This window comes from Dermacentor albipictus, chromosome 2 (assembly GCF_038994185.2).
Source record: "Dermacentor albipictus isolate Rhodes 1998 colony chromosome 2, USDA_Dalb.pri_finalv2, whole genome shotgun sequence".
Lineage (NCBI taxonomy): Eukaryota > Metazoa > Arthropoda > Arachnida > Ixodida > Ixodidae > Dermacentor > Dermacentor albipictus.
In genome coordinates, this window is record NC_091822.1 from 156,586,826 (window position 1) to 156,853,818 (window position 266,993).

The following is a 266,993-nucleotide window of genomic DNA, read 5'->3' on the forward strand; positions in this document are numbered from 1 at the left end:
TAAATAAGCTACTCTTGTTTCTGTTTAGTTAACAGCCCATGGATATTAATGTATTCTTTAGTTACCCCTAGTTACTGAAGACACAAAGACATAGACCATGTTTAATGCAGCATGCCATTTCCTAAAACTATTGAGTGAAGGCATTGAAAATTCACAAGCAAGAAAGTTGAAAACATGACAGCAATAGATTGCACATGCTTGTTTGAATATTTAGAGCAACAGAACAATTCAAAAATTACCACCGCACTTTACGCAGACACATATCTTGTGTAAAGAAAGTGATTTTTATTTGCAACATGTACAGACCATTGATTAACCACCACCGTTCATAAAAGGCATGGATGGAAATACCAAAGAGAAATGTCAAGATCATTATAAAACTGACACCCCTTAAATGAGACATGTGACAAATTGAGGATTATGTAAATAACGGCAGCATTGTCAATTCACTTCGGTAAACAATGATCATGCATATAAGACTAGACAGAGAGCAGACTCTTCACAAACCATATAAAAAACACAAAAAATTTGACAGCTTTGTCCATCTCTCTATGAATAACTCTCTCTTGACTACACACACAACATTTGCAAAATAAAAGGTTAAAAGAGGATTGCATCTGTCAGCATTCGATAGCGAAAAAAAAAAAAGAAGTATGAGAGTCCAGGCAAGCATATATTATATTTGATTTTTTTAAGGAGTACTAACAGAAAGTTTTCTACTTCTCGTTTCTCTTTTTTTTTCTTTTTGTGTTAGATGAAACACCAAGCCCTTTAAATCAAAGAAAAATATTGACAACCATCAGAGTGGCCTAAAAGCTTAATATAATACTTGTTTCTATGAACCGATTCCAGCTTTAGTACACAGCAGCACGATGTGAGAGCCAGAAGGAACAAAATAAAAAAAGGGCACACAGAACTGTTCTTTACTTTTCATGAGTGAGATCATTGTACCTAGCTTTATTGATACATTAACATCATCAAATTTTACTCAGAGTCACGACATCTAGATAATGCCAACAATGCGAGTTCAGGCATTTGTAGAGCCCCAATTTTAGGGTCAAATATCTTGTGTATCCCACAGACCTCAGTCGCTGAAGTTTCCATACTTGCAGATTTTTGTCTTTTCTTTTTTCGCATGTAAGAAGCGTGTTATAGGTTTTCTGCAACTTCGAAAATATATTTCAGTACTCCTTTTTAATACTGGTTGCGCTGCCTTCCCATGTATTACACAGTGACCCAAATGAATAATAATTAGCAAGAAAAGGTCTCCAAACAAAATATCAAGGAGTAGTTGCCGGGGCCTAAGATTTAAAATAAAGATTGCCCCCTGGCAAGCCAGGTATCACAGGTTACACTTCTTTGCCTCTGAATCCAACGCCACGAGAAAGTTAGTCTACTATTGCTCAGATGACTTCGTCGCAAAGTCCTTTTCGCAATAGAATCGGTGGGCATAATTTAGCTCTTTGAGTTTCCAAATATTTGTAGGAAAACGAAAACCATAGCCGCAAACAAAATTTGTCTGCATAGATATTCTGGTGTTTATCACATAACGAGGAAAGGATTCACCAAGAACAGTTTCCTTGCTGCTACTCTTTGAGCTTCCCACCTCCAGTAGTGTAAGCGATGCGAGCCTCAGCAACAGAATGTTTTTCAGAAGCCCCCAAAAACAAGTTGTGGTTGGTTAAAGCGCAAGTAGCGATCACAAACAGCACCAACCATACGAAACAGAAAAAAAGGAAATAATGATGAAACAATACTATCGGCGGACCTCCACAGTAACAATCAACTTGGAAGCAAGAGAACTTGCTCGATACATCAGTCTGAGCCATCAAGTGCAATAAACTTCAGGACAAACTTTCCAACAAAACAACCATTGTCTTCTTCCCATTCCTATAATGGGTAGGCTGTAGCTACGCCTAATGAAAAACTCCACAAGTCCTACACCCAATAATCCCATATGAACCAACGGGGGTCCCATACAAAAACCTCCATGTTCCCAAATGTCTATCAGATTGGCCCTACATTATATGTGGGAGCAAACAGGCTTTTATATGGGACTTCCATATGCTCATATAAGACTTGCTCGATATGATATATGGAAGCTAATGGGTTTTTATATGGGGTCCCCATATTATGTTCATACAGGATGATTGAATATGGGGCATATTGCTTTTTTTTCGATAGGTACACTATGAAAGTGTACCTATCGCTATGTCCGTGTGTGTCCGTGTACACTATGAAAGTGTACACGGACACACACCTTAACATTTCAGAACCAAACCTGTATTAAAGAAAAAAGAGAGAAGCTCACCAGTCCACGAAAAGCTGAAACCGGGTTTAAATAGCACATGTGCTTCACAACCACATATACAACTCTATGTGCAGGAAGAGGAGTCTAGCAAGGCAATTTACTAACGTGACCTACTTTCAAACGCATCTCATAAATAATCTTGTAGCACTAATGATGATCAACACTGTATAGAGATACAAACTTTCTTCATCATGTAATGTCACTAACACTAAAGTGTAAAAAAAAAAGTGTCACACTCTAGTGCGGAACTCGGCTATACGAGTTTCTGAGAGAAATTTCTAGAGAGAACTCTGGTGGTAGTGTATGCTGGAGCCGCAAGTGTGCTGGTTCCGCAAGCGCGGCAAAGCCGGCAAAGAGGACATGCCCATTTGCCTAAACTTCATCCTTCTGCTTCTAACTGTTTTACAACCTTGAAATATGATACTTTTCGAAATGAAATGTTGTGTTTGTAAACACAGCAACTCGCAGTGATTACGCATGTGCACCCAAACTTACTGTCTTCGTGCACTTAAAAAAAAATGTGATTGCCTTCGAAATATGGAAAGATGAAGCACAAAACTTAACGGTGGCGTTGTCTGAAGCCACAAGCACAAAAAAATGAGAGGAATCCATTTGCTATCCATCGTTCTGATTGTAGCTGCTCGACAGCAGTGCCAGAGTTCTCTCTGGTCACTTTTGTAGGGAACTCTTACTATCTTCACCGAAACTCGGTTCAGGCCTGGTGGAAAGCTATTCTTGTCCAACCTCAAAGCAGCTAGGCCACCTAGGTGCAGCGGAAGGGAAACACACCGGGCCAAGTAGCCACACGACACCTAGAAAGGTTGCACAACATCCAGGAGGAGAACTGTCCTAAAATGATTGGGCTGCCTTTGGCACGCGTTAAGTCATGCTTTGGATGGTTATGTTGCATAAAAATCGATGAAAGACTCAGCAGGCAAGTACGTTGTCTGCTAGCTGCTGTTGTAGTGAACATAAAACTGAAAAATTCGAACTTTTGATTTGTTACATTGCAACGGCGACATTCTAGCTAACACTGGGAGGGAAACGCATGATAGTCCATGTTCATTTTTTTTTTTTTGAAGGGGTTCAAGATGTACATTACAGTACATGTTGAATATGTACGTGTTCAACATGTACATTACAGAACTTAATGGTGCACCTCCAATTTGTGCAATTTTCCTGTTTACATATGCTCGTAATCGAGAGTACAAGTTCCTTTCTTTTTTTCCTGGAGGTGCTCAACAAGGAGGTTATGTACAATAGGGAACTCACCGATACATGTGGGGGTCGCACGATCCCCCAGTTCACATGTTCACAGCAGAGAACATCATAAATAGCCCATTTTCACACATCACAAATATATATATATATTTTTAAAACATCATCAATGAGTTTCTGCTCTGTTCCCCAACTGGCCATTTTCAGCAGTACACATTCACTTCTGAGCAGAAGTATCCAGCAAGATGGAGTAATGCCTCGCAGAAGTGGCAGAAGTGGACAGTACGAAGTTTCTACTGTCTTATGCAGCCCCATACACCCAATGGCGACGTGACATTTAAAATATTGTCAGCAACAAATTATGCCACTGAGAGAACGAAACTGTTGAAAACATTCAGCGTGTGCTGAAAATGACCTCCCATTGCAGTGCCCTTGGCTTGCTAGGCTACGCAGCAATGAAACAGGTGAAGGCATCAAAAATATCTAACGGTATTGCTGAAAATTTATATACACTACATGCACCTATTTAAAATCACCTAAGAAAAAAAAAAGAGAGCGGACAGAGATAGACGAGCGGTGAGTAAAAAAGGCAGACTTACACCAAGTGCTCGTGATTCTTATGATAAATGGTCTCGTGCAACAGTAACTGTGCAAGCTTCTACACCCCCATGGAGGCTAGCATGGTGCAAAGGAATCAAAACAGATGTTGAATGTCGGTGACGTGGTATGAAGTGAACCTAATAGCTGCCACGCTGCGAGCTTAAGAAGCTGCCCTCGACAGCTAGTGAGTGAATATTTAGCTATCTACTGTTCATTCTGCTTACCTAATTGGCAGAGATAACTCGGAGGATGAAAGCGATTAAAAACGAAGAACCATAACTCCCAGAAGATACCAAAAACTATATGCATTACAAGCACGAAAAGAAAAAAAAAAGAAAAGCAAGATGTGTTTTACAATGAGCTGGATGCTTTTCAGTTAAGTCAAAGCAAAACTTTTCAAAAGTTTCGCACACCCCCTTATGTATAGCACGGAACAATGCTTGTACCATCATGAATGCACATTAGCTGCAGTCATAGCAATGCACTCTCCACTGAATACAATGTCAAACAATAAATGCATGCACTGTACAAGAGCAATTGAGAACGCCTAAAACGCAAGGTTAGGCTTTTGTACGAGAAGGTACGGAATCAAAAAAATACTGCAGTTTCCTAATTTGTGAGATCCCAATCTCACTGTGACTAAACACATTCGTCAGCACATTAAAAAGAAAAAACGTGTGGCACCTCAAGCTGTAAACATGACAAAGCAGTCCAACTGCATATCTTGAGATCACGTCACAGTAAACCCGATTATCACATACAACAGTGCATAAAAATCATGGTTGAGAAAAGATGTACAAACACAAAATATATGCACACATTACATTAGCGCAGGTGCAACATGCATCTTTTCCTTTGTATTGCTCAAACAAACTATTATCAATTAACCCACCAAACAGTTCATTACAGGCTGTGATTAAAATTCACACAAAAGCCAACTTGTGGGCTCTTCCAGAGCAAGGACATAGCAAGGACGCCTTCATGCTTCAAGCTACCACACTAGTGGGTAGGAACAACTGCAAATTATATATTATTAAAATTTTTTCACTAGGTTGACCATACCCTGTTAAAAGAAAAAGTGTACTTGTTAGAGATGCGTAATTGTTTCACTTTCCAACTTTGCCAGCAGCTGGACATGCAAGAAATCAAATGGGTAGGCAGTCTAAATTGTGGCTCGCATCATAAAATATTCATTAGACATGTTGCTGGTACAAATGGGCAATTTCAAAAGACAGGCAACATGACAAGCACCCTATACTGAAAACTAACGTAATGACTTGAAGAAAACGATGAGGAACATAAGAGGACAGGTTTACTTCCCAAGAAGCAATGTCCTGAGTGAACTTTCTGCGGGACTGGTTGGTGTTTCGTGGTTGTACAGGTTCTTAAAGAGAACATGAAAATGTTTGGCCCACATACATATGCTTCCGCACGTGTCACAAAAGGAAATATGCTCATGCCCTGTGCTTGTGTGTTGACTCCTCTAACAGTTGACCACTCTGTATGCAAGGCACCATAGGGGATCATTTGTGGCTGCCTATTTGTGCCAATGTCCATCATGTAACCAGGAAACAACAGCAAGCCCAGGGAGAAGCTGTTTGTCCAGAAAGAACCTTATCTTAACACAGTCCTGAAAAAATAGGAGATGCAGAAGGCTTCAGTAGCCTGAGTGCATGCACACAAAAGTGTGCCCATCTTTTACCCTTTGACTTAATAGGAGTTTATGTCATCAAACTAACACTCAAAACATGCTTGACTTTCTTCAATAAAGTTTTTGCCAGTGTTCTAACTTCGGAAGCACAGTAATGCTAAAACACGCACCATTTGGCTTGACTTGTAATATGTATGGTACTATAAACACAACTCAGTTACACCGTCCTGGAGGGCATTTTTCTGTAAGGGTATTATGCATTCCCTCAGTTTTCTCTTGTATACAGTAAGCAGAAAATTACTCCGAGTAAATGCAGATTGTTGCCTACCTAAAGAGGATTAAAACTTCGTCAAATGAACTTTTTTCCAATTTTCATTCTGTCTTCCTTCCACCCCTCTGTACTTATGGATAAGTGATGTATTGATATTACATTACAATGATACCCTCAGCCACAGAGCTTTAGTTACACTATAGCCATGTTCAGCCATGCTTTAAATGTATTTTCAGCCCTGAAACACTTTTTAAACACAGTAAGAAAACGCTGCCAATTTGCAGACGAGGCTCCTGTGAACATGGGGGCCCAATATTGTTCCACTGCATGGAGCAGGGAATTTACTATCTCGTGTCGAAAACAGCAAAAAATTGCTCGCTCTTTCTTCACAAAGAACTTGTGCGTGTGTGCACATGAACATGTGACGTCTTTCATTTTGAATGAATGAATCACAAATGGCTGACTGACCACAATGCATTAAAAATATCTCAACCAATAAAATATGCCAAATTGCGACTTCTCAGCAGTGCCGCAAGCTGCTTTGTGAATAACTTTTGTACGAAATGACAACTTCTTAGTGAAACTGCAAGTTCTAAAGAACTCATGTCACTGGAAGTGCTGTGCTGTTCTTGCCCGTAACAGACCTTTCTAACAAGAGCGTGATGGATATCACCATAGTGCCCTCTACGTGCCAAATGTAAGCTCAAGTGAGCACCCAATCAAAAGCACAAGGAAGATCAGCAACACGCAAGCTTTGCACCCACATGAAACAGTCGAGTATTAATGTGTCTGCACACTTCAACGGCAACGTGCATAGGTCATTTTGATAACCCACATGTACTGCCATTTCCATTATGCTTTACGCTTAACCATTAAGCAATTAGGTTGTAATTAATCCTCCATGTCAAACACACAGGGGCAAACCAACAGCAAGCAAGCACTTTCATGGTAGGCTGTACGCAACAGCTAGTATGCTGCACAATGAGAGAGGAACAGGCAAGGGCGTGTTCAAGATGTCACCTCATATCAGTGGTTGTGATAAAAGCAAGGCTTAAAGTGACTTAAAGAGTTATGTTAGGCTGAGCTTAATTAGTGGGAAATCAGTAATATCGATTCTGAGCAAAGCATAAGTATAATGTCATTAATATTGTGAGCAGAGGCATGATGAGCCAGGAAAGAGACGCAGAAATGAAAGACAGGTGGCAATGCCAACTTGAAGTTAGTGCACCTTCTTCCTGCAGTGTTGTGGATTTTGACAGCATGAGTTCTGGAGCAAGTAAACTCTTTGCTGGCAAAGGAACATTGCACTGCGTTCCAACTGAACCAAAGGTTCAACTTAGCAAGTTCTGATAACATTTTTTCCCCCACAATAACGGTGCAATTAAATGTGAGACGCCACATTGACATACCAGCTCTGTGGCTTGGCTGTGAAATTCAACAGAGGGGAAGCTTAGGCTTCTTCTTTTTTACCCTTAAATTAAAACAGTTCAGAGGCAACACTTTATGAGCCTGGAGTGAACTACTGTTGTTCTATAGAGTTGATGGCTTGGATATAAGCAATACGCACAGCGTGTGATTCATGGCGTTGACAACATTTTTAAATGCAAGCAATGAATAAATTATAACTTTGGTATGTTAGAATATGGCCACGACACTGCTGCCTTTATGGTGGCACTGATTGGACTGGCCAGAAGGGTGAGATCTGGATGAAACATGGTGTAATTAACACCGATGAACAGAGGAAGGAACACTTCAGCTAGTGCAATAACTAAACTCTGAGCAAGAGTTGAGGACCGACAAGGGTTAGGGAATTGTAGCAAGGTGTAAATGAATCTGTTACAACATGCGTGTCATAATATAATTTCCGGCAACATATCTCCCTCAATCTTTTACGTCATTGCACAAGCAAAAAAGTAAGGCAATGTATCTTTAAAAGCTATGCAACCAAGCTTTAAAGACACTTCTTTATAGTCCTATCTGCACGTTAATGATATCTCTGAACTGCCAGTCTACAGCGTAGAAGTCGGTTCAGGGGATGGAAGAGTTTGAAACATAGCTTTGGCTCTGAATGTGCACGACCTTGCAAATGCAGGTCAGTCTGTGCACATTCTTCAAGTTGTAATGTACACATGATGTTAAGTGTGCTTGGATGGAGAACAGCAATTGCCAGGAGGGATGAAGTGGACAGTAGAGTGAATGATGGGGAAGCGCACTGGGCGGCGGCCACCGTCGCTGCCGCCGCTCAGAGCTCGGCAGCGTGCCAGCTGACGACGGCACTGCTGAGAACGTTGGTGGCCGACCGGAGGGCATGCACGACATACGAGAGGCACTCCCGCACGCGGTTCCAGCTTGGAGAGTGGTTGTCCTGCCGCGCATTCGCGATGGCAGCCGTCAGGTGTGGAAACAGCACGCTGCGGTAGCCGCTGTCCACATCCGGTCCGTAGATGACGTGCCTATCAGCCCCAACCCGAACAAGGGTAAGACAACATCCTCAAGACGAGACGGGACAAGAACAGATGCTCACATCTATGCTGATAACCTATCGGTTTCGTTTAGCTTTCTAAATGTTTTACCAATTCCAACTTAGGGGACCTGCCGAAGACAACTCTCCCTGTCAAGATGGCTCCAGCAACAATCCTTGTTCGATCACTGCTCATCACTTCAAGCCTCCATCCTCCTGTAAACTGTTTGTACCGAGCGTCGGTGGTTAGCTGTTTCTGCAAAGCTGAGCGACTGGAGGAAGTGGTGACCGGGCGGCCGTGTTTAGCTTGCTGTAAACTACTGCCTTGTTTCAATTTATAGAGGACATGCTCGTTGACATTACATCGATTTCAGAAGGATTTCGTAGAATGTAAGAATGTTCCATGTGCCATCAACTGTCGAAGTGCAAGGAAAAATTTATGTATGACATGTTGCATACCCTTCTCATTTCACTTTTTCTAATGTATGGCATTGGTCCATGACTTTTCTTGACTGTGGCTAAAGCAACATTTAAACTAAAGTAAGCAACACAGTTTGATTTCTTTTCTGTCTTGTGAATCCTACAATACAGTTCTGTGCACAGAATGAACTCCCAGTGAACTATAAATGCTGCGTGCATGGTTGAACAAAAGAAATTGAATTCTGCAGTTTTACGTGCCAAAACCAAGATATGATTATGAGGCACATGCATGGTTGAAGACAACACGAACGAAGGTTAAACTAGCAGCTATGCGCAAGCAAAAGGTGTATCTTTTAGTCATACTTGGTGACTTACAGTGCACCAGTTCTTGCACACTATTAAGATGAAGCACCCAATCAGACTGTCTAAATAAAAGTCCTCGCACAAGAACAGCTGATGACATGTGGTGCCTCTTTCGTTGTTGCGTGATGTAATCGAACACTATCGTGATTATCTACACAATCATTGCACCAGGACATCCCAGCATTCCATCATAAGCGATGTTATCACCAGTACTGTTGTGAACAAAAGTGCCCCCAAGATGAACGAGCAGTAAGTAAATTTCTTTACTGCACTATCATTAGAATACCACCATTTGTAGCGGTTGATGTGAAATTCCTCTAACAATACTGTCCAATCAACTGCAGTGTGGAAAATGTGGAGATGACAAACAGAGTCACACGGGCACATATGGCACTGAACCAGTGAATAAACTCAGCGTCACCATGTAGAACGGCATGAAAATGGATGCAATTGCAAAGACAGCAATGCCCATTTGGTGAAACAATGATGACCTACACATTGGATAAGTTATAATAACAAGGTGAAAAATCATCAACGCAGTTCCTGCCTGACTAGCTTAACAATTGGTGCTTACTCACCTGTAGTGTGGGTGGTGAGGATAGGCCGCGGGGAGAAGGAACGCCCTCTCCAGTTGCATCAGTCGATCATTGTACTCCTGAAGAGCCAGCAGCAAGCTGTACATGAAAATAAAAGCAGTGATGCAGCATCAGTTTATTCTCCTTGAAACATGCCACTAGCCCTAAAACCGAGAGTTGGCCAAGTTTATACTGCAACCATACATTTACGACCTGAGGTATTCACTTTATATTCACAGCCATTCACTGTGAAATCTCATTAAACCGAATTTCAGGCAAAATTAGCACTGCTACATGCAATGCAAGCACCTGCACCTGTTGTTTTAATGCACTGCATTCAGTCTCCCACAGAATAGTAAACGTGAAGGCTTAGTTATTAAAATAATGAATGCGCTCCGTGCATGCACAAAAGATTCCCATAATACAAATTTGGACTACTGAAAATGAAAACTAATTGAACTAAGACTAAATATAGAGGTTCATCCGCTCTGTGTGTTTGCAACTCCTTTTGAAACCACTCAGTTCAAAGCAGTCACCCAATCAATGACTTTGGTTAATTCAGACTTTCTTTTGCTTCTCAGGGGAAAGGAACAAAGCCAGTAATGACTATTTCAAGGAGGTCAATGAGGCACTTCTAGCATCGTCCCAGCGTGGGCAATGCCATCAGCTGCGGGGGCGGAGTGCACGCAAAAGCGAGGTTGGTTTCGCTTAATTCGCACCGCCAACCTGAAGATATCGTCGACCTATGTGGCATGAAACCGTATCATTCGTCGCTGCCTCTCAAATTTACCAAAATTAATTGTTTTCTCAGTAAAATTTGCTTTTCTCAATTTGCCCGATAATTCGGAAAATTTTGCGGCCCCTTTCCGTGTACGAAAAATCGATCGGCGACTGAACTCATTCACATAAAAGGTATACACTGTCAGTACAATGAAATTTCGAAATAACGAAGCAAATTGCCAATTTTGCCGACTTCGTTATATTGAGGTTTAACAGTATAAGTGAGACAAATTTCATAGTTACATTGTTGTATTCAATAATTTGTTACAGCATCTGAGTTCTCTCTATTGAAGATTGGCTGTAAGCCAAGCTATGTTGCGGAGTCTACTTTATTCCACTTGGGCAAATTCAAATTTCGGATAATTTAAACGATAATGTGCGGTTTCTATTAGTGTGAATTCATGTCAGTCAATTTCAGCAACATTCCGAAATTTTGTTTACTTTCACTGTCACTACATGGGTAAGCACATCTCTAGGAATAATATTAGAGGCAGTGCTCTTCTGCTTCACACTTCTGCTCTACAAGAAAAGCAGGAAATGCAAGAACAACCTCGCTCTATCTTTTCTGGCAATGAATGGACACATGCATGACATTTCAAATTAACTATCGAGCAAATACATAAAAAAAAATTCCTCACTTGTTTTTATTCATCTCCTCATAGTTGTCATGAAAATTCAGCGCTGCCTGCTCGAACTGGATCAGGGCCTTGGACAGCGGCTCTGCAGAAGATATTAATACATATGAACACATAAATTGTATGGCTTTTACATTGAATGTCTATTCTGAAACTAATAAACTGCTAGGCAAGAAAATACAGCTGTAACGGAAGCTCTCAAACTAACTTGAACCAATGCTTGCACTCATGTGCATTTAACAAGATTGAGTGAAGCTGTTTGAATTCTCAAGTCAAAACAGGGGCTGTAGGAAAGAGAGAGAGGGAGAGAGAAAAACAGACATTAAATTGACTTTTGGTCCCGATTCGGGCCCTAAGGGGTTATGAGATGCGCAGTAGAGGAAGGCTGTAGGTTCGTTTTTGGCCACCTGGGTCTTCTTATTGTGAACTTAAGACAAAGTACACAAGCATTTTTGCATTCTGTCCCCAGTGGAATGCCACAACCAGGAACAAAGCCCATGACTTTGTGCTCACATTAAGCAAGACCACTAACCTGGGAATACTAAAAGCAAGTTTTAACAGTACGATCACGGCAGGAACCTCTCACAAAAAATAACACTAACTATTGTTCCCCCAGGATTTGAGAGCCCTATACTCTTTGCTTTCTGTCACCGAGTCCTCACATGCCAGTGGTCTGGCTGAAAAGTCTCGCATTCCCGGGGAGGACAGCCCCACTTACTGACCGAGATCAATGTTGTGATCCTTGAGCAGCGAGGCGTAGGTCTTCTCGAAGTCTGCGTAGTCGAGGCGTATCTGTTCGGCGTAGTCGGCTGCATGCATGGGCAGCTGAAGCGAGTCCACCAGTTTCAGCAGGAGCACGCCGACCACCCGCACCAGGCTCGACAGCGAGCGCAGGCCTGGATCCGTCTGGTTCACCACCACTTCGTATGTGTCGTACGCCGTGTGGTACGCTGGGTAGTCCGATGCCTGTACATCCCCGCGTGCGTTCGTGAGAGTCGTTATAACTGAATGACAGACAGGTTAGTTGATCATTAACTACAGGTAAAAGCAGTGCTACAAAACATGTGTTTGTGTGCTCCTCCAAGTATTCGTTGACAATTGTCTCGTCTAGTAGCGCTGTCTTTTTTTCCCCTGTAATTGTTGGAATTTCAGGAATGTATTTGAGTGCATTATAACATAAACTTCAATGATTTCAAAGAGGACATCGTGGTTTAGATCAGAACGAAACTGAAACTAATGGAGTCAAATCCCGAAACTGTAGAGGGATGCCGCAGTGGAAGGCTTCAGATTACTTTGACAATGTAGAGTTCTTTAATGTGCACGTGAATCTTTGCCTCGCTCAAGCAATTTGCCCTTTTACCCCCTTTGATTTCAACTACATAAAAGCACAATAAACAAGATGAAAAGAAACAAAAATTATGCCCCTTAACCCCCCTCCTTGCCTCTCTTAAGGGCAAGTCTGTGCATAACACCAAACAAGGTGAAAAGAAACAAAAATTAGCAATAGTTATGGAATGGTAAGCAAGCTAAAGGCCAGTGTAGAATCAACAGTTACATAACCACCATGTCTCAGCAGCTGCACTCAAGCTCTGCATCTGCCGCAAATGTCGGCAAGAGTTACTCACCGGATCTTTTCCCACAAACTGCAGGTGTGCAGAAGCCACTCCGAGACTCAGCAGGAAGGAAGCGAAATCTGAGCCTGATGCGGGGGGCATTATGCTGAGAAAGAGAAAGAGGACCACTCACTACATGCAACCTCTGTAACTGGCAATCAAATATGTCTGTTGAAGATCATTTCTAAATGCACTTATTTCATTGGCAATGTCATGAAAAGAGATAACGGAGAAACACAATAAATGTTTTTAACATTTTTTGATGTATGCTCCACACGTCTCTCCATACGATGGAGAAAAGAAAAAAAAAAAAAAACTGAAGAGACACACTTAACATCACTCTCTGCAAAGCCTCCCCAGATTGGAAAGCACTTCCAACTTAGAGGGCAGCTACTTCTCCTTTGCGAAAGGGCAGCTACCTGCCTTTCTCACCTAAGAGCCAAGTGCCCCTCCACCATGATTTGTGCCTCACTGAGGAAGACCATGTCAGCTGCAGAGAGCCGCCAGCTTTCTCAGCAACCATTGCTATTTGCCTCATAAATAAAGACAGCAAAGCCGAAGATAACGTGTGAGTTTCAACATGCTTTTTGTAATGCATCTTGGATTGCTGGGGCCCTCCCCATAGCTTCTTTTTGGTCGTCCTTCATGCCTTCAACCTATATGTTATTTCAGGTGCAGAAACAAAATAATTTGTCTTATTTACAGCACACCAGGGAGGCGCCCAGAAACCTGCCTGACAAATTACAACTGGTAACAAGATAAGAGCAGAACACACTACTACAATGCTGTAGACTAGCATCACCAGAAGCTACTCAGTCATCTGTCTTTTTTTGTGTGCATGTGCGTACTGTATTTTCTTTTTCTAACACACTCAACATATGCAAGAGACTGCCAGTTCTGCAATACACCAAACACCCATTGCCACATGGTCTGGGAATGCAAAAAGAACCTGTGGAGAACGTCTATCCAAGCACCAACAGAAGACCAGTGCGAGCTGACAAGCCCAAGACCTGAGGACCAGCTAGTGCTGGTGAACAGGGCTAAGCTATCAACACAGGGCCATGACTACCTGAAATAGGGTGGCCGCCCACCTGGGGGCATAAGCAGCTTGGTCTCTGTAATAAAGTTTATTCACTCACTAACACACTTTGTTCTTGATAACCAGTTTTGTATTTGCAGTGCAGGCCAAACCTGAAATGCCATAATGAACATGCATTCTACCACATATTCTTCGTTTAAGGCCAGCCCAGCCTGCCTTTCTTGTAATGCATGAGAAAACCTGTTTTTGTTAGTCTGTATGAATTTGTAACGGTGTGATAAATAAATGGAGAAGAGAGAGTTTGAATTAAGGTAGACAATGCTCACAGCGGTGGTGCATGAGCATTGTTGGGCATGCGAGGCTTGCGCATCTTCCACATGTCGTAGACGCTCATCTCGGAGTGCGAACTTTCGTGGCAGGGCACCAGCTCCGCAGCTTCCTTCAGTGCCTGACGCAGCAGGGGGCTAGCCAGTGCATACAGAGAGCTGTTTCCTGAACACGTCACAAAGACAGGAACCACAAAATCACACATCGCCATGACGGGTGCAGTGGGTGGGCATCTGGTTAAAGGGACACCAAACGCAAACACTGAATCAACCTAGAAGGATGGATGCTTGGGCAGGTTGTTGATGATAAATATTAAACAACAGTGCAAGCAACATGGCACAAAGAGAAGTGCATATGTACAATTAAGCACAGCGTTGCACACCATGTCAGTGTTGGTTTTACAGCCTAGCTGAGTATGGTAAGGGTACCACAAAAATTTCGTGCCCACACATAAGAACCATCATCAATGGCTCATACCCCCATAAGCATAAGCAAGCAAAAAATGCAATGGCTTTGCTTCACAAGCATTCGGCGAAGTGAAGCAAACGGTGCTTACATTCTTTCTACTAATCACACATACAACATACAGAACAGCATGTCAAAAACTGTAATTATCAATGGCTCATACCCCCGTAAGCAATGGCTCATAGCCCCGTAAGGTTCATGGCTACTCACTTTGCTTGGACTAGTTGCAATGACACTACTCCTATGGTCGTCAGTGATTTCAATGTGGATGTGTCGGGACCGAAAAAGGAGTGGTTTATGTGTTTAGTGTTACAAACATATTTTTTACGATGCCACATCAATCCGGCCCAACCGACCATCCAGAGGCGTACGCGCATCAATTTGACATTATCAAAGAATGTGCTTGCAGTTGCAAGTGTGCCGATCAGTCTATATATCATAGTGACCACAAAGCCAATGTGACTGTTGTTACTAACTGACAACGAGCGACGCAATAAAGTCTTTACAATAAGTTTTCTTACTGCAAAATTCGCAGCTCCACTGATCATCCACCTTCGCAGGGTGCAATGGTCTTGAATTTTTCAAGGACACCATAGTTTGTCAAGTAGCTGTGACAGCGATGTGAGAGAGGCGATAAAAGCCTATCATATAAGACATTTAGGGAATATAACTGTACTATGAAGCTTCTTTGCATTACAAAGAATTATCTTTTTTCAAAGGGTTCGCAAATGACACGCTCCCTTCTTTAGCTGCCCATTTTTCACCTTGTTTTGTTAGTTGTTTGCTTACTTCGTTATGACCATGAGTGAAGTATGACAGGTATTTTCAAAGAAAATATTAATTACAGATTCAGCATTCTTTTCTCTTTTTCCCTTTGTACCATATTGCTTGCACTGTTGTTCTCAATCCAAATATAGATCTAGAAGTTTAATCTAGATCAATCCAAAATGCTATATTTCCCTTATTAACAATCTGGACAAGCCGTATTGTAGATGCGGATGCACAAAATATTTGTACCGCATGAAACAGGCCCTTCAGAGTGAAAAGAAATAGAATTAGCACAACTATGAGACTGAGAGTTGTCACCAGAGACTGCCTGGTCCAGGTTGATGTACGCCACTGTACGGTGGTAGAGCTCCTGTTCATGTGCCTGTGGGTAACATGGTTTCATGGAATGAACTTCAGAATGTATGGACACTTGCAGGAAATGGGCAATGAGAACAGTATAAAGAAACGACAGGATTACCTGCACCCACTCATTGGAGCCCACCATGCCAAATTCTTCCGCATCCCAACTAGCGAACACCAGTGTTCTGCCAGGAGTCCAACCTACAAGAGAAATCAACCATGCGCATCAAAATAATAAGCCACTTTTTGGCAGCGAGGCTGGGAGGAATCGTGTAGTTTTAGCACTGATGAGGAGCAACACGGTAATTTTAGCAAGTGCTCTGGTACCAGAGTGGCATCGTGTGCCCTAATACCAACATTTCAACGAGCATTTGAACTAAAACTGAAGCTCCTAAAACCTTGCTCTCTCACTGTTTCTTCACTCTGAGATTGTCACATGGAAGTGATGTGCATAGACTGGAAGATGACTGACAAAGAACTTCTAATATAAACACTTTCTATTGCACCCCCCCCCCCCCCGCCCTCTCAATCAAACTAGTGCCAACAAAACAAAGTACAACTAGGCAGTGATAGCAATGATGCTGGTTGTGAAGTTCAGTGTTTGACGGAAGCCCGTCTGGTCGGGATGAAACATGGTTAAAAGGGTAAACAAAAACCCGGGGCACTTCGCCGACCAAATAAAGATTTAAAAGAAAAGAAGACGTTTCGGCTCCCACATGGGAGCCTTGTTCACAGGTAAAATAAACAAAGGTGCTCGAGCAGCTCGCTTAAATAGTCACTCGCTTAAATAGTGGCACACATTCCAAACCAGAAACTACGGCAATCACTCGTCAATGTTAAGGACAAATTACCAAAAGAGAAATTCCCAGGTGTTGTGTACGTTGTCCCATGTGCGGATTGCGACTAAGTGTACATTGGCGAAACTGGTGACTTTGAAAGGCGTCTTAAACAGCACAATTATGACGTCAAAAAAGAAAATGTGAAATCCAGTGCCTTGGCTGAGCATGCCACTTCAAGCGGCCACGCAATCGACTGGGGGAAGGCACGTGTATTTGCCAGGGAAAAAGGGCTATCTTGACGCCTTTATCTTGAGTTTCTCATGATCCAGACTATGCCACACACTCTGAACAGGAGCGATGGCAATCTGCCGTCAGTGTATGTGCGCTGCCTGCGTCACGTGTTCTAGACTATTTAAGCGAGCTGCTCGAGCACCTTTGTTTATTTTACCTGTGAACAAGGCTCCCGTGTGGGAGCCAAAACGTCTTCTTTTCTTTTAAATCTTTATTTGGTCAGCGAAGTGCCCCGGGTTTTTGTTTACCCTTTTAACCATGCTGGTTGTCATCAGATTAAATGACACTGCTCAAGTTCAGGTACTATATACACATGCATCAATGTAAGTTCTAGAGGAGTCACTGTTGCACATCTCAATTCGAGAAGGCACTGTGGAATTTGCATCACACACATGGTCTGTTCAGACGAGCCTATCGCACTGTCAAAGTGGTGACAACATTCATGAAGTTTCTGAGGTAGCACACTGATACACCTTGAGAGAAAGCGACAAAACAATAACAATGATAAGTTGGTGAAAGCCCTGATTGATAAAAAGTAAAACAATGCATGCATGATGATATCACCATTGATCACCTCTAAGAGCAAACGTCTGTCTACTAACTGCAGTGTAACAGAGCAACTGTAAAGCAAGTAAGAAAGCAGGCATTTACCATTTTTTCTGAGGCTTCCAAAGAGCCGGACCAGTTCCATAAGGGCGGCCATACCTGTGCCAGGGTCGCCCGCACCTCTGGTCCATGCATCGTGATGACAGCCCACAATAATATATCTGCCTGCATAGATGCACGGAAAACACGGGGAAGGTGGCAGATGGAAATTCAAGACAATGAACAAAACAAGAACAAGGTAAAAGCGCGAGCCAATGTTTTGACAAGTGGACTTGTCTTTTCCAAGACAAGTCCACTTGTTGAAAATTTGGCTTCCGTTTTTACCTTGTCCTCGTTTTGCGTAGAAGATGCATGACACACACACACGTCAATGTTCTGATGGTAGCAAGTCAGAGATAATGGCAACCCTTGGCCAATAAAGGCACCTTGTGAAGCTTTTAGCATTTGCAAGAGGTGTAAAGAAAGGAAAATGGCAGTGATCCATTGAATCGTTTTTTTTTCATTTCAGAGGATTGAAATGATGGCTGCCTTTCCTAATAGATAATCTGCAATGACAGAGAGCTGTAATCATAACAAAATATTTAATAGTAACAGTATGCACAGCTGCTAGCTCAAACCCACGGTGGTTGGTACTGCTGCGAGTACTAGTGTTAGAGATATCAAAAACTTCGGAATTGGTATCACTTTGTGGCTTGTCATTTTGGGAAGTCAAGTTTATCACTGAAATGTTGAAAGGAATGCCTCACTTTACACTGGCCGTCAATAACTAGTGCTGCACACGAAAAAGAATTTGCCGATTTGAACCTGCGTAACCCTTCTTTAACATTTTTGGCCTTTTTTTTTTTTTTGCAATACATGTCCTATAAAAATTTCGCTGCTATTTCTTGGATCTGCGGTATTACTGTGTGTCTGTGACATGGAGTTCAATAACCTCGCTTCAACTTCCACATTCCCACATGCATGCTTTGACCAATGAAATTGAGCTGGTGGCCCGTGCCTGTGCTTGCAATTTTCCCCGCTAACCACAAGCATAGTATTTTCTACACTTCGGTGATTTGTGCTGCATTCACAACGTGAACAAACACAAGAGTACGAGAACGAAAATAATGGTAGTTTCAACCGACTAACCTAACAATAAAGCTTTGTTTTGACAAGGACCCTGTGCAGGCCGTGAAACAAGCAAAGCCCGAACAAGAAAGAGAGCAGACAGATAAAGGTAAGCACAAACTACAAGAGCGCTTCCAGAATGATCAAGAATGCATCATGATGAAAGTGAGAATGCCCACCTGGCTCGAAGTTTCCCATCATGACACCAATGACATTGTGGATGTTGGAGCGCTGCAAGATGTTGTGCACCGCCAGCTCCACCTGACTGCAGGTGCAAAAAATGAAGCGACAGGCTGAAGGTGCTTGGCAGCTTATGAGCATCATCGCATCATCTCAACATCTCGCAGCATCATTGCAACATCCCACGATGATGCCAAGCAGACGTCAATGTGTAATGATGACGCCTGATTATCACGCTTAGGGCTTGTACTTCGAATTATTAAGCTCTGCAGCACTACCTAAAACGGTGTTTAGTGCTCTCCAAGATGCAAAGATGCCCCTTTAACCAACGACAACGGAAATGTTGTAACACTGGAAACGGCATGAACATTGTATAGGACCACAGAATTATAGTACACACACCATTAGTGCTGTTTGAGGGAGTGGCAATCCTTTGATTCAAAAGCAGATAGAAATGCCAGTGAAGTGTGACCTCAGAAATTTCTGGCACAAAAGTACGGCATCCACGTAATAAACACAGTTCGTCATGGGCAATATGAATGGTAATCTAACATTCTAAATTGAGTCAAAGTTTATCTCTGGAGCATACCTGGCCACCAGTGAAATATAAAATTCGTAAAGATCGCGTGGACATAGAGGATGGGAGGGGGGGGGAGGTGGCAACAGGTATTTTACTGGAATGTATATGCACTGTATTAACGATGATATGCCTTTAGATGGAGCACACAAGAATAGCAGAGCAAACTTCAAACAGCAGATATTGAAAAGCAACACATACATTTTTGAACACAGTGACAGTGAATGGAGAGAGAAGTGATAAGAGAAAGGCAGAGAGGTTAACCATGCCAAGCTTGGTATGTTTACCCTGCACAGGGGAAAGGGCAAAAGAAGAGGAAGCAGAAGGGATGAAAAGTCCATAGCATGGACGCACGCATACACTCCAGCATTCATTGTTCAGTTAGTGACAACCAGTCACATAGGGCGATGGGATGTTAACAAACACAGCGATGCTTTTGTGGCTGTCTACACGGCAGATGCAACTACCCAGGCAAAACCACCTAGGCAGCACATAGCTTTCCACTATCATCTGCAAAACGGAACTCACACGTCGTCTCCAGTGCTGTAGCCAGGGCCCAAGTTGTACGTTATGTTCAACCTTCCCTGCCATTCCACTGGGGCCATGCTGCCAGACATGTTGCTGCAAGGCACAGTGCAAGGTTAGGTGAGCCAGTAGTCAGGGAAACGTACAGACTTCAAACTGGAGCGCTATGAAAGCTTCAAATTACTTGAGCAACTGGCGAGCATCGTTATAGCTGACTGGCTGCACAGGAATTGAGGGAAGGCCTAGAGACTTGCGGTCACTCCTTGGAGGCATGTAGACATCGTCTAAAGGAGAATAAAACAACAAATGCCAGAAAAGTAAGGTAAAGGGAGGTATACTCATGATAGATGGGTGAATGGTGAGCTTACGGCCACTCACAGTGCTCCAAAATTCGCACACAATCGCGGGAAAGCTTTAATGACTATACTTCTTGCATAAAGGTTTGCACCCACACTATCCAGTAACATCTTAGTGCGGCAAAATAAATATAAAATCTGGGCTGAACCTTCTCTGTGTCCTCATGTCTTTGACAACTAGCCTAGGTGAGCCATCATGGCTGCCAAATGTTCATGTCCTTGTGGCTTTAAAAGAATACTGATGCAAAACATTCATCATCCATTGTTTAATCAAATAACTATTCCACTGCCAGACAAATGGTAATTTGTCTAATTCTTCAATGAAACCAGTTCAAAATTATCACTAATTCTAGTGTGATTTCATGGTGCTGAGAATCATCACGATGATTCCATGCTGGCAATCACGAAGTTGTGCTAACCACTGCTCCACCAGCAGGCACGGTTCAGTATTTCAGGCACTATCACGCTGCTCATAAAAGTGCAAATTAGGCTTCCTTCATTGCCCTAAAATTAGTCACTTGACAGGGTGCGAAGTTGGGCGAGTTGGGTGTTCTCGCAATGTTTACCGATGCCAGTGCAGTTGATACGTACACTTCTTTTTCCTTTTGTAAACACATTCTTAAGTGAAATAGGAATTGAACCATCACACATGCATTAGAATGAGTGCTAACTTGCAGCCACATATACATGCAGATCTCAAATTTTAATTACAAGGCAGTGCCACAGCCCTCCCCAGGTGTTCTGCTGCAGCGGCTTCAAAACCGAAAGCACACGATGTGAAACTTCAGGTGCACTAAGGGATGGTCTATCAGTTTTACATGAGATAACAGAGCAAAAGAGGTGCTTTTGAGAGCAAAAGTGGCCCACACACAGGTTACACCGTGAGTGAAACATTGCAGAACTGAACATTATGCTACTGTCAGGTGGAGGACAATTTTTTCCCTTTCACGAACGTTCTTCCTTGAGGATCTCTACAGAACTAATCTGTCACATTCAGCATCCCTGTGCTTCTAGTTGTCACTTCATTCACCCTCGCTCTGCGATTTGCTAGTCTCCTGGTTAGATCAGATGGTAGAGCGGCTGCCCTGAAAAGATGCTCATTCCTGGTTCAGTCTCCGAACCACAGCAAAGTTTTCTTCAATTGCCAAGCTTTATTTTTAGGAAACCCCCACAGATTTTCTTCCTCGCTTTGTGCTACTATACAATTTTTCCTGGTAATTGTAACACTAACCTGTAGCAGGAAGGTAAGGGGTTCCGGGGTCGCCAGGGTAGCTCTTGAGGTTCCCGCGCTCCACCCCGTCCCCTTGCAGTCGCATTCCTCCCGAGGGACTGGCCCGGTCAGCGGGGCTGTCAAAGGGGTCGCTGTAGAGCAGGACACCTGCCACACCATTCTCCTCGGCCAATTTCACCTAGGCGAATTGAACGACTACAGATATAGGGCTAGGTTTATCTATGAGGAGAACAGTTATCAGTATAAATTACATTTAAAAAAATGTGCTGAATAAACATGTTGGTTAAACATGGCCAAGCTACAGCACACCAGTCCTTGTACTGACCTTGTAACCACGATGTATTTTTCCATATCTGATGATGGCGATGGTATTGTTGAGGTTGATGTTCTTGCTCCTGAGGAGCGCAAAGTCGGCTTCTGTTCCATAGTGGGCATACACAGGCTTGCCCTGAATATGAAAGAAGTGCAATACATGTGTCAGCTATACCATCAACTCGTGACCATCTCAAAGCTTATCTGAGCAAGTAAAGAAAGCATGATTTCATGAAAATGAGTTTTTCGAAACCAGGTTGGTGGAAATTTATGGGGGAGCTATTGGCTACAAGCCAGCCATGTAAAAGAATTAGTGACTCCTCACAACAATAAAAATAAAAAGAGAAAATAATAATATTAATAAAAAAAGAAAAAATCCAGGAGGTGGTTAGTTTTCATCAAATTCTTCCGTGACCCTCACATAACGCACTTTCCTTCACCTGTGGGACATAGGAATGACTACTGTGCACTCACATGCAATGTCGCTGAGCTCATAAATTCAAGGGTTACTTGTTCACATGAGGGTATCAAAGCAGCGTGTTCTGACAGTGCCGATTTCTGATGGGCACTATTTTCAATGCTGAGGACGAGCTATGAAAGGTGGCATCCTGAACAGGTTTCTCGCTTCCCTATCTAGTTCTTGTTTCTCTCTCGATTCTGTGCTCTTGGCAGTCATGGACCTGTCATCTTTGTTTTTCTAAAATTCTAACTATGACAGCACTCATTTTAAAACAGTTTAGAATCCTCTATTTAACATGCATGTCACTTGCTTCAACCATCTGTTACCCCCTCCTTTTTACACTATCTTGGGCCCCTCAGTCACTTGGTCAGCCACACCTGTGGATCTCAAATTTCAGCTATCCAGCAGCCTCGTCCTACTAGCACCATTCTGAATCTGTCTGCAACTTTTTGGGGCTTACTAGTTTGTTCACATAATGAATGTGACGACGACTTGTCAAACAGACCAGTAAAACAAACTGCCTTGCCCATAATTTGGACTACTTCAAGATGACAATTTGAGCGCCGAGAACTTGAGAAAGCAGTTAAGAGTCACCACTCTCGTCATGACAGGTAACAGAGAGAAAATGAAATCCGATGTTTGATGGCAACTCATCTGGCTGAAAAGACACGCACTGAACGAAAATGTGGAAAGAAGTCCTGATCGTGAAAGCTACGGACTAGTAAATTAAAGGACGTTGCAGCTGGAACCTTGCTCACCATGAAGCCATAGTGTGCTGACCCTCAGTGGTCATGTGTTGGGCCCCACTCGACGCGGGAATGTAGCCGTTCTGGTCAGATATCAAGTAGCACGTGGCATGTGTGCTTGCATTCGTCAGTTATGCGGGTCAGTAATGCTAGCTTTCGAGACCTTTTTCAAGTAATATGAACGCTTTTCAATGTTTCCAGATGATCAATACCTCCAGATGAGGACAGCACTTCTTTCTTTCTTTTCTTGCTTCATGCTTGGAGGGATATTTGCGCAATTTGTGGCATTAAGCGCCGAAACGACGGCGGGCGTTTTCTGCACGTGCATCTTATGGACAAAATTTATGTGAGTTCTGTGAATAAGAAAATTATCTTAGTGCTGTGGATGAGTACATTTCGACTTCAGGTGGTCAGCAAATGTACTTGGATGAGAGCATTTTAGCAAACAACGACTATGAGGACCCTACAGACTTGCAGTGCAAATCATGGCCTCCACCCTGGAGAGTGCTTCTATCACTACCTCACAGTGCTCAAGTACTGTTGAGAGCCACAGGAATAAATAATCTTTAATAAACCCCTTAACATGTGTTTGTTCACTTAAGTGCTTTTTCTGCATGGCATATAAATGCTCAATATGGCTCCTGACTAGAACGACCACAAACTGGGCAATTGCACATGACCGCAAAGGTTTAACTACTCTTCAGTATACAGTGCAAGCAGTCTGCATGCATTGTCAGAGATGTCTGTTATTTCCTTCCAATGCTTGCGTCATTGTTTTATTGAGAACGAGGCTCCCCAAGGGGGATTGAAATGTCGCTATATCTACTACATCTCTCGCTTACTGCTTCTTCTTGTATCTATCGTGTAATAAACCCTAGTAAGCTAGTCATTCTTTACCTTGACAATTCCTGCAGGTGAATAGGCTGAAAATGGCTTCACTGTCATGGCTGCCTCGGCACCCGTTTCAGAAGTGTTGAACAGCACGTTGGTGCCGCGCATTATTCGCACCTCATTTGGGTGTTCCCTGAGTGCATAAAAGGAACAAAAGTTGAACACTGTAAAATGCACTCCACACTTGCGCATCAAATGCATCATCTGCACTTGTTACTCATTTTACGACACTCAGATATACATTGCCCTTTGATCACAGGTTACAACTTACAACGTAAAGACTTGTCAACAACTATCAATGCTACAGTGCAAGTTCCAATTGGGAGACAATTTGCGTCTTACAGATGTCCACTCCCTTGGATTTACCACAATTAAATATTCCATGTCAGTACCTTGCATTCACAGAAAACTCTTACTAGGGATAATGCATAACACAGTATATAAATATGTGACTGATTGGCACCTTAATTAAAAAGTTAGGCATCAAACTTTCAGCTTTCGCTTCTTACACTCGGAATGACACGAAATGGCAGTGCAAGCCATGGAGGACTTGCCGAATTCTCAGTGCACACAGATCCATTAAATATGTATAGATATATCTTTCCTTTAATCAAGGGTTTAAATTATGGTTTCCCAAGAATGGGTGGCTGTTATGATCACACAAGCCTCTGGTCACCACGTCTGGTACTGATTACAGACCTTGCATTTCTCAATGATTTCTCAGCTAGGTGTGCACTGTCATGTCTAAATGACATTGCAGTCAATGATCTTGTGCACCTCATAGGATTCCTGTAACTGTCCCCCAATATCACACAGCACGAGGTTTACCAGCACTACAAACTCAAACCGCAATGTAAGGAAACCCTGCCAGTTAATCACTTAACCATTACATGTCATTAGGTTTCATGTCATGATCCATACACAGTGGTTGCATGTTCAATATCCTAAATAAAAAAAATGTCATTAACATTTTGTTACCGATACCAGTTTAAATTGTGATCCCATAGATAGCTAATGCTATGGGGAAAAGAACAGTAAACAAGGCCAGCTGGTGCAAGATCACCTTAAAATATGCCCTTACTCGTGAACATCGCAAAGGTTTACAGCGCATGCAACACAAAGAAACGTCATAAACTGCTTATTGATATACTGATGTCATGACAGGCATCATGAGAAAATGAGGAATAAACCTTTTTACCTTTGGGTTGTTGCATGCAAAGATGGAACGAAAATATAAATATTACAAGATTAACTACATTGCAAGTGCCAAATGATGCAAGTAAGGCACTTGTACAAATCCATAATTCGGAGTTTACCTGCTTTGTATTATTGCTATATTTGCATGTTTTAGTCCTGCCCTGTCCTATAGCACCAGGAAACAATAGTGCTGAAAAAGAAGAGCTGAGATTTGCACTTCGCACTACGAGTGTCATCCCCCCTCCACCCCACCCCCACATGGTGACTGCTAACGGACCGCTTGTGCTGCCTGCAAGCTTACTTGTCCGGAAAAGACAGCAGAGGCTTGAAGAGAGTTTACCTGCTTCGTATTATTGCTATATTTGCATGTTTTAGTCCTGCCCTGTCCTATAGCACCAGGAAACAATAGTGTTGAAAAAGAAGAGCTGAGATTTGCACTTCGCACTACGAGTGTCATCCCCCCTCCACCCCACCCCCACATGATGACAGCTAACAGACCGCTTGTGCTGCCCGCAAGCTTACTTGTCCGGAAAAGACAGCAGAGGCTTGAAGACCTCGGTGCGTGTATTGTCCACACCGTAAAGCTTCCAGGCCTGCTCAATCCGCATGGCCAGCTGCTGTCCCCTCTCGGTTCCAGCCATGTGGTAGTCCACGTTCATCACCCTGAATGATATAGCGGGCGGTGAGACACGCATGAAAACATCGACATGATGGCAGTTGGAGGTCATTTTAGGCAACTCGTACGTGCTGTCACAGCTAAACCACCACACGAATAAAAAATAATTGAGACCCCCACATAAGCAAAGCAACTTGTGCATCAATAGTTGGAGGACGAGTGCCTTAAAACAGGTGTTACTGCCAGAAACATGACTGGTGCGTGTATATGCCATAAAGGGGCCCTGAAACACTTTTATACCTAATAATAGAATGACATCACTATTAAATTACGTCGCCTTGCAAATATCCTGGTGCAAACATTTTTCGAATTCTTTATGCACAAGCGAAGTTAGACCTAGTTATAGGACCGATGAGTGGCTTTCTTTCTCCTATAATTTCCGCTAGCACGCTGTAAGCTACATGGGGGGAAATGGCAAGGGGATGCAAGGGAGCAATGCCCCACTGGCCCTGGCCAAAGATTGAATGTCTTGGTGGCGAGACGACTCGTGGAGGCACCCCATTTGCGGCCACCGTACCTACAACTACGCCTTTCATATTAGAGGCCACGTGCAGCAGACGCAGCTATGTGCAACTGTCGTGCGTAGGTTGGCAGTGCAAAGATGGAATTGTTCTTCTGTCATTTTGAGACTGCAGACATATATATTCTTCATTTATTTAACTCAAATGAGCAGTAATTATATTACTGAGAAAGTTCTCGCAAACACGAAATCAACCAACAGCTGTGGTTGGTCCAGCTGTTCGTGATGCTGCTGCACGACGATGCTGCGAAAATGACAGCAAGCGATTTTTCACTGTGTCTGACATGAGGCTATAAATTCCCCGCTACATGCCATGCAATAATATTTAGCTCACAGGTGCCTCGTTAACAGATCGGCCACAATTTCTTACTCTGTTCAAAAAGTGTTTCAGGGACCCTCTAGGCATTTACTGGTCTCACATATGCAAATGCAACATGTGCCCTAAAGCAATAAATTTAAGGACAACTGGCGAAATTTTGTTAATAAGCCATTAAGTACTGATTTTCAGTGCAATGATTTCTGCCCCGTTTAATAACCAAACCGACACAGTAAAGTTCTGATGACATTTGTTAATGGCTGTTCTTTAGAAATTTGTTAAGTTAAAGAAAAACAACCATAATTTTATGCATTAAAGGGGAAAGGAAAAGAAGGATGCCTGCAACACTTATAGCTTAAGCACTGTAGTCATAGGACTGACCGCAACCAGCTGTCGAGGTTTTTCTTGTCAACGCCGGTAAGCAGCTGCTCTGCAAAGCGTTCCTTGAAGGAGTAGATGCCCCCTGGCATGGGGCAGGATGACTGCGCTGCCTGACCAAGATCACGCATGCTCTTGCGCGCCACGTAGCCACACATGAGCCCCACCAGGAAGATGACTCCCACTATCAGCACCTGCACGGGAAACCACCGACAATGACAATTTACAGGTCTCGGACAGCAGCAAAGGGACTGCACAGATCTGCTATCACGGCTAGTTCCGTCTCGTCACCTCACTCAATTAATACATGCTGAAAGTAATTGGAAATGACGCTAACGAAAATGGCAAGAGTCAAAGAGCCACCCTGATGCCTCCACTGCTTCCCGTATGAATATGTGCGGGTAACACTGCGTGGTTAAATACAAAACATCAACGTCAAGAAAGAGAAGATTGTGATAGTTGTACTACCACGTCATTTCCCTTTTAAAGCAATAACTAGCATGCTTGCCCACATATTTGAAGCCTGCGCGACCAAGAATTACTTCAGTGATTTTTACATTATGCTTAGCAAAATGTCCAATAGTAAATGAGGACACTATGGAAATGAGAAGAGCCAACCATTATATATTATAAAGAATTCACAGAGTTTCTTCTTGGCTACTTCTACTGCTTTCTGGTGTCCTGTCAAATGATCTCGCTATTTTCCTAGCAACAGCTAATGGCTGGCAAGTCCAAGTGCACCTGGATAAACACAGTGAAGCAGGCTTGAGTTGTCTCTTGCAATCCATTCAGGTGCACCCAAGACCAGGCTCAGGCCACATTCTTGACTGATCTCTTTGATCATGTGATATAGCCTAATACTTCAGCCATTCTGCTTGCTGGCTTTACCAATCAACATTCACTCAGCGTGATAGCCCTGTAAGTGACTGGTCCAGAACATGGCCTTGGCTTTGCACATGACAACTGTAAACTCACGCGAAGCACTCGTCCCTTAGTTCCGGAGAACCAGCCGGGGCTGGTGGCCACCTGGACGTGTGGTGCCTCGGGCGACAGGTCCATGTCCACGTTGTCGGTGTCTGCGTCCCACTTGGTGTATGTCTTCTTGCCCCTGATGTAGTCTGCCATTGTGGCAACGCCCCCGTCTGCCTCGTCACCGCTGCTTCCGCCTGAATCCCTGCAGTCGACGAGACAGGGATACCCCGCACACGGGAGATCACAGCTTAGTTCAAAGCATGGGCCCTTTTTTGCACTCTAGGGCAGAGTTGGCAAAAAAAAAAATGCCAGATTAATGGAAGTTGATTGTAACAGTTTATTTTGAATCGATCAGTACACGTGTCAGTGACCTTCTCACCCTCGGCCAGTGGAATGGCTCTAAAGCCATTTTAGAGACGGATGGTCGCTTACTCTAGGTAATCACATTAATACTATCAGCTTGCACATCCAGAGTCAAAGCAAAGGTTTGAAGGTGAAGCTTTAGCTTGGGGCCAACTGCCATTTCCCTATTCAAGTACTACTTGAAGAATTGCTGAACCGATGTGGATTGAATTCATTGCATTAAAAAAAATAATTATAGTGACTGCTGAGAGTAATCTCTCATTAGGCCCTGATTTATTCCTTTTTTTTTCTTTCTACTGTCATAAAATAGACGCACCCAGTTTACAGCTGCCTAACTCCCAAGTCAGACCTAGCAACTTTGTACACTGCATGGTTATGTAAAGTGAACAAATGTAATAAGTTAGGTTAGTGTTGATGTGAAGCATTTGCTTTGTTTCCACGTGTTCTGGAACACACAAAAAATTTCTCCCTCTGTCTTTGTTTAGTTGTACTGCACATTAATGTGAAGCTTTCTTAAGCGAAACCTCCTGGACTTTCCTGACCGTGGCTGCTGCTGCCTTGTCAATTAGGTGTGTGCCTTGCAGCATGTGAATCTGAGACCGCATTTGCACAGGACCACGTTTGGACAAGAGCATGTGTGCAAGCACCACTTTCTATTAGGCCATTATTAAGGCAGGTATGGAACAGCAAACATAATAGCCAGCCTTACCCCTGTATTTCTCTCAGCATACACATGTACTTATAATTTTCCCCTCAACAAACATCACTTTTGTCCTCATAGCATCACTGTGTCGACGTCTTACAATACGCATTTGCGTGAACAGCTATTGGCGTTTTGGTTTAGCTTGTGAAAGCAGTGTAGCACATAGACATAAACATTATATCACATTGATGTTGTCACTGCGATGGTGCATAAACATAAGCAATGCACAATACCACATGTTGCATACCTGACAATAAAGACAACTGTATGCATCGCATTTAGTTTTATAGCATTTAAGCACTTGCTTCTCGAGAGCTTCAATTCACAGACACCCCAACATGTGCGTCGGATCTGCACAATCGTTTAAAATGATAAGTCAAAACCAACTAGCCCACCAATGTGTGCTAGCAAAGGTCATAAACTTGGTGCTTTATTGCTAACTTTTTCCGATTTCAAGCAATGTTTGTGAAAAAATAAACTGAAGGTCTAAACCAAAAATCCACTCCGATAGTTCACTAGAACTTAGTTTTTCTGATTTAAGTGCACCTAATGTCACTAAAACTGCTTCTGCTGCTGAAAAATGTAGCACCCTTCCATTCCACGTCTTTGAATAGAAAGGGTGATGATGATTGAAGTTTATTGGCGCAAGGGCATCTGAGGCCAAAGAGTGCCAGGACATGTGAAATAGAAATTGAATAGAAAGGGTGCGTGGTAACGCATTTCCTTAAGATTTCGCTGAACATGAGGCATGCAAAAAGTAAATCGTGCATGTGCTCAACATAAAACAAGAACTCTCTCCTAACAAATACTTGGAGAAGTTGTACTCTATATGAGTGAAAGTATGAATCCTGCTCATGCGCACACCTCGAATTATGTTAGCAGCTCAGGCAATGTATTTTTAATACATTGCTGTTTAAAGGGCCCCTCACCAGGTCTGGGCTTTGCAAACAGATAAGCACGGCACGTAGGTCTTGGCCTTCATGGCTCGAAAACAGCTGGAATTTCAAACAGAAGCGCACACTTCCTTTCTCTCGAGGAAGCCCCACTTCCAGCGAGAAGGTCAAGGTCACACACACAAATGCCTCTAAGACGCACTGCCTGCTCTGTCGCCGGTTATGGCACATGATATCAGTAAATCTTCCAATGCATAACACACATTACTGCTACTGGAACTGTGCCTCACAATAAAAAAGGAGAAGAAAAAAAGAAGGAGGTGGGGCGCATCACGTAAATGTCACGAGCCCCGTGATGGAAAAGCGTGTCGACGTTGGAAGTGGAGCTCACCTCCTGGCAGCATGGCAATGCTACATTTCCATTTCTACCGTCTTCCATAATAATAAACTTATTTGAAAAATTGTAGCGGTAAAATGCTCCCTAGACCGTGCCCTACAACCTCCAGTGTATAACCAAAACTTCCAAAGGGGCCCGTTGAGGGACCATTCAAACCTTTTGTTTGTGGCATTTTTGACTGGTCATTCCCGAGCGCTCTGGTATTCCTACTAAGGACATGCAAGAGAGCTTTGAAGCTGTATTACAAAAACAAGAACGTAAAACAGAGTTACTTGGGTTTGGTTATTGCAATATGAGCCCACAAAAGTTTGTAATGAAGCTTAGTTGCTGTCTTACACGATTTTTGAAGCACCGAAGAAGTGGTCTGAAGCAACCAGCCGGGAAACAGCAGCAGTTACATTAGGTCAAGCAGGTTTAAAGACACGAATACAATACAGATAGACTTACTCTTGCTCATACGTGAGCTCCATATCATTTGATTAGAAAGCTTTGGCTATGCTTCATTAGCGTGAAAATTCCCCTAATTACTACAGTTTAAAGGTAAATATATTCATCTGGCAGAACGGAGCAGATATAAGGCAACTGTCCTGTTTATATATCACTTGTCCCATCATCTGCGCTGTTCGTCACATAGAATAAGAAGTAACTACCGTATTTATTTGAATATAGATCAACTTCTTTTTTAATTGTTAATCAAAATGAGCTATCGACATACATTTGTGATCAAAAATCTCGACTTATATTCGTGATAAGTACCGAGCTAACGGAGTACCTTCATCAAGCCTACAAGATCTGTTAGTTGAGATTATCCGGACTGGCTTGAAGAAATGCTGCAAATCCACTGCATACCCACTACATATCCAATGCACTCGATGGCACCAAGAACATTGTTTGGGGTGCCAGGTACGCCCACGAAGCACTCAAAGAGGACGACTTCTCTGGCAGTTCTGATGATGCACCTTGTGGCAACGCCTAGTGAGATTTGTAGTAGCTGAGCTTACGGCAAATAAACGTGCATCATGTTCAAAGCTTTTGTTTTTCTAAATAGCTATCGGTCAATAACCTATATTCAAATTATTATTTATTTCTTGGCGATTTCAATATATAGGGGACGTTGACCTGCATTGATGTTAGACATATTTTAAAGTAAATATGGTAGCTTTTAACTTAGAACTTATGCAAAAGGCAGGGGATAACTGTATTACTGCATGGCTCATATACAGGAACACGACATGGCTAAAGCTCTCTCTAAAAAAGAGTGGTACAGTGTTACACATTGCCCAGCATGCATGCTAAGGAGTCAAACGTGTATGAAAACTCAAACAGGTTTAAACAACACCTTGTCAATATTATAGGAACCCATAAAGCTAGGTTTTGTCAGATGACCATGCAGGTACAAGTACATTACTAATGGTTTAGCTGATCGGTGGCTATTAATTGCAGTATTAATACTACCTACAAGCATGTCTGTTTTTATTAACTATCTTTTCACTGCTCAGCAACAGTTTTATGTTGTTGAGTTGTATCAGCGTAATTGGCATCGTCACTTTACTTGTATAGAGCACAGAATGACAAAATTAGAAAAATTTCGTCATGCACAACTTGTGTTAAGAGTCTGGGTGTGTCAGAAGGTGACAATATTGGATGTAAAATACTTGTAAAGTTGACTACAGGCCACATTCTACGAGACAAACAAACACAAAAGAAACAAAAATAACTTAAACAAAATGACTTACATGTGGTACCTCAGTGCTTCGTTCCTACTCATTTTTGTGGTGGGGGGTTCAATGCAATGGGGTGGTAGTGGGTGTGGAGATTGTGCCTGTTGTAGTTACCTCTGTGTTACTTTTCTGCAGCAGGGGTGAACGGCCTGTTTCACAGTCTGCCTAGCACACCTACAACGACAACAAGGAACCAAAGAGATGATTCCAATCGACCAGCTTAAGGCGAACAGAAAAATACCTGGACATGCGGGGGCGGCGGCCGCACTAAAAATCCAAGCACAGAGCTTTCGACGTGCGCTCACGTCGTAAAGCTGGCTTTCCTGCCCAGCTTTGGAACCCGAAGGGCGTGCCTACCTCTCACTTGAGTTTGGGCGGGCCGTGCAATGACAGACACTGAGCGATTGCGATCAACATTTACGCTGTAAGATAATATAGCGTCGACGATGGTCAAATATATGCTGCGATCAGTTTGTAGAGGTTCACGCAATAAACTGAAGCGCGTACGTAAAGACGTATTTTAACGAATACACGATCGAAGGAATTAACAACAGCAATTAAGCTGTATATATAGGTGTGAACGTCTCATAGGTCTTATGTCACTATTGAACGTATCATCAAAAGAAGAAAAGAACGCTCTACTTCATGCGAAAAATTAATAAAACATGCCTATGCACGACACAGGCAAGAAACGTGCATATAAACGTATATACATGCAAGCAAGCATAATTAATTAACACACCGTTAAGAGCAAATATTAGGCACCAAAAGAAGATAATTAAAAAGCTTACACTAATACATGATTAATAATTTATAAGGTGTACTAGAAAAGTAAGAAGAGAATGAAACTAACGGTTCATATGAGATACGATTCTATGATCATGCATGCGCTGCAGCAGCTAGCAGCGAAACGAAGTTCCGTCAAAACCACGTCGCTGACATTTATCCTCGTCGACTTCATAATCGTCCGCGCAAAACTCGTTCCATTAACCCAGTCGACAGGTTGGCCGGTAATTACGTCGCGGCGTGGTCTCGCGGACGTATATTCCTGTGCACCTATGCATAATATTCCCCCGAGGCGAAACCGGCGTTATAAGCGTTTAGACTTTCTGCACGTCAGGCTCTCCGCTCAAGGGTATGAAGCTTCCTTTCTTTAGCTCCGAAATCTATATTCATATCGCTAGAGTGGTTCGTAAGTTACAAAAAAGTCGAATGAATCGATCGGAAATTTACAAACAAAACGTAAACATATTCACCCCGGCAACGAGCACAGCTATAGCGCACAACCATGCAATGCGCCGTATTTCTCGCATAATTGAATATCAGGCCTGAGATTTCTTCGGGTCGTTTGATGTGTATAAAAGCACGCTCGTCATGCACGAAGGAGCTAGATTCGTGCAACCAGCAAAGAGGAACGTGAGAAGGGCGCGTGAAACACGCACTACCGGAAGACCTGTAACGCGATGTCGCGATCGCTTAGTGTGTGTCGGTTGGATCGAACCGCAGCGTAGGGAGTCACGGATTGTATACAAGGAACCAACGGTACCTTTATCAAGCTGTCTTGATAGGCAAAAGCAGAGAGCGGGCTTATTGCTCCGGCCGCAGATTTCGGACGAAGCTGCTGCTGCACCGCTGACCGCCGGACCGCCCTCCTAGACTTCCGTCATTCACGCGTAGAAGTCACTGGCCCAACGAGCCCAACGTCGCGTGACGTCAATTTCTGTAGATACAACAGCATCGCAACAAAAATGCCTTTTTTTTTAGAAGCTTAACCTTTCCTTTGTGAAGCGAAAGCCTACTATCTAGCCTGCTATAATAGAAAAGCTCACAGTTTCGTGGCTTTCATTTTTGGTTGCGTACAGCGAAATAGGAATAGAATGTTAGCAACAACGCCTAATGAAGATGGCGGCCTACACATAATTTTTATTTTTCGGTTTCGCAGTTTCGTTGACGTATGCCCACCGCAGGAAGGGCGAGCGGCGTATAGCACCGCCGGTAGCGCTCAGTCGTGATCGATTTTACGATGCTATCTTGTGGGAGCGATAACATGCACGATAACAGTTCGCTGCAGGGCAAGCACTGTACGTAGCCGTCACATCGCGAAGCGATTCTCGCATGCACGGTTGCACGTACGTCACCGACGTAAATATGTGCGTCGCCTTGAAGCGGCCCCGACGTTGAATTAATCGCGCTCTTTCTTTCTTTTTTTGTTTCTTTCATTTGTTCACTGAATTTCGCTTGCTGTAGGTGAAGCAAGTGACGCAGGCGGCGACGTGCATTAAACATATACGCTGTCTTCCACGTGTGATAAACGTTCACGGGTTTGCGACACGCCAGCTAGGTCGCGGATATTGCGTGGCTTTCATTTTTCTTCGTAGAATGAATGGAGCTTCAACATGTCATCAGGGTATGCTATTGAGATTTTGGTTGATTACTTTCGTTTTGTATCAAACCACATAAGTTTCGGAAAGTTTACATCTGTAGCCAAAAAGCTTGTGCAGACATTTTATACTACCCTATAGACGTACACGCTACTAATGCGCCGGATTATTATTTTGACTCGCTGCAGTTTATTTTGTCTCGGCAAATGTAAATAATTTGTACTGTGCCTCTTCTTCCGCCAGTGGTCTTTAACTCGCGAAGGAAGGCAGAACGGCAGAGCCATTTCTGCTCTGTTGGTAACTGTATGTATACTAAGCATAGCACAAGACCATAAGCCGTGATTACATCACCGACTACCTTAATTACAGAGGGGAGAAAAAGTCGTTTAAGGACTGATTATGAACACAAATGTGAGGCATTCTCTGCAAATATTTGAGGCTGCTAAGATGAAAAAGACATTCCAGCAACTTCATCAGGAGATCTTGGTATATCTTAAGAAGCTTACATTGCGTAATATCACCATTTCCCTCGTTAGCATCAGTGCTGACATTCCACATTCAGAGGCAAAATTTGCGCCTACTGGTTCATGCAAATTGCTTTCAGGGTACTTGTCCTTAAAACAGGAGCAGGTGCTTTGATTAAGGGGTTTTTGCTATGTACACACTGGCACTCGAGATGAAGGGCGAAGCTGCAAACTCTTGTTTGCTACTATTTTCTATTATTCTCATCTTCTTCATCCGCTCACTGAACAGCATTGGGGCAACTTTGTATTGTCCCTCTCAGTAAACAATTTAAGCACAGAAATAGGCACTGGTGTAATGAAGGGGTTAAGTAGCAATGTCACCATCGAATCCATCAGTCTTCACATTTCAGTTTCTTCAACAAGCAAGTGCCCAATGAACGTGCTGTTGGGAAAGGTGGTGCATCACTTTGAAAGAGAAAATCAAGAGTGGTGCAGAAAAGATGCAAGAAAGAAGTGTGCAGCCTGCGTCATCTTTCTTGTTTTGTTTTGTGGGTGTCTGTGTTGTGTTAAACCTTCTGTGTTCAACGACAAAGTCACTAGCACAGTGCTTGAACCTGGGTCTTCGGCAGAAGAACCTTTGAAGGGACATGAAAGCGGAATGTTATGCTAGCCTGTGTTGGTAAATTACACTTCTCAAACAGCAAAATGGTCATTTGTACTGCGAGAGGCAGCTTGGTAAGCTAGAATAAGTTAATAAAATCTTTATTTCAAGAAAGGGGCTGCCCTCAGCCACTGTTTGGTATTGGACAGAAAAGAAGGAAAAAGGAAAGATGGGCGGTGACACTGGCTTGAAGTTCTTGTATCGGTTGACTGTGACATCATGTATTTTGAGGGTGTCTGCTCTAGTATTATTAACTATTTGTCGATAAAAAAAAGGCCTACATTCCATTTATGGGTGTCTTATAGGCTACATTTCGTTATTATGGGTGTCTACTCCAGTATTATACCATATTGGTTTCTCTCATTTTGTCCTGTGCTGCATTGTAGTTAAAATTTTGTATACACTACTGCTATGTCTTGCATGCAAACAGCAATATCTGTTGTAATGGTAATAATAATAAATAGACAAAAATTCTCTTCCCACACGCAGAAGCAGACGACATGGTCGGAGAGCAGGCCAGCCGGATGGACGGTGGTGACTGCGTGGTGAAGGGCTCCGTGTTTAGTGAACAGCTGAGCAGACATCACCGTGGCAGCACCGGCCACAAGGAAGATGCCATGAGCGGACTGCCTTTTCACGGACCTTCGTCACGGGAGGTGGAGCTGGCCAGTGTGCCAGTCCTCGAGCGACGAAGCGGACTGTACAGCAGTGGAGCAGTGGTCGTGCTTGTCGTCTGGTACTTCTTCAGCTTCACCACGCTGGTGCTGAACAAGTGCATCCTCTCTTACCAAGCTGGGGACCCTGTAGTGCTGGGTACGTGAAGCTGGAGATTGGTGGAATTTTATGTACTGTCAGCATAGATTCAAACCGCAAACAAATCAGAGGCAACCAAGATGTGTTGTTGAGTTTCCAGCTACTCCATTATTTGTAACAGTGGCTTCATTCCAGTTCTAAACCGTACCTTCCATGCTTAAAGACCAGCTCTGAAACGATTGGACATAGCAATCTTTTGTGATTACAAGTAATGATTGCTCTGAATAGTTCTTTCTTGTTCACGTTTCAGTTATACTGATGGTACGTGTAAACAGCACAGCTTACCAGCCATACTCATAACTGAATTAATAAAGGCAAGGCGCAGAAGACCACGACTCAAGTAGAAGAACACAAACGACAGGACCGGCGGCGGTCCTTTTGTTTGTGTTCTTCTTCTTGAGTCCTAGTCTTCTGCCTTTATTATTGCCTTTATTAATTCAAGCATGAACCAACTAGCCCAAGCAAGAGTTTTACTTGAGCATACTCATAACATTGCTCTAGCTAATGTGCCACTAAGACGGAGCACTTAATGACAGAAGAAACACACGGCATACAGAAGCGCCAACTTTACAGTGGTCAGCAACTGCTCTCAGCATAAATTTATATGTGAAAGTCGACTTGCCTGAAACCCACGAGACATCACAGACGGCTGACAGCAGTTCCACTTCCTTGTCCAGCGCTGCTACTGATACCACTCGTGATTGTGTTTTTCGCTTCTGTGATAAAATATGCTTGTATTATTTCTCTCTCATCATGTGTGTGTGTTTTCTTTCTTTAATGACCTATCTTTGTGATGCTGTTCGCATTATAACTGTGGTCACATGCTCGTATAGCAGTTCGAAGGTAAACATTTGACTGAAATCAATCTGGTATAGATGGATTGGGTTATACTAAACATCGGGTCAGACTAATTGAAAGTGTTTGTGTAATTGGTAATCTGAATGATAATCTAATTGGCAGTATGGTATTTGGTAGTCTGGTCTGTAATGTGATCTGTAGAGATCGCATTTCTAACACTGCCCTCTGCAGTTGACTTCTGTTCACTCAAATCCAAAAAGACATTCAATGCTGGTTAAAGGTAGCCAAAGTTCAAATCAAAAGAGGTTCTTGGTAAGCACAGGTACCATTTGAGGCCTTTCAACTAGGTCGAACTATTGAGCTCACAGAAAATGACTGTATTTTGCAAGGATTCTCGTCAACATCGAAATGTGCGCCATAACAGTTTGTTGCATGTGTATGCTTGCCACCATTTCAGCCGCAGTACAGATGTGTTGCTGCTTCATCTGTGGCTACGTCCAGATGCAGATGACCGCTAGACGGAAGCTGTCCCACGAAAACTCTCCTAGGGCACATAACGTCATCCTCGTTGGGTCGCTACGGTGAGCGGCTTTCTGCGTAGGTTGACTATCCTGAAGCTGGCTCATGACTTCACAGGGTCTCAGCAAGAATGTGTTAATGACAATGGGGAACCTACTATGTTTTTCTTCGCGTACCTGGAAATAGCTAAATAGTCCCATGTGTGTCCCGTTTCACATTTCTTTTTTGGATACAATTCTGATGAGACATCACTCTTTCTCGGCTTCGGAGTTAGTAGTCTGGCAGCACTTAAAATGATAAAAAGCAGTAAAAATAAAGCTTTGGCTCAGGGCCAACTTTAAGTCCACCCATTCAACTATATGTAAAATGCAGTAATGCTCTCACGAGACAACCGCTGCACTGACTTGAAAGAAATTTGTCACATTTAAAGCCGAAAGGGAAGCTCTGTTATGTCCAAATCTGACTTATGGGCTTGTACGTTTTACAAAAGTTGCTAAAAATTGATAAAGAAAATAATTGAGGCAGAAAGTTCAAATATACTTTATGCTAAAACTAGATAGATACTTCTGTAAGCTGCATCTGTTAGAGTATTTAAAGCAGACAAGATTGATATATGAGCTAACATCCTACATGAAATTTTTACAAGGTTTAGAACAGTCTTGCAAAAGACCCTCTCACGAATAAGTGGTATATTTGAGTGTTGTACTGCACTTTTACTGCACTTTTATTGCACTTTTGTCTGCTTTATATGTACTAACAGGTGCAGTTTACAAAATTCTGATATCATTATTCATTGCTGGGTTACAGAGGTGAAAACTTGATACCCAAGTTATTGTTCTTTTCTTCATGTTCGATTTTTAAAGGTTTTAGAAAAAAAAAAACAAGTTGACTAAGTTGACTGAATAAATGCAAAAATCTGCTTCCTACAGCTACTACATTTTAATTTTTTCTTTTAAATGTGCCAAGCCTCGTGAAAATCGGTGCAGAGGTCGCAGACAAAAACAATTTCTCTTTTCCCGTGTATTTAGATAGGAGCTCCCAAGCTAAAGCTTCGGTTTAAAAAGGCCCCGAAACACTTTAGAGCATAAAAGAAATGTTGCCGATCTGTACAAGGGGCTCCTGTGAACATGTGAGTCGAATATTATTGCGCTGAATTCAGCTGGGAATTTACACTCTTCGTGTCAGAAACAGCGAGAAATCACTTGCTCTCACTTCCGCAGTGTCGTCATGCAATGTCATTGCCAGCAGCTGGACGCACTAACAGCTATTAGCTGATTTCGTGATCACGAGACATTCTCACTAATACACAATTGCCAATAGTATTTAGTTAAATAAATGAAACATATATATGTCTGCGATATTTCAAAAAGACGGGAAAAATCGTTTCTTTGTTGCATTACAGCTCTACGCACGACAATTGTGCGTAGCTGCATCGACTGCACGTGGTCTCCGAGATAGTAGTGGTGTTCTGCGTAGTGTAGTCTATCGTGGCTGCCACGGGGTGCTGCGGCGAGCCCTTTCGATGCCAAGACGCCTAACCTTTGCTCGGAGCTTTGCCCCCTGGGCTTCTCTCCTGTGTTGCTTCCAGTGCGCTAGTGGAGACGAAAAGCGATAGGGAGCTGTGCATCGGTGCGATAACTCCACTTGAAGAATGAGAAAAACTTTTGCGGCATGAAAATCTATGATTAATTGTATAACTGTTTCAGGACTCCTTTATGAAATATTGCAGCTAAAACCAGTTGGTATTAAAAAGCGCTTAAAGGAATTTCTTATTATAAAAGTAATGTCAAGAGCCTTTGCTTTGTTGTAGGTAGTATCTGTTATTTCGAACTTATATTTGTTAAATATTCGGCACACCTTTCCAAGTTCTCATTCGAAGGTAGCTTTAGTTTTTCTTTCTCTTATTACTGTGCTGCAACAGGTTTCAGGCAGAAACTTTTTCCAGTTAGTAAATGTAGGAGGATTTGAGACCATATTGTTCGCACTGCTACCTGCATTTGGATTGGTAGCAGAAACTGGGTAATAATTGCCAATAATCCTAGCTATTGATATATTTATGTTTTCTTTATGGATAGCTTTAGCACCTACAGTACAATTGCAGTAGTCCACACTGCAGGTACTGTCCCAAGAGACAGGCTGCCGTTAGCGCTAACAGTTTTATTGATGTACATGTGGCACAGTTGGTTGCAGTCACAGTTTTCTACGAAATTTACCAGCGGGAACCTTGGCATTAGAATCATTCTACTACCATGGGAATTATGGTTAATATGTGGGTTTGTCTAATTCTGGTGCTTGTGGCTTCAGACCTTCTTGTGGCTTTATTTACAATGCTCTATCTGCCTTTATTGGCCTAAATTTTGAAGCAGTCCTATTCTTTTTTTTTTTTAAGCCTGAAGGCCATAATAAGACCATGCACATGCATAATCACTTCAACATGTTACATTTGTAATGTAGTGTTCTGTTGAAAGTGACGAGATTGCGAAATCATAAAGCCGTTTGAAGCCGAAGGGTATAAAGTTTAGGCAAATCCGTCTATTAACCATCGTTCCCAAGCTTGCTGAACTACCACACTTGCCGCTTCCATAGATGCTAGCGCCAGAGCTCGTTCTAGTAATTTTTGTAGAAAACTGTTGTTGAAGCATCAGTTTTCCAAAATAAAGGTTCCAGTTTGATGTTAGCTGAGGCTTGTTATTGTTAATTTTGTTTATCCTTTGGCATGACACAATGATAATACCTATTGAGACAATCCTATGACAGCAACTCGCAGTCAATGCTGCGAATTCAGATTGAAATCGGTTAGCTTCAGTTCCAAGTAAAAAAAGAAAAGATAATAATAAAAAATTCATTTCAGTTTGGCGCCATTGAACACCCAGCAGACGTGCAAATTCAGCTTGAAAATCCCCTGATAACAGGTGTCACTAAGAAAAATTTATTGCCTGTCAACACTTACAGCTTCAGATACATACAACAGCAGTCGTCTCGCTGCTACCACCTGCTGCTGACATTTTCTGTTTTTGTCTTCCCCGATTAGGAATGGATGGCACGCAATTCGATCCCGTTGCCTCAAGTGCCGCTCCTGCGCGTTTTCAGGTTTAGCACGGTGTTCCTGGGCCTGGTGGCATTGTGGTACGTGCCAGTGTCGTTTGCCGAAACGGTGAAGAGCTCGGCGCCCGTGTTCACCGTGGTCATCTCGCGGCTGGTGCTGGGCGAAATGACCACCTGGCTGGTGAACCTGAGCCTCTTCCCGGTCATGGGAGGCCTGGCCCTGTGCAGCGCGAACGAGCTGAGCTTCAACCTGCCGGGCTTCATTGCTTCGCTTTCCACTAATCTCTCAGAGTGGTGAGCACATACCTGCAGCTCTCCCGAAGTTTCCGTGAATTTCATGAATTTGAGCTCGTCTTATAATTTTGGGAATGTTGCATTGCTTTTTCCAAAAAATATATTCAGTTCGCGACGAAGTTTCACTTGTCGGTCCCTGAACCTTCTTTTGGAAGTGTTCTGATGGTGAAAGGATGCAAGAGGCGTACTTGCTTCGAACAAGTTTACGCAGACAAGTTCCTGGAGAAGGTGGTATCGGCAACACTAAAGTCACTGAAAAATCGCTGCAATCTAAACACAGTCTGTTGCTTGTTAGTATTTAGTGCGCAAAGTTTGTTGCTGCATGTGTGCTGTGTCTAAACGTATCTCATCTGTATTAAAGTGTGAACGTACGCCTGCCACAAAATATTACGGACCATGAAATCTGAGAAAAAGCTGAATATCTCCACAACCTCACAACGCAGCCCAGTATTTGCATTTTGGGCCTCGACTAGAATATGCTAACAGCATTGTTGTATACAGTTTTTGTTACAGTATACAGTTTTTTATGCTTATTGGGAATTCACTGCTTTCTGAGATGCTGTGGTCTGCAAACTTTTGAGGCTGGGTGTACCTCTGTAAAGGTACACCCAGCTCGAAATGATGAGCATTCACAGGTTGGCAGCTATGTAAGCACAGCTGAAGCTTTGACTTTTGTTGAGAAAAGACTTAATCAAGTACAAACCGAACCAAAGAATGATGTCAGTGATATTAGCTGGTTCAGTGCAAGGTTTGCACATTTGACTCGGAATTCAAGGGCAACGCAAGGACTGTTTAAATGCCGCTCGTGACCCCAGTATTCAAGGAATTCAAGGAAGACATTTATTTTCAAGTAGGTTTAAGGGTGCTTGAATCTTTTTTTTCAAATTCAAGGGTTTTCAAGGATTTCAAGTATGAACACTGGTTGAGTGTGATTTTGTAGTTGTATCTTCTTTGTATGCCTCCTCCTTCCCTTAATTTGACTGTCAAACCTCGCGTACTAGTGCTAGCATGACATGTGCTCATGCCGTGCTACTTTAATAGCCCCGTGGCACCTTTTAATAGCCCCGTGGCACCACATAGGAATTATCTGTTGTGCTATACTTAGTCTAACCTATCATTCCTGAGATAAGTAACTCGGTACTGACTTATACTGTTTGCACAGACTACTTCACCTGCTTAGGACCACAAATCTCAGCCCCTCTGAACGTTCACCCATGCCTGTGTTGCGAGTTTAGAAAATGTTCAGACGTAATGTCAGCGTGGTTTATGCAAGACAGGAACAGATTTATCGTAAGCCTCTCGAACCTCTAAAAAATCTTGTGCTACAATGGGCTTAAAGTAGGCTGCTCTGCTGGTGATGATGATGACAATGCAGTGCACTTGCTTGTGTTCTGGGTGTAACAGTCGAAAGTGTGGCCTAGCGAGTTCGACTTTTATTAACAAAGATTGGTTCCTGAAGAGTTATCTATCGGGCATCATTGCAGTACTACATTACACTTATCCACATCCATCAACAATAGCTGCATTCGTCACACTGCACTGAAGAAAAGCGTCAGCCAATATTTTTATCTCTAGACTGCATAGCAAATGCTGTTTTATAGCCTATGTTTAGCCTATTTCCTATGGTTGGTCACGTGACATGTAACGAGTATGTCCATCTTGCTAATGACATCTATTGGGTCAGTTTTCAGAATGTCTTCTCCAAGCGCCTGCTCACCGACGAGAAGGTCAAGCTGCTGTGAGTGATCCTGCTAACTTTATGACACTTTCTGTGCCATTGACTCACTTGTTAACTTATGCATTTTGCATGTATTCTATGGGTGGCACCTCGGTATGCAGCATAGTCGTCTGTTTACTTTGACTCTCTGTCAAAGTTGTCCGTTGATTCCCAGCTATACTTCGTCTCATATTTAGCTGGTGACACTGCAAAAGGTAGAGGTGCTTCCTGCACAGCCTGCATTCGTGGCCAAAGATAGCGCTTTACCCTGTGGAGAAAGAAAGTATATAAAACATTGCATACCTGCAGCAGAGGTTCAGGTCACTAGTTCGATTCCTGGTGTACTTTGATTTTGGTACACGTTAACCTTGGTTGGTCGAAATTAATTTGGAAATTAGTCTTGTATAAGGAAGCTTGAGTATCATTTAATTTAAAGGCTTTTTTTTTTCATCCTTTACTGGGATGGAGATTTGCATATTGTGGTAGCTCAATGGCTAAGGAATTCTATGGCACCATGAGTTAGTGGGTTCAACTGCCGCCCATGGTGGCCACGTTTCTACAAGGCCAGAATGGAGTAATTCTTATTTACTGCTGTTTTGGTGCATCCTAGAGAAGCCCCAGGGGGTTCTGAAATAATTCGGATCTTACCATTACGGCATCTTCTTAGCCAATACGTTTATTTGGCACATTAAATTCAATCAATCAGTCTATCAGTTGGTCAAACGATCAGATGCCAACCAATAGTGCATGGTGCGCTCGCCCAAATTTCAGTACTTTTCCAACCAATAGAGCAATCATGTTTCTTGTGCTGATCAATCAGACAGTTGAAGAAGCAGCCAATCAATCGAGCAGTCAAATTTGTTGTGCTGATAAATCGATCGATCGATGAATCAATCTGATTTCTTGTACCGAGTACACCTCCTCCCTCTTTCTTGGGGTTCACCCGCAGGCCTGTGGAGCTCCAGTGCTACACTAGCCTGAGCTCAGTGTTCATCTTGGTGCCCACCATGTTGGCCCTGGTGGACTTTGGCAAGGTGTGGGAGACCACGTCGTGGGCTACGATGGGCACACTGTTGCTGGGGGGCCTGTCGTTCCACTGCCAAAGCTTTACCGAGTACATCCTGCTGGGCTACATCTCGCCTGTCACCCACAGGTGGGTCATTGCTCAGTTTACGGTGACACTAGAGCAGGATTCGTACAGTGGGACGAATACCTAATTCAGTTTGCATACAGGCGTGGTGTGGCTCAGTGTTGCCAAGTCGCACTGCATGCAAGCATGCTGTAGAGACAGTCTGCTTGTGGAGCAATTGAGCTCTGCTCAGTCACGTCTCTCAACCCTCATCAATAATTCTACATCAAGGTTTTAGATAAAAGTAAAGACAAGCTGATGTGTGTAATTCTAGAAGCCATGGCTATCAATGGGAGAGGGCATTAGTGCACTATCAATTCCACTTGGGGGAAAAAAAACTGTGCAAAACCAGTCTGTTAGACTAATAAATTGGCATAAGAAATTAAAATTTAGCAGTGTGTCATGCGTCTTCTTCCCTGCTGTCCATGTTAGTGTTTTATGCTGCAACTCTTTTTTTGCAAGTGCTTGACCACGTCACATTCATCTGCGAACTGATTCAGTAATCCCACCGGCCGTATGAACCTATACTTAAGATAAAGTCCTAGCTCCAAAGCCAGTTCAGATTTCCTTGGTTAAACACTGAAGTGCTTTCCCACCGAAGCAGTTTGAATCAAATTGTTTGGATATAAAAGAAAGAGCTTTAATTTTTGTGATTGCTGGTAAGAGATTTTCACTTAACAACCTTGAAAAAAATTTTTCTAAGAGAGTGTACAAATAAAAGCCCCTTTTGCAGCATTCGTGGTGTGGGGAAACTCGCCGTAAGATCAGTCTGTATTGCGTAAGCTTGTCATAATATGCTGTCACATTTTTTCCTTAACACACTTTTTCTTTTCTTTCATTTCTCATTTTCAGCGTTGCAAACACAGTCAAGCGGGCGCTCATGATCTGGCTGTCTGTGCTGGTGTTCGGCAACCAAGTCACATTCCTCAGCGGTCTAGGGACACTCATTGTCATTGCGGGCGTATTCCTGTACAACCACGCTCGGAACGTTGCTGCCACTCTATACCAATACGATGTGACGCTCAGCACCATCAAGGTTACTGACCATGATGTCTGATGGGTTTGGGTTTTAGGAACAAGGCTGCGGTGTCTTTTCTTCCGAGTCTGGCATATGCACCAGAAGCAGATCTTTGTGCAGTCGTTGGCTGCTGTTCGTAGAAGCATTCACAAAGACAAAAATCCCGGTTCCGTATTCAACTTGACCTGTACCTTGCATTTCTTGCCCAGTGTTTAACTGCAAGAGGTCCTTGAGGTCAATTCTGTGGAATTTCTCAAAAAAGTTACGATGAAAACGACCTTACTTCAAGGCAGCCGACATAAAGCATTGTCATGTAAGTGGGAAATGCACAGGATAGCGTGGCTTTTGCTAGGCCTCTCCAAGTGAAACAACCGGAGTTTATTTTCGTTTTATTGAAAGGTAGAGATCTGCAGGACGGCTGTGGTAACAACCGACCGCATTAGCACGACACCTGAAACCTGTTCCTACCTGTAGTTAAGTTTTGAGCATTGTGAGCATGAACTTTTTGTGATTGTACACATATACTGCTGCCACTTGAGGGCTTCTGGAAGAGTGTGTTCCTATGAGAACAGGCACAGGCATGCAGTAGGATGCCAAAATATAGCGAAGTGCTTGCCCAAGACTGCGTTTGGCGGGTCTTCAAAGTTCAGGTGAATTTTGGTGCGCGCTGTGGTATTTTTATGCACGAGTTTAACAAATTCGTGACAATGTTTATACTATTTGTATGTATTCCCCATATGTATAAGGAACATTTGTCTTTGATGAATAGACAAATCTCTGTGTGTACAAAGTCATTCCCTATTTAAGGACTTCAGTGTTTTTGCCGTGCAATGATTGTGAAAAATTGTACGCCTAGATTGCATGAAGCTTCGGCTATAACAGTTTGCTTCTGTCACCGATACAGTGAACTGAAATGAAACTGGCTTTCTTGCCTTTTTTTTTTTTCAGGATCTTCTAGAAATTTTCTTGAGCTCAGAATGAACTAATCAATGCGCACATATGAATAGTTTTGTACTCCTGCCACATCTGTCAGTTATTTGGAATGCTTTATTAATGAGTGTAATTGGTTCATTCATTAGTGGCTGTTGTGGGTAGTAAATCCTGGGAAGTTTGTCATTGTCATAACTAAAAAGTCTGCACCAAAGATGTTATCAAATAGTTCTGTGGCAGGCACCGAATTATGATGGCGTTCTGAGTTTCATTTCTGGGAAACTCGTCAGCTACCAACTGAAGCGACTTTAGACGCTTGTTGTGCAATCTCAAACGTACATTGTGTTCTTGTAACGCGCACCGACGTTTCTATTGTACTGGTTGTTCACGTAGATGCTACAGAATTGCGAGGTGCACACTGTTTTCGTTTAATGCTTTGATTAATGGCGAACTGCATTAAAGCCAATGCTCTGTACAATACACGAGGCAATGAGCACAAAGTACTGATGTTATTTGTGCATTGCAGTGTGCTTTGGTATTAAGGGCACAGAGCATAAACTGCAACACAGCAGCGAAGTGCCGTGATTTCAGCGCTAGTCATCAACTGTTACAGCCTTCATAATGCCTTCTTGTTCTTTTTTTTTTTATTGTCACTTTTTCAGATAGAAGCTTTTATTTTTTTGCTTAAGTGGCAGTTTCGGGTAGATTTGACACTGCATGCCCAAAAATATAAAGTGGTTCATAAGGAAGCTGGGTTGACGAAGCAGCACATGTTAAGTGCACCTCTGTCTAAATTGAGAGCTTGCTTTTCATAGCCAGCAGCTGTTTGAGTGTGCCTTCACTATGATAGGCCTGAGCTCGTACAGTTGCACCCACTTACAATGATACTGGTTTTAACAATATATTGAATATAGCAAACGACCAATGCACCGTCAACGTTTGTATGTCTTCTATAGCAAAACAAACTGCTCTGCAATGCTCCCATGCCACATTATCGTTTATAACAATTAAATCTGGCTACTGAGTGTCCGTGAAAAAAAAAAAAGCTGCAAAATCTTCAAAAAAAAAAAAAGGTGAGCTACTTTGTCACACTTGCCTTTAACCACGACATGCCTTCATTGCATAGCATCACCGGCCTCTCTTGCCCCTCTTCTGCCTCCCTTTCAGTCCATTGCCAACGTAGGAGAAGTTGAAGGAAGAGGGGTGACAAAGTTGTACCGTGCCAACCGTGCACGGCACAAGGTCGGATGCGGAGAAGCAGCTCACATTTCATTGTGATAGCAATTATACGGACACTCAAGGCCAATTTTCGCTGTCATCGTCGCCGTGAGGTTCCGTATAAAGCCAAAGTGCAATAAGATTAAGGCTGCACACCGTACACTGTAGGTGCGAGGGAAAGCGTGCGAGGGTGAGCAGCAGAGCAGGATGGTGGCTTGATGCGGTGGCATATTCTCGTGTGCACAAAGGGGGTAGCTAGAAGATGTGCACATGCTAAGAGGTGGGGGGGGGGCAGGTTTGCGTGTAACCTGCGGTGGGTTTGAACACTAGGCAACCTGAGTTAGCTGATGTCTACGTGTGCACCTCGTTTGCATTGAAGCAAGAGGCAGCGCAAAGGGGAGATTCGTTCACCGCAGGTGCTGGCGTTCATCATGGCAGCGTTCTCGCAGCGAGTGTCCGCGGTCATCGAGTGATATGTGTTCATGTTTGCCTGTGCACGCGTGACACCATGCTTGCTAATTTAGTTAGTCAGCAAATCTTTACAGCAGCTTATACAGGTGATAAAATGACAAACCTTACTCCATGTAGCTGTCTAATAATTTGCTATCACAATCAGTGCATCATTGTTCAGGTGAAACTGCAAAGCGCTTTTCTTTTCTCAAATTTGGTGTTTTTCTTTTTGGCACAAACACCCATTAGCCAGATTTAATTCTTATAGCCAATACTGTGGCATGAGAATGTGGTAGGAAGTGGTCTATTTTACCATAAAACACACAACAGTTCACAGTGGAGCACCTGCTCAGTGTTACATCTGGGTATTGTTAAGATCTGTAATGTTATAAGTGGGTTTGACTCTACTTTCTGTCTAATTAAACTGTTTGTCCTTTCAACTTTTTTCATGCAACCCTGTTATAACATTGGGTTTTCTTGGCACTTGAATATTTTTAGAAGTGAATTTGTCTGTATACCCGATTGCACTTTCTGTGGCATGTTTGGGTAAACGAGAGAAAGTGGATGCGACGGGAAAAAAATTTAACGTCCCCATTGGCATTATTGTGGTGTAGCATAGTTCTCAAGCGAACTGACCGGCACCCGTAGTTGCACTGTAGCATTGTGCCAGACGTTCACATTGTGCAAAAATGATCAATTTTGAATATGGTCCCTTACCACCAGCAGAGCATTGCAAACTTAGCTAATAAGTAGTAAAACAGGAACTTTGCTGTTCAGCTGTTGACGAAAACTGTTTCTGGTGGCTAACAAGATATTTTTGCGTGCATAACCCACACTGAAAAAACTGAGAAATTACGGATACAAAATGGGAGTGTTTGTAACAAGGGAACTTTGCATTTGAGTGCAGCTTCATGGCAACATTGAATACACAGCCGTGAAGCAGCACCAAAGAAATAAAGCAGCACCTTGTTTTTAAGAGAGCAGCAAATGAGTGTAGCCATGACTGAACATGCGAAACAAAATTTTTGCTGAAGATTTACTTTTGTGCCGATGATCGTGCCAGGTTGATTGTTTTATAAAGATTTTTATGTGGTCCTCAGCACAGACTTGTCTCACACTCTTACGAGAGGGGTTGTAATGGGGGGGGGGGATGTAGGGGCAGGCTATGCACGTGAAGATAGAGTTAGGTTCATTCACATTAACAGTCTGAAATGGTTCAAAAACAGGGTCTGCGTTCTCGGCCGATCACTTTCGAGCATGTGATTACGTTCGCCGCCATCAGCGTCTACGGGTGGTAGCCTTCCTAACACTGTGCCAGAAGTGCTATCTCTCGTAGATGCCGACATGAGCCGGTGCAAGCCATGCAAAATCTTGTGAAAGTGATTGTCCCCCCCAAAAAACGCCTCACGGTGTACGATATGAGAATCATTTCGATCACAGAAACACAAATCCTTTTTAGTTAATGCTAGAAACTCTCTTTCCCAATAGCATTCAATGGTGTTAATTATAATGTTTCTTGCCCAGCTGTGCACGTCAACAGTGTAAGCTGTCTCAGCTGGCTGGAACATCTGTGATAATGACAGAAAGTGTAGCATTAAGCAATCATTCTGCAGAGAATTTCCTAGCTGCTGGACTATCAGCCTCTTCTCTGTTTCACAGCATTTCTTCTCGTGTGTTCATCAATCTGCATGCTTGTCAATTGCATTGTCACTCCAGTTTTGGGTGGTTCTTTGTGCTCAAATTGCATATACACTCTTATTTAATATGTGGTGTGTATATTTATGTAGGCAATATAATGGGCTGTCACTATATTGGTCATGAATGAAGATCACGGTGGACATGCCTAATGACAATATGGTTTTTACTTGATGGTTTCTATGGGTGAGCTAGTGCAATTAGTCAAATCTCGATAATTCGAAGTTGAAGGGACCTGAAAATTTTAAACGATGTTCAAATTAAATGAACGTCCTTTAATGGAGGACTTCAGTGCAGTGCTGCGTTAGGTGGCGCACGTGCTGGGAGGGTTGCTTCACAGCAGTGTGGTGTGTGCCGTCGTGAAGCCACACCTTAAGGCAAAGTTTGCATGTAACGTGCACCCCGACTTTATTTCTAAATTTTTTTAATGTTTGGTGCGCGCCAAAAATTTGAAACTTGCAACAGAAGACTGCCGGGTCGGAGGCACCACTGCGTCAGTTTGCGCTGCTGAGAGCGTGGTCGGCGGCGAGGAATTTCCAAAATAAGCACCGCAAACGCTTGTGTGTTCGAATAACCGGGCATTTTTGCACATAGAAATGCATAATTTTGACGGGAGCACAGGGACAGTTCGAATAAACCAGAAGTTCGGCTTAAGTGGTTTCGAATTAACGAGATTCCACTGTGTGTTTACAGAAAAGTGATGTCATCTTGGCGACTCTCCGAAAAAAAAAAAAGAAAGAGTGGGCATTGCGTATTTATTCTAGGCATGTGTTATCACTACCCTTCCTCCAGGAGAGAAGTGAATGTACAAATAAAGATTTTTGTGACATGAGAAAGTCTACTCTGTCCCTTGATAGTTGCATGCTTCTGGACAAGGACGTGTGCTGCAATTGTTACAGCCATATATAGCTACACAGCTACAGCGGCGAGATATTCATGCGAGAGAACAAATGCGGGATGAATTTGGTTAAGAACAGTCGCCATTTGTTCGCTCAGGCAAGCTGAAGTCGTGGGAAAAAGCATGTTTGCACCATGAGCTGTAGAGGAGAGACCCAGCATGCCGAAACTTGTCATGTTTGGAGGCCATTAAGGTAGAGTGAGATGTTTATTCCGGCTTCTTTGTTGCGAGGTCACAACACATGACTATTTGAATACGGTGGGGGCGACGAGCGAGGAATCCGTTGTGAAACTGTGGTGGTCTCAGGCCTTCTTGAATTTCTTTAAAAGGTTGCTCTGCTCGATGGCAGCCCGCCGCTTGCGCTGCAAGGCATAGACATGGAAATGGACGACTTTCAGCAAAAGTTCTGCACTGGAGATGTGCGTGGTAAATCGCCTGCATCATGGACACTCATTGTGTAACTAGTACCAGCACGTAGAAAAATAATCGATGCACAATCCAGTGTGCAAAACATTCTTTCATAAGCTTGTATAGCTGTATTAGTATGAGGTCAGCCCTGGCAAGCATGAACTGCTTTGAGGCACGGTAATAATAATAACAACAACAACACATTGTGTCGTTGTCTTTATGTCTTCATTTAGGTTGTGCTAAAGTTAACATGTACAACTTGCACTAACACACCCGATAATGCATTCCACTAGTCCAGCCTGCACCCCATGCGAAAAGATTCACGTGGCATTCACGCAAGCACTTCCCCCTTCGAGCTTCTGGAAAAAGTCTTGCCACTGGGCAGATATAGAGCTCCCTACATCAGTGCATGGCACTCACATTAGGCGTTCCGGGCGTTGCACCGACGTCGAGGATCTCCGAGATGCCTCGTATTGGTGTTTCCGTGGCAGAGCCTCCTCCCGGCTCCGCTACACTCACACCGATAGTGCTGCCAATGCTGGCCCCAATGCCACTGCTGCTTGATGAGCTGGTCAGCGTCGCAATGCCCGTGGCCGCGGCAGTGGCGGCGGCTCGCTCGGGCGCCAGCACCTCGAACTGGTGCCGCAGGGTCTGCAGCTCGTACTCGCACGTGGCCAGAGCAAGTTTGAGCTCGTACAAGAGCACCATGTCGCTGCGCAACTCGTTGAAGTGCTGGCACACCTCGTCGCAAGGCGTTGGATTCAGCTCTGCGCAGAAAAGACAACAGCTTGTACAGGGCTTGGCATTTGGATGTGCCGTCCATGTGGCGGCAAGTTTGTCAGTTAAAAGCAACTCACCGACACCCAGTTCCTGGAGTAGCTGTTCAATGGCCTTGGTCTTCTTCTGGCCCACTGATGCTGGCAGCTTCATCTGGGAATTTACAATGCGCCATGAAGGCCGCCAGCCAGAAGCACCAAATGCAGACAGTGGCCTTCCAGCCAAGATAGCTTGGCTAAGTGTACATGTGCGTCGCGTGTACTTTGGAGAACAAATTTAATTACAACAGCCTGCGAAGTATAAGACATACAATGCCCTTGTAGTTCTGCACAATCCTCACAGAAAACATCACACAATGTGCGCCATAACAAGAGAACACTGAACATTTAAGAGACGATTAGTGCTAAAGTACAAGATGAATGATCGCTTGTTGATGCACGTAAGTAGATCTCCTGCTCAAGAAAGTGCCACACGTTAGTTTTTTACATTTTACTGCAAAAGGAAAGATATATTCGGAACATGTATCTGGCATTCCCCAGTGCAAATTAGGGCCTTAAATGTCGGTGCAATTTGCAGCGAGTGTCACCGCTCAAGTTTGCAAGAGCACTCGTTATGTGAAGCAAGCCTTATGCCCTCACCCTGTGGCTTCGCAGCGACACCCCACAGGCCTTGAAATCCGGAAACCGAATGCCTGCCGACTCCACTGCCTGCAAGAGTGCAAAAATGAAAATAGCAATGCTTGAATATCATGAAATGGACCTGGAAGCCATGCATTAGCTTAGTATACATAAACGGTCACAAGAAACCTTAAGGGAGCACACACACACAAAAAGAAAAAAAGAGAGAAGGCCATGAGCAGCAGATAAACGAGGGCGCAAGTACAGTAAAGCCTAATCAATGTGAAAAATCAGGATAATTCGAACTTGCCACCAGGTCTTGGCCAAGCAGGTGCATTACGCAATGGCATCACTCTCACATTAACTTGGAGGCGCTCTATCGTGCCAGTGATTGTTTAGACACTCTATGGAACGAGTTTCTTGCTGCTATAAATAGCTGACTACTCTTAAAGGGCCCCTCACCAGGTGTGACCATTTTAAACAAACAAGCACAGTGCGCTGTACAGTGGTGTGTGCTGCGAAAACAGCCAAAATTTCAAACCATATGCTGCGCTATCTCCTTCTCGAGGAAGCTCTGCTCCCGGCCAGAGTCAAGGTAACAAGCACAAAGGCCGTGATGTAAAATGCAGTGCTAGCAACGTCACTTCCCATGACACGTGACCCCAGTAAATAATTCAATGCGGAATGTGTAACGCCGCCACTGGAAATGTGCTGCACAGAAAAAAGAAGCAGCAAAGACAAAAAATTCAGTGGCGATATAGCGGTAAATGTGAGAAATGCATTAGAATTACTTTGCACCTCTTCAGCTTCACAGATCATTTTTAATTTCTTTGCCATTTCATTTCTCACTCGACACATGTCCTGCATGTTCGAGGAGCAAAGTGCGACTGATGGTGGTCTGGAGCAGACCGAGTTGACGGAGCTTCAGCGCTGCCGTGCTTTCCCTTTCCCAAGTGCCCATTTACAGCTGTGCTGCTCTCTCTCCCTCTTTCCCAGCTCTCAATGGTTTCTAGAACACCTACGTTATTCTAAGTTCTCCTGTTGGTAAGCTCTTGTAAGCTCTCCCATCCTCTCTCTACCTCTACCACGTGGCCGATTTCACACACCTGACAGACTTCACACACTTCACACGCATACAATTTTTTCCACTTTGACACTCCTAATGCTAATGCATTAAAAATAAGGCGGGGCTTGTCACGTGAACTTGACGTGGTCCTTCGGCTCCAGTATAGCAGAAGGAGAGGAAGGAATGTCATTTGTGGACGCTACTCGGGACAGAGGGGAAGGGTGTCTCTGTTGGCAGCTGCACTCGCCTCCTTGCGATATGGTAACAGGCCATTCAGTTTCTTCTATCTCCTCCAATAATAAACCGGTTTGAAAAATCCTTTCAGTAAAACAATCCTTAGGTGGCGCTTCCGAACTTATTACATAATAATGTACTCCAGTGGGGGCCACTCTGGCCTCTGTATTTTCCTAGGATGACATGATGATATCATTCAGCTGCAGGCATCACCCCATATGCAGCAGGAAGTCACCTTAAAAGCTATCAAAGCAATGCTCTGTCAACTTAGCCTAATTTTTATTTTTTTGCTATACAGCCCTTCAAAGGCCAACAGCAATGAAGGTTTTGGCGACACACACACACACACACACACACACGCACGCGCACACACACACACACAAACAAACAAACAAAACTAATTTCTCTTAGTGTAGATGGAAAAGTAGTGTCAGTGCAAACTTAACGTCTGAAATAAGAGCGGATGCATTGCGAAAGGGCTTGCAAAAATCGACATCCTGGATACCAAAACTCAAAGAAATGCCATGGAAACGACACAGAACCCACAACATTGAGAACCAGCGCCAGCTGGGTGCCTATGCGTGACTGACAGCAAGATCAGCATGCACACACATTACCGGTATCTGCGTCATATTCGTTAACCACCAGATGCTTGCGTCGTCTGCTAAGGAACCATTCTCTCTAAGTGCCTTGTGAACCTAAGTGCCTCTCGATTAAAATGTTAGCTGACTACCAGCCTCAAAGCTTTGACAAAGTGATTTCAACAGTGCGTACTACTCATTTACGAACAACATAGCCAAAGCGAAATTTGCTTGCAGTTGGTCTTTAACGACCAGCCAGCAGCGCCAGGCAGCGATGTCGAGGGACACTTCTGGAACGAAAGCTCACCCCCGGCTCGGTGCGACTGCTCTTCTGGATGTTGAGCTTCTTCTTGGGGCCCTTGCGCTCGACACGCCGTGCCTCTGCGCTGTTGTCTGCTGCTGTGATGAGCTTCTGCAGGTCTTGCGTCTTCTTCTCGCGCTCCTTCTTGCGTAGTTCGATCTTGCGCAACTCTCCCAGCAGCGTCTGCTCTTCCTCAACCTGCAGAAGTTACGGACGAAAACGAGTCAGTCTAGCAGAGAGGGGCACCGAAGAGAAGCACTGACCTCCCCCAATCACATTCTCAAAAGATTGTCGACTCGAAGCTCGCCACTGAGTCGAGCACAGTGCCTGATCAAGAGCTCACGTATTTTTAAAACCCTCCACCCATGGCAAGCGCCTGCAGTTACATGTCACTTGAATTAACTTACACTAGCCCCAAGCTAAGTGCTTCCTAAATAAAGCTAATGATGCTTGATAAGCATCAATTAAACAGTCTATTCGCATCAAATTATATCAACATTTTACGAAATCTCTCACCTATAGCAAGCTCTTGTGTTAACACTTCACGTAAATAAATTTTCATTTATTTATTAGGATAGTGATTTCTTGAGGCCTCTAGAAGTTTATTTAGGTCAACGTTTGTTGTTTCTTCACAAGAAACACAACACATCAGGACTGCAAACAGTACACGTGGCCCGCATATGCATTGGTACTAACAATGTGCTTCCATGCGTGGTGCAGGAAGAAAAACGTTAGGACAGGCAAGTCCCGACTGGTATATGTGTAAATAATGGGTGACTGCATAACTCTACATTAACAAAAACAGAGCGGAGAGCACAAACAGATGGCATCTTGGGACGAAACTTGAGTTTATAGCAGTGAGTTCAGTCCTTTGAGCGGAAAGACACATGGGTCACTCGCCTCTCAGTAACCAGATGACACCACTAAGCAGCACGCTCCCAGTTGCTTGAGGTGTTCACTTCTTTCTAAACGCATCTTGCTTCCCGATACAGGCTAAGTATTTAACTGGCAATCAATGGCAAAAGCAAAGCAATGATAATCAAAACCGAAGCAAGATATAGAGCTGACAATTTTCTGTCAGTAGACCAACCCACCTGCTCTGTAGTGCGATCATACAGCTTCAGCAACTGCTCCTTGCGACGGCGTTCATGATCGGCGTCAAAAGCACGGCCCTTGGGTTCTTGCCCGGGGGGCGCCCTGACGCGGGCCAAGGTCTTGGTTGGAACAGGTGAGAGAAAACGAAATATGGATGAGAAAAAGCAAACTTAAAACAGTAATTTTTGGCTGGAATATCTTGGTGACCATAACAAAATAAATTTTATGCCTCAACAATGCGCAGGGAGCTAGAAATGAAGGACAATCCATGCACTGTGAAGTGAATCACAGAGGATAGGTAACTTATCTTGTGAGCAATAGGGGGAGGACTGCTGAATCCATTTTCAATGATTACTTGTGATATGCAGATTTGAGTTTCACATGTGAATACCTATTAAGTAGCTGTTGTGTTGAATACATTATTTAGTGAAATGCAGTTAGGTTTTGCAAACATTCAAAAATTTGAAGCAGCCTGTCACGATTGTCGGTCCAGAGCATGTCTGTAGAGACAGTTTTGTTGTATAGGCTCTATGATCAGTGTCCTCACTGCTCTTCTCTGACGAAGCATGGCGCAGCTTTACCACTATGCAAGACTCATTTGTAGCCAAAGAAGTAAAGCTTCACGACAACACATGCTGTGCCTAATAAGTGCAGCTTATTAGAAGCGAATGCATTTATAGGAGTACCTTGTCTTAAAATGCAGCTTCACAGTAATAGAAAATTTTGCCTGTACGTGTGACTTCATAGCAATGAACTTAACATTGCCACTAAGCTGCAATCACAGTCCAATTTAGCCTGAACCCACTTTTTATTTTGTGCTTGCATTTTACGAAGTTTCAGAACAGGTCACATGCACGGAAAGGCTACTACTACTGGAACAAACTGTGAAGGCCAGTGGGGCACAATGAGACAGGAGTAACTACCTGGCAGATGCCATAGTACCGCTCTTTGAGGTCTTCTATGGAGCGTCCCGTGGGGAAGCGTGTCCTATCCCAACGGTCCTTCACAATCAGGAACCGCTGATCGAAACGTCGGCACAGCTCGAGCAGGTGGTCCGTCTCGGCCCGACTCCACTGTGCGCTTGCCAGGTGCTGCTGGTACTCGGCTTCCGTGTAGGTCGGCACTGGTACCTGCTGCTCGGTCAGATTGTCGTCGATTTTTACCACTGTGCTCAAGAACCCATCGTTTGAACACAAACATTGTTTTTGCAAGCAAGCGTGCTGTAGTGGGATGTTGAAAAATTGCTGTGAGGGTTTCACAAAATAACAAAAAAGAAAAGTTTTGAGCCATAATGCTACTTGCCTTGTTGAACTTTGCAAAGGGGTACTCCTTGCCTTCGTCGGCCAATCTCCGCCAGTGGCTCAGCATCACGCCATCCTGTACAGACATGTAATGACCTGTTACAAAACAAGGTTAAACTAACAGTGCAGGCCAGCTAGAACATGCAACTACAAAGGAGACGCCATGCTCATGAGCAATGCACAAAATGCCTGCTGGTTAAGGATTGATACAATATCCTTTTAAATAATAATCAGTCACTTTTACTATGCTTGAGAAACTGTCATAAAGGGAAAATCAGACATCCACCTGTTCGTAGCAATTGCTACAAAGGAAACCCAAACGGGTTCCTTGAAAGAAAAGCCTCATAGTTGAAGAAAAATTCGTTCTGGTCCGGGACAAATTGGTTACTTCTCTCCACCTTGGGGTTTCCGCAGAACTACTACGTCAGAAGCTGTCATAATACTACATAATGTGCACAAGGCACACATTACTAGCACATTTCCCTGGTAGCTACAAAAGAAGGCTTAGGTTTTTCTTAGACAGGTACGTGACATGGGACTCATTTGGAAGAGCAGGCTCACTAACACACCACCTCAAGGTTGTGAGCCCTTGCATAGTAAGCAAAAAAGCAAGCTATTATTTCACTCTCAATAGGGGCAATTAGGTAATTGTGGTTAACTAGTGCTTAACGGACGGGATGATGAAAGAAAGCCACAAAATGAATACTGGAACTTCGAGTGATGTTTACTATGGAGCAGTGCCGCGAGACACGTGCACAAAAATGACTTGCATAGCAAATGGAAACACTGCAAGGTTGCGGACATGACTGTCTGGCAAGATATTGCTGTTAAGCACACGACACGTGTTCATTCAGGTACATAGTCTCTTTCGCTACTCTGGCAACAGATGCGGTTCTGATGCACTTATAAACGTCTTTTTGAATGCGAAACATACTTAGTGATTTGCTTGTGACATGAGCTTCCAATGCAGCGGCAAAAGCTTCGTAGCTTAACTATAATGCATCTTCATGATTAAACTTTCTCCAGCCTTCCTTTCAAACTGAATATGCAATGGTGATATTCCAGAACCCATTAAGAAAGAATCCCAAACAGATGAAATGCTTCCAGAGCATTCCACCGCAATGCTCTTCAGAGTGCTGCCATTAGGACATTAAAATCAATCATCCAATCCTTTTCCCTCCCCTTCTCTGTTCCTAGATTCCTCAATTATGTGTGTTTAGCAAGAAGCTAGTGCTTCAGAGGCCAAACTGTACGCCCTTCCATCAATACACAACTTCCTTTGACTTAGGAAAAAAAAAAGATATGAGTGAGATAAATGTAGCACTGTTTTAACTCCTTGTCGGATATATTGTGAAAAGCAGAATTGATCACAAGGAGAAAATAACACACCTTGCGGGCCGGGTTGTTAAACGGCATCCAGCGCCATGGCCGGACACGCCGGATTCCAAGCTTGGCCTTGTTGCGCTTGTAGCCTTGGCTGCTGTCAGTCGGCAGCAGAGGCGGGTTGTCTCTGAGCAGAAAAGCCAGAACCAAAGTTTCTCATGGCTGTGCAAAAGGCTTGGCTTTCTACTCAAAGCATGGCAAAAAGCATGGCTTTCTACTGAAAACCTTGGCCTGCTACCTGGCAGGGGGATATGCCACAAGCTAAGATAGAATGTTCCTTCCGAAATAGACACATGTCACTACTAAGAAAATGGAATGTCGATAACATATCACTGCTTGCTGCTGGGGTAGCTGATTCATAGGTGGTAGTTTTCCAGTCGTTTCTTCATATGGTATGGTACATACTACATTTTGAGGGCAAGGCATTGTGCCAATACAATGCATATTTTTTTGGAAAGCCATTCCAAGAGAATGCTGGCATTTGCTTCCCCTGTAATGACTTCACAAACAACCTTAACTTGAATTATCTTGCGAGTTACTTCCATAAAGTGGGTGATACTCTAACTGAGCCTAAATTATGATGTTATCTGGTAAGTTATTTTTCTATAGCAGACGATGCTCACATGACTTGCTGCTGTTGCAGTAAATCGTATCATAAGTGGTGAGATCAACTAATATGGTGTGGCAGCCTGTTCATACCGTGCATCGGAGAAAAGAAGGGCATAGAGCTCCCGATGCATTCCTTCAGGTCGCTTGAAGGTGGCCTCTATGAGCTTCCGCTTCTGCATAAGCTTGTTCTGCGCCATATATGGTCAGGGGAGGAAAAAAGTGTCACAGTGATACAACAGTGGAGGCAACGCAATAACAGCCAGTGAACTGTCAAAGACGGAAAAGGTTACGAGAAACGAAGTAAGAGGCCATGTGTAGTGCTTACTTTTCGAGCATCTGTGCCCAGGATGCTCTCCTTGCTGACTTCTGGAGTGTTGGGACGTTCCACGTCCAATATGTCCAGGACGTCACTCATCTTGAGGCCTGCAGTTGGGCACCTCGTGAGCTTTGCGCAAAGAGTATTTGTACACGTACAAATTAACCGTGATGTGAAATACGGACAAAATGACAGAACACGAGCACCAACGAGAAAGTAATACAATGACTGCAACCGTACATTTAATATGCTAGAATTGCCAGTTCGACCTTGCTATGCTTACGCTCACTAGTCTTTCCTATTATGAAGGATTACTGCCCGTCCTGCATGCGCTGCATTTGGTTTCGCTGGACGTACACAAAAAGATGGCTTCAGAAAACTAGCAATTTCTTTAGGCGTTCCTTGGAACCGGGATTCGCTTGTTTACACCTTGATTCCCAAGTACACTTGTCCACTCTGACAAAATGAGAACACGTAAGAACATGAGCTCTTACGTGGACGAAGCTTCGTACAAAAATACGCGAGTGAACGTTCTACTATACTAGTTCCCACTTTCAGAAAAGTAAAAGAAAAAAGAAAAGGAATGTAAACGTAGCTAGATCGCCTTTAAGGTCCCGCTAACCGTTTGTTCCACGTATACAATCCTGTTGCAACGATTATACGATGGACATTAAAGGCAGGGGATATAGTAAGTACTTCTTGAGTTGGAGATCAAGAAGCAAACAAGAAGTTGAACGCGCTTCTCTGTAGTCGGTCGATCATTATTCGCAGAGCGTTGTTTACACAGCAGTTTTCGAACCTTGTGCGGGTTTCAGGTACCTTTATGACATATCTATGATATTTCTATAGTCTTGAAATACACGCGTGTCGTTTACGGCCGAGTAACTTTCGGGCTGCACTCCGTGTACGGAGCACTGCCTCCGTGCGCGCATCCGGCATTCACACGGCGATATGCGGCGGCTTCTAATGACGGTAAGCTGTATAAGCAATTCTTACCTTTCGGTGACTCACAAAATCTTTACACAAAGCGCAAGGACGACGACTTCAAATTGGTGCTGCGGACACTCAGTCAGCAAAGGAGCACACGAACATCACATTTCTCCAAGCTAGAAAACTTTGTCACTTCGCGTCAAACCTGCGCTAAGCTATTTCGACGTCGAGACGGTCGAGATCGCTATTTCGACGGATAACACGACAGAACAGCAAGATAAGCTAAATTTACTAACGATGGCCTAAAAATAAATGATGTGGTTCTTATGCAAAAAAAAAAAGTGAAACGTCGTAGATAGATTATTTGAAACAGAACAGCGCGGTTTTCTCGGGGCAAGCAGGGTTACCAACTCGCCCAAACGTCTGTTTTAAGTTTAAGCAGATAAATTAATTTCGTTAGTTCCATTACGCTTTAAGTTACCCTACACAATCAAGAACATGAGGGCGTTTGTTTATTTTTTTAGTTCTCAGGTGCACTCAACGCCTACACGAATGCGAACCAAGTGCCGCGAGACTATTTTCGTTGAACTAAACCAACATATCACAGTAACAAAACATAGGGCAGATCAAAAAGATACTTTCGCTGTTCATCAGGATAATGTTGAACGACTCAAACGCAGTTGTCTCCTAGACAGTGCTCCAGCCATCGCAAATTCAAGAGTGGTAATAACCATAAGAGTTTTTCTGGTTTCTCCATGGTGGCGACACAATACACATCACTGGACTTAGCAGTGAAGGTATTGCGAGGTTTCTGTCTTTCTGTGAAAGTGAAAGTTTTGCAGCGGTTTGGTGCGTCCTTGCCAGAAAGTCCGAAGTAACCAACATGTGTATAAATACTTTCTACAATGTCTCCACAGCCATCTAGAGGGAGTCAAAGAACAGTCTTTTGTAAAATGCACAGAAATCTGCTGCCTGCATGGTACTCTACACAGGGAACGGGGACAGAAACCAAGTAGGGGGAGGAAGGAATAGAAAAGAAAAAAATTAGAAAGGAAAATATTGTGTGTATGTTGAGACAAATGTGATGAATACCTAGGCTAGAGCTTTAATTTAAGACAATTGCTTGGCTGAAAGCTTGACGCTGCTTTGATTGAGAAGGCATAGGACTTGGTACGCTTCCTAGATCTACTGGTTCTATCGATCTAGGGACTCCCCCCAACAAAATCTGTCCTGGTTTTTAATGTGCAACAGCCATCACAATACGAGAAAATCTGCAGACATGCAGATTTTACATCGTTCTCATTACATAAAAGCACAAACACACATCACTTTGCTTTAGTGCAGAGTTTATTCGGACTCTCCAAAATGACACTGAAAGCAATGAGCCAGGAAAGTCCAGTACGTAAACACGCACTTCCTCCTATAAAGTACACACCCAAGCAGTTGAAGCACATACACTTATATGGCCTCAGTGCACATCTTAAACATGAATGAAACTGCAGAGCTGTGCTTCAGCTTTCTTTCCTTTGTCTGTTCACTGTACAAGAAAAGCTGGACACATTCAACACAGAGACCACACTAACAAGGAAAATAAAGCAAACGGTTATCTCTGTCTGTCATGGAACTCAACTCAAGGTGACCCATTTCAAGATCCATGGCGGCATTTTGCCTCACATACAAGCCAAACTTTAGACTAGATAAGCACAAACGATGATCAATTACACAGCACCAAAAAATGTTGTGGCATTTCACATGGGCTGAGCAAACGGCAGAGGCATAAAAGCACAGCACCAAATTCTTTTCATTCCCACACAGCTCTATGTTTGTGTACATTGTATACCAATATTCACTGAAAGTGGCCATGTTTGATTAGCCATCCAGAGAGTTAGATGTACTTGCCTTTGCAATGATCTCGGGATTAGTACTTGGCAAGTGTCAGCGAGTGATACTTGCACTGCTGCAGTTATCACATTTAAAATATCGATTGGGAGCTCCTTTTTATACCAGCAACCTCTGCACTTGCAACGCTGCAACTACAACAGACACAGCTATCATAACAAAAAAAAAAAAGGGAGGGAGGGACTCGCATAGCTTTGCAGCATGCACCACAACGATTCCAAAGTGTGGTGAATTGACAGAGACCTCTGCATCGTGACAGCAATCCATTTGAAGATGCCCTTATAGATTGGGTCAGCGCTGTATATGACTGCCGTCAATTTTGTACCAAAGTTGCGTGCACACACTCTTAGTTATCATTCAATGCTATAATCACTGAATTTACAAAGGTTTGTCAAGTTGGGACTACTGCCGGCTGTGGGGCAGTGGTGACATTTGCCTCCAAGCCGGCCGACTGGCCCTGATGGCAGCATTACGTTAGCCCAAATAAACCTAGACTATTCTAATGACAACAGCACTCATGCAGCATAGAGATTGGAGGCAATAAAGATGCAAGAGGCAGAAATTGCAGACAGAGTCAGATCTTTTCCGTTTTTCATTTGGCAACGCTTCTATTGTTAAAGGCAAATGCGCAGCTGTTGGCCACTTTCTGCACAATGCTGCTTTGGTTTTATTTTACTTGCTGCTCACGATGCTAGAGTATCGAACTGATTTCTGTTTGCAGACATGCAAAGAGAAATCCAGACAAAGCTATCCAGCTTACTATAGACCTGAGGGTCATTTACGAGTGAGCTCTGCGTTAGGTGATATGGTTTGAACAAGCTTTTCCTATCTTTACCAGAAGAGCTGTGAGACAAAGAAAAAAATAATGTTATCTAACAGTTGCACAAACAGATTTAACATTTCTTGTTTCACATCAGCTTCCCCAAGTGAAGTTAAATATACACTATACAGAGTGAAACACCAAAGAAAAATCAAAACGAATAAACACGACAGATTCTGACAGCTATACACACATTTAGATCGCTTTTGTTTTTCTTTTTCAAATACACATATGTACAGAGTATTTTACATGAAGCAAAGGACTCTCAGCAGTTCATGCATGACAGGACGAGTGAAGCTTATTTCGCATATCCTGCTCTGCCATGCGAGACAAACTCGCATATTTCAACATCATGCACACAGCGATGTGCACATACCGCACTCTGCACACAACAGAAAGAGTAGCAATTACCTAGGAATCTTACAAAAATAGTGGGAACCGGAATGACAGGTTCTCCTGGCGACGCCGCGACGAACACGTGCAAGCGTGAGCAATGACATTACTGATGGGCGACATGTAGATACCAAAACGTTTCTTGTGCTGTGGGTGAAATACATCATCATTACAAGTACATCAAAGTGGTAGAGAGCAACCTAGCATTTGGTTTAACTCGTCTGGCTCTGCAGTCACATTAAGATGCAGAGAGTTCAGACAAACATATTGCATGTTGCGTTGATAAGGAAGCCAACAGAATCGGCGTTTCAGGGTCAGTATTCTCGGGTGACCACTTTTGGGGACTTGATCCCTTTTGCGAGATCTCGTGTGACTTGGCGTTGGACGCGCTGAAGTTCATGGTCAACAGTGCTCCTGACAATGTGCCAAGCTCGCTATATTCACGCAGTGCTAGGATACTTCGGTGCGTCCGGTGCCAAGTCGTGCGACATCTCGTGAAAGTAATCCGTATCCCTGCAAGTTACTGCTCGAGAACACCGCCCCTAGGTAAACTGCTGTCTTGCTTGCACTTAAATCCGATACTGAGGTGGCATATTATGGTGTGCTTTTCTTTGGCACTTGCTAGTATTCAGTTCTAATCTGTTTTATCCAAAACAAAACAGAAGTGTGTAATGTGTTGTCTGGGGCAACGACAGACAAAAACAGAAAGCTTTCAGAAATAAGTGTAAAATGTTTTTGCTGACGAAAGGGTGATGCCATCTGTTCTAGGAGAACAAAACACCTGCCTTCTACAGAGAAAACAGACATCTTCTTTGCGAATTGCCGAGGATCGGCTTGCTTTTCATTTAGCTCATGTGGAAGAGGGAGTACCGTGCACAAAAACAATATCAACTGTGAAATGCCACCTGCATGAGAAATGTAAACACAAACGAGCCAGCGCTGTAGACAAACCAACCATTTACAGCAGGCTTCGTTACTGACGCAACACTTCGTACAAGCTTTGTGCCTGCCTGTAAATTAGGCTTGTCAATAGTGTCAGTAAGTACAATCTGTCCCACATACAGCTTCCACAAGAAGAATCCACAACCTGCAAATGCGCTATAATAGCGACACACCCTACAAATGAATCTGGAGCATTGGAAAAGTATATAGAGATACTTTAAACTTTTAGAGACCATGGGTGTAGGATGCATGTAAAAATAGTCACTTGGACGTTAAGACAGGAATTACAATAACTGCACTGCAGTCAATTCTACTTCATCACTGTTCAAAATAAATAGGAAAGGCCGAGCATCTCTGGGAGCTACGTCACTGCGGTTAGTTCAGCAAATAATATAACTGCCAGCCAAGGCTTCATCATTTTGGCTACAGTGGCTGACGGCATGAAATAGAAAACTGCTTCGATTGGTCAGGAAATGCTGACTTGGACAGGCGAGGCAAAACGTTGCTTCAACACAACCCATTCATCAAGCGTGAATTACATTCCAAAGAACTTCTGAAATACATAGCCTTAGCACAAGTCATATTTTCACATTTAAGGAGAGACCTTCTAATTAGCACTGGTGTAACCTTCAATTTGACTGTTCACATGCAAAGTAGTAGCAAGCGCAGGCAGCTCCGTTGCATTTTAAGTTTTTAATCTTGAACTCAACAAACAAATAATAACTGGCGACGACAAAGGTGGCTTTCCGATTAATGCTTTGCACCCGTCTGTTCGGGTAAGGCCTCAAGGAAAAGCACGCTTCTGAGGTGCGCATCAAACATGCCCAAGAGACATAAATGAAGTGCCAATGTAAAACCCATCGTGCAATTTTTAGCAGACTATTCGCATGCTCCTTGGCAAATTGCTCGAGAAGCAACAGACAGGAAACTTTCTATGTGTGCCATTTGACTGGGACAAATGCAGCAAAGTGTCCATTGCATGGAACACACTTCCCATGTACTTTCAGTACATCGGACAGCATCTGTATGTCCATTTCATAGATGTTCATAACCGCGCTGTTGCGACTGGCTATAACAATTTGTTTCGTAACCACGCAAAACATACTTCAACTATAAGCAGCGTGTGGTCCTCACGTAGTGAAAAATGCCCCAGCTAGATCAATTACGGAAATATGCCCCATGAAGTCGCTTGCTAAAGAAAGTCTAATGATGAATGTCAAAATGGTTCTCTAGACAGTATGCTGCGTGCAGTGCTAAATGAACAGCAAGAGATCACCAGCCGAGGAGAGGAACACATTTTTACAGCTGAACAAGAAAGTGCAGTTGCTCAGTAAGAAACAAAAACAGTTCGCAGGTTTGTTAGATCACTCTTGACAATGGAGGTTGGCGTACGTGACAAGAACTGAAGCGTCAATAAGACGTGGGCACTTGGTGCCGACACCTTACAACACCGAGACTTGATAACACCCCCGCAAAGGCCCTTCACATACCAACTGTCATTCAGTATGGATGTACGACCGACTACTGCATTCAACTGCCTCGAAGCCGTGCACAAGACGTGTGCACGCGCCACTGTATGAAGCCGGCTCCTTAACTGCATTGCCTGCAGCAATGTATCACATTTGTAGAAAACCATTCCTTCTACATCTCACTAATGGTGACGCGCTTTGTACAGTACATCACAACTTCTGTCACGAACATGAGCAAGCAGCCATCTTGCAACGTCGACGTGCTGGACAATCAAAAGCACACAACGCTTCAAAGATTTATGGACAGCTTTCTTTGGTTAGGGGAGAGGGGGCACGCCGGGCGGCTGGCGGAAGTAGGCAGGTTCGTAAAGTCTCAAAGTTCGTTGGCAGCCACAGGGGACAGGAGAGTCCTCAACAAAATGGCACCGAAAAATTTCTAGGCCTATACTGGATGCTCAGAGTGGATGTCCATTTTCAACAAACGGTGTCTCAATACTTCTTGTGGACTGAATTAGGTAACACAACTGTTTCGTCTTAGGATGCGGTTGGTGACACAATACGCAGTGCAAGACGCCCGTTGACAGTGAATATGATACGTCTCAGTATTTCAAAGCATACAGTAAGCATTAACAGAGCACTTACTGCTGGTAGAGTGTTTATCCAAATAAATTAGAAGTGCCTCCAAGGGTGTGACAGGACTTGAACGTGTAGTCATACTGTTACCAAAAACAAGCAACACAAAGGTAACAACAAAGAATGCGGTGCAAATATGGTGCTTACAACAAAGAAGGAATACCGAAGATGGTAAATTGAAAGAAAACTTACAAATTTATCTTTTGAACAATTTGTCGTCAGCTTCCTATGTGTTTTTCAAAAGGTGCTCTACTTTTAGCGTTACCAACATGATTCAAACACAAGTAGCATGCGCTACGACAAAAGGCAGTCCAAGATTTCACTGACTTCTTTTCTCTGTCTTCAAAAATCTTTGCAACCAACATTATATTTACGAGAGGACGGTACCATGGCAGCAAAAATTGCTTTCCCCCCCCGATTGCTAAAGTAAACAGACAATTGAATCAGCGTATAAGAATGATCTTTTAACAGCAAACTCGCAATGAAGAAATAATGTTTGGGTGACAATAATATGAACTGCGCATCACCAGAACTGATGGATATGTGTTCTGCAATGCTAGACATGGCTGATGTGCATAAGTGCCCAATGGAGAGGCTTTTTGTTGCAGTTGGTAGCCTTTGCAACAAGGGTCCACTCCATGAATGTTTTCTTTCTTTTTTTCAGACAACACTGCAACACTTTTTGACGTGTGGCTACGATTTACTTTTTTTTCGCCACATGGGCAACGGAATATCAGCCAGAGCTTCTGACGGCTTAAAGAACACATGTGGCAATAACGAATGTGATGAAAGGTCCAATCATTCGGACGAGGTGTCATGCACTGCTCAGAACGTGCACAACAGTCATACTATTGCAACAATGGCAGCATAAGAACAAGTTATCTGTCCCAATGGGGAAAAGTAAATTACACGAGACAACCACATAGAGCACACCGAATCTCGTGCCATGTGCAATGCATGCATGGCACGGCAATGAAAAGCAAGGCGTGATTTTACAAAGAGGCCTGTAACAACAGAAGCTATTCATTACAGAAATGGCAAAAGAATTTGTAGAGTGCCTCACAGCTCCATGCTTATGTACACATATGTGATTCCACAAAACGCACAGTGTTGATGTCATGAAACTCCTTTGTGTGTAGCACGTAAGAGAGACAAACGGAGAAAGAGGACGCAAACGCAATCTAATACACATCGCTACAGCGATAGCCAGCAATAGCAAACGGCTGGCAATGGCCAGCCCTTGCCAACCATTGTCAGCTGGCTTTTACATTTTTGTCATAGGATATACACCACACACAGATACACACAAGTACGTACACACTGTGTGCAACCATGTTCACACCTGTGCTTGTGTCTCATTCGCGTTAAGTTTGAAGGCATCTAGGCCGACACGCCGGCAATCCTGTACTGCAACACAGGGCGGAAGCTTGGAACGCAATCAATGTCAACGATTGTGGCAGCAGCACAGAGATAAGAACGAGTCAACGAGAATTGCACAACAGCCCGAAATGATCAGCAGTGTGAATGAATGCACGTGAGATGGCATAATCAACGCTTAGGTTGCCATGTAAACAGGAAAAAGAAATAAAATAAAAACTAATGAAAACAAGCAAGAGTTCCTATGTTCAAAGCCTATCAGGATGGCGGGAACTCCAGGCGGACAAGGAGCGCATGGAGAATGGTGGCTCCCCTCTCTTTGGTCCTCCACTCCAGTTCCGAGGCACCCAGAAATGTCTCGGTTGGATCCCTCGACGTGGCGCTGCTGGTGGGGCTGGTGGCGCCCACACGCGCTGGGTGCGTCGTGTAGGAGCCAGGCTGGACTAAAACCTGGAACGCGGTCCTTGCCCACATCTGACGGCTCGTCTTCGGGTCAACGAATCTGTCAACAGAGCCACAAATAGACTTGCATCAATGTTCATGATATTGGGAGTATGGGGAATCCCGTCAGGTAGGGACATAACATGATGACAGGTAAAAGCACCGACCACAAAAGGTTTAGTAACATTAGCGTTTCAGCTCCTGCACGGGAGCCTTGTTCAAAATGGCTCAACAATGAACATTGACACTGCTAAGCCTCTCAGGATCAGTATTTGTCTTCCACCTTTCATTATGGTCAATTTATAGCCTTTGTCAAAAAGTATGCAGGTTACTCTGTGCCTTCACCCTTCAGGTCGTTTGGCTGTGTGCTGCAGTTCTTGTGGCACTCCTGAACACTCCAGATCTCTGGATGGTAAGGGATATTGCCCCTAAGGGACTGAAACTTTTGGCACATCCTAAGAACTCTTTAAAACAGCGTGTGCTGCATATTGCCCGACTCCTATGGTGAGCCCAATAGCAACCCCTTTAGTAGAAGCATGTATCTGCAAGGCTTATTAGGTGCAGTGAATGCTTCGAACACACGTCCTCTCCTGTTGACGCCTATTTTCGTCCTGCCCTAGTAAGATTTTCAAGCAATAATGGTTCAAGTCACGACAGTGGCTCACAATGTCTGATTATAGTGCAGCATTTTTACGATGTCCTTGCAATGCACCCATTTTTGCCAAGAAATTTGGGATGAAAACTGCCGTGTGCGGTGCAATCGGTTACAGAAATGCGACCGCATTTGCGGCATTGGTATGTTTTACCGCATAACACAGCTGTATTGCTGCAAAGCCGACTACAGGAAACAGGTCACCATTGTGCAACACGTTATGCTCATGGACAACTTTCTGTGGCTATGAAGGGAAAGCTACAAGCGTGTGGCTGCTGCACATGTGTTACCGCTCCAAGTAGTCCGGCAGCGTTTGACAGTGCTGTTGGTTGCTCGGAACAGACGCTGAATCGACGCAGATTCCATGTGCGACGGCTTCGCATCTCCCTGGACGCGGAAGGGAAAAGCTGCGAAATAAATAAACCTTTACACTCAGAGGTGTATTCTGTCTTATTAAACTGTTGCTAATAAGGTGTTCATGTTTCGTTTTCCCCAGACTAAACTAACGTGGATTAGAACGCTGGACTCTTTTCAGAAGCGCTCTCACTTGTGCATGCTTTGCCTCCGTAGCTTTCCCTTCATAGCCACAGAATGTTGCCAGTGAGTACAGACCCTTGCCCATTTTTCGCACTAAAAAAATTGGGTGCACGTTACATTTATACTTTGTTTTGGGCTTTAAGGTCATTTCTACATTAGTTTTCTACTTTGGACAGAGAGAAAAAAGCGCATATAAGTTTGATTTAGAGGCATGTTAGAATCAGGCGAATAATGCCAAATGAACCAGTGGCGCTTGTTTAATTCGACCCGCCGGATAATTCAATCAATTTCGTTGGTCCAGTCAGGGTCGAATTAACAGATGTCAACTGTAGTAGTGTTCTTGATACACTGTGGTGAGTTTTCAGCTGTATAGCTGAGCAAATCAATTACAAGTTATGTTTTTACTCTAACACTACTTAATTTTTTTTTTGTATGTAAATGTACTCTCTATGGCCAGAAAAAAAAAGTGGATAAAGTGTTCGAATTTTCCTTGATACTGAATTGAACTGTGCTTGGGCATTACAGGGTTAAAATGATTTTTCACTTAGAATGTGCTGTTCTTTCCTTCAGCTTTGTCTAACTTGCCCAATGAAATTGAGACGAGATTTTAAAGCAACATTGTATTAACTGTACGTGCTCACAGATGAGGCACGAAGGGCACGCAGAATGCCCTACTCCTATCTAGTGGTCCAGGTACGAAACTTTCGCACTTGTAACGACCCACAAGAGAAGGCTGACAGTAAGTATAGTACACACTCGTGCTTTGGACATAATGCGCTGCAGCCAGCGTAGCGCAACGTTGGGGAGAGGCAGACGGAGTGGCTTTCACAGTTCTCAGACTTGCTCCTTGACCCCGTCTTGGGAGGTTGACAGAGTGACACCTTATCTGTGGAGGAACAAAAAGTACGGGAGCCGATGATCAACCTTCAGTCAGGATAATCCTACATTATTACAAGGCATGCACTTAAACCACCAGAAAGCCTAAAGGTGTCCAAGCTCATGGTAGCCTACTTCAGGTGTTTTGTTCACAGTGACAACCAAAGAATCAAAGCTGTTTTGTTCCTTTATCTTTCGTTTCTTTCTTCCTTATCTGTCTTTCCTTTTAGCACACACATCTATCTTTGTTTACTGATTTTGATTAAAGGTTTTTCAAAGCTACTTTGATACAGAGAAAATGCATAATGATGCGATAATTCTTGCCTGGCGAGAGCAGCTGCCCATGGTCCAGGGTCTTCCTCACGGCAGCGACCGGCACTCCGTGATAGGCCACGTGCCACTTCTGCTGAACCGAATTGTGGTCGGGCCTCGGCGGCAACCTGTCGATTGCAATTATGGAGTACGACACAGGAATTATTACGAGACACAAGAGACATTCGTTGTCTCGTCTCATCAGGTGCCATGGCCAAACAGTGTCACAAGTGCTTCACGGTACATTAACAGCCTGTCGCATGCTGGTATTAGACAGCGGCGGCTGAAAAGACAGCTGTTCCGACAACGCACTGTTGCTGCAATTCCCACGACAACCTGGTGTGCTTGTGTTTCACAGTGGCCGCAACAATTTACCAATGCTACCATCCCTCGCGAGCAGCATCGCCTTCCATCTTAGCTGTTTCCCTGTGTTTCCTCGCTCAATTACCCATTGGCATGTCGTACTTCCTCCTTCCTACTCGCAAAGCCTTGCGCGCACAACTGTTGAATAGCCGAAATCACCATTGATCTTTCGTTGCCTAGGTTGTGGCGCATGCTACAAACCTCCATTATTATCAACCTAAATGCAAGCGAATTAAATTTTTTTAAGCAGAACAATGAATAACAAACATGCTCATGCCTTCTGCCCTTGTCATGATAACAGAGCCACCGAAAGAATTCAACAATACTTCAACTGACTTTAATGCAATCATGTTTCTCTGTATGTCCAGCAGGTGTTTGGTTATCTGCTATTGCCTCAGGTTGTTCACATTTCTAGACAGTGAAAAAAAAAAATGCTAATTATGACAAAATCGAATACGGCAAGACTGGTTGGTTGCATCACAGCAGGAGTTAGGTCATTCGGCTCACCTGAGTGGGAACCGGCACCAACCGAAGGGCACTGCGTAGTCCCTAGGAGGTTCGCCGACTTTGAGGTAGGGCTCGTCGCCACGGATCTTGTGACAGGTCTCGCAGTAGCACAGGTTCATGTCAGGAACAAAGTAATTGTCTGCGGCAAGACAGACAAGTATACATGCTACACTTACGTGGTCCCTGTTAACATTAAAAACTGCCACGAAAGAAAAAAAAGACAGCAGCAACCAATACAGCAATTATAGTTGTTCATTCACATTCTTCCCCATGCAATGCCCTCGTGGCCTCTTCTGTGAATGATGCATGAAAGATAGAGATAGGCCAGAGGACAAGTGCCAATTCACCCCAAGTCAATACACATCTTGACAGGCCCAGAGGTTTGCAAGTGAAAAGTGAGAAGAATGTTTTCTGTGGTGACTGGGGACTAAGATGTGCCTAAAATAGAGTAGCCATTGTTGATAAGCTTCTACTTTCCTATTTATGTGCCAATCCAACAGGCTAAAAAAAATAATCTTAGTGCACTTTCATTTGTCATTTCACTGAAGGGCACAAGACGGGAGTGGTGAGGAATGCTAATAAATTACCCACCGGGAATCCCGAGCATGGCCTTGAACCTCAGGCACAGGTTTTGGTACTCGCAATTCTTGATGGCATGGATGTCATTGTGGAGGTTCTTCACCCTTTTTTCTTTTACCCCTGAAAGCCGAGATGCCGGTGATTGTAAGTGGATGAACTGTAGGTAAAATCTGAACTTGCAAACCTACACTCTTGAAGAAAATGTACACAGGGCCCATAGTAGGCAGCTTCCATGAAAACCATGACCACATACCGTTGTCTATGTCGGCTTTCTCTCTCGAATCGGCCTCAGGTTCACTGTCCTGGTCATGAGACTCCACAATAGTCACCTGTGTTGGAAAGAAAAAAAAAAGGAGGCACCAGTCCACATCACAGAGCTCAAGCTCTGTAGTTTCACCGCAGCCACAAGATAGGGGACAAGCAACAAAAAGAAGTCCCTGTTTTTCGACGTTAAGTCATTTCTCCTATCTCTCGCAGTGTTTTCGTTATGTGTGTCCTGCCTGCTATGCTGTTTTCTTTTCCTCAGTATGACTAACCTACCTGCTTGACTTCAGATTCTGGAACACCACAAATAGTGGGTCAGTTGACAAAAAAAGGCTCTCAAGTAAAAGAGGCACAATGCATAACATCAGAGCCAGTATATCTTTCACTCGATTCTGTTCCTTTTTATATCGCCAACTACCCACGACCTGCTGATCCTGGTGACAGTACAGGCAGGTTTTGCTGCTCAACGCCAATTACAAAGCACGAAAAGTAAAAGAACTTATACAGACTACGTTATTCTGGCCCTGTTGAAAATGTGAAGGCTAGGACAGCATGCGTCTGCAGTGACCACAGTGTACCAAGTACCCAATCGGAATGCTTGGTGGTGCCTTGCTACGAGTCAACCATGTTATAACTGCTTACACTAGCTCCAAGATATGTGGCAGGCTTCTGCTACACCCTATTTTTACATACCTCTAATTTATTTTTAAAGGTGGCTCCAAAGCTTTTTTTCATGCCGCTTCTGGAGGGTGAGACAAAACATTGAGCTTCATTTGTTGCCTAATGTGTGCATACAGTCCTTTGCGCTGTTTATTCTTGGTTCATTATGCGCCAACCAGCTTACTTCCAGAATGCTTGGTGGTGTCTCGCCATGAAAACGCACAGAGGATGCAGCATGACAGTCACCAACTTGGGTCAAGCATGTCGTTCAAAAGCCCTGTCCAATTTGAGGGGGGAGGCGGTGTCCTCACCTGCTCACACTGACCATACAAGTCCACCAGGGCGTAACAGACAGGCGGCAGGTCTCTGGCAGCCACGCCTTGGTCCATCCCGTTGACGTACAGGTGCAGCCCGCCTTCCAGGTCCACCAGCACGCCCACTGTGTGGCCCTGCTGTAGGTGGTCGAGATTGGGCCCATAGCTAAGCTTCACCTGCAAGCACAGCAGCATCGCAGAGACGTCAAATACCGTAGGTCGAGGGGAGAACATGAAAGCATTTGGAAATGAGGATGCTGCGTTTTATCTCATTCGCAAGACATTTACAGAACTTGTCTTTGAGTGAAGCAGTGCATGCATGGCAAGAGCCTGAAGGAACACACCGCAACAGGGCATCGTCAGCCTCCTGTCTCTTGTGATCGGTGCCCTACATCATTTCATTTCATTTAACTACCTTAAAGACACCTAATAAAAGGGCCATTACACAAAGGGTGGGTACATATGTTACACCGATATGTTAGTAAAGTATACACAAGCAACACAACTATAATGAAATTGTAATATGAGAGCAAGTAGGTAGCAAACACATTATATGCGTATATACAGCAGGTTATATATATATATATATACACACACACATACACACACACACACACACACACACACACACACACACACACACACACTTCAGTAAATGATGAGCCGCTATTGTGCAGTATATGCAATGACTGCATTTCTTATATGCTGTAAAATAAAGTTAAGGCAAAGCAAGCTATCAAAATAAAGAAATATGAATGACGCAGCCACACAGGCAACCATCATGGTGCTCCTTGTCATGTTGTCTTAGCTTAAAAAATAAATAAAATAAAGTGACTTAAGTATCAAATGTGAATTACTGAAGAGGACGACAGTACTCATTAAACACTACACAAAGCCAGGCACATGGCAGCTTGTATGCTCAGTTAGACAATCAGGAATTTTTAAAAACAAACATTCGCGAAAGCTCCAGAGGAAAAGTGCTTGAATTCAAGCAGTCGGGGATTAGGAACAGTACTTCTAAATGACAGCACTTGAAGGTGCAAGGGGCTGTGATAAAAAACAAACAATCCATTCAATGTGCTTGCCTTGGTTCCGTTGTGATAGACAGAGTCACCGGAAATCACCCACGCGAGTTTTCGCAGATTGAGGGCACTCAGGGGAAAGTGAAGTTTCTCGGGGTTCTCTCCGACGACGCCCACTTGTAGGGAGGAGCTCCACTTGCTGTTCAGTCGATCGATTCGAACCTGAGAACAGGTGCAGAAGGAAGGGCACCATTGCTTTTGTAAGCACAGTGTTTGACGACCCAGTGTTTGACTAAGGGTACTCACACTAAAGAGCCCCACATTCAGCAGTTTGCTCTTTCAAATAACATTCTTTGAATTGCTTGAAAACTTCTGTCTGCTTTTATTTGCTGGGAATAGGTTGGTTACAAGAGAAGAAAATGAAATCAGACGGCTCACCCGCCACCTTTTTAAAAATAATTTCACGTCAAAACTGCAATTCTGGTACACCACTGGAATGTTACAGTTACACGCTTGACAAAAAAATAAAAAAACATGCATGCTTGGACTGTATGTTGTAAAGAAATCAGGCTTACATTTCAAGAATTCAACAAATTTAGTGGTAATAGCGAAATGTACACTGTCATTTGCATGTACTGCGGCACATGAGTGTACAGAGCTCACGGAATGAAATGCGACAGGTGGCATTTAGTAGAACCCTGCATATGTGCAAGGTACTCGAGAGCATCATGTCGTGTCGCTAGGAATCTGGTCACCAAAGGTAAAGCGGACTCTGGTCTAGGTGTACGCGACAAAGTTACGTCATGCGGCACGAACTGCAGCCAGTGTGAACGAAATTATGTGCATTAGTTAGCCCTAAATTGAAGCCTTTCATTCCATTGGCACTGTATACGAGTGTACAACTGCAGTACTCAAATCTACATTTGAGTATCGCAGTTGGTGCATGCACGAGGGATAGGCCACATCTCAAGATGAGCAGTGTAGTTGGTGTAGTTGGCTTTAAGCTAAGCCACGCAAGTACTCAAAGTAGTAGCCATTTTTCCACATTTCAAGCTTATATATATGCCATCATACAACAATTCAAGAGCCAAGTTTGGTAAACAGCAGTGCTGTACAGGCACCAAACTTTATAAAATAAAGAAATGTCTACGTGCAAGAAAGCCCCACCTGGAAAAGCTGGCACCGAGGCAGAGGCTTGGTGGAAAGGAGGAGACCGTGGTCGTAGCCGGTTGTGCGGCACGCACCCAGGCTGCCCGCGCGCAGCCGCACATTGCGGCCATGTTGCTCGTGGAACTCCTGACCCACCCTCTCCTTGCTTGGCGTGCCTTGGCTTGGCTGTAACGTCGCAAACGGGCACTGCTGAGGAGAAAGCCACAATCCTAAAAGGACATCGTTTAGGCCTTTCACACTAACTCATTTCTGGTCACACCCGTGTAACCAACTATTTCTCCCTTCCGCAACATTTGACAACATTCAGACCACGTTCCCGGAGCTGACATCCTTCTGCACTGAACTAACGCCTCCTTGTCGTCACATCTATTGTGTCAGATGGATCGCAGCCAGTCGGTGATAGCGGCAAAGAAAAGCGCATTTGTTAATTAGCACTAATGACCTATCCAGCCTGTACGGTCACATGGCCGGTCATAAAAGCCAATAACTTGTGTCATTCAGGCACACAGTGATAGGCAGGCAATGATGCTGCAGCATCTACGTCCAACGATTGCGCTAATGGTTGCTGTCAATCAAGACCATAATTTGCAAATTAATGTGACAGCTATCATTTTCAGAAATTCAGTGGGTACTTATTCGAGATAAAACCATGCCCTGGTAACAATCCGTACTTGTGATATGGTCGATGCTGTATAACAGAGAAAAAAACTATTTGTGGTGTTCTTTGCCGTACGCCTAATGTGTCTTACCATAATGTATTTCCTCATGCAAGAGCGCACATTTTTAAAGAAAATCTCAGCAGGGTGTGCATCTTATGCGTCTAGCTTGTGGCAACCTGTTCACACTGCTTACTGTGCAGCAGGTGTTAAACTGAACGTGCAAATGCTAGTGTTCCATACTAAAATCTTGTATCCAATGTTTGTCATTTTTGCTGCTGCTGAACTGGGCATGTTCTAGTGCTCTAGAGAGAAAACATTCACTTCTTTTCAGTCCAAGCCTGGACAGCCTCCCAAACGAGTGCTTGTCTTTCAGCATTTGGTCTCTTCGAAAGCCCTTCACAAGTGAGAAACAAGATGACGTACCAACAAACCTATCTCTCTGGTAGATACACACCGCAGGCACTGGCATTTCTTGGCCAGTAACAACAAGGGCTAGGTTTCAACTATAGTGAGAAACGAGGCATGAAAAAAAAAAAAGAGGGCATCAAACATAAAAGCTAGATAATTAAATGCTAAAAGGGACAAATGTAAGTTTTAAAATCGTACCCACAAGTGCTGCCTGTGATAATTGCAAATAAGTGCAACAAGTTAAAGCTAGAGAGTTTGTGATTGTCAGCCACATTTTCAAGGAGATTTTCCACGCTACCTCGGCACAGTCGAAATAATTGGTGGCCGCCGAGTGCGTGGCAGGGACTATGCTGCTACTGCAGAGGGACACCGACTCGAGCATCCCGTACAAGTCCAGCACTGCGTACAGAACCTGCAGAGACACAAGAAAGTATTGCACTGAATAAGACTATACTCAGGCTAAGTGACTAACACTGGCAACTACACAAGATGTACCACTGTGGACAAGCTGCATCCTAAACTTAAGTCGACCTCCGTGTTTAAGTCCAACGCACAGTAATCCCTCGTTACAAAGAAGTCAGCGGAATGGCGAAACAATTCATTACAAGCGGTAATTCGATATAAGCGTCCACCGAGAAAAGCTAAAGCAGTCTTAGCTTTAATTGCGCCACAACTGCGAGGAAGTCAAAATATGATGTATTCAAAGAAGCAAAACTTTAGGTGCAAGAAAGGCGGTGAGCTTTGGCTGTTTCAAGTTCTTACTGGGTGCGAGCAACTCCTGCTCTAGTTTGAAAGGCCATGGTCGCCGGCCATGCATTCAACCGTATCTCGCAGCAGGTGCAGGTACTCCCGCATTTGCACTACAGTTGACACTTCACGTGCGAGTGGAGAGAGGGAGAAAGTACAGGCAGGCCAGTGACATGGCGTGACGTGACAGAGACGCAGGGACATACCGCTACATCAGTTATGCCGAAGGGGCACATGCACAATGAAAATATAAAATAAAGAGAACAGCAAAATGTGAAGCAGTCAGAATAGTAAAAAGCAAAATACGCCGAATGAAAAAATAAAATTAAACATTAAATTTGACTCAACAAACCTTTGGCAAGTTGGAGGCTGCTGGCCCTAAATCCTCGCCGTTGAGGTGGACTCGGAGGGTCCCGTCAAAGCAGTGCTGGACGCCAATCCGCTCCCCAGCCTAGACAAGAGGTAAAACATTTTAGCTGCACCTTCTAAATCATTACGTTCACAGCATTTCGTGTAAGAGCATACAGCACAAAGACATCTTTGAACACCAACGTGCACGGAAAAGTGAGACAATGTGCAACAATCTGTGGCGAGACCAAAAAGGACAATGTCCCCTTAAAACCAAGAACCTTTAGGATCAGATCAGGCACCTACTATCCCCCATCAGACAAACTTATTCAAAGCCCCCTAGAGCTTGTCTTCAAGGCTTCAACTGCTCAGAATGTGTCAAGAGATCTTGGTGTAAATGAAGAGACCATAATTTATAGCGACAGAATTGAACGTGCTGTTTGAATTGAACCATCACCACTTCACACCTGCCACCATGCACTGACTGATGCAGTTTGCCAGTGCAGATGCAGCTGCCTTTAAAAAGAAAGCAAGAACTCACGGACAGCCGATGTAGGGACGGCCCGTAGTTGTCCCTCAGAAGGGTGCCATTGTGGAAAACACGTGATCCAACAAGGAGCCATGACTGGTGACCTGGGAGACGGAGGGCTGTGGGGGGAAGTGGGACGCCTGGTTCAGGTGCAAACGTCGTCAGGCCCAGCACCAGTGCACCGGCCCAAACGGAGCTCACTTGTTCCACTTGCACCTGGCAACATTGAGAAAAAGAATACAGAAGTGCGACACACACTTTCTAACACAGCCTAAAGACAAACACACACAAAAAAGGGCCCAAACTTCATCTTTCAGAACTTGCAAAAGGGAGCAGAAACAAAAACAATCTAGAACAAGAACTTCGACAGGCAAGGCACCCCATACTGCAAGTACGACACAACAGGGTTGCTTATAGTGCTACAGTGGAGGTTGACACACACCAATAAGTGCGTGCTCTTCAACAAAATAAATGGGTAAAGTGATTGACCAGGCATGCTCACAGGTGGCCAAATGGCTGAAGGAAAAAACATGCAAGCAGAAAACGACGGCCACATCACAGCAGAGCTAACCTGTCACCTCGCATCAGCTTGTATTCTTAAACAAGTATAATACCTGCAACCAAAGAGCTGTTCACCATGCTTTTGTAATTGCACATTCAAGTTTATCTAGTACAAGAAAGAGAGCAAAGAAAAAGTTCAGCAGACTTCAGTGGTTCCTCCAGATTTGAACATATTTAGGGCTCATTCACACCGGCGACTTGAGGAGGTTGCACGACTGATTGCAACTGACGACCAAAAAGTGACTCGAGGTGACATGTTTTCACTCTGGCAAGTGTGACCGGCCCGTTGCCACACCAAAATGTCGCACGATTGATGCCATTCATATCTGCTCACAGTGCCATCGCCACATAAAAATAAGCGTCAGCATACGCAGACATCCTGTTACTGCACACTTGATTGGTTCAAAAGCTTTGCGAAAAATTGAGCAGCAAGCGATTGGCCCAAAAGGGTCACTCTTTGACCAAAGCGACCATTTGCGACTATTTGTGTCTAGTCACTTTGCAACCAACTTGGTCGCACAACCTTTGTGAGTCGCCGGAGTGAACGAGCCCCTACTGTGACAGGAACACGCTCCCATTGGAGACATTCAAAAAGTTCATTTCCATCTGCTACAGTCATTGGTGTAAACAGGGGGCAGCACACTGGGCACATGACCCCCTCCCCCATCCTCCCCATTCCCAATAAAGCCCATGCTCCCTCGAAAAAATTTTCTGGCTATATCACTGGCTACAGTATTGTCAACTATGGCTTCTGAAATACGGACACCACCATTCTCAAACCTTGCACAACTTACAATGCTCCACACAAATTGCCAAGTGCAAATGACACAATGGTTTGTGCACCCAGCTCGCAAGTGGCAGCAGTAGGCAAACTTCTGTTTTCCTTTGCCATGTGGTAAGGGCTGAGCCAACGAATCAACAACTATGGCGTAACAGAAAGGATTGACACAGCAAAACCACTTTCTAGCTTTTAGCTGCTCTCGAATCAAAAGGCTTGCAAAGCTCTTGGTTCAAGCAAACAGGCAAGCAAATGCATATGCACTACCAATTTACACCTGAAAATCGTGTTCCCAAATGTGCTGCGTTCTTTACCTGGTTGCCAGTAAAAAAGAAAAAAGAAAAAGAAAAAGGGGGACACCCACTTCATTTCTGCCTTTCAGTACAAACCATCCTGCCCCTGACAGGGTCAGCCAGGACACGACGTTCCTACCTCTACAGGGACACTACACACACCTCGAAGAGTTCCTCCAGTTCCAATGGTGCGGCACTGAACACAAGAGCGTTGTTGAAGCCAGCGGAGCGGCAGGCCACCTTGTTGTTATTCCTAAGGACCACATTCTTCCCGCAGCAGGTGTTGAACTGGTGATTTACAGCTGCATCGAGACAAAAGATACGAACACTAAAGAGCTCAACAAAACTGGTCCCAAGAAAAAACAAGCATTAGCTGACAAAGTTGAACCTCGATATAACCAATATGCATATAAAGAAGTAAATATAAAATTTGGTTGGTCGTGCTTCATTTCAGTGGAGTATTCTCCTGCTATAACGAAATTGAAAATGCGGGATCTGACGTGGTGTTGGCTATACTGAAGCAAATTTTTGTTTGCCTGTACCTTAAAATACACAGTACAACCTCATTCACACGTTTTGGAAAGAAATGCCAGAAAAAACTTACTAAGCAGAAAAATGTACGATCTGAAGTCACTAAAAAATTTGATGGACTCAACTGTAGTTGACATCTATGTAAGGAGAAGCGTTGTGTGAATTATTGCAGCACGTGACACCAATGCATGCCAACCTCATACTGCTTGAATGGCTCGAGACATGTGTTGCCTGTTTTTGCGGATTCGGCAAAACTTACGGTTGTACTCCTTGAATTCGGCCTGGGTCTGTAACTTCTTTGAGTGGAGAATTTCGGCAAACAGGGAGTTTTCATGAATTAAAAACAACGGTTACGGCACTAAGCAGACGAGGATGAAGTGAGACACAAACAACATGTACGGTCATGAACGAACTAGCTCAGTAACAAGTTTTGTTAAAAGAGAGTTTTCACATGCCTACTCGGTGTGAATCGTTGTGGCACGAGATAAAGACGCGACGGCTCGAGTGACCTAGGGTGCACATTGTTGTTTTCCTACTACATAGTGTTTCAAGTTGGTGGCGCCAAACCGAAATGAAATCAAGCTGGTGGTCCGAAATATGATGCCTACGATGCCACCAGAGCGAAACACAACGCTCAATTCACGCCGCCTGCAGCAGGGAATGGCGGCGGGTCTGGGCCATCACCTATCGAAAGCGTGCAGTATGCTTCCAATGGCACTACACCCCACAAGATGTGGAATAGATAGGTGAAGATGCTTATTGCAATAGGGCTGGCAGCGATAGCTGTGAATGCGGGGTGCAATGAACCAGGAGATGATTTGCTTGAAGTGAAATGGGAAACACAATCCGTGCCGGCATTTTTACATGAGACGGGCAGGCGAGTAGCGCGCGGGAAAGCTGCTGTGGTGGGCAGCTACTGTTCTCGACCACGTGCACATTGCATCATTTCTTGTTTGCATGGGATCTAGCGGCGGGAAAACAATTATAAACAATCGCAGTTTGGTGATGCACTGAATGTTGTTGCCGAAAGATTGCGTTTTCCTGGAACTTATAAGCCAGTAAAAAAAAAGCGTAACTGTATTGGGTAATTTTTCGTGTTCCCGATAGTGAATGTAGCCGCCGGGAAATCATACGTAACGGGATCACATCAACTAGGTTCTACTGTATATATTCTGGTAGAAAAAAATATGGAGTACAGTCGCCAACAAGTTTTTAAGACACTTGATTTTCCAGACCTACATGACTCCTGTGGTATCGCTACCTACCTCTAACACCAACGTATGATGGCAACACCCGAATTTAGGACCCCACATAACACTTGGGTAGGAATCGGCTATGTGATGCTGCAAAAATGATGGCCACGAACGTAGTTGCTTGCTATGTCGACTGGCATGAAGGTGCAAACTTTGGTTGCACAACTCCTGATGAAGTGCTGCTGGTTAGGCCTAGTGGCTTCAGCGGTGTGGCGGGCAGTGACAAGCCATCATGGTTTTACCAACATGTTCACACTTATATACCTTATCAGTGATCGAGCGCGAGATAAGACGCACAGGCTAGGCCGACGGCGGTAGTAGCAGAATAGCGATCCATTTGCAGTTCTCTCCACGTTCAAAGTCTGCCTGTGGCATGCACGTCTTGGCCACTGGCTCGGCTTGGTTGGACCACAGTCAGCAAACACACGTTATGGCTACAACTTTACAATGTTAGCTACAAATTGCAACTTCAGCACAGAACAGAGGATTGCAAAGGGACAGACACGTAAAAGAGAAAAGCAGTGCTCCTTTGTGACAGTCTGTTCTGGTGTGAAATCTAGCCATTCAAAGCTCAGTAACACAACCCGAAACCTTGTGCTCAGCACAGCACGCCATGGACAATCAGTCATGTGGCAGATACAGTGTGGCAATGACTGCTGCTTGACTTCTGCTTGCTGTAAAAGGCTCAGAACGACAGAAAGCTCAGCTAGTTGGTAAGGATTCATTATGCAAAAAAGAGGTGGTGGACTTTTTGCATACTGTAAAAGGCTCGAGCCCTTGTACGTACACACGCTGTGTGCAGGCGTGATGCTCGCCCTGGTGACCTCCGGACTAGCCACCTTGGCAGGCACGGCTGCTGGTGGAGAGATCCGCTGCTGCGGCACGATGGACACCTGTGCACACTGGCCGTAGAGGTCTATCACAGCCCAGACAGCTGAAATGGTGGAGTGGGGGGAGGGCAAGGGCAAACATTAATCAAATGCATCCAGCACACATTGGCAGCGGCAACACTGAGTCTGTCTAGATTGATGAATTATTCTTGAAGAGCTCCACTCGCGTTGATTTCACAGTAATGGGCCAATTATTGGGCTGAAAGCGACGATCAAAGCATCATTTTTGAATTTCGTTTTGGAACCCAAGGGCCAATAGGTTTGTGTGGTGTCACAAATTGCAAAGCATTTTTTCCCACTTCGAACGTGGTTGAGCAAAAGTTCTTGAAACATTCCATGCTCCTTCTCTGGCTCTTTAAGAATACAACATAGTTCAGCTTCACCAATAGAAGCTAAACTAGGCCTCGAGCATATGGCATCAAAATTTGTGACATCACACAGCAAGCTGGTATGGGAATTTCAAGGTGGCACTGCTATCCGTCTCATTTTTGAATCTTTTCTGCCTCACTAAGCACCTTCTCATAGTAAGAGTGCAATTTTTTGTATTGTGGAAGGGTAATTTACCAGCACAGTTCAAGTAATTTTCCTCTTTAGCATCCCTTTAAGAGGAAGCTTTGACTAAAAATGACGAGAGCTCTTCCCTGCTCAGACATACAGGTTAAACGCAGGAATGATTCTTTAAACATGCTGCTAAATAGATTTTTACTGGAAATCATTGCCTTTAAAGAAAGCTAAAATCTGACTGCTGGAGCATATATTCAGTCTAGGCTTTCAGAAAGTGTAAAAAAAAACGGGCAGACTTCAATATATTTAAAGCACCTAGTTCACACCTCCTTTCCCAAATCACTTTTGAAAGCTTGGCTACAAGCACTATTCTTATTTTTTAGACAAAATTTACACGACCAGAGCTAAAAAATTTCTTGCTAGCAGTCAATGTGAAGACAGTGCCACCCGTCATCTGTGTGACGTCACACTCCAAGCATAATCTACATTCTAATTTTCACTGCATGCAAGGTCGCTACAGTCATGTGGTAATATGCAAGCTTACAAGCTCATTTCACGACTCCACTTCAGCCTATCTTGCCAATAGATTGATTTCAGTATGTCACCACTGTAGTAAAGGATGTCAGTAGTAGTAGTAGTAGTAGTAGTAGTAGTAGTAGTAGTAGTAGTAGTAGTAGTAGTAGTAGTAGTAGTGGTAGTGGTAGTAGTAGTAGTAGTAGTAGTAGTAGTAGTAGTCCTTAGTGGGCTAAAGGGCAAACTACACTAAGAAGCACGGAGGTGACAATAAAAAGTTCCTACAATAAAAGTAAGGTTGAGAAGATGCAATCCTGCCCCAACCAAATTCACTGAAAAAAAATCCACAGTGGCATTCTCCTCAATGTTGCCATAAATCGAAGTACACCTGTGAGCAAAAGTATACAAACCAGGGATTGCACGATAAAGCTGATTTTCTCCTCTGCCTGTGAATGTAACTTAAAATTAAGGACTGCAATTCAACTTGGCACTGCGAAATTTCCAGTACATTTGTAAATTTCAGTTTATGCATGTAAATGGCGAAGAAACTCAGCTTTTCGGCGGCCCTGTGATCTGCATACTTTTGCTCACGGGTGTACATCGGGAAAGAGTCAAGCACTATAGTCATCACAGTGCTGAGAGGGCTATTGCACACGCAATTTTAACGTGGTGACATCACTCTCTTGGGGTGCACTGAAAGTGAAAGTTGCTGGCACCTTTTGTGGAGACATTCTTCTCCCGGGGTAATATAACCTCTCAAGGTAAAACAAGTTCTTGAAAACGCAGCTTACGTGACCGGATGTTCCTGCAAGCGACTCCCTGGTCTTCTCCGTTGACAAAGTAGTGCAGGCAGCCGTCGGAATCTCGCATCATTCCCACGCGGCTTCCAACACCAAGCTGGTCCAGGTCACACTTGTAGCCATTCCGTACAGTGTTGCCATTGCGCATGATGGTCGAACCACTGCAAGAAAAAAACGAAAGAAGAAATTCACATCAAATTAGGGGTTTTAACGAGAATGGCAGTGCAGGACTGCCAATCAAAAAATTCTGAGAATAGTACAGTTGAAGTAAAAAAACACTAAAACGTGTTCTATTACTGAAGCTGCCGACTGCTCATTTTTAATAATCTGCAGACTTTCTTCCTTAGGGACACTGTAAAACAGGCACTCTGCTAGTCGCTGCAAGGATGACCCGCAGTACAGAAGAATGAAGATGTTCATTTAGCTTTTTTGTACGTAATGTTAGCCAAAATTTTGGTTGCCGTTATACATTTGCCCCATTAGAAGGTGGCATTGCAGCTGGTAGGTCTGCATAATTGAGTCAGTCCGAAGTACCAGTCTGAATATTCAGCAACCAGTTATATTTGTATTCTCTCGGAATAAGTTTTGTTCCAAGCGAGATGCAAATAAAAAATCGTTAAATTATTGGTGTGAACACGATAATCAAAAACAAGGTTTAAGTTCTGTCATATTACAATAAAAAGTTGGCAGGTATGGCAGCGATTCGGTCTTGTTGGTGCAACATATTACAAGGTGGTGCAGATAGCGCATGCGTTGAGTCCTTTATCAGTCTGCGTTTTATTTGGGCTATTCCTTGCAATGTGAGGTTTTAATTTCATATCTAACTGCACCACAGAGGCAATTGGGTCAATACTGTAACCACTTGTTGTGAGGTACCGTTTTTACAAGAAACAGATGCTTTCATCAGCATGTCCCTGCTCCTAGTGCGTCCAAGACGGACAGTGCAGCCATTAGGGTCATAAATGGGGCCGCAATTGGTGTCAGGTGTGTTTATGCCAACCAGTCAAGTTCAAGTTATCCAGTGAGAGCCAACAATGGGATCAAAATAATGGAAGTACTGGCCCATGGATATGCAAGGGCGCCAGCCAAAACCTTTAGTCGGGATCTAATTAACCGAAAAGTCACATTAGCCGGAGTCAAATGAACAAAAGTCTACTGCAATTGCAGGAGCAAGCCAAAGTGTACCATTTCAAGGCTTCCGACACAAGCCGGAATTTTTTTTAGCCTCTGTAAACACCTCTTTGGCTAGCATACCGATTTTCTATTTACCTTCTACACCAAAGACCATCCATAAGACTTGCAGGCCAAGGTATCTAGCGGTGTGAAACACTTTCTGTTTCTACCCTTCCACGAAAGCATGGCATGCACCCAGATGCCAAATCATTTTGTGCGAATCCACTGTCAAGCACTGCGAATGAAAGAAACACTAATCGCCTACCTTAGCATCCACGTATCGTGAGTGATGTCAGTCATTGTGCTGGGAAACTCCAGGTCTTCCGGCCTGATGGCCGTGACTCCTGCAATGTTGAGGAAATTTGGACACTTAGATTTTTTGTGCACAACCCCAAACAGTTGGCCAACACTTTTAGCAGGTTGCATCACATGTCTATAAACATCGACAACTGTTACGATCAATATTTTGAGCCCCCTCTCCGCCCCATGTCTAATAAACTTCACTGTAAAATTTGTGGGAAGTGTCTTATGTGGAAACTTGCACATGCGTTTCATTGTAACTGCCTACGATTATTTATTTATTTATTTATTTATTGAATCTGCGACCACGGAGGTTATAACAGAGGTTATAATATGGTGTTCTTGTACAAATGCAGGGGGAAATTCAATAAAGATTTGTGTTTTAGTCATTTGTCCACTTAAAAAAATTTCCTTAAGGAATGTTGAGGCATGTTATAAAGAAATTTCAGTTGCAGTACAATGTGTCAAACTGACTGCAATGTCTTAAGCTATTGATTATGTTCTCCGTTCTGTTGTGTCAATTGTCAACTAACATGTAGATTAACAGAGAGAAGTTGTTTGCAGTGTTTATATTTGTGTTAAGTTGCAAACTATGGCTGCCAGTGCCATGTACAAGTGACACAGAATTCAGCGACTGCACAAATGAATGCGCAATAAACATTATAAATATAATAATAAAGGAAAAGGTTTATAAAAAACACTAGGAGGGAGCATGATGACGGGGCAGCTATCCTCGGCAAAGCAACCTTCTCTTGACGTGACCCCTCCATTCCTTCCAAGGCGCACCTGCGCATCGGACTCTTGCGAAATAGGTTGTGCATGGTTGCCTGACCTTTCAAAGCATCGTGTAGTTTGAGGTAGCTCTTAGTGACATCATCACCACCGTTATCTTTCCCAACCTTAGCTCTACTTTCCCCTTTACTCTCAGCGTGCACAGTGGCTAGAAATTAGCATGTGCCTATCACCTGGTGAGGGCCTATTTCCCATGAGCCTTTCCTTTATACTGAAGTTTTCTCTACAAACCCCTCCAGGATTTTGATGACCATGGCTGCTGCTGCTGTCACGCTGAATAGCTCACACATAGGACAGCACTCACGTAACGAATCAGCTGCGCTACTCCGGCAGATATGCTAGTTGCTGGCTCTGCCCTCTACGCAATTAAACTTAGGAAAAAGAAATGGTAACTAATATTCTCACCACATCAACTGTGCGTCTTTAAGCGTATAATTTCTTTATTAAAGTTCTTTCAGACTGGTGCATCTTGTCAGTCGGCTTCTCATTGAGTAAAGTGGGCCAATCCTACAGATGGAGCAATCAAACTAGCACACTATTTTCAGGACTGGCCAACTTTTATTCAGCAGGTGGACCCGTAGATGGGTGTCATAGCAAAGTGGTCTGATCCCATTGACTGGTAATGTGCGGTAGCGTGATGGGGCTATGCGCATTTTGCCATGTCGCCTGGCAGGCATGCAGTTGCTATGCTGCAAAATGCTGTGCAGAAGATGACCAATTGTACAGCCTTCAATTAAACTGCTCCAGATAGATTTCAATATGTACGCTGGATCTGCAGAATAACATTCTCATGACTAGGCTTCAACATTATCACACGATGCACCCTCGTGGTCTTTCCTTTCTCTTTCTTGCCTCTGTGCTGGAGACTCACCGGCCTCGATGGATCCCGACCACCGGTCAACCATCTGATCAATGACCACTTCGAAGAGCTGGTTGTCGGTGAGAGGCCGGTCGCTGACGACGATGGCAAAGTTAAACTCGCCGTGAGCGTTCGGACGCACTGCCGTCAGCCCGTTGTTGAGAACCCGTGCGTTACGACCATGCCTCTTGCTGAAGCGCAGCTCGGCAACCAGCGGCTCACCCGCTGTCAGGGCCAGAGACGGCGACGGCACTGCCAACAAGAGCTCCGGCACGGGTGCAGTTTCAGTGCCTTTGGGAAAACGGGTAAAATGCAAGCCATTGCTCACGGTAAGCGACTCAGTGGCTCGTATACTGTAATTTTGCATGCGTAACTCGCAACAAGGTTCTAAGGAACAAAATCCTGTGATGCCCAACCTATATGATAGGTTGGTGAACGGATATCTTATAGGTTGCTTTGATACCGCATTATGATGGAAGCAGAGGAAGCTTATCGCACCACCCATAGCAGCGTTTTTGATACACTGGAGTGAGTTTCTGGTTGGGGTAGTTCAGTACACCAACTGTTAATTATATTAATTACTAAACCAATTTTGTTCAAATTTAGATTACACTGATTGTTTTTTGTATGAATGTGCTCTTCGTGGTCAGAAATAAAGGCAAACAAGTTGTTCTAATTTTCCTTGATGAGGAACTACGTTTGGGCATTAGAGAGTCATGTACAAAGCAGGAGTCGGAATTAATACTTAAGTGTGGCTCGCGAGTCTGGCGTCACAAAAAAGGCAGAGCGCACTGCCACGAAGCTGATCTTGAACATTATGTTCTCATTGGTGTGAAACTGCCACCCAAACGACGACATTCAAGCACATATACGTTCCACATTACCTGAAATCCCCACAACCCTTCCACTTCCACACGGAGTGGCAGTAAAAGCGGAGATAACCAAGCATACCAAATGAAATTGTTCCTGGTGCTCTGGTTTGTGCCAACAACCATGTCATGCTGCTTTCACAAAGGCCTGAAGGTTGTTGCACGCAGTTATCAGCACAAAAGAAATACAGATTTCTTAACGTCTTCATTAAAAGCAGAGCTTCCTTTGGTCTTTTACCCCACTTTGCGTGGGCCGATCCCGGAGACGGTGCGGCCAAAGGTGATGACTTGGTCGGTCGATCCTGACGTCAGTGCGCAATGTGTGCCCTCGCAAAGGTTTTTTTCTTTTTTGTGGTTTGTAATGTGGGCTGACCTAGGAGGTAGTTTAACATCTGTGTGCCCACATGTCTCATAGCATTAGGCAATAGAGCTAACCAATAAGTGTCCCCAGCAGCGAATTTCAGCAGGTCCTTAAGGAGTTATCACTTTACTTTGAGAATCACCCGCTGATAGTTTCTGCCCAATACTTCGATCTTTTTTTTTTTTAGGACAATGCCTCCCTTGGCGAATTACCACTACCTTGCCGTATTGGGTATGTCGGTTTCTAAGTTAATTCTAGCCTCCTATGCAGGCCGATCCCGAAGATAGTGCAATCTAAATATAAGTGCCACTGGTTATGTGATGACTGGCTGATGATGACTGTGATGGCTGATGATGACTGTGATGGCTGATGATGATGATGCCAATTATTACAGACGACAAAAAATGTGAGATGCGATTCAACCTTTAGTTGACGTTGATCAAACGTCGCTCCAGTGTGGCTCTCACAGTAAATCATATGGCTCACACACCCCATTCTTACCCCCAACTCACTCAAGAAGGCATTGTCTTTTATCGACTTCAACAAGAAGTTGAATCGTCTTACAACTTTTTTCTTTTATGAGAACTGTGATTGGGGGAGGGGAGAGGAGAGTGGTGGGTTACGAGCAAAGCTGAGTTACACAGGTGAGATACTGATAACAAGCCTGACCTATGGCATGCTCCTAAGGTACAGCGATTTAACAAAGGAATGCAATGTGCTGGCTTACCAGAGTGGTCCACCACAGAAGCCTGGGCAGCTTGTCCGTAAAGATCAATGACACCATACACCCGAGCAGGCACGTTGTGAGCTGCTACGCCTTGGTCCACTCCATTGATGTAGAAATGCAGATTGCCCTCAGATGTTCGTTTCACGCCAACTTTGTCCCCAACCTGCGTACATGGGTCATCCAAAGCACAACATTGGCACATTATGTTTTACCTTCTTCACTGACCCAACAGATACAGACATTGATGTGAAACACGCAATCACGCTACTTGAACGCACTGGCACTGACACCATTAGCTGATTAGGGATATCATTGTTTACAGCGACTGACAGAATAGAGATGGGTTGGAGTGCATATGGCAGGCATTACCAAGTCATGACCGGCAACTTACTGCTATCCTTAAAAATAAAAGTATACAATAGTCGCATTCTACCAGTACTAACATATGGGGAAGAAAGTGGGAGGTTGACAGAGAAGCTTGAGAAGTTAAGACTATACAATGAGCGATGGAATGAAAAATCATAGGCATACCATTAAGAAACAGGAAGACAGCAGTATGGATTAGTATGCAAAGGGGACTGGCCAATGCCCTAGAATTGAAGCTGGGCGGGGCATGCAATGCGTAGAGTGGTTAACCGGTGCTCTGTTCGACTTACAGAACGAGTGCCAAGGGAAGAGAAGTGCAATGGAGGACAGCACAGAATTAGGTCGCATGACAAAATTAGGAAATTCGCAGGCATAAGTTAGAGTCAGCTAGCACAAGAGAGGGGTAACTTGAGGTAAGTGAGAGAAGCCTTCGTCCTGCAGCCCACATAAATGGGCTGATGACAAAGCTCTGACTGTAGAACCCTGCGTTACTTTGTACTGTCAGAACTGTGTGTTCTTTAGGCTCAACTTCACTTCTCCAGCTAACAAAAAAAAAAAAGCTGAAACTCTACCACTTATGAGGTGACTAATAAGTCTTGTGCACCCCCAATCACCAGGCTGTCACAAAGACACAATGTGAAGAAAAAGATTGCAGTCTATATAACGACAGCAAGATCCCAATAAACACTTATTTCGATGTCCTCGGAAAGCAAGCTTTGCAAATAAGGAAACATTAATCTTGTCTGAGAATATAACCAGGGACCACTGCCTTGCCAAGACAGTCATTCAACCATCTGATCTAACCAGGATATTGGCAGGATGGCAGTGCAAGCTGAAACCAATTGACAACTCAAAGTGCTGGAAGCTTTTAGACACTCATACGGCACTCCAATGTATTGAAGGAGCTGCAATTTTTTCTAGACTGAAATGTGCCCCATTGAAGTGGTTTCGCTGCACGTGAAAATCGCACCTTATTGTAGGTCAGAAATGTGGTAGTCATGTGAGCAGGATTGCAGATGCAATTTAGCAGTGCTGACTGCTGCAGCTCACAATGTGTCACGATACAGTTTCGTTATCGGTTGTCAGATTGAAGAATACTTTTTTGTCAGGACATTTGGTTGTCAGTGTCATACCTGCAAGGTGTCTAGGTTCTGGCAATAGTCCTTGATGACCTCGGTGCCGTTGTGCATAACACCACACCCAGTCATGACCCAGGTGCCCGACCGCACGTTGGTCATGGTAGTGGGGAACTCGAGCAGGTGCGGGGGGAACATGGTCACCCCGATGTCAATGGAGCCCGTCCACTTGGACACCTGCTGCTCTAGGACCACCTCGAACAGCTCATCCGGACGTAACGCACGGTTCGTCAGGACGACGGCGTTGTTGAAGCCATCCAGGGCACTGAACAGGCAAGATTGTTCACCCGCAACAAGCGTGAGAGCAGCGAGATATCACACGGCCACCCCCCATCCTGCTGAGTGGTTAATCCTGACGATAACAGTTACTCAGCAATGCTCGAACCACTGGAGAGTGGGGAAAATAACGAAAAATGCCATTCATCGCTTCAAAATATGGCCTCCAATTTGCCCGCTCGCAATTCCAATTCTTGCTCAGGGTTGTTTACAGGGGCACGATTGGCTTTAAATTTCAATGCCTTCTAGGAGACATGCACAACCTCCAACACCTACCGTATTTACACGATTGTAAGTCGACCCCATTTTTTAAATTTGAAAGTCTGAAGTTGGGGGGTCGACTTACAATCGAAACCGAAACATGGCCCCGCCAAAAAAAGCGATACCTACGGGATCTACAACGTAGTTAGAATTTTATGTTTGCTCTATGGCCCTACCCGTATTTTTTCGCTATCCCGCGTGTTTGTACGCTTTTCGGAAGGGTTCTTCAACATTTTTTGAGAGTTTTACAGTGCATGCAACGCTCATGGGGGGGGGGGGGGGTGTCGATAGTTGATGGAAGCGCCGCTGTTCCCATTTGCGGCGGCACCCTCAGAACGGCGGCGCTTGTGGGGAGTATCGGTAGTTCATGGTAGAGCAAGTCACCGCTCGCTGGCTGCTCATGAGCTGCTCTTTCTCTGTTTGAAGGCATTGGCATTGGTTTGACGCGTTCCACTTGACTGCCGGCTTTGTGCTACTTCTATGCTTCCCCAGTCGTCATGAGTGCTCCAGGCACACTAATCGTTCGGCACTCGTTCACAGCAGCGTTCAAGAGGGCTGCAATCCTTTACGCCGAAGAAACAAATCACTGCACAGCGGGCCGCAATTTCGATATTTCTAAACGGGTGGTGCGAGAGTGACGACTGCAGCAAAGCGAAATTTTCACCTGTGACAAGTGCGAAATTTCCCACGTGCCAAAGTCTGGACGCTTTCCGGAGCTGTAGGCTAAGCTTGCGGCGTACGTCGCTGAAATGCGTGATCGGTCCCTGCCAGTGAAGTGCGACGTGGTCATGAAACAAGCCCGGACCTTCGCCTTAATTTTAAGGTTCTGCTCCGCCGCGAGTACAACGAGTGGCTGGCGGCAGAAGACTGCGAAATTACGCCAACTGGACCTGTCAAAAGAGCCTCCCTGACGGCTGCGTGTGGTTGGGTGCATTTGGCATGGGCTGCTGTTCTGCAAGATGTCCTGGTGCGGCCGTTTGCCAAATTTAAAATTTCGCTGGACTTAGACGCGCTGTGGGACTGCAGCAACGATGACAGCACTAGTGAAGACTAGTAGTCCAGTGACCATGTCAGCTACTAATAAATTTTTGTTATTGAATGTGCCCTCGGGTATGCTCTCTTATTTTTTTTTTTTTTCGGTCACGCGATATGGGGGGGTCGACTTACATTCGAGTCGACTTACAATCGTGTAAATACGGTACACTTCATATAGAGCAGACAGCTGCAGTATTGCATAACTTCTTTGACCCTAACAAAATTTGTTCCTGGGCTTCGTTCATTATGCCGAGGGAAAGATACACGACAACATAGACAAGGACAAACGAAGGAACAGACATGGACTTGTGCTGGTTCGTGTCTTCGTTTATCTTTGTGTATGTTGCACTGAATCTCAACACCTTTGACGTATTCGCCTTGTGAATTGCTGTGCGACACGACAAAGAGGAAGGAATGTAAGAAACTAAGAAAGCAGCACAACCTATCCTCAATTAGAGGAAGTTTGTCTTTGGAGGCTTCAGGCTGAAGTGGCCCTGACACCTGCCCTCACACAAGTCAGGGGATCTACAACCAACAAACCTGGAATTTGTACTAAGTGACCTGCTCCTGCATCTAGGGTGGATACTCATCATCATCTGTGTCTGCGCCCTGGTACTCTAGGATATCGGGAATAAGACGCTCAATGAGGCAAAAAACAAGCCTAATGTTCCCGATGACTGTATTCATTGCATAATTTACAAGTGCTAAAACTCATTGCTGCAGTGCCTGCATCACATGGGGCTGCATGCATTCATTTGATGGTCCTTGTTCATATTTTTTGCTACATGTGCTTTGAGACAAAAGGCAACGAACACTTAGTAAAGAATGCAAGAGCCTCATCAGCATAGAGCCAAATTATAAGACCAGCCTCATCTTCTCCACATGCAACAACTGAACTCTAAATTTATTAGTTAGAAGATATTGCCACTTGTTAACTCGAAAATATTACATCTTCTGAACCAGTGGCATCAATAGTTACAACAATAAAATTTGACCTTACAAGACAAGCTTTCATTATTTAAGAAAAATGGCCAATGAAAATTAACTCACATGCAAATTTTTTCTAAAGGCAGGGATTTACTTAAGCAAGAAGAAGCTCACCTGGGTCTCCGCGCAGTGCGGCCATCGTTGACAACCACAGCGCGTCCGCCGCAGCGTGGGTGGAACAGCAACCTCTCAGTCTCCCGGTCATTTGTGTCATCTGCAAAATGAAAATGGTTCGCAAATGCAAGCGACGAAAACACCAACAGGTCCACTTTCAGCGAAATTAGCGAAACACACTCATTTCAAAACTTGAAGAACCTTGAAAAAGAATGTTACAAGGTACTCAAAATGGCCAGATCTCTCCTGGATGTCTTGCGTATAAGTATTCATATGTACATTAACACAGTAAGCTCTTCGGAATAAGCAGACAGATTTTAAGGAAAACTGCTTTTTCTTCTACACACGTGTTTTTGTAACAATATGCTTTTGTAACACGTGTTTTGTCCAATGAAGACCTCTTCAAGTTAAATCCTATCAATGCACTCTAGTTAAAAAAATAATAATAATAAAGTCCTCGAATGCTGGCTTGTCCAGTGCTAAAAACTAGAACAGAACAACAAGCAATCCACTTTTCAAAATAATCCGCCCAATAATATTGCTTGCCTGTTTCATCTAGCGGAGATGAATGACTACTGTTGCCTTCAAATATGTAACTTGAAACAGTGAACTCAACCAACACAGAGGCTGACCACCTGCATAAAGGGCCTCCCATGTTATTGCTTTCTATGTTACTTGCTTCCTTGCCTTTCCAGGAAGTGGCTAAGCCGGTCTACTCCGCTAGCTTTTTCAGTGCCTGGCAGATAATAGGGGTCTTTCCTCTGTAAATCATGTAGCAAACATTAAACATGCTATTAACTAAATACATACAGAATATGTGGTGCCGACATTTTGCACCGCTGTCAACAGCTCCATAAGAGTGCTGAAAAGCCGATGGGATTAAGCATAAAGAGGAGACAAAAGTCAATGTAGGAACAGCTACGTGTTTGTTCCGTGACCTTTGAGTGCTAGTGAGATTGATCAGAAAGTGATAAGCTAGCCTTATGGATTTATTAAGAACTGCCCTACTTCATAATACTGAGAAAAAGTCGGAGGCCATCCAGTTTTGCATGGCCTCCGAGATTCTCGCATTTGGCTGATGCAACACCGTGATGCATTGCGATGCTGAAGCCCATGCTTTTGTCATACTGCGGGCACCAAAAAGTCACATGACGTCCCGGCTCTAATATTCTGGATTCTAACCTATAGACTACAAAAGTGAATCTCTAGGAAAACTGGTGAGCCAGCAGACTCTGCAGCCAGAGGGAAAAAAAAAAAGGAATAATAATAATTTTCAGTTGCTGAAACAAGTTCACAGTGAAGCCAAAATGCATGCAACTTTGCAGCACTGACGCAAAGCTGGCACAAGTGCTCACTCACCTTTGATGGCCTTGCTTTCATCGCTGGGAGACGCCACATGTCTGTGAGAGCTCTCGTTATGGTCAAGCAGGGTGACCTTGACGGTCATGCCGTACAGGTCCACCACTCCATACACCACCTTGGGCACATTTCCCGAGGCCACGCCCTGGTCCATGCCGTTGATGTAGTAGTGCAGGTTGCCGTTGGACTTGCGCACCACCCCTATCCTGTCGCCCTCCTGCATCACGTGATCAGGGGAACTCTGACAGAGTTCGCTGCAATCTCGTGAGCGGTCAACAGAAGCGTGCTACAAACGTGAAGAGCAAGAAGAGGATTTCGGTGAGACATATTAATGAGAAGCAACGCTAAGATGGGAAAGGAAAAGCAGACTTCAGCCATTTCTCCCAACTCTGATCGCCTTTACTGCGACAGCAATTTACTCCTTCGACTCCCCCTCAACACCACCAACTTTGCGCAGAGCTACCGCAATCATGCGCAAACTTCCCCAACTGTGTGCAACAACAATGTGACAACAGTAACACAATGACAACGATGATGGCGCAAGATTTACCGTTTACCGTTCAACGTTTACCGACACCTAAGAAAGAGCAAACAGTTGTCCTTAAAGCAGGGGTGCTGTGATTGCTTCCTGCGTCGAAAACCATGTTGTACATGTCCTGCATTAGGCACCGCCTATGCTGCGCAAGTGTGTTGCCTGCTGTTGCTTCAGAAGGGTATCACGCATCCACATGCCCAACAAACCCTGCGTCGGCTGCCTCCCAATTGCACACTGACGCTGTTACATAAGTCCAATCTTCAGTGTGATCTGCAGTCTCCCAGTTTCATGCTTGTAGTGCTACCACAGTAAATCACAGCAAAGAAGTGCACTTTGAAGAACTAATCAAAACTAATCAACAAAACGAACTAGACAAAGCAATTGCTTCCATGGCCACTTACATGAAGCTCATCCAGGTTGTAGTTGCCGTATTCCCGCCTACTGCCTTTGCCATTTGTGAGAATCCCTGAGCCGCTCATCATTATGGTACCTGGCATAGGAAGCAAGAGGAAATGTGCAGTTACTGCCAGCCTGTGTGCTGATGTTAACTTGAAGCATGTACAGTCGACTTCTGTTAATTTGACCCTGATGGGACCGACCAAACTGATCAAGTTATCTGGCGGATCGAATTAAACATAATGCAGAAAAATGCCATAATGCACCACTGATTTATATGGCAGTACTTTTGCCCAATTCTAATGCACCCTGATCAATGAGAATCCAATCAAATGAGCGGCCGCTTTTTCTGTGTCCGAAGTAGAAAACTAATGTAGAAATGAAAAAGCTCCTAAACAAGGTCAAAATCGAAAGCGCACACAACATTTTAGCAAGAAAACTGGACAAGGGTCTAATGCGTGTCGCACAATGGCGGACAGTTTTTTAAAAGTCAGCTTTGCCGCATGGTTTTCTTTAAGTCGGCTGCATTGTGTCATGAGGTAAGACATACGAACGCCACAAATGAGGTTTTGGTTTTGTATCCGATTACACAGCGCAGGCAATTTCAGGCCCAATTTTTATGATAAAAGAAAAGTGTGCTTTAGAATCAGGTAAATACTGTAATCAGACATCGTGAACGACCATTATTGCTTGAAAAGTCTTCTTAGGGCAGTTTGAAAATAAGCGTTTTTGGCTGAAGATGATGTGCGTTCAACGCATTCACTGCCCCTAATAAGCTCCACCGAGGCAAGCTGCCACTAATGAGGCTGCTATAGGGGCAGCCATGGAGATCACCCACTTGCACATACACTGGTCAAGTTCGAATTATTCGGCGAAGACTAATTTTGGTATCGAAATATCTAAATCTTGGGCCTATAGAAATGCATGGGCGCTGGCCGCGCACTTCTGTCGGGATCAAAATAACCGAAAAATCGAATTATACGAAGTCGAATTAATGGAAGTTTAATGTATACGATACCATAAAAAGAGCCATATCAATTTTTCTTACTGGAGCTAATGCTCTTAAACAGAACAGCACAGATATCATGCAGTCTCACAGGGACTAATCAAAGCTCAGCACAGCGCTCCAATAGGAGCAAGTTAGGCTAAGCATTTGGCTAGTTGGATCCTGTTTAGCTAGCTTTTTCCGTTCACTTTTAACATGAATAGCTGAATTCTCACTCGGTTAAGATGCACACAACTGCTGCTGAGACTGACCTGAGCGCATGTTTGTCATGGTTGCCGGGAACTCCAGAGTCTCGGGACTGTGAGTGGTAACTCCTAGCTCGATGGAGCCCGACCATTTGTTCACCAGTTCATCGATTCGGAGCTGTGTATGAAAAAGCAAGTTCTAAGAACAGACAGTGCTTTGACACAAAAGGAGGCCTTACAGCATAAATTATGGAGGACAGAAAATTGCTGCCAGTGACAAAAACCCCATGTTAAATTACGCATTCAGTGAGAAGCAGCAAAGTGATGCAGCAACCCTGATGTACACTGGTGAGGTCTTTTTCAAGAAAATTTGGACGACACTTAAGCTTTGCCTTTAAGAGTGGAACGCAATAGCATTCAAAGACCCCCGACTGCTTTTCATGCTTCCCGGCAACTGCAGCTTATGTAACCATAACGTTTACCGAGAAATGCTGGTGGCAAACGCTACACACGAAGGCAAGCTTTCTGGCAGAAATGCAGCCTCTTGCATGAGAAGTCTTGCGTGAGAGGCCTCTTGCGTGAGAGTCTGAGAAGAGCTGACATAAAAGATATGTGCTGTAAGTGTTTTTTTTCTTTCTATTACATTTGTTTGTGGGTTGCCGTTCTCAAAATTCCAAAGAATAACTTTGTGAAGAATGAAAGACAAGGTATGAGCCACTTTGGTAGTAGAAGAGCGGTTGGGTATGTGGGGTTCAGAATTTGGTGCGATATTCCTTTTGCTGAAGTGACATCCGGCACTGCACGCGGGGTGCCTACGCCGAATATTCTGCGACATGGGGCCCTTAACGCTATCACGTTAAAAACAGAGCCGCTGCACGCATGATAGCACCCGACTCCAGCAGATCGAGCTGGCCTCCTATTGTGTGTTCACTGCTCAAAAGCTCTATAGACGTGAACAATTTCTCCCACTACACCCTCCAGAGCTTTCTAGCATTTGAAGTCTTGGAGCACGGCATGACACGGCGAGGACACGGCAACACACGTGACACCCAGTGGCTTCCATTCTATTTACAAATACTGCACCTCCCTCATCTACAAACCGCAACAAACATCAAGGTGACAGCTAGAGTAAGCCAAACGCGGCACACTTAGTTTCATACATAGCAGGTAATGCTGCTAGGACTAGAGTAACTACTCCCGCAATATGCATTTGTGACCAAAAAATTGTGCGTGCTACGTGACAGAAAGAAATTGGAATGTACTAAGCAACTTGGCACAAAGTTGACCTCGTGCGTGACAGTTGCAATATGAATGACAAAACTGACACACAGAAGACAGAGCACATTTGAACTTATTACCCAGGGAGCAACGAGCAGAGCGATGTGTTTGTATGTTTGCACGACCGCGAACAGCTTCCACGATGCTGCACTATACTAAGAGCTCAAGGTACACGAACAATACATGATTTACCGCAACAACATATGTTACAGCTACAAAATGTAAAGGAGTTATTCAGAAGAAGGCATCGCAAATCACAAGTTCAATATGAAATGCAAGCAGCGATACACTTCAGTGGCCCCACTACCTGTGTAACTGCCACAGTGCTGCCTGCTAAGCACGAAATGGGAGTATAGCTGCTTCTCATCACAATTATTTGCATTAAGAGAAAAAAGGCCCAATTAAAGCAAGCAAATTCGTGCACACAAGAACACATCTGTAAGACGTATCTGAGGTTGAAGGATGAGCCAGGTTGCACTCCCCCCCCCCGGAAAGCAATCGCAGAAGCAATCATTTTCAGAATGCAGAATTAAGCAGTGAAGTGAAAATGTTAGACACCAGTATAAATAAACTCTACAAGCCTCACCTCAAACCACTCGTCATCTCTCAGCGACCTGTGCGTCATAACGACACCATTGTTGAATTCGTCGGAAGGCCGCCGCCTCTCTGCTGTGCGGTTGTCATTGGAGAGCTGGACCAATGAACCGCACCGGGGGTGAAATCGCAGGGGATCATCCGATGAAGGTGCACATGCAGCTGCTCCCAAGGTGACAATATTCTCGCAGCTTATGTTATCCCCTGCCGACAGTGCTGCAATAAACAAAATGCACAAATCGTACATATCTCTACCGTTTACTTCATTTATTTACTATCGACAATTACGTAGCACGGCCAACTTACAGGGCTTGTACGAGAGCCCATGAACCTTCCAAGCATGCGCACTGCATCTCGCGAGTGATGACAGCTGACTCGACATTTACTGGGCCTTTTCTTCCAGCCGTACACCTCGAAAGCTCCAGGAAGGAAGACAAACTTGTGTACCCACAATGCAAACCTTTTGGGCGCAGAACTCCACAGGTGCAACACTATGTAAGCTAACCTAACAAAATTTAACTAAAAGATGGTCATGCCTCTAGAGGTGCTGCTTCATTTGACAAATGTAAATTGCGGAGAGTTCATTTTTCAAGCAGCCCAGTGGAAAGCAGCATGCACAAGAATTCTTCAGTGTGCCGTGATCGTTTGGGTCACATAATTCTTGACAACCGTCAATGTGTTGAGACACACTGTGTGTGATGCATCAGACTTGGTTGTACACTTTTCTCATTTCAACCTGTGCTGGACTGCTACATTGCTGTGGGCTAAAAAAAGGAATGATAAAAGAGAAGAAGAAATGTGGATGTCCAAGGATAAAAACTCACGTGGATCCCCATCTTCCACGATGGATATCTGGGCACACTTCCCATACAGGTCAACCACAGCGTGAACCTCTGGTGGAATTTGACTCGCGGCTACACCCTGGCTCCGGCCATTGACAAAGAACTTCAGCTCGCCGCCTGAGGTGCGCATGACACCAACGCGGTCGCCCTCGCCCAGCTGGTCGAGGTCGGTGCCGTACTCCTCGACCAGCGTCTTTCCGTCCTGCAGCACGCCAGTGCCGGACATGACCCAAGAGCCCTCGCGGAGGTTGGTGGCGCTCGATGGAAACGCGAGAGTGCCAGGGTCCAGGGCTGTCACGCCAATCTCTATGGAGCCACTCCATGTTGACACCTGGAACATGAGTTTCACGAGCTGATTATTGATGTCGCTGATGTAACCAAAGGCAGCACAGTTCCCATACAAGATGCTGTGGTCGAGGTCTCCATATTACTTTTTAACACCCCAGTCTTTTTCTCTTTTTTTTTTACGTGCACACAAAGCTTGTGCATAGACATTTTTGTAGATTGGCTGCATCGGAACATGGCTGTGGCAACTGGCATAAGCATGTGCAGAGAGGCCAAACTAGGAATGCCTACTCTCTCCGCAGCATAGACAAGAGAGACGCCTCCCATTTGCTCACCCGTAACATTCTTTTTATTAGCTGCAAATTTGTTACTGCAATACTTATCAGCTGAGAGTTCACGAATGCACTGCCATCTTTGTTTTCGTCTTGTCATTGCATTTCATACTTTTGGAGATGCACTTTCAATAACTCGCCCCTGCATGCTAGTAGGATGCATTAGCTGAGCAACGAGTTGCGTGCGACTCTTATTTGAGGGAGGTGGAGGCGCTTGCCTTCTTGTCGATCCTTACTTCAAACAGCTGATTATCCCGGAGAGGCTGAGCAACGAGTTGCGTGGAAATCTCATCATACTTCAGCCACTATGTGTACAATTGTGTGCAGCAAGATAGTGCATCAAAAGCACCTATGAATACAGCAATGTTTAAAATGCATCACATACACCTTCAGCCATTTCTGATAGGACCCTTGTTGCAAATATGAATGATATCTGCCAAGTATTTTATTGAAAGGCTTGGATGGCAGACATCCAAGTGTCTTCTCTCGGTGCCAGCATGCTGTCATGTAGCAGGTTTTATATCAGGCACACTTTTAAGGTCTCTGGATAGGCGCTTTCCAGGTTTGCCAGTATTGAAAGAGTTGACTTTCTCACATCCAATGTTCCTGCAGTGAGTTCGGGCATTGAGTCCACATATTGTGAACTTCCAAAGCTCACTCAAAAATTAAACATTCCTGATATGCTCTGCTGCAGCACGCTATTAATAAGTCTGAAAACGCGAGAAGTGTGGTAAAAAGAAAATTTTTAATGGACAGAACTGGCACTTGAAGGGGATATAAAACGGTGCCGAAGATGACCAATGTTAAAACACCATGCAATAGTCGCTCAGGGATGTAAAAAAACAGCATTTCAGGCAGCAATACCGGACGAAGTGATACAGTTACTGCAGTGATTGGTACACGCATAGAGGCCAGAGATTCAAAAAGAATCTGCTAGCGGATGTTCTTGTAGAGAAGCTACTTCATATCGCTAGACAGAAACTGCAACCGAAGTCGTATTCACGGAGCAATTAAAAAAGAAGGAAAAAGGAAACGATCAAGGAAAATAATGCGGCAGCTGAGTACTGGAAGACGGCTCTTTCGCCGCGACAACTTTCCCAAACCGCCACAAGTTTCGCAAACCGCCAAAACCAACTATCCGAACGATATCAAACCATTCCACGTACAGTGCATTTTGTCACACCGCTAGATGTAGTACGTCAACAAGATCCATTTGAGCCCTGGCGATGTGCATTTCACGCGAAAACACGTTATTTCCCTTTAGGGGCGCGCTGTCATCGGTGCTTTAGTTTAGCTCGGAGAACGGAAAAAGCCGCGTAGTGTGGCGTCCTTATCGCAGGATTCGAAGGTTCAGACCTGTCGGATAAACGCACACCGGGGCAATAAAGCAAGTTACAAGTGTGACTACAGAACGATGGAGGTGTGAAACGATCGACCCGAAATTTATTTTTACTTTTTTTTCCCCCAGTCGGGAGCCGCCGCAAAACATCGCTTCAAGAGCCGGTTTCTCGAACACCTCCAAAGCGACGCGTCGGAAGTAAACTTTCACCGGGAACTGGCGTGCGTATGCGCTTTGCGAATGGCACCAAAACAGCCTGAAAGCTCCTTGAGCTGAAAGCTGAGCTCCGGAGACTGATCAGGTGCAGTGTAGTAACTCTTATTTGAGGGAGGTGGAGGCGCTTGCCTTCTTGTCGATCCTAACTTCGAACAGCTGATTATCCCGGAGAGGCTGAGCGCTCATAACGATGCCATTGTTGAACTCTTGGTGTGGGTGGACCCGCTGCGCCGTGCGATTTTCGTTGCTGGTCACCACTAAAGAGCCTTTTTTCTGGTGGAACGAACTGGGAGCCATAGCGCAGCTGCCATCGGCGTCCCTCTTTTCCTCCCAAGATGGCGCACGCCTGCCGTAACGCCGGTGCTGCCATCAGCCATCACAACATTGGCGACGGGCGCTGCAACTAAACGAAAGGCGCGGCAAACACAAACCGTACACGACGTCGCTCATCAGACAAGTGATGGATACAGCTTATTTGTATTTTCCTAAGCGAGCCCGGCAGCGCTGCCGAAACGATACCCGTGTTCTAGGCTGCCGCATTTTCGTCTTAAGTCAGACCTCGGGTATATATAGTGGCTAGACCGACGCGCACAGATCCAGTTTCACCCTTACCTCCCCCCCCACACGTACACACCTTTAAAATTTGTGTGCGCAGTGGCAGCGTACGGCAAGTGAAAAACTCGTGAAGGCTTTTTTTTTTTCAGCAGTCACTCTTCCTTTGCTCTGGAGGTAGAAGAAATGTTTAATCATTATTGAAGAGAACCCGCCAGCACATAGAAAAACTCGCCTTGGAGAAAGGTGGCGAAAGAGCTGGGCCGAGAAGGGCTTGACGGTAGGGAACATATGCAGCTTGATCAATACAACGGACGAATATGTCTTCCTCAACGTGAAGGTTCCTGTGCGCATTGTAGGGATCCCGCGCACAATCGTAGAGGCCGAGCGAAGCTTCTCCTCACTGCGGTTCTCCTCCTGATCAGCATACGCCGAGCGATGGGCATCGACGTGGAGGTAGTTGCAACCATGTTCGCCAGGACAAATCGACGCAACATATTTCATAGGTAAAAGCTTCTCCCTCGGCCAAAACAACTAATGCTTACTGTATACCAGAACGCTAAAAAATGACGCAGCATAACATTTTTGCATTCTTAGTTTTATTATGCAGCATTCTGTATTTTTGACATTTTGGTTGACCCTCGATGCCTTTATCACTGTTATCAACGCCGTGTTTATCTGTGCGTCAGTGTTTGTCCCAGGCGAACTAGCGCCCGCAAACATGTTTGGAGGCTCGATATCGCTATCAGACTTAACGCAGGGTTCTATTAATATTGATGTCACAAGCAAGTTGCATTTCCGGGTCAAAAGAAAGTGCACCGCAAGTTGGTCCTCACGTACTTTATTTGTTCTAAATTTTGTGACACATTGAATAAGTACTGGCCCTTCAGTATCGGAGCGCAGTGTCAGCCTGCATACATATAACTTTAAAATGTTTCTCTCGCGATAGCAATCATATGGCTAAAGGCGCATTTCTGCCATCGTCATCACCTTCGGCATTGCTGCGATATTCCGTATAAAGTCCAAGGGCGATAACATCGTCGCCGCGCGCCGTATGCTGTATGTGCGAGTGAAAGCGTAGGGAGGGTGACGATGCGAGGGCGAGGATGACAGCTCTATCTCGCGCGCACAAGGGAGGAAGCGCGCCGTCTTTCGTCGCGCGCAAGGCACCGGGGGGGGGGGGGGGTTGTTCTACTCCGGCGGCTGCTGCGTATGGCGTGGCCGGGTGCTGGCCGTATCTTGAAAGCGATGAGCTCACTCTAAAAAAGTTTACACCATTCGGGTCGTATCTCGTCCCATGACGATATTCGTAATCTGTGTTGCCCACGTTTCCTTTCATTAATGCTGCGAGCCCGGTACTTGCGTGTCACGAACGACTCGAGCGTTATCAGCGTGACACAGCATTCTCGACAGGAAAGCATAGCGAGCGCCGAGTTTTCAAGAAAGGAAACGCAAGCAAGGCAGATGACTTATATTAGTGCGGGACAGGATAAGCCCCAAAGAGTGTAAACTTTTTTAAGAGTAGGCTCGCCGAGCGCTCACACACACACACACACACACACACACACACGCGCTTTTACGCGGCCGCCCGCATAGGAATTACCCTGCTTATTGGTGTTGTAGCCATGGCGTCTCGCCATCCTCGACTATATAGTTTTGAACGCTCAACTATATAGTCTCGAACCCAGTGGCGTAGCTAGGTCGTCTGGCACCCGGGGCCCTTAGCTCTTCTGTCACCCCCCCCCCCCCCATGTGTAGTCGAGGAAGGCGAGCATATCGACAATTTTCGGTTGTCTTCAGACGTATATGACACCCCCCCCCCCCCCCCTACTGGCCCCGTGCACCCGGGGCCCACGGCCCCCCGGCCCCCCCTGTTGCTACGCCACTGCTCGAACCACAGCGTTTGCTTCGCGCACGACTTGGCTGAAGTGCGGGCTCGCACACATAGGCTCCAGTCTGACCGTGCTATAGGAGGTGCGGATTGGCTTTGTCTTCACCAGCTGGACCTTACGGGTAGCAGCCGTGCACATCCAACTACGCGCGCTGCTGCAGCCAGGAGACGTCGGGATCAGCAGACCACTGTGCAGAGAGCATTACAGGCCGCCGTCGACGCCGTGCGGACCGTTCAGATAGTTAGTCTGAAAACGACGCAAAGAGAGTGCCGAAAATGCCGAAAATCGAGCTCCTCTGAGGCCTCTCCTCCAGCTTATATAGGCTGTGACTGTGCTGCGGTCGCGTATGCCTGTGGCTCTATTCACATTTACTTATTTATTTATTTTGAAATATTTCCTGCGAAGAATTTTTCTTGAGTTCAACCCCGTTTTCCGTAATGGGTATGTAGCCGTATCCGCGCGTTATCGTTGGCTGATCCCGAAGATAATGCAGTCGGGAAAATGTGGGCGGATATGCTAATGGAGCCACTGCAGACGTGTCTCCCTTAGTGGGAAAGCGGTCATGAGCCGCTGTTCAGTGAACCTCTTTGACGTCAATTTGGCGCACTGTAGGGTATCACCACAAGAACCTCGCACCTACGCGGTGACATTCACGTAATGCGATTTTTTCTTGCAAATAAGGGTCGGCCTCGACGTTGTGTGTGTGTGCGTGTTTAGGCTCTCAAAAAGTGCGTTTTTGCCAAATATGGCCTTCAACATCACGTTTGCGCTCTTTAAGGGCTTTGCAGGGGAGATGTTGAGCTAAGAGGCTTGTGCTGCTACCGAAGCGGTTTAACAAGTCTTTACTGATCTTCTCGTTTGTAAGACAATGATGAAATATTTGTGAGAAGCATTCAAAGACCACCAGAGTCACTGCAGTGTTCATGGGCGATGAGATGTATGCGCTTGTGCCTATTTCGCTTGGATTCAATGACGCTTGTAATGCGCTAATGAAACAAGGATAGATTGCAGGTGGTGAGATCGCACCACTGACGTCGCAAATCAAACAGCGGCCACGCTTCTCTCATGCCGACGCCGACTACAGTCGAGCACCTCTACAGCGAATGCCTCTGGAACAGAATTACCCTTTTAACGAAGGGATATATAACTCTGTCCCGGTTCTTGCGTGAGCTGTGCGATGCATAACGAATGGTTTCGGAGGCCCAAAGCGCCTCATTTATAGATGCGTTCGACTGTATCAAACTTTCCTGACACCATTCTCGCGTGAGTCCTGTCCCACATAGCACGAGCCAGAGCTCTTGTGCACTTGCTTGCTTCCATTCGGCCACTATAGAATTAATGACATTCTTCCTTGCGTCACGAGCAGGAGCCCGTCAGTTTGTCCTATTCCAGCCTCTTGACATCTATCGGTTTGCGATGATGTGTTAAACTGCACCGCCGCCTTTGGGATCGACCCCGATTCCTTACTTCTCTCCTCGTAGCAGAACGCTACGCAGACGCTGCGAGACATTGTACCGCTTTCGCGTTCGACCCAGGTTGTACCGTTTGCTTCTGGATTAAAAAAAAAAGAAATTGGCCGACGCTTACGCTTCTTGGTAGCGCAATCTTTGAGCGCAGCTGCTGTCTTGCTTCAACAGCAGGCAACCTCATACAGAACACGCAGTGCCGAACGGAGGTGGTTCTGCGTTTCGTATTGGGCAGCACACACCGCGATCCGCCGCTATCGAGCCGGCGCTCCGGCGAGGCGCCATCGTATAGTGGGTCACCGCCGCGGAGATGGGGGGAGATTAGCAATTATTATTTAATGTTTTGCTGAGGTGGGATGAGCAAACGGGTGAACAGGCATTCATTCATTCATACACACATTCACTCACAGACAGGCCTCAATGTGGACGCACAAGGTTGGGGTCGGTAGTAGAAGTAAGGGGACGAAACGCTGTAACTGTCTTTCGAGTCACCGCAAAGGCACTGCGCCTGGTAAGGGGAGGTATAGGGCAAGAGTGGAAGGCGGGAGAAGGACAGCCAGGCGCAAGCACTGCCAGAGGCGACAAATGCCGCTGAGGAACGCGCCCCGTAAACCGGGAAGCGAGAGACACGGCCGACAGCCGTACAGCCACGCGACGCGGAGACGGAGTAGCAGAGAGCCGTGGATCACGCGCGAGGCGGCAAGCAGCGCCCGCCGCCGGCACCGCGGCAGTGCCGTGACAGCGGGAGGAGGGACGGCGAGGGCCGAGTGGACGGTAGCGGCGAGAGTCACCGCAACGTCGTAGCGCGGAAGAAGGGGGCGAGAGGGATAGGCGAGGACACGTGACGGCTTTGGAGGACAAGGGAAGAGCAAGGCTCGCGCCGCGCGCCTGAGATGGCAGCAGGAGCGCGCGCAGCTAGAGCAACACGGGGATGGTGACCTTGATTACGGCGAGGCCGACGACGAGGCACGACGGCGACGCGAAACGCAGGAACGGGCTCCAAAGAGCTGCGCTCTAAAAAAAAAAAAAGAAAGCCCACGTCAAACATCACTGCTTTTTTTTACACGAGCCCATTGGTCCATCTGGTAACTCTTCGAAGTAACCCAAATGGAGCTGGATAGCCAGCTACCTGCGAAGGCATTCCATTTGCGCAGTGTTTGGGATCTGCAGAATTGCTTTTCGTGGGCTCGTGGTCGTGGCTCGTGGCCACTCAGATGGACCTCAAACGACAGCTGTAAGAGGGCTTTGTCGTTGAGTTTCGGCGTAACAGAATAATGCCTTTTCGTATATTCGAATTACAATCCGATTAGCTATCATGCCTGCAACTTGTGTGTAAGTCGTATTTGGCAAATTTTCGAACACAATATACTATGAAAAAAAAAACAATTAGTTTAAGTGGGTTTGGTGGAGGGCCTAGAAGCTATGCCGAGAAGAATGAGGATATGTATGCTGCATCTGTCGCACAGCATTTGCTGCGACCGTAATCGACATTGTAGCAAACAGTGAATGGAGGCGATGAACGTCCCCTTTGAAACGTTGCGGAGGGTTGCGCCACCAAGCTCTTGCTATTATTTTGCCTGATGTCCTACCTGTCTTTAGGCAAAAAAGATCGGCAGAGGCACTCAAGAAAGCTTATGTGTGGAAATACGAAAGCATCATAGTCCCTTTGATGAAATGCTTTTTTTTGCGCGTTCCTTGTCTGCGCAAGCTCTCGCCTGCGTTTTAAGTGCACCTCGGCAAGGTCAATTGAAAACGCGCCAAGCGTCTCAATTCGCTCGCTTGGCGGTGAGGCGTTCATAATTCGAAGGACCACTGTTACGATCGGCCTGCAGGGGTACTGACCTGCGAACCTTTCCCGGCCCGCTGCAGTGTTTTCGATCGTCATGCGGGGGTGGTATCTTCGGAGAACGAGTATTGTTACTTGTTTCGCTGTCGCCTTCATGGTCTACTTGCAGCAAGAGAGTTGCTGGAAAAGGGTGTTTTGCGGTGCGTTATCACGGGAAGGGGTTTCGTCGCAGTCTGCTGACAGTCGTGGCGGCTGCCTGAGAAGTCAGCTCTGGAGTCAAGAGGTCAAGCATGGCAATCTGTCTACGAGGGCCCGCTCAACACGGTGGGTTCTGGGAATCCAAAGTGAGTATGTGAGTGTGTGAGCCCTCTCCCTCAAAGGCGGATCGACTATACGCCTCCAACCACTGTGGACGGTCCGACTGGACGAAGGATGGACAGCAGTTTTCCCTGACCTAGGGATCTAGGGAGGACAGAGGGTTTTTAAGCAGCCGTTTCACAAGGTGCTCGTGCTGCGTGCTTCGTCTTGCGTAGCTTCATTTGGGAGTCATGCTAGACTGTTGAAATGTATCTCATGTCGTAATGTAAATATTGTAAATAAATCCAGTACTCCTAGTTCTCGATGAGAGCAAGTTCCTTCCTACAACCATTTCCCAAGCGTAAGTGCGTTGGTACCACATATTTCGTGCCCGACCCCAACTCGTACAACTGGTTCGCCAGCGGTGGGAAGACCCTCCCTTCAACAACGTCTAAACCTTACAACTGGTCGCCAGCGGTGGGATTGTCCTCTAACTCTTACACCGCTCAGCGGCGTTCAATCGGACATTCATGCTTTTAACGCGAAGGCCTCATAGGTATCTATGTTGGCGGTGACCTTGGCGAAAATGCGCCGTAACGAAAAATGACCGGTGCCGCCAAGACACGTCAACAAATGCTCGGATTGACGTCACATTTCTGAGGGAGGACTTAGTCGCCTTGGTGCCACACGTGTACTTCCCATTGCTGCTCGTTATGTCTTGCAGGAAGTCGAGCCCCCATTTAGTAACTTGATGCATTACCAATATGTATTTCAGAGAAGCCTATAGCCCCCAGTTGTACAACTTCACGTATTACGAAATGTGCAGCATGCTTTCGCCTTCTTGTGTTACAAGAGTGTAACACCTATCGAACTTTTTTTGACTTTATACACTCAGTTTATATTATACGTCCATTACGTGGCGCCACTTCCTGCCCGTTGTCTGCGCTGCCACGTGTCCAACGACGCACGCACTAAACGCCACGCGTTTAGTAAGCCAGGTGGCTGTGACGTGACGTGCGCAATGACGCACGCACTAGGCATGCATTTAGCCAATCAGAACCGTGCAGCCGCCGTGGCGTCGGGCTCGTCTCGCGCCCACACTAAAATGTAGCTTAAATTTTTTTTCAAAGACTTAAGTTTACTTTGTTTACAGGAACCTTCCTGAGAAGTTTGGCGTGAATGCCAGTATTTTTTGTGCGTCTTTACTTGCTGCCGTCGGCCATTTTTGGTACCATCATTCGGTCACGCCGCCGCCTACAACGCCGGGTTTTCGCGCGATGGGACATATAATGCTTTCACGTGAAAACAACCCCAAAGAATTCCCGGCGTCAAACTTTCTGAAACACTGCTAAAAAAAAAAAAGAAAAACAGTACCGCCACCTAGTGGCCGCGACCACTCAGACAGACGTCAAACGGCAGCTTCAAACGGTTTGGCTTTCCGCGTAACAGAATCGTGCTTTCTCGTACATTCGAATTACAATCCGATCAGCGATAATGCGTGCAGCTTGTGTGTAAGTCGCACTTTACAAATTTTCGGACGCAATTTACTTTGCAAAATTTAATTATAGTTCAATAAGGCACTTGGGCTTGGAGGAGGGCCTACAGAAGGATGTATGCTGCGCTTGTGGGGTGTGGTGCTTGTCTAACGTTGCCCGCAGTGGTTGCTTTATGACTATGGGGTTGGGCTGCCAAGGTCGAAGTCGTAGGATCGAGCCCCTGTCACGGCGGCCGCATTTCCATGGGCTTTAAATGCGAAAACACCCGTGTACTTAGGTGTAGGTGCACGTTAAAGAACCCGAGATGGTCCAAATTTCCGGAGTCTCCCACTACGGCGTGCCTCATATTTTGGGAAGTTACCACAAGGAACACATGAAACTAAGAAAGGGACAACAATAAGATTGTGATTCTGACACGTAACACCCCCCCCCCTCTTTTTTTTTACAGCGAAGCTGACTATGGCCTCGCGTAGACTAAAAAAAATTCATACGTGGGCCCATCCCGAAGACAGTGCAACACCGGACCGACCCGCGGCGGAGGTGCAGTTCGCCATTAAGGGACCCACATACACAGCTTTTCTGGTCATCCTTCGTCAGAGGGTGGAAGGGCACTGAGTTTTTTGTCTAATGTCGGCAACAGCTTCGCTGTACATCCACTTTGTGTAATGGAGGCGGATTCTCCGAGCCGCGCTACCGCTCGAGGCACTTTGCGCGTATTCGCGGGCTTCTTTCGAGCGCGGAAAAACACTTTTATGTAGCCCGTATTGCGCAACATAAAGCTGCATCGGGAGTCATTGGCTTCCGGCTAAATGCCACCAATGCACGTTTTTCTAGAGAAATCATGAGGCCCTGTTCCCTAAGGCACGTCGACATCAACGTCGCAGATTTTTGCGCTACACCAGATGCACAGAAGCAGATGTCATCGGCACAGATTGGCAACTTCACCATACTTGGTAGACATTCTATGAGACCAATGAGCATAAGTTTGAAGAGTGTTGGGCTCAACACACCACCCTGCGGTACTCCATGGTGTGTATAATGTGGAGAAGTTGGGCCGTCTTTGGTATTCAGAAAGAGAGACCGCATACGTATATATCTGCCTGTCCAACGATAGAGTCGACCGCCGAGGCCAACCATTTCCAGAGCCCCTAATATACCCTCCTGCAGAACATTGTCATATGCTTCTTTTATGTCGAGGACCATGGCGACAGATAATAGCTTACACGCCTTTTGATTATGAACGTAAGTAACCGAATCGATGACGTTGTCAGTGGAATCCGCCGTGATTGCTCAGCGGCTATGGTGTTGGGCTGCTGAGCACGAGGTCGCGGGATCGAAACCCGGCCACGGCCGCCGCATTTCGATGGGGGCGAAATGCGAAAGCACCCGTGTACTTAGATTTAGGTGCACGTTAGAGAACCCCGGGTGGTCGAAATTTCCTTCCAGAGTCCTCCACTACGGCGCGCCTCATAATCAGAAAGTGGTTTTGGCACGTAAAACCCCATAATTTAACGTTGTCAGTTGAGCATCGGTGACGTCGAAAGCCAGCCATGGCGTCTGGGTTCACAGCGTTCAAGGTGCCATTAAAGTCTGGCGAGGATCATTCGTTCCAACACCTTCCCAATGCAACGAGCCAGCGCGAGTGGGCTGTATGAAGTATACGTCTAGGGGAGACTCGCCAGGTTTGAGGGGTGGTACCAGGCGACTGGCCTTCCATTCTTGAGGAGCGCCTCAATTATGCCAGGATTCACTGAAGATGTGCAGCAATGCCCTTCGCGCCTGATTCACCGAGGTGGCACAATATACGGTAAGATATAACACCTGGGCCAGGTGATGACGACTGATCACATAAGGGAAGTGCTGCGTAGAGCTCTTGAGTGGTGAACGGGAGTTCCATGTTTGAATCCCGTGTGCCTGGTATGTAGTTAGACGTAAGGGAACTTGTGCCTGTTGACTGACCTGCAATCATAGCACAGAAATCGATAGACAAATTATCTCTTATGTAAGGAGGCACAGGTTTCCAGGGGTAGTCATCGACCGTGACCTCTGTTTGAGTCCCGACGTGACCTACCTAAAGGAGCGCCTGACAGCCATCTCTTATCTCTTCAAGTTTCTTGGAGGAAAAGTCTGGGGTACTTCAGTACACGCGATGATGCAAGTGTACCGGACGCTGCTTCTCAGGTATCTGACGCACATCTTGGTAGTGCTGACCTGCAGAACTAAAATCGGTACTCTCTAAAATGCTCAGGCGTAGGCGCCTAGGGTTTGCCTAAGGCTGCCACGATGTACATCAACATCCGAAACCATTGCGATTGCGCATGACTACCCAGCCAAGATTCACAATGGTAGGGAAGTGCTCAGAGCACATGTAAGGCACCTTGCTCGTGCCCCTCTCCACTATCTCGCCTCACTGCCAGAAGACCTCCCACGTGCCTCTTTTTGTCAGACGATACCGCCCTATCGTGTATACCTTCCACCAGATTACACAGCTGCAGGGAGAGCATTGCTTCCCTCTTGGTGCTTGGCTCATCCACAAGTTCGACTGACAGAACCCGGGATTCAAACGAAGGCTCATCACCAGCTCTCATAGAACTTTCGTTGCTCTTGCTGTATGAACAATACGAAGATCACACCCATATATACACTGATGGTTCAACCGCCGTGGACGGATCTGCAGGATCGGTATTTTTTCCTGCGAAAGTCACAACCTTCAAGTTCAATACATCGCATCAGACTACATCCACAGCCGCGGAACTTGCTGCTCTTCGTAGCGCATTACGCATAATTCGACAGGAACCACCTTAAAAGTGGAGCATTTTCAGCGACTCCAAGGCAGCTCTACATTGCTTGATTTCCGCCTTACGCCGTGGACCCTATGAACAACTAGTGCTGGAAATTCGAGAACTCCTTCGTTGCCTCGCTGAGCAAGGACACGACGTCACATTTCAGTGGCTCCCTATAGCCACTGTGGCACAATGGGAAATGAACAGACCGACGAAGCTGCTCGATCTGTTCATGAAGGCGGCGTGCAAGAACCAGTCCCGCTGTCAAGAACAGATGCAGCAGCGCAACTTCGAGTGCTTGCATGATGCCTTACGATCGCTGTGGAACACACCTAGTTTCCAGCACACACGTCTACATCGACTGGATCCCTGTCTGCAACATCAGCCTCCACCTGGATTATTCCGACCTGAGACGACGGTACTTTACCGATTGTGGCTTGTCGTCGTATTTACGAAGTCGTTTGCTTTCCGCATCGGATGGAAGGATAGTGCTGCGTGTGACCACTGCGGCGAGGAGGAAACTGTCGAACACGTCATTCTTTGTCATTGTCCCCGATACAGCGCACACAGGCAGTCACTCGCGACCGCGCTGGCGCGTCTTGACGACCGGCCGTCTTCGGAGCAGACAGTGGTCGTGGAACGCCGACATATACGGTCGTCACACCAGAAGACGTGACGACTGACGTGACTCCACCAGCACCACACGTGTGTCACGTGAAGGCATTTTTACGTCCGAGTGGCCTATTCGAGAGACTGTAATCCTGATAGACGTTCACGACCGTCCCTTTCTTTCTTTTGTTTCTTTGCTTTTTCTCCCCGCTGTTCTATACGTCTTTCATCTCCCCTTACCCTTCCCCCACTGCAGGGTAGCAAACCAGAATCTTATCCGGTTAACCTCTCTGCCTTTCCCATCCCGTTTATCGCTCTCTGCATTGAGGGTTTTTCACGGCGTTCTACAATTTTATCATTGACACTTCTGATCTAATCACAATAACTGAGGAGTAGAATAATTAATTAAGACTAGATATGTAAGTATGCGGAATGCAAAAATAAGGTGAGTGTCTCCAAGCGACGGCGAACAACATTACCTTGGTTCTGTCCTGCTACATCGCATTTGCATATAGCATGGCAGTAAGGCGACGCGACCAAATGCATGTTGCTCTCTTTTGTATGTAGTGTGTCATGCTGTATTTTGTTAATTTAGATAATTAATCAAGATTAATTAGCCAACCTCTGAAGCAACGAAGCTAGGAAAAAAATTCCAATTAGAAAGTTGCAGAGAGGTCTGCAAATCGTCCGAAGAAACGGTTTCTGTCTTTCTAGCCATTAAGCATTAGTGTTTTTCAGCCCACGCGGTTGCCAGGTGGAGCAACGCACGCGCAATGTTAGGCCACTCCTTCGGTGCCATCCCTCCCGTCACGTCGCGGCCCCCTCGCTCCCTCCACCAGCGGCCCGCCCGTGCGCAGGTTGGCTTTCCCCCTCTACTTTCCACTGCTACAGGCGCGGCCTCCGCGATCAGCTCCGGCGGCGCGCCACCGGAACTGATCGCGGAGGCCATGCTACAGGCGAAGTAGCGTGAGCCTTTGCTCCTAGATGGCGCCACCGTAGCTCAGCTGAGCGTGAGCTATTCAGCGAGAACGCGCGAGCAGTTACAGCAGCAGGCAGCAGCTACGGTCAGCAAGAGAAGCGCAGAGAGGTTCGCAAAGAAGGTTTTACAAGAGAAACGTAAGAAAAAGGAAACAAATTGGGGGAAGGTTCACCAAAACGGCGTAAAAGCAAAAGGGTAGTTTCGGAATTGTTAGCGCTTGAGTTTATGCTGATAGCACGCATATTAAAGTGCGGAAACCGGTCAGGGCAGCAGGAAGCCAGCTCCAAGGACAGACAGACAGACAGACAGACAGACAGACAGACAGACAGACAGACAGACAGACAGACAGACAGACAGACAGACAGACAGACAGACAGACAGACAGACAGACGGACGGACGGACGGACAGACAAGACAAGACAGACAGACAAGAAACTTTAATTGGTCCTAAGGAACTACGTTGTCGTAATCGCGGGCAGCTCCAAGGAGTCCCTCGAGCCATAGCTTTCAACGAAGCACACGACGTTGTCCCTCGTGCTTGCTTTCCCGCTGCTTTCATCTCTCTCTCTCATTACCTCTGAAGTCTCTCCCTTTATAACCAGCCGCCACCGACGACGAACGCACTTGACGTCACTGCGCTCACCCTTTAAAACTAACATGCCGAGGATGACGAGGCCGCCTTTGACGAAGATAGGTCCTCCTATCGAAACGTTGGCCAGCCTCTCTGAGGCACCTTATCCCTGTTTACAAACTTTGTGCCTCGAGGCGCAGGGAAGAATATGAGATGGAGGAGAAGTACAGTGGGCACGCTTCCTGCCTATTGCAGCGAGCCGAGCACGAGCACTGAACACATTCCTTTCCGTCCTGCTCTCATTGAGGCGTTACGACCATGCACGGATACAGCGGGGGTGTCCAGATGTACGTACTGACCCGCCCCCCCCCCCCCTCCTGAAAGAAAGAGGAATTGTGCGCGCACTGCCAGCGCGGCTGTTACTGCCCTTTTGCTTTGCTCTGGAGAGACAAGAAAGGTTCAAATATTATTGAAAAGAACCCACCAGCACGAAAAAAAAGTCATCATCACCGTCAATCACCATCTCAAAATCATACCTCCCCCTTGAATTAAAAAAAGAAAAGAAAAATAAAGAGACTGGATTCGCGCTTGGTCACGACGTTGCAGCAGACACGAGATACAGACGTGCGCAAGAACTTAACACCTATCTTTGCACAATCGCATGCAAGTATGTACATACGCCCCGTGGCTTTGAGGGTGACCCGGGGCCACGCCGCACTATCGCGAACATCGCCGCGGCAACGACCGAACTTGAATGCGCGTAGCGGAGACTGGACTGCAGGAGGCGCTCTTCCGCGGTGGGCCTTATCTGCGTGCCTGCCTATGCTGCATATACGGCAAGGGCCACGACGTCGACCCATGCTAGTCGTCGAAACTCCAGCGCCGCGCTGGCGCTTATACTCGCTCGCACTGCAAACGGCACGGACACGCGCCGAGTCAACGAACTGCCGTGTTGATGGTCGCGTGGCCGCTGCCTGCATCAGAAGGTGACCGCTTACGTGAGGGAGGAGGGGAGGATAGCGAAAGGGCGATGGCCGCCAGCTCGCTCAGAACGAAAATGCGCGCGCTTTGCTGCAGAGCTGACGAGGACTGCGGTCGCTGTAATCGGGACGCCTGAGGTCGTGATCGTCGTGTTTGCAAGTGATAAGCTATGTATGCGTGTGATTTACCGTTCGTCTAGGCAGCCGCACACCGTTTGGCAGGTCGTGATGGCAGAGCCCGCGGTCAGCGTGCCTCAGTACGAACTGTCCTTGCCGTAGTTTCCTATGAGAAAACCATCAACCATGCAATTTTCGTAAGTCTGCCCCATCGTTTCTTCAACTACCTACGGACCGGATCTGCAGGGCTTTTCCTTGAAAACACACACACACACGCGCACACACACGCACACACACACGCACACACACACGCGCACACACACGCACACACACACGCACACACACACACACACGCACACGCACACGCACACACACACACGCACACACGCGCGCGCACACATGCAGGTTGAATTAGCACAGTATATTTCACTGACATTTCTTCGGCTGGTGGACCAGCCTTTGTCAAACGCTGGCATCGTGTAACAACAAGGCTTCGTAGAGTGGTGCAGAAAAAAAGCACACAAGAGTACTTGGCGTGTTTAATATGACTGTGCTCGCGTGTTGGCAGTCGCAGTGATCACAAAAACAGAGGGAGTTAAGCTACACTGTATGGCAGCGTCGTGCCGTATATCCGCGTCTCGAGTATTGAAATAAAAAGTGGCTCTCAGAAACAAGTGCATTACAATTAATTTTCTAGGATGCTATGGCACTTGCTAGCATCTTCTTCTAAGGGTTAGGGCGTACGGACTTTCGTGAACGCGAACTGAAATGCAAACCGCTCGAGTGTTTTGCATTCTAATGTTTAGTAAACGAATGATATATTTCTGCACTGTATGCCACGTGCGTGTCACATTTCTATTTTTTTTTCTTTTGATCTCGAGTGGTCTGCATTGCGATACACAGTAAGCTATAACGATTGATCTCAGTACTGCGTGCCACGTGGGTACTGTGCTGCCACTTCTGCTTGTATTGCGTGATTAGTTCCGGTCGGAACATGTATGGACATACTCTATATAGTTGTGAAGCCTATATTTTTTTTTTGTCGCGGGTGATCTGACTGTACTGTCGCGAGTACTGAATGTATGTCAACTATCTGTAATGCACAATGTCCTGTCACTTATCCAAAGACGAACTTCGCCGTTGGTATCGCTGTTTTTATGTTGTTTTTCTCGTTGTTATGAATGTGCACAACTTCACCTAATCTATTGCGGGTTTATAAGCAAACCCAAACGAAAGTACTTGTTACTTTGACAAAGGATATATATATATATATATATATATATATATATATATATATATATATATATATATATATATATATATATATATATATATATATATATATGAACGACCACGCAAAGCCAACTGACAACGAAGCCAATGAAAGCATCGGCGAAATTATCTGTCGTCGAAATCGAAGAGTTGAACGCACACGTAACGAGGATGTTGTTGGTTCGGCTACCACCGGCGACGTTGTCTTTTCGTCCACTTTCATTTGCCCTCTCTTTCACTATCTATCTATCTATCTATCTATCTATCTATCTATCTATCTATCTATCTATCTATCTATCTATCTATCTATCTATCTATCTATCTATCTATCTATCTATCTATCTGTCTGTCTGCCTGTCTGTCTGTCTGTCTGTCAAGTCAGTCCCTCTAATCAATTCATAAAGAACTACCCGATTTTCGGTCAATCAATCCCCCTGAAGAGGTACTTGCAGCCGCGTCCGAGGTCATCGCCGTCATCATCACAGCCAAGCCACCGTATATATTCGTCCCCCCTTCCCTCAGAAACAGATATCCATCGGTTTAATATTTTACCTTAGCCGTACTCGGCTACGCACCCAACTGCTTCCGGGACTTCGACCCCCGATGCACTAACTCCTGCAGCACGCAATCTCTGCCGCCCCAACAGCAGTGCAGCAGGACTGCAGCTTGGCCGGGGGCAGGCCGTTCCTCCTCGCAACCGGAAGAAAAATCTGCGGAGAGGAGGAACGGACGGGGGGGGGACGTTGACTGTTGGGGACGCGGCGGCGTCGGTTCGTCCGTCGCTTCGTCGTCAATGCGGGTCAGTCGAGAAACAGGCAGCGCGCCCGCGCCGACCTTCTCTCGGCGGCGACGGCTGCGACCCACCGACCGACCGAACGAGCTGCAGTGACGCCACTCGCGTACGCATTCTGGTCCGCCGCCCGCCCCTCACCGCGATCGGGCCGTCCCAGCCGTGCAGACGCCGTGCGTTGACTCGCCTCCGTTCTTTTCTTCATGCGTCTTTGGCCTTCGGTTTGTTGCCGAGTCGCCCCCCACTCCTGTTATCTATCTGCGCCAGGAGACGCGCTTCTTCTTCTTCTTCATTTTTTTTTGCGGCTCTTTATATTGTTACGGAAGGAGGCGAGCGTCATACGGAATGTAAGTAAACACAGGTATACACGTAGGCATTATAGCGGGGACTGCGTGGTGGTTCCGCTACGCGCAAGTAGATGACGGCGTCAGCGGCCTTCAGGTCGACCCGGACTCGGATGATGCGTGTCCGGCAGGTTAGGCGAGCTCGCGGGCTTCCCGGGAATGCGTGGCTCACGATGGAACGGGCGTCGATATCTTTCCACGTTTTGGGGTTGCTTTGCGGTAACGTGTTTTGCTCGATCGCGTGTCGCTGGTCGTGCTCGAATGAGATACGCCCGACGACAGAACAGCGAATTTCCGGTTATAGCGAACCTGGTTAAAGCGAACGTTTGGGTGCCAGACACCTCAGGTTTTTGTGAGGCTATATTCGGGGTTTTTCCCCAGAAACGTCACCAAGGTCCTTACTGTCTCAGTGAAGCAGCGACGTTTGTCCTACGATAGTTGAAACCTCCTCAAGTGTGACCTTTCTTTTTGTTCTATCGTAGCCAGTTCTGTTATAAATGGAAGAACGTAAACGCAGAAACTGACGAAGCGTTTGCCAGCAACCCACAGCAGCAGCCGTTTACAGCTGCTGGTTAGTACGTTAGCGCTTGTTTAGGAGTAGCAGGAGCCAACTAATCGCTAAAGCTAGCGTAGCATTAGCGAAGTCTAAGCCAGCGCCAAGCAGTCCTATAACGGCCGAGATGCTTCAGAAATTTGACCCCCAGTCACAGACAGCGGTCATGCCCTTTGTGAGCCTGCACACCTCCTCTTCGTTTCTTTTTTTCATTTCTCGTAGCAAACTATCGAGTACAAACTGCGCCTCCCATCCCTCTCTCTCTTCCGCACAGTCTCCTGAGGACGATGCTTTTGTCTCTCATCCGACCAGCGCAAACAAGCTGAACCCGAAAACCCAAGTTCTCGTTCCTCCTAAACACCCTCCAACGAACACACTCTCGCACGAAACACCTCTACCGCTTTGTTTTTCTCATCCGACCGGGCAAACCCCCGCGACCCATAACTGCCGGCGACCGACACAAGGTGGAGTGACGGTAGGCGGCACTGGCACGCGCACCGCCTCCAGCGTACTACGGGGTCGGGCGTGCGCGCGCGTCCGTGAGGCGAGGGGGAGAATCTTGACCGTGACCTTGCCGCCGCTTCTCTCGAAGCGGCCACCGCACTGCTAGCGTCGTGCTTGCGCACACACGCACAGTGACGGTAGACACAGCGGTTCGGTCGGCCCCGGACGAGGCGAGAAGAGCGGCAAGGAAGAGAGAAGTGCCATGGTGCCACCAGCACCGCCATCCCCGCCCTAGCGACGTCGTCGCCGTCGTCTGCTTCTCCTTCCGGATGCCTCGGATTCCCGCCGTTTCGGCAGCAGACGACGCCGTTTTCCCGATCGAATGCACAGGGAGGTTGCCGGAGTCGTTTCCGCACCGCTGCGCTTCCTAAAGAAAGCCGCGCCGGCACCAGCGGTAGCAAGCTGCAGGCCCTGGCGAAGGAGGCTTATTAGCGAGACCTCACCCCAACCATGGACAGCAGCGAAGCGTTCTTCCGTGCCCGAGTAGCTCTCACGCCGACGACGCCGCGTCTGGTCCAGTTGTGAGAATATCACGATTCGAGCGTACCCGAAGGAGAAGTGTGCCTATTGAAAGACCTGTAATCTCCCCGCGATGGCGGTTATGAATGTGTTCGTGACGTGAAAAGGAAGACACTGGGTGATTTCTCCGCGCTGCACCTTTCGGACGAACGGGAAGTGGATCGGCGTGGATCGCTGCACTTCTGTTTTTCTTCGCCTTGGAGCGGTGTATAGTGGCTGGTGCTTTTCCCCGCCGCGGAAGTGAAAACGGTGTTACGTCGCTTTCGAGCAAACTCACGACGCCTGCGGGAAGGATTGTGGGATTCACTTTCGACGAGGTCGTTCGAAGGTGCCCCGAGAGATCGATTGACTGAAGCGCCGCGAGCCGGTTCTCGTGCGATGCTCTTCTAGTTCGGGACGTCGATCCATCTCGAAGTGCTGTGGTCGCCTCGAGGATATAGAACAGCGCCTGGAAATGGTAAGCACGTACCACCTGGATGAGGTGTCGCCTACCCGTTATTACTACCCGAATTACCCATTGCTACCCGTAATTCGGCTCAATTTGCCGGGAGATGAAATGATAAGTCATTCATTTGGGTGGTGACATTATTTCAGAGGGCAAGCAGGCGCAGCTGATTTATCCGATAGTTGCGATTGAGAGTCACGTCATGCGTAGAGTAGAAATACCTTTGATCGACTAGAGCGACTGGAGCGAGTCCCAACGGAAGGGAAACGTTGTCGAGAACTGCAAATGTTTGGCTGTTGGGGTGATGACCTCCACCTCAAGTGACTTATCTCAGGTCTGATGGAAGTGGCACTTTGTTGTGTGGCCTCTATGAGAACCCGTTTCCTTCCAACAATGGATCATTTTTCTAACTATGCTTCTTGTCTGCACACTACCGCGACAGAGATAAATGGCTGGAGACGAAATTACAGACGCTCGTCTTCAGCGTTCCACAGTTAAATGTGCGTTGTCATCACAGCTACCACACCGACACATTAAACCAGATCAATCTCCACAGCCTGTGCACGCACCCTCAGGCATACTAAGAATTAGGCTTCACTGTGTTGCTGCATCACCTTGCAAAAAAGCTGACCTAACAGTGCTGAAGTTTGTAGATGTAGTTACCTCCTCCTAGGGGGTCTTGCGGTCGAGTGAGTCAGTCCATGAGATTAGACTTTTAGACTTTCCACTGGCCAAAAGTTATAGGACCGAAGGTATTAACTTCACCTCGGTACAGCTCACGAGCTTTAATATTGCCCAGTGTTCCCACAACTCGAATATTGTAACATTACATGAAAGACATCACTGCATATACCCTCATTTAAACGGCTTTTAATAACCATTATGCAGATCCCATGCACTGTGGGATTCGATGTAAGCGGAGCTTTCCTTGCTGGATGCTTTGATTGACGATGATTAGCGCTGATGTTGACGGCTAATGTTTGATTTCTACAACGTTTAGTCTAACACGAGAGGGGTGAGTTGATGTTAAACGTTACCTTGCGTGCACCACTGCTGTTTGTCTGCGTAGCACACAGACCACACAGGGAGAGGTGTTCGCTTGAGGCGTTGTGCGCCGTATTTCATAACATCTGAGAGGGCTGAGCATTGTCATGGCCTCACATGGCACATCACAACGTGGCATGAGTATTAAACCTGAATTGAATTCTGTGGCTGTACGTGTCAAAACCACAGTCGGAAAATGGGACACGCCGTAGTAGCGGACTACGGATTAATTTTGGACCGTGATGTTCTTTAACCTGTCCCAAAATCCAAGTGCGCCAGCGCTTTCTATTTTGCCCCCGTCGAAATGCGGCTGCCGCGATTGGGATAGAATACTCCTTACACCGTGGATCAAATCCACCTCTAGCAGTGCCATAGACGCAAAGCTGACGTTGCGGGCACAGTAAGTGTTGATTTGACGGTCGACCTCTTCCGTAGTATCGCCTGGACCCTGCGGTTCGCTTTAATTAATGCAGCTCTGCTTCTGCACGCCCTGCGTAGTTTGACCGCTTGAAATATTTGCATGGTGTTTATTTTTCAGAGATAGCAGCAACGTACTGTACCGTACCTCGAACTTAAGCTTATCCAGTTTTCACGCAACCGCTGTCGCGTCTAAGTAGTAGCGTTTCCTTGCCTTCTCACGCCCCCCCTCTCTTGTATGGGAACTACCTCTTCTCTCCCTCCTCTCTACAGTTCTATCTAGGTCCATCTGGACTCGCACGTTAGTAGAAAGGGAAGCGCTGCAGTTTTTGCAATGCTTCAGAGGAGAGTCGCGCATAATTACAGCTGTCAAGAGGCTAATGTGGCGACGCCCAGGGTGCTCCACAGGACATTGTGCACATTAGACGCGGTGGGGTGAAAAGTTTCTCGCGTCGCCTTTCCTCTCTGACTCGCTACATGTCATGTATACACACGTCGGGGGGAGAGTTTTTAACCCTCCCCCCGACGCGATGTGCCGGACAGCAGCAGCCACAGCAGCAGCAGTGGGAAAGTCGAAGGAAGAGGGGCAAAGAAAGCTTTGCTTTAAAAACGCGTTACGAAACTTCGTTTCGCATTTCCAGTTTTTACAATGCACTGTCACAATGCCCGGAACAGTGGCCAGGGTGCACGAGGAGTACAAGCTGCCTCAACATTTCATTTGGGCAACGGGGGGTCTGGCCAGCGTCGTCCAGAAAAGGGGGGTCCTCGGGCCTAATGGGGGTCGTTCCCTTTGTATCGGGTCGCCGTAGTATTTGCGCGTGTTCAAACCGGCGTGACCACAAAAGAAAAAAAGGACCATAAATAAATATAAATAACAAGAAACCTAATAAGAAATAAAAAAAGGCCATTCATCAGTGCAGCGCCTCCACACTACCACCACAACTCAAGGCGTCTCTTCGGTCTCCCCAGCCGCATCACATCCGCCTGCCGCGTTGAAATCGAGTGCGGCAGGGAGCGCCGATGCGACTAACACCACGACACACGGCTGCCGGCACCCGTAGTTTAACGTTTTGCCTCTCTGTAACCACAATGATATCTCTAAGCACAGTTGGTTGATTCCCGTTCAAAAGTGCGCAAATGTGTTCGGTAGTGAAACACAGAGTGCAGCATCCTTACCTGAGGTCTTCTTTTCTTTCGTCGTTCTGAGCTTCCACATCGTAAAATAGCTTCATGCTTGTCGAGAAAAGCCGGAACCTTCCTGCTTCGACGTCATGGCCATCTGGCCGGTACAATTCAACGTTGACACTTACGTAAGCACTGGACAGGCCTCACAGAGGCGGTTAGTGTTGCCCAAGGCTGCACGACACTGTTGTTACCGCACAAGATCCAGACTAAATTAAGAGAGAGGCCAGCTGTTACTGCACTCGTAGATGATGCAATCAAGTGCGCCTTGATAGGGAAGCATGGAGACCGCCCTAATAATTGATCAATGTAGCCTCGTGTTCAATGAGTGCGATCATTGTTTCCTTCGTCATCACCAGAAACTCATGGTTTCTTGAGCCTTTTTTTTAACTATTTATTATTTGCGGTTTCTTCAATGCCACGACTGCTCATGTCGTTACGGATATAGCAGAGTATGTTTTTTTTTCTTTTATACATCCCCGTTTCTTCACTTTACCCGCGTTTATTATGTCAGTGAAAAAGATACACGCCTATGGACTCTGAAAAAGACGCCTATCTGAATCAGCGTACGTTTATCTTCCGCCGTTAGTTAGTTAGTTAGTTAGTTAGTTAGTTAGTTAGTTAGTTAGCCGTTAGTTCACTATAACGAGGTTCTGCTGTTCTATAACGAGGTTCTATTCAGATGCAAGGAACATGCCAAGCTTGAATGAGGCGCGTTAGCGTGGCACCGATCTCCTTGTCGGCTAAAGAGTAATTATTTCGAAGTTTCTACCGTACTGAGAAAAATTACGAGGTTCTACTGCTCTACAACGAAGTTATGTTAAGCTGCAAGGGCCATACCAAGCTTGGATGGGAGGCACGTCAGCATGGCATCGACTTCCTTGTCGGCCAAAAGTAAACATACAACTTTCTACTGCACTCGGAGAAATTGCTGTTTAGTCGACAATGAAATCAGTGCCACGCTGACGCACCTCTCATCCAAGCTTGGCATGTTCCGTGGTTCTTAATCTACCGCGTTTAATGATTCCAGCTTCTTGCAGTTTCGCAGCCATGATACATGGGCTCACAGTCCCAGTCCTCGCGGTGCGTTGCAAGGATTGCCACGCACCTCAAGGATTGTGGCTGTAAGCGTATCTATATGTATTCTGATGCATATAAAATGCATCCATGCTCTCACTCGTAGACAACGGAACCAACTTGAATGATATTTATCGCATTTACAAAAACTTAATAATAATAATTCTACAGACCGTAGAAAGCAAAATTGTGATTCAGGGCGTAGATTTTTTGGGGGGCAAAGATTGTTGGAAGTTAGCAAGTTAAAAAAGAAACAACAACTGAAACGCAAAGTTTACAAATTTGTAACTCTGTGCCATTAAAATATATCGCAGTTTTGTGAACTACATGTTCGGGATCATCGAAAGCAGACAGATGTGAGGCTCGTACATGTTTAAACCTTACGCGAAGTTGTTACGATGCTTACGAGGATTTTGCAAAAGTCCTACTCATAGAGATGTGGTATATATCTCAGAGTGTAATGAGGGAAAATCAGACATCCACCCGTTCGTAGCAATTGCTACGAACGGGTGGATGTCTGATTTTTCCTCCTTATAATACTCTCCACCTTGCGAGTTTCCGCAAAACTATTACGTGGGGCGCAATATATTACTTTTAACCCCTTTAGATGTCCCAGTAGGTACAGTTTACAGAACTGTGTTATCGTTTCTTTTTTTAAATTATTGCTGAGTGGGAGTTGCAAACTTTATTCTTCACTTTTGTTTTATTGTTCGAAATTCAAGAATTATTTTTTCAAAACTTTGATTAGCTAAATAAAAATTGTACGTCCTACAGTCGGCCGATCTTCCCCTTCACTTACAGATGCAACGAAATTTAGTGCTGTGGCTACCGAGAAAAACGATTTCTCCGTTACCACGTACTGATATGGGAACTGCAGAGGTAAACATTTCTCTCAAGAGCCTCCACCGTCATGACCTCACATATTTGCAAAACGAGGAGGACCGAACGTCGATTTGTAGACAACGTCATCATCTTTGTCTGCTTGAGCATAGACTTTATAGAGAGCCTTAGCGTGTTCGATATTCTGGTAAAACGTCCAGTCCGCTTGCGTTTGCCGAAATACCGGGCACGCTAAAATTAGGGACTTTTAGCGCGTCCGGTATCCGGGAAAGCGCGGGCGGTTTTCCGGTTTAGCGGGGGCGTAAAGGTGAGCGGCCCGATTGGTGGCGCCAGCTGGTGGCGCAAAGCTCAACCACACAACCACAGAGCTAATTACTGTATTCTGCTTAGCTGCTGGGGTAAATATTCGACAGTGGCGTAATCGTGTTCACAATTACGCCGCTGCCAAAAATTTGCACGAGTGGCGAAGCAGCATATGGTGAGTTACTGCAGTTTTAGCTATGCGTTTGTCTGGTTGAGCTCTACAACACCAGGCGGCTTCACCGCTCACGTTTACGCCCCGACCATCCGGTAACCCGCCCAAACCGCTCCCGTTTACCGGATTAGCGTACAAGCTAAACGTCTCTATTAGAGACATTTAGCGTGTCCGGTATTGCGGCAAGCGCGGGCGGTTTGCCGGTTTAGCGGGGGCGTAAACGTGAACTACCAGATTGGTGGTGCCAGCTGGTGGCGCAGAGCTCAACCACACAAGCAGAAAGCTAATTACCATATTCTGCTTTGGTGCTGGTCTAAATTTTCGACAGTGGCGTAATCGTGTTCACAATTACGGCGCTGCCAAAAATTTGCACCACTAGCGAAGCAGGATATAGTGGGTTACTGGAGTTTTAGCACTGTATTTGTCTGGTTGTACTCTACGCTACCAGGCGGCTGCACTGCTCTAGCCGCTCACGTTTACGCCCCCGCAAATCCGGCAATCCGCCCAAAGCGCTCGTGTTTACCGGAATAGCGGACATGCTAAAAGTCTCTACTGTCTAATAAATAAAATTGCATTATCGCTCTTCCGGCGTTTTGCTCTCGCCACAGGTGACACATGGAACAGGAAAACGGTGGAGTAAGCTGCGCAAACCTTCATGTTTCTTTCTATTTTTCTTTCTCTATCCCTCCGTTCAGGCACAGAGCTTGCGGATACTTCGTGAATGGCACGTTGCAAGCGCATCGTTACCTGCTTTCCAACCCGGACGCCAGAAACCGGGCCCGAACGGCACGCGATGCAGTTTATTGTGCGTCCCAGCGGCATTTTACGCTGGGACACACATTCAGACCTGAGACGCGATTGCATGAGGGCCTTCTAGAAAATAAGAAGAGAGAAACGAAAACGTTCGTCGTTGCTGCACAGGGCGAACACACATCCTCGACAAGCCTCACGTGACGTGTGCACAGCCCGTGCACGAGCACACACACACACACACACAAAACATGATACAGAGAGCACGGGGACAGGAGTCATTAACCCGTGACGTACAGGAGCCCATCGGCTGGCATACGCCTTCGCAATGCGCTCCCGAGAGCAGATAGCGAAGCCGGAGGGCACTTTACGGAGCAATGGCGTCGTCTGCAAGCAAGGCGGCGTGTCGTCTGCTCGGCAAGGTATGCCACCAGGATCTCTGCTGTCACGAGCCAAGGCGCAAGCTGGTCACGCGGACAATGGCACCTCCCCCCCCTTCCTCTCGCGTCTTCCCTTTCCTCCCCGCTGTTCGGGTGTACTCCCTCGCCGCCGTCGACTGCAGCGACGTGCGGTGGCATGCTAACGGAAAAAGAAATAATCCGGGGTCGCGGCCTGGTGCGTATCGCTTATGTGGGCCTTACATGAGTCGAGACAAAGGAATAATCGCTGCGGTCGGTGGGCCAGGCTGCTGCGGGGCGTTTTCATTGTTGCGTGCGCAGACGAGCGAACTACCCTACTGCGCAGGGGGGTGAGGCACGTGATTGTTCTCGCGTATGCTCACGCCCTCACTCACACGCACGCACAACGCGCACTGTTTATGGTACATCGTATACGTGCCGTTCTACTCCACGCAGTTTGCTACGTGCGGTAGTGTCCTGTAGTACACCGGATATAGTTGTGTACCATATCTTCGCCGTGTTCAGCTGTTAGCAAAGGAGTTCTGTGAAATATATACAGATCAAATTTGCATAATTGCGCTATGGACATGGCACAAGAACTGAGCAAGTTCAGCAAACACGGCGCCTTAACGTGAATTTTACGAATATACGAATGCGGGGCATTATTTTTTGTTCGTAAGTGACGTTTACCATTGGCTGGTCGCCTGTAGTTATTATTATGCCCAGCAACGAGATTGGCTAGTACCTGCCCTTACGATGGTTCATACGTAAGAACTTGACTGCTGAATACGGTCCATGAAGTTAAGTATAAATCATCATCACGATCAGCAGCAGCAGCCTGGCTACGCCCACTGCAGGGCAAAGGCCTCTCCCGTACCTCTCCAACCATCCAGGTCATGTGCTAATTGTGGCCATGTTGTCCCTGCAAACTTCTTAATCTCATCCGTCCATCTAACTTTCTGCCGCCCCCTGCTACGCTCCCCGTGTCTCGGAATCCAGTTTGTAATCCTTAACGACCATCGGTTACCTTCCCCCCTAATTACATGCCCTGCCCATGCCTCCCATTTCTTTTTCTTGATTTCAACTAAGATGTCGTTAACTCGCGTTTGTTCCCTCACTCAATCTATATAATAACCAAGCCAAAGACGCACAAAACACCGTTTTGACCACGATTTTTGCATCAACTAGCAAAGACGTCGCCGATTTAAGAACTAACAGTTACTGTTTTGTCAAGTGAAGCCTTATCGTGGGTTCCACTGCGCTGAGGAAGAGGTCGCTTCTTTTTTACATGACAATACCTACAGCAATGATTGGCAACTGGGAGCATTGTTCGAAGATCGGCTTTTAATGACCACCTTTCCTGTCACCCGTCACAATGCTACGTTGGGCGATAAGAAAACCTTGTCATTGCTTTATTAATAAGCCGATATTCTAACAAAGCTCTGACACTTGCCAATCAGCGCTGTATACGCGTCTCTTTGTCCTTTCTACGTGCGCTGCAAGTTAGTGATCATGAAGCAACTGTCACGACTGTCTGTTTCTAATGGGGGTGCCAAACATGGTGCACTATGTGTTGCATGCGAAATCAATTTCTACTGCAGATGTGTCACCTAATGACTTCTCTATGATTGCGTGTCTGTTTATCATTACTTTTGTCTTGCTTCGTGTAGCGTAACTTTTGTCTTGCTTCGTGTATCATTACTTTTGTCTTGCTTTGTGTAGCGAAAGACCGTTCACCGAGTCAAAGATACTTGGACCGTGGCCACACGCGTCACTCGCACGAAAAGCGAATCGTGCATTACTGCAATACTTCAGGTGCACCGGTTTAAGAGACCGCTTATAGTGTCCCTGTGCATAGTGTCCCGCCCACACGCACTCAGTGCTCACTCTCTCCCTTTTTCCTCTTTCTATTCCCCTTTCCCCCACCCCCAGTGTAGGGTAGCAAACCGGATGCTCTTCTGGTTGACCTCCCTTCCTTTCCTGTCCTTGCTTTCTCTCTCTCTCCCTCCTTCTGTTTGGGCCAATCTCCGTCGCGGGAGTGAAACGTATGTCTTGAGGCAACAACACAGCACGTCTGGTCGAGCGTGCCCATCGAAATGGGAGCTATAGTTTAACAGTGGGAACAACTTCACATGCCTGGAGAAGGCAAACGTGGTAAAGGTAAAAAAAGAAATAAATAAAAGAAAGAACGACGATTGAATTTAGAATGGAGAAGGAATACTCTACCAGTGTGAAATTCACCGACGATTGCGATACTCGCTAATGCGAATTTCGAGCGCAGCTGTTTAGGCGATTTGCATTCGCGATATAGTGGGACAAATAATTTGATTCTGAACGACAGGGTTCTCTCGGGGGGCGGCGCTAGGCTTCTGCTCGGGCAGCTCGTTTTTAGCAGCAGCGGTGGACGAAGCGTTTCCACCGGTTGCGTCGTTCATTAGAGACCTTTAGCGTGTCCGGTATTCGCGCAAGCGCGGGCGGTTTTCCGGTTTAGCGGGGGCGCCAACCTGAGCGGCCAGATTGGTGGCGCCAGCTAGTGGCGCAAAGCTCAACCACACGAACACAGAGCTAATTACTATATTCTGCTCAGCTGCTGGCGTAAATTTTCGACAGTGGCGTAATCGTGTTCACAATTACGCCGCTGCCAAAAATTTGCACGGGTGGCGAAGCAGGATATGGTCAGTTACTGCAGTTTTAGCTAGGCGTTTGTCTGGTGGAGCTCTACAACACCAGGCGGCTTCACCGCTCACGTTTACGCCCCGACCATCCGGTAATCCGCCCAAACCGCTCCCGTTTACCGGAATAGCGTACAAGCTAAAAGTCTCTATTGTTGAGAAAGAAAGCGTAAACACGGCAACGCGTCGCTCGCGCGGAGCGCATTGTCAGGCGGCGGCGGCGCACAGGCAAAGTAGCGCATGCGCAATGGTTCCGAAGCCCACGCCAGCGCTTTGTTTCCATATTGACCCTTTTCGCGGCGATCCCGTGGGCGCTGCCATGTTTGATCACGTGGTGATGCGTCCATTTGCGTGCCTCAACTGGCTCCGTTGCCTCCGTGTTTACAATGGGTTTGCATGACGCCGGTGCGGCTTAGCAAAGCCTTTGTTTTGGGAGATATCGTGGACGATGACTGGGTGCACGAAACGAAACTTTGGCCACAGCTTCAGAGAACATGCAAAAGCGCTTTTGGAGCTGATGAGGCTGCGTCCGAACGGCGTGAGCAGCGTGTATCGTGCTTGTTCTAAAAGCGCGGCCAAATATGTTTTCCAAGCTATGCAAACTTTCCGCTCATGAATTGAATCAGGATTAGTGTGTTTTGCTCTTCGTTCTTTATTTGGCAAATATTATGAAGCAGCGGCTTGTCACTATCTGATTGTTTTCTTCCTAATCGTTCGAGGGTATGCTCACTTCCGATAGATTTGTTGTCGTTGCGTGCAAGGCTTGAAACGCAGCTGTTTTAATTGTACCTCGTAATACCTTGTAGAAAAGATGTATTATCGCTGGTAACTCGCTTACTCTTGTGGACCGTCCCGAAACATCCAGCTTCGACCATTCGTGCACTACCCGTGTAGTACGTCGTTTACTGTGCGTATATGGTGCGCATATATTAAAGTGTGCGCTGATCCATTCATTGACACGTTGGTGATAGAGTGGGCGCAAGTTTGTGTGCCAGGTGGAGTAAATGAGTGTTGATACTGTGCGCGAAACTTACTATGACAGAAAGCGGCGCTATTCCCTTTGTCACTGTTCAACGAGCGGTACTCACTCTTGTCGACATCCCGGGGCTGAAGCAATTTTTTTGAAGGTTAACGATGCAACATTGGCGGATGAACAAATTTGTGTATTCTCGAAGAAAGCCGTACATCTCGAAGTGCCGGTAACACGTACGGACAGTTGCAGCAGCGGTACGCGAAGTTGGCCACACAGATTCACTCCATTCCCTAACATGCCAGTCACTATTTTTGCAGCCAACTACTGCACACGTCTTCAATCCACATAACGCAATCCAGCATGATTGGAGCACAGTGCGTTAGCGAAAACTCAGTTGCATTTCCGACAGCCGATCGCACAGAAGCGAGGTGGAAACGGTAGTGGTTTCGTATTCGTGCGCTGTCGCTGAGGCTACGTGCGGCGCACCGCTGAAAGCGCCATCTCGCTTCTCTAGAACAAACTGCTCCGCGAGAAGGGTCGACATGGTATCGGTGGACGCGCTCGCCGCATGCCTGGTCGCCGCCGTAGAGCACGTCTCGTGCGTCGCGTGCGCTTTCCTCCTCACCCTTTCGTCATGCACTCCTCCTCCGCTTTCCTCCTCATGCTTCCGGTACACCCTCGCCCTCCTCTTTCCTCCTCACTCTTTCGTTATGCACTCCTCCGCTTTCCTCTTCATGCTTCCGGTGCACCCTCTCTCACCGCTTTCCTCACCCTTTCGTCATGCACTCCTCCTCCGCTTTCCTCCTCATGCTTCCGGTACACCCTCTCCCTCCTCTTTCCTCCTCACTCTTTTCGTTAACGCCGTCTTTCATACCCCGCTGCGCTCCGCGTCCGCTCTTTCATCCTTCGCTGTGCTCGTTCGCTCGGTTACACCGAGGGACGCCGACGCTCAACGCAGGAACGGACGCCTATAGGACCTGCGCTCTAAAGAGAAGATTAATTCACCTTGGCTCCTCAGGCTAGAGCGGCTCGCTGACATCTAAGGCGAAAGGAGAACGTTAAACGGGGAGAGAGCGTTCGCACTTTCAGAAAAGGAAACGGTCTGCAAAAACGACATGGCTTCGGCATAATCCACAATCTGACGAACATTTCAGGGCTTTTTTTTTGGGGGGGGGGGTCAAAGCGTTTGCGGCGCATTCGTCCTACACCATTGGCAACGCGTTAACGCGATCAAGCAGTCCATCTAAGGGTGGATCTGCATCTTGTGACGATACGAAGAGCGGCACGCAGCAGTGACACACATCCGGGGAACCAAGTTGGCGTCGGAGAGTTTCACTGGAGAACGGCACACACTCAGTGGAACACGTCGCGTGACCCGAGCCGGCGTGAAAGGAAGGAAAACGCGTGAACCCGGGCATATATACACCGCCAAGTGCCGAGAACTACTTGTACTCTATACCCTTTAATTCTCCCCCACCTGTCCCGTTCGCAGTTGCTGGCACGCAGTCGTCGCTGGTTACCGCTCGTCGTTGCGCTCGCCTCCGCCCTCGTGGCGCTCTGCGCTCAACCTGGCGGCGGCGCCGGCGGCGCCTCCCCCTCCGCGGCCTCGACGTCTTCGGTCGGGCCTTCGCCGGACGGCGAGGGCCGCGAGGCGACGACGGGAGCGCACCCTCGGGGCTACTACGCCTTCCAGAAGGCCCGGCGGCCCCAGGACCGGCCCCCGCGGGTGCGCAAGCCGCCCTACCACCGGGCCAACGTGCACTGCCCCGAGCGCGTGGTGTATGGCCGCTTCTCGCCCCGCGACACCCTCTGCGGAGACCTGAACAAAGGGTTCATCCCGCTCAACCCGATGGGACAGAGGCCGCAGGGAGAGCCGTACCCATTGTGAGTGTGTATACTTTGTACACTTAGTGTTTTCGATGCTATATACACCACTGAAACTTGAAATGGCGATTACTGCGGGTGGACGATACACAGGCGTTACAAATTGTTGCAGAGCGGGCAAATGTGTTCAGCTATCCGAGTAAAGAAGCAATATAAGTAACTATTATGCATTCCGCTAATATGCAAACTGTGCGCACAGAAAAAAGAAGCGCGACCACCGTGCAGGGTTGCAATCAGTCAAGCACAAAAAAAGGAGGGGGAAAGAAACAAAGAAAGAAATTAAGGAAAAGAAAACAGGTTAAAGTGTGAAGAACGGAATGATAGAGAATTTCAATCAATATTGGTTTACAACGAAAACTAGTACAAATTGACCGCTCACCACCAACATGAGATGTGTGGTCTGCGAGCAGTGATCGCGAACCACTTTACTGGCTCACCCGCTGGCGCATTCATTCATTCATTCATTCATTCATTCATTCATTCATTCATTCATTCATTCATTCATTCATTCATTCATTCATTCATTCATTAACCAATCAATCAATTAATTCGACTGGACCGCTTATAAAGGCGGCTGCGTCATGCGGTGAAAGCTGTTTTCTTTAGTGCGTACCCTGAATGGCTGTGTCCGAAACACCATAACTGAAGATAGTAAGTGCGCACCGTCGGCCAGTCATGACTATAGTGATAGGTGCAGGCACATTCGGTTTGGCCACCGTTCGCGGGAAGGATCACCCAGATCCAAAACACCTGTTGTGATCTATGCGTGAACGAAACGTTACGGAAAGCGGTAAATAAGTACTTTACAGCTAACGGCGAATTGTATACAATTTCGTTTACTTTAATCCTATACGCGAACGTTCCCTGTTATAGAATGTTTACGTTTATCCTCTGCAGAGGTCGCAACCTTATCGTCGTGCGACTTTTTATATATGTTTACAGAACTGCACCTTGACAAGGCTACGACGAAATGCAAATTTCGATTCAGGCGGACGCACAGTGTGAGAACGTACACGCAACGATGTCGCAAGCATACGGAGGCGACGTATGACGTATGTCGAGGGAACGACGGCGATGACAGTGCATGCGTGTGCACAGAAAAGTACGGCACTTGTCAAGCAACGTCATTTGGGAACTCGGTACTTCTCGTGTGGCAGTGGGACATACCCATTCCGGAACAATAGGATAGATAGGTGGCTACTTGGTAAGGTCCGTTACTAGAAAACTTAGAGCGCAAAGAGCAGCGGCCATGTACGATGCCCCCTCCAGACCTGGCAATCAAGCCACTTGCCGCCCCTGTCCAGCGAACCAGCTGCTGGATTAGCAGTATTTACTCCGAGGCTACCGGAGAAAAGCGATAGCGCCCCCCCCCCCCCCTCTCCCTTACTCTGAGGCCTCAGGTTTTGGACGCCTGGCGCCTTCCCACTGGTCCCCCCCCCCTCCCCCCCCCAAGGGCCGGCGCATCGTATTCCAGTCGTTACTTCGATTTCTACAAGGCTCATGTACACTGATGAAATTGATGTATACGTACGGTTTCGGTGTAATATCTGTTAGCGTTATGCATCTGTCTTTTTGTATTTGTTTGTTGACATGAAGCAAAGTGTGAGTGAGAAACATGTCAGCGAAGTTTTGTATACAGCTATGCATATGTATGTGCGCACGTGTTATGCTGCCTCCCTGCGGAAACAGGGATTGTAGACACGTCACGCTGTTGAAGGATAGCTTTTTTTCTACATTACCTCCGTCTGTAAATATACCGGGTGGCAAAATAAACAATTTCAAACAAACGATTTCATTTCGAAAACGATCAATAATATTTTAACTGACCTCCTCCTTCGTACCTCACCCCGCCCTGTTGGATCCATTCCCTGCGGGCGGACACGTTTTATGGTTATCTTAATAAACGTTTTCGAAACAATAACAACAACGCCGACAGACATCCCAGACGACGCGCGCTACTCTGGCGCCATCTCGTAGCCATTGTCGCCGCGCTACGTTCGTCTTCTCACGCTTCCGCCGTACCCTCCTCCGCTTATCGCCTCATGGTTCCGCTGCGCCCTCCTCGTGCCTCTTCGCTCTCGACGATTATTTCATCCCCCGCTGCGCCCCCCGTTCGCCCTCATATTTCGCTGTGCTCGTTGGCTCGGTTACGCCGAGGGACGACGCCGACGCTCGCCGCAGGAACGGGCGCCGCTGCGCTCTGAAATGGCTCAGCGGGGTGAGCCTGTTTCGCACGCAGTGCGGCCAAACCGGGCGTGCGCGCACTGCACACACCGTACATAGAGTTTCTCACTACATTACCTAGAGGGAAATCTGGCGCTGCTGCGCTGTGGTATGCATGGGAATGCCGGTATATTGTGGATTCGGATTGGCATCGTCCTCGTAGAGACAGGACGCCTTGAGGACGCGCTTGGCAAGTACCGTTCCGTCTGTCACAATGATTCATTTTCTACTAGAACAGCACGTGAAAAGCTGTTTTAGTTTTATTATTACGCGAAAACATGTTTTGTGTAACTATGAGAACTTGTTATTGTGTGTATGACTACATGTTACGTAAAAAGTATCAGCGTGCCGCTAAAGTTGGAGGACAGACGACAAGGTTCGCGCTCGCTTTGAAACAGTTCGTCGTCGGTTCTTGCTTTTCTTCGCTTGGTCATGCATTGTGGGTGAGTAAAGATGTAATATGCGTGAATGGAAACATTTCATGAAGATTTTACTTTGAGAACGCGTTATTTGCGTAGCCATATTCACGTTTTAGACGAAGCCTCTTACAACACCAGCCAACACGAGCCTCGCAGACACATATACCGTCATTCCCATGACGGCACGGTGCCCCCTTAAGAAACTCCCATAGACGGTGGCGCCAGATTACCCTCTAGGTGTTATAGTGAGAAACTCTATGCACACCTACATTTAAGCTTCGGCCACGAGCTGTGTGTACACATCGCCGGTACGGACTACCTTCTCTCTCTCGCCCCGACAGTGAGGTCATCAAGAAGAAGACCCTGGCGTTCCTGTCGGGCACGCTGCCGCTACTTCGCAAGGACCCAAACCTGCCCAAGGTGGCCAGGTTCGCCGGGAGGCCGCCGCCGGGGTTCGCTGGCAACCTGTTCGCCGTGCCACCTGGACACGTGTTCGACTACTACCACAGGTGAGTTAGCACGAAGAAGGAACATAAGCGCCTGTCCCGTTCACGTCGCTTCTTGCCGCCCTTGTCACAGCGAAGCTGTTAAGCTCTCGTTGGTCGCCGTTTTTCGTGTCGTGGTCCGTGGGAAAAATACCTGCCGACCACGGAGGTAGTGCAACACCGGGCTGCTAGAGTCGCGGCGGAGGTGAAGCAGCTAGGCTTCAAGCACTCAGCAAGGTGAAGCAGAAAGTGCGCACATTCTTTGTAATCACGCATACGACACACAGAACAGCATTCGTTCGAATAAAGAACAAGCACACAATGATTGTAATGGCATCATTGGAATCAGGCATGTGCTGGCGGGTGTCCAGCGGCTCTCCCCGACCTCGTTGAAGAATGGACACAGTGGGAGAAAAGGATTCAAAGCCCATTATTTCAGGACCAACTAAGGGCAGTCCAGAGGGCCCATGATGTCGCTTAAAGGCTTGGCCTGACAGTGCCAACGTGGGAGCGGCCCGCCTTGGCTTGAAAAGTCGAGCCTCCGGACCTCATCACAATAAAAGTTTTCACACACGCAGAAAACAAGCATCCGAAACACATAATTGATTGCAAGGCGATCCTGATAGCAATGTCAAGCACGTAGCGCTCCCCGCATACGTTTCCCGGTAAAGATTACTGTTGCGCAAGCTCGTGGAGAGTGACGTCACTGGCCTTTCGTATATAGGAGAGCCAGCCTAGCAACTGATTTCGTTGTTTTTGCAGCATGGCTGTGGGTCGGTAACGCATACTTAGGGCTCCCGAGGAGCAGCGTGAGTACGAGGAGCGGCAAGGGAAAAAAGAAAGGGCAATACGAACAGCGGCGGCTTGCTGTCAAAATTACCATTACTACCATTACTCTAAAGCAATTAGAGCATTGCGTAGCCCCCTCAGCAGTTCTACTGGTGGTTTTCAGCAGCTTCGCTGGACGTACATTTTCGCAGGGGCCGGGATGGCGAGTCAATTTTTTTTAAAAAATTTTTGACTGGAGAAGGAAACGGTACAAACCTGGGCCGAACCCGGAAGCGGTACAACATCTCGCAACGTCTTTGTAGCGATCAGCTGCGATGAAATGACGTCACGCTCCCGGCTCGTGACGCAAGGAAGAAAGTCATTAATTCATCATCATCATCATCATCATCATCATCATCAGCCTGGTTAAGCCCACTGCAGGGCAAAGGCCTCTCCCACGCTTCTCCAACAACCCCGGTCATTATTATAGTAGCCATTCATTATAGCAGTCATTAATTATAGTAGCCGAATGGAAGCAAGCACGTACTCAAGTACTCTGGCTCGTGCTATGTGCGTGCGTGACGTACGCGCCAGTGGTGCTAAAGAAGCATATAATACAGTCGAACGCCTTGGGGCCTCAGAAATCCTTCGCAATACAGGTCTCGCACCGCATAGTTCACACAAAAACTGGCACAGAGTTATTCCTTCGTCATACAGGTAATTCCGCTCCTGAGGCGTCCGTTGTAGAGGTGGCTCGACTGCAGTTGACGGGTCCATGGAAGCACGCGAGTGGTTTGTGCGTCGGACCGCTGCGCCTGATAGTGATCTTAAGAAAGGAAAGACGCTTGATTCATTTCTTTGGATCACTATCAGGTGCAGCAGTCCAACCAAAGAGAAAGAGAAAGACTAAGAGCGGACACTCCGAGAAATCTGGCCTCAGGAACTACGTCACGGCTACGTAACGAACCAATGCTCTCATCAAACGCCAGGAGACGCAGGCGCACAAAAAGGAAATGTTGTAATGAATTCTGCTCAATCGATTTACAAAATAATAATTATACACCCAAATTTGGCGTGTTTCTGATACATGAAAACAGAATTTATCGAAGACACCTTCCGTGCTTTTTGTTCTTCATTCGTACTGCCATCAACACCAATCACCATTCGTCCATCGAGAAGAAATCAACGACACCAGCGGCGTGCCAGCGGGAACGTCTCGTGAACGTCGGCTGCGGCGGTGTTCTTGTGTGTGAGAAAGGTGAGTCACGTTTTTAAGCGAAGCTTGGAGTAATTGACTTGTGAGCGCGACGAGGTTCGCTAAAAAAGCAGTTTGCGGCTCTATATGAGGCGGCTAGACGCGAACAATGCGAAAAGCATGCCCCCCCAAGAAACGCGTAGCAACAGGGCTGTACTAGCTGTACTTCCTTGCAATCCCCACCGAGAACGGCATAATCTTTGTTGGTTGCGTTCCGTGAAAATAATCAAACGACGCGAAGCTGCCATTACCTTCCACCGGTTCACGGCTGTGCACTGCACTGCGACTCGCAGCTTGTCAGACGCCATCGGTTTGCGAGGTTTGCGAGGGTAAACCGTTCTTGCCCAGCGCTGTTTGCGATAACCGCGGTATCGGCGTTCCATTGAAATAGTTCGTGTTGGCGGATTAAAAATGATCTGCTGGACAACGCTTAAGGTCAATATCATGAAGTGCACATTTCAGGAAAATTCCGGTTTCGAGAAAATTGAATTCCTAAACCGCGGTTAAATGATCGCGTCACGGTTGACGGTCTTTTCGTTGGCCCGTTCTAGAGGCTGACGAACGCTGGAAAGAACATAAAAGACGCCACGCTGATTCAGACCGAAAACGGCGTTCCGGGGACAGGCGCTACCTAAATAAAGAAAGCAGGACGTTAGGCACGCTGTAGCCAAGTTTTGCTTGCTCGTTTCCCTTATAGAGTAAGGGCTCCTGAATATTTTAACGATATTGCTTGCAAACAATGGCATGTGACATAAGCAGCGAGCATAGCTTATTGCGTTTGGTACTTTAGCGAGGTGTGTATCTACGGCGCACGGACGGACGCTGGTGTATGCGTCCGTGCGGATTGTTTATACAGAAAAGTAATGGTGGGGAAATTCACCAATGACTACTGCATGTACTTATTGCGGCGACCGTGTTGGGAAGTACTGCGCATTCTAGTAATTTTCGGTTCCTTATCATTTTTTCGTGGCCGGGACATTGCACAACGTATTGTCGCGTAGGCGTGGCGTGGCGCGCATTTGAACAAAGGCCTCGTATTTGGACGTTTCAAATGTATCTTTATCACGCTTATGTGAACTGCTATTTTGCCTACCAATATACTCCTTATACTGAGTACGTACAGGGGTGTCCAAAACTTCACAAACCGCGACGCCCTCCATGGGATTAAATAGGATGGCGGCCTGGGAACTTTTGAACACCCCTGTACGGGGTATTAACATTTATCCTTGTAAGTCTGGGTTATATGGGTCAGAGGTCAGGATGTGTCGGTGGTTTTATATTGTGACGGTTCGCTATTCATTCAAAGCGGTTTCCTGGTACAGTTATGACATGTACATATGTTTTTGGTAATTAATGAAGCGTGCACTTATTGATATTTTCAGACCGTGGTGATGCCATGCCGTCCGGCGGTCCAAGCTACGGCAGCTGCTGCTGTGTGTCGTGGTGCTTTGACAACGGCAGAACCCAGAAGAAGCCTATCTTGAGTTGGAATAAAAACATTGCGGAAACTCTGTCTCTTTGATACATATGAGCGCTTGTGCCAAAACACAGAAGACAAGCGCGATGGATAAAGCCGTAGTGAATTATGATTACCTCTATCTCCATCTGTTACAACTTAATCGAAATATGAATTGCGTCACTTCCTCAATTCACACCAAATATTGAACTAGACATAAGAGTGAATCGCTAAATCAAAGCGACAAATAAAAGCGTTGCCATTTGGGTGACGAAAAGTGGTCTGAAATGACAAGCTTCCGCGACAGCCCAACGTCGGTTACGAGGGGTAATCCAAATTTCGCGCCAGCGAAACCGAAACAGGAAGGCCAGGCCAGTTGCTCTCATCAACCGCCAGGCGCGCTAGGTTCGATTGGGCCGCGGGGGGTGTATGGGAGTGTTCGCTCTTAAAGGGACCCTGAAACGATTTTGGCGATTTTCTACAAACGTACTGAGTCGTTAGAGAAGGTTCTTCTGATCATTAATTGATGCATCTAAGTGCTCTGCGTAAAACGTGTAATTTATTATAAGGTTTTAAAAATGCACATCGCTGCCGATCGCAGCGCGCTGCTCGGCGGAATTTTAAGCCGCCCCTACCCATATGATGCAAATAACCCATATTACGTCACATGGGCGAGCTATCTGATTGGAATCCCGAAAGTTGCGTCACTACGTTCATTAAGAGGAATATTGCGGCAATCGTGCACGAAATCAACTCGAGAGACATTGAGGCAGTGCTCCTAGAAATTATTACGGGACGAAAAGAGGAACCGAGCGTGTTCCTATTAAACTTGTACAGCACTCCACAGCAGAGAAAGGTGCGATTCAGGGCCCTCTTCCGCAAAGCTATTCAGGCAGCCGGGATAAATCCCTTACTAATAGTAGGTGACTTTAATGCAGCGCATCCGGAATGGGGTTACGCTAAACAAGATCCAAAAGGCAGGCAGCTATGGGAGGATGCGCACGAGCTAGGACTCACCCTACACACGGACCCTAGCTGTCCGACCAGGGTGGGTAACAGCGTGTGCGCAGACACCTCCCCTGACCTGACCTTCTCAAAAAATATGACAGATCTGAATTGGAAAAACTCGGAGCTCAATTTCGGAAGTGATCATTTCATTCTGGCCTCGATCCTTAAAAAAGGGGTGAAGACGCGTCGTGTGCGTCAACCGAGGATCACCGAATGGGGATTATTTAGGGAGAAACGAGAGAAAGCTGCCATAGGGAAAATCACAAACATAGAGAAGTGGACGGAGGTCATCGCGCGTCACGTTGAAGAGGCAACCAAGACGATTGAAGGGGACGATGCCCCGGAAATAATGGATAGCAAACTGCTTCACATGTGGGAGGCAAAACGCGGTATGGAGCGCAGACTAAAGAAGCAAAAATGGAACCGTAATCTTAGAAGGCGGATTGCTAGACATAACAAAGAAATTGAAAATTACGCGATTAAATTATGCGAACAGAATTGGTGCAGCAGATGCGACGAGATGGAGAGGGGCATGAGCCTTTCCAAAACGTGGGGTCTGCTGAGACACCTATTAGATCCGACCAATTCGAAAACCCTATCGGGAATTATATTATCAAAAGCCAGGCACGCGTATGAGGGTACAGACGCGGAATTTATGGACAAACTGATCACCATGTACATTGGCGATACGCTTAGCACCCCCCTCCCGGAATATGACGGAGCCCCCGATGAGGAGCTCGACGCAACCATCACGGAGGCGGAGGTCAGGGCAGTAATATTGGGACTAAAAACCAAATCAGCCCCGGGCCCTGACGGGATAACAAACAAAATTCTAAGAAATCTGGACGATGCCTCCATCAGCGCTCTGACGGAGTACATGCAAGAAATTTGGACTAAAGGCCACTTGCCACGCCAATGGAAGATGGCAAACGTGATCCTAATTCCAAAGCCGGGCAAACCCCCTAAACTAGAAAATCTAAGACCCATTTCCCTAACCTCATGCATGGGGAAATTGATGGAGCGCGTAGTCCAGACCAGACTGACGCACTTTATGGAGCAGAACGATCTGTGGCCGCACGAGATCATCGGCTTCCGACCGGGCTTGTGTACGCAGGACGTGATGCTCCGACTAAAACATGACATCATTGACTCACGTTCTAGAGACGCCAAGGTAATCCTCGGCCTGGACTTGACAAAGGCTTTTGATAATGTTAAACACGAAGCGATACTCCGCGGTCTCCAAGAAATCGGGGTAGGCGCGCGAACATTCGACTATGTAAAGGACTTTCTGTCAGACAGAACTGCCTGCATGAAGTTCCAAGATATTGAATCTCCAACACTGAAATTAGGAAGCAGGGGCACGCCGCAAGGCTCAGTTCTTTCCCCGTTCCTCTTCAATGTGGCGATGAGGGGCCTCCCCGAAGCTCTGAGAAACATACAGGGACTAAATTTCAGTATTTATGCGGATGACATCACCCTCTGGACCAATCAGGGGAGCGGTGCTAGCATCGAGGAGCGCCTGCAGGCGGCGGCGGATACTGTCGTGCACTATGCTGCCGGTAGGGGTCTGTCGTGCTCACCGCAAAAATCGGAGCTATTCGTCTACAACCCAAAGTCGCTCCGGTGCAAGCGTAGCTGGGAATTTGACATTAAAATAGAGGGGAAACCAGTCCCAAAGGTTAACCAAATCAGAATCCTAGGACTTTTCATACAGGAAAACGGATATAATGATGGGACAATCAAAAATCTAGAGGGCTTTGCCACGCAAGCACTTGGCATATTTAGAAGGGTCGCGCTGAAAGGACGAGGCCTGAAGGAAAGAAGCTTGCTTAAACTAACCCAAGCATACGTAATAAGCCGCGTGTGCTATGCCACGCCTTTCTTAAACATCAGGTCAGAGGAGAGGAGGAAACTCGACTCGCTCATTCGACGGTGCATAAAGAGGGCCTTAGGCTTACCAATTACCACCTCCACAGAAAAACTCCTCTCTATGGGAGTGCACAATACCTGGGACGAAATAGCGGAGGCTGTCAGAATTTCGCAGCTTGAAAGATTAAGCCGAACGACCACGGGCAGAGCTATTCTCGATATGGTAGGCCTGCAAACAGACAGGGGACTACGAGGCAAGACAAACATCCCGCTGGACTGCCGAGAAAATATAATCATTCCTCCCCTCCCTCGTAACATGCATCCCATATTCCACACGGAGAGGAGGGAAAAAAGAGCAGAAGCACTAATCAAACGCTTTGATTCAATGAACAGCAAGTCAGTTGCGTACGTGGACGCGGCAAGTGGCAAGTCGGGTGCGGCGGTCGCCTCGGTGGTCGACGGCCGAGGTGCCCCCGTATCGGCCGCCACCATTAGAAGCCGCAACTCGGAAACGGCTGAAGAAGTTGCGATAGCGCTCGCTTGCGTGGGAACGGAAGCAAATTTCATAATTAGCGATAGCAAAACGGCCATCTGGAATTTTGGAAAGGGCAGGATTTCGCCCGAAGCGGCAAGGGTTCTGGCCAGTAGACGGCTGAACAGAAAAATTAGCCTAATTTGGACCCCTGCACACACGTCCGTTCCTGGCAACGAGGCGGCCCACGAGTTAGCCCGAGCTCTCTACTTCCGGGTGGCTGTGGAACCGCCCGACTGCCGGAACATGGACGAGCGTGTGCAAAATTATACGGAGATTGTCGAAAATTATCGGCTACGCAGGAGACTGGTGCCACCACCGGATAAAAGTCTAAACAATAGAGAGGCAGTCGCATGGCGGCGCCTGCAAGCTGGGAACTTCGTAAACCCGGTCTGGGCATACTATGTTATGCATGACAGAGAAACCGATAAGTGCAAACACTGTGGGGCGAGAGGGACCCTCGATCACATAATCTGGGAATGCGCTAGCTCACCAGGGGCTAAAGCAAACATAAATTGTAGAGAGGCCTGGGAAGCCCTGCTGCGGAGCGAGGACCCTACTCCACAGCAACACGCCATCCGCCTGGCGGAAGAAGCCGCGAAGAGTCAAGACCTCTTTGCTTGCTTCTAATCGCGGAGGTTCCGGCCCCCGTCCCCAAGGCCTGTGTGCCGGGGACGGGGAGTAGGGGCCTCCTTATCCGGCGGTACAATAAAGTTGCTATCATCATCATCATCTATCTGATTGGATGACCAGGGCGCGTGGTCGATAATTTTTCCAACTTTATGGTGAACAAATGATGCTCGTAATAGTTGGAATGTTAGTTACTTTGTTTTTGTAAAAAGAAAATAACTTAAAGAGAATACACAAGAATAGTTTTTTAGTACACTTCAGCACTTCCGGCACACAGCAAGTGTCGTCTGCTTGTGTTACAACGTACTCCATTTTGACGAGAGCTCCGTGGTCAGAGTCGGTCTCAGTCTTTTCGCGAGCACTATGATTCGACTTTGTTGCCTTGTGGACTGCAAACCTAGGGACCTGCAAACCGCGAGTCCAGTATTAGGGCAAACGCAAGCGCAAGGGGACAGGGTCTGGCCGCTTGACTGTGCCGGGATGAGCCACGAGATGAGCAGAAGGGCAAATGTGAACGGTCTGCATGGTGCAGCCACCTGGTGGCACAGAGCTCAACCATACACAGTAGCAGCAACGAAGTGTACTCTTTGCTGCTGGTGTGTATTTTTCGCAGGAGTGTAATCATCAACGCGTTGATTTATAAATGTTTAAAATGCTTTACACTTGGTTAGAGCAATATTAGCGCTTTGTTTGACTGGTTAAGCGCTGCGCCAGCAAGTGTCTGGACCGTGCAGACCGATCAGGGTGCTCACGTACGTCTACGCTAAAGTTCCTTCATCAGCTTGAGTTTATGCCTCCAGTCATTTGCCGAAATGACCAGCTTGCATGTTTTTAGCGGAGTACCGGACACGTTCGGCGCTACGACAGAATGCTCGCAACGCACGCTGCTTCGATAGCTCTCGGTCGACGGCCAAGCGGCTAGCGGAGAGGTGTCGCGCGGGATGGGGCGTGCTCCTAAACAACCGGAAGTGAGCGATGTGACGTCGCATCGTGACGATGAACCAGTGAAGGCGGAGCTTAGCGCCGCTCGCTCGGCGAGCGAGTTGAGGAGGAAAAGCATAGCTAGGGAGGAGGGTAACTTCTAATCGCTTGCAGCTCCATTAATACGTAACGCTTCACTTAAATTGTGGTGCGAATGTTCTACTTAAGCTGTACCCTACGCGCCTACAAAATTTGTCCGAACCGTTTCAGGGGCCCTTTAACTTTTTTTCTTTCTCTATGGTCCAACGCTCTTAACCATTCGCGTGCTTCGCAATCAGGGCGAGATCCCGCTATGTATGTATGCATATTCGCCCACCTGGAACTGTCAATGGAGCCGAAGAACGAACGTGCAAGCCTCCATCTTATCGCTCAAGACCACCACGGTTACCCTGGCAATTTTTCTAGGCTTCTGAAAAATACCTTTTATTAACACCAATTAACGAAAAAATATGAAAAATCTTCGTTGATCATTTCGGTAGCAGCGAAAGTCTCTTAGCTCAGTATCACCAATTCAAAGCCCTAAAAGAGCACAATCGCGATGTTGTGGGTCAAATTTGATAAGAACGCGCTGTCCGAGACAAAACAGAAAAAAGAAATTTTTAGGACGCTTAAGCTTCGCTTTTAAGAGTGGAACGCGATAGCATTCGAAGACCCCTGACTGTTTCTCACGCTTCCCGGCAACCATAGTTTCGCACTATATTACCTAGAGGGAAATCTGGCGCTGCTGCGCTGTGGTATGCATGGGAATGCCGGTATATTGCGACTTCGGATTGGCATCGTTCTCGAAGAGCCATTCAAGCACCGTTCCGTTTGTCACAATGACTCATTTTCTACTAAAACTGCACGTAAAAAGCTGTTTTAGCTTTTTATTACACAAAAACATGTTTTGTTTAACTATGAGAACTTCTTATTGCATGTACGATTATATGATACGTAGAAAGTATCAGCGGGCCGCTAAAGTTGGAGGACAGACGACAATTTTCGCGCTCGCTTTGAGACAGTTTGTCGTCTGTTCTTGCTTTTCTTCGCTTGGTCCTGCATTGTAGGTGAGTAAAGAGGTAATATGCGTGAATAAAAACATATTGTGAAGATTTTGCTTTAAGAACGTATTATTTTTGTAGCCATATCCACGTTTTAGACGAAGCCTCTTGCAACACCAGCCAACGCAAGCCTCGCAGACACATATACCGTCATTCCCATGACGGCACGGTGCCCCCTTAAGAAATTCCCATAGACGGTGGCGCCAGATTTCTCTCTAAGGGTTCTAGTGGGAAACTCTATGCCCGAAACTGCAGCATATGTAACCGCAACGTTTACGAGGAAGCGCTGGCTGCCAACGCTGCGCACCAAGGCAAGATTTCTGGTAGAAACGCGGCCTCTTGCGTGGGCCGATCTCCCGTTATTGTTCCGCACTTTTAATATCTCGGTCTGAGGAGATCCAACATGAAATATATGCGCTGTCGGCGTTTCTTTTTTATGCGAAGCATATTACGAGAGCTCAACCCAGCTCCTCAGGCGCGGCGGTGTCGCCTTCAATACCACGTGAGTGAGTGAGTGAAGGAACATTTATTGTAGGTCCGGCGAGGACGCGAACTCGTCGCGCACCCGGCTAGTCCCACGTCGGGACCGGCAGGTCTAGCCCACCGGCCCGGTCGCGGGCACGCCGGACAGCCAGGATTTGCTGTTCCAGAGCGGGGCTACGCAGAAGCGAGTCCCACTCCTCCTTGATGAACTTAGGGTAGGTCGACCCGCACTCCCACAGCATGTGCGCTAGAGTAGAGGTCTGCCCGCAGGAGGGGCAGGCGTCGTCGCGATACACGTCCGGGTAAGCCTCGTGGAGAACGGACAGACACGGATACGTACTAGTCTGCAGAAGCCTAAGAGAAACGGCTTGCGCCCTATTCAACCTGGGGTGAGGGGGTGGAAAGACCCTTCTAGACATGTAGAAGAATTTAATAATCTCGTTATGAGTAGCGGGAGCATCCCTGTGGCCGTAGGGAGGAGGGGAGTCGGTGCTTCTTGCAGAGGAAGCGCGGTCGGTGAGGTCACGCGCAGCCTCGTGAGCAGACTCATTCAGGTTCTGGGGAGCACCCTCGACCGACCCTACGTGAGCTGGAAACCAGTGGATTGAATGATGCGTGAGAGCATATCGATTCGAGTTGCTAAGAAGACGAGCAGCTTGCTTGGCGATGCAACCCTTCAGAAAAGCCCTAACTGCCGTTTTGGAATCGCTATATATCTCGGACCCACGACCGTCTAGCAGGGCGAGGGCGATGGCGGCTTGCTCGGCGACTCCGGGGTCTGAAGTGCGAATGGAGTCGCAATTAGAAATCTTGCCGCTGGAGTCGACCACAACGATGGCAAAGGTCTTCCCATCGCTGTACTTCGCGGCGTCGACGAAGCTTGCTCTAATGTCTCGTTGCTTTATCTGTTTGAGGATGGCTGCTGCTCTGGCCTTGCGTCTGCCCTCGTTATGGACGGGATGGACGTTTCGGGGCACAGGGGCCACTTCGAACTTGTCTCGAATGCACCTAGGGATCGGGGTACTGACCATCGGGAATCCCGCAGGGTGGTAACCCAACTCTTCGAGGATGTGTTTACCTGCCGCTGTGGTGCTCAGGCGAGTGAGTTGCGCACGTTCTTGGGCCTCGGCAATCTCCTCGGCAGTGTTATGCACCCCCAGCTTGAGGAGATCCTCGGTATGGGTCCTGATGGGTAGCCCGAGAGCCCTCTTGACCACTTTGCGGATGAGAGCGTTGAGCTTGTCTCGCTCCGCTCTGAGCCAGTTGTGCATAGAAATTGTGTACGTAAAGTGACATAGCACGAAAGCATTGATAAGCCTGAGGAGATTGTTTTCCTTCATTCCTCGGTGCCGGTTTGCTATTCTGCGAACGAGGCGGAAAGCGTTGTCCGTCTTTGCGATGATCTTGCGGAGAGCCGTTCCGTTCCCGCCGTTGAATTCGACAAACATGCCGAGGACCCGAATAACGTCGACCCTGGGTATCACCCCCCCGTCACAAGTACGAAGACTGATGCTGCTTTCGGAAACTGGCTTCCAATCTTTGGGTCTGCCTCCCTTCTCTTTTCTGTAAAGCAGAAGCTCCGACTTGGCGGGGGAGCATCGAAGTCCGGTGGGGCGGAGATACTCCTCGATCACATCGATCGCCTCCTGCATGGATTCTTCGACTCTGCCCTCGCAGCCGCCGGGGCACCATAAGGTGATGTCGTCGGCGTATATGGTGTGCTTGACGCCCTCTACGCGTGCCAACCTCTCGGAAAGACCAATCATACAGATGTTGAACAGGGTGGGTGAGATGACGGCGCCCTGAGGAGTGCCTCGCCCTCCGAGGGGCACATCGTTGGAGCGGAAGTCCCCAATGCGAAGCTTGGCTTTCCTGTCCGTTAGGAAAGAGCTGACGTAGCTATGGAATCTGTAACCGAGACCCAGGTCTGAAATGGTCTTTACGATGAAGCTGTGGAGCACGTTGTCGAAAGCTTTCTCGAGGTCCAGACCGAGCAAAGCCTTGACGTCTCTGGAACGGCCATCCACAATCTGATGCTTTATTAGCTTCATTGCATCCTGCGTCGAGAGTCCGGCGCGGAAGCCGGTCATGTTGTAGGTGTAAACCTCGTTGTCTTCGAGGTACCCGTTGACCCTGTTGAGGACGACGCGCTCCATGACCTTGCCGACGCAGGAGGTTAGAGAAATCGGCCTGAGGTTCTCGATGTTCGGGGCCTTGCCGGGCTTGGGAATGAGCACCGTACAGGCCATCTTCCACTCTGCAGGAACAACGCCGCTATTCCAGCACTCGTTGATTTTGTCGGTCAGGAAGACGATCGACGTGTCCTCGAGGTTTCTCAACATTCTGTTGGTGACTCCGTCTGGACCAGGCGCAGACTTGCGGTTGAGTGCGAAGATGGCCTGTCTGACCTCGGCAACGGAGAAGTCTTCGTCGAGCTCGGGGCGTGGAGGGCCTCGGTAGTCCGGGAGTTGGGTCACTGGATCTCCATCGCGACAGACGGGCAAGTACTTCTGTACGAGTTTTGAGACGAGCTCATCAACCGTGTGAGACCTGGTGGCTTCGTGAAGGGCCCGGGCCAACGTATGCCGCTGATTTGACTTTGAACCGCTTTCGTCGAGAAGGTGCTTCAGCATACCCCAGGATTTGCCGTTGCGCATCTGTCCGTCGACGGATTCGCAGAGCTCGTCCCACTGCTGCTGGCATAGCGCCTTGCAGTGTTCATCGATGACCTTGTTGAGCTCTGAGATCTTTTTTCGGAGTCTGCGATTGAGCCTTAGGCCCTTCCATCGGCGCAGCAGGGCGTTTTTGGCCTCGATCAGGTGGGCAAGTCTGCTGTCCATCCGCTCGACGTCGAGATCGGTTTCTACTTTCTTGGTAGCCGCGGAAGCGTCGTTCCGGACGCCTTCGCACCATTCTTCGAGGGTGGCGGGTGCCCTGTCTTTGCCGGGTTCTTCGCGAATCTTGCGAAAGCGGTCCCAATCGATGAACGTGAATTCCTTGATCCTACTCCGAGACACCTTGAAGTTGGTCTCGAGAATGTAGTGGTCGCTGCCGAACTCCATGGCGGTGTTCTCCCAGCCCACGTCCTCAACGTTCCTGACGAACGCGAGGTCGGGTGTCGAGTCCCGGGTGACGGAGTTGCCGATGCGCGTAGGAAAATTCTTGTCAGTGACCAGAGTGAGGTCCATCTCGTTGGCGTCTTGCCACAGGTTGCGCCCCTTGGTAGTGTCGTAGACGTAACCCCAGATGCCGTACGGTGCGTTGAAGTCACCGACGACGACTAAGGGTCGAGGGCCGGCCAAGTCGGTCGCTTTCTTGAGGATGGTCTTGAACTGCTGGCGCGAGTCCCTGGGGCTGCTGTAGATATTGAGGACGAACACGCTATTTCTGCGCTGATTCTGCTGTGGTACGTTGAGCAGGATCTCAACCATGACGTATTCAATTCTACCACTTGCCAGCTTGAGGTCGTGGGTGAGATGAGTCAGCCTTTTATCAATCAAGGTGCAAATCCCTCGCCCCCCGGGCAGGCCCGACACGGCCCTGTAGCCCTGGAGCGAGGCGGCGGAGACTAATGTTTCCTGGAGAGCAATGATTTGAGGTTTGACAGCGAAAGACCTGAAGAACTGCTGCAGAGGGGCTTTTTTGTTAGAATACCCCCTGCAGTTCCATTGCCAAATGCGAAAACTCTCTTTGGACCTATCCATTATGGCGGACCGGATGGACTACCACCTAATGGGGCAGTTAGGGCTGTGCAAAGACTGGGGCCTCCTGTCGCCGCCCTGGTTGGATATTGAAGTCTAGCTTCCTTTAGTATGGCGGGAGCGGTGAGCGGTTGGACGACGGAGGCGGATGAAGCCATTCGCGCCTCAATGGCATCTATGCGATCAGTGAGAGCTCCGAGGCCCCTGTTGGGGTCTCCGAGTGCAACCTGAATTTGACGAACGTTATCGGTGAGACAACTGACGCTAGCAGTGACCTGTCTGAGGCCATCTGCCAGCCCAATGAGAGTTTGCTTAATCTCGCTGACTTCTGCGGACAACGCTCCCGATTCACCTGTTTGTTTTACTACTGCTCTGCGTTTGGTGGACGTCGCAGTACCGTCTACTGGGGCTGGGATTGGAGTCTCTGTGGCCCTGCCTGGCGCACCGTTATCCGGCACATTCGAAACGAGTTTCCGAATCTCTGCCATTTCGTTAACTAGCCTCTTGATCGTGCTCTTGAGATCGTCGTTCTCTTTGCGTAAGCGAGTGACTTCCGCGTCCCTAGCTCGCTCTTGGTGTTGGTCGGTACGAGGTGCCTGAACAGCTCCTACATTGGCACCGGGCTTGGGACGTCCCAGATCGGCCCAAAGGAGGGTCGGCTGCTTCCCCAAATATGTGGAGGCGGGCTGAGGTCCAGATGCTGGCTGGGTTCTGCAACCCGGGCCGCCCCTGGAACCGGATCTGGATCTGGATCGGACTCGGGATCTTGACATCGACCTGGCCCTGGAGGCGGAGTGGCTCCTGATGTGACCCCTGGAGCGGCCACGAGACCTGGATCTCCCCCTGGACCGGGAGCGGCTGCGACCGTGTTGGCGTTCACGCGATGCTTGCCGGGCTTGATTCGCGCCTTCCATGGGCGGGAAATGTTCGGCGTTGAGGGCGCGGGAGCGTTCCCCCCGTCTGCGTCTGACGAGATATGGTGTCTGAAATCGGCGCTTGCACTCCTTGGCGGCGGTAAGGTGGTCGCCACCGCACAGCTTGCATTTGGGATCGCACCTATGCTGGGCGTCGGGGTTTGCTTCTCCGCATCCTCTGCAGATGGCGTCGTTCGGCGAAGGGCAGACGTCGGAGCGGTGCCCGAGCCTGCCGCAGCTATAACACACGTCCATTTGCTTGCGAAATAAAGTGCACCTGACAATAGTGCCGCCGTAGGAGACAAAATTTGGCACTCGGTACCCCTCGAACAGGACCACCACGGTGCCGGTGTTCTTGATTCTTTTGGCGCCCAGCGCCGTGGGATTTCTCGGGTTTACAAGTTTTTTGTCGATCACCGCGGGCCCGTCGCTAAGGGAGACGCCTCGGATGACGCCCTTGCACGTGTAGTGGGGGGCGGCCTCGTAAGCGCTCACCTCGAAACGTTGACCGGCGACGGAGATGCCCTCGACGCCGACGTAGCGTGCAGCGTTGTCCCTGTTTGGTGTGCTGATCACCATTATGTTTTGTTGAAAGTTAGGACACATTGTGTCCGTGTCTCGCGACGCCGAATCGAGCCCGGCAGCCTGCCATATGGCGTCGGCGACTGCGGTAGGTCCGCACTTGCTGATACACAGGCCTCCCCTGGGCCGCACGACGATCTTTGCCTCTTCCTTGGGCATCGGAGGCATCCTGGCTCCTCGAATTATCTTGCTTTTAATGCCCGCGAGGTCGGCGCTACGCCGAGCGTGGGAACTGGTGTTATGCTGAACGTCGGCCGCACTGGCATTGGCCGCGTTTCTCGTGCTCCTTGAAGAACGTCTGGCGGCAACGAGCTGCCACCCTGAGTCTTTAGTGAAGTCCTCGGGGGATAAAAACTCCCCTTCCACCTCACACTCCATCACAAAGTCCGTGGAAAAAGCCTCCGCCGAGAAGAGGTAGGCGAGCGATGCCTTGCTTCGCGAACCCTAACACGGTTAGGCTCAGCACACAGTCATGGCGTAGTCGAAAGAAAAACGGCAAGAAATGTCACAAAAGTCCACCCACCCACAAAAGTCGGGTATCAGCGTGTTCCTCTTGACTTCACGGATCCGAAAATGTAGAAAGTTCAGGGGTACACACTCGAAAAACATACGAAAATGTTGGCAAAAAGCGGGAGCCGAGCGAACCACGTGACACCGTGACGCCACGACAGAGGAGAAACGGGGCTCCAACTCGCGCCGTCGGTCGCGGCGGTATATAAGCAGCTGCGCTTGCCTCTGCTAGACTCACGAGGTGAGGTGCCTCCTGGAGACAGAGCTGCTCGTTGGAATGAGAAGCGAAGGTTGCGGCGTGCTACAGAGACTGATTTTCTAGGTGGCTTTGGCTCAACTCTTGCAAGATGGGCTGGGTTGGAATCGAACCAGGGTCTCCGGAGTGTGAGACGGAGACGCTACCACTGAGCCACGAGTACGATGCTTCAAAGCGGTACAAAAGCGCCTCTAGTGAATGCGGTGTTGCCTTAGAAACGAGCTGTTTCTCAGGCGTGCGTCTCTTGCTCAGGCGCACATTTCGTTGCCGCGCCGAACGCTGCGTTGCTCGACGCTCACCGCGTCCAATGCGGGGCGCGTAGTCGCTGCGCCGTAGCCCATTGTCTTACGCCCCTTGGCGGGTAGACGGGAACGCTGTCGCGTTCCACTCTTGAAGGCGAAGCAGAGTAACGCATGAGTTGTTTCTTCGTCTAGCCGAACCAAATATAGCCAAGCAACAGCAGTTCACCAGGCTAAACAGTGGTTCAACAACTAAAATAAAGGCTAGTATGCTTCGCATCCTGGGCTTAACCTTACCCAAGCCACAGCCATTTTTTTTTCTTCGTTACTGTTGTTTGTGGGCTGCCGTTCTCAAAATTCCGAGGAATAACTTTGCAAAGAACGAAATACAAGGTACGGGCAACTTTGTGGATAGAAAAGTGGGTGGATATGCGTGGTTGGGTATGCGTGCTTCAGAATGGTTTTTACCGAAAAAGGCAGTCGACGCTGCATTTTGTGCGACACGGGGTCTCGTTGAGAGGTTCGTTGAAGATCGGTACATTCCCGTTGGCCCCCGCTGCACGTACCCATCGGTCCCATTGGCATGTCCGCCCAAATTTTTTTCGACTGCGTTACCTTCGGGATCGGCCCGCGACAACACGCGGATGCACACCCGTAACGAAAAGCGGGGTTGAACTCGACAAAAGTGCTTCGCAGGAAATTTTATTCCGCTCAACCACACAACAAGAAATGTAACCACACAAGGACACCTTAACAAGGTACATTGACTAGATTTAGAGGTCGTGCAAGATGGCTCTCGTGTGCCGCAGGTAAACCAGTACGTAAGCAAATTATCATGCAGTTCATGATACAAATATGAGGCTTAGCTATAAGTTGTTAAGTTCTCGGTCTCACTAATGCATATAGAGGTCTTCATGTATACTGGATACGTTACTCAAGCCGTTAAAAAATTGAGGAGCCGTTCCACTCTGTAAAGGTGGATGAGCAGCGAAGCTGTAGCGCATCACGCAGGGTTAGACGAGGGTAAATGCATTCATTTTCGTCAATTGGCAATGGCTGTGACGATAGCTTTGTGATTACTGCGATACACATGGATTGGCTTGGCTACAGCCTTAGACAGAATCTTGGCCAAAGTCAAATCTATGCACGACCGTTGTTGAGTAGTTGAGTGACTTGGAAATGCGAAGGTTGTGGGATCGTTCCCCACCTGCGGCAAGTTGCTTTTTTTTCATCCACTTTCATTTCCATTAATTTATCGTTTCACTATTTCATTTATTAAGCGCAAGCAATTTCCCCTATGTCGTCCTTGGTGTCAGTGTTTGTTGGCTTCTTATGATATGGCTAATAAAAAATCGGGCCCCTCGGTTAACCGCTTTTCTTCTCGTTTGTTACATAACGAGGGTCTCGAATCTGGCAACATTGATGCCTTCAGGTAGCATGTGTGGGTTTATTGACCGGTTGCCTTCACCCAAAAAGATCACATTCTCGTGACGCCTGCGGAAAAAAAGGATGTTCCACATCCGCCGCCAAGGTATGGGAGTGGTGGCGCTGGCTAACACTCCCAGGGTTTTACTAGGAAACATAAATGCCCAAGAAAGCGGATGGGAAAACGGCGCCGTGGTTAACTCAATTGGTGGAGCATCGCACGCGAAATGCGAAGGTTGTGGGATCGTTCCCTACCTGCGGCAAGTTGTTTTTTTCATCCACTTTCATTTCCATTAATTTATCGTTTCCTTATTTCATTTATTAAGCGCAACTAATCTACCCTATGTTGTCCTTGGTGTCAGTGTTTGTTGGCTTCTTATGACTGGATGTGTGTGGTACGTCAAACCAAACTCTTCTAGCGCAAACTGAGTGCACCATTTTACAGTCTGGTTTTGAAATGTCCACACTGAAATCTGCAACGCTGATCGCAGGAGTAGTGCCATCATGGCTGACCCATGCAAAGTGCGCGGTCATCAACTTCTCGTTATCACACTTAAGGGTGGGCCTCAAGATATATACGCAGCGGATATCACAATTCCGCCTTTCGATTGTACAGCACAGACATCCCTACAGTCGGTGGTATTGGCCTCTTGCGAGTCAAGGGTGTATTGTTCTACATACATTTTGTCCTTTGGGTATATGGCAACGCCTTCTGTTAGTGGGTCCATGGACTGTTCACAAACCATTCCAGTATACCCATCGACTTGAAACACTGCATCTTGCTTTTTAATATATTTCATTCATCATCATCATCATCATTATTATTATTATTATTATTATTATTATTATTATTATTATTATTATTATTATTATTATTATTATTATTATTATTATTATTATTATTATTATTATTATTATTATTATTATTGGCGTAGTGCTTGAAGCCTGCTTCACCTCCGCCACGGGCCGGCCGGGTGTTGCACGATCTCGGGTATTTTTTGTTGTTGTTGACGCAGAAACGCGAAGAATACATGGAACCTTAGCCATATAGTGCTTCGCTTTAAAACACGCACACAAGGTGCAAGATGCACCGCAGGACTTATAATCGTATCTTGCCCCACGTCATCTCTCTCTCTCTCTCTTTTTTTAAGAGGTTGGCTAACATTAATAGGGCATCCCACATGTGTTTTCCATGGCCATACGAAAAATACACGTGTTCCGAAAAAAAAAAAGGAGAACGAAGGAAAGGTTAGGCGCAAATAACCTTCGCAATTCCTTACCTTTTTTTGTGTGTTTGATAAAGTTTACCGCACGATCGTCCGCTGTTGAAGGTCATGCTCATATTCATATTCAAGTCATATTCATGCTGGTGCACTGTTTTTCTTGAACGACGCAGGCGGCGCGGTCGAAGGTCACTGGCATCTTCCAACTTCACCCAAACGACTGACGGCCCGCATCAGTCGCTTCGAGACGTGGAACACGAAGCACCGGGTCAAAGGTCGTACCAGTCGACCATGCAGGACCTAGCGCGCAGCGTCAACGCTACGTTTAGGCAACTGTGCCAGCACGGAAGTGGAACGTGAGTACTATGTACTTCTGGCGCTGGCTGCCGTGAAAAAAGAAATGTTTTTTGAAACCACTCTAAATCGAGATCATTAAATGTCGGGCGTTCTAACGCACACGTTCAACAAAAAAGGGGTTTCCAGGCGAAATTTGTCAGGTACCGTGAGATATTATTATTATTTTTTTCTTGTTTGGTTTCTTGTTTTCTCAGATTCTTCCTTGTTATAGTACATTGTACCCAAATATTGCATTTGTGATGAATTACTTATTTCTTTTGTTTAGTGAAACCAAAACCTTTGCAATAACACACTTATGATTATATAATCTATTTATATTCTTTGTTCGCAAATACTACCATATGTACTTGCTCTTCCTGTTATAATCCCACGAGGGATTGATAGTATGTGAAAATAAATAAATAAATAAATAACAGCAATGTGCACTCCTGAAGGCGGTGACAAGTTGCCGCCACTAACGTGAACAGCGGCAAGCTTAAGTGATTGGCGCCGCTGTCTGAAATAGAAGGCGTGTGTAACCAATCAGACGATCGAGGGCCTGTACATGATGAATGTAGTTTGCATAAGTACATGTTTGGAAAGATTAGATGCGCTTTGTAGGCAATCACAAGGAAGAAGACGGGACTTCCTTCTTTGTGATTGAGTACAAAGCGCATTCAATCTTTCCAAATACAATGAACCAACTTGCCCAACAACGCATCCTGATGAGTACGCGTGCCTAATAGGAGGGATCCCTATACTCCTTTGGGGGCGGAGTTGGGATGGAGCGAGGGATAATCGAAAACTTTCGTAAATGGAGTGAGAAATGAGACAAGCAGCTACTCCCGCAAAAGAATACGGGTGGCCATTACTCCTTCTGCTTGCAGAGGGTAATAATTTTGTCCTTGTCGACTTCGCACGGTTTTGAACCACAAGAAACGCAAGCGCTCGCACTGTGGCTCCATGTGTTGAGACGCCACATACGCAGCCTCGCAATGCAAACAAGGGGCAAAGGCGTGCAGACACGGACACAAGAGGAGAGAAGTGGACAACACGAACGCCGGCCTTCGGGTTGTCCTTACCTTAGCTTACCAACTTACCTTACCTTACCTTACCTCACCAAATTAGCGTACCACCTTACCAACTTACCTTACCTTACCTTACCTTACCAACTTAGCGTACCACCTTACCAACTTACCTTACCAATCCTTACCAAGGTTGTCCTTACCTTACCTTACCAACTTACCTTACCTTACCTTACCAACTTACATTACCAATCCTTACCAACTAGCTCAGCTTTCTGTCGTTGTATGCAGCCTGAGTACCCCGACGATGACGGTGAAGGGCACCACTGAGCGGCCGTCGAAGAGTCTCGGAGAAAGGCTGGCATGCTGCGGTCGCTGTATTCCCGGCCACCTTGGTCCTTTCAGGAAGCAGTCCATGTTGAGAGCTGCATGGCTCGCACGGGGAAGGCACTGCCGTTGCATCGTGATGTCTGATATCGTCTCTATTTCCTCGAAATTGCGCGTGTGTATGTGGCAGGTTGGTGCCGGTTGGTGCACACTTGAACGCGAGGAAGAGCGCAAGGACGAGATTGAGAAAAATATATATATATACCATTCTTTTTAATAAAGCTTCTTCTTCGCCGTCCCGGCCCTGCGAAAGTGAATGTCCAGCGAAGCTGTTGCAAAACCAACACTACAACTGCCGAAGGAGGGGGGGGGGGGGAGTATGCAATGCTTTATTGATGGTTGGGATGCTTGTTTTGAGCTTGTTCTTTTTATCGAAACGTAGGCTGTTCTGTGTTTTGAGCGGGGGATTTAAATTAATGTATGCACTATTTGCACCGCTTTGCCGAGCGCTTGTGTATTTCTCTGCCTTACGTGGGCACGGAGCATTGAACTTTTGCTTGCTTACGGCGGTATGAGCCATTGCTGATGATGATAGGTGCTTGTCTTGAGCTTACTCTTTGTCGAAACGCACGCTGATCTGTACGTTGCGTGCGTGATTGCAATGCATCTGTGCACGCGGTTCACTTCACTTTGCCGAGTGCTTGTAGCCTCTGCATTACGATGGGGACGCACCATCACATTAGAGACTTTTAGCTTGTACGCTATTCCGCTAAACGGGAGTGGTTTGGGCGGATTACCGGATGGTCGGGGCGTAAACGTGAGCGGCCGGAGCGGTGAAGCCGCCTGGTGTTGTAGAGCTCAACCAGACAAACGCATAGTTAAAACTGCAGTAACTCACCATATCCTGATTCGCCACTCGTGCAAATTTTTGGCAGCGGCGTAATTGTGAACACGATTACGCCACTGTCGAAAATTTACGCCAGCAGCTGAGCAGAATATAGTAATTAGCTCTGTGTTTGTGTGGTTGAGCTTTGCGCCACCAGCTGGTGCCACCAATCTGGCCGCTCACCTTGACGCCCCCGCTAAACCGGAAAACCGCCTGCGCTTGCCCGAATACCGGACACGCTAAAAGTCTCTATTATTGCTTGCTCACGGGGGTGTGGGACTTTGCTGACGGTGACAATTTTGGTTCACGGACGGAAGCGAAAAATGCCGAACACCGAGAGGCCGACAGCCTCGCTGTAAAAGAGAACGCACGAAGTGCATCGTCCGTTCTCCTTGCTCCTCTCGTCGCTGCGCTCTTCATAATGTGTGACACCATTTAGAAGCAATGCTTTGTGAATTTTAGCGCTGTGTGGGTTCCCTCTCCTGTGTCTTTTTGCTGTTCTAGAGCATGCATATCACTGCGCACCAGCACAGCTGACTAATAAACCGCATTTACTCGAGTCTACGTAAGCCGGCCTCGAACCTATGGAGACGCTCGACAATCGAAAGGTATAAAATTTTAAAGATATTCCTGTGTATTAAAAATGAGTTTTTTTCTGGAATGTAAGGCATCTTGAATATCGTCCACCTCCCAATCGCGCATCGACGTAGGGGCAAGAGTTACGATATCAGTTTCGGTGGGATATCTCATTTTTCTTCGCACTGTGGTGCGGTTGACGTGGCTTCATAACCGCGACACGATATGGACGATGACTCGACGATGACGACGGTTGTCGTTGTCGGCACAACGGTATAAAGACGGAGGAACGCAGCAAACCCAGTTTCGACCTACGGCTATAGCCGTAGTAAACGTACACTGGCACAATAAGTTGTCGTGCGAGTTGGTACGCGTTCACGAATGCGAAAAGACGAGCACGAAGTACTAGTATACGAAAGCTTGGAAGACGACAGCACTCGTTTTGCGTCGTCCCTGTTTTAACGCGATAGCGTTAAGGAGCTCGTGTCGCAGAAAATCCGGTGTCGTCGGTGTCGGCGTCGGTGGCGTTGGCCGTGAGCGATAAATCCCAGCAGGCATTTCATGAATAAAAAACAACTTGCAAGATTTTGCCTTCAAGAGTGGAACGCTGTCGCGTTCCACTCTTGAAGGCGAAGCTTAAGCGTCCTCCAATTTATCGTACTACTTTGTGCTCGTCAGTTCCTGTTCACGAACGTGCACGTACTGAATCAGATTCGAATGCGTACGTCACTCGAAAAATCTTTTTCGCAGGCTGTGCACGATCTATTCGGCCCTGTCGACGGCCAGGGTGTCGACGGCGGTGTTGCAGACGATACTGCAGATGCTGACCGCCCGGACGCCCGCCATAACGGACAAGGTGCAGGCGGGCGCGTCTGGCTCTTCTTCGTCGTCGTCTGGTTCCACCACTTCCGGTTCGTCGTCGTCGTCGTCTGGCGGAAGCGGAAGCAGCACCCAGAGCAACCTGCTCAACATGCTCACGTACGCGGCGGACATCATCAACGCCATCAGCCCGGACGCCGCGTCTACGACCCCCGCACCGCCCATAGTCAACAGGTCAGACTATTCCAGCAAAACTTTTTGTTGGGCTAGTTGGTGCATTACTGAAGTACTATAGCGCCAAACAGACGACACAAGAAGAAGAGACAGGGAAAGCGCTCGTCCATGTCTCTTCTTCTTGTGTCGTCTGTTTGGCGCTATACTACTTCAGGTCAGACTAGAACTGCTTTAAACGCTCGTCTCGGTTTCCAACGGGCTTTTACGTATGCCGCAGTGCGCAGACGAAGGGGCCGTATTTCCTAGCGGCACACGTCTTCGATTAGGTTGCACGCGATTGTACGAGGTCTGTACGACCTGTAAGCACGATTCGCGTTCGCAGGTCGCCGCTGACGCAGGTACTTTCTGCGCTGACCGGCGCTACTGGCACGGTCTCTTCGTCGTCCAGCCCGCTGGTGACCGTCCTGGACCTGATGACCAGCGACAGCTCGCCCATCAAGCTGCTGGCCAACGTGTACAGCAGCACCCGCAAGAAGTCCAAGCCGTCCGACTCGGCGCAGCAGTCGAGCCTCGAGAACGACGTCGAGGGTCTGCCGCCCACCCCGTGTCCCTCGCTCGAGGAGTACGTGACGCCCACGTTCGCGCGCAACTACCAGGGTGTCTGGAAGTACGTGGTCCAGATACCGCACGAAGGGTACCTCACCCAGACCGTGCAGCAGACGAAGTGCATGTGAGTGACTACACTTTAATTTGGTTCTTTTCTTCGTACGGGCATTTTACCTAGTCGCCCGGCTCGTACTCATCGACTACTTTGCTATCCATTACGTTATATGTACAGCAAACCACCATAGTATATGACGTGAGTTATACTTATCATGCTGGTCCTAATTCTGAAGAATAGACGGAGAAAATAAAGTTTATCTGTCCAGTATAGAGTGAGGCCCCAGTCAGGGCTTCACGTAGGCCCATGCCTCCAGGCCCAGCACGTTCTGATGTGTGTTGGAGATTATCGTTCAGTCAGTTATTGGTTGGACTAAGGGATTTGATGACCAACACCCCCTTTCGAAGCTTTTCTTATTTTTGACATGACATGCCTTTCCCCCCTTTTTCTCTCTTTCCCTCCTTTGTTCCCATTCTGCTTTTCCGTGCTTCTGTCCCCTTCGTCCTATCTGAATAGCACGCATTCATCGCACTAGTCCCGGTGGCAGCTTCGGGCCACTCTTCTTTCTTCTTTCTTTTAATTTCTGTCAGTTTGTATATTCCTGCGTATCCAAGTGCGACAATGACTTGAAACGGGGTGATAACCGCCGCCACCAAGTTCGTCTTTTTTTGTCTTATCTTCTTTTACCTTGCTTCTTGTCGCTTCCCGTCCCAGAAGATCAATGGTCAGCGCTGACGAATGCTAACAACCGCGTTACTGTATAACTATACAAACACATCCTCGTGCCCGCAGGTCGAGCAGGTGCGACTTCGTCGACGGGGGCCTCTGCCACGAGTCCCCGCGCTGGGTGAGCCTGCTGGTCGCCGAGATCTTCTACCCGCACGCCGTGTTCCCCACCAGCTCTCCGCAGCGACGGAGAGCGCCGCATCCAGCTCCCGCGCCGCCGCCGTCGCCGTACTATCCGCACCCTCACCAGGCGCCCCTGCTTCTGCAGCAGCCGCCTCCGGTGGGCGATTTCCACGCGTTCCAGCAGTATCTGCATCGACGCGTGGGCGCTGACCAGCAGCAGCAGCAGGCGCTGACGGCCCAGAAACAACGATCTCAGGAACAGAGGCCGCAGCAGCAGCAGCAGCAGCCGTCCAAGAGGCGCAGCGACGTCTCGCCAGCGGGACCCAGGGCTGCGGCGAGGTCCCGGTCGTCCTCCTCGTCGACGTCGTCGTCGTCCAAGGACAAGTGCGACGGTTACGACCACGTCGGCTGCTACATCGTGCGCATGTACTACGACTGGTTCCTCGTCAACGGTTCGTGCAAGTGCTGGAAGCCCAGCGCGAAGCACGTCTTCGCGGGACGTCGCCGGTGAGACGCCGCTCGCTTTGTGCGCCAGCAGCATCGTCCGGGAGCTTCCTGCCCCGACTCCGCCGGCGAACACCGTACTGCACAAGGGTTCGTGACGTAGGAAACACGTGACTCGTGACTGCTGCGACTTCGCTTATTTATGAACATCACAGCCGCAGCTATAGACGCCGGCGCATTGTGTTCTGGCGTCGTTGTCCCTTATGGTGGTGTCCATCTGTGCGAGGAGTGGCGCATTCTACCGGAGTGCTACCGGAGTGTTTTAGTCGTTTAAGCTTTTCTTGCCTGTTATAAGCACGCGGGTCCCTGGTTCTTGAGGTTTGGTGTGTGCAACGCATGGACGTTTAAGGCGATAGGTGGAACACGTAATTATGAGAGCTTAGTTGTGTTCTGCACATCGCGCACATCAGCGATATGGACCTAGACTGATCGAAAGTTGGGACCCCTGTGGTAACCTGGCAGCATCGCGTATCCCCGTGAGGTTCCTTGCACCCAAAGAAGGCCCCCGAGTAATAGAAGATAATCTGTCGTTGGCTATAAGCTGCACCAAAGGATGGGCCAATGGTGAAGTACGACGCTAAATCATCGCGACTGTCTTATACCTTGCCCTCACTAGTGTGCCTGGAGCCTGAAAGTCTTCTGTAAAGAAGGAAATGGTAGCTCAATTCATTGCCTGCAATCGCTAGATAAGTTGCCAATCGCTTGGTAGCTTCTCGGTAACGGATGACCTACTGCAATGCGCTTGCTGTGGCATACGGCATCTTCCCGTTCTACGCGCAGGGTTGTTAGCAGCAGCCTAGAGAAAAAGGGTTTCCGTGACGGCGATTTTTTTTTTATGGTTCACGTACTGTCGGCAAGAGCGAACATTGCTCCAAGGCAAGCAGCACAGTGTCCGTGGTGTGTGGTACCATGAAGAAGACGATCTCTCGGTGTGGTGGTGGGTATATTCTTCTATCGTCAATTTTCGAACTACACCAGGTCTTGAAGTGGACAGCGGGTGTCATACATGTTTGAAATCTTGAGTTTCGTTACAGTCGTTTTCTTTCTATGATGCCTCGATTATGAACTGGGCGCGGGTACTAGGTTTACCTCTTCCGGTTCTCCACAAAGAGGCCTTTGCGCTCGGAGTTTCGCTTCAAATTACGGTCACATCTGTAAATGCGTAACATTTCTATGCCGACCCAACTAGGAAACCCTTCCGTCCGTCTGTCACGTAAGATGAGTCGCTGTGATGAAATTAGTATACAAAACAAAATCAAAAGGGAAAACGTGGGCGGTGGTGATTTCGAACCTACGAACCCACGCTTAGAAGCCGAGTGTCTTAACCATACTTGCAAAGGTGAACCATATGAATGTGTTGTACTGACGGTACAAAACAAATGTCAAAGGAGATCAGTTGCTACGAAGGCTTTGGTCAAAGATTTGCTGATGACGGAATAAAAGCCATCTCTGGAACCACGTGTAGAGCACATCTGGAGCATTTTAGACGTCGGGAAATTTCCGACTGCGAAAATTTAATGCCGAGCAAGCCACATCGCCGATGCGTTTCGGTGGTCGCCGGATGAGCCTTCCATTGGAGCATTCCCTCACCGACCGATATGCCATCGATGTCTGAGTTCTCGTGCGCTTTGCGTCACAGATAAGCAGTCAGTGAGTTTATAAGGACGATAAGTTTTGGTGAGATCTTGTATGGGTCTCATCACGGTTGATAATTGTTCGACGCGGATGAATAAGGTTCTAACGAACGATAAGGGCTTACAATGATCGGAGCAATTCTGGTAAGGTTGGTAAGGACCATAAAGATTGATAAGGGTCGCATTGCATCCGATTAACGTTGATAAAGACCGATAATAGTTGATAAGGGTCAGATCATCTTCAATTAGGTTGATAAAGACAGATATGGGTTAGTAAGGATCAGATCGATTGCGATAAGGATGACCACCTATAAGGGTTGATAAGGGTGAGACCGAGTCCGATAAGGTTAATAATAAACAATAAGGGTCGGATCTAGTCCGATGAGCTTGATAATGACCTATCAAGTTTGATGAGATTGACAATGACACTGGGCTGCGTGGAAATGAACAAGAGGTACAATGCGTACGCAACCTTAGACACGTCTAGTGGACTTTCTGCGTGAACATTTTAAACTTGGACCATTTGTAGTTACTATCTGTGTTAAAAGAGACTTGGATCGTGCGAATATTCGCAATTTGGATTGTGAATCGAACAGTTCTTGTTGAAATTTGAGTCTATTCGATCGGAGAATTTCATGCTCCGGATATTTGTCTGTGGCCGAATATCACAGGATGAGATTGGTCCTTTTCAACCTGTAAAATGGCAAAAATGGGTGTCTGGTGTGAAACAAACAAACAAATAAACAAATAAACAAGCAAAAAGAAAAGGTTCAAGATCGCCTTAAACATGCGTTGCGAATGAATCACCAAAAAGACAATGAGTCAATATTAAGAAGCACCGGCTTCGGAAGTACCGCGTGCAGCAGTTATCTTATCAGTGATGTTTAATTCCTAGATTACCTACGTATTTCTCACATAAATGTAGTCGAGCTATTCGTCAATGAGCTTCACTGTGTTCGCCCTGAAGTGGTGTGTTATTAGATTTTTAAGGTTTGAAGAAGTGCTCAGTGTTTGACTCACTTTGTGGAATATTAGGTGCAATAAAAAATTTATTCGTCCACCGCCATTGAATACACACGGCGAAACAAGGCTTACACACGGCGATTAGCGTTCCGCGAAACCTGCATGCAATGCTGCTTCTCAGCTTGGATGGTTGTCGTGCAACTTTTTGGATTGCGGTTCCGTCCCGTGGCTGGTGCTGATGTCCCTTTATTAATTCACTCCTCTCCCAACGCATGCAGTCCAAATCAACTTGAATGCCTTTATTTCACATTGATGAGCAAAACGTGAACAAGGTGGATGCAGGAGCCAACGTTTCGACAAGTGGACTTGTCTTCTTCCAGGCGACGTACGCTTTCACATATTTCTCTTTATTTGTGGCACATTGATGTGACACACTCACTGCCAAGACGTGATGTGAACACTGTCACCGCTAAGACGTTTTCCTCTTCGGTATCAGTGTGGTATACGCTTTCGAAAGAGCTACTTTCTATACCCAACTTCATTGGGGCGCCCGAGTGAATGCATGTGGCTTCTTCTCATTCTTACTTTTGTCATTTCGACTGATAATCTGCCTCTCACAAACGTGGTGTAACGAAGTGCGTCCAAAAAACACTTTCTCAGCGCAATGTTGCACCGCCACAAGAAATAAAGAAGAAGAAAAGGAAAGAAGTATTGATAACAAAAGAATACGTTACAGTGAGTTTCCGTGTCACTGTACACATGAAACCGAGTAGATCTGGTATTGTTTTATGCATTTCTCAGGTGCACTCTGATTTTCTTGTGGCGTTAAGTGAGCACTTCGCTGACGGTCGCCTCCAGGTGCACGAGCATTGTACTTCATTTTGACGGTATCTTCATGTATTTATGAAGCGATAAAACATTGTCTTTCTGTTCTGAGTAGGGGCGTTTGTTTCTTGATCGTCGACTGCTCTGTTTGTTTCTGATCGTCGAATTTGTTTGTTTGTTTGGTGAAGTCTTGCAGCCCACAAGGCTCAGCTGTCTCGAACTTGGTACTGGTCTCGAAAAAAAAAGAAAAGAAAAGAAATAGAACCAGCGGTTTCCCGAAGATAGGCTACAAGCCAGCAACGTATGATGTAGAGCCAGGAATTTATTTGGCGTGCGGAATACTGGAAACTGTGCCGTGTCTTCCTTCTTCTCTTAGAGCCGGCGTGAGAATATTGAAAAATGCCCAATACAAGTAGAATAGCCTTTGTAATTCCAAGAATTTTGTCCGACCTTCGAAATTTAGCGTTATTAACGCGGGTCAAACGTATCTCCAGCACTTCAGTTGGACTTTCTCAATACCGATGCGAAGTGAAATACTCATCAAGCAGTGTGCTAGACAGCGCCAGAGAGTTGATCGCGACGTGAGCATTTTCGTGGAGACGATCGTCAAACAAATTATTTCAGCAACTGCATCACAGAGAGTGAGAGAGAGAGAGAGAGAGAGAGAGAGAAAGAGAGGCAGCGTGCGAACCACACGCTCCGCGGTGTTTCGAAAAGAAGCGACAGAGACCCGGTCCTCGATCTGTTATAGCCCACGTTTTATTAGGCGTTGAAATGGCAGACAAAGCAGCTGGTTTCGTAGCACGAAGACAGTAGTGATCAATAAATATGACACGCGTTGCACGTGTATACATAACAAAGACAAAACCTTGCTGGACGCAACAGAGGAACAAATACAAAACATGTAATATGCGAACTGTGAAGAACAGCAATTAGCGAGAAAAGTAGGGTTGTGCGCTTTTAAGACAAGTTGTAAGCGGAGAAAGTTCAAACACTTGAGAGGGTTACACAAAGAGAGGCAACGTGAACAAAAAGACGACGTGCGAGGTTGTTTCGAAGTGATAAGAGTAGTACCTAGGGAAGAGAAAACAACAACAACAACAACAACAACAACAACAACAACAACAACAACAACAAAAGAACACTAAAGCCGGCGCAGGGTTTCACGCGTGGTTCTTTAGCGTTGAAGGTCTGATTATGGCAACGTGAGAATTACGGATCGGTTCGCATGGTGAGGGACAAGTGACTTTTCGTGAGCTATAGATCCAGTTAACCATTCAAAGTGTGTTCCAACAGTAAACAACATACCGCATCACACGTAAAACAAACACATTCATTCGTGACACTTCGTAAACGTTGGCTGTACAATCCACCGAGTCGTGATCGCACATGTATTCAAGCGAACGACGTCGTTAGCAGAACAAACTGCGCCTATTTTGTGGCTATTCACGAATGAGCCCGATCCAGGTGTAACCAGGGCTGGGTGTGTACAAAAATGCCCCTTGCGGAAGGTGATTGTGTGTCATTAAAGATGCACTTAATTTCAATTGCATGGCATGTTTACACCGGTTACAACATGCTTGCTAAATGTGTACAGGGAAAAAAAGAAAGAGACGCGTAAAAATACAACTGTGCGAAAATGTATACATATGTACAAAATATTACCCGCCCTAAAGCACGCGTTTCGTAACCCATGAACACTTCAAAGGTCATACAAGGTCGCGCGCTTGAGTTTGTATGCCATTCAAGCATCGTACAGTTGAGTGATGCTAGAGGCAAGGAGTGAAATACACGAACAATACAAAGCAGAACAAGTCACGACCATGCCACATGGTCCGCAGAAACGGGCAGTTTGAGATAGGGACTTTAACTGAAGGGCCTTAACGTCGACAATATAGAAGGCGGCTTGCAGCACCGGAGAGTGTGACACCGGTGAACTTGTGAGCCGAAATTCTTCGAGCTGCCAATTTTGCGGGCCGTGTGACAGGGTTTTTTTAAAAAAGGAAGGAACCTCTTGGTCACAAGAAAGAAATTAAAGATTGAGTAAGGAATGTTTCGTATGGAACGTATACGTTGAGATTTGTTCGACATGTGCGCCCCATCGCTCATCAACCATTCCTGTTATAAATGTCCTAGATGGTAGAAGGAAACCGAACTACAGAACATTGTACTGCGTAATCCAGGTGACTGTACATTGGCTTGGTTACGTGAGTCATGCTAGCACGAAGTACCAGGCTATTACCACACATCTACAGACTTGATTACTCATCTGATTTTTCGGAAGCAACCTGCATGACTGCGAACGATGACGCACAATGTCGCGGAAATGACAGGAATACCTCGAGTGCTCACTGACACCTGACACACGGGTGCGAATGCCTAGTCATCATACCATGACTCGTGCGTCGAGGGAAACATTAGTTGGGAGGGTAACAATCCGTGACTTCCGGTGACAGATGCCGTGGAGACCCGAATGACCACGCACTGACTCAGGGGCCAATCATTTCAAGTCCACGTCGATTTGAAAACGTTTCACGTGAGTCACATGCGGGGGTGGCGGTGACCTACTAATGGACGCCAGGAATTCCCTACCCCGCCTATCTGTAGTATACATAGTATGCACGTGACGTCACATCCGCTGTTGTCGTCTGCTTCCGCTACATTCTGCCATCTCGGGGAACCTTATCAACAGGCGCGCGCATGGGCCTATAGGTTCCCCAACATGGCGCCACCGTAAACCGGAAGTCGTGGAGTACCCTTGAATGACGTACGTGCATACTATGTATAGGACGTGTTAGGCTGCAGGCCCAAAACGGAGGTCGGTGCTGTGACAGACGTTGTTTCTGTAGCCTAATCAAAGCTGGCGTCGACTTTGCTAGCGCTAAGCTCGAATTTAATCTCGAGGTTTTCGCCTTGAGCCGCGCTGTTTGCGTAGGGACCGTGTTGAGCTTCAGTTGACGACATCCTGAAGTTGGGTTATTTAATACGAGATCGTGCCTTGAGACCAAAAGCGAAGGCCTGTCCTGAAATCCGGCCGTTGCGTATTCTTTAAACAGATGGTAATAGCGAGTTGTCCAGTTTTCACTATTCCTTCTTTTTTCTTTTGCGAGGCACGCTGGTCAAAGCGTGCGTTGCCTAATTTCTTGAAATTAACAACTCGAGGAGAACACGACGCCACGACCAGCGTGACGTTTCCTCGCGTTCACTTTAAAGTCTAAGCAAAAATGTTCATAAAGATTCAGAGTGGAACATTCGCAGTTCTGACTTGTATGTACACACATAGTTTCGCCTTCAACGAACATCCCACTCCGCAGTGACCATACTTCTGTATCCAGTCAAGATCAAACCGCTCTGTCGTCTGCAACTCTTCGCCGCCGTCTGCTTCTGTCGTACCCGTAAGCGCGAAGAGGTTGGCGGCAGACGTAAGTGACGACAGACTGGTACGCTAAGTAGACAGGTACACGGATGTGACGTCAACTGCGGAGCGAGTCCCTTGAAGCCAACTCTCTCTCCCTTCCGAAAGCCTGTCGTCATTTACGCGGCCCGGTAGGCCCGGCGACGTTTGCAGACGTAAACGACGACTCCGATGGCGATGATGACGAGGACCACGATGACAGCGATGATGACGATTCCCGGGATGGACAACACTGTGCTGGGAGCTGTAAAGACGAGGGAAGGAGCACCGTGAGACCTTGGCACGTTGCTTTTGTGTGTTCGCGACAGTTAAAGACAGCTAGCCTGTGAGTTATCCTTATTCACTGTGTTTAAGGCGCTCGCCGCGTCTCCCTTCGGCATCTTGATGGGTGCGGACGAAGCGACGTAAACGTTAGAAGCAAAGATGGGAAAAATTTACACTGACGTCAGTTGCAAAGTTCAACCAAGAAACGTTCCCCGGTGGTCCACAACCTACAGATGTTTCTGAAGCAGCCGATCCAAGCTCATGAATCCCTCATGAGTGACGCATTCCGAGTGCAACACTCGAGAACACGAAAACAAAAGCCATGGAAAAAAAAACGAGAAAACGCGGAAACAGGTGTACGAGTGATTTGAAAAAAACTAAATTAATCAACAAACGCAATGCTCTACCGAGATGAGGGGTACAAATTCACGTTATAACCTTTAGATATTAATGATTACCCTAGAAACTCTGCCAATGCAGAGTTTCTAGGGTTCTAGGGTTTCTAGGTTTTTTTTTTTCTTTTTGCTGTTTGCAATTTTGAGCCCTCTTCCTTTACGAAAAGTTGTTATAGGAATTTTGTTGTGTTTCTGCTTAGTTTGTTGTTGCAGTCAATAGGCTTTCTGTTGAGATGTAATTGAATGTCACGTATAATTTTTGTAAGGAATGTCTTCTATTGATGATTCCTTAATATTATTCCAATGGGGATATAAGTCCAATGAGAACATCACCCTATTTAAGCTCATAAATTAACGTAGAAAGCTCACAATTATAATAGCAACGGTGAATTTGCGGGAACAGCAGTTTTGAAGTCTGTATCTTCTGTTCGTGACACGTATAAAACCTGCACACATGAGACAGGAACCTAAAGTAACCTATTTAGAACGCGTTGATCCATCACCGCCAGAGTTTATCGCTCGTAGTGGTCGTAATTACACGTTATACTTTTTCGTTCGCGTTTCATTCGTCCACGATACCTGTAGTAGTACGTGCTGACGATCAATAAGGGCTGTTTTGTATCATAATCTAATCGTTTATAGACGCTCAAATGCTTCTCACTTATCGAACATGACAGTAAATTCTCGCTCAGTATTGTGTGTCGCTGTCAGAGAGTCTCAAATGGGGTATCAAGATGCGGACTTCGATTGGATGTGCATTTCGACAGGCCTTACTAAAAACGCGTGGTCTTGAGGGCACATCTAAACACTTCCACCAGTTCGTCTTTTATTTTGTTTTTTCAAGCGTAAGCACTTCATCCATGGGACCAAGCTCAGGAGAGCCACCTTCCGTAAGTTCGTAACGACGTTTCATCGAAGTGCCAACAGACTTCTGTGATCTCTATAGGAAGACAATAAGCTCGGCAATGTTCCGGCATCGCGATCGCTCTCGAAGCTACTCTCGCTTATCTCTTGTACTTCGAAAAAGGTACACTGCAGCTTCAACTCGATACTAGGCCCACAAACCTTTCGCAAAACATTCTTATCAGCTATACGGGACTCTCGTATTTAGGGTTGGCACCACAGCTTTCTGCGATGTGACGTGATGCATCGTGCCTTTCTCTCTACCTTCTCTCTCTCTCTCCCTCCCCTGTCCCCCCTCTCTCTATCTCTCTACCTATCTCTCTCCACTTCAAAGGGGTGGCCATGCTTTTCTCGCTTTCGGGAGACAATCGTTGGTGTGCGTATCTTTTCTCCGTGGCGTTAATATATCTGATCTCATCAATAATATTAACAATAATCCCCCAAAAGGTTGCATTTTGGAAATTCGATGCGAGCCTGCAGCGATTCGCTTCCGGCTGGTGAACGCGCCCGTCGTTTGACGCGTGCCTGCTCAATTTTGCTAGAGTTCTATTTGTTTGTTTCGCTTTCTTTCTCGGTAGCAAGCTCGCGGGGAAACACGGTACATGCGCGCGTGCTCACGTTACTAACACTCACCGCAATTGGCGTCCGTCTCGTCACTGCCGTCGCCGCAGTTGTCGATGCCGTCGCACCAGACCAGGGGTTCGAGGCAGGCGCCGTTGTCACAGCGACGCCACGACTCCGGACACTCGGCTTCGGAGGCTGTACGCACACGGGGGTGGAGGGAGGTAATAAGCACCGAGCACAACTTGCAGACAGTCCAAGGGGCCGCTATATACCATGCAGACACTCTCAAATTCCATATACATGTAATAAAAGAAAGAAAGAAACTGACACCAGAGTCGAATTGGTTTGGCTTCATTTCGGGGTGAACGGCGCTACGCAGACACGGACAGGAGCTATCAGGGAAGTCCTGTCCGTCACCTCCCTAGCCCTTGCCCGTGTCCGTGGCACGCGCCTGTTTGTCCAACGTGAAACTCTGAAATTCATCCATGTCTTCATTGATTTTCGAGCCATTCAGAGAGAGCGTGTACATGCATGTAGTCACACTGACGCAACGGCGCTCAGGGCTGGTAGGTCTCTTATTTAGCTTTTTTTAGTTCGATCCTGGAGTCGATCCCGGGGCATCAAGGTAGGTAGCAAAAGACCACCACACTTTCGCTCCAAAACCCCACCACCCCACGACCGGCGCCTCATGAAGTCTTGCGGCGCAGGCTCAATCAAAGCTATTGGCGAAACGCTCGGGGAGCCGTCTGCTACGGTGAGTCGTCTGCCAATTAAGACTTCACGACGCGCCGGTGGTGGCGCTCCGCGGAGCGCTGCCACGGGCTCTCGTGTTCCCGCTAGCAGTGGCCGCGCCTGTACATACACACTGAACACCTCGAATAGCATGCCAGGCTACACGCTAACCTACACTCACTAGTTATTAAGCTTCACCGCCTCTTTCTGTACTCTAACAAGAAAAAAAGAGGGGACAGAAACAAGAAACAGCTAGCAGACGTTCTACGCTTAAGTGGGCTTTCATAACTTATGATCTTACGCAAAGCCGCCATGCAATCGCGGGCAATGACATCACGCACCGCTGCTGACGTCATCGCATACCGGGCGCGCACCTCCCTTACCGAGTTGCGTAACCGCACCTCTGTGTATATACGTTCCCGGATTTAGAACGCGCCATCGCTAAAACTGCTGCTTTGCCGATGGGTAAAGAAGGTCGTGGGCTCGAGTACCTAACCAACTTTCTTTCTCTTTTATTTTTAATTTGCAGCTAGGACGTACATCACGTGCACCGTCTGCGATGTAACGGATCAGCCAGAGCCCTCATTTTTGTTTCGCATTTCGTGGATAACACTTCTTCAAAGTTGACTGATAATTCGAGCTATGTGGCCCATTCAGACTATACCGCAACGTCGTGCATTGCGACGTCACTACCGTACGTATTCGCTGCGTCGGGCTACAGCGGCAAGATGGCACACGCACGCGCGTCGGGAGCCATGCTAATTTCGTTTTTCGCGAGCTGTTATGGGTTCGATTAATATTGCTTGCCTCAAGATAAGCCGTGGCATCACTGTGCGTGCTTCGTTAGGCATATTGAGTCCTCATTCTATGGAGTCTTGTTTCAGTAAACTCGAAATAAATGAATAAATAAATAAATAAATGAATAAATAAATAAATAAATAAACAAAGGCTAGTGTGAAACAGACAGAACTGTCTATATCACCAAGGCGTATATGATCTTTCTCATTTGACAACGTACAGAGGCTCCTTAAATCGTATAACTAATGATTGCGCGGCAAGCTCTTCACATTTCTCAATACGTCGCGCAACCTTACGGTATTCTCTCCGTTGACCCGTGGACTCAATATGGTTGACCTCATCTGGGCTCGCGCAACGTGTTCGTCCCGTCTCATTCACGTTAATATATATATATATATATATATATATATATATATATATATATATATATATATATATATATATATATATATATATATATATATATATATATATATATATATATATATATATATATATATATATATATTGGTTACTTGTAAAGCGACTGCCGGGTGGAATCCGAACGCCAAGCTACGTGTTGTCAGGCACAAGCGAACTCATCGTCTCCGCCCGCATAGCTGCTCAAGCGAAGCCGTGCAAACACCACACACACACACACACACACACACAAACACGCAACCGCCGTACCTGTACAGTTGCGAAGAAAACGCCCACGACCAATCTCGTCATCTAATGATTCATTTTGCTGCCGCAACACGCGGCGTCTCCGAGATGCACGCGTATATACCGCTCCTACATAGCTGCAGCCGTTGCGCAAGAAAGCATTCGCGTAAGTGTGTCGTACGTGCTACACACGAATGTGCGTATGCAGAGAGGCAGGCATGCAGGCCTAGCGCTCGTGTGCCGTGATGCGGGAAACCAGTCGAGCGGCGCTTAATTTTACCGGCCATCATGTACGCGCATGCGTGTATATACATACGAATTGGCAGCTGCGCCTTGACTCATACACGCTGCTTTCGAAGCAGACGTGCCTTTGGCCTGGCGCCAAGGTTTGTACGAGGTACGACGAAGGTACTTTCGGGGTGTCGTCTGGTTGAGGCCGTGGTTGCAGGAGCAGACGACGCCGCGGGAGCCCTATTACTCATTTATTTTTTGAAGAGGAGGAAATGTACAGGTTGCTGCTACTATATGCTATACACGCGGTGGCTGAAGAGGCTAAATATTCTATGACTGACATACACGGTGCGGCTGGGCTTCTTCTTGAGCGTTTATGGTTCCTTGCTTAATTGAAGCAGTAGTAGTGTAGCAGTAAGTAGTAGTAGAGTGTACTATAGAACATTTCTAGGTTACTCTAGGTAACTTTCCGAATTGCGCTCTCAAGACGTCTCAGAGCGCAGAGCACTCTTTTTGGAAAATGCTCGGGATCGAAAGACGGTTTACACGCTACATACAGAAGACTTGTGCTAGCTGCGCTGATCCTTACGGAGAATGTTGAAGAGAGGCTTACGTCGATATTTCGAAGTGACCTTCGTCCTCAAGTGCAGAATTAATAAAGATGACAGTTACAGTGATTATTGCTTTCAAAAACACATTGCGCGGCTTTATTAACAGCGATGGTTCATTACATTGAATGAGTGACTGACTGACTGACTGACTGACTGACTGACTGACTGACTGACTGACTGACTGACTGACTGACTGACTGACTGACTGACTGACTGACTGACTGACTGTGCGACCGACTGACAGTTCGACTGACTGGCTGACTGACTGGCTGACTGACTGACTAAGTGACTGATTGGTGTTGGGTTTGACTAGGCAAGCTAACATTGGGCTTCGACAGACGATGTTGTGGAGTAGCCGCGATTAAATCTGACCTCGCAGGACTCTTTAACGCGTACCTAAACTCCAAGTAACACGGGCGTGTTTGCATTTCTCCCCCATCGGAATGCCGCCGCGGCCGATCGAGGAACGAAGCCGCCACATCGTGCTCGGCTGCAGAACGTCACAGCGAACGAGCTATACCGCGCGGCGGGTTCACATTTTACCTCGCCGCTGACGCACGCATGCCGTGCACATTCCTCGGCCGCGACGTCACACACACCTTTCCGAAAGTGCAGGTTCGACCGTTTCTCTCAAGCTCGCAACGTGTCGGAAAAAAAAAAAAAAACACGCGCACAGTCACCATCTCCGCACGCTGTCATGCACTCCTGCTTGCCTTCTCGTTCTTGCAAGGCCGTGCCCCCCGCGTCCCTGTCGAACATCACGCACGCGCGAGTGTTCGTGCGCGTTTTGTTCTTTGGTTTAGCGCACTTTTTTTTTTTTGCGGTCGTGTTTACACACGCTGGGCGTGTGTGATGGCTCGTAGCTTCCAGAGCATGCGGCCTTGAGCAGCGAGCGCCAAGGGAACCGTTCGCGACGCCTACGCGTGCATTTCGCGGTGCCGGCTCAGCTCTACCAGCAGGGGCTTATGTATATGTACCACGTGCTCGCTTTAGACGCGCGCGCACCCTCATAAGCGGTGACGCGCGCTGTTGTATGTTCTTTCTTTTTTGGCTGAGTGTCACGCGATGACTCGCGTTTTACCCTTTCGACGGTTGGACTCGGTGCAGCGTTAAATACGGCCACGGCCGGGAATCGTGAAGGAGGGCGACGCGAGACGGGGCAAATCCTTTGTTGCGCCAACAACGTGCATCGGAGTTATACGTTGAACTACGGAGCTATACGTTGAACTACATGAAACGCTGTCGTATATAGCGTCGTCTGGTGTCGGCGCGTTTACTCTTGCAGAGAGAGCGACGAGCGTGCTGTCGTCTGCCCAAAATTGAAAACTCTCGCTTTTCAATTCTCACACAGCATGGTGTAGCAGCGTACAGGCACCGATCTCAGGTCGATATCTCTTCCCTTTAAGATCTATCTATCTATCTATCTATCTATCTATCTATCTATCTATCTATCTATCTATCTATCTATCTATCTATCTATCTATCTATCTATCTATCTATCTATCTATCTATCTATCTATCTATCTATCTATCTATCTATCTATCTATCTATCTATCTATCTATCTATCTATCTATCTATCTATCTATCTATCTATCTATCTATCTATCTATCTATCTATCTATCTATCTATCTATCTATCTATCTATCTATCTATCTATCTATCTATCTATCTCGTTTTGTAATGCAATAAGAAGAAAAAAAGAGGGCACTCTGGGATCACACTCACATCGGTTGACGTAGGAGGCGATGACGACGTTGAAGGAAGCCTTGCGGTCAGCGTCCTTGCTCGGTTCGGAGGACCACCAGATGGTGAAGCGGTCTCCCTTGGTGCGAACCGCGCTGGTCTTGGGAAAGCTGTCTCCGCACAGGCGCTTGCCGTTCAGCTCGTCCTCGGCCAGGCCGTCGAACTGCGCCACGTTTGAAGCGACACAGCGACAGCGTTATAGCACGCGTGTAAGCTACTCGGTTAAAGCACGTGGCCTGTCCAAGTCACCGGATATGTCGTTCGGTGTTTTGAATATACGTGACTGACTGGCTGACTGGCTTGGACACTCACAGACTGCCTTGGAAGCTGACAGACTGTGATTGACTGTGACACACTGAGTCAGTGTCTTGAACGCTTACTGTCTGTCTGCAGGCCATTTAACTCTGTGTGTGGTTCATAAGCAGTGGGCAAGATTGTTCGGAACCCGTACCGTGAAACCATTTTTTATGCGAAGCATATTACGAGAGCTCAACCCAGCTCCTCAGGCGCGGCGGTGTCGCTTTCAATACCACGTGACACCGTGACGTCACGACAGAGGAGAAACGGGGCTCCAACTCGCGCCGTCGCTCGCGGCGTCGCCCCCCGCATCGGACGCGGTGAGCGTCGAGCAACGCAGCGTTCGGCGCGACAACGAAATGTGCGCCTGAGCAAGTGCCGCACGCCTGAGCCGACGCCGACGACACCGGCTTTTCTGCGACATGATCTCCTTAACGATGTCGCGTTAAAATAAAGGCTATTATGCTTCGCATCCTGGGCTTAACCTTAGCTAAGCCACAGCCATTTTTTTTTACTTATTGAGTGACCGCGATCCCGTGCTTCGTTATGACGTAACAGTACACGCGTTGCGCTCACCCAGATGAAGTTGACGCAGGAGTTCGTGGGTCCGCGCGGGATGTCGATGGCGACGGGTGTGACGAGGAATCCGTAAGTCTCGTTCACCGTGGTGAAGCTGAGTCCGGCCCGGCATCCGCGCTCGTCCAGCCGTTCCTGGAGCGGAGACTTGAGCCGGAACGAGATGGACTGCGTCTCGGTGCGGGCCCGGTACCGCTCCGCCGTGTTGGACGGCGAGCAGTGGTCCTCCATGTAGTCTGCACGACACGAAACACCGTTAGGCTTAGTTTGAGTTAGGCTTAGGTTAGACAAGGTTGGTTAGTTTAGGTTAGGTTAGCGTTTGCCTTCAGTACACGAAACGCCACCCAAAGCCTCCCATTCCCACACCCCTCCCCCATCGCGTGGTAGCCACGCGGTGGTAGGGATTGATGACCTACACTCTTAAAACTGTTGCACTCTTTGGGGTGTAAATTTGTCCCACAACAATAATCGTCATCTGCCTTGTTTGCGTTTCCTTCCCTGAAAACTCGGCGCCCGCTACTTTCCTGTCGAGAATGCTGCGTCACACTGATAACGCGCATGCCGTTCGTGACTGGGAAGTACTGGGCTCGCCGCGTTAGAGAAAGGAAACGCGGGCAAGACAGATGATGATTATCGTTGTGGGACAAGATAAGCCCCAAAGGGTGTAAATTTTTCTAAGAGTGTAGTTCCGCAGTCGCGATGAGAGATGGTGCGATGACGGTGATGGTTGTTTGAAGCTTAAATTAGGTTATGTTAGCGGTCTTCAGTAAGCAACGCATTCCAAGCTCCAACGCAAAGCACACCTCCGCGTGACACACGCGCGATGGTGGGAGATGATGTCATTTTTACGCAACTGCGATGAGAGAGGGCGCGATCGCGATGATGATTGCTTCGGTGACGATGGCCTCTAATGGCGTCCCCCTTGAAACGAAGCGGCGACAAACAGTCACCTAGCACACGTTTAAGCTGCTCAGGTTTTGCTACAGCTATTGCAGTCTTTCATTTTGCCTATGTCTACATTCTTTCTATTCATTAAAGCGTCTCACTCTATATTATAAATGTTGTGATGCTAGCGCCACCTGACGGCGTGGATAACTCGGGCACGAGAATTAGTTCCTCTCGTCACTTGTTACCAATCCGCGAGTGGCTTAGAGGTTCCGGTTGGCATGGGAGAACTTTAATTAGCTCGATAACCTTGCCAGTGAGTCGGACCCCTTAATTTCCCTTCCCGTTTCGTAGAGGAACTATTATTACTTCTACGTATTTGGGCTAGCTGGAATTGTTGGAACATATATGTAATAACAAATGTCATGCGCAGACTTATGACCTTTCTCGCTTTTGATGCACGTGTAGGTATATTTAAAATAATAATAATAAATAGTCACACCGTCAAAGCGCGCACATTGACTAACCCCCCCCCCTCCCCCTCCTCCGTCATTTAAAAGAATGATAGTTATTTTTATGGTAGAGAGAGGGACACTATACTCTACAGCCCTACACAGTCAGTGCCCAGTCGTGCACATTTGGATGTTTTTAATTGTTAATATCGTCATTTCGTCTTTTTGAGCCGATTAAACCGGGGTCTGCTGAAAACCCGACTCGCACTCACATATGCTGCAATGTAACGCCAGCAACCCAACGCGTTCTTTCTTGGCATTATTGCATAGCTATCTTAATATATAGTTCAAGCGACGGCTCATTTGCCCAACATACTGCTTGCCGAAAAAGAAATATATATATATATATATATATATAGAGAGAGAGAGAATGAGAGAAATAAATTCCCTTTTCGTACGCTCGTACTGCTACATGCGGCGTCCTTCGTTACCTATCGAGCTCTTCGGAACCCACATTCTCTTTCCAACTTTGAGCTATCGAGGATTCCTCGAACGGTTCACAGGGACCTGTCGAGCGTGTTCATTGTTAAACCTAAAAACAAGCGTTGCCGGAAGCAGTACGCAGTCATAGCGCGACGCCATGACCGTAAAACACAGCGCGTTATACTTGAATACATCGCAATCTGCCAGCAAAAGCAGAGGTTCACAGGCAAATGCAGGCAAAGCGATCAACACTGGTAGAGTAAGCGATGCCAACGGAGTAAACATTTCGAAAAGCGGACTTCGTCAGTGTCCTGACAAAAACGAGTCCCTTTGTGGAGACCTTAACTCCAGCGACATTCCTTGTTCTACCACTGTTCATCCCGATCTGTCATTGTGTTAGGGTCATGTGCATGGTGTGTTGCTTACATTCATCCTTCGACATCCTATCTCTCACGAGACACGGTGAACATTTCCTGCTGCACTGAACGATGGTGTTGCCTTCAGGCTTTATCGAAGTCCCGAAGGTATAGGTTTCAAACTTTGTTTTCTGTTCGTCATTATAATCGATGTTGCCAGATTGTATCGCTTTCTTTTCTCGGTCTTTTGTTTTGCAATTACATTTTCTTTAACTTAGAGTAACTCGGACGTGCCGCCGCGTCGTGCTGCAGAATTATTATCCTTGTTCTTGTTCGTTGTTCTTGTCCCTTGTTCTCTGTTTCCGTGGTCTAGCGTTTAAGAGTTCTCTCAGTTGTGAGAATTAACATGCGTCATATTCCTGTAAATTATTTTACTGCGATTTATTGTAATTGTTGCGCTTCCATCGCCATTATTATTATCTTTTTGTTCTCTCGCGTATTCCTTGCGGAGATTAATCAATGCTTACGTGAGTGCGCATATCATGCTCGAAAGATTCGCTGATTTTCCACTGCTCGATCGCCCTATTTCGAAGTTTCCATTATTCAAAACAACGGATTGCGCTGTGCTTGAAAGTATGCAGACCACGTGAGTCGAGGCTGATCGTGATGACTCTGTCCAGAAATTCAGTGACTCATATTGATCAACTTTAATAAAATTAAATATATATGTACATTATTTCAGTAAATTAGTTTATTCCATGGAGACTATGGATAGTAAGAGCAGACGATAGTACGTGTCAGGAAACTGGTACACGATCGTGTGCAGACGACAGAAATTATGCACTTATGGAGTAACATTTTTTCACGAACAACACGAATCGACAATTTTTTTTTTCATGCAGACTATACAGTGCGCATACGGCAATGTGATTTTGGGCAACCAGAAGAAATTGTGGGGTTATTGAGTAAACTTTTCTAACGATCAGCTTAAACCGATGATTTTCCTTCCATGCAGACGACAGCACCTAAGAGCAGACGATGGCCCGTAACACAGCAGATGGCGATGCGATTTTGGGCAGACGGTATAAGTACTCCTGAAACCAAACGACGGCTTTTTTGTGCATGAGCGCGTCCCACATGACCGCGATACAAAACTTCGCGGACACGATTTTGACACTCCGCACTTCATATGCGATAGAGCCGAGGAGTAACTATATCTAAATAAGTTCCTCCTTTTGGACAAGATCGCTAAGCAGACGTCTTCTGGCATTCGACCACAGAAAAGAAAGGGACACTTACAGTCAGTGTACGCAGAGATCTCCGCCGTCGTCGTGAGAACTACGCCGGCCAGCACCACAAGTCCGAGAAGACGGGAACACGCTGAGGTCTTCATGATACCACACGAATTCGGCACCCACAGCAACGGGACGATAGAAACCACGCTGAAGCAGAAGAACTCAATCTTGTGTACGAGAGCAGGCGTATACGCGAACTCCTGAGCTGAGCACTCCGAAGGACTCTGACAGACGAAAGAACAGGCGCCCTCGGGTACTTTAAATAAAGCCGCCACCGAACGAGGGTGAATCGACTACGAGAGGAGGTGAACGTGTGAGTAAACGACGTGAGTAATAGTCGCGTCTACTCGGAAAAAGATGCAGGAAAGAGGTCAGTAGTGAATGCGAGTGAGTGAGGAAGACGAGAGATGAACGCACGTAATGTATCGCTATCCCTTGCCTGCGGACAGATTTAGCAATTATCGTCTGCAACACGAACGAGCGCGCCGTGGTATGCTGCGCGAAACAGGTGAAAGAGAAAGACAGATGAGGGAGAGAGAGAGAAATCGTCTGTTGCGGCGAGGACGTTAGCTCAAGACTCGGCGAGCGCGTTTTCATTGCGAGGAGGTAGGAATGACGACGCACCCTCAGAATGAGCCGTGTCGCAAGACCGAAAAAAAATAATGAAAAAAATGAAAAGAATGTTCTGCCGTGTAGCGTAGGCGTTGGTTCCCTCGCGGCGAGATACGGTGAGGGCACACCTTGAGTCACAGCCACCGCTGACGGCGTTTTTCCGCGGGGCATGCGAAGGTGGCAGGATATGGGAGAGTCAGCGGTGAATCCTCGCCTGCGCTGTCCTTCGCCAGCGGCAGCTGGCAGCTGCTGGCCCCTCGCCACCACGTAAGCTTGAGTGCGCCGTTCGGGAAAGCGCGATTACACACGTTGTCGAGTCAAGCGTTGTATCGAGGCCGGACGCTGGGGCGGGAAGCAACTGGCTTCCGAAAAGGCAGATACGGACACGCGACGCGTGCCTCCTGGTCGCTCGCTAGCAGACGACACCTTGTGTCGCCGTGTACGTGTATTGAACGGAGTGTGTGTGTATAACAGATATGCACAAACTCCCGAAAAAACGAGTGTTTATGCCGTAACTCAAAACCCGCGGCTTCCCTTTCGAGGCTGCGGTTTCTTGTCTTACTTCTCTTTCAGCATTTTCATTTTTTTCCACGATCGTTGACAGTAAATCGCTGGCACATGCGCGCCGAAAAAGAAAAGTACGGACGTGCAAATATCTCAATTTTATGCGAAGCATATTACGAGGGCTCAACCCAGCTCCTCAGGCGCGGCGGTGACCATGAAATCACGTGACACCGTGACGTCACGACAGAGGAGAAGTGGCTTTGGCTCAACTCTTGCAAGACGGGCTGGGTGGGAATCGAACCAGGGTCTCCGGAGTGTGGGACGGAGACGCTACCACTGAGCCACGAGTACAACGCTTCAAAGCGGTACAAAAGCGCCTCTAGTGAATGCGGTGTTGCCTTAGAAACGCGCTGTTTCTAAGGCGTGCGTCTCTTGCTCAGGCGCACATTTCGTTGCCGCGCCGAACGCTGCTTTGCTCGACGCTCACCGCGTCCAATGCGGGGCGCGTAGTCGCTGCCCTGTAGCCCATTGTCTTACACCCCTTGGCGGGTCGACGGGAACGCTGTCGCGTTCCACTCTTGAAGGCGAAGAAGTAATGCATGAGTTGTTTCTTCGTCTAGCCGAACCAAATATAGCCAAGCAACAGCAGTTCACCAGGCTAAACAGTGGTTCAACAACTAAAATAAAGGCTAGTATGCTTCGCATCCTGGGCTTAACCTTACCTAAGCCACAGCCATTTTTTCCAATAGGAATCGAACAGTCTTTGCTATTCGATTCGCGGAAAGTGCTACAGGAAATTTCCAGGTGTTCGTTTCTGTTAGAGTGTTCCGAGTGATCGGTTTCGAATTATTAGAGCAGGATCATTCGGTACGGCTGTGCTGAGGCACCCAGACGGACGGACGGACGGACAGACAGACAGACAGACAGACAGACAGACAGACAGACAGACAGACAGACAGACAGACAGACAGACAGACAGACAGACAGACAGACAGACAGACAGACAGACAGACAGACAGACAGACAGACAGACAGACAGACGGTCGGTCGGTCGGTCGGTCGGTCAGTCGGTCGGTCGGTCAAATAACTTTATTGAAATGTCCTGCGAGTTTGTGGGACGGGCATAAGGTCCTCCCGCCTAGGTGATGGCCAAGAGTTGAATCCTGGCGGCATCCTCGGCCAGCTGGACACCCGTAAGTTGATCGCCAAGGGCAGAGCTGAGCAAAACAAGTCACCCAGCGCGCGCCGCGGCGATCGCGAGAGGCTCTATCCCCATTATTGTTTTTTACGCCTCGACATTCCCATAGCATATGTTCCAGAGTGGCTCTAGAACCACAGTTCTTGCATTTCTCTGTCTTTCATATGTCTGGGTAAATGAGGTGTGAGATCACCAGGTTCGGATGAGTTCTGGCCACAGTTCTCGCATTTCTCTGTCTTTCATATGTCTGGGTAAATGAGGTATTAGATCATCGGGTCCGGATAAGTTCTGGTCTGTAAATAGCCATTCGACAGACTGCTTTTCGCTGAGATTTTGATGAGGCGGTGGGAAAATGCGCCTTTGCGATTCGTAGCGTTGCGTGATGTCGTTAAATGCGGTCGTACGATCCTCCCATTTACCCTCCTCCTCTTCATCCTCGTTCTCTGGAGACGCTAAGGTGCCGACCCCATTATCGGCCGTCACTCGCTCCGTAAGCACTCGAGCCACGTCATGCGTCGATGACTGCTGTCTCCTTACGACCTGGAGGTGTGAGCGGGTGTCCGAAACAAGTAAACACTACTTTCTTGACTTTTTGTTAGCTACCATCAGGATCCGTAGGGCCATAGAGTTTCTCACTATAACACCTAGAGGGTAATCTGGCGCCACCGTCTATGGGAGTTTCTTAAGGGGTGTTACGAACTTGCACCTCTGCACCACGATTACGGCTTTGTGGTCCCGTAGCGCTCGTCACCCGTTTCGTGACAGAGCGTTGGTAGCGAAGACTCCGAGCCTGGCGTCGATGAGAATAACAAAAGGGACTTTATACATTATATACAGGTTATCATACAGGACATGAACGGGTCGGCACTGGGGCCGAGTGCTCACAACAAACGCGGCTGTTCTCGCACGGCGACGTCCGGCGAAAACGCGTGACACATCTCACCCCAGTCGGGAGCGACACTGTCTCCCGGTGGGTCGGCGGATCCTGTTTTTCAGGCGGCGTGTCGCGTCTTTTATAATCCCCGAGGAACCATTGTCACTCAAACGGCCCAATACAAAGTCAGCACACGACGGTCGTCCGAGGGGCCCAACCAGCGACCGCGCTGGCCACCCGGTTCAAAGTTCGCGCGCGCGGTGACCTCCAGGCAAAGGGAGGTGCGGCGCCGGGCTGTCTGGCACACGCTGACACGTCCGAACACGCTGCTCGCCGAGGCTTCTCCCGCAGGACACCGCTGCCTGACGGCTCAGCATCTTGCCTTTTCAAGGGAGAATTTGGGCGCTCGCAGGATAAATTCTGCATCTTGCAGATTCGGAATCCGGGCTTGTGGTAATGGCACAACAGGGGGCACCGTGCCGTCATGGGAATCACGGTATATGTGTCTGCGAGGCTCGTGTTGACTGGTGTTGTAAGAGGCTTCGTCTAAAGCGTGCATATGGCTACGCAAATAACGCATTCTCAAAGTAAAATATTCATAAAATGTTTCTATTCACGAATATTACATCTTTACTCACCCACGATGCATGACCAAGGGAAGAAAAGCAAGAACAGACGACCAACTGTTTCAAAGTGAGCGCGAACCTTGTCGTCTGTGCTCCAACTTTAGCGGCCTGCTGATACTTTTTACGTAAAATGTAGTCGTACACACAATAACAAGTTCTCATAGTTAAAGAAAACATGTTTTCGCGTAATAATAAAGTTAAAACAGCTTTTTATGTGCTGTTCTAGTAGAAAATGAATCATTGTGACAGACGGAATGGTACTTGCCAAGCGCGTCTTCAAGGCGTCCTGTCTCTCCGAGAACGATGCCAATAGGAATCCACAACATACCGGCATTCCCATGCATACCACAGCGCAGCAGCGCCAGATTTCTCTCTAGGTAATGTAGTGAGAAATTCTATGCGTACGGCATCCGGAGAGATTCGGCCGTTAGAGAAATTTCGCACTGCCGCCTGAGAGTCACTGACTATTACGTCCGGTTCGGTTTATGATGTCGCTAGGACAGCTATCTCCTCCGCACTCCCGATTGTTGGTGTGCTTGACGTAACGCATGTCTTGCAATTCTATTTCATGATCAGTTACGACGGCTCCACATCAACATTAAAATTCCTGCTGAAATGAGAAAATAATCGATATTCTGAGGTGATTTCGTTCGAACGTTCATATTCGCTTCCATTTGTAAATTGAGCTATTAGAACAACGACCAAAGAATCATAAAAGAAGGACTGTTGTTTTACTCTCACCTACAGAATGCATAAAACGCTATTGGCTTCAAGATGTGTCCCTCGGCGTGGAGAGTAAATGGCATCGGTCACTTTATAATCAACGACGTGACAAGGTACTTCGCTAAGCAGCACCAAACACTGCTGGTCGCAACATTTAATCGCGATCGTAATCAGGTGATTGCAGAGACGATTGTTAATTAGTTCTTAAGCGTCTCCTGCGAAAATATTAATAATTAACTAAATAATTTCTAACTAAATACATTACACATTAAAATTAAAACACCAATAGAAAATATGAGTGCTCAAAAATGAATAAGAGACCTCCCCCTCCTTTTTTCCTTCGTTTTTTTCCTTTTCTTTCTTTCCTTTCTTTTGCCGGAAGGTTAAGTGTATGGGATAAAAGGTACACCCAAACTGGGTCCCTAAACAGCGCACCCGCTGTCGCAAGGTTTCGGGATGCAGTTTCTGCAAGAGAGCCGAATTTCTGCCCAGTTTTAGCTTCCGGCCAGTAAAAATATATGGCAAACACTGTGCTGCAATAGAACTGCTTGTTGGCCTATAGTTGGTGCTCGTTAAAAGACATGTTTTTTTCCGAAAGTTAAAACACGCACACACATGGAAGACACATAGTAGACAACACGGCCGTGTTCTCTCCTATGGGTCTTCCTTTTGTGTGTGTTTTAACCCGCGGCAAACCCCCCGTGGTTGCTCAGTGGCTATGGTGTTAGGCTGCTGAGCACGAGGTTGCGGGATCGAATCCCGGCCACGGCGGCCGCATTTCGATGGGGGCGAAATGCGAAAACACCCGTGTACTTAGATTTAGGTGCACGTTAAAGAACCCCAGGTAGTCGAAATTTCCGGAGTCCTCCACTACGGCGTGCCTCATAATCAGAAAGTGGTTTTGGCACGTAAAACCCCATAATGTTAACCCGCGGCAAAAAAACATGTCTTTTAAAAGCTGTGCTGCACGGTCACCATTACACTATAGAGCATGCAGGTAGAGCTAATCTGAGAATGCGGCTCCGCACACACGCTCCGTTATATCGGACCCGTGTACCTCCATGTTGCGCCATGTTTGGTGGGGCGTTGCGACGGCCTGACTGGTGGCTTTCCAAGAAAAAAAAAAAGTCTAACCCGGTGGCTCAAACGAACGTCCAGCCCAACGTTCTGCCGCTCTCCGCCCGAAGCTATCGAAATATTCACGCGATTAGGATTCTGTCAGATAATGGTCCGGCACTCCCAGCTCCCTAGATCAGGACCTCGAATTCAATCCCCCATATTCTTCTAAAGACATTGTCCTGCATTATCAATTCAGCCATAGCCTTTACCCTCGCCCGAGTAAAGGGCTATCTAAGACGGTGCAGCGGCTTCTACTCCGTCTCTATATACGAACACTCTGCTGTGCCCGGCAGCACTCAAACATTTTGCTCCTTCCTTCACTGGCAATTGTCCGTACTGCGCGGAGGAGTCTTCGGACATCTACCCCACGGTGTGGGCCTGCCCATCTAACCCAGCTGTTGCCCCTCACCCCAACCCCACTCGGGAGGACTGGGAGGCGACCCTGCTCGGCTGACCTGCAGCATGACCTGCAGCATGACCTGCAGGCCCAAAGTGCCTTGGTCGAGCGCGCCCGGGCAGCGGCCGACGCCACTGGGGTCCCGTACTAGGGATTCCACCCAACATTGTAAGGGCCGGGCCCTATAAGGCCCGGCTCATGCGTAGTTCCATGTGCTCATCTGAGAACAACAAAAGTTTCTCACCACCACCACCGGCATTGCACAATATTCGGGATCGGCCCACGTATGGGGAGTGCTTGACGCCTGCTTCACACCCGCCGCGGGTCGGACCGGTGTTGCACTATCTGCGGGATCGGGCCACGTATCTCAAAAGACGTGGTTAACGCCTTTTGAGAAGTTATTAACTCTAGTTATTAAGTTTGCTCTTTGGCAACGGAGAGGCATTGAAGAAGTAAAGCGAAAACCACAGAAAGCAGTTTGCCCAGTCTTAAGCAGGAGATTAATCTTACCCTATCTTAAGCAGGACATTAAGCAGGACATTAATCTGTCTTAAGTGAGGACATTGATGACAGCTATACTAAGCAAATAATTTGTCAAATGCACTCGACAGATTTCTGAGAAAATGGCACACGTAGTTTTGGATCATAAAGGATAACAAAGATCAAATACCCATCATCATCATCATCATCATCATCATCATCATCATCATCATCATCATCACCTTTGACGTCCACTGCTAGACGAAGGCCTCTCTCTGCCATCTCCAATTACCCTTGTCCTGCGCCAACCGATTCCAGATAGTGCGTGCGAATTTCTTAATTTCGCCACCCTACCTAGTGTACAGTGAGAGATTGTATAGTGTGTATATGAGTGTAGTCGGGTATAGTGCGTTAGACATGATGAGAGTCAAAGGAGCAATGAAGATGCATTTGAGCTGCATTGTGCAGTAATGTATATTTGTATTGCAACTGCGGTAGCAGCAATGTATAACTGCATCAAGCCATAAGTGTCTGTGGAATAAATTTTTTTCTTGGTGCAGCACTTTTCGCTGAAAAACTTTTTCTAAAATCCCGTAGCATGTCGTAACCTATATTTATCGCCGATCCATTGTGCATATGAAGGGCGGTTCGCGTACCTTGAACCACGGATTTAAATAAAGTGCTTCGCTTGTGTCGTGTCCCTTATACTTTGTGGTTGCATGTGTTGTAAACAGTTTTTATGTCAAGTATGCACCAACTCGCCCAGAAAGAAGTTTTAATGAAGTACCTTTCCTTGATGTGAAGCTCCATGGAGTATTCTTTTTATATGCAGCCTAATTAGTTAAATAACAAAGATGAATTACGCGAAATTTTCAATATTCCCCTTAGGGCCAAGTGCTTTTCGTTGCGTCGTAGAAGGGATTCGTGAATGACCGATGCAATTTTCAGCGGCAATTCACGTACATGCTGTGTGGTGATTTTTTTTGTTACGCCTGTAATAAGGCCACCTGACCGCGCTCACGCGCTATGGTATTGCAGCGCCCTCAATCGTGGTTCATGCTAAAGAACCGTGCGCGAGTACCATGACGAAGTGAGCGGCTGCGGCTCCAGACATCGACATCACAGTGGGTAAGCATTTTTGATGGTGGCACATAAAAAAATGGCTGTGGCTTAGCTAAGGTTAAGCCCAGGATGCGAAGCATACTAGCCTTTGTTTTAGTTGTTGAACCACTGTTTAGCCTGGTGTACTGCTGTTGCTTGGCTATATTTGGTTCGGCTAGACGAAGAAACAACTCATGCGTTACTCTGCTTCGCCTTCAAGAGTGGAACGCGACAGCGTTCCCGTCGACCCGCCAAGGGGTGTAAGACAATGGGCTACGGCGCAGCGACTACGCGCCTCGCATTGGACGCGGTGAGCGTCGAGCAACGCAGCGTTCGGCGCGGCCACGAAATGTGCGCCTGAGCAAGCGACGCACGCCTGAGCCTTAGAAACAGCTCCTTTCTAAGGCAACACCGCATTCACTAGAGGCGCTTTTGTACCGCTTTGAAGCATCGTACTTGTGGCTCAGTGGTAGCGTCTCCGTCTCACACTCCGGAGACCCTGGTTCGATTCCCACCCAGCCCATCTTGCAAGAGTTGAGCCAAAGCCACCTAGAAAATCAGTCTCTGTAGCATGCCGCAACCTTCGCTTCTCATTCCAACGAGCAGCTCTGTCTCCAAGAGGCATCTCACCTCGTGAGTGTCTAGCAGAGGCAAGCGCAGCTGTTTATAGACGACCGCACGCCAAGTTTCATCCTAGACGCCAGCGCTCGTTTCTCCCCTGGCGGAGCGATTTCATCGCCAACGGGTGTAGGTTTCCGTCGCCGCTTCCCTTCGCGGTCGCGCCCGCGCTCAGTTCGCGCTGCGCGCGAAACGTCTCTTGTTTGCGACGGCGCCTTTCGAATAACCGGAAATTATTATTGTGTTGTTAACTGTCACGACAGCAATGTAAACATGATATGGTTGATGCCACCAGTGAAATTCTGCCGATTCACAAGAAAATGGTACGAAAGAAGCAGACGACAGACATGGATTACTGCGGTGCGCCGAGCGAAGTAAACAACTGGCAAACGAAGCGAGCTCGTTCATTGATCACTCCTGAGTGTATGACGGTTTCTATATGTAACGCACGTGAATTTAATAATTACTCGGTACATAATCATTTTATTCATATAAAAACTTTAAGTTCAACGAGCGCTTGTCCTGTCTTCTTTGTCGTGTTTCGTTTGTGTGTGCGCTGCCCAAGAATGGAAACCACGTCTGTTGTATGCGCTAGCAGTGGCCGAAGTTCACGCGTGCCGAGAAATTGAATATGTGCATGATGCATTGAACATGACCGGAGTTCATTCCCGCTTCACCACTGCACCGATCGATCGGGTTACTGGACGATACACACCCGCGTCTTGGTCGCGCCGGCATTGCTGAAACAGGAATGATTAATAATACTGTCAACTTCCGTCTCTTGAGTACTGTGAAAAAATGGCCAAGCTGTCTACATTGCTGCCTCTATTCCATATTGTAGGAGACGTACTAGTTAAAGTTGTGTGCGCATGTCGTACTTGTGCTATGCAGCGATACATCTTGTTTATTTCCGCACAGTGTCGATAGAAGTCCGTTGTCGCCATCAGATACAACACAGATTTGTAGCAAACATAATCTGAGAAACTGCAAAAATGACTTTAGCTCGTAGGTGCCGTATGTATGTGCCGCATCGTATGTGCTGACGATTTTTCCGGTGGCACGTATACGATGTCGTTTCCAATTACCTGCTCAGCGTCACTTACATGGTTAAGCAGACGCTGCCCTTTCGCCGCATTGCAGCCATAAAAATAATCGTCAAGCGTACCGACCTTAATTCTTAAAGGCAAATATAGCGTGAGCAGTTTGTTTCACACTAAGGGGAAAACTCAGAACGTATTGCATCGCGATGCGGCAAGCAATGGAGTCGTGCGACGGCAGCAGCTCGAGCAGGCGCACACGCTTGAGGGGCGGTGTCGTGATCTGCGTCGTCTGCTACGGCGGCGCGCGCTGGCCGCATTTTCGGGAAGCGTGGTACTGTCAGGGGCAGTGCACCGATTTCATCCGTACTGCGAGAACTGAGGTGATATTCTTTACTAAACGTTGTGCGTCGCCAAACTCTGATCCTTCATTGGCGATAATGGAGTTCCACAAACTTCTTTTGACAGCCTGGTTCATTTGTTCTTTCGAAAGGCCGGAGTACTGAGCGTGTGCACGTATATTTCTTCACTGTGTGTGTGCTACCGTAATGAGCAGCGACAAAACGCACCAAGATGTGCGCGCAACGTGCTCAGTCTTTGTTTGGCTCGAAAGAAAAACGGTACTCAACAATGGGAGTCGAACACGATGAAACAAACGGATACGACTAAATGAAAGTTTTAGGTTCAGACAATGAGCTGGAAGTTATTTTTCTCGACAACCATTCGCTACACCAGACAGACCCTGTCCGCCGGTGGGGAATTGGACACGTCACGCTCGGAACTTCAGTTAGTATCTCGTCATGTCCCCAGCGGCAGCGATGACAACGCTCATCCTGGAAGGCAGTGAAGTGTAGAATGACTTGATCAGGGATGTGTTCATTCGCAGCACGTCTCAGTCACTGACGATGGTGGATCGAAGCCTATCCTCGGGCGACTAATATATAGAGGGGATGTTGCGCCAGCGATACTTTCAACGAGCCCCAGACATTTTAAATGATGTTGGCGCCCGGGGATTGGGGCGGCCGCTCCAAGAGAGTGACTGCGCGCTCTTCTAGCTGTTCTTGCACAGCAGGAGCTGTGTGAATCGGCGTCCTATCGCGTTAGAATATATAGTCGCCTTCCAGAAACGGGCCGTCAAGAATGTATGGAATCAGTACGTCGTCTATGACTGCCCTGCAGCGATGAACTTACATTCGAGGCGTATCAGTGGGCGTCGCGCAACGCTTAGCAAAGAATACCGGCTCATTTCACGCAGTAACGACGTGATCGGCGCCCTGCACCGGACAGTAGAACGTTTCCCGACAATGCGGCCAGCGCGCGCCGCCGTAGCAGACGACGCCGTTCAAGATCCCGCCCCTCGAGCACCTGGCGCGAGCTGCTACCGCCGCCTGACTCAAGCGCTCGCCGCATCGCGATGCAATGCGCTTCGAGTTTTCCCCTAAATGTGAAACAGACTGTACACCGCCTTTCGAAGGAAATGTCCACGCGCACACACGTAGGCACACACCGCGCGTGGCACGAAACGTGCCCAAACACGCGCAGTGCAGGAGGAAATCAAGGCGGCGCGAACGAGAGATGGGAGAGGGGTACCACCCGCTAATAGAATTTTGCTTCGCATGCGGCGCTCTCAACGCCGGCGCAGCAGCGCCGCTCTCGGTGCCGTTCTTGTCTATATACCGCCGCGACGCCGCGAGCGACGGCGCGAGTTGCAGCCCCGTTTCTCCTCTGTCGTGACGTCACGGTGTCACGTGGTATTGAAGGCGACAGCGCCGCGCCTGAGTAGCTGGGTTGAGCTCTCGTAATATGCTTCGCATAAAAGGAGCGCCGTCGTTTCTGATAAGCTACAGGCTCGACGCACGGTTTAGGGATTCCAGAGAGATTCGTCTGTTGGTGAAATTTCGTACTGCCGCCTCAGAGTCACTGACTATTGCGGCCACTTCGGTCTCTGATGATTCTAGCGTCAGAGCAGTGGCTTCGTTGTCGCGATTGTTGCTGTGCTTGCCGTAACACATGTTTTGCACTTCTTTTCGCGATCAATTACGACGGCTGTAAAGCCGTGCCTCTGCTTCTACCTTGCCGCGTCGACAAAGACTGTGTCGTCTGCCTTTTTTCTCTGGCCCGCCTCTCTGTGTTTACATCCATTTGTAGCATTGTGCGGTGAGTCTGTAGTATTGCACTTATCTCATTCAACGAACACAGCGCCCTACCTGCGTCGGGTGACTTGTTTCATTAGTGTCATTGTCAAGATTCGCGTGATAACTGAAAGCAGTGCTCTCGCACACACAAGGCTTCTCACCGGAGCCAATACCCAGTTTCGAAAAATGTTTGTAACTTTCGTTACTTTGCCATGTGGACTCTACGCGAACTTCAACATTTATTCAGAAATGAAAATAAATAATCGAGAATGGACTTTTCAAGGTTGTTCAGTTGACCGAGTATCCGTTTGCTAGCAGCTTTACATTAGAAAAATGTATACATGCCTCATCCATTTACCGAACGAACTTTATGTTTTCTGACCCCCTATTGCAAAATTTGCTTTCGTTCGTCTCCGTTTTTTTTTTGTCGTTTCCCTGCATTTCTTCCACCAATTTTTCAATCGCCTCTTACTAATCTCTATTGGGGACATGTTTGCCCTGCTCTCGCTGAACCCAAGGGCTTCAAGGAGGTCATTGGTGCCTAAATCTACCGCTGTGCAGATGTCTTCACATTCTAATAAAACATGCTCCATCGTTTCCCTAGCTTGGCCGCAGCAAGTACATGCTCCTTCTTCCTTCTTATGTCTCGCTTTATAGGTGCGTGTTCTAAGGCATCCGATCTCGCTTTGAAAAGTAATGAGCTTCCCTTTGAGTTGTCATAAATTGTCAGCCTAGCCAGCCCTCTGGCTACCCTCTGATGGGTGACGCAAGCACTTCCTCGATAATACCAAGTAATCGCGAAGTTGCGCTCATCAAAAATTACGAGTTATCGAAATTTCTGCGTTAAGAAAAAGCTTTGGCTAAAAGGCAAACGTCACGAACAGAGAGCATTCGCGATGAGAAATTTCAGCGCTTATGGCAAGTTATTAGATAACGAATTTTTGAAGAAATTGCAGAGAAACGGTGGGCAAGTTTTATGGTGGCTCTGCCCTAAAACGAACAGCGCGCAACAACGAACGGATTTCTTTTTAGGCTGTCTAGTTGTACGTAGTCAGTAGTTTTTAGGCTACTAGTTGTTGTAGCTGACACGCTCAACAGCGGGACCACCACGTGAGGGCGGGGCGAGTGTCGTCCTACGAGGAGTGGATTCTGATAGGGCCATTCTGGACTCGCTCTTGGCTTTCGCCAAGGACGCGCAGCTTCTAGGACGGCTCTGAATACGCCTTCCCCCTCCTCTTCCTATTCCCCATTATAGGCCTTCGCGCCATCCTTTAATAAATACATTTTGTCATCATCAGGCTGACTTGTTTCGATTATGCCGCCGAGCGCATGCTTCCTCTTGAATTTTTCCGTACTCGTTACTCGCCGCAGGCCTTGTCAAACGATCTCCTCGTGGCTCGCGTGATAGCGACCACGTCGTCGCAGAGGTGTACCGTTGGTGAACCCCCTTCCCTAACAACTTTGCTGCAAAGTACAAAAACAGGTACACACACGAACGTCTGTAAGCCATGTTTGCATACAAGTCTCTCTCGTCGTGTATATGCTGTATAGCAACTCACAGAGGTTTCCTGCGTACCACTGTAAGTTGCATTACGGTCCTCGGAGAGGCAGGACGTGTATCGGGCGAGATGCTGAACAACAATTTGTTGTTAAGTTAGCCCGGTTTAAATTACCGACCCTGGACCTCAAATGCATTTCTCTGTCGTTTACCTTTGTATCGCCACTGAATTATTTCCCCTACGCGATGCTTGTCTTTTACGTGTTTTACTTACCTGATCCTGTGATTCATCGCTTCACGGATGTACCGGGTGTCTCTACGTAGACGTGAAGCAATAATTAAATATAGCCGTTCGCAAATAAAAGGACGATTCCTTCGGAGACATGCCGTCAGCGGTGCCGAGTGCGGTGTGACTGGTGATGCGTGTTAGGCACTCGATAATTAAGAAAACATCGATTAGTTAACTTTGCAACTATTAACTTCAACGGGCTCATCGTAAATGGGAAATCGAAGCGAGCTATCCGTACAAGCCATATCCACTTTTGGATCTGCAATACATACGATTACCCGCGGAACTGAGGCACGACGAATTTAGACTATCGAAGCGCTCGAAACAGAAACTGAAAGAAACAGAAACAGAAGCAGAAAGGAGCCTATAGCTCTCGCTGCCCTCTGATGCGTGATGCAAGCACTAACGTCGATAATACAACGTCGTCGCGAAGGTGTGCTTATCAAAAATCAAAACGTATTATCGCAATTATTCCGCAACAGAAAAGTTTAGATAAAAGGCAAACGTTAGGAACACCGAACGACTGCGCTGCGAAATTTCAGCATTTAAAGCTAGTTTTACGAAATGATATTGCAAAATAACTTACAGATAATCGGGGAGCAACTTGCCCCGTTGGTCACAATAGCATAGCGTGCCAACGCCCTGTGCGGCGCCGGATATCAAATGCCTAAAGAGTGTGATACAGTCTACCGCTCTGGCCGTTGACGGCAAGCTATATCTCAGGAAGAATGATGGCATAACCCGTAGCCTTCCAATTGTAACTGAGTACGGAAATACTTCCGGTGCTGCTCCAAATTTCAGAAAAAGTCGACAATTGTTCACTCTTTCACCGCAGCAACTCTTTAATGCCCTTTTCCGTCTTCAAAAGAGCGATTCACTTCGTGTTTTAGTCTTGATTACACTAATGATGGCGTGTCAGACTCTGTGTGGATCCCAATTCTTGAGTATTTATGATGATATATTGAAAATGTTCAAGGGTATGATTTACCCCTATTGAAAAGAAGGTACTTTTCACAGTCTGTATTTTGCGGCCGTGTGTGGTACGTTTTTCACATTGTACATACAGCCACCATTACGGGTTGCTAGGTCCTTGCAGTCTCTTCTTGGTTCCTTCTTCTGGTTGGGCAGTACAGAACTGGTCTGTCGCGCGGCGCTTGGGCAACCACGCTCTCGCGGTGGGTTCGCCTTCCCATCCGTGTCTGTCCGCTGCCGGCTGCTTGCTCTGCGATTTCTGCTCCGTCTGCTACAGCATGATCAGTGTCCAGCGCGTGAACTCGCTTGCTATTTCCTTGGCACAAAAATTCATTGCATGTTACCGGGCGTGCACTTCTGTCGCGGACCACACATGTTAAACGCACGTGCATTTTACTCTACGGCCGTGGCTTGTTATCCCCACGTACAACAGTTATGTCCTGATGTAGACGTTCTCGAAAGCCGTGTTGTGGATACCACGTCAGCCTTGCAAGCTTCCTCTTCTAGGTCCGCCAGCGTGCCGCGCACGATACAATAATATGCCGTGGAATACGATAACGGCATCATTTCTGCCTGGCCACCAACGCGACTTCATGTGGCGTCTAGGGTGGCAAGTGCTTCCAACGCGTGACAGGCTCGAGCGGTGGGGCGTTGTCCCATCTTCGCTGTGTTCCAATTGCCCCCTTCAAGGATCGAACAAGCATGCGCAGCTGCAATGCGTCGTGTCTAGGGTGCCGTTGAGGTCCGTGCATGTTGGCTTCCGTGGCCTTGGAGTTAACCGCTTTATTACGTGTGGTCGCTGCTCACGTGACCCGTTTGCGCGATCTTTTATTGCCGCCGGGGCCTTTTGTCTATGACGTAACCGATGCGGGGCAGTTGCCGCGGGTCGTCGTCACTGCGCTCTGCTTCCACTTCTGGGGAGGCTCTACTCTGAGCTACTGTCGTTTCGGTCAGGAGAGTTCAATGTTCGTGTTTTTTGTTTGTTTGTTATCGTGCTGGTGGAATTGTGCCGTAATTGTGACTCAGTGTTCGTATCGCCTCCTGTTAAAATAAACTTTTTCTTAACATGCAACACTTTATGTTAAAAATATTTGCTGAAAAGAAATAGCATGTCATAACCTATCCCCGATCCATTGCGCGTAAGCAGGGTGCTTCACCTAATTTGAACCAAGGATTAAAATGGAGTACTTAGCCGCAGCTGAATGAGACAATCGCCCTGCACTTTACCGTCATGTGTTGCTCCTTGGATTATTTTTTATATAACGGCTAAATAGGTAATTAACGAAGATTACTTATGCAAAATTTTCAATATTCGCTTAAGGGCGCGTATAGTTGCGTCAATTGCTGACGCAACGAAAGGGGCTTCAGAAACGGCCTATCCAATCTTCTGTGGCAATTAACGGACATGCTGCTTGATCTTTTTCGCCAGTTTAAACAAAGCCCGCGTAAAATAAATAAAAGCACGTCACTACGCTCACGCGCTATCGCATTGCAGCGCTCTCAACCGCGCTTCGTGGAAATTGGATTGGATTGGATTGCATTGCCTGCAGTAAAGCAAGAACCGTGTGCGCGGACCGTGGCGAAGTGAGTGTCCGCGGCTCTGTATGCATCAGACATCGACTTCGCAGTGAGTCAGCATCTTTGGCGGTGGCACGCGGAAAGGAAGCGCCGATGAGCGATAGGCTCGACGCAAGGTTGAGAGCGCTGCAGTACGGTGGCACACGAGTGAGGTCACGTGGTCTTATTTCACATTTCGCGGCTTTCTTAAAACTCCGAAGAAGATCGCCACGCAGCATGTACACCCGGGGTAAAATGTTTACGGGCCACGGGATCTCCGCAAACGTTCAACTGCGGAGCAGCCTTTCGCAGTGACCAGTAAAACTGTGTACGGAAATGTTGTTAGCATAATCTAAGTCACGGCCCGAAACGCAAAGCAAGACTTAGTTGTGAGGTTGTAGAGATATTCCGCATCTTCTCATGCACCGTAATCGCGTATCTTAACAGCATCGTAATGGTGGAAATAAACGTTTCTTGAAAACCCCGCGCATTTTGTAACCCATATGTGTCGCGACTCCATATTTCATGTGCACTACTCCGCGTTATATCACGTTACGTCACGCTACATCTCGTTATATTACCCTTGTTTTTTTCCTGTGTCCCTAGTCGCGCTTCGTGTTTTACCACAGAGTCTAAAAGGGGGCATTTGTGTTTCACTACTAGAACTAACCCTGCGAGTGTTACCCAGCGCCACCACTCGCATAACTTGGCGGCGGATGTGGAACTTCCTTTGTGCCGCCACGAGCGCGTGATCTATTTCGGGTGAAGGCAACTGGTCAGTGAACCCGCACATGCTCCCTGAAGGCATTAATGTTGCCGCATTTTGACCAGCGTAATGTAATGAACAACAAGAAAGGAAACTGAGGGGCCCGATTTTTATAAATCATATCATAACAAGCCAATAAACACAGTGCATCATGGACAACATTGGGGAGATTGCTCGTACTTGTTTTTGTTTCTTTACTTTCATCTGCGCATCGTTTGTGTGAAAGATAAACATTTGTTTTTGCCTACTAGCGTTTCTTGCACATGCTTTTTCGCTCTAAGACACACAAACTAACGACGAACGTGCTTAATCATCCCATTTTCTAAACGGACAAATGGATCTCAGCCGTGGTTGCCGCAGTATATATCCCGGAACCCACTTAATACCTTTGGGGAGTCTTAGGTCTCTGTTCTGACATGGTACGAAATCTATGTGACGAAGACTGTGGAAACGGTTCACTACGTTCCGTGCGGTAATACGCAAAAATTGCGAGTGCACTTCCCTGTGCGTCTAATTTCTGAACATCCGGGCTGCTGACGCCATTCCTGCTGCCTTTCATCCCAAGTTCTCGCCATCCCAACTGCAAAGCGGCGCGTCGATCAGGTTTAAACTGATACTAGCTGGAACGGCGGCTGTCTTGATTATGACATGTCGACAGTGTGGGAAAGCCGGCTCACGAAATTTCGCTTATCGCCTATTCCTTCGCTATAACCGACCCTTATAAAACGTTTCGACGTATCGGACATTAATGCTTCCGTACCCTCCGTTATAAGCGATGTGTGTTCCTACATGTTGCGCCACTTATGGTGGCGCGTTTCGAGGGCCTGACTGCTGGCTTTCGTTAGCGTATACACCTTATACTGAATTCTACATACCGCGTTCCAACGCGGTTTGTTGCGATGCGAGGCCCTCTGGAGATTGGAGCCACCAAAAAGACCTGGTGGTTCAACCCAACGTCCAGCGCTACGTCCTGCCGCTCTCCGCCGCAAGCAGTGCAAAGATTCACGTGATCCGGATTCAGTTGGATAATGGTCGGGCGCTCCCGGCTCGAAGCATAAGATGAACCCAACCGGTCAGCGCTCTGTATTGGAGCACGGCACTCCGAGTGGAGCGGGCGAACGTGTTCCGAGCGCTCCACATCGAGCCAGCTTAATGTAAACTACACCGCGCAAGAACGCTCCGTAGAGAGCTCGAAAGTGACCACTCGAACGTTCCACTCGCGATAGCTCATCAGATTTGCGTTCTCGGTGCCGTGGAGAAAAGGAAGGGAACTTACACTGACGTTTCACTTCGTGAACGCGGGTGCCACGCAAGCGTGTGGGGGTATAACGCACACGACACTCTCGGCCATCCCTGCACGTCGACGCTTACACACTGTCCGCATCGCAGATCGTATTCAAGACAGGGCTCGCGCGGCAGCGCCATAAACCGCCGGAGTAGAACGTCCCCTTGTAAACATTCGCTTACTGTCTAAATTACCTAGCATGGTGTCCCGCCTAGGTGACGGCCAGGAGTTCTGGAGTACTGGCAGCTTCCTGGGCCAGCTGGACAGCACAAGGTTAATCGTCAAGGGCAGAGCTGAGCAACACGTACAAGTCACCCAGCGCGCGACGAGGTGATCGCGAGAGGCTGTATCCCCATTATTGTTTCTTATACCTCGACATTCCCATAGCATATGTTCCACAGTGCCTCTAGAACCACAGTTCTTGCATTTATCTGTCTTGCATATGTCCGGATAAATGAGGTATGAGATATCCGGGTTCGGATAAGTTCTGGTCTGTAAATGCCCCCATTCGACAGACTACTTTTTGCCGAGATCTTGGCGAGGTGGTGGGAAAACTCACCTTCGCATGCGTAGTGTTGCGTGATGTCATTAAATGCGGTCGTACGATCCTCCCATTTACCCTTCTCTCCATCCTCGTTCTCGGGAGAGGCTAAGGTGCCGACCCCATTATCGGACGTCACTCGCTCCGTAAGCACTCGAGCCACGTCATGCGTTGTCTTAATATTAATTATTGCTGTCTCATTGCAAGGTAGGGGCGTGAGTGAGTGTCCATGATAAATAAACATTACTTTCTTGGCTTTTTTTTATTCACCATCAGTATCCGTAATGCTCCCGGAGAGATTCGTCTGTTAGTGAAATTTCGTACTGCCACCTCAGAGTCACTGACTATTGCGGTCACTTCGGTCTCTGATGCTGCTAGCGCCAGAGCAGTCGGCTTCGCTGTCGCGATTGTTGCTGTGCTTGCCGTAACGCATGTTTTGCATTTCATTTCGCGATCAATTACGACGGCTGTAAAGCCGTGCCTCTGCTTCTACGTTACCGCCTCGACAAAGACTGTGTCGTCTGGATTTCTTCTCTGGCCCGCCTCTCCGTGTTTACATCCATTTATGGCATTGTGCGGCTATTGTGTAGTATCGCACTTGCCTCATTCAACGAACACAGCGCCCTACCTGCGTCTGGTGACTTGTTGCAATAATGTCATTGCCAAGATTCGCGTGATAACTGAAAGCAGTGCTCTCGCACTTACAAGGCTTCTCTCCGGAGCGAATACTCAATTTCGAAAAATGTTCGTAACTTTCGTTACTTTGCCATGTGGACTCTACACAAACTTCAACATTTATTCAGAAATGAAAATGAAGAATCGAGAATGGATGTTTCAAGGCTCTTCAGTTGACCGAGTATCCAGATGCGAGCAGCCTTACATTACAAAAATGTATAAATGCCTCATTCATTTAAGGAACGAACTCCATGTTTTCTTACCCCCTATTGCAAAATTTGCTTTTGTTCTCCTCCGTCTTTTTTTTTGTCGTTTCCCTGCTTTTCTTCCGCCAATTTTCCTATCGCCTCTTGCTAATCTCTATTGGGGAGATGTTAACTTTTCCCCTGCTCTCGCTGAGCCCATGGGCTTCAAGGAGGCCATTGGTGCCTAAATCTATCTCTGCGCAGATGTTTTCACATTCTAATAAAACGTGCTCCATCGTTTCCCTAGCTTTGCCGCAGCAAGTACATGCTCCTTCTTCCTTCTTATGTCTCGCTTTATAGGTGCGTGTTCTAAGGCATCCGATCTCGCTTTGAAAAGTAATGAGCTTCCCTTTGGGTTGTCATCAATCGTCAGCCTAGCCCCCTGGCGACCCTCTCCTGGGTGACGCAAGCACTTCGTCGATAATACCATGTAACCGCGAAGTTGCGCTCATCAAAAATTACGAGTTATAGAAATGTTTGCGTTAACAAAAAGTTTTGGCTAAAAGGCAAACGTCACGAATAGACAGCACACGCGATGAGAACTTTCAGCATTTATGGCAACTTTTTAGATAATGAATTTTAGAAGAAATTGCAAAGAAACTGTGAGCAAGTTCCAAGGTGGCTCTGCTTGCATAGCGCGAGCGCTACAAATAACATCGCGGTATGCCCCACCAATCGTAGTTTTGGTAGACTGGTTTCGTTTCAGTGGCGCGGTGCATGCTTTCTCTTGAATATTTCGGTGCTTTCTTGTCAAACGACGACTTCGTGGCTAGCGTTGCTGGGTGTTGTTTGACTGACGGGTGATAGCGACCACGTCGTCGCACACGTTTACCGTTGGGGAACCGTCTTCCCTATAAACTTTGCTGCAAAGTACAAAAACAGGTACACACACGAACGTTTATAAGCCATGTTTGTATACAAGTCTCTCTCGTCGTGTATATGCTGTATAGCAACTGACAGAGGTCTCCTGCGCACCACTGTAAGTTGCATTACGGTCCTCGAGGAGGCAGGACGTGTATCGAGTGATATCCCGAACAACACTTTGCTGTTTGGTTAGCCCGGTTTAAATCACTCATCCTGGACCACAAATGCATTTCTCCCGCATTTACCGTTAAATCCCAACTGAATTTTTCTCCCCCTACGTACTGCTAGTCTTTTACGTGTTCTACTTACCTGATCCTGTGATTCATCACTTCACAGATACACCAGGTGTCTCTACGTAGACGTGAAGTAATATTTAAAGATAGCCGATCTGAAATAAAAGCATGGTTCCTTCTGAGACATGCCGTCAGCGGTTCCGAGAGCGGTGGGACGGGTGCTACGTGTTAGTCAGCCACTAATTAAGAAAACATATATTAGCTAACTTGGCAACTATTAATTTCGACGGGCTCACCGTAAATTCGAAATTGGAGCGAGCTATCCGTACAAGCCATATGAGCTTTTGGATGTGCAATACATTCGATTACCAGCGCAACTGAGGCACGACGAAATGCAGCAATTACGTAGCGCGTGCGAAACCGAAACTGAGAGGCTGCAGTGAGTAGTGTTCCTTTATATGCTCCCGCAGGGAGCAGAGTTGCGCATACCTTTTCCGGCGCCGCTCACGCAGCTATTGGCCGAGCGCTAAAAATGACGTCAAATGATCCGCGCCGCTGCGAAGCCAACTTTACGGGCGCATCGCCGACTCATGCGAACTCGTCGTTTCTGTCAGTGCCATCGCCATTGCAATCAGCGGACCGTCGATCGTGCGTTGAGAGGAGCAGCTGCGGGTTTCAGGTACGGTATTCGACGATGTAAAGTCAAGGACCTTGGTGAAGTGGTACGAAACACATCGTACTGGCACATGTGTTGTGCCAGTACGATGCCAAAAATGTGTTGTCAGATTACAGTCTGCACTGTGTGAATAATTACTCTGCAAGTTTGCCATCTTGATGTGATTAGTGCAATAAAAATAACCTGTTGTTACTCTTAATAGCTTGTTGCCTTTCCATTTTCTTTGAATTCTGCCCCCAAGGTTCCAAGAACCAGCACACTTGGCCTGTTGCCAGCAGCCGTTCGATCATGCATTATCTTGTATGAAATAAATTTGGTCTTGCAGCTTGAATATTTTTCTACGTGCAGATTTGCTGCCACTATATAGCTGATTAGTCTGCGGTATGAATGAATCGTAAAAGTAAGCTTTGCTTAAAATGTGCACATGTGAACATTTGAAATGCGCTTAAATCTGTGTCTGCATCGCATGTATCGAAAACGTGCAGCTGTTGTGAACGATGGTTAGTGATAAATGACGCTCTATTAACGGTCACTGACATAACTGCAGGCACGATAGCTCTCTTGGCGACAGTCATTAATCGGCTGGTTTCGGCAGCCAAAATGCGCTAAGTGTCCACTTACGTGTGTGAAGTTTTAAACACTCTTTAAAACATTTCTTGCTTTCTGACATTGAAAAGACTTCATATGCATGCTGAAAATCATTGCACCGCCTTTTGTGGCAACGTACTGCTCGTTTGCGAGCGAACTTTGGAGCTGTTAGAGCAACGGGAGAATTTTATTTTGGGGAATCGAAGGCGGTCCTACCCCCTATTTGTACGTTCATGTGTGCGTTGTATATGCGTGTTTACATAGGTGCATACAAAGTTTCGGTTGGTTAGAAGCCCACCCCCTCCGACTGCACGAAGGACTCATTCGAGCGTAGCCTGTATTAAGAAGTGCCCTTTGCTAAGCGCCTGCGAACAATTGGCGCTTGTAGCTCGCGACCACTAGAGAAAAAGGCGGAGCGCCGCGCGGCATTTGGCTCCTGCGCGCGCGAGGAGGGGCTTCGCTGCAGAGCTGGATCACGACGGCGGACCGATGCGCAACTCTGCTCCCTGCGGGAGCATATACAGGAACACTAGCAGTGAGCGCCATGCCGCGCCCCTGGTGACGACGTTTTGCCTACGTCACCTCGCAGCTGGCATCCAGCGCGCTGCTTCCGTTGTGACACGGTTGAGGAAGGAGCCTGCTTAGCCAGACTATAGCGCGCTATGTGCCCTCTGATGGGTGATGAAAGCGCAAACGTCGATAATACAGCGTCGTCGCGAAGGTGTGCTTATCAAAAATTAGGGCGTATTATCGCAATTATTCCGCAACAAAAAGGTTTGGATAAAAGGCAAACGTTACGAACACCGAGCGCTTGCGATGCTAACTTTCAGCATTTAAAGTGAGTTTTTAGGAAATCATATTGAAAAATAACTTACAGATAATGGTTGAGCAAATTGCGCCGTTGGTCACAATAGCATAGCGTGCCAACTCGCTGTTCACTGCGTAATCTGAAATAAGTCTTTGATTTCTATCAGGCGATCGCGTTTGCCGTTGACGGCAAGTTATATCTCGGGAAGAATTATGTCGTAACCCGTAGCCTTTCAATTGTGAGTACGGAAATACTTCCGGTGCTGCTCGAAATTTATCGAAGTGTCGATATTTGTTCACTGGTTCAGCGCAGCTACGCCTGAGTGCCCTTTTCCGTCTTCGAAAGAGCGATTCTCTTCGTATTTTAGTCTTGATTACCCTTATGATGGCATGTCAGACTTTGTGTGGCTCCCAATTCTTGATTATTTATGACGATATATTGAAAATGTTCAAGGGTATGATTTACCCCTATTGGAAACAAGGTACTTTTCACAGTCTGTACTTTGCGGCCGTGTGTGGTACGTTTTTCACATTGCACATACAGCCACCATTACGGGTTGCTAGGTCCTTGCAGTCTCTTCTTGGTGCCTTCTTCTGGTCGGGCAGCACAGAACTGGTCTATGGCGCGGCGCTTGGGCAACCACGCTCTCGCGGTGGGTCCGCGTTCCCATCCGTGTCTGTCCGCTGCCGGCTGCTTGCTCTGCGATTTCTGCTCCGTCTGTTAAAGCATGATCAGTGTCCAGCGCGTGAACTCGCTTGCTATTTCCTTGGCACGAAAATTCGTTACGTGTTACCGGGCGTGCACTTCAGTCGCGGACCACAAGTGTTAAACGCACGTGCATTTTACTCTACGGCCGTGGCATGTTATCCCCACGTACAACAGGTATGTCCTAATGTAGACGTTCTCCAAAACCGTGTAGTAGATACTATGTCAGCCTTACAAGCTTCCTCTAGTTCCCCCAGCGCGCCTCTCACGTTCCAATAATGTGTCGTGGGATGCGACAACGCCGTCTTTTATGCCTGGCCACCTACGCGACTTCATGTGGCGTCTGCTTCCGTCGCGTGACAGACTAGAACGATGGGGCGTTGTCCCATCTTCGCTGTTTTACAATGGCCCCCTTCAAGGATCGAACAAGCATGGGCAGCTGCAATGCGTCGTTTCTAGGGTGTCGTTGAGGGCCGTGCATGCTGGTTTACGTCGCATAGGAGTTAAACGCTTTATTACGTGTGGTCGCTGCTCACGTGACCCCTTTGCGCGACCTTTAATTGCTGCCGGGGCATTTTTTTCTACGGCGTAACCGGTGCGAGGCAGTTGCCGCGGCAGGTCGTCGCCACGCTGTTTCCACTTCTGGGGAGGCTCTACTCTGAGCTACTGTCGTTTCTGTCGGAGGAGTTAAATGTTCGTTTTTTTTTGTGTGTATGGTATGGTGCTGGTGGAATTGTGCCGTAATTGTGACTCAGTCTTCGCATCGTCTCCTGTTGAAATACACTTTCTCTAAACATGTAACACTATCGGTTGAAAAATATTTGCTTAAAGCACGAAGCCTGTCGTAAGCTATATTTATCCCCAATCCATTGCGCGTAAGCAGGGTGCTTTACCTAATTTGAACCAAGGATTAAAATGAAGTACTTAGCCGCAGCTGAATGAGACAAGCGGCCTGCGCTTTTGCGTGATGTGTTGCCCCTTGGATTATTTTTTTAGATAACGCCTAAATAGGTAGTTAACGAAGATTATTTATGCAATATTTTCAATATTCGCTTGAGGGCGTGTTGCGTTGCGTTGCAGAGGGGATTCAGAAACGACCTATGCAATCTTCTGTGGCAGTTAACGGACATACTGCGTGATCTTGCTGGCCGTTTAAAGAAAGCCCGCGAAAGATAAATAACAGCACGTCACTACGCTCTCGCGCTATCGCATTGCAGCGCGCTCAACCGCGCTTCGCGTGAAAGAACCGTGTGCACGGACAGTGGTCAAGTGAGCGTCCGCGGCTCTTGGCATCCGCTTCACAGTGAGTCAGCATCTTTGTCGGTGGCACGCGGAAAGGATGTGCTGATAAGCTCGACGCACGGGTGAGACCGCTGCAGTACGATAGCGCACGAGTGCGGTCACGTGGTCTTATTTCATATTTCGCGGTCTTTTTTTAAGCGCCGAAGAAGATCGCTACGCAGCATGTACAGCCGGCGTAAAACGTTTGCGGAGGTCGGAACCACCTCTGGAGATCGGAGCCACCAAGAAAACCTGGTGGTTCAACCCAACGTCCAGCCCAACTGTCTGCCGCTCTCCGCCGGAAGCAGTGGAAAGATTCACCAGGGGCCGAAGCTTCTAACGGTTCGGAATACGAACCGTTCGCTTCGCCGCTTACGTCACTAGATGTGCCACTCCCAAGCCGGCGGTGGAAGAAGGGGAGTATGCGACCAATAGATGAGAGGGTGCCACCTCTGAAGTGTACGTCATTATATGACGAGCTAATCGTGGAATTGCAGAATGTTTCCGCTTGCTAAATAAATGTAAAATATAAATTTAACATTATACGCCAGGTTCTGAAGTATAAACATGTGGTGCCGGGCGTTTACGCAATGCAGAAGTGATTTATTAATGTCATTCTTTTTTATTCTCAGCCGACAGGCGGTATCGCAAGCGTAAATGAGTTGGCAGAGCGCAGCGCTATGTCGTCTGCTACCAGGAGCTCGCAGGATGCATGCAACAGGAACGCACTGCCGGCACTTCTCACGTAGCGAGCGCGACAAAACCGTGAACTGGTTCTTAGGGACACCTTTACTAGCCGACTATATCAATTTTCCATCTTTTTTCGCCCTTCGTCATCGGCTCGGACAAGACTCGCTCGCCTCCGCGCTGCCGCTGCCCCTGCGATAAGCCCCACGGCGCGTCGCGTGATAAAAGCAATGGAACTTGAAATCGAACATTACGGTATACGGGCCCTGCATTGCCTGCGCGAAGTCAAATCGAATAGTGTGGTGCTGACGGTGCGCGCTGTGCCGTAAAATTGAGTAACAAAGTGCGGCACTCCCGAACCAGAGAAAAAAAAAGGCAGCCATGCAAATAAGAGATCTCCACAATATCTTCCCGCCCTGACTGTATAGTTTTATCAGCCAAACGATTGAAGTGCTGAACCAGCCTAGGTTGAACCCTTCTGACTGCTGAACGGCGATCTGCAAGCTATTCACGCTGGCGATAGCACTGAGAATTCGATCTCGCCATGAAAATATCTCCTTGGCATTGGCTTTGAAGCTGAGGTCACGGGAAAGCTGACCCAGCCCTTCAACCGGCCAACACAGTAATTGCGAGAGCAACTTTGTGGACGGTGTCGGCAGCAGAGATCTAGGTCATTCCGATGAATGCTTCACGTCCGACCGACCTCTGGGAGCTGCAGGCCAGTGGCGATAAACCGCAGCGCGCATTATTCCTTCCTCTGCGTGGAATGGCCACTCGTACGCTTGCACCTGAGTCCCCTACATTTTATAGCGTAGCCTGCAAAAGGTCGACTTAGAAAGCTAGCAAGGGCGGTGCAACTGATTATCCGTCACTTCTTCGAACGCGTATCGCGCTTCCAGCCGTGGTCGACACAGAAAGAGGAACGCCAAGCAGACGACGAAGGCAAGCAATAGCCTCCGAAGCAACCAACGCACGCGCGCGCGACGCCCGCGTGTCTCCGGGGTCGCGCGACCGGCGCGCGCGGCCAGGGTCACAAACCAAAGCCAAGCCACAGCAACGGAACCCAAAGTGGACTACCCCTTCGCCGGTTCCTACGACCGGTTCGCTTTGAAGATGATTGACAGATGCGTGACGTATTCGAAAATTGCGATACCGCCCCGCTGCCTCTGACGACCTGTGACGTAATAAAAATTTTGGCCAATCAGGCGAGGCCAAAGGAACGGTTCCTCAACCGAACCGTTATAAGATTCGGCCCCTGATCAGGATTCCGTCGGATAATGGTCGGGCGCTCCCGGCTCGAAGTATATGAACCCGGCTGGTCAGTGCTGAGCTGGAGCATGGTACGCCGAGTGGAACGGGCGAATGTGTTCCGAGCGCTCCGCATCGTACCAGCCTAATGTAAATTACACCGCATGGGAAGCTCATCCGCTTTGCATTCTCGGTGCCATGGAGAAAGGGAAGAGAACTTACACTGACGTTTCACTTTGTGAACGCGGGTGCCACGCAAGCGTACGTGTGCACGTCGTGTGCTATAGCGCACACGACGCTCTCGACACTTTCTGCACGTCGGCGCTTATACGTACACTCTCCGCATCGCAGGTCGTATTCAAGACAGGGCTCGCGCGGCAGCGCCATAAACCGCCGGAGTGGAACGTCCCCTTGTAAACATTCGCTTACTGTCTAAATTACCTAGCATGGTGTCAGTGCGGAGAGGCAAACATGAACATTTCACTTTCGATGACAGCGGACATTCGCTGTCAAAGCGCAACCGTGAGGAATTGCGGCAGCAGCAGCGAGCGAAGTGACGCGTCAGTGCAAACTGCGAGGTATTAACAAAGCGCACGCAACGCTAAGAGCCGTCGGCACACCCACACTGTTCCCCCACAGTAACTCGCTTTCAAGATAAAGCCTGTGGAACGCGCGCGGCCGAAGTACAACGCTCCGCTTCCCACCCTTGCGCACGCGAGATGGAGCCGCCATCGTGTGCTCACCGTCGCACGCTTTCACTCGCACACCCAGCGTACGGCGCGATAGGACAATGCTATCTCAGTACATTGCCATAGCAAGCAAGCCTGTAGCAACTGCCAGAGGAGGTCAACATGGCCCGCCTCTGCCCATACCTTGGTTCTCCGGGACGCTTCGCCTCGTTTGTGCTTCCCACCTTCGCTCAACGCTACGTACACTTTCCTCTAGGTTGAGGTAGTTTGCCGCATGCTCGCGTTCCTTCGTACGTTTCCCGGCGCGCCATTTCTCTTCCCCTCCAGGCGCCTTCCTCCTTCGCTTGTTTCGCGGCTTCTAAACATGTATTCGCAATGGAGAAAGGAAAAGTACGCGAGGCAACATTCACGCAGCCAGCGTTGATAAGCAAACGCTGCGTGAAGGCAGAGTGATGGTCCAACACGTGACCTCTTTCGTCGAGGTCACGGAGCAAGAATCGAGATTTGCCGAGGCGTTTGGTGTTCAGTAGCTATGCCAGTATAGTTCTTATTCGGAGCGCGCATCGAGCGCGCTTTTTCGGCGCCCCTGTCGTAGAACTGCCTGCATAAAGCGAGCACTAAAACCAACCCCACACTTTGACGTAACTATCACGTGTTGGGCCGACAGGTTTGGCTTCAATCGCTTTGCGCGACGTCCTTACTGGTGAGTTTTTCCTTGCTCTATTCTCGATGCTGGCCTTGTCATACGACCACTTCGTGGCTCGCGTTGCTGGGTGGTGTTCGACTGGCCTCCTTCCCTAACAGCTTTGCTGTAAAGAACGAAGACAGAGATGCACACATTGACGTTGATGAGCCATGTTATTATATAAGTCTCTCTCGTCGTGTATATAATATGTAGCAACGGGCAGAAGTCTCCTGCGTACCACTCTAAGTTGCTTTACGGTCCTCGAAGAGGCTGGGCGTGCATCGAGCGAGATCCTGAACAACACTTTGCTTTTTAGTGAGCGCGCTTTACATTACGGATCCTGGACCTCAAATGCATTTCTCTCTCGTTTACCATGAAATCACCACTGAATTTTTCTCCCCTCCGTACTGCTAGTCTTTCACGTGTTCTACTTACCTGACCCTGCGATTCATCGCTTCACGGATGTACCGGGTGGGTCTACGCAGACATGACTTAATATCTAAAGATAGCCGTTCTCAAATAAAACAACGGTTCCTTCGGAGACATGCCGTCAGCGGTGCCGTGTGCGGTGTGACGGGTGATACGCGTTAGTCAGTCGCTAATTAAGAAAATATCTATTAGTTAACTTTGCATCTATTAATTTCAACGGGCTCATCGTAAATGGGAAATTGAAGCGAGCTATCCGTACAAGCCATATCAACTTTTGGATCTGCAATACATTCGATTACTCGCGCAACTGAGGCACGACGAAATGCAGCAATTGCGTAGCGCGCGCGAAACCGAAACTAAGAGGCTGCAGCGAACGCCATGTCGCGCCCCTGGAGGCGTTCAGCCTATGTCACCTCGCAGCTGCCCTCTGCTGGCTGATGCAAGCACTAACGTCAATAATACAACGTCGTCGCGAAGGTGCGCTTATGAAACATTAGGACGTAGTCTCATAATTATTTTGCAACAGAAAAGCTTGGATAAAAGGCAAACGTCACAACATCTGCGCGCTAGCGTCGCGAACTTTCAAGATTGAAAGCAAGTTTTCAAAAAATGATTTTGAAATATAAATTACAGAAAATAGGTGAGCAGGTTGTGGAGTTCGGTACAATGGCGTAGCGCGGCAACTAATTGAGTTCCTGTCTCTTTCGAATAAATACTCCGCTTCCCTTAACCAGCTCGTACAACTAAGAATTGCAAAGTGGAGTGCGGCACCAGTTTCCAGGCTTTGGGAAATGTTGTGTGACACAGCTGTACCTCCACGGAGAGCTACTACTCAAACATGGACAGTTGTGCTTTCACCTGATTCGCCCTCTCAAATGAAGGATTTTCACTGGCAATATCAGTGAGGCGTTCTACCTTCTACAGACAGACAGGCGTGAACGCTAGTATATGGTAGAAAATGATAAATTCATATTGCGCACAAATAGAGACCAACGCGCATATAGTAAAGGACTGCGTTGTAGCACGCACCTTCTGGAAACTGGTTACAAGAATGTTCGGAATATCCATCGTGCGGCCACCACAGCGCCGAGATCGGTTTGCGAGTCTCGTCTACTACAGCGCTAGCTACATTTTGTGGTTCTTCCGTAACATCGCAGAACGATCTCGGCAATCAAATAGAGCAATGTACCCCAGAATGCGGAAACTACGGGTGATAATATGGCGTCATCTTGAAGAACAGTTGTTCAAACTCGGTGAAGCCGAGTTTCTTCACCACTGGTCTACGCGGTACATAGCCGTCTCCCGAGGCAAAGTCTTTCTACAGCCAGAATAATGCTCAATTCGGTTGCCCCAGTTCAGACGGTGTCTGTATGTGCCCCGAGTACCTTTCATAAATTCGAGACCGACAATAATGCTTTTGCGTGGATGCGGTAATGAGTTTTGCTGTTGTGTGTAGCAAAGCCAGTGTCAAGCAGACACCATTTATTATTTCATTTGTTAATCTGTTTTGTTTACGTCAAGTATGATGTATTACATGTGATGTACCTCATATTCTACTTTTCGTTTTTACCACAGTTGTAAGCGTGCCTACGGGTGAATAAATTTCCTTGTCAGTTGCGCACAAACAGAGACCAACGCGCATGTATTAAAGGATTGCGTTGTAGCACGCACCTTCTGGAAGCTAGGTGCAAGAATGTTCGGAATATCCATCGTGCGGCCACCACAGCGCCGAGATAGGTTTGCGAGTCTCGTCTAGTACAGCGCTAGCTACATGTTGTGGTGCTTCCGTAACATAGCAGAACGATCTCGGCAGACAAATAGAGCAATGTACCCCAGAATGCGGAAACTACGGGTGATAATATGGGGTCATCTCGAATAACAGTTGTTCAAACTCGGTGAAGCCGAGTTTCTTCGCCGCTGGTCTACGCGGTACATAACCGTCTCCCGAGGCAAAGTCTTTCTACAGCCAGAATAATGCTCAATTATGTTGCCTGAGTTCAGACTGTATCTGCATGTGCCCCGGGTACCTTTCATAAATTCGAGGCTGACAATAATGCTTTTGCGTGGATGCGGTAATGAGTTTTGTTGTTGTTGTTGCTGTTGTTGTTGTGTGTGGCAAAGCCAGTGTCAAGTAGACACGATTTATGATTTCATTTGTTAATCTGTTTTGTTTACCTCAAGTATGATGTATTACATGTGATGTACTTTATATTGTACTTTTCGTTCATACCACAGTTGTAAGCGTGCCTACGGGTCAATAAATTTCCTTGTCAGTTTGTGTTTTCTCGTATACATGATCAGTTTTGCATATGCACACCTCGTGCACATCACTTCAACATTGTGTTAAGTGTTATCTCACATCATCATTGTGTACACTGTAGATATTGAAAATCATTGTACATGTGGCATTTAGTTTACGTCTCACTGTGCCTTTCCGTGGGTACATGTTATATATGTTGGTGCGTGAGGACTCGGACACTACTTCCGCTGAAAACGTGCTATGCTTCGTTTCTTACATGTCCCGGTGGAATTGTGCCGTGATTATGACTCGGTGTTCGTATCGTCTCTTGTCGAAATAAACTTTTTCTAAACACAAAAGTGCAATACTCTTCGCATTTTAGACCTTGACTACGTCTCTAATGGCATATCAGACTCTGTGTGGCTCTCAATTCTTGAAGATGTAAGGCGAAATATTGAAGATGTTCAAGGGTACGGTTTACCCCTATAAAAAAGAAGGTACTTAGCGCAGTCTGTATTTTGCGGACGTGTGTGGAACGTTTGTCACGTCGTACAGCCACCATTACGGTTTACTAGGTCCTTGCAGTCCCTTCTTGGTGCCTTCTTCTGGTCGGGCCATACAGAACTGGTCTGTCGCTCGGCGCTTGGGCAACCACGCTCTCGCGGCGGGTTCGCCTTCCCATCCGTGTCTGTCCGCTGCCGGCTGCTTGCTCTGCGATTTCTGCTCCGTCTGTTACAGCATGATCAGTGTCCAGCGCGTGAACTCGTTTGCTATTTTATTGGCACGAAAATTCGCTACACGTTACCGGGCGTACACTTAAATCACGGACCACAAGTGTTAAACGCACCTACATTTTACTGTACGGCCGTGGCATTTTATCGTCAAATACAACAGGCATGTCCTGATGTAGACGTTCTCCAAAACGGTGTAGTAGATACTGACACGTGTACTTGTCTTTATCGGGCGACAAGTATTGTCTCCTAACAAATGTTATCGCACAGCGCGGGACGCGCCTGCATGTGTCCGAAGTTTTTGGAAAGTTATCGATGCTTCTATCCGCTGTCTGTTGTCGCCGAACGTTGTGTTATCTGATTTCATCGCTTGACACGAATGGTGTAGAACATTTTAGAAGGCATGCGGGTCCCAACGTTTAATCTGGAACATTCGATGATTGCTGTATAAAAGCCGACGCGCTTGACCAGCTGATCAGATTTTCGACGATCGCCGAGCGTGTTCGCCGCTATCGTTGCGCTATAAGTGTAGCCTGTTTTGTGGGCACAGGTTCGCCCAATAAAAGTTAGTTTTGTCGTTCACAGTACTGCTACTGTGTTATTCAACGTCACGATCACGTGACATCTGGTGGAGGTGCTTGTGCGTTCATGTACCGAACGCCCCCGCAAAGCCGCGATCCAAGCCCGAAGCCCGAGGACAAAACCAACGTCGCCCAAGACCAGCGAACTAGCCGCCGGCTGCAAGGACTGCCCCCAGAGCACGGACTCCTACCTGAGACGTGCAGGAAGATCGCCACCAAGTCCACCCCAATGGCAGCCCCAGCATCCCCCGTCGTGCTGCAGCAGCCCAGGGAGCCTCCGACGTTCCGCGGTTCAACGTTCGAGGACGCAGAAAGCTGGCTTGAGACATACGAGAGGGTCGCTGCTTTTAACAACCGGAACAGCGAAGACAAACTGCGACATGTCTTCTTCGCACTGGAAGACGCTGCCAGGACGTGGTTCGAGAACCGAGAAGCCACCTTGACTACCTGGGAGCTGTTCCGAAGCGGCTTCCTGAAGACATTCACAAGCGTCGTACGCCGAGAACGAGCCCAAGCACTACTGGAAACCCGAGTGCAGCTGCCCAACGAGACCACCGCGATTTTTACAGAAGAAATGAGCCGCCTATTCCGCCACGCCGACCCGGAAACGTCCGAGGAAAAGAAAGTCCGGCTACTAATGCGTGGTGTTAAGGAGGAACTTTTCGCCGGTATGGTACGAAACCCACCGAAGACTGTCGACGAGTTTCTTCGCGAGGCCACTAGCATCGAGAAGACACTCGAGATGCGAAACCGGCAATTCGACCGCCGCACCAACGCTACAAACTATGCCGGAGTTCAATCACTGGCCTCCGAAGACCTGCGCGAGGCTATCAGGGCAGTCGTACGAGAGGAGCTTCAGAAGATCTTCCCGCCGTCGCAGCCTCAAGTGGCCTCGATCGCTGACATCGTCAAAGATGAGGTTCAGCGGTCGCTTGGAGTCCCGGAGGTGCAACCTCAATTACCGCAACCCCAACCCGAAGCGATGACCTACACCGCCGTCGTACGCCGTCAAGGCCCTCCTCAGCGACCGCGCCAGGGCCCTGTAACGCCGCAATTTCGTCGTCCGCCGCCGCCAGCACGACCACCCGTCGCCCAGCGCACCTACGCGAGGAAGACGGACATTTGGCGTGCTCCTGACCACCGCCCGCTCTGCTACCACTGCGGAGAAGCGGGTCACGTCTACCGACGTTGTCCGTACCGGGAGATGGGACTGCGAGGTTTCGCCGTCAACGCGCCGCGTCCACAGCTTGGAGAGCGCCCACGTGACATCGCCGATTACCTCGCCGCTACTCAGTGGAGCCCTCGACGGCCATCCCGTTCGCCGTCACCAGGACGCTACCTGTCGCCGCAGCGCCGACCATACACTGGCCCAGCCCGGGGCCGGTCAGCGAGCCCATATCCGGAAAACTAAAAGCAGCAACCGATGGAGGTGCGGTTGCTGTTCGTCGATCTGACGAAGATCCTCCGCCGCCGACGAAGACGACGACGAAACGATCTCGACGACATAACAACGACACGCCGCCGTCCCGACGAAGTCAGGAAGGCAAGACTACACCGACGAACGACGACTTGACGACGCGACGTTCCAACTTCAGTTCAACACGACGCAGCCGTGATCCGACGCCACGACCTAACTGCAACGCCAGACAAAGAACCACCGACCTCGACGTGCTTCTCGACGGCCACGCAGTCACTGCCTTAGTCGACACAGGGGCTGATTACTCCGTCATGAGTGGACACATCGCCGCCCAGTTGAAGGAAGTTAAGACTACGTGGGAAGGCCCTCAAATTCGAACCGCTGGAGGACACCTCATCACGCCGTCTGGAGTCTGCACGGCAAGAATTACCGTTCATGACCGGACTTACCCTGCCACCTTCGTTATCCTCCAACAGTGTTCACGAGACGTCATTCTCGGTATGGACTTCCTGAACCAACACGGCGCAGTCATCGACCTGAAGTCGAAGTCAATAACGCTGTCGGAAGATAAAGCGATACCGCCGGAGAGCCCTCGTAGTCACCACGCCTTGAGTGTGCTCGAAGACCAAGTGAGCATCCCGCCCCGCTCCAGCATTGTTATTTCGGTCGGCACCGAAATACCCGCTGACGTAGAAGGTGTCATCGAAGGCGACCAACGTCTCCTGCTAGACCGTGAAATTTGCGTCGCAAGAGGGATCGCTCGACTGCATGGAGGGAAAACTGAAGTGTTGCTGACAAACTTCAGCCAGGAGTTCAAGCACATCAACAAGGGCACGACGATCGCGTACATCGAGGAAATTGTGGAAACCGGTAATGCGTTTGTCCTCTCGGATTCCGCCGCATCTACTCCGACGACCATGGTTCCCGAACCAGACTACGACATTAATCCAAGTCTCCCAGTGTTTAAGCAACAGCAGCTCAGAAGTCTGCTCCGACGATACAAAGGCTGCTTTTCGACGACATCGAGGATTCGACAAACACCAGTCGCCAAGCATCGCATAATCACCGAGGAGTACGCTCGACCACTCCGCCAAAGCCCTTACCGAGTTTCGCTGCGAGAACGCGAAGCTATAAGAGAACAAGTCGACGAAATGCTGCGCGACGACATCATCCAGCCGTCGAAAAGCCCGTGGGCATCCCCTGTTGTCCTGGTGAAGAAAAAGGACGGAACCCTACGTTTCTGCGTCGATTATCGTCGTCTGAACAAGATCACGAAGAAGGACGTATACCCCCTTCCACGGATAGACGACGCATTGGATCGGCTCTGCAACGCTAAGTACTTCTCGTCGATGGATCTCAAGTCTGGCTACTGGCAAATAGAAGTCGACGAGAGAGATCGCGAAAAGACCGCCTTCATCACGCCAGACGGCCTCTACGAGTTCAAGGTCATGCCATTCGGACTCTGCTCGGCACCTGCAACTTTCCAGCGCGTCATGGACACGGTGTTAGCAGGATTGAAGTGGCAGACCTGCCTTGTTTACTTGGATGACGTCGTCGTCTTCGCCGAAAATTTCGACGATCACCTTAGGGGGCTTACGACAGTACTAGAGGCCATCAAGTCATCAGGGTTCACTCTGAAGCCAGAAAAATGCCGCTTCGCTTACGACGAGCTTCTGTTCCTAGGCCACGTCATCAGTAAATCCGGAGTACGCCCCGACCCCCAGAAAACAGCTGCCATCGCAAAGTTCCCGCAGCCCACCGACAAGAAGGCAGTGCGTAGATTCCTTGGCATGTGTGCCTACTACAGGCGCTTTGTCAAGGACTTTTCACGCATCGCCGAGCCGTGGACACGTCTAACTAAATGTGATGTTGAGTTCAAGTGGGAAACGCCGCATGCCGACGCATTTGAAAAACTCAAACGACGCATGCAGTCGCCGCCTGTACTTGCGCACTTCGACGAGTACGCCGATACAGAAATCCATACTGACGCCAGTAGCCTAGGCCTCGGTGCCGTTCTAGTCCAGAGGAGAAACGGAGTCGAACAGGTGATAGCTTACGCTAGCCGGTCGCTGTCAAAAGCGGAAGGCAACTATTCTACGACCGAAAAGGAATGCCTCGCCATCGTTTGGGCTACAGCTAAATTTCGCCCTTATCTTTATGGCAGGCCATTCAAAGTCGTCAGTGACCATCACGCGTTGTGTTGGCTAGCGAGTATAAAGGATCCTTCAGGACGACTGGCGCGGTGGAGCCTCAGACTACAAGAATACGACATCACTGTAACCTACAAGTCCGGACGAAAACACTCCGATGCCGATTGCCTATCACGCGCCCCCATTGACCCGCCGCCGCAAGATGACGAAGATGACGACGCCTTCCTTGGCATGATAAGCGCGGAAGACTTCGCTGAACAGCAACGGGCAGACCCGGAGCTAAAAGGCCTGGTGGAATATTTGGAAGGGCACACCGACGTTGTCCCCATGGCATTTAAGCGCGGATTATCTTCCTTCACGCTTCAAAACAATCTCCTCGTGAAGAAGAACTTTTCACCAGTCCGCGCCAACTACCTTCTTGTTGTCCCGTCAGGACTTCGTCCAGAAGTATTGCACGCCCTACATGACGATCCGACCGCTGGACACCTCGGTTTTTCCCGGACACTATCGAGGATACAAGAAAAGTATTATTGGCCGCGCCTGACCGCCGACGTCGCCCGTTATGTCAGAACATGCCGAGACTGTCAGCGACGCAAGACACCGCCAGCAAGGCCAGCCGGATTACTACAGCCAATCGAGCCTCCTTGCCGACCATTCCAGCAGATCGGGATGGACTTGCTGGGACCCTTTCCGACGTCAACAACCGGAAATAAGTGGATCGTCGTGGCGACAGACTACCTTACCCGCTTCGCTGAAACTAAAGCACTGCCGAAAGGTAGCGCAGCCGAAGTGGCAAAATTCTTTGTCGAAAACATCCTTCTTCGACACGGCGCCCCAGAAGTCCTCATCACCGACAGAGGAACGGCCTTTACAGCAGAGCTCACCCAAGCCATTCTGAAGTACAGTCAGACAAGGCACAGGAGGACCACGGCCTACCACCCGCAGACGAATGGTCTTACGGAGCGGCTGAATAAGACCCTCGCCGACATGCTAGCGATGTACGTCGACGTCGAACACAAGACCTGGGATGCCGTCCTGCCGTACGTAACATTCGCTTACAACACGGCGGTGCAAGAAACAACACAGATCACGCCGTTTAAGCTGGTTTACGGCAGGAACCCGACGACGACGCTCGACGCCATGCTGCCCCACGTCACTGACGAAGAGAATGTTGACGTCGCTAGCTATCTCCAGCGCGCCGAAGAAGCCCGACAGCTCGCCCGCCTACGGATCAAGAACCAACAGAGGACCGACAGCCGACACTACAACCTCCGACGACGCTTTGTTGAGTACCAACCCGGCGACCGTGTTTGGGTTTGGACACCGATACGCCGACGAGGACTCAGTGAGAAACTACTCCGACGCTATTTCGAACCCTACTAGGTCATCCGACGTATTGGCGCTCTGGACTATGAGGTCGTGCCAGACGGCATTTCGCATTCACAGCGACGTCGCGCACGACCTGAAGTGGTCCACGTGGTGCGTCTTAAACCATTTTACGGACGCTAACGAACTTTCCTTATTTTGTTTTTTTTCTTTGCTATGAGTGCTTACTTATTACTTTCGTTTGTTTGCAGCATCAGGTCGATGCTTTTTAAGAGGGGGGTATTGACACGTGTACTTGTCTTTATCGGGCGACAAGTATTGTCTCCTAACAAATGTTATCGCACAGCGCGGGACGCGCCTGCATGTGTCCGAAGTTTCTGGAAAGTTATCGATGCTTCTATCCGCTGTCTGTTGTCGCCGAACGTTGTGTTATCTGATTTCATCGCTTGACACGAATGGTGTAGAACATTTTAGAAGGCATGCGGGTCCCAACGTTTAATCTGGAACATTCGATGATTGCTGTATAAAAGCCGACGCGCTTGACCAGCTGATCAGATTTTCGACGATCGCCGAGCGTGTTCGCCGCTATCGTTGCGCTATAAGTGTAGCCTGTTTTGTGGGCACAGGTTCGCCCAATAAAAGTTAGTTTTGTCGTTCAGAGTACTGCTACTGTGTTATTCAACGTCACGACCACGTGACAATACTATGTCAGCCTTACTGGTTCATCTAGTTCCCCCAGCGAGCGTCGCACGTTCCAATAATGTGTCGTCGGATGCGATAACGGCGTCATTTCTGCCTGGCCACCTAGGCGACTTCATGTGGTGTCTAGGGTGGCAAGTGCTTCCAACTCGGGACAGGCTTGAGCGGTGGGGCGTAGTCCCATCTTCGCTGTGTCCAAATTGCCCCCTTCAAGAATCAAATAAACATGTAATGCTGCAATGCGTCGTTGCCAGGATAGTATGGAGGGCCGTGCATACTGGTTTTGGTGGCCTTGGAGTTAACCGCTTTATTACATCTGGTCGCTGCTCACGTGGCAGCTTCGCGCGACATTTGATTGCTGCGGGGGCCTTCTGTCTATGGCGTAACCGGTGCGAGGCAGTTGCCACGGGACGTCGTCACCGCGCTGTGTTTCCACTTATGGGGAGGCTCTACTCTGAGCTACTGTCATTTCTGTCGGAGGAGCTGTTCATCCATGGAGAAGAAGAGTTCCTGCGACAGTGGTCATGTCGTTTCCTGTCAGTGGCTGATGGACGCGTATGGGTGAATTTTCGTCCAGCCTGGTTCTTGTAGCCTGACTATCAGAAGTATTCATTTAATGCACATAGAATGCAGGTGCCCGTGATTTCTGTGTGTGTGTCCTCTCGTATAAGGGATCATCTTTGTATATACACATCTCGTGCACATCACCTCAAAATTGTGTAAAGTGTTCTATCACATCATCATTGTACATAACCATTGTGTACAATGTATGTATTGAAAATAATTTTGTACATGTGGCATTTAGTTTATGTGTAACGGTGCCTTTCAGTGGGTATATGTGTTTTTATGTTGGTGCGTGTGGACTCGGATATTACTTACGTTAAAAACGGGCTGTGTTTCGTTTCTTAGATGTTATCGTCCCGGTGGAATTGTGCCGTAATTATGACTCAGTGTTCGCATCGTCTCTTGTCGAAATAAACTTTTCCTAAACACAGGGGAAAGAGCATGGAGGAACAAGGAGCGCGGAAGAAGCGTTTCTACCGACGCCCCTGCGTGTTCCACGTCGGGGACGTCCACCTCTCACGCCATGGCGCCTACAGCGTCATGGACTGCCTCGAAGGCCCACGTCTTCGATGTTGTTGTCCCTACGGGGAACAGTACCGAGACCGTCATCGACGCGACGGCCTGAATAGTTCGCCTCTCTGAGGTCTACTGCGTTCAGCACATGGGAGGCCTCAACTTCCAAGTCACCGTCAAGAGCATGGCTTCCATGACTCTAATCGTCGATGCTGGCTGCCTCGTCATCGGTGGCGAACGTTGTCCTGTCGTTCCCGTCGGCCCGCAGGTAACCAACGTAGCCTGCCTCTTTTTGCCGTCCTTCTTTCCGAACGAAGTCCACGTCCAGGCACTATCACCATACGGCAAGGTTCTGTCTGTCAGCGCTGGTCTCATGAGCGGACGACGTGGCGTGCTCACGGGCACACGCTTCGTGCGTATGGAAATGAGCACCACAATCCCGGTCCCAAATTATCTGCGAGTCTCTGGTCACCGTGTGACGTTTGACTATATACCGCGGCTTGCAACGCGTGTGTCGTCGGTGCGATTCCAGCGACCACTACCGTCGGGTGTTACGGTAGTGGTCGCCGGAGTGTGGGCGCTGGAAAGCGACGGGTGTGACCGTCCTTGTCGGCGTTGCGGGGATAGTCACCCTGCGGTCGCGTGCCCTGTGCGGCGTTCATACTCAGACGCTGCTACTGGAGCCTCTCCCCCCATACCGCCGGCGTCAACTGCGGTTGCGACTGCGCGTGACGCCGTAACCAAAGAAATTGCACTCACACGGCATGAACCAGCGTCAACAAATGAAAAAGGAGAGGCATGCAGCTCGGGAAGTCACAACGTGCCATGTTCGCCGGCCTCCTCTACTGAAAAAGAAGACCGAGACGTGGCGGATCGCAACACGCCATGTTCGCTGGACTTCCAAGCAGCGAGCAACACTTACGCTGCGGGTCGGTCCGGAATTGCACTATCTGCGGGATCGGGCCACGTATCTCAAAAGACGTGCTTAACGTGTTTTGAGAAGTTATTTACACTAGTTATCAAGTTTGCTCTTTGGCAACGGAGAGGTATTGAAGAAGCGAAAACCACAGAAAGCAGTTTACCCAGTCTTAAGCAAAACGAGAACACTGATGACAGCTGCGGTAGCAGCAATGTATAACTGCATCAAGTCATAAGTGTCTCAGGAATAAAATTTCCCTTGGTGCCACACTTTTTGTTGAAAAACGTTTCCTGAAATCCCGTAGCACTTCGTAACCTATATTTATCGCCGATCCATTTCGCGTATGCAGGGCGGTTCACGTAACTTGAATCAAGTATTTCAATAAATTGCTTAGCCGCAGCCGAATGAAACCAACCGCATACGGTTTGCCCTGAAATGAAGCTCCATGGAGTATTCTTTTTATATGCAGCCTAATTTAGTTAAATAACAAAGATGAATTATGCGAAATTTTCAATATTCCCTTTAGGGCCAAGTGCGTTTTGTCGCGTCGTAGAGGGGATTCAGGAAGGACCGATGCAATCTTACGCGGCAATTAACGTAGATGCCACGCGGTGATTTTTTTTACGCCTGTAATAAGACCACGTGACTGCGCTCACGCACTATGGTATTTCAGCGCCCTGAATCGCGGTTAATGCGAAAGATCCGTGCATACGCGAGTACCATGGCGAAGTGAGCTGCCGCGGCTCTAGGCGTCGGCTTCACAGTGAGTCAGCATCTTTGACGGTGGCACAGGGAAAGTAAGCGCCGTCATCGCTGATAAGCGACAGGCTCGATGCACGGTTTGAGGGCGTTGTAGTACGACAGGTCACCCTTTACAGCGAAGCTGTTAGCCTCTCCAGTTGGTCGGCATTTTAGGTGCGTAAGCATTTCCATGCCTTGACAAGGAGAAAACCCGTGCGTCTGTCCGTCTGTCAGGTAAGGTGAATACACCCACACTGCACCATACGTTACTATGTTGCGCGGGCGACACAAAACAAACGTCAAATGAGAATAGTTTTTATGAAGGCTTTGTCAATAGATTTTGCGGTGGTGGAATAAAAGCCAGCTCCAGGAATTGACTTGGAGTAACTTACACATAGAGAAAATTCTGTTTCATGCTAAAATTTAATGCCGAACACGCCATATCGCCGATGCGTTTCGGTGGTCGCACGCTGCACCTTCTCTTGGGGCGTTCATTCACCGATCGAAATGTAACCGATCTCTGAGGGTTCATACGCTACATGTTGCACAACACACAAAGATAAGGAGCCAGTGGATTGATAAGGAGGATAAGGAGTGATGGGCGGTTATATGGATTGCATTAAGGTTGATCAAGAATGGTTAGGCGCGGATGGATAAGGTGCTAAAGAGAAATAGGGGCTTATAATTATCGTAGCAAATATGATAAGGTTAATAAGCACCGATATGGGTTGATAAGAGTAAGATGAAGTCCGATAAGTTTGATAAGCACCGATAAGAACTCGTAAGGGTTGGATAATATCCGATAGGGTTGATAACAATCGATAGTGGTCGGCTCTAGTTCGATAGGGGTTGCTGAGGGTTTGTAGTGGTCGGATCAAGTTTCGTAACATTGACAATGACACCCGGCTGTGTCACAATACTTGCGGTACAATACTTGCGCATAATTAGACAACTAAGTAGTTTCTGCGTCAATGTTACAGCGAAGTTGTTTGCCTGTAATTGGTCAGGGTGCAGTGCTCGGCCAGAAAGCGGCAGCTGGGAAAAGGGTTTGAGTTTCCGTGTAACCGAATTGTGTTTTCTCATATATTCGATATTTTTTTTCTCGCTTGAGTTGCCACGCTGCATAACGACATAATGTAGTAAAATGTAGGCCCGTGTAGGCCCGTGTAGGCCCGTTTCATAGAGGTACTGCAACAGGGAGTTATCAAATGTGTTTCCATAATCCATCTATGACAGTCTTCAACTTGATCACCGTTCAAGTGCACACCTTTACAAACACTGTCGCGAATTGTCTTGGCCCAGGAAATGTCCAAAGTAGGTACCGGGCTTTCGCTGAAGACGCAGCAGCAGAGCACGTCAGACACTGGGCAATGTATTCGTACAGTGGTTCCCAAGCACAAGTGACGGCTGGCGTATGGGATGCCCCGTCCCGAAGTCTCCGGAGAGTTCCTTCCTCCAGCCGAGAAAGCCGAGACGTAGGAGGATGGAGTTTTGGGCAATGAAAACAGAGCGGGGATAAGAGGGATGAGAAAGAAGAGGAGTTACGGGTGTCGAGAATGTGCGAGCGACTTGATCCGCAACGTCATTGCTGTGGTCATTAGCATGTGCCTCCACCCATTGGACAGTAACGTTCCTACTTGTAGAATTGTGAACTTTGTGTATCTGCTCAGAAACACTCGTTCGCGATGCTTAACTGCGCCTTGGCTCTCAGTATACATGTGGGCTTCGTTGATGTCAGGCAAGTTGACAATAGTTTTTATCGCATCGTGTATGGCATGCAGCTCCAATAAGATGGGGTGTGAAAATTGCATCGCATAGCTGCGAGTGGTTTGGACCTCAGGGTGGGTCGGACTTGATAATGCTATTTGTCCTCCTTTCGAGTGAACCGCCATGTCCGTGTATATCACACAGCATGCAGTTCATGCCGCCGGTTCAACCCACTGGCGGATCCTTGTCGTCTTGTTTTACAGCAAAGCTGTATATTGCTGGCCGATTTGTCCGTCCGTCCGCCCGTCTGTGCGTCGGCTGTACGCCAAAAATTCATTTGGCGCAACCCCATTAGCCAGTACCACCTAGATAACACAATGCCTGTTTACTCCAATCCATGACTTCACGCTAATTGGCCCTGAATTACCATTGATAACGCTGGCGTGATGATAGCGGTGAGGTCAAAATCACTGCTGCCTTCTTTGGACCATCTTCGTTAGATCCTATCGCAGTCGGCCAGGTAACATGACGTCATGGAACGAAGCAAAAAGGCCTAGGGTTATCTAAGCGTTCCTGGATTAACTGCGTCGTTGCTCTCCGTCGCAGCCGAGCGCGCGCGCGGCAATTTCTCTCCGGCTTCGAGATGGATAGGCAACGCGCTGTGCGTACTCCTTAGGAGTAGGCAGCGTTCTATCAGCAACACCGCGAGCAGAACAGCGAACGAGCTCGTCTACGCCGTGCGAATGCTGCAGCCCGGGTGCAAGAACAGGCTCGTGCAGCCGAGCACAAGCAGCAACTCCGCATCGAGGATCCAGAAGCCTACCAAGCCGTGGTGTATTGCACCGTCGGGATTTTCTTCCTGAATATGTTCTAACGGAGCATAGACGGGATTATAGGATGTTTAGGCTTAGGTAAGCTATGGGGAGCTGCCGTTGCCCAGCTTACCTGAGGAGGGCTTCATTTGTTGTTAGGCGTCTTGCTTGCTTGCTGTGCTTCTACGTTACCGCGTCGACAAAGACTGTGTCGTCTGGATTTCTCCTCTGGCCCGCCTCACCGTGTTTACATCCTTCTATAGCATTGTGCGGCTATTGTGTAGTATCGCACTTATCGCATTCAACGAACACAGCGCCCTACCTGCGTCTGGTGACTTGCTTCATTAATGTCATTGCCAAGATTCGCGTGATAACTGAAAGTAGTGCTCTCGCACTTACAAGGCTTCTCACCGGAGCGAATACCCAGTTTCGAAAAATGTTCGTAACTTTCATTACTTTGCCATATGGACTATAATAAAACTTCAACATTTATTCAGAAATGAAAATGAATAATCGAGAATGGATGTTTCAAGGCTCTTCAGTTGACCGAGTATCCAGATGCGAGCAGCCCTATATTAGAAACACGTATAGATGCCTCATTCGTTTACCGAATGAACTCCGCATTTTCTGACCCCCTATTGTGAAATTTGCTTTTGTACGTCTCCGTTTTTTGTCGTTTCCCTGCTTTTCTTGCACCAATCTTCCAATCGCCTCTTGCTAATCTCTATTGGGGAGATGTTAACTTTTCCCCTGCTCTCGCTGAACCCAAGGGCTTCAAGGAGGCCATTGGTGCCTAAATCTACCGCTGGGCAGATGTCTTCACATTCTAATAAAACATGCTCCAACGTTTCCCTAGCTTGGCCTCAGCAAGCAGAGACTTCTTATTCCTTCTTACGTCTCGCTTTATAGGTGCATATTCGATGGCATCCGATCTCGCTTCTAAAAGTAATGAGCTTCCCTTTGAGTTATCATAAATTGTCAACCTAAGCCGCTGGCTACCCTCTGATGGGTGACGCAAGAACTGCGTCCTTTTTAGATAACTTTAAGTTTAAATAATAATAATAAGTTTCAGTTTAAATGATAAGTTTTTAGTTTTTAGGTAATGAATTTTAGAAGAAATTGCAGAGAAACGGTAAGCAAGTTCTAGGGTGGCCCTGCCTGCATAGCGCGAGCGCTAAAACCAACAGCGCACTCTGACGTCACGATCACGTGTTGGACCGACAGATTTGGCTTCAATCGCTTTGCGCGATGCACTTGCTCTTTAATTTTTGCTTGCTCTATTCTCGCTGCTGGCCTTGTCAGACGACCACCCCGTGGCTCGCGTTGCTGGGTGCTGTTCGACTGACGCGTGATAGCGACCACGTCGTCGCACAGATTTACCGTTGGTGAACCCCCTTCCCTAACAGCTTTGCTGTAAAGAACAAAGACAGAGATGCACACATTGACGTTGATGAGCCATGTTATTGTATAAGTATCTCTCGTCGTGCATATGTTATATAGCAACTGGCAAAGTCTCCTGCGTACCACTGTAAGTTGCATTACGGTCGTCGAAGAGGCATGACGTGTATGGAGCGAGATCCTGAACAACGCTTTGCTGTTTGGTGAGCCCGCTTTAATTTACCGATCCTGGACCTCAAATGCATTTCTCTCGCATTTGCCGTGAAATCTCCACTGAAATTTCCTCCCCTACGTACTGCTATTCTTTTATGTGTTCTACTTACCTGATCCTGTGATTCATCGCTTCACAGATGTACCAGGTGTGTCTTCGCAGACATGAATTAATATCTAAAAATAGCTGTTTTGATATATAAATATAGCTGTAATATCTAAAATAGCTGATGTAGACATGCCATCAGCGGTGCCGTGTGCGGTGTGACGGGTGATACGTGTTGGTCAGTCGCTAATTAAGAAAATATCTATTAGTTAACTCGGCATCTATTAATTTCAACGGGCTCATCGTAAATGGGAAATCGAAGCGAGCTATCCGTACAAGCCATATCCAGTTTTGGATCTGCAATACATACGATTACCCGCGGAACTGAGGCACGACGAATTTAGACTATCGTAGCGCTCGAAACAGAAACTGAAAGAAACAGAAACAGAAACAGAAAGGAGCCTGGCTCTCGCTGCCCTCTGATGGGTGATGCAAGCACTAACGTCGACAATACAACGTCGTCGCGAAGGTGTGCTTATCAAAAATTAAAACGTATTCTCGCAATTATTCCGCAACAGAAAAGTTTAGATAAAAGGCAAACGTTAGGAACACCGACCGCTTGCGTTGTGAAATTTCAGCATTTAAAGCTAGTTTTAGGAAATGATATTGCAAAATAACTTACAGATAATCGGGGAGCAACTTGCGCCGTTGGTCACAATAGCATAGCGTGCCATCGCACTGTGTAGCGCCAGATATCAAATAACTAAGGAGTGGGATACAGTCTATATCTTAGGAAGAATGATGGCATAACCCGTAGCCCTCCAATTGTTACTGAGTACGGAAGTACTTCCGGTGCTGCTCCAAATTTGAGAAAAAGTCGGCAATTGTTCACTCTTTCACCGCAGCTACGCCTTAGTGCCCTTTTCCGTCTTCAAAAGAGCGATTCTCTTCGTATTTTAGTCTTGATTACACTAATGATGGCATGTCAGACTCTGTGTGGCTCCCAATTCTTGATTATTTATGACGATATATTGAAAATATTCAAGGGTATGATTTACCCCTGTTAGAAAGAAGGTACTTTTCAATGTCTGTACTTTGCGGCCGTGTGTGGTACGCTTTTCACGTTGTACATACAGCCACCATTACGGGTTGCTAGGTCCTTGCAGTCTCTTCTTGTTTCCTTCTTTTGGTCGGGCAGCACAGAACTGGTCTGTCGCGCGTCGCTTAGGCAACCATGCGTTCGCGGTGCGTCCGCGTTCCCATCCGTGTCTGTCCGCTTACGGGTGCTTGCTCTGCGATTTCTGCTCCGTCTGTTACAGCATGATCAGTGTCCAGCGCGTGAACTCGCCTGCTATTTCCTTGGCGCGAAAATTCGTTACGTGTTAGCGGGCGTGCACTTCAGTCGCGTACCACAAGTGTTAAACGCACGTGCATTTTACTCTACGGCCGTGGCACTTTGTACCCACGTACGACAGGTATGTCCTGATGTAGACGTTCTCGAAAACTGTGTTGTGGATACCACCTCAGCCTTACAAGCTTCCTCTAGTTCCCCCAGTGTGCCGCGCACGTTCCAATAATATGCCGTGGAATACGATAACGGCATCATTTCTGCCTGGCCACCAACGCGACTTCATGTTACGTCTAGGGTGACAAGTGATTCCGACGCGTGACAGGCTGGAGCGGTGGGGCGTTGTCCCATCTTCGCTGTGTCCCACTTGCCTCCTTCAAGGATCGAACAAGCATGTACAGCTGGAATGCGTCGTTGCTAGGGTGTCTTTGAGGGCCGCGCATGCTTGTTTCCGTGGTCTTGGAGTTGATCAACATCATCAATAAATTATGATGATGATGAACCACATCGTTACATGTGGTCGCTGCTCACGTGGCCCCTTTGCGCGACATTTATTTGCTGCCGGGACATTTTTTCTACGGTGTAACCGGTGCGAGGCATGCAGTTGCCGCGGGACGTCGTCACCGCGCTGTGCTTCCGCTTTTGGGGAGGCTCTACTCTGAGCTACTGTCGTTTCTGTCAGGAGAGTTCAATGTTCGTTTTTTTTTTGTGCACGTTATCGTGCTGGTGGAATTGTGCCGTAATTGTAACTCAGTGTTCGTGTGGTCTCCTGTTAAAATAAACTTTTTTTTAACATGCAACACTTTATGTTAAAAAATATGTCCTGAAAACATGTAGCATGTCATAACCTATATTTACCCCCAATCCATTGCGCGTAAGCAGGGTGCTTTACCTAATTTGAACCAAGGATTAAAATGAAGTACTTAGCCGCAGCTGGATGAGACAAACGCCATATGCACTTTACCGTCAAGTGTTGCTCCTTGGGTTATTTTTTAGATGACGCCTAAATTGGTAATTAACTAAGATTACTTATGCAAAATTTTCAATATTCGCTTGAGGGCGCGTTTCGTTGCGTCAAACGCTGACGCAACGAAAGGGGCTTCAGAAAGGACCTATCCAATCTTCTGTGGCAATTAACGGACATGCTGCGTGATCTTTTTCGCCGTTTAAAGAAAGCCCGTGTAAGACAAATAAAAGCACGTCGCTACGCTCACGCGCTATCGCATTGCAGCGCTCTCAACCGCGCTTGGTGCGGATTGGATTGGATTGATGAAACGTTTATTGAGCCTGCAGTAAAGCAAGAACCGTGTGCGCGGACCGTGGCGAAGTGACCGTCCGCGGCTCTGTATGCATCAGACATCGGCTTCACAATGAGTCAGCATCTTTGGCGGTGGCACGCGGAAAGGAAGCGCCGATGAGCGATAGGCTCGATGCACGGTTGAGAGCGCTGCCGTACGATGGCGCACGAGTGCAGTCACGTGGTCTGATTTCATATTTCGCGGGCATTCTTGAAACTCCGAAGACGATCGCCACGCAGCATGTAGTACACCCGGGGTAAAATGCGTTTACGGACCACGGGATCTCCGCAAACGTTCAATTACCGAGCAGTCTGTAGCAGTAGCCAGTAAAACTGTGTACGACAATGTTATTAGCATATTCCAGTCACGGCCCGATATGCAAATGCAAGACTGAGTGGTGAGGTTGCAGAGGTATTCAGCTTTTTCACAGATTTCATGATCCGGGATATTTTGTCGCCTGCTGCAGGTTGCCAGAATAAAGTTGATCGGTCATTTTGGATCGCCGTCTACAACGTAGCGAAACGCACTTGACCCTATAAGTGAACATCACATTAGCACCCTGGATATTGTGTTGTAGGAGGACGGTGTTCTTGAAGTGGTACCGGGCTTAGAATTCATTGCTTCGAATTCGGTCTTCGAATTCGGTCTTCGAATTCGGTCTTCGAATTCGGCCCAGAAGCTTCGGGTGTGCGAGTCGCCCGGGCCGTCGAGCTGATCGCAGCGGCCCAGCGCAGGAGCGGGGGACGCGGTTCGAGCTCCGGGCCACGTCGAGCCGACGTCACCGGTTCCGACCCTGCCGGACCGGGCTTCGCCCCGGTTTCCGTCGCCGTGCTCGTGAGACTTTCGTTTCGTACACCTGGCCGTTGTCCGAATCCTGTCGAGGCTTCTGCGGTGGATACTGCGGCACCCCGGGCTCGAGACCCACACCGCAGCGAACACGTGGCTGAGATACTCGTCGACCGCTGCTGCACCGCACCTCGTGCGGCTCGTAGAGGCCGCTCATCATCATCATCATCATCATCATCATCATCATCATCATCATCATCATCATCATCATCATCGGCCTGGTTACGCCCACTGCAGGGCAAAGGCCTCTCCCATACTTCTCCAACAACCCCGGTCATGTACTATAATTGCGGCCATGTCGTCCCTGCAAACTTCTTAATCTCATCCGCCCACTTAACTTTCTGCCGCCCTCTGCTACGCTTCCCTTCCCTTGGAATCCAGTCCGTAACCCTTGATGACCATCGGTTATCTTCCCTCCTCATTACATTACAGTTCGCGCCGCTCAATCGCCGCGAACTGCTAGTCCTGCAGTGCCTGAACTGAGGTTAGCGGCGTTAGCGCGCAAAATCTATCTAGTGTGCTGTTTATATGCCTTCTTACAACCTGCCTATAGTCCAATGGCAACCGCCGCGTCTATAAATTCGTTCCTCCTCTGTTTCTGTGGGTGCTTCCTGAGCACGTGTGGCTAACATTGCATTTAAAGAATAATAAACTGAAGCTGAAACCGAAACATTGCGCCACGCACTTGGCCACAACTTTTTGGCGACCGTACCGGGATTCAATCGACTAAGCGGGATAGTAAGTTGGTGACGTTCGTAACGTTTAATGTTACTTTGCTGATGTTCGCGTCGCTACCATAATGTGGGGGAACCGTATGGAGACGTTACGTCGTGTCTCTAAACGTGTGTTTGTGTGTGGTGAATCTCACTGTAAAAAAAAAGAAAGAAAAAGAGAAGAAGGAAAAAAACGTGAGATAGGGTCCCCGATCGAGTTTCCACGGCCACGTTGTCGGCCAAGGCAATTACAACCGTTTAAGCATACCCCAGACAATATAATTTCGGCGAAATGACCCGACAACAAAGAATTTGCCGCCGTACTTTTAGCACTCACCGGCTATGATCGTGAGTTGTCCCTAACTACATTCAGCGTGGCACATCCTCTCACAGAGGCCACAAAGAAAAGGATGCCCGAAGAAATTGGACTGGCATGAGAACCACCAGAGTGCGGCGTTTCAGCAGCTTGAAAAAATACTGTCGCGACAGCCTATCTTAAAAGCGTACAATTTAGAAAGACGCCTTCCTTTTGCGCTCAGACACATCTTCACGGAGCCTAGGAGCAGTTAATCATACAAGAACACCATGGACGGCTGCACCCGGTGCCCTATGCCGCTCCAGGTGAAGGGCCGTATTCAATCATCGAATGCCTTGCCATGGTCTGGGGTGGGAAGAAGTCTCATGCGCACCCGTATACTGTCGACCTTTCATTTTACAGCCCGACCACCTGCCACTGGGATATACACCAACTATGCAAGCCAAGTCGACACTGGGATATTTCGCTGGAGTTTGTTCTTATTTCACAATGACTTCCGCGTAGAATACATTCGGGGTTCAGATAATGTCGGATAATGTTAGATAATGTCGGATAATGTCGGATAATAGATAATGTCGGATAATGTTATATATATATATATATATATATATATATATATATATATATATATATAGCGCGAGAGAGAGAGAGAAAGAGAGAGAGAGAAATGCTGACTTTAAGGAAAAGTTGATGTCGACCCTTGATAGGAACAAATGGCCTGGGTGCATTGCCTCGCCCGTCCTCAACCCAGAAACCTACGCGCGCTTTCTGACATTAACTGAACTTAATGAGGTTCTTGAAATCAATGAACCGGACTTGAGAAGAGAAAGAGTTGATTGACACCCCGTGTCAAATGTACTGTGCGCGTGAACTGTCTCTCCTTTCGCCTCTTGCTTCGATCCCTCATCCTCCTTTCCCCGTGCAGGGTAGCCAACCGGAAGTCCGTAGGGTTAGCCTCCCCGCCCTTCTTTGTTTTCCCTTTGATGGAGATCTTATAGTTTGAATGACTGGTCGGTATGCTACTCAAGCTGTTTGGAGATTGGGCGAGCATACACACCTAAGCATGGCCATTCTATGTTCTTTTTTGGCAATTAGATTTATTTATATATGTATTTATTCATGTATTCATTTATTCATTGAGTGATTGACTGACAAATTGATTTTATTCGCAATAAGCGCTTTACAAAAATAATTTGATGTATTATTCGATTTGCTGCATCTATGATGAAGGCAAGGAGCATATTACGCAGTAGAACGATAATTCTATACATAACGACTCCATTAAATGCAATTTTTTTTACCAGATGAATTTTTTTGTATGAAGGCGGTAGTAGTAGTAGTAGTAGTAGTAGTAGTAGTAGTAGTAGTAGTAGTAGTAGTAGTAGTAGTAGTAGTAGTTGTTGTTGTTGTTGTAGTAGTAGTAGTAGTAGCAGCAGTAAATTTCTTTTAATACAGGGAGCGGGAAAGTGGTCTAAGAGCGACGGGTGGCTCCCTTAGTCCAGGGCTCCACTGGCCTTGGCAGCCCGCTGGACTTGCTGGAGAAGTGTCCTCGCAAACCCAGGTCCGGAATGGCGAGCTGCACCTCCCACTGCTCCACTAATGATTGTTGTTGGTTTGTGTTAGGATGAACAGCTAACTCTGGCGGCATTGTTTCGCACGTCCACGTAATGAGGGAAAGGGTTGGTCTACCGCCACACCACGGGCATCTAGCTCGATATATTGAGTATTGCACAGTGCGTGATATTTTAGGATGTGCGTATAAACATCGGCTCTGGATTTTTTTTTTTTAGGCTTGTGGCCTCTTCCCCGTTTAAGGATTTGTGCGGGGAGGCGTATTTTGGGCGTGTAAAACGCTGGCGTTCCAACATTTCGCGTGGGTGTTTTGGCACAGGCAAGGCGCGTGAGCTGGGCTGCTCCGCTCGGTTGCAAAGATCGCGAGCCAGAGCATCGACTCGTTCGTCGCCCACGAGGCCCAAGTGTCCTGGGCATCATCCGGGCCTGGTAGCGTTGCAAGCTCCTCCTCCTCCTCCTCATCATCATCATCATAATCATCATCATAGTCATCATCATCATCATCATCATCCTATTTATGTCCACTGCAGGACGAAGGCCTCTCACTGCGATCTCCAATTACCCCTGTCCTGCGCCAACCGATTCCAACTGGTTACGACCAAGCAACCTGAGCAACCAAGGCAAACGGCCCCATCATAAATGAACGACGTGCCTCTTGAGAGGAGGTAGCTGCCCGCACGAATGCGCCGGGTAGTTAACGCTGATACGGGCATCGACCATTAGTGCCGTTATACAGTAGTTTCTTATACTGCGGCACCGCCCATGGGCGTCAGTGTGCGATCACTCTCCGACTCAACGCGAGCGACTCACGGAACCGCGCGAACGCTTTAAAACAGCGCACAAATCACGCCCGCCGCCGCCGCCGCGGGTTGTGCGGCCAAAGTCGCTTGCGTCGTCGCATTCCGAGCACGCCTCTCGACTGACGACCAGCGAGAGAACCCCTCTCCACGCGCTCTGCGTCACTGCGTCACTCGCGGACGTGATTCATGGCCAACGGCATGCGACCGACGTCGTGCGCGTGTATTCGCCCAGCGAGGAGACGCAGAAGTGGGTTCGTCGCGCGGCTTCGCGGCGTGCTCGCGCGTACGTCTGTTGACGGTGTGTTTGTGTGCGTCCCTCGTCGGGCGAGGGCACTACTGAATGGCCCGGCCAGCGGCGCGCTTGCGAGCGCATGCATCGGGCCGCCGCGCCCTTCGCTGAACCTCCGTGACCGAGTCTCTCTCTCTCCCTCTCTCTCTCTCTTGTTGGCACGCGCTCGCTTAGTCAGCCGCGTCGACTCACGCGGGTGCAGCGACTCGGGGCGATGTTCTCGCCGTTGTCCTCGACGACTCAAAAGAAAAAAAGAAAAGAAAGCGATTCACTCGCGTACGCGCGAATCTCTCCTGGGTGGAAGCGAGGAAAATGGTAGTGGGGGGAGTGGGGAGGGCACAAGGGTGTTTTGTCGAAAAAGAAAGAAAAAAAGAAAAGCTGCCACTGCCCACACAGCTTTATTCTGCAGATAGGGTTCGTCAGCGTAGCGTGACTTTCGAAAATATAACGTTTTCGACAGTAGCCGAGCATGTTCGTTAGAGGGACAACCAAAAGATCTGCGCTGTTGCGCTGTGTACATCAGTGTAGGCAGGCGAAATATTCTGAAACGTATTTTCAGTCATTTAGCGGTATAGAGGTTGATTATGACTGGAGAAAACTCAAGCCAAACTTTCTTTTTCGTGGCCTGTGTGTGGTGTTCTGTGACGTAACCTGAGTTTTGGCAAGCCGTTGTGACGTCACTGATCCCAGATCGTTCTTTCTTTTTTCGCGTGTGGATTATTCTTACGCAGTGAATGTTCTGTAAACATAACGCGTTCAGTCTTCTGCTGCTTCAGTCAACAGTCAACTGTGGATCAATGCTACCATAGCTGCCGTCAAGGTTCATGACGTCATGACCGGCTAGTTCGCGAACTTCAAGGTGACGTCACCGCGTGTCTTTCGTTCCTACGCCTCTTTCAGCTTGTACCGAGCCTCTCGGGGTAAGAGTGGCTGCTTTGCTGCTGCATAAGCATATGCCTTCCTAATACAATTAAATTAAGTTATTATTCCTGTTCAGTGCCATCTTAAAAACCGATTCTCGTTGGGCTTTCAACGCGCGATATGCGTAAACTGATGCGAAAAGAAACGAAAAAAACGCGAAAAGTGTTTATCGCACGCATTTCGTAGGTATGGGTAGACGTGAAATACGTTATTCCACCCCTTTTTATACAGCGTTACTTAGGCTACATATTATTGACTTCGAAAACGATCGAGGTTTAATTGAAACCTGCTTTACCCCGCTTCAGGCTCGTATAATATAATACTAATAATAATAACAACAAAAATATGCAGATCCCAGCGTATAAGTTGGAATCTGTGTGAAGCGAAGCGTTTGGGAAGCAGTTAATGAGAAGCTGTACCGCTAAATGTGATCATGTTTCGAATTGTCTATGTTTATTAAGGGACAGTCGCGGGTGAAACTTTGTATGTAGCACTAATTTTGGAGTAGGACCTTTGCAAAACCTTCGTAAGCATAGTAACAACTTCATCTGAACTGATGTATTAGATTTAACCGCAAGAGATATGCTATCGTAGATGCAGTTCACAGAACTGAGGTATCTGTTTTTGGTGCAGAGTTACACATTTGTAAACTTCGTGCGCGCATACCTTTTTTCTTACCAATCTTCGGCAATCTGTACAAAAAATATTTAACTATCTTTAGTTTGTTATTATCGGGTTTTGCGTGCCAAAACCACTTTCTGATTATGAGGCACGCCGTAGTGGGGGACTCCGGAAATTTCGACCACCTGGGGTTCTTTTAACGTGCACTTAAATATAAGTACACGGGTGTTTCCGCGTTTCGCCCCCATCGAGATGCGGCCGCCGTGGCCGGCATTCGATCCCGCGACCTCGTGCTTAGCAGCCCCACACATAGCCACTAAGCAACCGCGGCGGGTAAAGAAAAAAATATATATATTAAGCTCGTAAATAAAAATGTTGCTTGCCACGGTTGGTAGTACTCAACTTTCTCCCTCCAATAAAACAAAATTTCTTTCAAATCAGTCAAGCGATTGTCTCATGAGAGCATTTCTGCGTCTTGCACGTGTTTTATTACTAAAATTGAAGTTGGCCCCGGGCTAAGGACTTCCTCTTAACCAGATCTTTCTATTCAGAGTCCCTTTAAACGAGGACCTGACTAAGCACGCGTGGCAGGTGTTTTATTTTAACGTTTCAGATTTTTTTATTGCCTGTGTCAGGTAGCCCGATTCTAATCATTTGAGCTCAATTGCTTCACTAGGCTAATATTACTCGCACGGAAAATCTATATGCACAACTGAAGACAATATCTCACTATTTAATCTACATTTCTCACGATATCTCACTAATCACAACATCTCACTGATTAATCTACATACAAAAAGATTCCTTGTATTTTTTTCTGTCAAACCATTCATTCATTCATTCATTCATTCATTCATTCATTCATTCATTCATTCATTCATTCATTCATTCATATACCTTACGGCATATATTGTGAATTGAAGCCAGCGAGCTACTTCGCAAACACGTCCATTTTTTATGAAAATTGAAATCATTGCTGGTTTCGAGGTGATGTGGCAGGAAACTTGCTCTAAATATCAATGTCGTTCTACCTACCTAAAAGAATAAAAAAATCGCCTTCCTAAGTATACTGCAGAGCAAATCGGAACCCCAACGCATTTCGTCGCAACATTTGGGAACGCGTACCTGCAAACTGGTGCCGTCCTCAGAATAAACTCTGCGTGGATACAACTTGCGGAATCGCCGGAACCTATTCGTAAATTGCAACGTGTGCCTCTGTGCAATTAGTTAAAATGTTAATCAGTGAAAATATGCTTTTTACTGGAATATGATGTGATAACTCCTGGGACAAGTGTCCACGTCTGCGAAATGTATTGGGATAGCATTTTTTTTTCTTTTTCAATTTTGTTAAATGAACTTTCAGAAATAGAATGACACACGCAACGCAGGAATGAGACTTATTTTCTCCCACGTGAGATGACCTCGAGTTCTTGGCACGGAAATGTGTGACACGACGGGGGGAATGAGCTGTGGCGGTGACTTCCACTTTGTACGCCGTGAAGTCATCGGAGAGAGAGAGAGAGAGAGAGAGAGAGAGAAACTTTATTTGGTTCTGTCAAGGATTTAGCGTCTCGAGGTCTCGGTCGTCGTCATCGGGGAAGTCCGACGGCCGCGTCGTACGTTTAGCGGAAGTGAAACAAGCATCTGCCACAGAAAAGGGAAACGAACTCCGGGAAATGAACTTATCGGTGGCCCGGGGGGGGGGGGGGGGAGGGGAGGAGCCAGTTATGACGAAGCGCGTTATAGTATTGAAAGCGACGTGCTTGAAGTAGGGGTGGGTGGAGGTGGGGGATTAAGAATGCCTGCAGGCAGGCGTCTTTGAGTGACTCTGGTATCAAAAATCTGCCGCCGATTACCAACGCAATGAAAAAAGTTGCTCGGGAGACCGTTTCGCTCGCTGGGGCTTTCCATAAGTTCGCCCGTCATTCTTTTCGTTTGGGACGTCTTCGCTTGGCTTTAGCTATAACAGGGGCGGGCTCACGTAACTTACAACTTTGTCTGCGACACAAAACAACTATCGCGTTAAATCTTCGGAAGTGCTTCGTGCTTCTTATCCTTAGAAATATTTTTATTAATTGTTGTTCGAATTGTATAGCTATTTTAAGATTCCTCTGTCAGCGTTTCTTTTTTTTAAAATTTTGGTATCAACTATACATACCCACATTTTTTTATTCCAAGTTTTAATTTCATTAGGAGAACATTCATTAAAGATAACTTTAAAACCGCTGGCTGATTAGCTGATGCCTCGTAGTGGGTAACCATCATTGCTTGGTAACATTAAGAACGAGGAACATCCCCGAAGCAATAATAATCGGAATGAACTTTGTCAGTGCGGCATATATTAGTGGCCACTAACTCACCCACGAAACTATATTTTTGCAGCCGTTACTATAGATTATGCATCAAACGCGACTAAACGGCGACCTGTTTAAAACCAAACTCCGCCACCAACTCCGCTTTGAGAAGCGGAGTTTGGCCGGTCGCGTAATGGGTAACCCGTTCATGAAGAATTCAAAACCCGTTCAATTCCGGCGTGTTTCAACTCCGAATTATAAATGACAAGCAATTTTTGTTGTATTTTGAGAGGGGTCTAGGTCCTCATGGCAATTCTGTTCTATATGTGTAAACAAACTTGCTATATGTATAGCATGAAGATTTTATCCGCTAACGGGGAAGACTTCTTAGAGCATACGAAGGTATCTCCCGGCACAGCTCATTCGACGTTTATCTCACAACTGGAAATGTACGCAACTAGGGTACCTAGGCTCAAGCATACTCAGTTGTGTATACGCAGGGGCTCTTTAATGTACGATAGTTGCAAGTTCGACTATCTTCTTGCCATTAATGCTAAGCTAACATCCCATCGCACGCAGGACGCACGAAATAATAGAGAGTTTTAGAATAGGGGCCCCAAACGTTTTGGGGCCCCAAAGAAATAGCGTCGAAGCCACTGCGCATGCGCAAGACGCAAACTCCGTTTGGGTTTTGCGTTGGGAACGCTATTTCACCGATTTAGCGTGAGCCCAAATAGCGGCCCCAAAAACTTTGCGTCGGCAAACATGGCGGCACCCATCGAAGCGACGGCTCTAACCTAGCACAAAACTGGGTTCGATTCGCGGTAACGCGTGAAGTTCGCAAGCTAGGAGAAGTGACTGCGGTTATCGCTTTCTCTCAACGAGCGTGTGTTGTGAAGATTGACTCATTAGACGCCGCTGATTTTGAATTCGATTGTGGATTTTATGGCTCGTAGGCCTAACACGGCTCAGCTTGGCTGGTGAAGGCTAGTAAAGTTGGTTTGCTCAAAACTAAGCGCAACTAATTGCTTGCTGCTTACAGAATAACCTCTAAATTGTAATTAAACGCGAATACATGCAAGTCAAAGTTATTATTCCTATCACAAAATGGTACATTTTATTTAATTATTTCTAATAGCTTTTCTTTGACGCCGTAGTGGCGCTGTCAGCGCAAGACGGTATCCGCAAACGTAAAACCCTATTCTAAAACTCTTCAGTCCTACGTGCCCCAACGCTAACACCCGCAAAGCTCTTTGGGGCCCCAAAGTATTGGGGCCCCTATTCTAAAACTCCTTAATGGAGTTTTAGTGTTGGGGACGCAAGCGGCTTGCGTACGCAAGAACTTGGGGCGACGTTACTGCGCATGCGCAGACCGCTACGTCTACTTGCGTCCTTGGGTTGTTGGAGCGGCCGAAAACATCGCTGCCCCTAAGAGGTCACGTTACCCACGTGACTCTTGCGGTGTAGGAGAACTTACGAGTAGCTAGCGGGTAGATAATCTAATAAATCTTTCGCCAAGTGTCGACAGACGTCGTTTTTATGTGTATTAGAGAGGTTTAGCGGCAGTTGGGGTGTTGGGGCGGAGCCATAAACGGGAGCATCCTGCTTGGTGCATCCACCTGGCGGCGCAAAGCTCAAATCGACAAAAGCAGCTAATATTGCTGTAACCAAGTCTATTCTACTTCGCTGCTGGTGTAAATTATCGGCACTGGCTTAATTGTGTTGCTGCCAAAAATTTATACCCCCAGCAAAGTAAAATACACTTGTTTACCGCAATATTAGCTGTTTTTGTCTGTTTGAGCTTTGCGCCACCAGGTGGCAGCACCATGCAGGCCGCTCTAGTTCATGGCTCCGCCCCAACGCCCCAGCCTGCGTTTACCCGATTACCGGACGCTGTAAACCTCTCTATTAACTGCTTCTAATAAAAAGAGTTTAATGTACTCTACTTCATATATGCTTCATTTCATATTTTATAACATGATAACGCAGCAACGATCAGACGTTGGTGGTGCTGCGAGCGCATGCGACCTCATTGCGGTTTGCGTTTGGGGCCGCTAACCTATAACACGTTTCTGCTTGCGTACGCAAACGCAAACGCACCCAAGCGCTTGGGGCCCCAACGCCTTGCGTCCCCAATACTAAAACTCAATAACGTCGGTGTCACTGGACGGTCTCCTGCGTTCGGAACGTGGCGTTATGATGACAATAAAGCCCCTCAATTTTCCAAAAGTAGCGCCATTCTTAGATCTTTCCGCCACCCCGCTCACCCAGGCGCTTCCTCCTCCACTCCTCCTGTCGCCCCAGCCTCCTCCGCTCCCCCATTGGCCAATCTGTGTCACGTGAAAGCGGGCCCCGCGCTTTTGTATATTTTTTTCTTTCTGGCGCAGAGCAGGCGCCGCGCTTTTGTATATCTTTTCTTTCCAGCGCGCTGCGACCCCCAATCTTGGGCCTGCGACCCCCATTCTTGGGCCTCCGCGACGAAGTACGGCAGGCGGTTTGAAGGAGCGCGGTAGTTTTATACAATGTGTTAGGGCCGAGTGCTTAATTGCGATGCCGTGCTGCTGCGCCTACGGTTGCCACAACAGACCCAGTGACGGCAAAAAGCTTTTTGTTTTACCATCCGCCGGGCGCAACGCAAAACGAAGAAAAGTGTGGATTCACAAGATCGGGCGGGCTGACTTCGAGCAAGTGGCAAAGAACGCGCGGCTTTGTGAAGTGACACGGCTCCTACAACCTCTTCTTTTGACGCCCGTGTCAAAACGGGCCCGTGTCCAGTGCATTGGGGGTGCGTTAAAGAACCCCAGCTGCAAAAAAAATTAATCCAGAGCCCCCATTATGGCGTGCCTTATGAGATCGTGGTGTTGGGATGTAAAACCCAAGAATCAACTTTTCTTCTGTCTTGTGTGCCTTGACTGTTCCAGTTAACGCAACACTGCTTCCTTGTGAAAACTTACAACGCAAAAAAATACAGACGCACGTAGTACACAGAGATAAAATTAGCATTTCAACAAAAGTGTTGCTGGTGCCAATGAGGGAGGGGGATAATTATTTTCTGAACCTCTTTCCAGTTGTCCCATCAAGTTCCTTCTTTCTTTTCTATCAAATTCTAACCATTTGCACTGTAATAAATAAATAACGATTTCATATGCTGGTACGTTGTTAAAATTATCTATACCGGCTATGTGTGAAAACGTTGCTCATGGCCACCACAACCTGTGCATGAGCTAAGTACATTTGTAAAAGGCGCGGAACAGAAACGGCCCTGCTGCCAGGCATTGCTGACCGCAGACAGTCGGAATCTCTCACGCGCCGGCCGAACAAAAGCATCCTGCAGGTACGTAAATTAACCTACGAAACCACGTGCACATACTTTCGCGCTGTCAAAACCTGAAACTCTGGTAATTACTCGCGTGTCTGAGCACACCGCGTGCTTGTGTCGTGTTTCAGCAACACGAACTTTCAACGTGCGCGCGCTTTACGCCTTAAATACGCCTTGAATAATGGTGCTTTTCTCTATTTCTTGCGCAAATCCGACACGACATTCTTAAGGCCAGTTACCGACTAACAAAGCAAGATCCAGATTGAAAAAACTGCTCCGCAGGACTCGAACGAACTTTTCCGCGGATTTCCTCCCGTAGCATGTTAGCCGTCGTCTGCTACGGCAGGCCCACCACCAGCGGCGCCACCGTCGAGGCCGCGCCGAGCGGAGGAGGAGGGAAGTGAATGGCGCTACTTTGGGAGATTGAGGGGTTTTAGATGACAAGCGAGCGTAGCGCCTCGCTTCGGACGGTGAGCCTTTTAACGAAACGAAAGTTGAACGCGCCACATCATAGATGGCGCTTTCTGTCTCTTAGCCTGACGGACGACATTGTGCGGACGACATTTATGCGGACGACATTGTGTTGCTCGCAAACAAGCAAAGTGATTTGCAACGTCTGGCTAATATCTGTGGACAGGAAGGCAACAATTTAGGTTTGAAATTTAGTGTTAGAAAATCAGGTGTTATTGTATTCAATGAAAACAGTGAACAGACAGTGGAGATACAGGGCCAAGAAATACCTCGGGTAACAGAATATAAATACCTTGGTATATGGATAAGCGAAGGCAACGGATATATGGAAACACAGGAAAAAACCATAACAGTCAAGGGGAAGAGAAATGCAGCCATAATGAAGCACAGAGCGCTATGGGGATACAATAGGTACGAGGTCCTCCGAGGTATGTGGAAAGGGGTAATGGTTCCAGGACTTACTTTTGGAAATGCGGTTGTTTGCTTTAAATCAGGGGTACAATCAGGACTCGACGGGAACCAAAGGTCAGTGGGTCGCCTCGCATTGGGCGCTCACGGGAAGACTACAAATGAAGCTGTGCAAGGGGATATGGGCTGGACTAGTTTTGAAGTGAGGGAAGCTCGCAGTAAAATTGAGTATGAAGAACGGCTGAGGAATATGGAGGAAAGTAAATGGGCTGGGAGAGTGTTCAGGTATCTGTACAGGCAAAACATTGATTCACAGTGGAGGAAAAGAACTAGGAAGCTTACCAGCAAGTATGCGGCCTGTGGGGTGGGCCACACAGCAACAAAGAAGGTCAAGCGGAAAGTCAGAGAGGCTGAATTAATCTCATGGGTGGCGGCAATGGAAAAGAAACCTGCCATGAGTAACTACTTAAGGGGAAAAAACGAAATTAGGAAAGAAACCATTTATGACAACTCAAAGGGAAGCTCATTACTTTTCGAAGCGAGATCGGGATGCCTTAGAACACGCACGTATAAAGCGAGATATAAGAAGGAAGAAGAAGCATGTGCTTGCTGCGGTAAAGCTAGGGAAACGACGGAGCATATTTTATTAGAATGTGAAGACATCTATCCAGCGGTCGATTTAGGCACCACTGGCCTCCTTGAAGCCCTTGGGTTCAGCGGGAGCAGTGGTAAAGCAAACAGGTCCGCAATAGACATCAGTAAGAGGCGATTGGAGGATTGGTGGAAGAAAAGTAGGGAAACGACAAAGGACGGAGACGTACAAAAGCACAGTTCGCAATAGGGTATCAGAAAATTTGGACGTGGTAGTTCATAGTGTGTTTTTTTTTTCTCATGGGTTAACCTAGGTAGGATATTAGGCAGCATAGTAGCAAGAGCTTGGTGGCGCAAGCCACCGCCCCGTTCCAAAGGGGACGCTCATAACATCCATCCATCCATCCATCCTGAGTACATGTTCTCAGGCTAAGAGAGAGGAAGCGAATAAATTCAGTGGCGACGTAGCGGTAAATGCGAGAGAAATGCATCAGCATTACGTGGTACCACTTTGAGATCCCGGATGCACGATTTAAGGCGCTTTCACCGCATTGGAAAGTGTTGTTCAGGAGCTCACTCGACATACGTTCTATCTCTTTCGAGGAGCGAATTGCATTTGACGGTGGAGCTGAGCAAGGAGGTTTAAAAAGCCAAGCTGGAGTGGCAGTCCCAGTTGTTTCTTACCTATGGCACAGGTGAAGCCAGAGTTTGACAGCTGAAACTTCTCGCAGCTCACCTCCTTTTGGGCAGTTATTGCAAATGCTAGGGGCATTTGAAAATAAAAACTCGAAGTTATTGCCTAAAATGTTATTGCCTTTGGCTGCCTATTGATGCCATGATGCGCCTTAAAATTTGAAAACCAGAAAATAACGTTTAAGCTTCCTTCTGAAACCAGTGACAGAACGAAAGGCGTGCAACGATATCTGTACGGGTAAATCAAGCATCCTAAGTAGCACTGAGTGGAAAGAAAGCGCTTCGTATATTCCCCGCTATTTGCTAACGTTACTTCTTGCCTATGGTAAGATGGCGGCGGTATGGCTTCATATTTGAGACGGCATCTCCTCTCAGGCAATTTCCTTCTTTAAAACCTCCTTGGTGTGGAACAGATCACCATCATTTGCACACACACACACGCACACACAGATAACAATACATGTGGGATGCAGAGTGACATAAATGTAATTGATTGCTTTCTTTTTTAGCAATTTCGCGATTGCTTTCGTGAGGCAGTATAATTGGTGACTACAATCGATTACATTTGTTTACTGAAGCAATTGTATATCTAATCAATTGTCTTTCTTTCTGTAACATGTACGAATCGGGACCACTTGTATTTCATTAGTGCATCACTTCTACTGCTCTATTGTGCATAAGAGGCTGAGACCCCTGTCAAGCTATTGTCACAGACTCCTGCCTATAAATGGAAATAAATTTGAATTGAATTTACGCGGAATATTTTATCTCCGCCATTTAAGGTCCTCACCTTTTCTCTATTTTAGAGGTCAGCGAATATATCGATATTTAGCTTGCGAATCGAATATTCTTCGCTATTCCATTCGCATTTGGCTCGACAATTCACTATTCGAACTTGTCGAATATTTGTTTCTGTTCGAATGGTATAGCACCGCCAATTGGAGTCCCGAACGAGATATTTCTCTGGTTCGGTCAAGGCCGATGCCAGTTAGGACTGTTTCGAATAATTCCGTGTATAGTGCCGGATAGTCTTGGCTATCGCGCAGAGGCATGGGGCAGAAACAATTATGCTCAGTCATTTCCAATCATTAAGAATGTTCTGACTTTTGGGGCAGATTATATAAGAATTTGATGTCTCGATTCAGGCGACTCAATTTCTCGTGTGTTCGGTCTGTCCACGGTGGCCTACACTCTGCTGTGCTGTAGCGTCTCGCCTGTCTCGTTCAAGGAACACAATCCACGCTCATCTGGCGACTGCTGTCCCCTTGTTGTATTACTCGTCGCTGTCGTGGCGTAGCAGATAACCGTAGGCAGTCATTTCTCATTTAATGGCCGCTCAGTTCACCGGAAGTTCACTTGTGGGCGCCAATAAATGCCCTCACCGAACAATGTAAATAGATGATTTTTTTATGCGAAGCATATTACTGGAGCTCAACCCAGCTCCTCAGGCACGGCGGTGTCGCCTTCAATACCACGTGACACCGTGACGTCACGACAGAGGAGAAACGGGGCTTCAACTCGCGCCGTCGCTCGCGGCGTCGCCTTCAAGGCTGACCACGTGACACCGTGACGTCACGACAGAGGAGAAACGGGGCTCCAACTCGCGCCGTCGCTCGCGGCGTCGCGGCGGTATATAAGCAGCTGCGCTTGCCTCTGCTAGACACTCACGAGGTGAGATGCCTCCTGGAGACAGAGCTGCTCGTTGGAATGAGAAGCGAAGGTTGCGGCGTGCTACAGAGACTGTTTCTAGGTGGCTTTGCTACGGCGCAGCGACTACGCGCCCCGCATCGGACGCGGTGAGCGTCGAGCAACGCAGCGTTCGGCGCGACAACGAAATGTGCGCCTGAGCAAGCGCCGCACGCCTGAGCCGACGCCGACGACACCGGCTTTTCTGCGACACGAGCTCCTTAACGCTGTCGCGTTAAAATAAAGGCTAGTATGCTTCGCATCCTCGGCTTAACCTTAGCTAAGCCACAGCCAGTTTTTTCTCAAGCGCTTAGATTTCTGTTGGAACTGAACTGCTTCACCGTTTACGTGGGCCGATCTTGAAGATATTGCAGTTTAACACAGGGGGCTATAACCGCACGAGGGTACGGTACCACCATGACGCGACACGATGCCAGCTGGCGGTGGTATGCTGGTGGCAATGGGGAGCGTTCTCGCATTCTTCCCTCGTGACAGCTAGCGTCACGAGGGAAGGGACGCTGTCGTTTAGACAATGCGCCTTCTTTGGGGGGAGGGGGGGGGGCGTATTCTGCAAGTGGACATGTCCATTGCATCTGCTGCTGGAGTTCTGATTGGCTGGGCTGTGGTATGCGTCATAAGGTGCTCTTCCCCCAGCAGCCAATCAACGCTTCAGCAGCAGACGAAATGGACGTGCCCTCTAGGTGAACACTTGCAGGATAGCCCCCCCTGGTGGTCGCAGAAGTTACGCAGGGTTCCGAACTGGTTCTTGAGGAAGTGACGCGATCGAGCTACCGATTGTCTCCCGCGTACGTACGTGTAAGGCACGGTCATAAGGGGAGAGCCTCCCATAACACACAGTGCAACGTAGTGCCACAAATAACGACCTCCAAAAAGCACGCTAAACTCATTCGTGGGTTGGAAACGGCGTTGGTTCTGCATAGCTTCTATCAGACAGACTCCACAGAAACTATGCGTAGGCATTAAAAATATACATATATTTGATACTCAACTCGATGTTCGGACGTCGTTTCTCTCGAAATCTCGTAATCGATTCGATTCGGAAATGCCGCTATTCGAACAACCATACTTTCTTTGTTTCTTTCTCTTTGTTTCTTTTTTGGCGTTGGAACAACAGCATCCCAATCGGCATCGCGACCGAGAAGAATGCCCGCCATGCACATTCGGCGAATGGTACGCACGTGGGTGAGTGCAACTCATTCACTTCCTGCTGCTGAAACGCATGGCTTAATTTGCAGCCAGCGTGGCAAAGAGATTGACGGCTACGAAATCATACGAGTGCTGTCGACGAAATCGCAGATGTCCTGCCTGTCCCTCTACGTGACGGTCACTTCGAGTCACTGCGCAGCTCAAGGAGCGTACTGTAAGTACGCTTGTCGGGCGGGGAGCGTTCTGGGTGAACCGTCGTGGCAAGTGCTGTAGGTTACGCAGCTACGAGGTGAAAGGAATGACGGGTGTAACGAATTTGACTGACAGCTTGATCTCGACGAACATGCTGTAGCTGCACTATGGCTATGCTGAACGCTGTGTGGGTAGATTAATTTTGCAGACAGACAGACAGACAGACAGACAGACAGACAGACAGACAGACAGACAGACAGACAGACAGACAGACAGACAGACAGACAGACAGACAGACAGACAGACAGACAGACAGACAGACAGACAGACAGACAGACAGACAGGCAGGCAGGCAGGCAGACAGACAGACAGAGAAGTAGATAGATAGATAGATAGATAGATAGATAGATAGATAGATAGATAGATAGATAGATAGATAGATAGATAGATAGATAGATAGATAGATAGATAGATAGATAGATAGATAGATAGATAGATAGATAGATAGATAGATGCTGTGGATGAATTTTAGAGCAACTGAGGTTTTTTTTTAACGTGCAACTAAATATAAGTGCGCGGGCATTTTTCGCGCACCGTTCATACAGAATGCGACCGCCATGGCTCGTAGCCAAACTTGCGACCTCGTGCTCAGAAGCAGACAACCGGATCACTGAGTCACCGCTGTCAGTCGTAAGAGTTTCGCGAGTGTCGTAAGGGTATCCCGGTAACGCACACCATGCAGGGTGAGCTTGCACAGCGTCTGCCACTATAGTGCGGTAAACTTTCAGTAAAGGCTACCGGGAGACCTTCTAATATATCTATTTTTCGCTGCATATGGTGATGACAGCACCCGGAGTGTTCTTAAGACGCGCAGTACAGCCTGGAACTGCGTACCCTAATAAGGACCGCTTCGACACGAGTTTCTTTGATGTGATCCTGATGTTTTCGGTAATTTCCGTCGTGTCTAGAGTTTATGCATGGGCCGATTGTACTGTCTAATCTGTTCATCCGCAAAAAAAATGTAAATATATGCACGTGCAGTAAAGCATATACTGCCTTCTATGAGCGTGCGGTCGTGGTCAGCACACGACAGTGAGTAAGAAGGCACTTTGCATGCTGTGGATTTCGAGTGGTGGCGACAGTTTGCGGTGTCGATGGCAACCGTCGTGCTTGTTACGCAAATCGATCTTTTTCGCAAATCGAGAATGTCAGCCCACGGCACAAACCTGAACTTTCAGCCACGGCGGTCTACTCGGAAGCCAACCACTCGCAACGCTCGACGAGCGGCGATGTCCACCACTGGCTGACCAGCGAAAAGTTCATACGTAAGTCTGCACTAAGTAAGTCTGCAGTAAGGCTGCACGAGTCGAACTATATACTTCGTTACTACATAGACTTCTTATGCCGCGCACTGTTGGCCACTTGAATTCACCAGACCGATGCGAGGCACGCGGAAGCCTCGTCTTAGGGCTAAATCGACAGCAGGTGTAGTGGCCGACGAATTTCAACTGAGTTCTTCACCATAAGCATTTGTGGCATGTTTGGGCTGGATTAAAAAAAAGAAGTGTGCATATCCGACGCACCTCTTCGAACCTAATAGCGTGAAGCTTCGGTGTCGCTAGTATAAACCCTTGTTTGAAATGTGACGTGTTTTTTTTTGCTCAAGGGCAATGCGATCTCACCCTCAAGGTCTCATGCAGACGGCAGTGTCCGTTCTAAGGACCGGTGCATCGCCTCTACAAGTCAAATGCGAAGACTTGGAACGGTTAAATGCGATATCTTTAGTGTGCAATGGATCGTCACCATTTGCCAATCGCCGAGCGGATGCTTTGAACTCCGGAGCGATTAGACAAAGAGCGCTTCCCATTGAGAAAACGTTCACATCTTACGGTGCTATATGCTTCCTTCGGGACAAGCTACGTGTTGAACGAGCTTTAGTGACGTCACACGTGACAGCTGCTGTCGTCGGAAAGCGTCGTGTAGCTGCTCGTTGCGGGCCGCTGTCTCATTACTGCGCCAATCTACGCCGCGACACGGCCTGCCCGCCCCCCCCCCCCCCCCTTCTTTCGAAATGTTTGCTCGAAGCTTTCTTGCGAATGTGTTACTAAGCGAACACTTCCTTTTGCCGAATTCCAGCTCGTGACTCACTTTTCACGGGCAAGTACGGGCGCTTCCGGCAAAAGAATGGCGACGTGTCTCGTTCGACTACCTCGGTTAACCGAGGGGCCGAATTTTTATTAGTTATATCATAAGAAGCCAACAAACACTGACTCCAAGGACAACAAGATAGGGGAAATTACTTGTGCTTAATAAATGAAATATAATAAAAACGATAAATTAATAGGTATGAAAGTGGATGAAAAAACAACTTGCCGTAGGTGGGGGAACGATACCACAACCTTCGCATCGGGTCCCTCGATTAACCACTTTCTTCTCGCTTATTACATAACGAGGGTCTCGAATCCGGCAACATTGATGCCTTCAGGTAGCATGTTTATTGACCGGTTGCCTTCACCCAAAAGATTCCGTTCTCGTGACGCCTGCGGCAGAAAGGATGTTCCACCAAGTATGGACAGCTGGGCTAGTTGGTTGTGATTAGCATTACGAAACGTCGTTCCAGCGCAAAATTGAACACGGAGGAGAAGAGAAAGACAACACGAACGCCGGGATGTTCCAAATCCGCCGCCAAAAAAAAAAAACAAATGATAGGGTTTCACGTGCCAAACCACTTCCTGATTATGAGGTACGCCGTAGTGGAGGACTCCGGAAATTTCGAACACCTGGGGTTCTTTAACGTGCACCTAAATCTAAGTACGCGGGTGTTTTCGCATTTCGCCCCCATCGAAATGCGGCCGCCGTGGCCGGGATTCGATCCCGCGACCTCGTGCTCAGCAGCCCAACACCGTAGACACTGAGCAACCACGGCGGGTATCCGCCGCCAAGGTCTGCGAGTGGTGGCGCTGGCTAACCCTCCCAGTGTTCTGCTAGGAAGCATAAATACCCAAGAAAGTAGATAGCTCAATTGTAGCTCAATCGGTAGCAAAGTGGTAGCTCAACTGGTAGGGCATCGCACGCAAAATGCGAAGGTTGTGGTACCGTTGCCCGCACGCGGCAAGTTGTTTTTTCATCTACTTTCATTTCCATTAATTTATCGTTTCTTTATTGCATTCGTTAAGCACAAGTAGTTTCCCCTATGTTGCCCTTGGCGCCAGTGTTTGTTGGCTTAACCGGGACCCTCGGTTAACCGCCTTTCTTCTGGATTATATATATATATATATATATATATATATATATATATATATATATATATATATATATATATATATATATATATATATATATATATATATATATATATTATATATATATATATATATATATATATATATATATATATATATATATATGCCACCAGTCGCTCTTCGCTCCTAGAGAGGATGAACGTGTGTCAAGTAAGCTCAACACTATGCAATGCGCTGAGCGGCATTTAAATCATGGATCCTGGACCTCAAAGGGGTGCGAGGTGATGCTTACGCATTCACCGCTAAATTGCCGCTGAATTTTTGATGACAGCCGCTTAGTAAGGCCACTCCTTCATCCTGTACGTGTCATGTGTACGGTGGCGACCCCTATAGCGAATATCCCTTCTTACGCCTAATGCTTTTTACGCCTTTTTACTTTACCTATGCGAGAATTTTTGAAAGCAATTACATATACTTGATATTCATATTTTTTGTGCCTGTATCTCGTTTTCTTGCTTTCCTTTTTTTTTCACTACCCACTCCTGCAATAGCCTCACCGAGGCTGCAGTATGTATAAATAAACAAATAAATAAATAAATAAATAAAAAAATAACGTTGACTCCGTATGCGTGCCATCTTCTTTCTTAAAGGGACACTAAAGCGAAACAATAAATCAGTTTAGACTAATGAAGCATTGTTTCAGAACCCTGCAGGCAGTCATTTCAAAAAGATAGTTTGATTATTACATGAGAAAATGAAGGCCCAAGTATCAGTATTTGAATTTCGCGCCGAAACCCCACCGCTTGTACGTCAGCGTGACGTCAGGGATTCCAAAATATGTTTTCGCATTTGGGCAGCGTTGGCTGAGTAAAGGTTCCCGAAGCTTGCCATGTTTAATATTTGGTTCCTTTAGAACACAATGTAGTCAATCTGTACCGCTATATGTAATTAGCAGGCCCTAGAAGATGCCGTAAAAATCGATGACGTCACAGCCGCCAGGTGCGGGAACTTCAGTAGGCGTCGCCACCGTATTTCGTTCTTGCGCTTTTTCTGGCTTACCAAACGTGTTATCGTTGTAAGAGTGGTGTTTTTGGTGTTGTAGAGAGGTAATTTACTGATGCAGAAGGAATAATTTTTCCCTTTAGTGTCCCTTTAACCTGCTCCTGGCCGCTCCTCTTCTTTAAACTCGTAGGAAACTACCGGAGCTGCAGGTTCGAGAACTGGAGCTACAAGACGCTTCCACTCTGCCTGAAGTACGACACCACTGGAGTGTTCAGTAAGAGTCGCTCGGCTTTACCTAGCCTAAAGGAGACAACTAGTAGTTACAGAAAAGGAGATTGATGTTCCACCGAACCTGTTATTGAGCTCATTTGTTCCAAAAACAAAACTAACTTGTAAGTTAGGTGGGTCCAACAGTCTAACTAGTTCAGACAGACAGACAGACAGACAGACAGACAGACAGACAGACAGACAGACAGACAGACAGACAGACAGACAGACAGACAGACAGATAGATAGATAGATAGATAGATAGATAGATAGATAGATAGATAGATAGATAGATAGATAGATAGATAGATAGATAGATAGATAGATAGATAGATAGATAGATAGATAGATAGATAGATAGATGTGTGCAGATTCCAGTACCTGGCACCGTCGGTACCCTTCGTGTGGCGGCTCCCAGCAGTCGCCCATCATGGTGCTGTTCGCGCAGTCCGAGTACAAGTACTTCGATCCCATCCAGTTCTTCAACTACGACTCGTACTTGCAGCTTGACATCGAAATGGTCGGCACGACGCGTAAGTACAGTCTCTTCGCTCCAACGTCCTCGAGCGTGTAACGACAGCATAGTATGCCAGCGTAGCGTTTGCCTGAGCTCGTTATGCGTCACGGACAAGTTTCGACTGTCCACTCTCTTTGAACTGGAAAGCGGTGCTCTCCACAATAATCGACGCACCACTTTTCTCGTCAGAATAAATTGATTAGAGTTTCTCTTCATGGCGTCCCTTTCACGCGCGCCTTAGTGTGATGGTGCGAGCGCTTTTTGTAATATATTTATTTGTTCTGTCCGTCTCGATCGTAATGCGACCAACGCGGCGCGACAAGGCGCCTGCAATCTGGCGATGCTCTAGAACAAGCAACATGCCGTAGTGACCCGAGCAGTTACCAAAACAGGCGCGTGGCAAACTTGCGAAAGTTACCTTGCGGGAAAACGACCCGCGGCCGTCAGTGCAAAATGGGAGTGTTTGCCTGAAAGATGCATTTCTTTTATTGCGAAATCAATACTTCTCGCACTTTCGGCCCATCGGTGGTCGTGGCGCCTCCTTACACAGCTGCGCGTCACGTGACCGTGTGACGTCACGCCAGACCGAGAGACGGGGCCCCAGCTCGCGGCATCGATGGTGGAGGCGAAGCCTTGCGCGCCGTTGCTGCGACGCTACCGAGAGAGGGCGCTCGCTGGTGTGACGTCACGCTAGGAGGATAAATGGGGCTACAGCTCGGCTCCTCGCAGTGGTCGGCGCGCTGCCTTGCGCTATGTCGGATGATGTATAGCCATAAGTTTAACAAAGGGCAACCATGAACCACGGCGCAGCCAAGGGTATTCCTTTCGCAATCTTCCAGGCTTAACCAAGCTAAGCCTTCAGCCAATTATTTTAGGCGATGGACCTTGTTTGATCCTTTAAGTAAGAGTCATAAAAGTATCCCACATAAATAAGATTACTGTCCCATCTAAATGCACACAAAACACATCGAGAATAAGCATAATCAACGGAAAGAAATAAACTATTTTGTCGAAACTACTTCAGCAATGGGGAGGGGGGGGGGGAGCGCCATGCCGAAAACTGGAAGTGGGCTTCACACCGACCAACCAATGGCGTCGTTCGAAATTCGCGCAGACGAGCTCTCTCCGTGTGGGGATCATGGGTGTACATTTCATTTGCTCTACACCGCACGCGTGGCACCCCTGCCCGCAGCCGGAGATGTCGCACCGGCCTCCGTGGCCGCACTTTCCAAAAAAAAAAAAACGAGTCCCGGGCCAAACTTCCTGCGTTCCCGCCCCAACCCGACAAAAGACGCTTGCTTATTGTCATTTTCTATTGTTATAAGACGTTTATGCAAGCTATTTCGTGCTCAACACAGTATTTTTTTTCTGGTTTGGTGCCGGTACGCAACACTCGTCCATAAAGGTTTAAGACCGGTTACCGTGCTTTATTTTTTTTTCCTCTATTTTTTACTGCGAAGCTGTTTTTAACGAAATTCCCTACACTTCTTCGTTTACATGGCTTAACACCAATGAGCACACATGTATAGTGTTTGATGCCCCGCGATGGCCATTTGAACACCCCCGCTAATATACCCGTTGTCGGCTTTGTTCTTTGCTCGATCCCGCAACGAAACACTGTACCTAAATGCCCTGCAACAAATGTACGCGTTCAAGAGCACCATTCCTTGAATAAAACCGAATTATTTCTTTGCCTGTTTCTGCTAACTTACAGCGAATAGCCTTCCTTGTTTCGTTCGTCCGTTTTCGCACTCGAACGGACGAACGTCCGTTGTCGAACGCGTAGCATTCAACGCGAAACCATCAAGGGCCCCGCGTCGCAGGAAATCCCGTGTCGGTGTCAGGTGCCGGCGTCCCAGTGAGCGAAAATTCCGCTATGTATTTATAGTCGGATACAACTTTAGAAAAAAGGGGAGGCCCCGCCCATATGACCGAAGCGGCGAAGTCACCGGCCGTCCGGCGCATGACGTCGGTCCAGAGTGCGCGCCCATTGGTGGATGCTCGTGTGCATCCGCCTCGGAGGAGTAAACGCCCCCATTTTTCTAAAGTTGTATCCGACTATAGGTATATGTATATGTCATGCCTTGCTATATGACGTGCGGTACACTTAGAGGAAAAAGGAGAAAAGGGGGTATTGAGGTTACTCCTTTAGGGGAGGAACTGATCTTCCTCAACCATTACTCCCCTTATAGGGGGGGTAAGTGCGAAGCGACGTAACTGTTACTCCCCCATGCGGTTACTCCTTCGAGCACTGCTCTTTTCCGACGCTCCTCAAGGGAGCAACGGTCATTGTTTCCGATGCTCCTCAAGGATGGAAATAACCAAATTAGCCGTTTATACCCGGATAAAAAAAGATTACTGAGCTGAAAGAAAAGAGAAAAAAAAAGGTGCACGAAAGCAGCATTCGAACTCACGTCGTCACGCTTGCTAGTCAGGTACTCTAACCACTTCGCCACGACAGGTTTTTTTTTGTTTTTCTTTATTTCCGGTTTGGCGAAAATACAAGATAGGACACTGTACGTGAAACGTTTAAAAAGACACCCGCCGCCATTGGGTGCATTGACGGGACGGGATACTGAGACAATGTTAATACCGGAACACAGGTGCGGCCATATAAAAGAGACTCGGCATTTTGTTCACGCTATGCGGGGAGAGTCCACCAATAAGCGACTGGAAAAAGAAATCGGCCCGAATTTTCTTGGGGTGATATAAACTGAGAAATCGCGTGATGTACGTGTAGCGAGCTCAGAAGGGGCACCCAAGACGACCGAGAAGGCCAACTTTTCGGTCGCTTAGCGTACCTAGTTTGAGCTACACATCGCTTCAGTTAAATTTGTGATCTACTTGGAACGGAAGGAACTTGGGTACTATCGACCAAGAAAATCTAGCAGTCCATCAACAACTTGTGCGTTTAATGTGTATCGTTCACTTATGGTGTGTACAGGAATTCGTGCATGGCTCTTCACGTTTCACCTTTTGAAATTCACTCAACTTTCTCACTAAGAGGCAAAGTGCTGCTTTGCGTGTAGCTAAATAGTCAGGGCACAAACTTCCAACTATTCACGATTTATAGACAATACCGCTTTCGCCGCATCACTCTACGACACGGGACGAAAACGGTGTGGAACCCGCCGTGGTTGCTCAGTGGCTATGGTGTTAGGCTGCTGAGCACGAGGTCGCGGGATCGAATCCCGGCCACGGCGACCGCATTTCGATGGGGGCGAAATGCGAAAACACCCGTGTACTCAGATTTAGGTGCACGTTAAAGGAACCCCAGGTGGTCGAAATTTCCGGAGTCCTCCACTACGGCGTGCCTCATAATCAGAAAGTGGTTGTGGCACGTAAAACCCCATAATTTAATTTTTTAACACGGTGTGGAGTGGATGAGGAGTAACTGTTCCCGTTCGTCCTCCCGTTTCCTCTCTTTCCGACCAGGGATTAAACACTCAGTCCCCGAAATTTGCACATGGCACGCACATTCCTGCAGTTAGTCCCTTGAGGGGCGAAAGCATCCTCTTTAGGACTACTGTCCAGTTACTGCCGCTTTCCCCGGGATGTTTCTTATAATGCATATGCGGGTTATATGGCCTCGCCATTCCATCACCGAAGTTGCTCGTACCTTGTCTTACATTCTTGACAAAGTTATCCCTCGGAATTTTTAGAATGACAGCCCGCAAATAAATGTCATGAAACAAAACACCGACAACGCACGCCTTGTGTGTTAATCTTCTCAGAATGAAGTATTAAGAGGAAGCTTTAGCTTGAGTGCTCCTATCTAAATATACGTAAAAGGAGAATTCGTTTTTCTCGGCAACCACTGCACCAAATTTGACGAGGTATGTTTCATTCAAAAGAAAAACTTAAAATATAGTGACTATTGGTTTCGAATTTTAGAGTTAAGTCGTCAATTATTTATTAAAGATCGGCAAAAATCGAAAATTTTCAAGAAACGAAACTGTCAAGTTTACAACTCTATAAGTCAACAACGAAAAAGGATAATACAATTCTGTGAATTGAATTTAATAGTACATTTAAAGCGGACAAAATTGATTTGTTACACATGAATATGAAAAAAAATTTCGTAGTATGCATAACCCTTGTATCCAAGGTAACAAATTCACGACAGATGTAAAATTACATATCGAATTTGTCCGCTCTGAATGATCTAATGGATGCCGTTTACAGAACAGCGATCTCTGTTTTTGATGCAGAGCTACGAATTTGTAAACTTCGTGCTTCTATTTCTTTTCTTTTTCAAACTGTCGAATATTTGAAATTCCGGCGCTAAATCGAAATTCCGCCTGCAAGAGTCACTACAATTTAACTTTCTCTCTCAAATGCAACAAATTTTATTAATATCGGTCCAGGGGTTACCTCAGATAAGCGTTTTTGCGTTTTACATGTATTTCAATAGGCCGCGTAGGAGTAGGAGCCGAACTAAAGCTTCCGAGAGAAGCTTTAGCTCGGGCCCAACTCCGACGTGGCCTATTGAAATACATGTAAAACGCAAAAAAAGTTTTTTTGAGGTAACCCATGGACCGATTTTAATGAGATTTGTTGCATTTGAGAGAGAAAGGTAAATTTTAGTGACTGTTGGAAGAGGAATTACGATTTAGGGCCTGAATTTTGTTAAAAAGATTTTCAGAAATGCGAAAGTTCAAAGAAAATAGAAGCACAAAGTTTATACAATAATACCTCTACATCATGAATAGATATCGCGGTTCTGTAAACGGCATCCATTAGATCATTCAAAGCGGACAAATTCGATACGTCAATTTACATATTACGTGAATTTGTTACTTTGTGTACAAAGGTTCTGCAGAAGCTGTATTTCCACATTATTAAGTTTTTTGAGAATCACGTGTAACATATCAATTTTGTCTGCCTTAGATTTACTATAATATGCAATTCACAGAATTATGGTATCGTTTTTCATTGCTGAGTAACGGAGTATTAAACTTGATAGTTTCGTTTTCAGAAATTTTGCGATGTTTGCCAATTTATAATAAAGAATTGACCCCCCTAGCTCGAAAATTCGAAAACAACAGCTACTAGATTTTAAGTTTTTCTTTTAAATGCAACAAACCTCGTCAAATTACGTGTAGTGGATGTCGAGAAAAACGAATTCTCCCTTTACATGTATTTAGATAGGAGCACCCAACCTAAAGCTTCCTCTTAAAAGCGCGAAACAATAATACAAACCTGAAGATGACATAATTTTCTTGGCGCAACTGTGGGCTACCTCCGGGATCGGCCTACGCAAGAGACCGTGTTTCTGCCAGAAAGCTCGCGTTCGTACATATATGTATACAGTTAGCCACCGTCTCCCGGTAAACGTTACGGTTACATAAGGTGCAGTCACCGGGTAGCGTGAGAAACTGCTAGGGATCTTTGAATACTTTCGCGTTCCAGCCTAAACGTCCTACAAATTTTAGGGCTTTGCATGGCAGATATTGGGCTAAAAGACTTTCGCTACTACCGAAGCGGTCCACAAAGACTGCATGATTTTCTCATTAATCATAAAATTCTCGAAGTATTTGCCAGAAGCTTACAAAGATTCCCAGAGTAACTGTGATGGTCATGGGCGATAACATTTAGGCGTGTGCGTCTGTTACCCGGCTCTAACAGACGTAAACGCGGCCGAAACTTCCTTCTATAGAGTAGTGGAAGCTAGTTGCAAGAATGTTCGGAATATCCATCGTGCGGCCACCACAGCGCCGAGATCGGTTTGCGAGTCTCGTCTACTACAGCGCTAGCTACATTTTGTAGTGCTTCCGTAACATCGCAGAACGATCTCGGCAGACAAATAGAGCAATGTACCCAAGAATGCGGAAACTACGGGTGATAATATGGAGTCATCTTGAAGAACAGCTGTTCAAACTCGGTGAAGCCGAGTTTCTTCGCCGCTGGTCTACGCGGTACATAACCGTCTCCCGAGGCAAAGTCTTTCTACTGCCAGAATAATGCTCAATTCGGTTGCCCGAGTTCAGACTGTGTCTGTATGTGCCCCGAGTACCTTTCATAAATTCGAGGCCGACAATAATGCTTTTGCGTGGATGCGGAAATGAGTTTTGTTGTTGTTGTTGTTGTGTGTGGCAAAGCCAGTGTCAAGAAGACACCATTTATTATTTCATTAGTTAATCTGTTTTGTTTACATCAAGTATGATGTATTACATGTGATGTACCTCATATTGTACTTTTAGTTCCTACCACAGTTGTAAGTGTGCCTACGGGTGAATAAATTTCCTTGTCAGCTAATGCATATGGTAAAGAACTGCGTTGTAGCACGCACCTTATGGATGCTAGTTGCAAGAATGTTCGGAATATCCATCGTGCGGCCACCACAGCGCCGAGATCGGTTTGCGAATCTCGTCTACTACAGCGCTAGCTACGTTTTGTGGTGCTTCTGCAACATCGCAGAACGATCTCGGCAGTCAAATAGAGCAATGTACCCAAGAATGCGGAAACTACCGGTGATAGTATGGGGTTATCTTGAAGAACAGTTGTTCAAACTCGGTGAAGCCGAGTTTCTTCGCCGCTGGTTTACGCGGTACATAACGGTCTCCCGAAGCAAAGTCTTTCTACAGCCAGAATAATGCTTAATTCTGTTGCCTGAGTTGACACTGTATCTGTATGTTCCCCGGGTACCTTTCATAAATTTGAGGCTGACAATAATGCGTTTGCGTGGACGCTGTAACGAGTTTTGTTGTTGTTGTTGTGTGTAGCAAGGCCAGTGTCAAGCAGACACCATATATTATTTCATTTGCTAATCTGTTTTGTTTACATCAAGTATGATGTATTACATGTGCTGTACCTTATATTGTACTTTTCCTTCAAACCACAGTTGTAAGCGTGCTTACGGGTGAATAAGTTTTCTTCTCAGCTAGAACGAACCCCTCATGCTGCAGGCACAGCAGCCCGATTTTCAAACCATACGCGTGCGTCTCTTATGTCGATGCCAACGGCTCCCCCGACAGCAGGCAAACTTTGTATGGTGGGCGGTGGGTTGTCAGATCGCTGCCAACCATAAAGTGACGTAACAGCCCGATGTGCAAACCGTACGCATGCGTCTCCTATGTCGACGCCAATGGCTCGCCCGATAGCGGGGAAGCTTTGTATAATAGGCGGTGCGCTGCCAGATCGCCGCCAACCACGAAGTTACAAATAAATAAATAAATAAATAAATAAATAAAAAATAAATAAATAAATTCGTTAGTCTCTATTAGCAATGACAATATACCCCGTATATGATCTTATACAATGGCGTAATTATACCTATTAACTATACCAGGTGTTTCTATGAAGCTTTAGATAATATTTAAAAATAACCGTTCTCAAATAAAAGGAAGGTCCCTTCGGAGACATGCCGTCAGGGGTGCCGACCACGGAGTGACGGACGATAAGTGGTAATTAGTCGCTAAGCGACAAAAATCCACTAATCATCTTTTTGGCGTGTAGTTTCAGCGGGCTTATCGTAATTGCGGAAATTGAAGCGAGCTCTCCATACAAACCATATCAAACATTGAATCTGGTAAAACACGATTGCCCGCAGAACTGTGGCAGGTGAATTACCGAGACTGGGAGGCTGCACCGAGCGCAAAGCCGCGCCCTTCCAGGCGACGTTCCGCTTACGTCACTCAGCAGCGGTCAGCCAGCGCGCTGCGACAGCGAGGAGCACTGATCTATCTATCTATCTATCTATCTATCTATCTATCTATCTATCTATCTATCTATCTATCTATCTATCTATCTATCTATCTATCTATCTATCTATCTATCTATCTATCTATCTATCTATCTATCTATCTATCTATCTATCTATCTATCTATCTGTCTGTCTGTCTGTCTGTCTGTCTGTCTGTCTGTCTGTCTGTCTGTCTGTCTGTCTATCTATCTATCTATCTATCTATCTATCTATCTATCTATCTATCTATCTATCTATCTATCTATCTATCTATCTATCTATCTATCTATCTATCTATCTATCTATCTGTCTGTCTGTCTGTCTGTCTGTCTGTCTGTCTGTCTGTCTGTCTGTCTATCTATCTATCTATCTATCTATCTATCTATCTATCTATCTATCTATCTATCTATCTATCTATCTATCTATCTATCTATCTATCTATCTATCTATCTATCTATCTATCTATCTGTCTGTCTGTCTGTCTGTCTGTCTGTCTGTCTGTCTGTCTGTCTGTCTGTCTGTCTATCTATCTATCTATCTATCTATCTATCTATCTATCTATCTATCTATCTATCTATCTATCTATCTATCTATCTATCTATCTATCTATCTATCTATCTATCTGTCTGTCTGTCTGTCTGTCTGTATGTATGTATGTATGTATGTATGTATGTATGTATGTATGTATGTCTGTTCTTTCCTGTCTGTCAGTGAATTGGAACTTGTGCCAACGCATGCTACGCAAGCCGATTTTTTAAACATGACCTTTTTGTTCAGATCGAGACACCAGACAGAAAGGGAGATTGTGAAAGCATTCCACATTCACAAAATCTAGCGACAAGTGTGTCAGCACGCCGTCTGTTTCGCTTTTACACAAAGAAATTGCTTTTCTGGGAAGCTACTTGTCAACAACAACAACAACAACAACAACAACAACAACAACAAAAAGTAGCCTTTACGCGCGGTCTGCTTGGCTTTTTTCCATGCGTGAATGTAATCACTCGGGAGTTCAGGCTGAGCTTCATCATATATTACCGTGTTCTATTACTCGTCCCTCATGCCATTTTCACAAGTTTTCAGGTATTTAATAGTGTCACCTTCGCCTTTACTTCGTTTGATTGTTGTCTTTTCATCCTGTCATCTTCGTTACCTTTTGTCCCTTTTTACGTCACTAGTGTTGAGCTTGATTTAACCATGGTTTATAGGTACCATCGCGCTTTTTCATCCCCTCACTTGTCGCCTACACTTCAGTTACCGTTATGACATGTGCCGATCTCCGTTTTTTGACTGTTCAGTGTTTGTGCGTACAATAGAGTGGTTCAGTTTCTCTTTCACTCTTGTTTATTCGCTACAAGCGGTGTTAGAGTTAGCCTGCCGAATTCTCATATGTTATCTGCACAACTGTGAGGGACGATGTGGTCACGGGCCTGGGATCTTGCTTGAAATAGTCTGTGCTTCCATTTTCAAGAATGAACAGTTGGCAGTCTGCGCTCGCGGTGTAGTAAAGGCAAGGCGCAGAAAACCTGAACTCAAGAAGAAGAACACGAACGACAAGACCAGCGCCTCCTGTCGTTCGTCCTGTCGTTCGTGTTCTTCTTCTTGAGTCCTGGTATTCTGCGCCTTGCCTTTGCTGCTTCAAGCATGAACCAACTAGCCCAAGCAAGAGTTTTGCTTGTGGTGTGTTGCGTGTTCCTTTCGCTTCTTGTCCTCGATTTTTTTTTTTTCGCGCAGTTTTAACCTTCCTCCAAAGTGTGAACTAACTGGCCCACAAGAACGTCCTACTGCGCAGTGTTCTTCTACCCGTTCGGCCTGGACCTCGGCGTGTTCGGCGGGCCCCTGCAGGTGCAGTACAGCTTCTTCATGGGCACCATACACTTTGGCAAGGGACGAGACTCGGGCTCAGAGCACCTCATCGAGAAACAGGGCTACGCCGCCGAGGTATGTTCTGTAAATTGCGTGCAGCCGTTGTTTCGGATTAATCCAGAGAGGTCGATGCTTCCGGTGCGGCCGTCTCTGAGCCGTATATGTATGCTCGATGCAACATGTGTAGCCTCCGATCCCGCCGGTGCAAGCAAGATGGCGAATTCGAGATGACATGGCGAAATGTCCAAAATTTTTCTGCGTGCATGAACGACGAGGAAGTACGCGTTTGCTGTCGGTGTGCGATTGTCCCCGCACATTTTAATTTTTTTTTTTTTTTTGGGGGGGGGGGCTCTTCCGAAAGGTCATGCCTCGTTTTTCACCCGAAATGAGAACTTTAACGCTATAAATGTCCTGCGTACGTGTTTCTACTCCTAAGCGCGTTTCAGCGCTGCTTATCATCGAGCTCTCTCGCTAAAATCGGAAGCACTTGCAAGAATTTGTCGTTCTGCTACTTTACGTAGCACGAACTCGCGGCGACTGCATTCTGACGAGGACGAATGCAAAAACACTCGTGTAACGAGACATCTTTTTTTTTTTGGGGGGGGGGGGGGGGACACAGAAAAGAAAAATCGGCTTGTCGGAAATAATGTGTAGCTATTCACTAGACACATATATAGGGTGTCCCAGCTAACGCTATATAACCAAGCTGTTCAACGAAAAAGAATTAAAAAAAGAAATGAAATACATGGTACAAGGTACGATATTAAGACCTAGAGTGTTTGGTCGTCGGAAGTCTGATGACGACCGAACACCATAAATGGTGAAGTTTTATCTAGCACCCTGTTTTTAAATCGTTATTTTCTGTTTTTTTTTTTCTCGTTGAACAGCTCGTCTACCCGCCGTGGTTGCTCAGTGGCTATGGTGTTAGGCTGCTGAGCACGAGGTCGCGGGATCGAATCCCGGCCACGGCGGCCGCATTTCGATGGGGGCGAAATGCGAAAACACCCGTGTACTTAGATTTAGGTGCACGTTAAAGAACCCCAGGTGGTCGAAATTTCCGGAGTCCTCCACTACGGCGTGCCTCATAATCAGAAAGTGGTTTCGGCTCGTAAAACCCCATAATTTATTTTTAACAGCTCGTCTAACTTCAGCTAAGACACACGGTACACACGTGATGAGCGTGTTTCGGGGTAATGCGTGAGGTAGGGGAGAGGAGGAAAGAGAGAATAGCGGAAGGACAACCATTGTGCGCACATTCGCAGATGAACGTTCACTCACGTATACACGGTCACAAGCACCAGTCCATCACTGTAACATAATTTACACCCTTAGAAGTGAAAAAGCGCGTAAATGTGTCTATAACTCACACCATTCGGGTGTCCGTTATATAAGTAACACCCTAAGGGTGTCGGTTATAGACACATCTACACTCTTTTTCACTTCTAAGGGTGTGAATTATTTTACAGTCCAGTCCAGTTGTCTCACGAAACGCACTAGCAAGGCTTCGGTCGCCTCGCACGGGGCTCTGCAGCCAAAGTTCCGGTATCGTTGGTGCCAGGACCCTGGTAATTAACGCGCTTAATTAGCGGTGCTTCGCACCTACGCGGCTTACAATATAAACGGGAACCTCCTTGAAACAAACATAGGACAAGAAAACAAGCATGCAGCTTTCTTTTTTGTTCCTTTCTCTAGGTTGGAATCTGGCTTATTAATGCACAGTGTACGGAGAAGGAACTCAGGATAAGCCACGTTTATTTATTTATTTATTTATTTTTGCAGGTGCAGCTAATACACAGCACAGAGCTTACGAGCGATAATGACTGTCTCAAGGAAGCCAACGGTCTGCTAGTGCTCGTCATACTTTTTGAGGTAAGCAAGACGGGTTGTAAAGAACCGAATGGTTAATAGAGGGAGAGGTAAGATAGGGCATGAGTATGGAGCAACCGCGATAGGGAGGGTAATAAATACAATAGAGAGGAAATGAGCGTAGAGAAACCGTGATAGGAGGGTAATGAAGGCAATAGAGTGTTTTAGCGTATAGGCGTGCTAATGTGTGTAGTACAGGAATACCGAGAGACACATGCTGGAGAAGCAGCGATGGTGACGACCTCGTGTGGCGTTGTTGTTCAACGGCACAATGCGAACGTTGAGGTGTCGCACGGCACGTATGTCCGTTAAAAAAAAAAAAAAGATTGCGTACGATAGTATAGCAACTTTGATGGTAATGGTGCTGCGGTGTATTTACGGTAGCGGTCAATGGAACACAGCATATTTATAGTTTATGTTAGAAAAAAGGCAGTTGTGCAGACACGGACAGCAGAAGTACCGGGAAATGGACAGCAGAAACTCCCTAAGTTTACGAACGCCGCTGTAAATTCGACGGCTGGCGACGCCCTTCCTGAGCATGCGCAGATCAGTTTTGCGCCTTGCCTTCTGTTCCGCCACTGCGCGACCTTTCAGTTGATAGTCGGTGTACCCCTACCGCGTAGCGTTTTCTAATGTGGGTACCTACCAGCTAGGTTAAGTTTCTGTCGCTCTAAACATGGTGTAGTAGCTGAGTGTATATGAGTTCTGTCTTATCTCGTTTAACGTATCGATCAGCGCTCATAGCTTTAAGGGGGATTTCTAAAGGGGCATTTCTCAAAACAATTATCGTGCCCCTTGTGTTGTGGAGGAGCAACATCTTTTGTTCTACTTGGGTTACCGTACTGATTTTTTTTCATAGAAAGGTAAATGGATGTGGTATGCAGTGAAATAAATTTTGTTTTGATACTTTTCGAGGCAATTTTCGAAATAACCCTTTTTAATTCTTTAGCATCAAGGTGGGCATTTCTTATGACTAAGTTTGACAATCTAAGCCATCGTTTAAAAATGGCCTGGAACGATGACTTATAACTTACGACATACTATGAACTTTCATAATCGCTTCTGTGTGCACAATTTGCTGTTAATTAGCTACTCAGGCCCTAAACAAAGAACATCCTGCCTCGGATATGATAAGTAATATTTATCCCAGGAAAAAAACAATAATTGCGGATTTGAAATCAGCAGTTAAAGATAGATTACACTGTCCAAATTTCATTCAAATTGTTTAAACAATAGTAAAGTTTTTTTTTTTTCGAGCACCAGGGCCCCCATAAGGAGGGGTGGAGCGGGCGTGGGGTGGGAGGGAGGTGGGTGTCTGGAGGTCTTAAGATGGAAAAATTGTCAAAAAGCTCGATCTAGTATTATTCTATTTATCTGCCAATTAAGTCCTTTTTTACAACGTTTGTCGATAGTTCAGCCGTAATATCAATTTTAAAATACATAGCGCAGGTGACCTATCAACTTGCGTCGACGCAAAAACGGCGCACTCACCCTTTATAGCACATGCAGCGCTTGTGTTCAGGGCTTAGCGTGTCGCCATCTTTGTCTCTGCTCCTGGAGCCTATACTGAAGCTTTGCGCGTAGTGTAAGTACGCGTGTTGTTTCTCCGGCTGTTCTTGATTCGATGCGACATTTGTTTGTTTTTTCATCACTTTCTCCAGATACTAATTTCACACCCAGAAAAGCTGTGGCCGCGATGTACCGGCAGGTCTTGCATTTAGAAGAATAATTCTTTTTGATAGCATGAAGCTATATGCCTGGAGGAGATTTTGAAAAAAAGAAAGTTTTGCCTCGAAGTTTTCACAGTATTTTCTTTTGAGTGACCACTGCAAGGTCACGTTCGGCACAGCGAATTTCAACGTGTCATAGAATAGAAAGGAATGACTCAGTCATATAAAAGTACTTCCAGCGTTGTGTGCCTTACGCTTTCACATATTTAGCCATGTGCCATTTTGTACGTTTCTGTGCAGCAGCTATTTATCCTCTGATTCAAAACTAAATGGAGATAAAAGTTATCTCACGAAATAATAAACTTGCAAGAAAAACTAAATACATTTTTTTTGTAATCAGAAGAAGAAAGTAAATAAAACAGCCAACTTTTTAATAGAACGGGAAAGTTTGGCTAGTCGGTTCACGCTAATAATGATGGAATTAGTGCGAGGAAACGGCACAGACAGACGGCGCCAAACGGCAGGGTCGGCATGACGACCGTCTGGACCCGCGGCGCATGCGCACAGGAGACGAGCGACGACAACGAGGACCTGGCTCCGTTCCTGGACGCCATCCAGGAGCTGCACGGCGACGAACAGGGCCTGCACACGACCACCGAGTTCCTGATGTCGTCTCTGATACCTCGCTCCACGCTCGAGTACTACATCTACCCGGGGTCCCTGTCCTTCCCGCCATGCACCGAGCGAACCATCAACGTCGTCTTCCAGAGGACCGTCCCAATAGGCCAAAAACAGGCACTGTGCTTGGAGAGGTCGCACTCTTGCCTTAAACGGCGACAGACGATAAATACGACAATTTTTTACCCTTTCCTTTTTTTTTCTTTTTTAGTCGAGCTCGACGCAAGGAGATTCGACTGTCGCAGTCGGGCTCAGACGTTATTTCGACCTGACGGCGGTTATGCATGAACCAAGCGTGGCGAACAGTGCAGACGACGCGACAAGGCACACACGAACCAAAGATATGGCGCAGCCGTCTTGTTCGTGTTTCTCTCGTCCCCGTCCATTATACGCTGCGTGTTAGCGGAAAGAGGCGTACTAGGAATCTACGTTGTTGCTACACCTGCAGGGAGGTATTCTGTAAAGAGTCCACCTAGTGGTCGTGTCCACTTCGTCTGCTGTTGAAGTTCTGATTTGCTTGGCTGGGCTGCTCGTCTGCAGCAACTCGGGCGCCACAGCCGGTCGGCACTTCAGCAGCAGACGACAGGGACGCGTCCACTAGGTGGACTCTTTACAGAATACCTCCCCAGGAATGCACCTGTCGTCACAACAGGAAAGGTGTCCCCGAAGCTCACCAAAGAAACTGCTTGCCAAAAGTGCATCTTGCTGGGCTAGTCGGTTCGTATTACTGAGTAGACCATAAATACGATCGCTTGCCGCAGACAAGGAAGGACGGAAGAGAACAAGGAGAGCGCCAAGTTTCAACTGTTTATTCTATATTACATACCATCCAATATATAAACGCAAGTGAATGCGCAACATACAGAACTTCTTCAATCGCGCAACATCCTAATCAGAGCCGGCTATAAAAAAAAAAAAACACTTTCTTTCTGCATGCAAAAGTGAAACTGATGTGTCGCTAATACAAGATGAAAACTCGCTCTTTCGAGTCGCTCCTCCAGAAATTTAAAAGCGACGAGCACAGGAGAAGGGCCGAGCAAGCGCATAGGGCGGTGAGGCCGGAAGTCTTACCTCATATGCACCGTGCAACCCACAACTTAAAGAAGGTTGCAGACAGACGTGGGGTGCCAGTCTTTTCTCTGCTCCACGCAAGCTGGCCCATCCTGTGTCCACGCATACTTTCTGATGGGAGCAAGCAACGTGGTTGTTGTAAAATACATGCCAAGCCGTGCATAAAATGGACTACCGGAGTCGTCTATGAGTTTCCGCTGTCTTGCGGTAAGACATATGTCGGCCAGACTGGGCGTCGCGTAAGTGAGCGTGCGCGGGAACATGAGCTGTCACTGAAAGGTAAAGACGGAGCACATTTGCCTATAGGCACTTCACATCACATCAGTGTGAGCCACGACTGGACAAGATGCGGATTCTCTGAAGAAGCAGGAACACCATGGTACGTGAACTGTTAGAGGCGTTTCGTGTTAGAGAGCGAGGTTCATCTCGTATTAACGACACATCAGTTTCACTTTCGCATGCAGAAAGAAGGTTTTTTGATAGCCGGCTGTGATTAGGATGTGGCGCGATTGAAGAAGCTCTGTATGTTGCGCATTCGCTTGCGTGTATATAGTGGACGGTATACAATACAGAATAAGCAGTCGAAAGTTGGCGCTCCCCTTGTTCCTTCCCGTCCTTCCTTGTTTGCGCCAAGCGATCATATTTATGGTCTACTCGGCTGCTTGCCAAAGCTGGCTTCTTCCCAAGAACACTCTATGTGCGGAGAAGCTTGCTTTAGAGTAATGGTTTGTACAGTGCAAGTATCGATCGATGTATGTGTGTGTGCGCGTGTCTGCGCCAGATACACACACACACACACACATACATACATACATACACGCGTACATACATACACGCGTACATACATGCGCGCATACATACATACATACATACATACATACATACATACATACATACATACATACATACATACATACATACATACATACATACATACATACATACATACATACATACATACATGCGTACATACATACGTACATATATACATGCATACATACATACATACATACATACATACATGCGTACATACATACATACATACATACATACATACATACATACATACATACATACATACATACATGCATACATACATACATACATACATACATACATACACACATACATACACACATACATACACACGTACATACATACACACATACATACACACATACATACATACATACATACATGCACATATACATGCATACATGCATACATACATACATACATACATACATACATACATACATACATACATACATGCACATATACATGCATACACACGTACATACATACATACATACACACATACATGCATACATACACACATACACACATACACATACATACATACATACATACATACATACATACATACATACATACATACATACATACACACATACACATACATACATACATACATACATACATACATACATACATACATACATACATACATACATACATACATACATACATACATACATACATACACACACACATACATACATACATACATACACACGGTGGTACGGGCGGACGGGCCCCCATCATTGGAGGGAACGCCGCATCACCCGAGAGAGCAGGGTCAGTCCTGGCTGCCGCCGTCGATCTTTCGCGTGTGAAACGGCGCCCGCGTATCACGACGACTGTTTCTCAGTGCTCTCTCTCTCTCCCGATCGCAGCTGGAGGAGATGCGCAAGTTGCACTGGCGTCTGGGCGGGGACTCCTCTTGCACCGGCCTGCTGGCGGGCAACGTGAGGCCCATTGCCGACGAAGGTGGCTTCGCCAAGTCGACGCGCACCGTATTCCGCTCGTTCTTCTCGTACGCCTCCTCCTCCCCCTCGACGACTGCCCCGTGGCCCACCGTCGCTGCTCTAGCCGCAGTCGTGGCGGCGGCGGGCTCTCCGAGACCTCAACGCTGGCCGCGCTTCGTTTGAGCACGCCACGGACCTTGCTCTTACTTCTTTTTTTTTTAAAGTTACGTTTATTCGTACTGCGGAGGACATCGCATGTCGTGGGTCCACGCAGATCGTGAGCATATACGAAACGTGCCATGTATCAAAAGGACTTCTTCTTGGGCAAGTTGGTGCTTAGGATTTCCTAGATTTCCTAGGGATTTTCTTAGAAAGGGAGACAGTGAAGCGCCACAACTGTCTCCCTTTCTTCTGTCCCTTTTCCAGAAATGTATTTTGCGCCACAAAGTATACCTAGGAAAAGTTCTATGTATCAATCGCTTTGTTTCGTTCATCGTGTACATTATTGTTGGATGCCAGCCGAGTCTGAAATGACGCGCAGTCGAACTGATGGGTATGCGGTTCTCAAACTAAGTGGACGTGTCGCAGCTAGTTTTCTTGATCGATCGTTTTCGCTTTTGAGTAAGTCGTGTGCACAGATATGTGAAATCGACTTGCCTGTTCGCGTGCCTAATAAAACCGTACTTGTCATCCGGCCGGCATGCAATACCAGGCTAATGCGCATGATCGTTGCCGATGATTTACAGTTTGTTCCTGTTGTATTCTGTCGGTGTACTTGTAACTCCGAGGCGACTGTCTCGCATTACCGTTTGCGAAAGTTGCGGTGTTTCTTTTCACTGTTGCGTGAATATGTGCCTATAATGCCGGTGCTCGGAACACTTTTGTACAAAACACGCTACTATTCTGTACTATTTATCGCGTGATTTTCATTTCGAAATTCAACATTATTGTTGAATATGTTTTCTTTCTTATGTTAATTTTTTTCCTTCGTGTTTAGTGCTGACAAATCTTGCGTATTTGTAAATGCCACTGCCATATGTAATATGGACCCCGACGCCTTCGCCAAGCTGCGTGAGTGAGTGAGTGAGTGAGTGAGTGAGTGAGTGAGTGAGTGAGTGAGTGAGTGAGTGAGTGAGTGAGTGAGTGAGTGAGTGAGTGAGTGAGTGAAGAAACTTTATTGCAGGTTTGGCGAGGACCCGAACTCGTCGCGCACCCGCCTAGTCCCACGTCGGGACCGGCAGGTCTGGTCCTGGTCCCGGGTTCGAGTCCTGGACCAGGAAGAATTTTTCTTCAACTGCGAGGCTTTTCTTTCGAGGAACCCGTACGGGTTTCCTTTGTAGCAATTGCTGCGAACGGGCGGATGTCTGATTTTGCCTTTGTTAGTTACATATTACTGATCAATATGTGTTTGTATATGCTTGTATGCAGCTGTGTGCCTGTGTGCTGACTAATTAGTATTAATGGATGCGTCTCTGGAAATATGCCTGCGCCGGTGTTTGTATTTCCTTCTTGAACTGCACTAGAACAAAATTGTATTCGCTGCCCAATTATAATTGTTGTTCTTCTTAGTCTTTGTCTAATTGGTTACTGATAGTGCATGTATTCTGTTTACACTGACCATGTTGTTTTCTGCCTGCACGACTGTCCCCCCCCCCCCCCCCCCCGCCCTTTCCCGTACCCACGGAGCAAGAAATATAGGAGTGGAAACTCCGCTGTTTGCGGCGACCAGAAAAGGTCACAAGCCCGCGGATATATTTTCATGCTGGCGGCACCTGGCGGCATGGGAAGAAATTACCGCTGTTTCGGTTGCCAGGGCAACCGGTCGAGTGTTGCTCCCGTTCGGCCGCGCGCGCCTGACTTCTACCAGAGTCCTTGCATTTTTTTTTTTACTCCGCTTCTACTGAGGGAACTCTCGCGCGCTTCTTTAACGCTTGTAGCCCGAAGAGCAACTGCTGCTACGCCTCAGCCATTTGAGCACAGTAAAAAATAAAACGCGTTCTCCATGACAGCTATAAAATGATACGTAGCTTCTGGTTGTAGCCAGGGCTATCTTGCTCCGTGGCGGGCGGTTTTCGGCTTTTTGCACTTGCGAAACTGATGGCTATCTCGTTCCTAATCGCTCATAGGGCGACCGCTTGTTTCTCGCTCTAGTGCTCACAGGGGTGCGCTTAGGAAGGATGCCGCCGTGCATGTGTTTCCGTTCCTTTTCATTTTTATAAGACTCGCGAAAACTAGTTGCCCTAGCTGCTTGGCGATAAGAGGAAGATTAGCGGAAGTTTGCCACGCGTGTTGCTTTTTTTGATGGGCACACAACAAAACAGTTTTCTTGAGTGCGCGCACCTACGCAGTTCGGTTACGGCGTGCCCGCTGAAGCAAACACCCGTGTCGTCTGCTTGTCGTCTGCTTTGAGCGGGTGCCGCCGGAGTGAGCGCCGGGCGCTGCTTTTTTTTTTTCCCCCGCTGCTGCTTCTACGACGCGCCGCATGGTGCCGCCACTGCATAGGGTAGCGTCGGCGCATGCAACAATTGTGACTTTATCTGGTCGCCCGCGCTCGCTCGCGCTGACGGGAGTTTCACCTCCTATATGTCTTACTCCGTGCCCGTACCTCACCTGAAAGTGGCAGTATATTGAAATTAATAATAATTACGCTTGTGCCCACTCTTTCCATGTGCATCAGCCGCTTCTGCTTTGCGGGACTTTTCTGAATTCGAGTGAGCCGAAACGCAATGAAACGTAAGTAAGCATACGTCGCGCGCAAAATGGACACCACAAGGAAGACGTCAAACACTAAGCGCTCTGTAGTGTTCGTCTCTGTGTGGTGTCCTCAATTTCGCGCGCAACTTGTTTACTTCTGAAGATCACCAACTACCCCGATGCCACATCATTTCGCCACATAACATTTTAAAAAGAGATATCTGCTTTGACGAGAAAGTACAGAATGATCTATGATATATGAACAAAAGGTGATGAGAAGAGCTCTTTATTTTCGCAGTAAACATGGTCGCGACGAAGCTGCCTATACTGTAATGCCACAGCGTCGGTGCCCTTCTCTTGAATATTAGTGGCTAAACTTTGAGTTAAAGCAACGGCTCTGAGTGAATGGTTGCGACCTGTCGAGACATGTGAGAGAGAAAATCTAATACGGATGTCGCGGCGTGCTCTTCTGATAGCGATCGGCACCGATCCGGATCGAAATTCTCGACTGCGATTGGCTCTCTCGCGCATTTTGTGCAATGGAGCCTATCACGACCGATAAATTCGATCCAGATCGGGCTTGATCGCGATCAAAAGTGCGCCGTGTGACGCCCGCATAATTTGCTTTCAAGAAGCCACGGATTAATCTACAAGGACAAGATCGAAGCGAGTTTCGTGAACGCCGCCACGTATACCGAGACGACAAGGCTTTTGCGGTTTTCGTCCGTGGACACGCTGCATGGGCAAAGTCATCAACTGTGCCTCGGTCCGGACGACGGACCCCGAGGTGGCCGAGCAAGTGGCCATATTGCACTCGCCATGCAAGACGGTCGGAGAGACAGGGTGTACAGCGATACCAAAGTGGCCATCAGGGCATTCCAAGAAGGCCTGGTAGCCCGGCAAGTAGTTGAAATTCTGAATTTAGGTAGCAGGTCATTCAACTTTAAAATCGGGGCGATCGTGGGGGTTCCTTTGAACCTCAACGAGTCTGCCCACGAGGGTGCGCGTGGCTTAATTTTACCGACCGCGTTGCCCTTGGATCGGGTGGCTCTCCCTCCGGACACAGGGACGCTCCTATCAAGCACAACGAAATTACTGAATTCTTTTACTTACTTAAAGGTTTTCCCGCCGCCTCATTTCAGCTAAGCAGGCTGCAGGCGGTCACGCTCAAACTCCTGCAAACTAGTTCCTACACAAATCCAGCATCCCTTGACAGCATATATCCTGACATTTACTCGAATTGTTCTTGCGCGGCCTGTGTTGAGGCTGCTACGTTGTCTCACATGCTGTGCAGGGAGTGCGGGTCGTTGGACTCGAAGTTCACCAAGGAAGAGTGGGACGCGTACCTGCGAAGTCCCGTCTTTGGAGACGAAATCCTGGCCGTCCAGCGCGCCAGCAATGGGGCCGGCAGGCAAGACCTGTCGGTCCCGTCGTGGGATTAGCCGGCTGTGCATTTTTCTTTTGCCGTTTGCTGGACCCAATAAAAGTTTATTCACTCACTCACTCACTCACACAAAGTTTTCAATGAGATTGCTCATCGCGAAAGCTACTTGTTTATTATTATTATTTTTTACCTATTCACACGCCGTTTTCGAGTCGACACATCATGACTGACTGATAAACTTTATTGAAACCAGCAAGAGATGGTGGCTGGGCCTAGGCCTC

The 266,993-nt window shown here is 47.2% G+C and overlaps 7 protein-coding genes across 16 annotated transcripts; 3 read left to right on the plus strand and 4 right to left on the minus strand.

The window, feature by feature from the left end:
- Window positions 1–265: 265 nt before the first annotated feature.
- LOC139056168 (aminopeptidase NAALADL1-like) lies at window positions 266–33,798 on the minus strand. Of its 4 annotated transcripts, none has more exons than XM_070534136.1 (20): window positions 33,601–33,798; window positions 32,070–32,228; window positions 27,981–28,179; window positions 27,009–27,199; window positions 25,638–25,778; window positions 23,925–24,051; window positions 21,835–21,957; window positions 21,510–21,687; window positions 20,107–20,206; window positions 19,926–20,018; window positions 18,820–18,905; window positions 17,579–17,698; window positions 15,976–16,058; window positions 15,816–15,879; window positions 14,264–14,429; window positions 12,911–13,004; window positions 12,008–12,251; window positions 11,289–11,370; window positions 9,874–9,969; window positions 266–8,504 (listed from the first exon to the last, which is right to left on the minus strand). In XM_070534136.1, exons 2-20 carry the CDS (start codon window positions 32,099–32,101, stop codon window positions 8,294–8,296), a joined length of 2,430 nt encoding a protein of 809 aa, XP_070390237.1. In that variant the 5' UTR covers window positions 32,102–32,228; window positions 33,601–33,798; the 3' UTR covers window positions 266–8,293. The 4 variants fall into 4 exon arrangements, with proteins under 4 accessions (XP_070390237.1, XP_070390238.1, XP_070390239.1 ...); XM_070534137.1 differs by lacking the exon at window positions 33,601–33,798 and adding an exon at window positions 33,311–33,445; XM_070534138.1 differs by lacking the exon at window positions 32,070–32,228.
- Window positions 33,501–50,022, plus strand: LOC139056170 (solute carrier family 35 member E2A-like). Of its 4 annotated transcripts, none has more exons than XM_070534146.1 (7): window positions 33,501–33,596; window positions 36,050–36,373; window positions 37,629–37,752; window positions 40,781–41,029; window positions 42,714–42,767; window positions 43,696–43,899; window positions 44,728–50,022. In XM_070534146.1, the coding sequence occupies exons 2-7, from the start codon at window positions 36,061–36,063 to the stop codon at window positions 44,930–44,932; spliced, it is 1,149 nt and encodes a 382-aa protein (XP_070390247.1). In that variant the 5' UTR covers window positions 33,501–33,596; window positions 36,050–36,060; the 3' UTR covers window positions 44,933–50,022. The 4 variants fall into 4 exon arrangements, with proteins under 4 accessions (XP_070390247.1, XP_070390244.1, XP_070390246.1 ...); XM_070534143.1 differs by lacking the exon at window positions 33,501–33,596 and adding an exon at window positions 33,977–34,461; XM_070534145.1 differs by lacking the exon at window positions 33,501–33,596 and adding an exon at window positions 33,977–34,204.
- Window positions 50,023–50,272: 250 nt separating this feature from the next.
- On the minus strand, window positions 50,273–60,186 carry DMAP1 (DNA methyltransferase 1 associated protein 1). Of its 2 annotated transcripts, none has more exons than XM_070534142.1 (12): window positions 59,769–60,186; window positions 58,782–58,901; window positions 58,547–58,644; window positions 57,854–57,974; window positions 56,466–56,540; window positions 56,087–56,296; window positions 55,163–55,282; window positions 54,075–54,266; window positions 51,908–51,976; window positions 51,350–51,422; window positions 50,913–51,259; window positions 50,273–50,446 (listed from the first exon to the last, which is right to left on the minus strand). In XM_070534142.1, exons 2-12 carry the CDS (start codon window positions 58,869–58,871, stop codon window positions 50,387–50,389), a joined length of 1,455 nt encoding a protein of 484 aa, XP_070390243.1. In that variant the 5' UTR covers window positions 58,872–58,901; window positions 59,769–60,186; the 3' UTR covers window positions 50,273–50,386. The 2 variants fall into 2 exon arrangements, with proteins under 2 accessions (XP_070390243.1, XP_070390242.1); XM_070534141.1 differs by having other exon boundaries at window positions 58,782–58,879; window positions 59,769–60,185.
- An 845-nt stretch (window positions 60,187–61,031) lies between these two features.
- Neurl4 (neuralized E3 ubiquitin protein ligase 4) lies at window positions 61,032–101,734 on the minus strand. 2 transcript variants are annotated; one of them, XM_070534147.1, is made up of 26 exons: window positions 101,499–101,734; window positions 99,180–99,528; window positions 98,348–98,571; window positions 96,550–96,661; window positions 95,298–95,386; window positions 94,362–94,578; window positions 93,003–93,102; window positions 90,327–90,594; window positions 88,828–88,990; window positions 86,883–87,161; window positions 85,185–85,263; window positions 83,738–83,907; window positions 81,827–81,973; window positions 79,418–79,557; window positions 77,636–77,839; window positions 77,099–77,197; window positions 76,298–76,411; window positions 74,930–75,118; window positions 73,826–73,984; window positions 72,738–72,917; window positions 71,756–71,831; window positions 71,515–71,622; window positions 70,924–71,062; window positions 70,066–70,181; window positions 69,622–69,751; window positions 61,032–67,737 (listed from the first exon to the last, which is right to left on the minus strand). In XM_070534147.1, the coding sequence occupies exons 1-26, from the start codon at window positions 101,664–101,666 to the stop codon at window positions 67,494–67,496; spliced, it is 4,263 nt and encodes a 1,420-aa protein (XP_070390248.1). In that variant the 5' UTR covers window positions 101,667–101,734; the 3' UTR covers window positions 61,032–67,493. The 2 variants fall into 2 exon arrangements, with proteins under 2 accessions (XP_070390248.1, XP_070390249.1); XM_070534148.1 differs by having other exon boundaries at window positions 74,930–75,097; window positions 101,499–101,733.
- A 16,753-nt stretch (window positions 101,735–118,487) lies between these two features.
- Window positions 118,488–163,919, plus strand: spz6 (Spaetzle domain-containing protein 6). Its single transcript, XM_070534149.1, has 7 exons — window positions 118,488–119,336; window positions 130,645–131,036; window positions 134,020–134,187; window positions 153,209–153,391; window positions 156,936–157,238; window positions 157,561–157,908; window positions 158,632–163,919. The coding sequence occupies exons 1-7, from the start codon at window positions 119,334–119,336 to the stop codon at window positions 159,197–159,199; spliced, it is 1,965 nt and encodes a 654-aa protein (XP_070390250.1). The 5' UTR covers window positions 118,488–119,333; the 3' UTR covers window positions 159,200–163,919.
- LOC139056173 (transmembrane protease serine 7-like) lies at window positions 163,352–177,746 on the minus strand. Its single transcript, XM_070534150.1, has 5 exons — window positions 177,267–177,746; window positions 173,792–174,027; window positions 172,901–173,081; window positions 168,225–168,350; window positions 163,352–166,273 (listed from the first exon to the last, which is right to left on the minus strand). The coding sequence occupies exons 1-5, from the start codon at window positions 177,358–177,360 to the stop codon at window positions 166,149–166,151; spliced, it is 762 nt and encodes a 253-aa protein (XP_070390251.1). The 5' UTR covers window positions 177,361–177,746; the 3' UTR covers window positions 163,352–166,148.
- A 63,048-nt stretch (window positions 177,747–240,794) lies between these two features.
- LOC139055572 (carbonic anhydrase 7-like) lies at window positions 240,795–262,936 on the plus strand. Of its 2 annotated transcripts, XM_070533091.1 has the most exons (9): window positions 240,795–240,849; window positions 240,964–241,027; window positions 242,244–242,330; window positions 245,440–245,523; window positions 245,888–246,049; window positions 255,507–255,655; window positions 257,360–257,449; window positions 259,684–259,911; window positions 262,563–262,936. In XM_070533091.1, exons 1-9 carry the CDS (start codon window positions 240,811–240,813, stop codon window positions 262,815–262,817), a joined length of 1,158 nt encoding a protein of 385 aa, XP_070389192.1. In that variant the 5' UTR covers window positions 240,795–240,810; the 3' UTR covers window positions 262,818–262,936. The 2 variants fall into 2 exon arrangements, with proteins under 2 accessions (XP_070389192.1, XP_070389193.1); XM_070533092.1 differs by lacking the exon at window positions 259,684–259,911.
- The last annotated feature ends 4,057 nt before the right edge of the window (window positions 262,937–266,993 follow it).

Bases quoted from the DNA above. Each gene is read 5' to 3' on its own strand.
- LOC139055572 (XM_070533091.1), top strand. From the start codon at position 240,811: ATGCCCGCCATGCACATTCGGCGAATGGTACGCACGTGG. The intron at 240,850-240,963 runs GTGAGTGCAACT...ACGAAATCGCAG, and splicing joins GGCGAATGGTACGCACGTGG to ATGTCCTGCCTGTCCCTCTA. The intron at 245,524-245,887 runs GTAAGAGTCGCT...AGATGTGTGCAG, and splicing joins CGACACCACTGGAGTGTTCA to ATTCCAGTACCTGGCACCGT.
- LOC139056170 (XM_070534143.1), top strand. From the start codon at position 34,434: ATGAATGGAGCTTCAACATGTCATCAGG. The intron at 34,462-36,049 runs GTATGCTATTGA...TCCCACACGCAG, and splicing joins AGCTTCAACATGTCATCAGG to AAGCAGACGACATGGTCGGA. The intron at 43,900-44,727 runs GTGGGTCATTGC...TCTCATTTTCAG, and splicing joins ATCTCGCCTGTCACCCACAG to CGTTGCAAACACAGTCAAGC.
- LOC139056173 (XM_070534150.1), bottom strand. From the start codon at position 177,360: ATGAAGACCTCAGCGTGTTCCCGTCTTCTCGGACTTGTGGTGCTGGCC. The intron at 174,028-177,266 runs GTAAGTGTCCCT...CGTGTCGTGCAG, and splicing joins GATCTCTGCGTACACTGACT to ACTACATGGAGGACCACTGC. The intron at 166,274-168,224 runs GTGAGTGTTAGT...TCGTCTTTACAG, and splicing joins CGAGACGGACGCCAATTGCG to CTCCCAGCACAGTGTTGTCC.
- LOC139056168 (XM_070534136.1), bottom strand. From the start codon at position 32,101: ATGAGTAGGAACGAAGCACTGAGGTACCACAT. The intron at 15,880-15,975 runs GTAATCCTGTCG...TGTTACCCACAG, and splicing joins GCTCCAATGAGTGGGTGCAG to GCACATGAACAGGAGCTCTA. The intron at 8,505-9,873 runs GTGAGTAAGCAC...TGGGGCTGATAG, and splicing joins CCTCACCACCCACACTACAG to GCACGTCATCTACGGACCGG.
- Neurl4 (XM_070534147.1), bottom strand. From the start codon at position 101,666: ATGGCTCCCAGTTCGTTCCACCAGAAAAAAGGCTCTTTAGTGGTGACC. The intron at 79,558-81,826 runs GTACGTACAAGG...GTCTCGATGCAG, and splicing joins CACGCCTGCACACAGCGTGT to CTGTAAATCACCAGTTCAAC. The intron at 71,832-72,737 runs GTGAGGACACCG...TTTCCAACACAG, and splicing joins TGTATGGTCAGTGTGAGCAG to GTGACTATTGTGGAGTCTCA.
- spz6 (XM_070534149.1), top strand. The intron at 134,188-153,208 runs GTGAGTTAGCAC...TGAACGACGCAG, and splicing joins GTGTTCGACTACTACCACAG to GCGGCGCGGTCGAAGGTCAC. The intron at 153,392-156,935 runs GTGAGTACTATG...TCTTTTTCGCAG, and splicing joins TGCCAGCACGGAAGTGGAAC to GCTGTGCACGATCTATTCGG.
- DMAP1 (XM_070534142.1), bottom strand. From the start codon at position 58,871: ATGAGTGACGTCCTGGACATATTGGACGTGGAACGTCCCAACACTCCA. The intron at 57,975-58,546 runs GTATGAACAGGC...TTTTCTGCTCAG, and splicing joins CTTCTTTTCTCCGATGCACG to AGACAACCCGCCTCTGCTGC. The intron at 56,297-56,465 runs GCAAGTAGCATT...CTGACCGAGCAG, and splicing joins CCTTTGCAAAGTTCAACAAG to CAGGTACCAGTGCCGACCTA.